We start from the raw sequence: 286,864 nt of genomic DNA on the forward strand, positions 1-286,864 counted from the left end.
GTTTTTAGGTCTGGAGGGGATTGTTCTCATCCACATCACGTCCTCTTTCCATGCAGTATTAGATTTCACAGTTAACAAATGTGCCCATTTCTTCTTAAGATGTCACCGGAAAAATAAAAAAAAAAAGTGTTAAAGAGTGTGTCTACATGCATGAGATGCATGAAACTGGAGATTCTCTCAGTATAATAAATCCACTTCTACTTTTAAAACAGGATCCTTTAGTTTTAATACATTTGAGAAGGATCCGTTTTTGTTATTCCATCGGTGCAAACCAGACACGAAGACCGATGGAACGGAGCTGAGGTGTGTTCTCATGCTGGTCGTGCTTAAACGTGTTTTTGACATCGTTGACTTTGTTTTGTTAAATTCTGTTTGTATAACACAGTGTGACATTACCTGAGCACAAAAAAACAACAAGTAATAAAATCCTTCAAAAGGCTGTTGTTGTTTTTTCCAATTCTGCTAAAATTCCGATTGTACTTTCACACACGCGTGACTTAAAGAAGCTGAATTAACGCTATGAGTCACATATCTAAGTAAAGTGTACCTTTGCCCCTCTGACTGCAGAACGAGTGATTTGTAAACTTAAAAAAAAAAAACAAAAAAGAGAAGTCAGGAGTGCTGAAATACTTCAGTGAATCAATCCCAGTTTTATCTTACAACAATGAGACAAAAAAAAAAAAATCCTCTTATTCCCGTCACACTTTTGAGTTTTAAGTCTATCACAAATCTGACAGGATCTCATTTGGATGGATCACAAATCTGACAGGATCTCATTTGGATGGTAGCGGGCTTCGTCTACGGCCCACAGAGACTCTACGCTGCGGTGATGAGAGTCGAGCTCTGCAGGACAGAGAGGACAAACAGGAATCACTTGTTCTGCTTAATGCACACTTTGCACTTTTATTGTTTCCTCATTCACTAAACAGTTCAATGGTGCAAGATTACCATACACAGAATTAGGATATCTGCATGACACATCTATGCTATACAGCGAATGGATTATAATTATTACAAATACAGTAAACATATTTACATTTTAATTCAAGCTCCATACAACACAGATATTTACAAAATAAGTATGAAAATGAAACAAGTTTAACAAATAATGTACAGTGTTAATGTCATCTCTTTTTTGTCTTTTTTTTTGGTGAGCAAATCGAAAGGGAAATGCAGTCAAGTGGTATTAATTGTCAGAGGGGAAGATGGAAAATATCTAGTTTTGTTTGAAAGGCATCAACGGAAGAATTGAGGTGAAGAAAAAAAGACACAAGCACAAATAACGATGGATTATGTCATCTAAGTTATCACGATAGCTACTTCTTGTTATATTCCCTGATATTAGAACAAATTAAACGCGTTACAAACCACCCTTCTATTGTTAGGATTCAGACGAATGGCCAGCGTGAGCAAATATTCTTGGAACTGAAAGCAGACGTTCACTCGATCACTTTCTACTCGAAAAGAAGCACCGATGCAACCCACGGCGGAACGGCAGGTTACGTCCTGGCGCTCTTTTTTCCCTTTTTTTTTGGTGATGGAAACACACGCTTCTTCAAAGTACATTCAACTGCGACACCATCATTTGGTTGGTAGAACAACTAAGCCACAGACTTGATTTCATCAGTTAGTTGAACCTTTTATTAATATGTGCAAAGAGCTGCAAACTAATATATACATTGCAAACAATAAATACACAATCCAAAATTATATACCTCTGCAAATGAAGTGAAAATGTCTGCTCTGACCAGAATGTCACTGAGCTCAAAACATCAGTGCATTGATGGCTTTTTTTTTCAAAATTCTTTTCCTTTTGACAGACAGAAACATTTCTCAGAAATCCAACGTTATTTCTGCGACCAGCAGGTTGGCTCGCCTGACGTTTGCATTAGTTCCGACTTCTGAGATGAATGTTTTCTCCAAAAACGTTGCCAGTAATTGAACTTGTAACAGGCCTTCGGTGCTTCTGTTTCAACACATTCATTACTATGTCATCTGGTACAGTCGGGATACGTACTACTGGTTGGCTGGCCAGAGTTTATCGATACCCCACTGCAGCGAGCGTAGTTCCTTCAGATGTGATGCAGAAGCACCAAAATGTAACAATTTACCAGGAGCCAAATACAGCAGCTGCGCGTCAATGTACAGAGCAAATACTTTCGAAAAATAAACCATTTTTGTATATTTTGTCCCTTTGATATCACTTCTTTCGCATAAACCTTCTGCTATCCAGTGTAGCCTTGATATGTGCTCTCATCAGTGTTCCTGATTCTTGGGATGATGATGATATCAGACTCGACGTGTGTGATCTGCCCTCGTCTTGCTATAGATACGTGTTAATGTGCAAAATAAGGTTAAACACCAATACAGTTGGTTTAAGAAATTAAGAAATAAATGCCCCCTGTTACATTTCATATAAAACTTCACCATGACATGATTGAAAGCATAATAAAAAACAATGTTAATCATAAAAAAGCATGTCAACCTGATGACAGTTAGATGAGTTTAAATTCAAGAACGTAAATACAAAATGAACACGCGGTAACACGTGGCGTGTTAGTGGTGCTTCAGGGATTTCACTCGATACTGAATCCTGTGTCTTCATCAATTAACAACTTCATCCTCTCTCTCTCTTTTTTTTTTACTTCACTAGTTTTGTTTTAATGGTTAAAAAAATAAATAAAAGCACGTGTTCAGACTCTTGAGGTCTGACGCTCAAACTGCGAGCGGAGCTGAGCGTTAACTAGCACATCCCGAACCAGACTGTACAAACGGTTACAGTCCTTCCTCATCTTCCTCCTCCTGCCCTTGAAACCCTGTTTTCTGTGCAGCCTGCTCACTAGAGATGAAAGAGCAAAAGGGACAGGGGGACTGCAGGAACTTTCTTATGTTTTCATCATCTACTTTAGCGCGTTTAGCATGTATGATGTTGACACAAATGCACGATTGTAAGTTAAAACTCACTGACGAAACTATCAGGATTGGAGTCGGTGTATGTACACGGGCTGAGGAGTGGGATCTAACCCTGGAAATCCAGTGCTGCCCTTGTATTTCGCTGAGTTGGGATAAATCAGTGTTTACATGGTGCGTTTGTCTCTACAGGCCTTTTAGGAGACGATACAGGGGAGCTAGCGTCTACTTTAGGAACGTCATCAAGAGGAAAACAACAGAACACGTTAGCAGCAACAGTTGTTGAAGTAGCCTTGCTTTCTGTAGCAGAGCGTAAACTGATATGTGACATGGAGATTTTTTTCCCTTCATGATTTCAACTGTAGGATATCTGAATTCATTTCTCCTGAGGACTGCTGCGTTGCCATGTGGACATTATTGTTAAAAACAAAACAAAAACAGGAACAACAACAACAAAAAAAAACAACCTCTACTTGGGAGACAAATAACACTGATAGAGACCATTTTTACAGATGATCGGCAAACTGAAACGTAGTGGGCCAGAGAGAACAGCTGCTGAAGAATCGTGCACACAAGTAGACTATTACAACATGCTACTAGTTAGGGAGTCGGGAGATGACAACAAAGCGGAACAAAGTTAGACCCAAACATTGTCATCAAAAGAAGACAACAAAAAAAAACACAAAAAGCTGAGGAGGGAGGGGAAGAGAAATAGAGAGAGTTGGCAGAGGGTGGTTGGAGGGTGAGGGGAGGCAAATCTTCTCTGGAACTGAAACTTTTAGTCGCATGAAAGGAGACTTAAGCCACAAGTCTACTTACAAGAGAAAACTGTCAAGAATCACAATGATTAATAAGTGTTAACACTTGGTATGTTCAAAGGCTTTTCTGAAAGAATGGAAGCCGTGGTTTCCCGTGCACCGCTCAACTCACTCAGTTCTTCATCAGCCCACTGCGCCTCCTCGCTAGCTTTGATCTGTGGGAGCGACAAGTTTAACATGCTGGTGAAATCAGACTGTAATCGCTGAGGGGCTGATTCACCTGGAGTGTTGTGTTCCAGATGTGCGTACCTTATCGTTCCTGCTAACAGCGGGTTGAAAGCGTACAGCCAGTCGTTCATGTCTTTCTCGTTGTTGGCCTGCAGGAGGATTCCTCGGTGTTTGGTGCACACAGCAAACGTGTTGGGAGTCTGAAAAGAACACAGCTGTATTCTCACACTGCGCCTGAAGCTGTTAGCAGAGCATCAAATATACTTCAGAGGATGTGAACGTCTACCTTGAGCATGGCCTGCTGGTCTTCACTGTATTCCACCTGCGCTGTTGAGAGGTTGAGGACGCCCCGCTCCACTGGGTCCTTGTCACTGTTGTAGATGAAGACGTAAGGCCGGCGCACAACCACAAAGTGCTTCACCCACGAGTTGGAGCGCGGCTCCATGAAGCTGAGGAATCCCTTCTTGGACACCACAGATCTGATAAGGAGATTTAAAGAAAAAACAGATCAGCTAAAGATGGCTGATTTCCGCAGTTCTGCCTTCATCCAGGCGCAGCAGCTCAGAAAGATCCACATCATTTATGCCAGAATCACTAAACTACATCACTTCTTTTGTCAGACTGCTGCAAAAAAACAGAAGCGTTGAGGCAAAAAGAGCCCACATGGCAGTTCTCACCCCGGCCTCATTTCTTCAATATCAGGCACCAAGTTGAGGAACTCATTCTTCCCAGCGCGTGCAAGGTAGGACGTCTCCAGGGTCGGAACCATGGGGAAGTTTTCATAATCCGAGCAGGAGGGGCTGGAGGCACGGGAGCTGTTCACTGGGGTCCTTCACAGGATAAGATAAAACCTTTTTTATTTTTGAAAGTAAACTTGGAACTGTTACTGACGGATGAAGACGAAAAATATCAGAGGATAGAACAGATGATGGATGGATGAACCCATAATGAATATAAGTTTACTTCTGTTCTATGGAGCCGCATCGGGAGTCAGACAGAGAAGGACAGGTGGAGGAGGGCGTGAGGGTGGCACTGCTGAGGCTGGTCACTGATGGGTCGCGTCCCATAGGCGAGATGTCAGAGAGCTGGGGGAAAAGGGAAAGACGTCAGTTATTAGGTTTTATAAATATTCAAGTTAGATTTTTACTTGGGAGTCTTTGCTTTGCTTGTGACATCATCACAGTCACCATCATTTCTTACCTTGCAGTCACTGACACTGTTGACCACCTGGTTGTATTCACTGTTGAAGGTGTGTGTGAGGAGTCGCAGGCACTGCATGACGACAAAGATGACGTTTGTTAATTATGTAGTAAAGTACAAAATGTCACGCTCAATATCTCACAAAATAGAATTTGCTCTCACCTTAGTGGCCAGCTCCTTCTCACGGTCTACCAGGCTCTCAATATCGGCAGAGTCGTAGCCGCTGCTCTCGCTGGGTGTGATGGCGCTCTCGAAGGTGGTGCTGGAGATCTGTGAGGAGATGGAGGTGGAGGTAGACAGCGTACCTGAGCTCATGCTGGGGGACAGCAGCTCGCTCAGGGACTTGGTGGTGGGAGCTGTGCCCACAGGAGTGGCTTCTCCCAGCTTCTCCCTCAGCAGGAGCAGGTGGCGGGTCTTCTCCACCTGGATGAAGGTAGAAGAATGTGACTGAGCATGTTGAGATTTTCGTGTCATTTAAAACTACTGGTTAAGATGATTTTGAAGGACCCACCTCATGCAACTGCTCCATTTTCTCCAGCTCCCATTGGTGCTCCACGATGAGACTGTCTCCTCTTGGTCTCCAACCAGCCAGGTTCTCCTCTCCACGCACGTAGGCCACTGACGTATCCAGGACCTTCCTCCTCCTGCGCTGCATGCCTGCGCAGGACAAAGGTACTCATTAGGATGGGGTTCTCTGAGTAGCTTCTCCTAAAAGATTGCTTTAAATAGATTACATTTCCAAAATGCTTACCTGGACTTCCTGAGTCGGACATCTTGCACAAGCTCAACTCATAGATGCCTGTCACCCGGTTGCTGTGATTAAACAGAGCAAGTTCTATGATAACTAAACTGAGTCTGAATGAAATACAATGATAGACACCACCAGAATGAGGAAGTCGTACCAGTCAGGAGTTTTGGAGTATCCACTCCCAAACAGGTTCCTGAGGGAACGGGGAGGCGAGATCTTTGCATCTCTGGAGTAGAAGACCATGCAGATGTCTTTGGTAATAATGGCTGGCTGGATGCAGTGGTCAAGCTGTGAGAAGACATGAATCAGTTATTAAAAGGAAAATTTGTGAAAAATAGAGTTCATCTAAGGGGGATAAAACAGAACGGCTGTGGCGGACCTCCAGATATGCAGACAGAGTCATGTAGATCTTCTCTCCATACGGAGTGACTCGGTTCAGCAGGAGGGAATTGTGCAGGGAGCTGTCCCACACTGCCTCAAAACGGTAGAAGGTTCTGCACGAGACAACCAAAACACTGCTTCAATCCTTCACAAAAATACTGAAAAGTAATTCCAGTATTACTTTCAACAAGTTCTATGTTAGTAAGTGCTTTACAAACAACAGAGAATCTGTGTGGATACAGCTGCACGGTTCTAACTATGAGGCAACTCAACGGGATTTTGTGAAAGAGCATGAAAATCAGGTCAGGAATCATTTGGTGCAGTTACTCAAGTGGCCCTCAAACTTATCTGGAGTCATGATGAGATGTGAACAAACTGGGGTGAGACCTTGATAATAGACACAAGTGAGAAGAAACCATGCTAGAAAGCTAGCCAGCCTTAAGAGAGGCAGGTGGGCACAAACCCCATTGGTGGCATGCAGTGTTACATGTTTTCCACATGTCATGTTAAACTATGATACAACTAATTTATCAGACTAATTAATAAATCCTGTGAACTCCACTGAAATGTAAATGGATGGAGCAGATGTTCCCCCCCAGGATTTATCTTGGACATCAGACTTTCTGATGTGACCAGCCGACAGGCTTAATCAGGACTGTGCTGTTCCTATCTTTGGCAGCAGGGGGCACTCTAACCTAGACGCTGACAGACTAAAGCTGTCTTTTCACTGCATGGTACAGGCTTGACTCAACCTTTTTGGTTCCATGAGACAAAAGTAGTGGATAGTACCTAATGATGAGGATCAGTAAGATGGCCAGCTACACCAAGGGGGTACTAAGTGTCATCTGAAACTAAAGTCTGGCACCAAAAGTGAGTCAAGCTGGTACTAAGTGATGCAAAAGCTGCCCTGCTGTTGCCTCAGTAACCATTGTTTTTTAGACGATGAACATTTAACTATTAATAATTATAATTAACTGTGGTTCAACTTGTGGGTCACAAAATCACAAATTATAACAAATAAAAAGGTTGATGTTGCATTTGGATTGTCTTTAATTATATATAAAGACATTAAAATGCAATATTTTTTAATGTGAGACACTAAATACAGAGGGTAGTAAAGACAGACCTAATGCAACATACTGATAAAAAAAAACAAACCAACACAAACTATATAGAACTTATTTCTAGGATTCTATGCAACTAAAGAGAAGCATAAAGGTCTTTCACAGAAGGAGCCTTATGCTCTCTGATCACTGGTACCTATCAATATCCTTATCAATAGAAAGCCTGAGCACAATCATAGAGTCCAGCAGCAGCAGGAGGAGGGAAGAATGCAAAGAAAAAAAAGAGAGAATCACAAAGAGTCAGGTAACAGAGACAATGGAGCAAATTAACAAGAAAATTAACAGCAATGACAATGGAAATGGTCATGCAATGACTCCCATGTACCTGCTACAAATATAAACGTAATAAAACTTTCATGCTGGTCCACCTGACATCACCACACACTTTAACAAACTGAAACTGCTTCTAAATCAGCCAAGAATGAGGCGCAAGAACCAACAGAATATATATTTAATAATATATAATACTATATATTATTCACTTAATGATATGTATTCAATAGGAAAGAACTTTTTTTGCGGCACTTAGAAAAATGTGTGTCAAAGTAAGACAACGTCAGCCTTAATAGTAGCAACAAACAAATGCATTTACATCATGAAGTGCTGTGTCTCCAGCATATGCTGAGTACTAATGGGATCCAAACTAGCTGGATGTAGGTGTTTCACCTACCTGTTGGAGTTGTGGGATGACTTGATATTCTTAGCAGAAATGATATTGAGGGACAGGACCGCATCTGCAGCACTATCGTCCACCTCGGCCTTGCTCCTGATGCGACCTGATGACACAGAACAGTGCGACAGGTCAGAATCGCTATCACCAGATCTTTGCTGGAGCAGTGCGTCTGTTAACAGCCATCCTGTCACAGCTCGTGTCTGTTCATTCATGAGTTTCCCTGAGTAAGAATGTCAGCAGCTAAAAAGTATCAAATGTGAAATGATATTATTCGGTCAATCAGCTCCAGCTACAGTGTAAACTGCTTAAAGAGGAAGCTGGCGGTGAAACAGATGCAGCGACCATGACTCAAATCCTGACTGAGGAAAATGCACTAAGCAACACAGTTTCCTCTGTTATGATAAAAAGGAGTTGCATTAGATGCGAATGAGGAAAAAACTAACACAGCTACACCTGTTTTAATTTCTATTATGTCAATCTGCCTCTGCAGTGAGCCGACACTTTTTTGAAGCAGTAATCCCTGAGGGAACTCTACCCACCCACGACCAGCTCACGAACGTCCTTCCAGTGCAGCTCACTCCCCTTCTCATGGATGAGAGTCACTGTGATCCTCCGCTGGATCCCCTGCAGCAAAGATGACAGGAGCTTAGGAACGGCTAGAACAAAATTCAACTTCAAATTTATCATTTTTTATCGAAAAAAAATTGATGCAAACTGAATTTATAGAGTGATTTAAGTACACGAGTAATAAAAAAAATACACATCTCCAGTACCTGGTGCAGCAGGTAGGTCCCGTGGCAAGGCAACCCCCCACTGTGATCCACGACAGCTGGAATGTACCTGTGGAGGGAGGGCGCACTCAGCTCAGACCCTTCAAAGCGCTTTACTTTTCATTCTTATACTCTAAACAAGACCTCTCTAGTAACAGTTGAGTTAATTGCATAATGTTCCTGACATTGTTTGCAAAGTTCAAATTTTGTTTCTCACACAAGAGATGGAGAACTAAACTTTAACATGCTGCCCCCTGCTGGTTTGGAGTGTTAATGTGACTGTTGGGCAATACTTACATAGCACCTTTAAAACATTGCATTTCATTTCATTATTGTTGTCTTAAGTTCAACTCTAGAAAATGGCATGCATGTGCCATAGCTATTCTGGTTCCTGTCAAGTCCAAATTTCCATTGACTTTGTGCTAAATAGTTGAAACTCTTCATCTGCTGCTCAAATATGAGCGAAATTGAATGTGAGGTAAGTGAGTGAAGTTTTACTATTTTGGTAATACTCATGAGCAGTATTTGAGATATCCTATCATGTGTTAAAATGTCATATAAAACAAGAGAAGCTAAATATTTGTGTTAACTGACGTACGGTAAGTGGATATGAGATACATGTGCAGAGACTCACTCTCCTGTGGGCTCCAGCTCGCTGATCTCAAACCAGACTAATAGGTCATACTTGCTGACGCATTGACCCAAGTTGGACTTGGTGATGGTGTTCAACTTGGTGGCTGGGACTGACACACACACACACGCACACGCACACGCACACGCACACGCACACACTGAATATTAGAACATTGGAATTGGTCTGAATTTCAGAGCAGGTGAGTGGGGATCAGCGATAGATATTAATGATATGAAATGGATGAGTAAACAGAAGCTGCATACGTGATGTAAGCACACTGCTGACCCCAGACACCAAGCCATTAGCATACATGCAAATAATACTGATATTTAAATGAAGCATTAATTACAAATTAATGTCTAACACATCAGATTATGGTCTGGCTGAAGCAGACTTATCTGAAGCACACATTGTTTTCAATATGGTTGAAATGAACATTATTTCACATGAAAACTACAGTAATTGGACAGCAGCTGCAACTATAAAGGTTTAAGCCTCCAGATTCTTATTTATGGAGTGAATGCTTCAGCAGTGATCTTCTATGATTGGGATTAGCACTTTATTTATGATTTCTTTCAGGATTAAGCACAGGCAGCAGATTTACCTGGAGGTGTGAGCTCATGGGAGGATTGGCTTGAACTGACTGGGTCTAAATAGACCTACAGTGAGGTGCAGCACATGCAACCACTGCAGAGTTTTATTGCACTTTAATGTGCAGTCATAGAGTGCAACAAGGGCACAGCACTACTCTAAACACCGCTACACTAATCAGCATCTTAAGTTTGTCTCTACAAGACTAGTGTCCACTGTACAAACCATGGTGCCTGGGTACGATAAACACAAGGTCACTGGGCACTGGGAGGAAGGGGAAATGTGAGAGCTGGTCGGCCTCATCATCCAGACTGGCCACAGCAGACGAGGCCAAGGCGTTGGCGTGCTCAGACAGTGTGTCCAGCACCTTGCCATTCACATATCCGCTCATCAGGTAGCGGACTAACTCTATCTTGCGGGTATGGTCTAGGGTTGCAACATATGGTATTGTACGAATGATGACAGGAGGTGTGGAAAGGGAGATGTAGATGAGGGAGGGCAGAGATGAGTAAGAAGATTATGGGTAATGGGTGAATGATTAAGTATGAGATGAGAAAATCCAAAGGAAGCAAAAATTGAAAGAAAAGTGGAAGGCAAGATGAGGAATGCTTGTATAACCACAACAAACAGAAGAGACGTGCTGTAATGATGGTGAAAGGTACACTTTCAGTATATGGAATGTTGAAATCCTTACCTGGTTTAGACAGAGGCATCGGAATAGGATAATATTTCCTCGACGGTGTTGGAGGACTGTTGAAAAGAAAGAGAAATCCACTCAAAGTAACATAAAATGCATACTTCTACAGAGTACAGTTTTATCAGCATGACCTGGATACAATCAATCTAAATAATACTGCCTTAGAAAACATTGTTTAAATCAATGCAGATGAATATCCACAGAATTTCTGTACTCCACTGACCTGATCAGGTCCTGGCCGTGAAGGTGCAGTGGGTGCTGCTGGTAGTGGCCGAACACCTCAAACACGATGGGCTTGCTCTTGATGTACTCGATAAAGGACTCTGTCACCTCAACAGAAATCTGCTCCAACAATTGAACAAGCAGAAGTTTTATTACTCAACATACAGTAGTTAAACTGAAGCAAGTGTGTGAAAATACACTCACGTTTTGGACGTGATAGAAGCCCAGAGGCGTTCCCTTGCCAGTGTTCTTCAAAGGTTCAGTGGAAAATGCTTCGTCATGACGATGCAGGAAACTGAGCAGAGAAACACAAACACGTTCCAGTCTAAGAATGTTTCCTTTATTAATGGTACAAACCCTTTTTCAGGATTATGATCTTACTTGAACTGGCAGAAGATATCAGCATATTCAGGCGGGATGCCGGTGGTCTGAAGCACAGTAACACGGAAGGTGAAGATGCTGCCCACCTCCAGCTGGCCTGCCAGATCATCACCGCAACTCAACTTGGTTTCAGGGATGTTTCCAAGCTTGAGATCTGAAGACAGCCCCAGCAGAAGGTTAGCACTAGCATTCATTGAAGATTACCTCAATACTTTCAACTGTTATTTGCAATCTGTACATGGATTTTTACGGTCGATCTCTACGTGTTGTTTTTATTGCGTTCCAGTGACACCCTGGATGACAGGAGTACATATGCAACGGCAAAATGAACACCTGATTGCACCGCCTTTACTGTGCTTGCACTGAGAAACTTTCAGAAAGGTGCTGGTGTCATCACTGGTTTGGGAACAGTCACTACTATAACCAACAAAACAAAGAAGCATGTTGTTGCTGTATCACAAACTATATTATCTCATAATGAATTAAGAAAAGACAATTTTAAGGAGAAGATATGACAGAACATGTCAAACAATCAGTCAAATAAGTAATTAAATGAATTAAAAAACAAACAAGAAAGTGTTGTCGGGGGAACCTATTCACAGTGTTGCCCCCAACGACCTCCCAGGGCATTTCTGGTAGACAAAACAAAGCTTTGTGGAAAAGGGCACTCGGCACCCCAGACTGCAATCGTTTTGTTTCGTTTAATTTTCCTACACATTACAAAGCTCAAGATTTGTAGCTCAGCTATGCTCCTCAGTCATCAAACACCCTTTGTACACATTCCTACACAAAACCAACTAAACTGCAGCGGCCGCATTTCCATAACTAAACATTTGCATTCAACAGGACCATCTGCCAAGTGTGTTTCCCACTGGGCTGAAAGGTCGCAAATTATGAGTGGAGAGGTGAGGGTCTGGCAGCCGTACCCATGTCATTGATTCTGTTGAGCTCCTCGGAGGGTGTGATGACCTCTGAACTCTGACCCTGGCCCTCCACAATACGCAGTTCCTCCAAGGACAAGCCAGAGTGAGTCATTACCGTGGAAGGAAAGTCATTCTGCTTGGATAATAAAAAAAAAGGGGAGATGTAAGGAGGATGACATTTAGCTGGTAGAGAACTCGATCTGCACCTGCAGGAGAACATTTCTAAAATATTTGTGTAATACTGGATGAATATATGTTATTCTTTTTACACTTAAGAAAACAATCATGAGATGTATTCAATTGTAAAAACACCTTCCAAATAGGAAAGATTTAATCTCTCAACTATGATGTAACGCAGGGTTTACCTTCCTGAAGTATTCATCATCAAAGGAAATCTTGGCAGTTCCCGACTGTCTCACTCCTGACCCGTAGTCTGGAGCCTCCTCGTCAGCTACAAAGACACAAATCTTCCTCTCATCAGGAGACTTCAACTGACACATCAGAGGAAACACAGAGACTGAAGGAGTTTTCTCCTGATTTTTCACTAGATTTCCTTTTCTGTTTTTGTTTTTAATGCTGAATTAAAACAGAGCTACAACTTTGCATTTATCTAGTTATTTACTTTAACTGACAGGAACACATGGAACTGATACAAAGAGGGTATTAGTACTTATTTCAACTTCTCTATTAAAACCCTGTTATTTGAAAGAAGGACTAACACAAATACAACATTCTAGAGAAATATATCAGAGATTAGAAGGAGTATTAACAGTCCTGCTCATTAGAAAGAAGCTCATTAATTACTCACCAGCTATAGCCTGAACCCCCACACGCAGGAAACCACGCACCTCGCCTTTCTCTGTTACTATGGCAACACGGTGAACCAGTGGTACTGGGTACAGCAGGTTGCTCAGGTAGACAAAAGCTCTGAGAATTCAAAAAAAAAAGGAGAGAAAAATGAAATCCTGATTCTCGTGCTGCTGCAGTCTCCCATGTTAGCGGATTGAAATGTGTCACTGAGACTGACAGCTCTACATTACCTAAGACTGGCGCGTATGAATTTAAATATCCCATACTGCACACAAACATGTGTTTAACATATATCAACAACTACAATTAATTATTAGTAACAGTGATATTTAAAGGCAAGCAAAACTTAACAGAACAAATGTAACATAAAGCAAAGACGCCTCAGGACACTGAAATCATCGGCAGCTTATTTTTAAACTGCATGACCGAGGTGATGACAGGTCGCCTGGGATACAGCAGTGAAGGCTGTAAAACAGAGGGTTATTGTGTTGTACAATGGTGATGTTAGTCTCTCACAAGCTGACATTTTGTTTTGTGGGACATGATTTGTTTTGCTGCACCCCCCTGGTGACCTATGCTTTCTCCATCGCCCCTCCCTCCCCCTGAAGAGGGACTCAAGGCCAAGGCAGAGGAGAGATATCAATCTGTAAATTCTCTGAAGTCACGGTGACGCAGGTTGCTGAGCTACAGCAGTTTCTGAGTCTGGTTGGCCCGAAGCCTGCATTGATCTGCCGTCTTATTCTGAGAATGGCACATAGGGTTTATTACCGGGCCATGATATTTACAGCTCTGGGACTACAACCTTGGTAGAACGTATGCTGTGATTTCAAGTGCTACTGCAGCAAACAATATCATCATAACATTGTATTAAAACAAGCGGATTACAAGCAAGCATTATGGATGTGACTGCAACTACCACTGTGTTAATATTACCTCTAATACAAACCAAGAAAAAAAGTTAAATCAAACAAGATTATACAAAAAAAAATGTTTGAACACAAGTGAAACCAAAATCTGAAACAGGATTTAAGGGATTAAACGAAAACATAAAAATGACAGACAGCTGATCAATTTAGACACAGCAGATACATGTACTTCACACACAGATGGGAGTTAATACAGTCAGTGCTGCGATGGCGGCGAGGGATGAGACATCACACTGGGAGGAGGTGGAGCAAAAAGGATGGTGGTTTTCATAATTCTTACAAGGCAGGCTTGTGCAGCATGGAAGCATGACTAATCACATTAAATTCAAAGCTGGTCCCATGTATCTCTGCAGACCTGCTACGAACACAGGATCTGATTATGAAATATTTTAGGGTTTTACTGATTATGAAAAAATCTCATCTGTAAATTCTCACTTACTAGCTGCAAAAATATATATCTGTATTTATGCTATAAATATGCCGTTTCTTCAACACAATATGCAAAGAAAACCTACTGAGTGCAACATCTGTTCAAACACTGATGGATTGTATTTATCACAAGTCTTATTTCAATTAATTGGAAGTGTTTTCTCACCTCAAATCAATTTATTCCCACCCTTTTTCAATCAAACTCAACCATCCAAGTCTCACTAAACCAAGCCAAGCTTAACTCCTGTCCCAGCCTGTGTGTGCAGAACATGGGAACCAACCTTCCCACCAGAATGAACCAGGGGGAGCGGTCGTAGAAGGGGTCCTGGCCGTCACTGAAGATGTCCGAGCCCTCTTCTGTGCCGGCGTCTGAGCTGGTGTCGTCCACAAATGCCTCATCATCAATAAAGTCAGACATCTCGCTCTGGCGCTCGTCTGCCAGCTCGGTGATCTCGGAATCAGTGGTGGAGAAGGTAGGTGAGGGCGTGCGGTCAGCCAGACGCTCATTAACGCAACCGTTGAAGATGGGAGAGCTGAGGTTCAGTAGTGTGGGAACATTGGCAAGACCCAAGGAAAGGTAACAATGGAGTAAGAATAAAACAGCTCATTAAATTTGGTCTGGAGGAGATATTTCTCTCCTCTTTTCCTCTTAAGGCCAGTTTAAACTAAAGATTCAGGACGAGATGAAACAGTTGCAGCGGTGTGGTCTCTCTCAGCCGGGATCATCTTCTAAATACCAGCCGGTCAAGTTAGCAGTGATTAAATGTTTCGTGTTGTTGTCGTGGTGTAAACTGGTACATCTCAGAATATTGTAGACTGTAAATTTAAGCCAGTCTAATCCTGAATCTTTTGCATGAACTGACTATTAAGAGGCACGATATTACACACCATATTAAGTAACCTAGAAGCAGACACAGATAAGATAAGATAAACATATATTTGAAAACGTTTGAATTGCCAAGTAATCAACCATGAACAGCTGATAAAAATATGTCAATTAAGATGACATATGCAAATAGTAAATCAGCTGAATTATCTTTTTTTTCTCTCTTTATGTTGTATGTCTGTGTGCTCACCCTGGAACTGCTACAAATGTAGCAGATTAATTCCCATAGCGAGCAGGTATTACAAGAGGCTGCTAACTGTCACACCACTTTATAGAAACATGGCCATTTTGCACTAAAATGAAATGCCACTTTAAAAAGGATTAATGTATAAATCTTCTAACGTATGCTGTCTGAAAGAGGATAGAATACAAAATACCACAAATGTCCTCATTATCCAAATCCACCATGTTGTTAACAAGCTTTTGTAGGTAATGGGAGGTTTATTCCATGAGAATGGCAACTACCACAGAAAATGACATAAATGATATATGACACAATTTATGACCAAGGGGGGAAAAAAAAATCCCTTCAAAACATGAAGTAAATAAAATGAAATAGAAAAAAATAAACACACAAAAATACATGATAACATGAAATCAAAAGCAAACAAAACAACGAATGAAATGTAAATGAATAAAAAACAACTTGGGAAAAACAGGGGTACATTAAAGCATTGGGAAATACATGAGCATGAACAAAACAAACACAAATGATAAGAATTAAAAAAAGTGCTAAAGCATGTGTTATTGGTGACATATGTTATGAATGACATAAAATGCATCAGTGTATCAGAATCGGACCATGAAAATGACAAATGGAAAATAAGTAAATACTCTGACCCATTTTAACTAAATGAATCACAAAGACTGCCTGTGTTATGAATTATTTAGCAACAAAAATCTAAACCTGCTACTTCAAGCGTGGACATGTTTGTGTGGATATATTATGAGTTTTGTGTATTTTTAGTTGTTTTGCATACCTTCCCACAAGTTTAAACCAATGGAAGCGGTCGTAGAAGGGGTCATTTCCTGTCAGAGTGCCATCACCGCTGTCGTCCTGGTGTGTGGAGGCCATTTCTCCAGCACGGTCATACATCTCTCTCATCTGGTCAAGCCTCTGCCTGCAAATAAGAGTTCATCATATTAACAAGGAGCAGAAAATTCACCAATTAGCTGGAAAGAAGACAGTCAGCACATCTATGTACAAGTGTTTCAGTCCATGCAAATCTACTGGACTTTAAAAGATGGTATTGTCATTACTTGAGTTTTTCCAGGGACCAGTAGTGCGTGGCCCCATTCTTGAGGTCCTGGACCTCTACAGCCACCACAGTGCGGGGGAAAGGCCTGGAGTCAAGCTCTTTCTCTGGCTCTGGTGGGAGGAGCTCAGGGGGCAGCGGAGAGTACAGTGTGTCTGTTAACAAGACAAACTGAAACTGGACCTGAAGGACAGATGAGGTAAATGGAAAAATGAAAACATCAGGGTAAGGAAGACAATCAGATGAAGCTCAGAACTATAATTCAGACGTTCAATGAAGACCAAGATTTTTCCATTGTCTGAAAAGTTCTCTCTTGAGATGTAGCCTTCACTGTTTATGGCAGAATGGTTCTATTTTGCCACACATACACCAGACTTGAAGGGTCAGACAAAGCCATACCAGCCCCCCTTTTTGTGCCCTTCCTCTAGGAGCAACATGTTAAATTAATTAACAACACTGGACATAAATTACATGGAGACTAAAGCCCGAAGACATGAACATCTCCTCTGAAAATGCTTTTGTGATAAATGAAGGATCGCTGGTATCAATCATTTAACGCCTTCAACTGGACAAGAATATAAATCCTGCTGGTCTCCAGGAAAGGATGGTCGACCACAGCAGACCAGCTTTTGATTTGTAACAAATTCAATTTCTCCACATGACTGCAAGTCAACACCCAGTCCTAGATGATTGATAGAATTGCGTCATGCATTATCTCAAACATGCAGGGGACTCAGTTTTTATTATCTATCAGGCATTTCTGTATCCACTTGTGCTGCTTAAATTATTTAATCTTGGCACAAAAGACTTTGTACTTATACTTACATGGTGGATGATAAAGGGCATCAAATCAAATTTATTTAATCTCCTACTTGATAATTAATTCTTTTTGTGTGTAATGTGAATTAAAGCAAAATAAGAACATCTGCCTGACAAATTTAATTTCAGAAGCTACGTTTAATTCTGTATACAGTTTTTAGTTTTGCTGCTGGGACATTACTGTATTTGTGCAATGCAAACAGTCTCTCTAACTTCTAAGGTAAAAGGTTAAAAAATGATACATGAACACAAAATACAAAGAAACAACACGGAAAGCCCAAACTCCTCGAAACGAGCTCTAGATTTATCAAAGGGACAATTGTTAGGTCCTCTGATGTTTGAAATTGGGTCTTCAAGCAAAAAAAAGAAATTACTCACATAAACACGGTTTGTTGTGGTGCCTTTCATGAAATGATCTTTAGATTTGTGTTAAGTAATGCTGACAGAACATCATCTTGGGTTTATGTCACAGTTCCTTGAGGCTCGGGTAAAATGACTGCATGATTGATTTTGAAACATACATATAAGATATTTCAAATTCCTTTTCATGTAGATTGTGTAGTTATGTGTAAGTCATTATGACTATACAAGTTGGGTTTAGAGCCTTTCTTCTCTGTCTTTAATGCTGAATAATGTGGTGTCAAGCTGGAGAGAAATGCTCTTACTTTCTTCTTTAGCTCCACACTAATTGCATTGGCCTCCTTCAGGTAGACGGCGTTTCCCCACAGCTGGTCACGGAGGGAGGTGAACTGATGGTACCTCCACTTCCTGAAGGCCCACTGAGCCAGCTCAAACTCATGCTGAGTCCAGGGCACTGCCGGCACACAGGAAATAAAAGTTAAGTTAATGTATGTAAGCACATTAATACACACACACACACACACACACACACACACACACACACACACACACACACGATGTGGATGCATCGAAAGGCTCATACCAGCTGCTTTGCTTGTTTTAGCTCAAAACACATCCATTATATACTTTTCATTAGTGCCGACAAGTCTGACTGATCCATCAAGGGGAATATTTAATCTCTTCAGGCACTGTTTCTTGTGAGATCTGTCCTGAACTTCCATTGGTGATGTATTTACAGTAGATGTATAGCAGGGCCCATACAGATAAATACTGCTACAACAGGCGTAAAAGGCGTCTGGCTAAAGTTCTCACTAGAGCTGTGTAAATGTGCATCTGTGCATGCACATAGTGTACAATGCGCATTGTACTTGCACTTTATTGTGTGAGGGTGAGTGGGCGTTAGAACATTATATCAATTGTGTTGTGAAAAAAAACTTTAAAGCCTGATAGCGTTGTTACTTCTGGAAGTTTCCTTCATCGCCACCTTTAATTGGCAAAAACTGGTCTGCATCTTAGAAGGGCTATACTTTCAAATAGTTCTGCCACAGACAAAGGCTGGTTTTAGCCTCCTTGAGTCAAAATAAAGCTGGAGAGAAAACGTCTACTGTAATGGGACTAAACTAAGATCATCATCCAACTTTCTCACTGCAAAGAAAGCTACTGCTTTGAAGATATGGAAATACTAATTATCTTTCTCGTTGAAACTGTTGCCTGTAAAACAGGAAAAGACAGAGAAGCATGGTCCTTCAGCCTTTACGTGAGAGTGCATAGTACATTAGTAGTGTGTTCTCTTCCATGGAATTAGAGGATATATGAGCTGTTACAACTGAATACCTTGAATGGGTAATTAGTATGTCAGAATGAACCAGTTTTAATGCATCTGAATGAAGTTGACATGATATTCTTTTGATTATTAAATAGAGAATAAAATACGCACATTCCAGTAGTTTACGCTCTGGACAGAATATGTGGAGGAAATCAGATGAGTGAATTTTTGAGCTTCAATAGAACAAAGAATCATGTAAGATTGAATATTTATTGCACACACCTTCCTCCTCCTCCTCCTCCTCAAGCTCTTCCTCATCAGGTGTCTCAGCGACTAGTGAACGAGTCTCCACCTGTTTCTGAAGTTCCTGCAATTTGCTCTCGTATACCTGGACACCAGCACACAGGCGAGAGGAAAGAGGACATAGACAACTGTGGATCAACAACACATGAGCTTAGCTTGCTGTCAGGACAACAAAAACCCTTTCCCTCTCCAATTCAAAATATTTCAAATGATATGACGATACATGCAGCCGGATGCATCAACATCAGGATGTACGATGACAGCAGGTTTACAAGTCCATCCATGTTCAGTGAGATGTGGAGAGTGATACTTTTTCTCATACTTCAGGTTTTGGATGAGGGCTACATTGTACATATGTGAAACAATGATAAAATATTTCAGAAAAAGACATCTCCTGTCCTCAGTAAATCATAATTCAAAACTTAAACCTCTGCTCAAAAAAGAGGAAACATTAAAAGCAGCTTAAGTTTTGGGGTTTTTTTTGCCTGCAATGTGTCTATATTCCAGAAATAACCTCCTACAACAACACAACATCGTCATATACTGTGAAAAACGTGGTAGTGCAGAGAGGAGAGGTGCTCGTGGAAGCTGAGTCAACTGTAATCCAATGAGGGGCGCCATCATCATCGAGCAGGACAGGCTGTGGTCCTGATGATCTCATCCTATTTGTTCAGTGTCTTCTGGAAAGACAATGTGGCCTTTTCATTAGCGTTCAACCTCCTCCCTGCTGAACTCCTACCAAAACACAAATGCCTGACTTCCCTCTGTTCAAGCAACCTGTGGCCACCCAAGTTTTACTGAGTGTATTCACTAGATTCATGCTGCTAATGAAACACAGGAACTACAGTACTGAGACATTCAAAATATTAGTTGAATCAGTTTTAAAAACATAGCATATAAATACTGCTCCATTTTGGGGGAAAAAAATGATGGGGGGGCATTTTATGAATTTTTTCATTGTGATAAAAATTGTGATGATTTGTATTGAACAATGCAAGGCATCTTTGCAGCACATTATTTCATAAAAATAAAATAAATTTACGTCATATATTTTGACAAACAAGCCCTTAACAAATAATGTGCCTTTGTGCTATTTGAAAATTGCAGCAGGTCAAATTGCAATTTAATTGTGCAGCCCTACTCAGAGTGCAAATGATGGCTAACATGGGGCTTAAATTGTGCCAAAGGATCTGGGACCTCCCAGATTAGGACGACACCCAATTTGACTGGATCTGACACCAGCTGTGCCACTCTCAAATCTATAAATAAAATTAACATCATCTGTTATGCCATTCTTTCAGTATTTCAACCAAGGAGGTATTGTGGTCACTGTCCGTATGCTGTTTTTTTTTTTTTAGCAGAATATCTCAAAAATTAAAATGATGGATATAGACGATTTAGAATTAAGAATTTGGCAGAAAGATAGGCATTATAACTAGGAACAAGTTATAAATGTTTGGAGTCAATCTGGATCAAATTACAGATCCTGGATCCTGAGGACAGTTTTCAGCCCACTGGCAGAATGTAGATATTTGCAGTATTACTGGGCATGGCAAAGACAAATTTCCATCAAATTTCCTGGTGACGTTTGATTTGAAAGAACTATTTCTGATGTTTGGGAAGAAACTTTCTATACAAGGTTTGATGATGGAATGGTCATGAACTGGTGTCCTGATTTTGCTGCAATTTAAATCGAATCAAATAGAGACGTCAGAGACTACGATGACAACAGACATGAAGATACTGCCATATAAACCACAAATTCATATGAACTGAATATGATCATAATCAGGGTAAGCAATAATTGAAATAAGAGATGGAGAACCCTTATCTAATTTGAATTAATGGAGTGTGTTGTTGATATGTATACACCTTTAAGCTTTTCTTTTGTAAAGCACTTTGTGACTCAGATTTTGGAAGGTGCCATATAATCAAAGTTTCACTTAATTAGTCACTTATTTTATCACACAATGAGGTCGAGTTTCAGTTTTGCAGCGCTATGCGATGTATATGCAGTCAAACTGTTTTGGCAACGTGCCAATGTGTTTGAACTTGACTTATTCACAGAAGAACAGATGACTGCTACAGGTAGGTTCCAACATCTTTAGGAGAACCTTACTCCCAACATTCTGGAGCAAAACTCCAAAGTAGGGATGCAATGTGGGCGCATGTCTTCCATTATTATACAAACTGTCCGGCATATAAACATGGATATGAATGGAATACAAGCAGGGACACTTGCAGCATGGAAAACAGACAGAGACAGAGATACATATAAGTCCTGTTTCTATTCATATCCCCCACTGATTGTTATGAAATAGAAATAAACCCTGCTTGTAATTCCAGTTTAGTTTTAAACAGATTGTTGTCCAATCGGCTACAATTGATTTTCTGATGAGTTACGTGTCGTATCAGCGTACCAGGAACTAAAGCACTGGCTACATGAAAGGATTGAAATAATACATTTCCATCCTGACTGCATGTAGTGTTCACTGCAGTGTCATGATGTTGTGTTAAATCATACTGTTATAAAAAAAAAAAGAATAATAACATCCTACAGTACATTTTGATATGTGGCAGACTCAGTAATTTTGTTTGTATTTATTTAAATATTCACAGTGTAATTAATTTGTCCTGATGCGTCTCAAATGGTTTAATCTTCTCTTTTATGACTCCGTGTGGTGTGCATGCATGTGGTGATCGAAAACCCTACACTGGCTATTAACTGTGGTCAATCAAAACAGTGCATACCATCCATACATAACAAATAACTGCACTTGTAGTATGTAATTTTATTTCAGTCATTCATTGAAAATATATATCTCCAACATCACAGACTTAAACCTGTGAACAATACTTTTCCAAAAGCAAATGTATGCTTGCACAAAGTGCTTGCTTAAGGAGGAGCGACACAACTGGGTACACAGCCACTACGAGGCAATTGATATTGCAGATTCAAACAGCAGATGTACAACACTCAACAGACCCCTTGAACTGAGACCTAACACAGACAAACACGTATATTTCAAAAGAACAGTGTACTGAACATTGTCCATTTGATTTTGTACACATTCCAGCTTACATGGTAGCCCTCAGCACCAGTGCATACAGAAAATAATCTTCAATGGAGTATTTACTAGGGATGTAAGCTATTACATGCAAAGATAGTCAGCATAGGGTTGGGAGACTGGACTTGCATATGCAGATATCATTTGGTGTGCTTATACAGCATAGTTAAGGCAAAGAATTTACGATCAAAACTACAGGCCACAGAAAATCACTTCATGATTCTGAACTCAACTTCAGCATTTCAAAAGTTCTTTACAGTCTCCCCCATGCTGCTAAATGAGTGTCTCTGAAATGATGTGAAGGCCATCTGGTATTGAAATGTAAGAACTCATGGGTTCTTTTATAGCTACAAATATAGCAAGGGAAAGCAGCAATACTAGTAGGCAACAGCTAAAGCAGAGATGCAAAAAAAAAAATATGTCCAACTTTCATAGACCATCACTGATAGGTCTAGCTAAGTTGCATGAATATGTGGCATTAGATACAGCTAAAACAAGGCGAATCTTGTTTGACACGGACAGTTCTCCCAAAAAAAACATTATGCAAACACTTCAAGTCTTTGTCTCCTCTCCAACATTTTCCAGGCAACTCTTTGGGAACCATGACAACACCCTGTGGGACATCCATTTTAAAGATTGTGAACCACAAACCCAAAATGACAACTTAAGACTGAATGAAACAGAAATCAGAGCTCAGTTCATTAAGAATGGTTTCAACAGCAGGAGAGGATAAATGATTTATAACTTTCTGGACTGTATAACACTGATGTATGCAGAACTGTGACACTCACTGTACTTTTGTGGGGATTGTGCCGTATTGTCCTGTTTGAAATTAGATCAGTTTCCTAACATGTCAGCATCATGTTTCTTACAATTTAATACCTCCAGGATTCAATGAGCATTATTAACATTCTGGAGACAAATATAAATTCTAAAATGTGAGAAATGTGTTAAATAAACATAAAGCATTTAGTGTTAAGACATATTACTCCGCCAGCAGTGTTTTAGTTTCATCCACATCTGTTGGTTAATTGTACATCTGTCTGTGTGCAGAAAAGTTCCTATTTTCATGAAACTGTGTGGAGGGGTAGAACATGGGCTTTTTAATGACCCATCACATTTTGGGGCAGAACCATTTAACAGTGGATTTGTTTTTGCTTTTACTTTGGCTTTGTCTTGGCGGAAGTATGAAATGTACAGAGTGCTCTTTTTAGTCGATTAATTGATTTGTGTATGTATAACTGTCAGTAACTCGAAGTGCAAAGTACTTTAATATAAGAAGGTGATGTTAAATCAAGTGATTTATTGAGTAATCGACTGAGTCAATACAATGACTAAAAAAAAATATCAATAAGCAAGTTACTTAGTTTAATTTGTAAAAATTTTGCTGGAAAGCTTGTGCCTTAATTCTGAATTAAGAAGGGAAAGAAAAATGCTTAATTGTAGAATACACACAAGGATCAGTGCACGGACAGGCACCGTTGAAAACAACTTTTCTCTACTACTATTCAGTCTCTAGTCCATAGGCAGTCACGCAATTGACTGGTGCATCTACTTATCCCATTATCAGTGGTGAAACATCTCAATATTGGTCTTTCGATTCCAGACGAAGGCCAATGAGGATTTACCACATCAAATGCTTCATGAGGTACAGCAACAAAGAATAAAATTCAAAGGAGACCCAATTCTTCTAGCCTAAAATTCAAATATAAGAAACATGAAACAAAATAAATATGGATGTTTTCTTCAACTGGACGACAACAACCAAACTCATGATGAAAAACAGATTTCCAACTGTAGTGGCAAAAATAATTCTAAAATAAAATACTAAAATGGCAAAGATGTAAACTCAAAATCCACCTATGAGGATAATTTTGGCAAATCAAATCATGAATGATGAATTGTCACACAGTTGTGAAAATGAAAGCCTGATATGTCCCCAATCTGTTGTTCAGCTCCTTATGATAGTTCTCTCAGTGCCAGTGATGAATACACAATGCAGCAAAAACGGATAAAACAGCATATTATGACAATGATAAAAGGTGTATTTTATAATACATACAATACTTTTGGATCAACCAGTAACACACTCACAATCAAGTGGGGAAAAAAAAAAATCACAGTTTTAGCTGCTGGATTTAGTCAATTTTGAGCTGTTGTGATCTGTAATGTGTTTGCCTACTTAAGTACATCAGTATTAGTTGCATGTTCCACAGGTCCCACTCAGACTGCAGTCTCTCTGCTGGCTTTTAGATTCGGAGCAGACATTTGTCTGCGCATTCGGGGAGGTGCCTGAAAGTTGATTGGATGGTTAGCATGGTCAGTGTGGTGGTACGGCTGGTAGCCATTGAAGCTGCCATCTGAATACATCATGCTATTATAGTGGCAGGGCTGTTGAGGGTGTAGCTGAGGATGTATTGGCTGGTTCTGATAGTGGCGGGGTTGGTAGAAAGCCTGTGTGTGCCTCCTGTTGGTTTCAGACTGCTGAAGGGACTCCATGGAGCCGGAGGGTCGCTGGCGGAGATTAAAAGAGTTGCTGCGGCCTCGTTCATGGGGCTGCTGATGTTGGTTGTTCCTATAGTTATGTCTATGGGCCTGGCTCAATCCTTGATCCAAGGTTTTGCTCCGAAGCTGGACTGCTGGGCTTGGCAATGGAGGAGTCACTTCAATAACTGATGCAGGCATCTTTTCTCTGGGCTGTACTCCTTCTACAGCCTGACTTTCTCCCTCTTCTTCCTCTACAGCTTCTTTGGGCACCTTTAACTCGATGACCTGCTCATCTGTGATGATAATATGAGTACCAGGGCTCCATGAGTTGCGGTGCTTGGGGTTACTTTTGAAGGGGAAACGTAGTTTGCGATCTTCTGGGGGTATAAAGCGATGTGGCCCAGTATGCCGGCGGAGCTGTTTGGAGATCTCTTGTTGCTGAAGGTTCTTCAGGCGTAACTGCTCTTGACGTATCCAACGCATGTGGTTTCGCTTTAGGGTTGAATCATCTCCTGCGATTTGGCCTGTTTGTAAATCTCCATTCTCTCCGTCAGGCTCTTCAGGCATAGGAGGTTGTGGGTTTGGAGTACTGACTGCGCTGGTAGAGTTGTCCACACTGGGAGGCTTCTCTTGACCCTCTGGGGTGATGAGTGGAAGGACCTTCTCCATTTTGACCATCTTATTTCTGAGGGCACGAATCTCCTCATCCTTCATGTTGTTCTGTTTCTTCACCTCCTGCAAGATGTCCTCAAGTTTATCGATGTGCACCTTTAGCTCATCCATTACAGCCCCTCCTGGTCGACACCCATTTGTGATGACATCCTCAATACGCTCATCACCAACGCCTACGGTGTCCCAAACATCCCGAGCCACCGCCCTCCACGAGTCCCGCTCGTTGGGGTCCTTCTTGCTGTAGCTGGCACAAAGCTCTTTCATCTTTACAATGGCCAGAGCCTCAATTTCCTGCCGCGTGTGACGGAAGTCATTGAGAGCTACTTCATAACAGATTTCTTTGACTGCCTGAATCTTCAGGTCAGAGATGGTCACCCACTTGGAGTCCTTGGTGATTCGTCGCCGCTGAGGGATCTGGTACATTTTCACAGGCTCTCTTCTCTTTCCGCTGCTGGGTAATCCACACTTTTTCACTATGGTTTGTAGCTTACTTGGGGGTAGCTTTTCCCTCAAGGAAGTGATCAGCCTCCAGCTCTCCTCACAAGATCTCTTATCTGAGTCATCCCCACTATCAGAGTCGCCATCCTTGAGAAGACAACACAGGAAACAAACCAAATGGTCCCCCCCAAAAAGGAGAAATTACAATGGGAAATCATAGAAAGGATGAAGGGATGGTTTTTAAATAAGAATGAATAAAAAGGTATGAATATGCAACATGGGAACTTCAACCAGAGTCAAGTGGTCAAATCAGAATGTTTAACACTTGAACTGGGACAGAGTTTTGAGATTTAGGACTATTACACTAACAATTTGATAGATTATATTATGCATACATCTGTAAGGGACAAGATGTATGGCAACATGCAGTTTCAATTTCTGGAATTGTGTTAAAAATTTTAAAAGAAAACAAAAAAGAAAATTCCAACAAACAGTGGCTTTCATTGACTTTCTTGTTTTTTGATTGTCTGTCTCGCATCATCATTTGTAAAAATGGCTACAAATATCTCTATATTTACTACAACATTCAACTGTAGAAAATTAAGGTGGTTCCCATCTTAGAATCAAGAATGCCGTCCTTAAAAAAAATTCTCCCAATGTTGCATATTGCTATTAAAAGTAAATGTAAAGCATTTCTATTATGATTAGAAAAGAAAAATAAACAGAGGATAGTAGTCACTGATTGAGGCGCTTCTGTTTTGTGATATTCCTCCTCGTAATTGAGAGTTAAGTGATTTGAAAGCTGGATCCCAAACATGCTATTGTGGCATGCATGGCATGCATGTAGTGTGATTTTGGAGCTTTTCCCCTTTAGTCCAGAAGGTTTGAGTTGCTTTAGTATTAGCGGTGAGTTAGAAGACAGTGTTCTTGCAGTTGATCAGAAAGCCAGTAGAGAGCGGAGAGGCAGTGGTGAGGATAAGTGTTAATCCACTACAAGAAAGATTAGTTAGTTGGAAAAGAATGCAGTTTCTCATTTTTGTAGACAAAGAACATTACAGATCACAACCAGTAGGTACAAATATTTCCGGTCTTGCGCATGATACTACATCTATGGATAGAGTTGTGCATGTGCTGTTGCTGGAAGTCTGAACCCTACGCCTGTAGCTGTGAACCATGAAAGTCTGTGATTCACTGATTCAACTGTGAGCAGTGAGAACTCTGTTGTTGAGCCGGGCACTCAGAGCTTTACACAGACTGATAAGGCTCACTAACAGCTGTAGCCAAAGAAGTCAATGAGAAACCACATTGTCACTATCTGTCAAAAAACTACAGCAGGATTTGTTATCACAATGCATTGTACATGTCAGCAACTGCATTGAAGAGATGAAACTCAAGACAAAACAGAGCAAGAAAACTAGAGTGGAAATCTAATCAAAGCAAATCAACAGCCACCTCAAAGTTTACCAGCTCAACAGCAACACTGCAACTTAGTCAAGAACCAGTACTGAATGAGTTAAGAAAACATGCTATTAACACGAACCATGCAAAGCAGCATCAATTTATGCAAACAACTGTTTGTTATGTATTAACACAGACCGATATTCAATTCTTTTAATATATTTTTATCTTCATATCAAATTCAATATGGCTGAAGTTGCTGTTTTGCAAGATTCAAATCCACTAGAAGAAATAAGAGGTGAAAACGGGGTTTGGAGAGGGAAAAGCTTTACAATCCAATTCTGGCTCAACCAAATTTCTACAGAAAATCAATTAAACTCATGGAGGAAGACAAGTAAAAGCTCATCGGCCTTAAACCAGAAAAACTTCCATGCAAGAGGAATAGACATGCACTGGCGCGCACACACACACACACACACACACACACACACACACACACATCTCAAAAGTGTCAGAGCTCAGAGTGAGAATTAGTATGACTAGTCAGATTTAAATGCACTAAGCAAAACTAACATCCAAAAAACAAAACTAGCTCTTCTAGCAATTTTAACAAACAATAGAAAACCATGCTTTAACTAGGTGTCCCACTAGTAACATAATCCTCAATTACCACGCACTCAAAACTCACACACAAAATCACAAACTGCAGGAAAGCAACATTACAACTAGCTTCTCTTCAACACATTCTTCAGTTATTACTGACTTTCTGTAACTTTAACATGACTATCTTAGAAAATGGACTGACAAAATGGGTTTAAAATCCCAGTTCTTTTTAACTCACCAGTCTCTGCTGCTCCAGAAGTTGGTCTGCTTCTTCTTTCTCTTTTTTATACAAGATCTCCATCTCAGTGAGCCTTAATAAAATCATATTATCTCATGAAATACATCTCACAATTCATGAAGCACTTTACGGTGTTTATTTGAAACAAAACAGCATACCTCTTCTCCATCTCCTGCTTCATGTCAATGCCCTGCTTCTCCAGAAGCTCTCTCTGAGCGAAGGTCCAGTCCACTGGCTCCACAGGGGTCTCAGCCGAAGGAGTTTTCTCCCTTTCAGCCCTGGCTTGTTCTGGGTGGTTGAAGCGGAAAACGTGGTTCTTTCCCATAATTATACGGTTTCCTGAAACAAAGGTAAGTGTGGTTTAAAGACAAATTATTTAATCTGTGATGGGGGAACAATGTCAGTGTCTTTTTTTTTTTTTAAACCTAAACCAAAACTTCAATATGACAAGTTACATTTTATAATTTTAACTTATAAAGTACAAGAAATGTAAGAAGTTAATTGATCTGAGTTTCCTTATTCTCATTCATCTTGGCCTAAAATAAAAAAAAACAAAACAAAACAACAAAAAAACCCTACATATCAGTTACTCACAACACTTGATTCACATAAATGTACCTGAACGAAGCTGGATTGCATCCTCAACACGTTTGCCATTGACGTAAGTTTCTGATCCCTCGCAGGGCACAAGCATGACAATAACTATGGCAAAAACACAGACCAGCAATATGTGACTCACTCTGGAAACTCATCATTGTTGTCTTTGAAATGGTGGGGCCAAAATACCCAGTGTATGAAGGGACTACTGCTATTCCAGATATTTATTACATATATATATCATATAAAAACGAATAATACGATGTCTCACCATCTCCATTTGCATTCCTCTCACTGCGGAAGATGCAGTGCTCTTCTCTGATATGAGCACCACTTAAAACAATATCCTGCCGTCTTTTGGCATCAGCCTGACCCACCCTGAAACAATGACAGAGGCCTTTTAGAAAGTGAACAAGGCTCTTTCATGGTGTTCTGCAGGAAATGTGTAACTGGACCATCAAACCATTATTGCAAGACAAGGTGGAACTTGTAACGTGGTTTCATCTGTTATTTTGTCATAAACACTCAATGGAAATTGTCTTTAGAGGAGGCCAAAGAGACAGCTTTTTTGAAGGCAGCTCCTATTGCTAAATGTAAAATTACAAATAAAGGACAGTAGTTTTCCAGAAACATGACCTGAGAGAAATTCCAATCTTTCTTCAGCACTATTATTATGTCATCATTCAAGTTTTAGTTACCTTGTAATTCCATCTTTGATGTAGTAGAGAAGACACTCTGACATGAGAGGATCCTCATTCAGGTTAACCAGGTGTGGAGTCTAGAGATGGAACATGAGAGGGAGACCATTAACCCTAACAGTTGATCAGGGATTTCACTTCTTTCATTAGTATTCTGGATAGCTGAATACTAGAAATGTCAATCAGAAAGGGAATGGTTTCAGATCCAAGACTGCCAGCAGCCTTCAGTCATACATTCTCTACATGGACATAAAAGGTCACATCTACACAGTACTGACACTTCTACAATCTGATAGATCTCAATATTTCTATCAACAATAAAAACGACTCCACCAACCTTCTTTGGGGAAAAGACCCCATTAAAATCTGTATAGAGATCACAAGGCTTCTCATTGAAATGCTAACCCATAAAGCAGCAGTGGGTGAGAGAAAAAAAAATGAATGGAAGACAAATGGATGTCAACAAAAGGGAAAACAAACAACAACAATTAGAAGCAGAGGAAGGGGGTCATAGCATGCCGATGAAGGGATTAATTTCAAAGACAGGACTTCTCTGTAGCTAACACTGATCTAGTGACAGCTGGTGCTAACAAGTCTGCCTCGAAAAGATCACAAATCTCTTTCTCTGTCAGTGCACACTAACATAACTACAGAGCTTTCTGTTGCTAGCTTGCATCACTACTTCTACTGAGAAATGCCTGAGAAATGAAGAGAGTGAAAAAAATGTGCTACTGGCTGTAATCTAAGATGTTTTATGTTGTACCTTGTATTTCAAAGCATTTAAAGGAAAGGTTGGAATACTCTATAGCTGTAATGGGATTCACAAAACTTGGTTTAAGTTTTATGACTACTCTGTGAAATGTAACTTCAAAGTAGCTTTGGTACAGAGCCACTTGTTGGGCTGTCAATAAACTCCACCACCAACAACAAAGAACAACTACAGATGTTGCATAGTGGGCAGAAAAACCACCATAGGATGGTAAATCACAACTGAATACTCAACTAAACTGTCCATTACAGCTAAATCTAGTGCAGGAAACTTGCTTTGTCTGCCAATTTGATTGAACAAACCTTCTTGATGGGAAAACAATCAAACTGCTCATCAAATGATCTTTCATGGCTGAGCTGAGTACACAGAGAAGGTAAATGAAGAGGAGTGGAAAGACATGATAAATAGAACATATGAGAAAACCCAGACGGTACTGCGAGGGTTCACATGGAAACAATAACATGGGAAAAAGAGATGAGGAAGTGATGGTGGAGGGACCTGTCTCACCAACATCCATAGGTAATGTGACACACTTTTCCACTGCTATCTATGAGTACCTTTTTAGGAGAGAAAACCCCTAACGTGCCTCCGTCTTCACGAATTGCCACACCCATCTCTGCAAGCAAGGCCTCCCTGTCATGAAGGACAGACAGAAAATTTCACCTTTCACACAGCATGTTGAATACATTATGTTCTACACATTAGCATTACAGTATGGCTTCATTGGAGTCAAGAAACACCCATGGTGCAAGTGCACAGTACATTTACTTTCAGCAAAGCTGGCTTATGTTTGAAAGAAAGAGGAGGAGAAGTGATGGTTTGAAACATTGCAACAAGGGATTTTTGGTAAGAGAATGGCACCAGAGACCAAAGGACAGATAGTACCACAGTTGAAGCCATAGATAAGTGGATAAAAGGCAAGAAATTGTTGTGTGCGTGTGTGTGCACGCACATGCGGGTGTGTGTGTAAAAGGGTGTAAAAAAGTGGGTGCAAATGGAACGAGACACGAATGTGAGAAACGTGAGAAACGTGAGACAGAACAACACTTAATAGTGCAAAAGCCTGAGACGAAGCTATTAGGGCAGTCTGACCTCTCCATTCGGATTGCTTCTGTCTTTCGCAGTTTCTCTTCCCAGGTTTCATTGAGCTCTGCGATAATCTTTTCAGATTCCTGAACAAAAGAGGGAAAGTGTGAGCAAAGGCATGAAAGTCACAGGAAAACAACCTTAAACATCACAACTGTGGAGGGTACATGCTTAGCTAAGAGAAAAATGAGCCCACTCCCTCTATTCAAGAAATAACGCTTTGTGTTACTAGCGACAAACCATTTTTTTGTGTTATGTTTGTTGTGGTATATAGGTATTGATATAATGTGATCATGCCAAATTCATTACTTTAGAATAACTGTGTAACTGTGGCATCTTGGTTCAACAGTCTAATGAATTAATATGCTGGTACATAGTGACAACAATGCAAACTTTTGTCAGGATACTAAAGGTAACCTTGCAATCATTAACTCTAAAATCCAGAAATAGTTGCATTCCCTCTGAATAGCATCACTACTATGACTGCAAGCAAATGAGACTCAATCTATTTTGGTCCACTTTCCACCATATCTGCGTTGGTGCTTGACGTCATTCGATGACAGACAGAGTAGGCACCTTGGTTGCCATGGAAACTGCAGCTTCTCATGCTTGGTTGTTTCACTCCTATGTACTCCCTCATCAACAGAGTGAGAGGTCTACTGCGAGTGTGAGAGATACAATGACTGAAAGATTTATTAAAGGCTGTGTTAAGGGGCAAAAATTCAACAACAAGGATTTTAACATTTAATGAACATACCTTTTGTGGGCAGTTTACACTTTTCGCTAACTCTCAGGTGACATTTAAGTATCTTCAGCTATCTAATATTTTGTAAAGATGCACATACAGCATAATTTAGTTTACTGGAAGCTACTGCCCTGAATTATTTTTATTGCAAAATGTAACAAAAAGGGAGGTTTTTGTAAAATGTTAAAACCAAACAAGTGAAAATATTTAACAGAAATAAAGGAGGCTTCTTGCAAGCCACATACTTCCTACAAACAGTTTTGCACAATACTGTATCACTATCAATGTGTGAATTCTTTAGTTATGGCCACAGGCTTGCTTTGTAGGTGACTATGCATTTTCACCACCAAATTCTAGCTATTGTGTACTTGTGAATAGGATGGACAGACAGATGAACCGTAAACATAATGCCACGCAACCAGCCACAGCTGTCAGGGGGAATGAAATTTTAAGCAGGTGCCCTGCAAAAACCTAGCTTACCTAGAGGCTAGCCCATTGTTTTTAAGTAGTGAGATATGAGGGATTTTGTAGAGTGGGTTAAAGCTGTGGATGTGTTTCTTAACAAGAGACACACATGACACTGAGGCAGCCTACACCTCATTACTTTACCTTGAGTCTCTCAATAGCCTCCTCTCCTCCAGGTGTGGACATGATGCGCTCCTGGATGCTGGTGGCTGACTGGAGGCCGCCCTGGCTGCACAGTGAGCCAGAGGACGGAGAGGCTGTCAGGGAACCAATAGGTGCTGTGGAGAAATGGCCAGGGCGTTGGTTCTCTGAGGCTATCAAGTATCTATTCTTATTGTTCTGAATGTCTTTGAGGTCTGAGCCAACAGCAAGAGAGAAAGAAGAGAACAGCGAGGTAGGGGTAGGCCCAGGACAGGGTAGAGAGAATAAACAACATAAAATGAAGGGAATAAAGTAACAAATAGGAAAGAAAGAGAGTAAGGAGGGCAGATGGGGGAGGAGAAAAGACAAAGGGGAGGGAATGTAAGACACACATTGTAAGGGTTAAGACAAACACCCAGCATAATGGTGAGCTGCAGGGAGAGGCAGTTTTCACTTCAGATAGCTCAACAGTAGGCTTGTTCCTACACATCGACTTTAAAATATATTAAACTTTAGCTAGGAGTGTGAGTCAGGATCTTTGGGACTGTTTTAAATGGTGATTCAGAATAACAGTGCAGGACAATTTACACTGAGCATTCCATTTTCTAGCTTGTGTGATTCTGAGGCATAAGGTAATGTCACTTCTGCTTTGTCCTTGATGTCCACTGTCAAAGGGAACATACAGTGTGAAAACTGCTCTCATTGTAGTAACTTGTAGGAGGGGGGAGATGATGGAAACCGCAAGATCGTCCAGAGGGCAGACAAATGATAGTTGTTGACACATGCTGCCAAAGTTCAGCCTGCAGTTGTGTAGTTGGATTCACTGCACACACACACACACACACACACACACACACACACACACACACACACACACACACACACACACACACACACACACACACACACACACACACACACACACACACACACACACACACCCATCTCCAGCATAACAGAGCCACAGCAGCCTCACTTAAGATTAGGAAGCTCATGTCAACCTAACAGCCTCAAGCAAATCAGACCAAACACGCTGCATCCACTAAGAATTAAAACACAAATAGCCAATAAAAATAGTGTGAATAATAGGAATGTGTGCATGTACAACCTTACTTGTACAGAGGGGTATAACCATCACAAAAGCTGAATATCTACTGAAGGTCAGAAACAACTTGCAGGAGGATCATTATCACTGAATATTTGTGCAAAGGAAATGTTGGGAAGGAAGATGAGTTTGGGATGTCTGAGAATACAGGAGAGGGCACATGATCATACTAAGTAGTCCATACCAACTATCAAAACACACCAAGTTAGTAAAATAGCAAAAGTATGCCTCTGATGTGGCTACTTAAGATTTTTAAATTATGCACCTTTGCGTCTGTAGCTCGGACCCTCAGTTTGAGCACTGAGAAATGGCATTCTAAAACTTTGAGCACTTTCACCTGCAGTAAATGATTAGTAAAAGAAAAGAACATAAACACAAAGACAGCTGACAAAAAAAAACAAGCTTAACAAAGCAAGTTTAAGGATGACATGGTATGAAAATTATGCAGGTGTATTGGGGTTTTGGAATACAAGCAGGCTAATCTAAAAGGAGCACTCCAATACAAACTAGGGATCTAGTTAGATCTGGCCCTGCAAACAGCTTCCTCACTCCATTTTTATAAAATGAAATAAATATATTTGATAAGAGCACAAGCATAAAAGCAGCAAACCTTGAGAAGCTTTGCATTCCTCAGTCTCTGCCTATCAAGCTCGAGCTTTTTTAAGGATAAACATGCAAAGCTGGTAGCAATTTTAATTAGGGCTGGGCGATATGGCCACAAAATTCAATCAAATCCTTTTCAGTGTTGTGGACAATTACTTTTTTGCGCTTCTACATAAACACGTAAAATAACATTGAAAATGTTGGTGAATATGAAAATCAACAATGATAATATTACAAAATGCATATCATTGTAATTTCTGGTGTGAATTGCTGTTTCAGTCATTTCCTTCCATTAAATGGTGTCCATTTTGTCATACAGCTGAAAATGAGGCAGCTACAGTTGGTAGCAAAGAAAATCTAGCCTCAGAATACTGAAGAGAAACATATTGTTCCTATGCCATGACTTTTTGTTTTGGGTGCTGGGCCATTGAGATGTCTCCAAATGAAATGGTGACAGCCTATGACACTGCATTAGTAAACGTAAATTGACAGCACTAGAAAGCACCAGTAATAAAATGGCATACAAACCAAATATTTCGCCCAGCCCTAGTTTTGGAATAGTTGTTGAGGGGCATAAGCAATACTAGCCATTACTAATAAGGAAAATGAGGCAATGCGTAACTATCACACATATACACACATTTGACTCCACTTCCTGGGTAATCATCCCCCATAGGATCAACTGAGGGGAAGCAGGAAAAGATGAGAAGGGTCAGAGCTCATTACCAGTAGAATGGTAGGACAGACATTTCTTACTGAGTAGAATGAGAACAAAGATGAGACCAAATGGCAGGGAGAGACTTGTTAGGTGCCATGTCATCAAGCATGACCAGAGCTAGCCCCAGTTTGTGTCTCTCATGTATCAGTGTTACATCCGCTCCTCTAAAAGGTGATTATCCTGCAATGTTTGCAAAACAGTTGTATAATAGCATTCACACTTTTTCTGACAGGTTTCTTTTGCTTGTTTGGAAAATTGACTTTTTTCCCAGGTATGTGTAAGAGTCTTTGATGAATGTTATACATTCTTCAGGGGGTTGCAACACTGCCAAGTATTTATCTCTCATAGAAATAGATTCCAATTAGATTGTTGAACGGACAGCTGATAGATGACAGCGACAACCTGGGGCTTGTCTGAGCAGACATTAGCAAGTCGGAAGATTATTAATATGTTCAGATATTAGAAGTTATTAAAAACTGTATTATATCTATAAATGACTCGAGTATGTGACTGTATTCATGAGTACAGCTAAATGAAGTGTGATGTTATAATGTTGCTTTAAAGAGCTATTTGAATTGTCAGTTACCATCAGGCACACATGACCATATGAAGTGATTTACAAATGGTTCTATATACAATACACCCTAAACATATACATTTATGTGTTCCATAATATACATGGATATTACAAATGACATGTTTATGTTTTACTCTGTGAGAGGATATAATTAACCAGCACTGAATTAACAGTCCTTTAGTTTTCTACCAGTCACGAGTATAGCATTGAAAAACAAAACAGAAAACAGAGATGAATGTCTGAGAACAAGACAGTGGAGAGGACAGAACATATGACCAGCTTGGGCCTGATATAAGAGGTAGGTGCTGTGTGGCTGCAGATATAGCCTGCTGTGACAGTATAAAACTCACTGTCCAGGATGTCTCCCAGGCCCTGGGCACGCAGCAGCTCCTTCAGTCGAGCCACTTCATCCTTCAAATCGCGCACCAGCTTATTGTTGGGATCCTCATTGATGACAGCATTGCATTTGATGTTCTTAGCTCGGTCAGCATAGCTAAAAAGAAAAATAATGAGAAATGTTGCACAAGATGAGCTATTATTATTTTTGGAAATTTTAAACAGCACTCTGGATGGAAAACCTTACCGTAGCGTGCTGAGGGTTTCATCATAGTTGATATCTGCAGGACTGAGGGCGGCTACCATTGCTGTTCTGGAGTTTCCACCTGGTAAAACAATTAGGGAAGAGATCAATGATGTGAGAGTCCAGAGTAAATAGATAAACAAGATAAATCAGTACAAGGTTTATTATGATGCATTAAAAAAAACAATATTTCCATTGCACCCCATGACATAAATCAGCTGTGAGAAAAGATAACTAAAGTCTACAAGACATATCCGAAGCAAAGACATGGGTGGAATTTTGTTTACTGTCAACTTTGATTTGATAGGAGCGTCAACCAGAAATGTGCATATGACACTTGTCCACACATGAGTAACACCCACTGGCTCTGGGTATTTATTTCTACTCCCCTCTTAACTCCTCTGTAATACAGCATAAAAAGTGTACATTTAGCTTGCTGTAAAGTATTTTGCTTTACAATGCATCCATTCAGTACATTCAACCACATTTCATAAGTAAAGTGTATTAATTGTTATCTATATCCATACCAAGATTCTCTCTCAACAACCATGTCAAAACGGAGTCTCTGTAAGGGATAAAGTCAGTCTTCTTCTTCTTCTTGCTCTGCAATATACATAAAAATATATCATTTGGCTGCCAGGAATAAAACCTGTATAAGACTTTTTGTTTTACGATTTAACATTTGAGATGGTAGTTAAGACAGTACAATACTGCATGTTGTATTATGGTAAAAATGTCATATTTAATGGACGAGTAACATTAGATGAATAGAGGCCTGATTTGAAGCTCCTTTGCGCCTGTGCAAGAAAATTGATTGTGCTTGGGCACTAAAAGCACATCAATTGAGTGATACAATGTTTTTGAGGCAGGACAATGTGCAACATTAATATTGCACATGGCAAAGGGTTGTCAAATCTGACCTGTGGGAGGAATCAGAGGTTAGTAGTTTAGCTGTCAAAGTGTTTACCTTGCTGGTACAGTTATCCTGTGTAAGCAGGTATTACAAGGACAAGAAGAAGAAAACAGAAGGGCAGACATTACAGCATGCCAGGCAACAAACATTCATTCCTTGAGAAGATCAGGTCACATCGTAGAGGGCCAGAGAAAGGAGTGACAAGGAAGGGAAAGAGAAAGAAACAGAAAACAACTCACCACTTCAGCCAAGGCAGAGATAACCTTCCCTAATGTGGTGAGGGATTTGTTGATGTTTGCGCCCTCCTGTAACCACAGGTGAAGAGATAAAAATATAACAATTTGATCAGGATCATAATAGTTAAATGTTTTTGTTGTTGTTGTTGCTATTGCTGTTGCGTGCATGTGATTATGGGAGTCTTACCTTTAGCCGGGTACCTTTAGCTCCAGTGGAATCTGCTCGTTCACTCCCTGCCAAGTCTACCAGACTAATTTTGCTGACCTGAAGAGGGAGTGAATGCATTTTTAATATAAAGTAATTTATATTTAATATGCAGAGGAAACCTAAACCATTTTGAACATTTAGACATGACTGTTGAGTATCAAGACAAGCTAGGCTGTAAAATCTGATAGAGTGGCTAAATACAATAGGCATTGTGTTAACAGAGACACAGAGGTCTTTGTCTCTGCACAGTCAGAGGAAATGCTCAAAGACAAATCTAAAATGGCTCTCTGTTTTTCACTCTCTGATAAACAGCAACTTACTACACCATGGGAGCCATCTCAGCCAAAATTAAATGAGCAAACTAAATAAATCTGTATAAAGACATGTACACCCAGCAGTGAGGAATCCTAACCTAGCATGATAAATTGCTTCACTATCTAATTAAATCATCACAACTTAGGATGGCTTTTTACAGTGCTCTGACCTTTTCTGTAGAAAGGTCCGTCTCGCTGTCATGTTTCCTCTGTGTGAAGACGATGGTGAAAACTGCATGGGACCTGCTGCTGGTCTCATTCATGTTGGTAGCAGCCACAGTTCTGTGGTTGAAGCATACAAGTATAATTAGAAAATATGAAATAATATGGATATTAATAACACAATTTCTGAACTCTCCATTGGTCTTTTCAATTACTGGATATAATTCATATAAAAATTCCTGGTCTTGGCTATTACTTGAGCTATCATTGCTGGGTTTTATGCTTATTAGAGTGACTTGAGTCTAAGGGATTATTTTGTGCGGCGGAGGTGGATAATAGTGTGAAGACACCAAACACAAATACACAAGGCCGACTCAGTGGGATAGTCACAGGGGAGATACGGGTTTTACACGCCATGGTCTAGAAATAAGCCTTTTGAGTCAGCACAGGAAGATTAAGGCAGGGTTCACTCCTCCCCACAGGAACTCTCATGACACACACATGTATGTGTGGGCACACACACAAAATGATAAATACTCATTCCTTGCAATGAAAGACAGGTTCAATTTAGAGCAGTGTAAGTAAGGTAATAATGGACCTATATTTTATTCAACCTTCTAGATAAGAAAGGGACTTTGGTTTTGAATTCTCTGTAACCTGCTGCCCCTTAATAACACCGATGACCATCATTTTCAATCTGTGTGATCAGAACATTTCCTGTTTCCACTCTATTGTTATCCTGCTGGCAACTTTCACCGACCTCTTTCATTTAAAGCGACATTATTCAGCATTTTCAGTTACAAAATCATTTTGGTAGACTGACTAATGACAAGCAGACGGGTGCATCTTATTCCTCCTACGATCTTCGTTCATCTGTTTCTGCACTAGTTCACTTAAGCTGACAGGGGCATGAAACTCCCACAACCTTCCAGATTTGCTTTCAGTTCCTACAAACTAGCCCATCACTTTCAGAAAATAAATCAATTCAGAATCAAAGAGAAGATACATTTATACCTACTGCTCGTCTCTATGTCAGTGTACCAGTAGCAAAAAGCAATTGCATTTTAACATCGACACAACTGCAGCGGATTCAGATCGACAGTCACGGAAATTACATCAATCATAAACATAAAGAATGCCATTGTAGAAGCGAAAGTTAAAACATGGCTCGGTTCCCCACAGTCCCAGTCTTTATGTCAAAATCAGCTGTTTCACTTTGAACCATGTTATAATAACCTCTAACTCCACCCATTCTTGGATTAACAGATTAGACTGCACAAGTATTTTGCTGCTCAGCAAAACTATATAATGCTGCTTTAATTCTGAGGACTTCTTGAACTGGCTCGGATTTCAGTGTGTCACTTACCTGGCCTTATTGCCTGCATCCATTAGGTCAGCGATGTCTGTGTAGGAGGTGACAGCAAGCTTGGATAGGTCCTCCACGTAGGGGCCTAGTAGAGGATGTTCTCGCACTCGCAGATTCCCTTTGTTTTTAGGATTGAGCAAATCTCGAACCCGCTCACAGTAGATCTCCATGTAACTGACCTGGGACACAATTGAAAAAGTAAAAGAAAAGTCAGTTCAGTAGCCTAGGCTGAATATAAACGAACATAAGGCAGATTATAATACTGAAGGTCTTACTATACAGCAGGTCATTTGGTTTCCTACATGATTTGTTTACTTAACTATAGATACTAGACAAAGCATATGATAACTGCTCAGAATCACTTTATCAAGGAGATGGTTCTTAGTTGGTTTTGTTCTCACTCCTAACATGTTGGAACGACAAGGTCCTCATAAACACCAGCACCTGATATTTGTCACATGATGTTTTGTCTGATGTTCTTTTATTTGGCCAACCTTATGTCAGCACTTCTAAGAAATCCAAACCTGTTTTAATACAACAAAAATGTCTGCTCACAATCTAGGATTTATATTTGGTACAATCTTATCATCTAACCAAGGCATTACAGTCATATGTCTTCCGGCTAAGCACAATATCTGAGATTGAATTTTTTTTTATTCAAATTTGCCGATCTAGAGTAACTAATATATGGCTCTATTTCCTCCTGCTTGAACAACTGTATTTCTTTTTACTCAGCCATAATTTTATTGCTTGCCTCCAGCTCACCCAAAATGCTGAGACTTCAATTGAAGGAAAAAAAACAAAACAACAACAACTCTTGGAAAGCAGATCACATCAAATCCATAATTGTTGCATTTTTGCACTGGCTCCCCTACAACATTATGGGTTTACCAGGTCAGGTCGCTTGTTACATTGTGGTTCATGTGATCCTCACACAGGGGTCTCTTAGTAGTACCACTTGTACGCTGGGCCATTCAGGGCATACCAGAGTATCTCAGGCTAGCCAACTCATTAGTATTCTTTAGAAATCAATTTGAAAAACCCACTTTGGTCAAATACTGTTCTGCCTGAATATTATTTTTCCATGTATGGCATTGTTTTACCCTTAATAATGTTTCCTTTGTTGGTTTTACTGTTAATTCTCTGTAGAAAAGTGCTATGCAAACATGTTGATTATTAAAAAGTTATCATTATACGAGACAATGCGAGAGAGACTACTAAAAGTTCAGAGGAAACAAGCTAGCACAAGAGTCAGGAGCAGTAGTTAAGAACGGGGATTACAGTCTGAATCTCACCTCTACTGAGTAGGAGAGCTCTTCTTTGTTGCTGTCCTCATTGATTTTTTCAAACAGATCTTCACAGAGCTGAGAGGCAGAGAAAGAAGACATTTCAGTGCGAACAGCAAGTGGAGAGGTGAAGGGTATAAAGGGAGGAGGACAAAATCTACCAAACAGTCCCATACTGACTTTTTAATCTGTATTTTAAGCACAGTATTTAGCAAAAAAAAAAAAGGGAAAAAAAGGGGAAAAAAGGGCTACTGTTTACACTTTATTAATACTAATCTGAGTATGATGTGCTGTTGAACCACAAATACTAGATTATGTATGCATGTGCTCACTGTCTGACACTGTGAATTTCCATTCATATTTCGATTTCCAGGATGCAGATGAATTAATTTTTGGCATCATGAAAACAGAGGTTAAGGCACTGGGAAAGTTTTGTATGAATGCAGAGGGGATCAACTACTGTACCAGTTGGACATTTTTGACAGCAAATGGATATCTTATAACTACCACAGTATGTAAAGTTTATAATTAAGTTCCATTTTATTTGGTTTAGAATTATGATAGAAAGGAAGCACTCGTGGATTGTAAATGTATTATAGAATTTCACCAAGACCATGATTCAAGGGCTGTGTTAAACATTTAAAATGAGCTGGAATAGTAAAAATGAAAGACTACAAGATAAGAGGTTGCATTAGACAATATTTTTTTTAAAGAAAGAGAAAAAGTCTGTCTTAATCTTTAAAATCCAGTAAAATAGAACAAACCATGGGAATGATTCCTTCCTGGCCCTCCTCCTGCTTGCCCATCATGGTATAGGATTTGCCAGCTCCTGTCTGGCCGTATGCAAAGATGCAAACATTGTAGCCCTCAAAGGCATGCTGCAGCATTTCCTTGCCAATGTCATTGTACACAAGGTTCTGTGATGCAAAGCAGGGGTCTTCCGGCTGTGGGAAAGAAAAGAGTTGTAATTAAAATATACAGAAATTTAAATTCATGGTATTTCAAATTGACAACTTGTTGCAACGGTATTCAGATTTATAAAAGTGCCCTTAAACATTAGTAGAGAGAAAGTGTAAGGCTCACCGTTGTGTGTGACCAGTAGGAGTAATCAAAACTGAAGGTCTTTGCTGGTTCCTTTGGGGCTTTGGGATTGAGGATAGCTGTAGAGGAAGAACAAAATTAGTTACATGGTTGAGAACATCTAGTTTTAATGTGAAGACGAGAGAACAACTGCTTCAATATGCTTATGTTTTTTTTACTCTTAAGGGATGAATACAGTTAATTGTTGAAAGGGGAAATGAGGAAATTCATTTTATGCTGAACACAACAGGATATAAAAATAGCATTTATTAAATGAATGTTGACTGCCATTTTTGATGTTTTTTTGTTTTTTTTTAATTCAAGTGGTTTTAAAGAGCTGGTGTTTTGGCTTTTCACTTACCAAATGAGAATAGAGATTAACCCTGAATAGCTGAGCCATAGCAGTTGGCCTGGTGTTTTCTTAGAAAGCCTGAGTCATTTACCTACATCTTTTCTCACTAAAAAACACCAAATCTAGCACATTTCAGTTTCTAGTTTTTTCTCCTGTCAAAGTCACTCTTGCTCGGCACTTTATTTGGCTCTATCTTCAATAAATCGAGGGAACTGATTGTGTAAATGTTATTAAAAAGTCATATTAAACAAACTTTTATCCCTAATCTCAGTGTGCATTATGTCTTCATTGGGATAGTGCACTCACTGAGATAGTGGACTCATTCAAGTACCTGGGTGTTTACATGAACAATAAATTGGACTGAACTGATAACACCAATGCCCTCCACAAGAAGGGCCAGAGTTGACTCCACTTGCTGAGGAGACTGAGGTCCTTCGGGGTTAGCAGGGCCTACTCCGACACTCCGAATTTCATGACACTGTGGTGGCCTCTGCAGTGTGCTACACCATTGTGTGCTGGGGTAGTGGAGTTATGGACAGGAAGAGACTGGACAAACTGGAGGAGGTGGCGGAGAGAGGGATGCTAGCCAAGATGAAATCCATCTTAAACAACACCTCCCACCCCCTGCACCACACTGTGGAGACCCTGAGCTGCTCCTTCAGCTCCAGACTGCTGCACCCTCAGTGCAAGAAGGCGCGCTACCACAAGTCATTCCTCCCTGCAGCCATCAGACTGTACAACTGCACACTGTGAACATTCACACGTATGTTTTTTCAGCAATGTGCAATTATTGGTGCAATACCATAATCTTATTTTTCATACTTGATGTAAAAAAAATTCCTGTACATTGTCCAATATAAATGTTAAAATTTATTTATTTTAGTTTTTGTTTGTTTCTTACTTCATAAATATTTTTCCTTTCTTGTAATTTATATCATCCTTTCTTCTTCACTCTGTTAATGCTCCTGAAACTGCCTAAATTCTCCCTGTGTGGGATTAATAAAGTATTCTAATTCTTATTATTTATACCTTCTACCAATCCTTTGTTTAACAAATGACTCTTTGAACACATGCATCCAATTTTTAGAATGTGTTTTTCCATCCTGGTTGGAAAGTATTTTCTCTTCCAAAATCCTGTTCCTCAATTATAGAACTATCATTGAGGTATTTCGAACTCAAAGTCACATGATCAGACACATTATGAGGCACGGGCTTTTATAGCTACTGCAACACTAATGTCAAGTTTTTCCAAGAACGCCAACTTTTAAAACATTGTCTGAATTAACAAGTACAAAAAGACAGTAACTGAGAATAATAACACATGAAGCCTACTCCTACGAATGCATCTTCACCTGTTGTAATAGCAAAGGGAATGATGGCACACTATTTGTGCAATGTACAACTGTGCCCTATGGCCACACAGGCATTTCCTAATGAAAAAGAATCTGCAGCCATGCCTGGTATTTCATCCCTCTCAACCACGCTTGCTGATACCCTGGAGACTAGGGTTCAAGCTTTCCACACTGTGTATTGAATATGTGACGAAAAGAGAGGGAGTCTGAGAATGTACTGGAGGATATTTGTAGATATTGATACCCAGTTGTTACTCAAATCCTCTTATTAGACAAACTGCACTTTTATGGACTTAAACCACCTTGTGTCTAAGCTAAAGCAGAGAGTTTATACGGGCCTCACAGACTAATGCATACTTTAGTCATTAGAACTAAGAGGGAGGGGGAGAGGAAGGATTGTAAATAGGCTAGTAAAAGAGGGTTTGGAGGACTAAAAGAAATGAGTGTGCTTGAGGGCCTAGAAACAGTGCAAACAGAAATAATCAGAACCAAATGCAGCATGTAAGGAAAGACTATTTTGGAAATTTTAGTATCTTTAGTAATACAATTTGAGTGTTTAGAGCCTTTTTAGTGCTGACATGCAAATCTCCAGTGTGAGCCCCAATGCAGACAATTTGCAAATTCATGCAAATGCTGTGCTTCTCACTAATGGGCAAATTAAAGCCAGGTCGAGCTCCTCAACATAAGGGTGCTTTAGAGGCTTTTGCATCAAGACGTTGCTGGCAGATTGCCTTAAATGTTCAGAGGATTTCAGCACACTTATCAATAATGCAGGAGATGTGGAGAGACAGGGATTGCGTATCGTCCTCCACAGGTCACATGCTGACGGAAAAGCACAACATGTCCTCAGAAGGTAGAACACAAACATGCTTCATACTACATATATGATGATTATAGTTGCCAATGTGCTCTGAACTCAGGCAGACACAATCTGGCACATGTAAACACAATCCATTGGGTATAATACACAATCCTCAAACAGGTTAAGGTGCAATGACAGAGCAGCAGCTTCCATATTGGGCACTGAAAGAGGATACAGTGGGACAGGTGGCTAAATAAAGCCTAATTTCACCTTTGACCTGCCTCCAAAGGGAAACTGGAGCCAGAGCATGAAGAAACGAAGGGGGATTTAGGTTACCAGTGTACCTATTCCCCTTTCCTGGAACAATCTACAGTTGCGATTAACAAGGGGACAGCTTAATCTCTGATTCTCTGTGCCAATGAGGCAACTTCACATTTAAACACAAACACGATGACAGTGCTATGTGTCTGGGGCATTGACAGAGACAAACTAGCCTTACTAGGAATCCCAGCTTTGTTCTAGTAAGACAAGACATGATGGTGAACTTTCTAATCTCTACTAAGGGTGTCAATTACTATAGTTCATCTGTGTACCTTATTATTATAATACCATTCAATCTGTAGTTTGGAATTTGATTTTACTAGCTTAAACTATATTTCTGTTTTGCTTTGAATTTGTCTTGATGACATTTTCAGTTCATCTCAAGACACAGATTGAATTGAAATACATGGAAAGCATTGTGAGAGACTGCTCAGTTGAAGGTGAATCATGCTCATAAAAAGGCATGAACGTCTCGCTCCATTGCCCACTCCACTGCTGTCTGAAAAGATAGCTTCCTCAGCCATGTGGTCCTGTCAGTGCGTCACGAGAGTGGGTCTCTCATGTGAGGCTCTATAAAAGTGTACTGAGAGCAAAGATGCACAAACTCCCACACAAAATGGAGCTGTACAAATTGTAGCATCTCTTGCCAGTAAGGACCAGACATAGCAGTGGTTACATGTTTATGAATTTCTTATTTCTTGTACTTCGTGTGAAAGAATGGGTGTTTGTTTCTCAAAGTAAATGAAACTATTATGTTTCACACACCTCTGTCAAACAATCAATCAAGATTTACACTGATGAGTGAGACAGAAGGAAGCCAACTTTATTCCTGCCATCTGAGATCAAGTATATCCCATATATTCTGGCATGACTCACCTAATTTCTCTGTGTATCAGTCACTCGCATCACTTTTTACACCTACACTAAAATTCAAAAACTGAATCTGCGTGAGCTCTGATTCCTCAAAAGTAGAAGTCATAATCTAGGATGTCAATGAGGAAGTCCTTTTATCCATTTATAGTAAATATTCCCACCAGAATCACATCCTGACACTTAAAATGGCAGATGCATTCTGCTGCCTCATAAACAACGTCATCACTCCATCTCTCTCCACCATGGCAACAGGTAAAGAACCAGTCTCTGGTTACCATAACAACCTCAACTTGGCACACAAGGGGAGGATGCGGCACATTGCGTTCTGTTTTCTCTCTCCTCAACTATTCCCAAGTGCTGCTTTGTGGACACTTAAATACAGGTTTATGCGTAATTATGACTATTCATCAAATGGTGAGTTAAGCTAAAGGAACAGAGTGAAAAGCTTTAGGATTTGTATCCAAGACATTAAGCTACTTATCATGCCAGACTCCTTGAAACACACCAGAACAACTTTTGCTGAAAAATAACCTTTAATGTAAAAAATCTAAATGGCCTTCAGGAACCAAATAATAAAGCTAATCTCAATTTTAAAAAAAAGCTTCATAGAAACATCTAATCCTCTATACTAACATCATACAAATGAATGACATGCTGTATTTTGTGAGAAACAATACAATAAGGGAAATGCAATTTTCTCAAAATAGTGAAATTCTGGTCAAATGTCTTTATTTTTTCCAAACAGCTCTGTATTTTCAAGTTCCTGTTCTGCATGATATGGGGCTCTTTCTGGGCCTTCACAGGAGTTCTCCATTTCATGCTAGGTGGATACCAGTTAACTAACCACATCCTGCTAGCTAAAGAATATCACTCAGCTGGATGCAGCTGCAGACATTTTGTGCTCTGATACTCAACATGGGGCCAATAATCTGGCCAGGAAAGCGAAGACACCCCTCGTAATTAGGTTGTTACGAGGTCTCCGAGCACCAGATGGGGACTAAAAGCTAGACCCATTCACCTGAGACTGGCAGACAAGCTGAGTCTAAAATGGCTGATTATATTGGCCTTGGTCTGTCTTCTAGCAACTCTCTAAGGACCTTCAGTTTGAGCAGATCGATGACTGCCCAGGATCAAAGACAGAAGATAGGGGTATCAAATAATTGCAAATTAAAAATGGAAGGAAAACAAATGCATGAACAACAATCGAGGTCAAGTTATTCCGCTAAGTTGCATGTGTGCAGAATTGTTATTACCACATGTGATTCTTCGAGTATGACTGAGGAATTTTAATAGCATGCCTGAGGTCTATGTGGATACGAGCAGCAGTGAGATGTGCATTTAATTCTCTCATGGGGTGCAGAATGCCATTTTCCACTAAATGTAAATATTGGTTATACCAGCAGCATCACATTATTATGCTGTCAAAAAAAGAACTGTATAGGAGTAATATTTCATGACCTAAATTTATAATAAATTAAATAATAAACACAATTTTTTTAAGAAATTCTCAGGCAGTGTGACTATTCATGACACCAGTATATTCTAATATTCCTCCTTTATGACACACAACCATGATTATTGCTTTTTCATTGACAAGCCTAAAGACAAAAATAAAACGACATCAAAATAAACATGTATCCCTTTGTTTTGTCCATGTTACATTTTTTTTTGACTATGTGGGAGCACTCAAATGATGTGGTACTGATTTCATACCTATCACTTAGTTTCACAATGGGCGAGCATATTGCTTAGATAAGGGATGCTGCCAAAGGAAACGTTTGATGTTGTTTCATTATAAGTGGTAAAATTAAATCTTCAAGTGTCACCAAGGCAGGAAAAATTGATCATTTTATCTGCTATATGGAAAAGCAATTCAGTTGCCAATGAATTGTACAGTGCAGAGCCAAATTTGACTTACAAGGGGTTCAAGTTGTTAAAAAAATACCATTACATAATGCCAGATAAATGCATGTGAAAAACAAATGAAGCAAAGAAAGTGGATGAACTGAAAAAATATTACTATATAAGACAGATCAAGCGTGGATGGTTGTATAACAAATGTCCCGAGTCATAACAGCTCTAATGTTATGTATGTCTGTACAATATCACACCTGTGTCACAGTTTGTGCATGAGTTGCAGAGCAAAGCAGCTGCTGACATGAGCTGCTGGATTGACGCGCTAATATGGTTGTTCAGTCTTAAATAGGGAGCATAAAGACTGGATGGGAAACATGCTGAGGTTGCCACAGAAATGCTCTGCATGTTGTATCCAATATCTTTGGAAGAGAGTGTGTGTTGGCTTGGTTGCTGGGGCAGCAGCACAGATGACAGAGTTGTCAAGGGATGCAGCTCAAAGCTGAGGGCTATAAGTAGTGTCTGAGCACTGCTGCTCACATTTGACAAACAGCTGAGCACGTTGCAGCCACAACACAGGACATACAACAACTCCAAAACAGAGACTAACATGTGCTATCTTGATTAACCCTTTGGATATGTTAAACTTCCATTTCGGGTCAAGGAGATGCCTTGTGGCCTTTGATTAAAAAAAACAAACACTGACACAGCAGTTCAGTACTCTGTTGAATACTGTTGGAGAAAAAAGCCTGAAACATGCCCGGCTGGCAGAGGTGATTGTTGGAGAGGAGATGGTTCCTTTCACAGCACAATCCAAGTTAAGGTCATTGACAAAGACGCACAATTTTATTAACCAACAAACTTTCTATAGCAGCAGACACTTGGAGCAAGTACTGTAACTGTATTTTGACTAACTTATACTCCTGTCTACTGAGACGGTTTCTTACATTCTTTTTGTCTCTTGACTGAGAGAGAGGGGCGAAGGGTGAAAAGTACAGGAAGACAGCAGAACAATGCACTGAATACAGGGTATTGCAGCTGACAACATACCCTGCAAAACATGTTAGGTAATCTGTTATGACAAGGCTCTATGAGTCCGGTCCCCTCTATCACAATGACCCCTTTCACTCCGCCTTACTCCCTGTTCCTTTTTAGACAAAAATGACTGCCACTTTTAGGGAAAAATACATAAATACTTCAATGATTCTTTTGGAAAGCAACTGAAATCAGCTGAATGTGAGATGTGCATTAAAAAAACGGGACTGCATAAAAAAAAACATAACATTGATGCCAGGGAGACATTTGAAATGTATTCATAATTGTAGGTTGAGTTTCCATGCTGTTATCAGATAAATTGACCCTACTGTGCCCATCCCCCACACACACCCACATGCCATTGTTACACATACTGCACAGCACTCTTCTTTATCTCAAAAACTAGGTTTTTGAAAACATGAAATATAAAAGGAAAAAAAAACTGAAATTACCTGTACAGTATACTGTTATTAACATAATGAACAAGGGAAACATACTGTGTATGCAACATGTCCAATTCAGTGAAAATCAGCCCTGTAGTTTTTGTATAATCCTGCCAACAGTGAAACAAGAAAAATAAATATAGATTTATTTTCAGCCGATCATAAATGAACCACACATTGTAATTCACTGATATTTGTAAAGAAAATTTTCCCCGTCGTTCCTAATTTCCTAGCTCTATTTGTTCTTCCAAAACCTCCCATGGCCTGGATATTGATGTGTTACAATGCATAACTTTTTTGTGACAGTGTCAACCCTGTTATCAACTTCATGCCCAAAAGTAAAAAGTAATAAACTGGCTTTAGGTGGGGTTGCCTGTCTGCTAGAAAGCAGTGGGAAAGGGCGCAGTCCTGGCCTACATGCCAGCTGTTCCAGCTCTGACTACTGTCTATTTATACAACAGCAGATGGCTGCTAGTGCTTTGCATGCCGACAGACTGTCAGTGACAGGAAGGAATGGGCAGATTTCAGCAGCCCAACCTTTCCACTAAACTCAGAGCCAAGCCATACATTGCTCCCGGTCCACAGACACTGATAGCTACACCATTCTGTGACTGCCTTTTGATATTGGCAGGTCATGCATACTCACTGAGTCCAGGATAACAGAGACTAAAGAGCGGCTTCTAGAAATCACCAGACAGAAAAAACATGCTAACCCAGCAGGACTCTATTCACCAACTAAAAAAACACAGAACTACAACAAAGAGACAGGGATGTCAGGCAGTTTCACAGGTGATCACATGGCACACAGAACTGACATCAAAATGGAAGACACAAGAGATATCCAAATGACATTCATGGCTAACAAGCAGTCATCATGTGATCCTTAGTTCCTTGAATCCATGGTTCAATGGAGATCCAAACAGATCCTCATGTTTCTCATGGATCAGGTCCAAGACGGATATGCTGCTCTTTGCAGATGTTGCCTTTGTAAACACATCCTGTGTCATGGTAACTGCACACTACCTTAGATGAGACTGTACTCTTTAAAATAACACTTTATCTACTGGCAAATGCAAATTTTGCAGGCAATCAGTCTCTATGCAATTAAACTAGAGAGATCTAAACATGGCATATTTCTTCCAGAGAAAAGTATTCATCTCAGATTGGCTCTGGGTGTGAATATCACACTTACACAACTAAGGACATAATAATATTTATATATGTAATAGTTAAAGAAAATTGATGACATTTAAACCAAAAGCGACCCCCCCCCCCCCCCCACAAACTGAATTTATATTATAGTGATTACAGTGTTAATTCAAAAATAGATTATTTGTTTTAAGTATGTTCTGAATGTGTCTCTGAACACCACAGAGACCATCATATGATCCCAGCAGAGGGGTGGACAACAGCGGAGACCAGGCTGTTCAGACAAGGGAACTACAGAGCCCCTAACATTCACTGCTCACAACAGGCGCCCATTTTACAGAGCAGTGACCTGGATTTCCTCAACTAGCTGCAACTCAGAGACCCAAGTTCTGCTTTAAATGCTTTCAGGCTTTATGTAAGTATCATGACATCATGACCAAAAGTCTAGCACATGCATCTGTGAAAATCTCAAAAAAAAAATTTGTAACTCCCACCTAAAAAAAAAAACAAAAAACAATTTGCTTTGACAGGTTCAAGAAAGCCTAAGTACAGACTGATGCCTCAAGCTAATGTCAGATGACTAACACATTTCATCCAGCATCTCAGTGGTGGACAGAAATGACGTCTGAGCTGTGCACGGGCAAGTGTGTGTGTGCGTGTGTGCGTGTGTGTGTGTGTGTGTGGCTGTATAGTATTAAACAGCAGCATTAAGACAGCTCTACTTCGGAGCAGCAGATAATTGTAAGAGCGAAAGCAGATCAAGGGTCAGCTCTCGTATAATTAATCAAAGTTTTAAAAATATTACACCGTGCTCATGAATAATACAGAGTGAACATCATGCCCACCCAGCTCCCCGTGCCTGGACTACAAAGTTCTCTGGTTTGCCTCTGAATTCAGCTCTCAGACTGTGGGAGGAAACTGCACAATATAGACTGGAAAAAGAGCAGTGTCGGTTTGGGAACAAAAACTAAAAAAACACATTCACTATCTTGAATGTGGGAAAAGCCTACCCCCCATTTCACCCATCTTAATCACCCAACAAACAAATTGTAGGTAAAAGGAACAAGCCAGAAGAGCCATAACCTCCAAACAAACACGCCATTATTTGCCTTTTTACTCCTGCTTACATCATTAGCTCTGAGTTGAATAATTATGAATCTGGTCAGCTGTGAGCACCATCGGCTTTATAGAGGCAAGTGAAAAATTAACATTTCATTCTATTGTAAATTTATTAGCACAAATCCTCCTTTACCCAGAGTGAGTATGGCCAAGCCAGAGTCAAGTGATTTCCACTACAAGGAAACCCAATCAAGACTTACATACACAAAAAGAGCTTTTGAGCCTTTTGTTGGACAGACAATTTCTACAACCCTTCAAATGATTGGGTGCTGCTGTAGAAGCGGAGCACATTGTAGGATTCAGCTTAACTACATCTCAGCTGGCTAATTTAGCACTATGTTGTTTTCCTCCCTGCTATGAGTGGGAGGTTAAAGGGTTGGGCTTTTATCTCTCGGGTTATATTGCTGACATTAATGGATTTGTTTGGTCTCGAGTCATGCAGTCGATCGAAGAACAGCCCTCCAGAAACAGCTTCACATGATCATCATCCTTCATGTTTTTTCTATGCATTAAATGCAACATATCCTCAGGAAGAGATTTCATTTAGCACTAGAGATGGAAATCAACAAAAAGATCTCATTTTCTTTTAAATTGTCAGATCAAACTGGGAGTGTCAGTACAGTTGATAATGATAGCAAATCATTAGATTCTTAAGTTTTTCTTTTAATTTTAGCACAAATTTTGTCTCCTACACTGACATGAATGTGAGCTGGGCAATGATATATGATGCTGCCTCACGCTGCCCTACACGTGAACAGAGCTTGTGCACGACTTTCAATGTCTCCGCTGCTGCTGTAGCTGCTTTTACATCTCCCCTCCCCCTCTCCACTCAGCTACGCTCAGTTCCCACTCAGCTCCATCATAGGCAGGAACTACTAGTGAGCAAGAAACACAGAGATGAAAATAAAGCAAAGCTGATGAATTCATTACCATTAGGCAACTACTGCTTATTTGTCACTGAGGTTACTCTACTATGCAAGATCTTAGCTGTGCCACTGACTGAACAGAGAGAAGCACATTGCTCTCCAAAAGCACAAAATGTGACCAAAGAAATCTCGTGCAATTCACTGTTTCCAGATTTAATGAAACATCTGGAGCTTTTATACTTCTTGACATCATCATTGTGTCAGTTGAGAAGTATTCTTTTATGCCTTGTGTTTTTTTTAATCTGCAAGAAAAGAAAAAGTTTTCTCTCAGGCACCAACTGATGCAAACCAAAATGTGTTACAAATAAATGTTTTACCTAGAAAATAATTTGCAGTTTCACAGGTGAAGGCCATGGTTAATGTCCAACATGTCACTAAAGCTAAGGTGGATGTCTTCTCATTTTCTGTAATAATATCAAAATGCTTGATGTCTTTACACAGTCATCTGCTTAAGGTTTACCATGCCCAGGGAAGCTGTCCTTCAGTGGGCTTCTAGGATATGGCCAATACAGCCGGTGGTTTATTTATCATGACTTGCTTGTTTTTGTCTTATTCCAATTATATTGTTTTGGTTGTTTATTTTTGCCTTGACTTTTCCATAACTCAATTTCATATTCAAATATTATATTTCACTTCAAATATTACAAACACACCATGTAAATTAAATTCATAATTGTGAATTGTTAAATGCTTGAGATCTGAAGAAGGTGGGTCTGTTTCATGTTGCGTCTGGGCCACACCTAGAAGGGACGTAAGAGTGGACTAAAAGGAAGTGGATCATTAAAGAGACAGGAGCTAACACAGCAAGTTTCAGAGAGAAGAGGGTATACATGTATGAGTATGTGTGAATCACACAACACTACTTTAGTGAAGTCCCAGTACAAAAAGATAGATTTATATCAAGCATAATAAATCCCCTTTTAAATAACTGAAACACATAAAAACACTAAATTTAGAGTAGATTGAGAAGTTTCAAAGTAAAATCAGGAAAGAAAACAAGTGTCCTGGTCAACTATAGAACTGAAACTACAATTTAGTAAGCAGAGGAATTTATCACTTTCCCTTTCTGAACTCTGGTATCCCTGATATGCAATGCCATTCTGTGGTTTGTTATTCATTTCAAAATACAAGCAGAATGTATTTCTGTACCAGCTGGAAGGGCCTAAATAGTCTTCTGCAACATTTTAGTTTAGAGTTACTTATATGTGCTATTTTAAAGCAGTAAGATCATAAAAATGAATGGTAGGAGGTATTGGATCATAACAAATAGTAAATCTTAGCACAAACTTTATGCCTGACTTATTGACAGTCAAGTACTCTATCCCTGACATTAAGACCTGTCATTCATCATAATACAAAGCTGTGTAACCCAGTCCACTGTCTACTGTTCAACTGCAACATCACACAACAACATGGACCAAAACCTCAAGAGGGTCATCAAGACACACGTATGCATGCCAGAATGTTGTGAGCTAATGCAAGAATAAAAAGCACATGAAGATGATGTTATGAAAAACAAATGTGAAGCCTTTCCTCATTCATTCAAGATGGGTTTTGCAGCAGAGGAAACTACTGCTGTTACCTTGACTACACTAAGTAGAACAAGACACCAACAGACCGCAATGACTGATGCATGAGACGAGGACTGGGGAATATAGCAGACACGTTCAACACCATAAAATTTGTGGCTTGGCATACCGTTATTTTTAATTCTAACATTATTTTGTTTTATTTTTCCTGCATGGCTCGGAGGTAGAGTGGCCATCTAGCAACTGATGGGTCGCTGGTTTGATCCTCACCTTCCTCAGTGACTATGTCGAAGTATCCTTGAGCAAGATACTGAGCCCCTAATTGCTCCTGATGGCCCTGCGATGGACTGTCCAAGGTGAACCTCGCCTCTCACCCAATGACTCGCGACCCTTAACGAATAAGCAGTGTAGAAAATGGATGGATGGAATTTTTTGTTTTAATTTTCTGTAGATACAGCAATACTATCGTCATTATCAGTTCTTTGGTCCCTACAACTGAGTAGTGAAATCTGATAACATCACAGCTCAAAGTTTTCCTTTCCGGTTTACTCGTCATCTGCACTAAATTTCTTACCATGTGTTTTCTGTTGTTCTGTCATGTATCAATGTTATTCTCAATAAGGGATATGAGAAGGAGGGTTCATGCTTGGGGTTTGCTCATGCAAACAAATTGTGTGTACTCTTTATGTGTTTTCACTGGAGTTTTCATTTAATGCATTCAGGCAACACTATTGAACATCGTTCATATTTTTGTGGACATATCTACTCATTTGTAAGTCTCGCCTTAAGGCTGCACGACACTCTTACATCTTAAAAACACGATTGTAATTAATAACTTTGTGTAGTTGTGTTTCTAAACGACAACTATTCTGTAGCATTTTCATTCATTTCAGGAAGTCAGCTACATCAAAACAAGCAATCCTACTTTCTGCCCGAACAAATATGTAAGAAGAGGGAAAATGAAAAGGATGAGAGGACAATGAACCCAGAGAGTGTAAGTGAGAAAGACCAAGTGTTAAAAAAGTCCATCATGTCCCAGCTCTGATCATTTAAACTTTGAGAGCAATTGAAAAATCTGGAGATATGGAATATTTTCTGTCATACAGATGTTTTAGCGTGACACAAACATTGATAGGCCTCTTGAAATCAATAGAGCTCTAAAACATGCAATTGTCCTTGTGGCCTGACAGTCGTATGACACAGAATGAGCTGATAAGGGACACAGACAAATGCCTGTCCTCCCTCCTCATTAGGAGGTCAGTCTGAAATGTCAGCCAGCTCTGTAAGTAGTGCACGTGGGCACATGTGTGTTGGTCCAAATCAATCTCAGCATGTGGCAATGAGGAATCTCACACCCTGAGTGTGTGTGTGGGTACACCTACAGAGGGATTAAAGCAGCAGGGCGTGGCGACCTGAAGCAAGCCTGCAGATTACTGCTGCTAATCAGGTCAATCAGCCCTGTCTGCAGAGGGTTCAGCAGCAGTATGACAGTGTGCATCCCCCCCAGCCAGCGCTCTGCTCCGTGATATTCATAGTTATGGGTCCATCGTCATTTCTTCTGTGGTGACAGCCACCTCTAATGTGTAACTGACACTACAGCTCAGCTGAATCCTCTATGCCTGGTTTCTAAGGTCACCATCCACTTAGCTCACTCTGAAAGGACACTCAGTAGAATTGTATCTGAAAGGTGAAGGTTTAATTGATGTTTTAACCTTTGGTTTGTCAATTTGTTCACTCTTATCCGATAGAGCTATATTATTTGACACCTTGTTCAAGGAAACACAGAGGGTGGGGATTGGTATGTTTTGATATAACATTGGGAATAATACTATTCCCAAAACTGGACATCTTCCCCAAAAAAGGAATAAACAGTGGTCATATGTCAGATTTAGAGACAGGTTTGTTTCACGATAATCAACCTTACTTTCTACAACATCAACAGGATCTTCTTCTCAACGTGCGCACTCTATAACCGTCATTGACCATTAGGGATGCAAACAATTAATCGATTATCGATTAATTGTCGATGACAAATTACTCGATTAAAATAAATTAATTGCAATTAATTGCGTTTTGAACCTGTAATTCCTGGCTGGTCCGCGTGAGGGCGCACTTGACGCCAGACGTACTTGACGCACACGCTGGAACACAAGCGAAGCAGAGCTTTGACGACAACAAGATAAACGAGAGACGGTAGGATGAAGAGGGCCAAACGAAGTGCAGTATGGAGCCACTTTAAGTTGGTTAATGACGACAAAGACGCCAAATGCACAATTTGTGGAAGTATTTTAAGGTTCAACAACTCCACAACTTCGTTGAATTACCACCTAAATGTGACACATTCAGTAATGCTGCTAGCAGCGAGTGGTTCTTCTCAGCCGCCAATCACCACAGCGTTGGGACGAAGGGCATGTGACTCCGCGAAAGCAGAGGGCATCACCCAGCGGATATGTGACATGGTTACCACAGACATGCTGCCGATAAATGTTGTTGACGGACAGGGATTTCGAGAGGTATTAAAGTACATCGAGCCAAAACAACTTGCAACCGCGAATGTGGCCCTCACAACGGACTGTTGGACTTAGTTGAATACAGAAAGCTACATCACAGTTACATGCCACTACATTGACCCGGACTGGAAGGTAATGTCAGCAGTCAGCATGTTATTCCCTGCCCTCAAGTGAGCTCAGAATAAATCTGGAATATGATTTGCATTTTTTCTTCATATCATAAGGATTTATATCATAATATGACATTTGATATGTACACAGTAGATATAACCTCTTCAGCTTCTCTGAAAAATTGCCGCTTATCAATTAATCGATCGATAAGATGACACAACTATCGATTAGTGAATTACTCGATAATTTGCATCCCTATTGACCATACATATGAGGGGCTGCTTGCTGACTGAGATACAACACAACACATGGGTTACATAATAACACAGAGAGCGACGTGGAGAACACATCAGCTCCCTAATGAAGGCAGGCTTTGGGTGACCCCGTGTTATTCAACATTTGGAGCACCAACACTAAATAATACAATAGGCCATAGCGTCACCCCTTTATAATTACATTAGTTCTGGTATGTTTAAGCGCTTCGACTAAAAGAGGCCTTTGCTTGTTTCCAGCCTGGCTGCAGAGGCCTTGGACACATTTCCTGCACACTGGATAATCAATTTGCTGCTTCTGTGCGTGCTCCCTATCCTTGACAGCCCTCCATGCATTTTGAAAAGACAGAGAGAGAGCAAGACAGCGTATCCTGCTATTGCCTCCACATTCTGTGTGTTGGTGACTTGAACAAGCGACAACAATTAAGGGACCGTCACAGGCTCATCCACACATCTGCCTCACACCTACAATCTGACCAAGCGACTCCATTAACCGTTCCAGATGTTAGTCTGGGGTTGGCTGACCTGATAGATAGTACTTTATCATACAGCCTAATTATTGTTACTCAAAATCGCCACCAGGGGGCAGATTTAAAAAAAAATCTATTACCTGTGGGCCAGTTGACAGGAAAAAAAACATGTATTTGCTATGGAATTGAAAATCCTGTAAGATAATAAAAATATATCAAATCATTGGTCCTGCATGACAATGTGAATTTTTACTCCACTTTTCCAAAATTAAATTTTGTGAGACATCTGACTGATAGCTATCTTTTAGGCATTGATGAAGAGAGTGAAATGTTATATTACTAGTCTGGATACTGAGTTTACCAAGTGCACTTGTATACCACTATTTTGTCCAAAGTAGACACAGAAAATACCCAAGCTGGTCATTTGAGAGAATGCAGCATTAAAGCACTTACACACGGCTTCACCTATCAGACCAGGAAGCACTGTCCATCCATTAATACAGTAGGTTGATGAGGATCTGCCACTAAATTTCATGGGTTAGCCTTCAGTCCATGCTGTACCCCTCAAACAATCCTGCTGATAGACAATATCAACCTTGGCAACACCACAATCATAACCTCCAAAGTGAGGAAAAACGAAGCCTATTGTGCAGCAGTGGTTGTTTAAGAAGTGGTTTTTCGGATGTGTTTTCACATGGAAAAAATTGGCATCCGCTGGAAAGCTTTGACTCTTAAAAGACAATACTGTGGATTACCACATGATGAATCATGAATATATTGCTTCTGATTGGGGAACAATAAACAAATCCATCTGTTTTTGGATAATTAGGTTAAATTTTGCTATCCAACTTTTGCAATTACACAATGCTAGCAGGAATAAAAACCAGTCTCATCACTGAGTGAAACCAAACTCCAAGCTGTCTAAGTCAAGAAAAATGCTTGGTGATGAGATTTTAGTGCTGTAACCACACAAAAATCATGACAAGTGCAATCATCCATACACCCTGCTAGGCTTCTTACACAAACCATAGCTAAATTGTTTAGTCTAGACATGTAAGTTGGCTGAGTTTAGTAGATCAAAGATACAAAGTGTGAGGAAATCTAGTGAGTCGTAATCACACGAAGGTCATATTTTCACACTGTATGTCAAATAATATTGACAGCATGTATGTAAGTGTGTGTTTGAGCCACGAGCCACATTCAACCTCTCAGCATCCTAATAGACAGCATTCTCAGCATACCATCTGCAATGAAGTCCCGACGAAGGGAGAGTATGGCTGCCTGCCAGCCTCCCTTTCTGCTCTGCAATCTGCCCATGTGATAGGAGGTAGAGTAGGAATACTGCAGCCTCCTCCTCTCTCAAGCTCACACAGGCATTGACTAAACCCCAAAAACACTGCATATTCCACTGCAGTTCTCCTCCAGCACCTCCAAGAGACATTGGCATAATGAACATCCAGGAATATCGAGTAGAAATACTAGGGATTTCACACAAAGCTTATCTTTTGTAGACTACAAGGGAGAAAGGGCAAGTGAGCGATAGCTGGTAGGAAAACTTGATCTTATGGAAGATTCATGTTGGCTTAGTCTAATGAGCCTGATACAACTGACAGACAAACTCAAGACAAATAGTAGAGCCTGCCAACAGAGCAGGCTTTTGCCTTCAAATGCTGTCGTGTCATTGGATCATGAATGTTTCCATGCTACTGTCAGGTACACTGCGCTCATTTGCCAGCTGGAATGGGACGCTGGCCATCACCATGAGTAAAAAGGAAGCTAACGCATCACAGTACTGAATGACTCATAATCACATGTGAGCATCACAAGACCACAAAATCAAGTCTTACTGCACTGCTATTGTCTCTCCTTTCAGTTATTTTCATAGATCCCACAATTACAAAGACAAAGCAAAGTTTCATCCCATATTGTCATGTACTTTCAATGAATCACTGTACATATTATCTTTTTTTTTGTAAGTTCACTTTTTACTTGTAAATTCGCTATTTCAAACACATACAAACACATAAAATGTAGAGCTTTGGGACTCAATTAAACACTAAATGCAGTGGGGATGGCCAAATCTGCAGACGCTGCAACTTAGTAAGGTCATTCTAGTTTGTCATTTTGCTTTGACTTTAACTTCCAAACTTTTTTCCTTTTATAAAAATAGCAGCAAATTTAAAGGACGTTTATCTAGTAAATAATTAACTTCCAATCATAACACTTCATATGTCCACAAGTTAATCACTAACCCTTACAATGTCTCTAAAAACATTGTGTATACTACACAGATAACAAAACTATAAACTACACAGCCCCTCAAATATCCATTTGCAAACATAAACTGCGATAAAGCCTTGATGAATTGGGGGTGTTGGCAGGCCAGGCAGTGACCCCGGGGTGTCCTACTGCAAACCAACTCAGCATTTCTCACACAGAAACTCCTCAGGCATGTGGGCCCCTTCAGAGGAGGAGGAATTTCCCTCTGTAAGCCTTTTATTCTCTTTCAGGCTGTTTGTCCCCAACTGCTTCACTATTCAGTTTGCTCATTCCACTGTTCTCCACTAAGAGCCCTAAAGGAAAACCATGCAGGATCCACCGAATGTCTCTCTGCAGAAATGTATGACTTTCAAATGTTGCATTTGCTTTTTGAGTGTATGCTTTTTTGGGATACTTACTTGTAGTGTTGCCTTGCATCTGAATGATACATTTTGACTCCTTGCTTGTTTCCCTGGAGTTGAAGGGCCGAACTCGAACAGCGACTTTTACAGACGCCCCAGACATGTTTACGGTGTAGGACTCTCTCCCAGTACAACTTGTTGTATGTCTCCCCTGGAGGAAGCAGAGTAGGAGATGTACACAATCTATTTTGCAAGGAAAATATTTACTCTACAGCAAGAACAGCACAGCAAGTGCAGCACAGCTTTACTTTACCATTTCAAAAGCAGACAAAAAATATGGCTTAAACCACTGAAATGTTCATATGACCAGCTGATGGTAAAACATAACCTTCAAAATAAGACACAAGGTGATGCATTTCATTCATAATTCCAGAGTGAGTGGGGTTTGGTAATTAACTGGAAAAAGATTTATGGCTGCATAAGTATCGACATGTCAATTCAAATTATGACAAAACTTTCCATTGTGTTAACAACCGATTAAAGTATACATCCCGCTTCCTATGACCACATAGGCCAAATACCCAATATTTTCCAGTTCCTTGCAGTCAGCCATACTTGCTAAAGCATACGCCCATGAAATTCTATCTACCCTATTTGGTTTGAGCTACGGTGGGACAGTCAGCTGGGCCTGCCTGCTCCATCCCACAGTGTTTACTCTGTGCGCACACAAAAAAGACCTAAAATTACAATTATAATAAATGTAATGGATAGGAAGTAGGCTAATCCTCTGCTGCTGTGAGCCTCGGAATAGTACAGGGAGGAGTTGCATGCTTATTTCAACCGCACACCGACTCGACAAATTGTCCCCGATGAACCCCGGGATGGGAATTTGACATGAAATCCTGCGACGTGTTGTATTTAAATGCGAGATACTGTCAAGCCATTAACGGCTATGACTTCAGCATCCATGGCACGAGACGGAGCTAACCTCCGGTATCCCGTCTGACGGAAATAGATGTGAGGCTGCAACCGCTTGGTAAACTGGAAATGTTTGCAAATTTAACAGGATTACAGAACTGGTACCGGGACCCAGACTATTTAACGTCAAAAAATAGGAAAAAACGATACAACCAGACCGTGGCTCGCGCGTCTGTGTGACTAGCTAGCGTAAGCACAACAGTCGCCAACAGCTGCCTGGAATTAACCTGTAATAACAACCTCGTTTACTACTCACATGAAAGGAGAGAAACAAAGCACTTTATGGAATGTGTGTACTCACGTCTGAAGACTCTCACCAGGACACCACCATAGGACTGCGGCGACAACTAACGTTAGCTAGCGGGGCGTCAAATGTGTTGGTTTTTCTATCAGAATCTGCGCGAGGGAAAACTGTTATAAAGTCCACTTTGGTGAAAAACACCCATTATAGCGGTATCCTCCACCGGATGGACCCGTGATAGCGGCGGAGAACTCCTGCGCGAGTTCGCTTTTCCGTAAAGATAAAAGGCGGACGTCTATCTGCACACAAGCGAAAAGAAGAATTGATAAATTGCCTTGATTTACCGAAGAGATTACGTCAACTCCCTCTAGGCCGTGCTGATTGACAGCCGGATGAGCCAATGGGCGAAGAGATATCAATGACTAATGTTTCAAACAGCCAATGGTGATCATTAACAACGGAAGGGGGAGAGAGTGGGCGGGGTCAGGGTTTTTTTTTTCAGTCGTGACGCCACACTGCAGGATTTCTCTCCACCGCTCCCCGCACCGCTGTCACCGCAACACCCAGGGTCACCGCAAAGAGCTCCGTCTGCCGAGCAAACGGAGCAACTTACATCAAATAAATGACTGCACATTTCACAAACTTCGTAATAACGTAGAAAAACGTGGAAAGACAAAACTCTGTTGTCAGCGGATATACTTTTAGGAAAAAAAATCAATCACATTATCAAATGTTCAGTTTAATGCGGGTTTGACGCACTCAAACTTCAGCCTTGCATAAACAGACCTTTTGTTTTCAGCTAAACTTTAAAAGGACACGGGCTTTGTGTACTATTTTCAGCAAAACAGTGACTCAATGTGCCATTTTACTGGTCACATTTTTTTGTCAACAGTTGGTAAATTAGACCCAAGTTTTTTCTTTGAGAACCAACTTTCCATAATAGTTTTGTGGCCTTACTTTTCAGTCTTTTTTTCAGGCCTGGAAATTTTCAAATTATATGACATTTCCAGGTTTTTACGTGCTAGCATGAACCCCACTTGTAACCCTGACAGAAACCTATACAATTTGAAAAAGTAAATAAAACTCAATAAAAATCTAACACAACAGGGAATTTTTGGTGTATTTTAAGGGTGAACAAATATCTCATAAGAATTCTGCTTTTACTTTTGCATCATGTTTGTAATACGCTACCTGAATTCCACCTTAAGAATGGGGAAATTTGGTTTTGCATGTAAAACAAATTGAAAATTACTGTCAAAAAAGTGCATTTAATTAAACCTTTAGAAGAAATAAGGACGAATTGTGAAATAATGTGCATCATCATTTATTTCAGTTCAAAATCCTAGCTTCCAAAACAGGTATGTGGTTAGAGGATATCATTTCCTGTACAGTTAAGGTCAGCAAGGTCAAGTTAGGTACAGTGCGATTTGAAAGAGACCATCATTAGATTTGATGTCAAGTGTTTATAAACAGACTTTTAAGGGTGTAGTCCTACAATGTTTTCTGGTAGTCATGCTACATTCTCTCCTGTTTCTCCCACTTGTGCCGACAATAGGGTTGTTTGTTCATGAGGCGCTTCAGAGGTTCTGGACTTGAGGCCATGCACCAACAGGTAGTAAATTCAGTCTATAAAAGTCAGCAGGGAAGGTGTGACCGAAAAGGAACTGAACAAACTGTGTTTTGGTAAACCACTGTGTAACGTCCTACTGTACTCAAAAAGAAGCTGACATTTAGGATTAGTTTTCGTTAAGCTACATCCTTTACGGATATTCCCAGTTCTAAACTCAGCCTACAACAAGCACAAACGGTGCATCTGTTAGCTCTGGGACACCAGCATACATCATATGGACTCAAGTTTGTCATTATCACAGTCTCGCTAATAACAACTCAGGGCTAGCAATATGATCAAAACCCCACCCTTACACGACCAAATACACTGCCCCACCCCCACCCACCCCCACCCCAGTATTATTATTAGAAGTCTTTAATGAAGCCAACATACACATTACAAAACAAATGAGAACCGGAAAGGAAAATGATCAATGAAGTGACTTTATGCACCTCGCTGGTAAACCTGTTGGTGGTGGAAACTCATTCTTGCAGCATTATAATGCATTCATTATCTCTTGTTAAATATATGTATATATTTTGATATATATATACACAAACTCATGAGAAAAACTTAAGTCTTAACTTTATTAAGTTTTGTTTTTAGAACCATGAGAATGGTCTGAGACAAAAAGGGTAAATGCGAATAAAAATCAAATCAGTTCTCCTTTTTTTCCCCATTCAAAATGTTGATGTCATCATGTCAATGGTAGCAGTGACACTGAATTCAGGTGATTTGGGGCCAGATCCCTTAATGATGGTCAGCAGGGCGGATGGTGGTGACATGAGTCCTTAGACAGGTCGACCACCCTGTTTCTCCCTCATCCACGCATGGATCTTCTCCTTTAGTTCAGGGACTGTAGATCAACAACAGATTGTGAGCAGCAGCAAATAATCTGGGATTCAATGCAACCAAGCAGCAGTTTCAACTCAGAGTTAGTGTCCTGAAATCAGCTTCAACTATAAATGCCTGCCTTGACCGTAAAGTGTCGCGATGATGCGATTACCTGACTCAAGCATGCTCTCTGTGAGAGGCTGCCTGTTGAAGGGATCAGTGGGCGAGTTGAGCAGGTGGCGGAGGATGATGGATCTGTCCATAATGTTCCCCGAAGGCAGCATCACAGGGTCCGTCATCAGTGTGTCCATCAGAGGGTCTGTTATAACACAGTCGTGTGAACATTTTTACTACAGCATCAATATAGCCTTGAGCTGCAACAGCATTGGCGCCTCTTTCCCCACAATAAAAACTCCTATCATATCTGTTTTCATTGTAAAATGCTTCTCGAAGGGTCAAGCTAACGTCGTATCCTGCCTTACAAGGTTCTCTTTGTGTTTGTGAAAGGTCAGTGTTCACATGTCCACTCATAGGAAGATATAGCTTCAAACTACAAAATCATTTTCAAGAATTTAAGTGTTCAATAAAAACTTGAATTCATAAAATTCTCAAGAAAGCGACAGACCTACTTTGAAAAGGCTGACAACCAAGACCCTACGATTAAACAATCAAGCTACTGACTGCTGAAAAACATAATACGTGACAGCAGGACTGGTGCACTGCAATCACATCACAAATAAAGAAAGCCCCTCAATAAAAATCATTCTGAGCTTTTGACCAGGTGTCCTACACTGAAATGTCACAAGGTCGTTACAGTAAGACTTGTGCGTACTGATACAAAAATAAAACCTGGTGAGGGAGATTTTAACCACATTGAAAGCCGACACCTCCGCCCCTTGTGCGACACACTCCCGTCAACTGTGGTGGCTTGGCCGTCATATCTGGGAATCAAAGGAGGTATGTGGGCCATGCTCTCTCATATTAAGTCTGTGGTTATAGGATAGCCTTGCTCAAAGCTGTCTATATGACCCTCAAAAGGTGCCAAATCCTCTGCAAATGTGCAATTCAACAGCAACAGAGGCTGCTGACGATCATGTCTGTCTGCACTGGCTGACCCAAGGCCAGGCCAGCAAGTGACTCTCGTACAGCACTCACAAGAAACATTACAAAAAAGTCTTTAATTCACCTTTTTTCATGAAAATCATAGTGCATGTACAGCATGACGCCAACACAAGCTCTGATGTGATTGACAACGCTTTGTGTTTTTTCAAAATGCTCTTCTCAACTAAATAATGTGTTAGTGGATGGAACGTAATCAAAATAAGTTCATCTATTTATGAGTGGGAGATGCTGAAATGTTTGAAAATTTGATGATTTATCTCCTATCTCACCAATTAAACCCTTTCAGTTAACATGGGCAACGTTTCCTCCTCTCCAGCCTCTCTTGCCCTGTGGGGCCCCACAAGGCTCCATCCTGGGCCCTAATCTCAATCATTAGTTTCCAACACTCAGAGACACGCACCACTGTCACTGCGACACTGTCAGCACTCATCTGTCTTTCTCGCTCACTAACGCACAACAGTCACTCAGCTAATTCTAAACTGCCTCAGACATTACATCGCAGACACAAGCTGAATGACTGAAATGTCCTTTAACCAAAGCGGTTCTTCTTGGCACCTTGATTCCATTAAACAGATCACCCACACCCCAGGTTCCTGGTCAACCTAATCCCTTCAGACCACTTCCACAATGAAACCGTTCCGCTGAAAAGGCCATTCATGGTTTCCTCTCCTCCCTCCCTGCTGTATACTGGGATAAGTCAGTCATCCTTGGCTTCCAGTATGATTTAGGACTGATTTTAAGGTTTTGCAGCTTGTTTTTAAAGCCCAAGATGGATTAGCCACTTTCTACTTCGGAGACCTTTTAAGCCTGTGCAGTACTTTGAGGTCCCTCATGGACCACCAGATCATTCCTCACTCTTGTGTGAAGCTCAAGAGGGGATCACGCTTTCTTAGTCACAGCCCGGAGACTCAAACTTTCTGCCCTTTGTGATCAGACCGGCAAAAAAATGTCTTGAATTTCTATGTCTTGTGTATAGGCTCCTTGTACACTGTGCTGAGCATATTTGCAAACACGTGCTATTTTAGAAACAATGCGATGTCCAGGCCTGGTGCCGTGGAGTATTGAAAAGAAAAAAAAGCAAGTCCGTGATTCTCGGGAGTGCACTTGCAGTGCGCTGCTTGAACATACAGTTGACAGAAACTCAGACACAAACCTTTGAACTCGTCAGGTGCATCACTGTAGTCCATTTCAGACTGGGAATTCTTGGCGACTATTTCCTCCACCTTCTCAGATAGCAGCTTGAATTTTTCAATGGCGATGGAGGACTTAATACCGGCCTTCCTCATCTTCGAGATTACCTCTTCAAAGAGCTCTCTGCTGTACGACCGCTGCAGAGACCAAAGAGAGGGAACATTTATAAGGGAGCTGCGGGAGAACGGAGAGGATGTCAGTCTTTACTGTGTGTGTAACCATCGCCATGCATAGGAAGATGAACAGAATTTCGCCAGAGCGCGCACTCATAGGTTGTGTTCCTGTTTGCACGTAGAAATTGATGCAGTCAATTTTTAAAATATTATTCTTGCCTTGTAAGTGACTGAGGCAATCATATGCTAACAAGTATGAGTGGTGTAAGCCAAATAACAGAGGAAAACACAAGGATTTCCTTATGTTAAATTATAAGCTTAAACAAACCATTTAATAGTGTTGGATCATCATATAAAACAAAATCTGTTCCATATAAATCTGTTGCTGTTATTATGGAATCATTCCGATTCTGCCTGCCATGGCAATGTATGGTGAATCATAAAGTAGCCACGCCCTAAAGCACACCATGCTGTATGATCTATTCAACACTAAAGGAGACCTTGTTTTTACAAATCAAACGTAGTGCTGCATTGACAGAGACTTGGAATAAGAGACTGAGATCAAACACTCAACAGAAACTGAGATGTAGGGTCGTTTTCAAATACGCTCCTATACAATTGGAACATTTATGCAAAAAACAACAACTACATTCTTTTCAAATGGAGTCGCCCCCTGTAGGCTATTGGAAAGAATGCAGGCTTAACAGACTTCTTGCTTGGCTTTACTTTTCCAACCAGGAAGTTACATCCACCCCCCCACCCCCCCCATCAAATCAATGAATGCTCATATACATATATTCCATCCCTGTGATTTCTGCTTGCATTATCACATGACAAGTCGGTATTCAGACGTGACCTTTCTTGAATGAATGGATGAGTGAAACTGATTTTATTCAGCAAGCAAAACAGAGACACAATTCTCATGTCTAAAGGGCTTTAAGACCATGCCTGTAATGACTCACCAAAACTGCTGATAGCCTTTTCGCATGACTCTTATTCATCCTGATAACCCTTGTGTTTCATAATTTTTACATCATCTAAATCCAATTGCCAATTTCCCCACTGAGGGACGAATAAAGGTTTATCTTATCTTAACCCCAAGGGAAAAATCTGATTATTTCTAAATCTGATCTTAATCCGTACGAACCTGGTCGTCTGCAATTGCTTTAGCAAAGCGAGCACAGTCGAGCTGCAGGTAGATGTCGGTTAGCTGGTCCAAGAGCTTCTTAGGCTCAAAGCCATACTTCTCAGGGTTCTCCACCTTCAGGTCCCGACACTTGGGCCCACAGAGCTGCTGAAGGTTAAAGTTCAGCATGGCAGCTAAACGAGGCCCCAGCTCCTGCAGGAGCAACAAGAATGACACTAATGAGAATAGCGTGGAAATTTTAAGATTGTCCATTGACTACAGACAGTGTCGTATATTCAACTGCATGTGTGTGGTTGTACTATGGTACTCACGGGCCTGAGGAAAGGCTTCTGGACCTGTTTGGTGAGGATGTGGAACATTTCCACAGTCTCTGTGGCCAGCGCCAGGTAGGAGCGAGACACCCGCTCATCCTGAGTCAGCTGGGACTGCCGACTCTGCTGCTGCTCCTGCAAGTGACCAGGAACATTAGAATCTTACATTCTGCAACACTCAGCACAGGATTCTAAGCAGGTTCCATGATAACATTGGCCAAAGCCCACACTAAACCACTGTGATTCTGTCACAACTGTGGTGACATTTCTGTGTTTAAGGTAACTTTAGTGTAGTGACTGGCTGAGACTTCTTGAATTTTGCGCTACAATGCTGTAGTAATGTTAACTTAACCATAGCCAAGTCTGGATAAAACTAATAATAACTAAATAAATCCAAATCTCTACTGCGCCGAGCTCTGACCCTTGGTAGCTGCTCCCACTGCTCCTTGTTCTTCATCTCTTCTTGAACTTCGTGGATACGCTTCAGGGACTCGAGGCTCTCATCTAACAAGAAGGTGGTGTCATTTATCAGCATGTTGATGTAGCGAACAAACTGTTTGCCGGAGCTAAAAGGAAGGGAAGTGTGAAAGAAGACAGAAGACAATGTCAGGAAAGAGCTGATCCGCGAGAAGTTACATCTCTGTCATTTGCGCTCCAACTCACTTAAACTCCTCCATGAAGGTGCCATGGTGAGCAATGTTTTGCCAGAGACTCTTGAAGATGGTGCTGATATGGTACCGTATTGTGAATTTATCATAGAACTCGCTGGTGGCACCGGTATGCTCAACATCTGACCACAGAAAAGGGTGCAAGCAAGTCGCATACAAAATACCATGGATCAATTACATGAGTGCTAAAATTCATACTTCTACTTTTCAGTGTACAACAGTCCATATTTACCGGTGTAGAACTTCATAAGGGCAGGGACAAGCTGTTTGACAGACAACGGGTGGTTCTCCATCATTTCAGAGAATCGCTGAGTGCGAGGCTGTACAGCAGGGTTGGTGACAAACAGCACCTCCACCAACTTGGCGATAAGGTAAGGGTTCCTGATGTAGTTCTGACTGCAGATGAACACCACCAAAAAGGTGACAATGTCTTGAACACAAGGCTCATATAAAACCTGGGGAGAATACCTGAAGGAGAGGAGGGAGAACACTATGAACACTTTCAAACTCCCATCTCCAAAAGACACTAAATTCCAAGGCTGAACCTATGAACTTACTGCACAACAAAAAGCAAAAACTCTGCCACGTCTTCAATATAGAACTCGGGCAGGGCAGCAAAGCTTTTGGGAATCTCAGGGTTCAGTGGCATGGTGATGCTGCGGAAGACATAAAGAAACAAGCGTCTTCAATAATCTCAAGTGAAAGCCAACATGGCAGACAGCAAAAAAAAAAAAAAACAGGTCCCATGTGATCTGCTCCCTACACATGAATATCACAACAAACAGCAACATGATCTGTCAGAGGCATGCCGACTCACTCGGGGTAGGCAGGGTCCACCATGCGAAGAATGAGCTGAATGACTGTGCTGTAGAACTGCAGACATCTGCGGAGCAGGTTCTCATCCAGAAGGCCCACGTCAGCACAAGCTTTGGCTCGCACCAGTTTCTGACAGGGCAAAGTCACACACCATTAGGATCACATTTCTGGAAATATGCTCTGTCGCAGAAAGCGGTGTGTATCAGCGTCTAAGGGCAGACAGGCCTTCTCTTATGTACAGATTAAGTAAGATGAACATTAGTCTCATTGTTTGTGTTCAAGACTGAACGGGGAAGAAGGAGAGAGAGTCGGTGCATAAACAGACCTTGAGCTGAGTTTTGCACCGTTTCAGCATTTCTCTGTGTCTACTGGCCAGCGGAGAATCTTTCCATTGGCTTTCACTGTTTTTCAGCTCCTCTACAGTCCTAATGAGAGAAACAACACTATTACCACCTAAGACCGAGCACGTTGTGACTACACCTGTGGATATTTTTGTGTACCTGTTGAGTTCACGAATGGCCCGCAACCTGCGGATGTAACGCCTGCAGCCAGGCAGGATGGACAAATGGTGGGTGTGAAGTGTCAAGAAGAAACACTCAGTGGGGAACTTGGGTTCTGAGAACTTGGTGGGGTCTTCATCTGTCACACAGAAACCAGAGACGCCATCAGTCACAACAGTGGAACGTTACTGTTACAACTCAGTTGGAGCGGCTTTACATGACAGGCAGATGAACAAGTTTCAATCAAAACTGAGAACTGAAAAGAGAAATAGAAACACTATGTGCAACAGATTTATCAAAATTGTTCAGGGCATAATAGGGACTCAATTCAACATTAATACATAAATGTCAGCCTGGACTCCGCAGTGTAATCAACTCCAACTCACGCAGCTCAGTCAGCCAGCACTTGAGCTCCTCCATAGTGGCCTTCAGACGCGTCTCCTCTGGACTGACAACAAGGCGACACCGCGGATGAAAAATGTAGTAGGGGTCCACCGTCTCAAGCTTGATCTTCATGCTCAGTTGTTGCAGCACCCATAAGAAGTTGAGCATGAAGCCATCTGTGGACACCAGCTTGTCATCCGTCTGGGAGAAAGGAGGGTCAGTTCTGAATAAATTGATATTTAGAGCAGGGTTGGCCAAAGTGAAGCCTGACCCACCATTCAGGTTGAGTTTTGGCCCACCGACTTAAGACAAAACCTGAATATGAGAACAGGTTTGCAGAGAAGTTACATTTGTTTTGGCTGAATCTAATTTTGCTTTCCTCATTTTTCTGATTAAGCTTCACACTGTACAAAAACAAACAAATAAAATATGTGCACATTATAAAACCTATGTTGCATTGTTTTACTTTAATTACCAAAAGCAGTGTTTGCTTGATTGCTTCTGTGCGATGTGAATGTTGAAAACTCACCTGCATCTGGGCTTTCTTCACATTGTAGTTGACTAAAGCTGCCATGTAATTAAGAGCTAAATCACGCGTCTCTCCATTGAGTAAGATGTTGTGGAGAACTTTGAACAGGTCACCCTGAAAAACAACAACAAAAACAGATATTTTAAGAGATTCTTTCATCAGAATTCAAGAACCAGAGGAATTTCAACTGGCTTATTACTGGACAGAGACTCACCCTCGCTGACTCCAGGTAGTGCTGCAAGGATTGGATGACGACTCTTGTGTTCTCCACGGTAATAGCTGGGCCAGAGAAATATTTGTCACCTACTTTGGTCTAAAGAAAAGAAAGAGCACAGAGTTACATTAAAAAAAAATATATATATATATATATATCTATATCAGTAACCTGTAAAACTTGCCTTTTTAATGTTTGATAATGTTTGCTCTTAGTGCACAGTCACTGCTCTTTATTCTCAGACAAAACCTATCTTTCGGCAGCACCTCTGATTTTGAGAATACATTACAGTTTGACTAGTATTGATGCTCTTCAGGCTGGAATATAGATGAGGGGGAACATCAGCAGTGTGACTCACATCGTCCTCAGCAAACACAGAGAGGCTGAAGAAGGATCCAAGGTAGGAGAGTCTCTGGATCTCTCTGCCACAGCCAGGGCTCAGAGGTTTGGGGCACCACAGAGGGAGCGATGTTACCTGCAGAGAGGAACACTTCTTGTAAAGCTCTTTCTGCCAAGACATCACAAGCACAATGGAACCACGGGAAATAATCTCAGTGGCTAAATTAGGAACTCCAAGTCCCTGTTGGGTAGCGCTTTTCGTGTTTCTACTGCATCTAGAAGAAATACGGATTATGCAAATTAACCCCACAGCAGATTCCGACAATGTTACATGTCACACACGCGCCTGTTACAATATGTCTCGCTCCAAACTAGATGTGATAGCACACATTGTTTCTCTCATAGCAACACAACGCAAACCAAGAGTTCAGCTCCCCTCAGCAGATGGATTACTGAGTTCAAGAGAAGACATGAAAAAACCCAATAAGTGGAAGATTTTGCATTTTATTTAAAACAACAACCAACATTCAGGTATTTTAGTACTGATTAAAGAGATCAAAGTTTTGTCAATGAGTCTCAAGTAAAGTACCTGATGAGACTTAATTGCATTGTGACTTGACTTGAGAAATAAAACAAAGGTCACAATAATTAATGCTTGTGTGTGTGTGTGTGTGTGTGTGTGTGTGTGTGTGTGTGTGTGTTTGTGTACTCACCAAACTGCACACTGGGTGAGTCTTTCCGTACTTAATTTCACAAAGTTCAGCTAATGCCTGTAAAAACAAAATGCAGCTGAAAAAAGTCCAAAACCAAATTGTTTTTAACCTTGACTTGGGTTGTCTTTCTTGGGAAACACATTAAGATGTTGTACTTCTACGACCACTGAGCAAGTAGTTCTGTATTTGTGGACTGAGACAGCTGGCCACTGAAGAAGTGCTTCTGTTTGTGTCTCATAATTAAGACAACTTCTTCAACACACCAAGTCCTGAATGTCAAAAACCAGGTAGCAGGATTTAATTTTGAGTTTGACAGTGTGAGTAGCAACAGGTTATCAAAAATGTCAGCTTCCATGTCAAACTCAGAACCCCTGGAGACGCAGCACAACAGGAACACCATTATGATGTATATTTTAAGCATGCACTGACATATCGATCAAGAGCTGCCCATCTATCTAGTAAACAAGGCTGCCTGCCAAGCTGCCTGAGCCTCATTAATTCGCGCTGTGCTGTGGGACAGGTGTCAGTGTAACCACATGAATTCTCATGAATTCGGCCTGCTGCTACAGATAGAGCTGAGACAACATGTCCTTACCATGAGGGGGAATTTAAAGTTGTCACTGTCAAAGGAACATTCTTTCACTGCCAGAGCCAGCCCATGGAGGATAGGAATGAAGATCTGAGAAACAAAAAACGAGAGCTTGTCACGCGTCAACTTTTAAGAATAATATTGACGGCTCACAGGAAATGGTTTGTCCGAGTTGTTGTCTCGCTCAGAAAATCATTTAGGGTGACAACTCAAAACACTGCATCACTCCTATAAAACTGCCAGAATTCACTCAACTGTGTGCACTTTCTACTTTGCTTAGTCCGAGTCTAGTAAGGCTGCAAGGAAAAAAATATTTAGTAATGTGAATTTTTTTTGAGTGAATCTATTTTTTATGCCTTATATATCAAGTCAAAAATTTACTCAATAGCTTAATTTTTAACTTGAAGTCAGCACTAATAACTATGGGTTTATCTATTCATCTTAAACTTTTGTATTTTCTATTCCTACTTTACGTACAACTTTTTCATGAAGACATGTTTTACAAGATGGCTTCCATGTTCAAGCTCAGTCGTGACAGATTACAAGTTGGGGCTCTATCAATCACAATATGGATTGAATCGCAACTCAAGTCTGAGGATGTTACTGCATCAGAAGAAATGTTCGCTGCCATTCCTTGTTTCTACCTGCCTGATAGCTGACGCTGGCTAGTCATATCTGCAGATATCAAGCTGATGGCCAGAAACACAAAGAACAGCAACGGAGGAACCAGAAGCAGACATTTCTACTCTGTCTGCTCTAATACTCTTCATAGCTAGTTCGGAAGACATCTATATTTTTGGTCTTGTTCATCAAATCCAGACAAATATGTAATAAAATCTCAGCATTCTGAACAACAGAAAAAACATGCATTATCCTAACAACTGGAACAAAAGCTAATATATCTTGTGGCTGTTTTGCATTAAACTTCAGTTGAGAAGAGTAAGATGTGGTAGAACTATTCTTACCCCTATGGAGAAATTTCTGTAATAATAACAGTCGGTTCAGTTTGCTTATATTACACAGTCCAGAGGAGAAAATAGGATTATTGGTCTCTTATCTCCCTGTAATGAATCTTTTATGTGTCCTCCTGCACTACTGGACGCTAGCAGAGGCTCCAGGACAAACCCACCTGTCTGAATACTTCCTCCTCCTGGTGGGTAATGCGCACTAGTTCCTGAATAAAGCCATATGGGAGGTTCCGACACAGCATATAAGGAACCAGCAGAGACTGCTGGAGGGGGCTTCTACATGTAGGAGACACACAGAGGCATTGAATCAAAAATAGATAAATAAAGCACATGTCTGAAGAGAAGGTGAAAGGCTGGTTGCTACGGTGACTCGGAAAGGAACGGAGTGCACACATATATAATAACCTATTCAAAAATAATGCAGGCTTTCTTACCGAGGCTGGGTCAGGGTGCCTTGCAGGACCAGGGCAACATGGGAAATACACTGAGAGCGAATGTTGCTGAGAAGCTGGCTAACATTTGGTTGGTTGCACATCTGAGAAAGAAACAAGAAACCGAGGAGAGAAAATGGTGACGAGGTGTGATGACAATGATGTTTTCCACTTCACCAAAACTGTCCACCCCAGCAGATTAGCGATGTTCTTAGAAAGGCAAAGTCCCACTCATCTCCATCCTAACTGGCCTGGAACTCTGTTCTGAAGGGCAGGCTGTTCTTCTGCCCTCAGGACATTTTGTAAAACATTTAGTCTTTACTATCGAAGGGTCATTGGCGTTCAAAAAAGATCATGATGTTAATGATTCAACAGATAATCGAAGTAGGTTTTCTTCCATCTCAAAAAAGACAAGACAAGACAACACAACACCTTCAGAGTAAATCTGAAAAACAGACTGGCAGGCGAAGTAGTTCTTTCCCAAAGGCAGACAGCACACTACCTTGGGAGCTTTCCTCTCCTCCATGCCAACACTGTCAAAACGCTCAATGAGGTAGTTCAGCATCTCGGTCTCTTTGCATGTTTCAATAGTGAAGCGGTCACTGGCTGAATCACAGGACATCCCCCCTCCACATGCACCAAGACTACAGAGACAAGAGATCAAGGTTATGCACAGAAACCGGGACAAAGAAAGGCTCATTAAATAAAAGAAAAGAAAATTCTTGGATGCGCTGTTAGCATCAAACACGTATATATGGTTAACAAGCTCCGACTGGCTTTCAACGGTCCTGAAAGAAACATATTTCAGGCATTAGTTGATGGTATTGTAGCAACTGTATGTGGTTCTTGATAGAGAAAAGAAGATTTCACAAAACAGTTATGACATGTTTGCTGAAGTCATTTCAAACCGGTATTAGGCTCGTCCTTGACACCCAAATCATTAAGCTTAATTTGCTGTTAGTGATCAGATGCAACAGCAAAACCTGTTTGTCAGCAGCTACAAAGCACAACAAACCTTAGGAGGTAATTACATTAGCGCTGTTATTTGTCCATGAGCACAGGCGATGGAACAATAACACCTCGGCCCTGGGTTACAACCCACCGTTCCAAATGAAATCAGATTAGAAGGGAACATATTCACCTCTCCTAAACTTTGCCTTCAAGAACACAAAAACCCACAGTTCTCATTCAGTGTCACTTAACAGCTGTACAAAGAATCTTTTTTTTTTCCCCATATGCAATAAATCATCAGACGCCTGCCACCCTTGCAACAGTTTCATGCTGTAAATTAACGATACTGAAATTGAACATGGTGTCATAATTATGAGGCATTTCTGCAGGTTTTTCAAACAGCAGTGCGCTGTACATATTCATATACATAAAAACGCAAAAATCAATCATCTTAACTTAATAATTAAAGACACTATAACCATGAATTAGTTGATTAAAAATCCATAAATAGGTTACAGCAGGTAAATTCGGTTACAATGGCAGACTTAATCCACAGTGACAGAGGACAGGTTCTAGGTAGTTTCCACAACTCGGCAGCTTCTGGATCTCATAGCTTATAGTCGCTAGACTGAAGGCCAGTGACCAAAGTAGGAACTGCCCTCTTTAAGATGACCAAGCCTGCTGTAGTGGATCCATCACATCTCTGTCCTGGTGTGTTTGTGCACCGTTAGTGGCAAGCCTCATGGACCCACTGGTGCATGCAGTAGGCCCATCACTGAGCAAGCATGTACACACAAACACACACACCGTGCAGTGGTGTACCTGGACCCAAACTGAACCCGTGAAAAATCCTCCTCCTCCTCAGAGTCTTCATCACTGCTGTCCTGAGACATGTCAGAGAGGGCAAACAACAGGAGCGACAAGGGGCTAACATGGCGAGGGACAACAGCGGGAGCGAGGGATGGAGTGAGACAGAAGGGAGGTGAAAAACAGGAAGACACGTTTTTGAGTGTAAGAACACAGGCTTGGGAAGAAGGGAGCGCTGCTCAGGGACTGCTACAGGGTTGCATGCCTGCTCGAGGAGTTCTTCTAATGCTGTTTTAAATATTCATTAAGGCCTTTTTATCTGCAGTTTTTTTTTAATCTAACACACCGTCAGAACACTTTTCTACTGATACTCAGCTGAGTGTCGCCATCACTCCAGCAGCTCAGCGGAAGCACGCCAATACAGAGTGGTGCTGGTGATTTCCATTTGCTTGGGAAGTTTAAATCAAATTAGAAAACATGTTTGTTAACCTGTGAGACACTTATTTGAAAACGGGTCGTGTTTTCTACGTCATATTAGCAAATTATAAATTTTAGGCCCATACCACCGTTTGAAAAAAACATAGAGGTCGACAAATGATCCCAATGGTTGTTTTTTGTTTGTCTGTTTTTTTAATTTGCCTTGAATGATAGCAAATTAGAATTAAATTCTTCAAATACCTCAAACAACCTTGAACACTCTTACGAATCAACTGACGAACCTCTGCTGTAAATGGTTGATAAATTGGTGCGTCCATAATTTCAATAACATCATTGATGACGTCACTAATTATTACAACACTTGGAAAATCCTGATCTGGTCATCAGAAGCAAAAAAGTCCTGCCTTTTGAACATGACGCTGAAACTGAAAATATAATAATGTCAAAATATCCCATCGCTGTTTAGGAACTTCATTTATGCGAGGACTGATTATGATAATTTGGTGAAGGGGTTAGTTTACAATCATTTCACACTCACAGTCTTGTCTGTTGGGACATAATAGGTTATGGTTTTAGTATGGTTTGTTTGTGTGTGTGTGTGTGTGTGTGTGTGTGTGTGTGTGTGTGTGTATGCATCACACACTGACGTGCAAATGGAGGAGATACCTAGACGGTGGGATCCTGGCAGCAAAAGCAGCCTGTCTGGTGCTTGTTCTAGGAGAAGAAGGGGGCACCATAGGAGGTGGTGTGGTGGAGGGCTGGCTACGACCCATCGGTGAGCTCAGGGGGAGGGACTGGGAGCTAGGGGGTGGCAGAGGAACTGGGGTATTGGGAGGAACAGAGGGCCCTGCAGGGCTAGGAGGAGGTCCGAGGAAACTAAATCCTCTGTGGCCTGGGCTTGATGGGGACGGTGCCCCCCAGGGAGACGTGACAGAGTAAGGTCGATAGCGCTGGGAGATGGGCATGGGTGCAGATGGAAGGTTGAGGGAATGTCTCGGAGTAGCGGTAGTGGGGGGGCTGGGAGGGACAATGAATTGGGGTGTAGAAGGTGTAGAAGGTACAGAAGGTGTAGAAGGAGTAGGGAGAGATGGTGAGGTCCTTTTGGCTGCATCCAGAGCCATTGGATGAGGGCTACCACACCCATAAAGACTGCGGACAATATCGACGAGATGATGATTGGCAAAACATATCAATTATTACAGAATTTAACAAAGCAAAAGGCGAATAACAGAGACAAACAAAAACACAGCGCAGATCCCAATTACTTGTGAACAACTAGGCCCTCTTCAGTCCCCACATTCACGTGCTTCTTGACTACACCAGTTCCCAACTTGGTACTTGTGAAAATATAAAATAATTTTAAAGCCTCAACAACTACAGATGAAAATAATGGGACAACTCCTAAATGTTGTTCAGAGGTCCATTTGTGATCATCAAGGCTGTCAACCAGTCACATCGCTGAAGAGAATTACAGGTCGCCAGTCCAGAGGAGTCTACCAGGGTTATGCTGTCAGAGCTCCTTATACTACTATAGTGTGGGTACTTGCCTTGACAGGGAACTGGCTCCGAAGGACCCGGCTCCAGGGCCCATGGGGCTGCCACCTTGGCTGGAGGGCTGCACCAGTGTCAAATGGTGGTCGGCGGATTTGGCTGCTGCAATTGGCTGAGAGGTGGCGGTCAAGCTGGCGAAAGGGTTGTGGACACGCGACTGGGTGGACATCATTAAGACCTCCATCAGGATCTGGCCGATGAGGTCTTTGAAATCAGAGTACACTACAGGAGACAGAGCCCGAGTCAACCCTGTAAACCAAACTGTGAGGTCATTTGGTTTGTTCTTGCTGGAAATGAAGACAATTTCAGGGACATACCATCTTTAGAGTTCTGGTGAAAGTCTGCTGCCAGTGAAGGGAGAAAGATGACATCTCTATCCTGCTCCTTCCATGAAACGCGAAGGATCTTACAAATGAGCTGCAGAGCCTGGTCTTCTGACACGTCAGAGCTTGCAGAAGTTTCCTGAGGTGGAGACAGAAGAAGACGACGGCTCGGTTTATTGTAGCCTACATTCAAGGGCGACATCCAAACGGTGCAGATCATCAGGAAACTGTCAGCAGTTTTAATGGCAATATTTTGATGGCAAACATGGACACTGAAGTTCCAGCTTTACAAAGGAGAACTTTATTAGGTGCTAAGTGAAGTCCAGCAGGTTAAATCTCTCAGTTGACTGCGGTCTTCAAGTCCAGCAGAAGCTTGTAACGTTTACAAGGCAAACAAAGGTTTTCTTTTTCGAAACAAAAAGGTTCAGGCCTACTGTTTAACGACACGACTTACAAAAGTCTGCATCGTGTAAACATTTATTCATTTTAAATTCTCTGAGAGGCTAATTTATGTCTTTGGATATTGGCCACCAGTTTATACCAAACAAGACAACCTTAAGACTCTGCGTACTTCTACTTTTATAGAACAAACATATGATTGAGAGAGCAGACAGTACAGTTATTGTAAATGAAAATAGATCAGCACAATCTTGAGCTGTGGTGTGGAATAAACTGAATGTAAATCAAAAAGAAACCAAAAACAGAGTTCATGGAAAGTCCCCAAGTACTTTTAGGAAATACACAGGTACCTTTGACAGCCTTTTACAACAATTCATAGCGCACTTCACATCCAAGGGAGCCTGATCAAAGTGAAATTGCTAAGTGATTAAAAATAAAAGGCTCGATTCAAATCCTACTGTCTGGAATCCCCTCTGTTGTAGGGTTTATGGTTACGAGTACATCTGTAACTGCAAGTCGTGGGGACACAAACGTCAACAGCTGTAGCTGGTGTGCATCGTAGCATCGCTGGAGGACTAGAACACAATGGCAAAGAGCACATGTTTCGGCTACGGCGTTCCACACACCAGTCCTCGCTTTTACCTTTTCAGTCAAGTTCCTCTTCTCCCTGCGGTCACTGTCATCCACCTCCATGTTCTCGATCCCTGAGTCCACATCCACCTGGGACATGCTGGAATAAAGCAAGGTAGGAGCAGCGCTTAGCCAGTCTAGTATCCACAAGCAGAGCATATAAACGCTCAACGTTCCATGATCCATTCAAAGCTTGGGAAAACAAACATCACGATCACAGCAAACCAGAACCATCATGGGTGCGATTTGTTGAGAGCAGAAAATGTCTTTTAACTTCAATGGATTAATCTTACAAAAAAGTTACTGAGCTCATTTTGTCGATAGATGCTGCCGTCTAATTTTAAATGTGAAACATGAAACCTGCCACCAAATAAATCTACTACAACCAGCAAAAATGCAGAAAATCCCATCTTGCTACCACCAGCTTTAAATTTACACAGGGCAGGAGTGTTTTCGGCAGACATGTTTAAGGGTTTTCTTGCAAGTGCCACTAGAAATCCATTACCTCTTTTCACAGGAGGCAGTGTCAATGTCCATGCTCTGCGACCGGGACAAACTCTGGGACTGAGTCTCCAGGCTGTTGGAGGGGGAGCTGGAGAGGGAGCTCACACCTTCGCTGCTTTGACTGCCATATGCCACACCTTTGAAGCACAAATGAAAGAGATGTGATGACACTGTATTCATTTCCTTACTGAACATGGAAAAGGTGCATTTTTTGTTGTGCAGGAAGTAATATTTCTACAATTCTACAATTTCATTTAGCAGACGCTTTTGTCCAAAGCGACAATATATTTCAGATGTATCTTTTTAAGAATAAGACTAAACCACCAGAGAAACGTACATATCATCTCACTTAATACTCCACGGGGTAGCCCTGGATTTTATTGTGTCACGATGACTCAGATTTGTATTTAATGGGGGTCCCATGTTACCAGAGGAACCAGTAGATTAGCACAGGCTCAGATCAGTGTTTTTAAGCTCAACGTGGTGTGCCATTGCATTTTAAGAAGCTATTATGGTACACGGGTAAGGAGGAGAAAGCTGATTAAAACCCAGGATCCTGCTGTGGATAAGGAGCTGCTGGAATCAGACGCTCTATCCTGCCTTTACAACAATCACACATCACCGGTGACTGTGGAATACACGAAAGAACAATCATCATCACTAATCATCACTGTACAAACCTGTCAGACAGACAAAATGCAGAAGAATGTCAAGAAACATGAATCTCAGGAGGAGAAGTGGAAGAAGAATAGACGGCTGCTTGAGTGTCCATAGGAATGCTGCTTGACAACTTTTGACAAAATATATCGCATGCAAGTTTTCCTGCGTTGTTGATAAGCAGGGCTCGGGCCACCTGGGGATTTTGACAGCACAACTTCAGCTTCATCCTGTCAAGTGTGTTGTAAAATAGTTTAGGGACTTTCTTTGAAACAAACACTGAGCAAATTAGCAAAGGTGGACAAAATACAAATTACAGCAAGAAACGGAATATTACTGTGGACTCGTTATTCAATTCAACACGATACAAAACACTTTTTTTTCTTTAATTACTGACATAAATGTGGATTTATTTCGCATATTTTGATGATCTGTTAGATGAGCAACGTCAAACACATTTAGCAGTTCAGCTTTGCAAATCTCCAACAGATAATCAAAATCCCTGAGCTTGAGTGCCTGCTAAAAACTAACCGTCTAAGATGGTTCACGCATGTTGAAAGGAGCTTTGACTGGGTAAACAAGGACGGAGGTTTCAAGTCAAGTGGAGGAGAGGACACAGCAGGCAAGCAGATATGGAAGTCTGCTGCATGAACAACATCGAACCCCCCCAATCAACTAAGCGTGGAGAAGAGCACTGAGGGGAAAAAAGAAAGACCCCTGGAATGGGAAACGCAGACAAAAATTCCAGACAGTGAGTGTTAAAATTTTGTTTGAAGCGTGAAATGTCTAGAAAGTATGATTTGTTGTAATAAGTCATGGCCACCTCAGTCCACTACATGCACCGAGTCGGATGCCCCCCGACTACGCAAGCCCAATTTTGTACAAATCCACAGAGCCAATTATAAGATAAAGTTTTCACATTTGTGCTGCCTTACAGAGGCAGAGCGTAGCACGACATTTAGAGCCGACTATTCCAAACCCACATGGACTTTATAAATTCTGACAAAGTACTTTTTTTTTCCAGTTTGATTCAGAGATGCTCAGCACATCGGGGGAGAAAAAGCAGATTTGACAAAAGTCACTACGGCAGGAAATCTTGAGGTCAATATCAAGGTCTGGCAGCACGGAGCCCCTACAATACAGCTGAACACAGTGAGGACTTATGTAACTGCCCAGAACGCCTTCACAAATATTAACCAATTATGAAACGTGCCATTGTGAATCAGTCCTGAAAGGCGGCACCGCATCTATGCATACCATCAAACAATGCAGAGAGAAAGCCATGCAAGGTTCACCAGCGCATTTTCTAGAGCAGCGCGTGAAAGCAGCAACTCTCACTGTGTAAAGCAGGGCCCACACTTGATGTCAAACAGGGACACTGCTGCTAATTGTGCCGGTGTCATAGGGGGTGCATTACTGGTTCTTGCTGTGCAAATATCAAGGTTAGATCCCTTTCAGTGTTGCTATGATACTAAAGTCATCAAGGTTGTTTATCTCCCAACTATGCCTAGCGGACAGAATGTCACAGGACGGTAATACCAATACCTCCAGCAAAATAGCCGGACTAAGACCTGATATCTCTCGCACAGAAAACCTCAATACGTTTCCAAATACAACCCTGTTGTGCCACTCAGATAAAAGAGCGTCTTTAGTTCTCACCAGTGGTGCCGATGGGGGACGTGGCAGGAGTACCACTGTGAACATTGAGCCCCAATGATTGAGAGGCAGCTGGTGGCAAGGGGTGGGATGTGGCACCTGAAGGTCCAGGGAGGGGTCCAGGTGGAGTCTCTCTCTGCGGTGATGTCAGGGGTGTGCTGAGAGGGGTGCTGGGCTGTGAGGTCTGTCCACCTGCAAGCCGAGCCAGTCGCCTTCTGCGAATCTTAGATGAATATGCAAGCACAATGCATTATTCACACAAACAATTACTGCGGCTCATTTTAGAGGCCTACAAATACCAGCCTGCCTGTATGTGTAGGAGAGGTGATGAACTGTATAATTAGCCATATGTCTCCCCTCTGAATAAACTAATCAGCTAATTAGCTTCAAATAAAACACACCGTCCAAAGAAAGTGAGGTTTTTATAAATCAGTGTTGTCTTTATGATGGTTTTGATTTGCCATGAGACACAAACCTGGCTCCGTTGCGAACCCATTCAAATGAGCATTCATCGTCACAACTCCGCTGGTGAGTAAACAACAGTAGTGCGTCGACCGCACGCTCAAGCTGCTCGAGTAGCTAAATGAATGAACAGTGGGGAAATAAACGATTTCTTTTACTAAACGTTGAGTTGAATGTGTGTTGCCAACGTGACCACATGTAGGACCCACAATCGATTGCACAATGGTGGTCCGGTGTGTGTTTTATGCTGAGTCGTCTCGCAGGCTAATTTTTTTTTTTTTTTGGGGGGGGGGGGGGGCTATTAGCAAAACAACGTTAGCAACGGCAGCTAAACAGCAAGAAGTGAACCTTCTCCAAACTCACATCCACAAACAAAATGTATAATTTATCGTGGATGGAAAACATTCCCGGAAGTCTAAAAGGTGACAATAAAGCAATATAATTGTGTGCGTGTAGTTGTTTTCCTGTGAAAACTGTGTTATTGACGGGCCTAATTGTGCAGTGCTTGTAGCATCACGTTAGCACTGTGCTCCCGGCAACATTAAATGAACCAACAGGCAATGGGGGAGACATCTCGTCCCGGATGAAACTTTTCATTCATTCACGATATTGAACAAATATCCCCAATAAAACCAGTTTGTTTGGTTTTGAGTAACATGCAGTTTAGTGTTGTGTTGCTCAGATAAATTAGGGTTGTTTTTTTTTTGGTCGCGGATGCCTTACTACAGTTCAACTGTGCTAGCCTCTTTGCTAACTGCATAAGCAAGTCAGTTACTCAGGTAATTTGACACAAAGTCCAGAGTTTAGGAGATTTGTGTACGTTTCGCTGATAAATGGCAAATCAATTCCTGGCACAAAAAATAATTGTGTTGTTTTTTATTATCCCCTTACCTCGTCTGCGCTTAACTCCTCCATCGCAGTTAGCCAGCTATTTCACTTTCAAAGGTCTCACTATATGCCAGCCAGAACCAGCTAGCTAGCTTGTATCCGCACTAAAAATGCATAGTCTAACTCGTTCAACTATTATGTGTCAGTCTTGATTGTCTACAAGGCAAAAACTAGGACGCTACTGCATGCAGAAAGCCAACACACAGTCCGCCCGGAGAGTCTCCCGTTTGCGAGTTTTCTATCAAGAATGAAACAAAAAGAAAAGTAGCTAGCTATTACACGTCAAAATACAACAGCGGCCATTTTGGTTCGACATGCTGTCACGTGACTAAAGAGCAACTGGAGGAGGTGTTTACTGAGCCGCACAGATACATTTAATATATTTCCCTGTTTATGTATATGGTTTTAATTTCAGTCAAACGTTTGGAAGTCTGTATAGATACGCAAACACTCGTTGTGTCACATTGGCAATGATGAATCCCATTCTCCCCTGAAAATAGCATTTATGATTGCAGTTCTTCTAAGGGCACAAGGTCAGAACTAGGTTTTCTTGGAACTAAGTGGTAGTGATACGTCATAACCCTTTTTAGTTGTTTATTATCATTAGTCCTGCACCCATGAAATAACAGTTTGTGATATGAGTATGTGTGTGTGAGAGAGAGAGAGAGAGAGACAGCGAGAGAGAGTATGAAAATGATGAGAGATGATAAGAAAAAATATTTCTTATTTCTTATTTTACAAAATATAGAATTTCAAACATGTACACCACTGAGGAAAAAAAAAACTTAAATGTCTTTCTAAATTAATTTCAGCATACAATACCCTCATATAACAAAGATTTCAAATGTATATTTTCCTCCCTTTTATAGACACATTAACTGAATCAACATGTGCAATGGAGATCTGGGCAGGAACAATGCATCTGCTACCAGTACCGTCACACAGCTGAGGGCATGTACTGACTGATTTTCTCAAGACTGCAGAAGAGCAACTTAAATTTACCTGATAGTCGCATATTTTTTGTCTTTAGGCAACATCACTAAGCTACAAGCCTGCATAGACCAAAGTGGTCAGATACCGCCACCTAGTGGAGTAAACCCATAACCTGATAGGAAAAATATATTTCCATCCATCCATTTTCTTCCGCTTATCCTGTTAAGAGCCGCGGGGGGTGGAGCCTATCCCAGCAGCCTTCAGATGAGAGGTAGGGCTCAGATCACCAGTCCATGGCAGGAACTTACAGACAGACAACCATTCACACTCACAGCCACACCTACGTTCAATTTAGAGTATCAATCAGCCTAGACACCTCTTGATGTCTTTGGACTGTGGGAGGAAGCCGGAGGACGGAACCCACACAGGAACAGGGAGAACATGCAGACTCCACACAGAAAGATCCCATGCCCGAGCCGGGACTCGAACCCGGAACCTTCTTGCTGAGGGGGCCACAGTGCTGACCACTGTACCACCACAAAGATACTACCATGAATGTCCCACGTTGTCCAGTTTTCTTGTTCAGGTCTTTTACTGGTGGATCTAAAACACGAGGCCTGGTGTCACCTCTCTTTTTAAGAAATCACCTTTTCCTCCCTCTTTATTCATTCATTCATTCACTTTCTTCTCAAAAACCTGTTTGCAGACTTCTCCTTTACAGTACAGCTCCTAAATGCATGAAATAGAAGACATATTTAATGAAAAGCACACAGAAAATACAGATGTAGGAAATTTGATTTGTTTAGTTTCGTCAGCTGATGCACAAATGTGAGTGTTTTCATCTGCAGTCCTACCAGATGGAGCTTGTCCTCTTCTATCCAATGAGCCCAGCCTCGGTTCTTCTTCTCTCCCTTCTGTTCACACACCAGTTTATTCCCCTCCCATGCCACCAGTGACTGCACAGAAGAAGAGGAGGTGTAATTTCCGAGCAAATGAAAGGCTTTTGCTTTGAAGACACAATCGCGTTCATCCTCACCTTAACGTGTCTGTTGTCTAACCCCTGCGTGAACTCCTCAAACTCCTGATCCACCTGGAAGGAGACGGTGTAATTTCTGAGGGTGCTGCTGGTTTTGATGATGTACATGTTGCCTTGCTGCTCAATCACCTTCCCCAGCTTCAGCCCCAGAGCAATTTTTCTCAGGTAAGGGCTGACACCTGAGAGGGGAGACAAGTATTTTCTCTGAATACACAGTAGATAAGCGGTGGACAAACTCATCCACAGGCTCACTCATGAATTTCAACCCCAGTATTTCAAGTTGAATCATGTAATATGTGCACAAGCCAACCGTTCATTCATGTTTAAACTTACCCAGTGCAATCATGTAACCCTCAAAGTTGACATTGCTGATGATGTCCCAAGTACCGCAGAGGCTCTCCGGCATTCCGACGACCTGCTTTGTTGCCCTCCTTCTGAGACGTGTGAGTGGCGTCAGCGTGATCCTCTGGTTCTCGAAGGAAACTGAAACAATGCTGTTTTAAAGCTGGAGGTCTGCAGGGAGGTGGGCCTCTCGCCTCATTCGCTGTCACCTGAGGACCTCGGGAGGATGAAGGAGGCCGAGCACGTCGGACTTGTCCCAATGTCAACTTCCCCGAATAATAAATTCCTCTCGGTTTTATTCAGGTGTGACACATTAATTGCGCACGCTTGCACAATAACAAGGGAACCATGTTGACCTTGATATTTGGAGGAAGTTGTTTGCTCTCCCACATCAGCAACAAATGAGACGAAGTTATTTAAAAATTGGCATGTACATGTTTGCAGTGTTCAAAAAATTAAAACATCATTCATTTTTTTATTTTTATTTTTCCAGCACATGATATTGAGAGCCCACACGGACATCTGCAGTTATCCCAGGATGAAGCTTGATGGAATCCACCACTCCGGTCAGGTTGTTTCTTGACCTCAGCTTAGCTGTAAGCAGGTCAACAGGTTGTCGTGGTGGTTTTGCTGCCAAGACTAAATTCTCAATGAAGCATAATAATAATAATAATAATAATAATACCAGACATATCTATGAACTGGAAGTGGCACTTAATCCCAGTTGTGTTGTAGCTGAAGCCTGAATAAGGTTGTCTGATGCCATTATTCCAACATAAAAATTACACTTGTGATGTAATGTAATCAATCACAGACTGGCTTTCAGAGCGAGTCTTCCTTTTGCTTGCAGTTTGCTGCAATCATCCGTCAGTGACGGTCGCTAACTAGCAAACAAACAGCATTTTAATCAAATGGGAGAGGTGTCAGTTTGTCACTGCCTTCCCTGAGGACATCAGGAGGTTTTCATCTGTGTGATAATAGCGTCAGAAGAGCGTCAATGAGCCTTCAAAGTGGATAACCAGGAAAGTTGTTTATTTCTTCTACAGTCAATACACGTCACTCCTTCATTTCCACATCAGCAGCACCAAGTATGTCTCAAGAATGTGGCCTGATCCTGCCTGAGGCGGAGCTGCAGTCGTACACATCGAAACCACCAGAGGTCTAAACTGGGGCAAGGAAACAGAAACCTCTGTAAATCAAGTAACTTCATTCCTTTCTGCCTGATTGCAGTTTGATGCAACACCAAAGTGACGGGGTGCCGACTCCTCCCTTCAAAAACACCCCAGCTTAGCGTTCACACACCCGGGTGCAAAAATGACATTTATAAACTGCTGCTAATTAATTTTGCTCCGACTAAACACACTCAAACTTCCTTGTTGTTATACCTTTGGGAGGACTTTCTTTAACGCGTTCCCTAACCTTGACCATCACAGCTAAACGGCAGACCTGAACCTGGACCAAACTCTAACCTGATCCTAAAAACAAGTTGTGACCATCAAACTAAAGCACCCTCACTCTGCTGGTTAAAAACACATAAAAACTACACACACACACTTTCTATAATTTAAAGAGAATCTATGAATAATTCAATTTACGTCTGTAAAAAAAAAAAAATCACTCACACTTTCTTAAAAAACAGCGAGTCTCGTGAACAGGCACTAGTGGAAGTATAAATGAACTTTCTTCTTGGTTCTCATTTCACAGTATCAGCACAGCACTTGAGCGTAGCTAGCTTACTTTTAGGACAGCAGGATTTTGTAAAAATATGTAGCTGTGATTAAATTGACAAGTATTACAATTGTGATAGGATTTGTGACAGAGGGAATGTTCATTTTTACATTAGTATTCTCATTGTCATGGAAAAAAGCCCTCAAATGATTATGCCATGAATTTTGTGGGGGGCCAAATTACAAAGATACAAAAAGATGATTTCTTTTTTTCTTTTTTTTTTTAAGTCTGTAGAAAATAAGGCAGTGTCTCTGCAGAAACACAGAGGTAAATTTACTTTGGCACACAATTAGCCTTCAACAAATGTTGCACCTTCCTGCGCTTTGAAAGCTGCAGTTGGCAACGTTGCGATTTCGAAGCAATTTCGATCAAATGTTCAGCCCTACTTGTGCTTCCGCTTCCTCAGCTCAATGGTCATCTTCTTCCGCTTGCTGAGGTCCTTTGTGTACCTCTGAAAAGGTGCTAGAACCACATCAGCATTTTTCTGCTCGCTCTCGGAGCTGTAGAGGCTGTGCTCCTGAATGTAGTGAACCACAGGGTCTGGCAGCAGGTACTTGACGCTCTGACGACCGCACAGCGCCTTTCTCACCACAGTGGCTGACAACGCATTAACAGCCAATTCGTCAACCAAGTGGATGTTCTTGCGATGCTTCCACAGTGTTTTTGACTGGTGGATGATTTTTTGGGGGTCACTGCCGCTGCGGTTGATACAGACCAAACCGTAACGGCCAACAATCTCTGCGATATCCTCCTCCTTCCACAGATTAGGGATCCCGAAGGAGACCAGGACGTCGGCCCCACACAGCAGCATCAGCTGAGGGTCGTCTGAACACAGAAGACAGTCTGGTTTAAAAAAATAATGTAATCAGGTATGAATGAGTTCCATGACTTTACAACTTCTAATATTCACAGAGATTCCTCACACACAAATGTATGAGATGGTGATTTCTACGCAGCCGCATACTTTCAATACACACACACACACACACACACACACACACACACTTTTGTCATTCAAGTGAATGAATTAAAAAAACTCAGTCTGAGTCTTGATGAGTTTATTTGAATGTCTAATGAAAAAAAAAAAGAAAAAGGAAAATCCTCTGCAGGGAATTTGGTTTTTCTGGTAATAAATGAAATAAATCTACCAATGTAATAAGTGGGATTCCTGTATAATATCTGACTGGGCGATGCTTGTTTTTCCTCTCTTACATTACTGTACTAATCGTAAAGACATTTTTTTGACTACAGATAAGGCAAATATATTTGGCTGCACTATTTTTTGCGGTGCTGGACGCTCGACTCTCTTACACCTTGCCTGGCTGTGTTGTAACTTTGTGCCCCATTCAAGCATCATCCACTAAGTTGAGTACAGTCAACAAAATATCACGATGGTGGCAGAAGAAGGGGGGGGGGGGTGGAAACCCAGTATAATGACGGAGAGCTGCACATTACCCACCTTTTGCTTGGTGCTGAGATTCATCCTCTATGCATCTCCTCTTCGTGTACTTGACAGTGTCCACGTCGTCCTGGTTCTGCCCGGCTGAAAGCAGCTCCTCGTAGTGATGCCTTAGAAAGACAAATACAAACCTTTTTAAAAACAGGTTGGTTTTTTTTTGTGAACACACAACAGATGAAGGGCAGCACGGTGGTGCAGGGGTGACCCCTGTCACCTCACAGCAAGAAGGTTCCGGGTTCGAGCTTGGGCTGGAGCACAGGGTCTTTCTGTGTGGAGTCTCCATGTTCTCCCTGTTCCTGCGTGGGTTCTCTCTGGTACTCCAGCTTCCTCCCACAGTCCAAAGACATCAAGAGGGGACCAGGTTAATCCAGACTCTAAATTGACCGTAGGTGTGGCTGAGTGTGAATGGTTGTCTGTCTCTATGTGTTGGCCCTGTGATGGACTGGCGACTCATCCAGGGTGAAGCCCGCCTCTCATCTGAAGGCTGCTGGGATAGGCTCCACCCCCCACGACCCTTAACAGGATAAGCGGTAGAAAATGAACGGATGGATGGACAACAGGTGAAAATGCCAGTTTAATCTTCTACAGCCGACATGATTTTGTCCCATGTGATCACTTTTCGAAAAGCAATTCTTTCCACTGTGGAGCAAAAATAAAAATCAGTTTTCAAATTGTCCTCTTACAGCTGAGCAACATCAGGCGGTGGTGCAACATTGCTGCTGGTTCCCATTATGGAGCTGCTAAACTGTCCATGGGATTTCCTCTCAACAACATTTACATGTTCTCCAGGAATCTAGAAACCACACAAAGCTCAGAATACTCCTCTTCTTTCTTCTCATAAAACAAATCAGTGAGTATCGGTGGTCCTGAAGCTACCACAATACAGAGCAGTGGAGATGTAAAACCGCAGGAAAACAACTGGGTGGCTGTCATGAGGGCTGGCTCAGGCTCCTGCCAGCTATGAGAGCTGTCATAGGTTAGCATTTATCTGCAAACTGAAAGAACTTTGTGTTGCTCCCCACCAGCCCCCCCCACCCCCTATTGTTGTAACCAGCCAGCAGCAGGAGCATCATCCATCCGTCTGTCCTCTTCCAGCTGCTTCTTTAACGTAGAATCTGTTCAAATCAGGCCAAACTCACATTCAACACAGCTACGAGTACAGTTGGTGTACAGGCCATTGCACGCGTGACCAGAACATCACACCGCCAATGCTCCCCAAACAAGCCTGAGTGTTGACTGTGCTTTCATCCATCTCTTTACTGTATGTAGCTGCTGTGATCCAGTATCAGATCGGATGCAGCTGGAACAGTTGCTGTATGTTACATGAAGAGATGAACAATGTAGTCAGGGGGGGGGGGGGGGGGGCACAACCAGGTCTGATATCAAAACGGACTAACAGGAAGAACTCACTGAGCCACTTTAACTGTCTCCATCCACTCAGGCTGAGACCCCTCCCACGGGTCTACCGTGATCCAGTCTGAGTCCTCCGAAGCGAGCCGAGCCATTTCCAGGCGATGGGAGGCCTCGATCAAACCCTTCTTCTTATAGCCATCGCTGACTGGGGAGATGATACCTCTCAGCACCCGGTACTGACCTTTGACATTAAGAAAATGAGGTGAACAAACTGGTGTTAAGCAGTTACGCTCAGAAATGATGCTTTTATATTCATTCACTGGGCAGTGGATTCTAAACTTTTCCTTTACTGAAAAAACTAAAAAGGTCGATTTATTCAAACTACAAATAATCATATCTTTCTTCTTTCCTTTCACAGACTGGCCAGGGTATAGGCAGGTGGTTGTCTCTACCTCACGTTTCACTTTCACTCTGACATCCACCAGCAATTGTGACACTGTATGTCTCTAATGCAGGCGTGGCCAACACTGAGGAGGAAATCCCACGATAAATGCGTATATTCCATTCAAACCCATCGGATTGGGGGCTAAAACCTCAGATAAATCGAGATACCATCAGAGGTGAGTTACCGTCCATTAAAAAACAGGTTGAATTATGAATTGGAACTTTATAACATGAATACTACTCAACCTGTGTTTTCCAAGTAATCTCGAGCCACTTCAAACATCCTCAGGTGCATGAGGGTGATGGGGTTGAAGGACCCACAGGACAGGAGGACCACTCTGGTCCTCCCCTCGTCCCGCATGCCTCCAGCTGGACCGGAATCATCCCTGCGACAGTGATTAAGAGACAACAAAGTAATGAGTTAAAGCTATCTATTTTTCTAATTTCACAGATCCTGTTGGCTCCCTCTGACCTCCGGGGCAGGTCATGCACCCGCTGTGCCGGAAAATTACATGACAAGTTAGCCTCATTCATCGTTAGCGCTGTCATTAGCATTCAACAGTAAACAGTAGCAAAAGCTAGCTTGGTGTGTGTCCGGGTAACGCGACCTCTCAATAGCTTCCACACGATGTAGAAGAAGCACTGACAAAGCTAAACTCCAAAGCTGAGGTGACACGGAAGCCAGCGTCCACTTACATTCAACAAAGAGGCGGAAATACACATTTAGTACTCGGAAGAACAGCCGCTGCTACGTGCTGTCATACTTTCCTCCTTAAATGTGTGTGTGCTCGGACGTTACGGACCATATTAGGAACGAGATACCTGATTGGACAAGCGAACCCGGAAGTAGAAGAGATTCGCACCAGCCGCACCCGCAGACTGGTGGGCTACGTTCGCGATTACAAATTACCAAGCAACAACAACGCATCGGCGCACTGCACTGTCGAGAGAACTGCGCCGTTCAGTTTGTTAACGACACATTTGGTTAAACTGATGTGAACATTCTAGCGAGCCCGACGGATCCAAGTGCTGAAAAAAGAGTCCAGGTTAGACGTTGTTTGTCTTTTAGCATGCTAGCTAACGTCGGCTAACTCAATAAATATATTCCACTGCTGTCAAATCGGGCGAACAATCATGATTCGAACCTTTCTAAATGTCTACTCGCGATTGAAGCTCCAAGAGCGAGCTACCAACTAGCCTGTTAGCTTGTTTGTGTCTTACTGCGGGTAATAACGCCTGTTGTCTTCGGTTTCAACTTCTCCGTAGAGTTGAAACATTATTTGAACCGAGGATGGCTTCCCGTGGAAAATCAGAAACTGGAAAGTTGAAGCAGAATATGGAGGAGCAACTGGACCGACTGATGCAGCAGCTTGCGGATCTTGAGGAATGCAGGTGCGGTGGGATACGAGTGAAGACATCATTTTGTTTGAGAAATACTTGCTCAGGTTGTATGAATATTGTGATACTATTTTGCAAGAAAGAACCAGTGATACAAAACAGTATTAAAACAAATACCGTGTGAATTTTTTGGTGGGGGAAGCAACGATGGCGGACAGCGGTACTTTGGCTGCTACCTATTTCTCTCCACAAGTTTCCCCTCCATTGCTGCTTTCAGGGAAGACTTGGAGGAAGAAGAATATGAGGTGACAAAGAAGGAAACGCTGGAACAGCTGAACGAATTCAACGACTCCCTGAAGAAGATCATGAGTGGAGACATGACACTCGTGGATGACCTGGGAGGAATGCAGCTGGTAGGACGTTGGATCTGCAACTAATGACTGTGATAGAAAGGGGAGAATGTTGTGTAACGTTCTTCTGTTGTTGGTGTGTTGACCAGGCGATCCAGGCCGCCATCAGCCAAGCGTTCAAAACCCCAGAGGTGATACGACTTTTTGCCAAGAAGCAGCCGGGACAGCTGAGGACCAGACTAGCCGAGGTCGGGGCCGTCTCAAGTCTGTGTTGGTGGCGTCGGTGTTAAATCACTCCTTAGTGATCCAGTGTGTTGCTCTGGTGTGTGACATTCTGCACAGATGGACAGAGATGTCATCGTTGGGAAACTGTCCCGGGATGTTTACACGCAGCAGAAAATGGAAATCCTCACAGCACTGAGAAAACTAGGAGAGACGGTGAGTAGCGCTCGCACCGGCCATGTGACGCTGCTGTCACGGGTTCGAGGATGATTCAGCGTCTTGAGTCCAGACGAATTCTTAAAGCTGAGCTGAGTCACAGAGATGTCACTGGGCTGACGGACGGAGAGAAAAGGAAGCACCAGAGGAGCTTTAACCTGTCTGAAAGCCGTCGAACCCTGAATTCACAAAGTTTTGTTTTGTTTTTTAGTTTGTACACATCAGATACGACAGCCAGTGACAACAAACGCACCAAGAAGCTGAAACACATGGAATAAAATCAACTTTACAATAACGTTTGAGAAAAAAATCCTGAATAACAAGCTTCCTCCAGTTGGGGTGTTTCTGTCTCTGACCGTGAAGCAGTTAAAAGATCAGGAAAAACAAAACAGGGTGACAGGACTGACAGAAAAAGACCGAGGTCGTCAATAACATTCATCCGCGGCCCTTTTTTTTTTACAGCTCACCGCCAACGACACGACCTTCCTAGCAGAGAACGCGACAGCGACTCTGAGCCAGTTTGAAAAAGTGACCGCAAACTTGGGTGAGTAAAACTGTTTCGTTCCTTTTCACTCCACCGATTGAAACGACCTCTTGTGAAACCTCGTGTGCTTCTGCCTTCTTTTCCAGGATCTGAAGACAAGATTCTGGCCTTAGCGAGTTCCGGAGTGAAAACCAAATCCTAGGAATCCTTCAAATTGTTCATTTTAAATCTTTCTTATTACCAAGAAAAAGTATTCTTATTGATCACTAATTTGTAAATAACACAGTGCACCTTTAGGTGTTGTTGTAGAAGCTTTTTAACAGCAGTGTTTTATATCCATCTGTCTTTTTCAGACAGGTATGTTTATGTATTATAGGTACAAGAATGTGTTTGTTTCACATGAAGATTTAATGCGAAGGTTCTTATTCTCTTGTGATCCGTGCTACATTTTTATCGTGATTTTTTTTTTCCGTCTTAAAACCTTGAAAGAAAGAAAATCAACAATGTTGTTTTTTTTAAGATGTTGATTGTCTTCATGGGTGCTGCAGTTGTACTAAGATGTCAAACGTCTCCAGGTCTGTGGACAAAATACAGGAAATACCACATGAAACAACTTTACAGTATTTAATTACACTACAAAAGGCTGGAACAGCAGATAGATCGCGTGTGACACGCGTGTGAAACCTGACAACACGCAGAAGTGTCGGAAAATTCAGGCTTTTACTAAGTCGGTACCCGAATCACAGGTCGTGACAGACGCTTTTGAAATGTTGTCGAACCTGATAACTTATTACAATTATGATTTTCTGATTCGTTTCAAGAAGTGTAATTGTATGAAATGTCTGTGTTTTTTTTTTTCTTTTTCATCCCGTGGTCCTGAACGTTTCTGTTAAACGCTTTACTGTCTGCACCAGCAGCTTCGGTAAACGTCTCCAAGAGACATTCAGCAACCGCTTACAAGACAAACAGCAGAAACGTGACCTCTGACCCTCCAAAGAATCCACTGCTGCTGTGGTGTGTGTTTCCCCATCAGTTCTTACATCATCAGCACCCATGGAATTCCCAGTGTGACACCAGTAGTCCCCTCATGGACGCTTTAGTCCCGCAGACTTCCTCCATACCACCGCCGGATCAGTAAACCATCATTTTGGATGGAACCCACTGCGTTGAATTGTCACACAAAAATCCAACAGATGGCGCCATTTCCCCACTTCAATGAAGGTCTCATCAGCAGAAGGTGTGTGTGTGTGTGTGTGTGGGGGGGGGGGGGGGGGGTGTTAACAGGCCCTCTGGACTTCATGGGGACCTAAAACCCGTCCTAATGCGGCAAAACGTGATTTCTGAGGTTCTGGTTGGAGTGTTTGTGAGTCTGTATCTGTCTTCAAAATAAAACCATAAGAAGGTACGATTCCATGGCAACCTGAAATCATCATCATCAGTTATGTCAGGTGTTTCACAGGTGGGGCTCCACATTTTTTAGGGTTCTTCCATTTTCTTTGAGCTGATCGATGAACTTCAACCAGGAACGTGGCTCACGCCGCTTCATTAAGAGTTTTGTAGGCTGTTGTAACCAAAAGGTAAAAAAAAAACAACCCCTAAAACATTATGGCCTCGGCAGCTTCATCTCAGGCCACACATCTGACATTTTCTTGTATTTTTCACACCACCAGATGTCACTAATGTTCAAGGTTTGAACCGTTCAGGCCCCCAGTGTTCAGGGTGTGGATTCCCATGACTGAAGGAAAACAAGACCAGGCAGAGGTTATATCCCATCTCATTATCCTTTATTTTGTTTACGAGCAAGCATCAACTTGACTACAATTTGCCTTTCAATTGGTAGAAAAGTGAGAGCAGCTCCAACAAGCACAAAGGAAGCATCCAACCATTCTGAAAACACTGTCACCTTCCATTTTGAGCAAATTTTTAAAAGAAAAAAAAAACAAACAAACAAAAGAAAACCAACAAAAACAAAAGATAACATCTCTGGAGTGTCGTGGACGTGTGAAACAGACAATCTGAGGATCAGTAGTGAATATCACGTCTCCTTTCTCACTCCAGTCTCGCACATGGAACGTTCACAAACGTGTGCTTCATGCAACGCAAAATCCCCCCCCCCCTCCCCCCCCTCCCCACACGCACACACCTCAGCGTTATTACAGTATGGCTGCATTTCAGTTTGTTAGGCTGTGACATCCAACTGACCCGGCTCTCTCTCCGCTCAGGGGCTGATCAGAAATGGTGGAGTCGAAGTAGTGGAGACTTGACGTCAGAGTCGGTGCACGCACATCAGTGACTCTTGGTATTTAAATAGATGAAATGTGGACATTTTAGTGTTCGACATAATGAAAAAGAGAAAATTCTGACGTGAGTCGACAGGCTTATACTCTTGTGAATTTCATGCTGCCCTCAAAATCATTTCTCAACAACTCAGGCAATAGGACACTGTTCAAAAGTACCTGCCACTATACACAAACAGTATACCCACGTACGCCGCCAAAGCAATGTCATAATGTACTGTACAGCTCGTTTAAAGGTGGATTCCGTCAATATGAATTCGTACAATTTCTATAGAAGATACAATATGGATCTACTTTGTCTACACATCAACATGGACACGTGACATCTATGTAAAACTGTATTCACGTTTAATAAAACTAGCGGTGGACTATTGTTACGACAAACTGGGAAAAGGAAATCAAATCCCCAGCTCTTCGAGAAACCTAGCAATTTACAGTTACAAATAATAAAAGGAAAAATGCCACAAATATAAGAGCGTGGATGAGTGTTGTTGTTGTTGTTGTTTTGTTGTTGTTGTTAGATCTGCTAATTGCGCTACGATCAGCAAAAGGCACTCCCATCTCAGCCGTCTCAGACCTGGCCACGTTTCTTTACAGTCCAAGTCACCGTAGAGGGGAGACTTTTCACGACATCGGACCATTAAACATTTTAAATTAATTTAAAGTAATTAACGCAACTGTGTATCTGCCTCCAAGAAAAAAAACAAATGCTTTTTTTTTTTTTTTTTTAATTCAATTAATTGGCCTCTGAAAAAAGATTAGCATGCAAAATGCGAATTTTCTAATCCAGATAGTGCCATGTTCTGTTCACTGCAGTGCCCCAAATCTGGGGTTTGGTACCCAAAACAAGAGACAAACACTAAATAATTAAGTGTGAATATCTGGTTTGGTGAATTATATTTACACGACAGTGATGAGTGTCTGAGAGGACACGGGGGTTGGACACATTTTCCCAATCAATTGCTTCAAGCTCTAATAGCAGATGAAAATAAGTTTACCAAATGTAAACAAATATCTGAGAACAACTCTACAGTACAGTTTCATGTACAATAAAATCTAGTGGTCTACTGCAAAAAAATATCTCATTTTAAAATTTTAAAGACGATTCATTTTTAAATTGTTTTCCCATTTCAAACCCTCTCAGCTGGAATTCCTTGAGGCTTGTTTAGCAATAGGAGTCAATTTAAAAATGCATCCAATATATGTATTATTATTATTTCATGTTAAATAGCTGTGCCATGAAAATAAACTTGCAATGGTGCAATACGAAAGAGTACTTTTATTTTACTTTCCTCCCCAAAAAACAATGCCAGCGACTGCTCTATTTACAACCAGGTTCCTCTAAAGCTTGTTCGACATGAATCTGCTCTTTCAGTAGTTTGAGGTGGTCGTTTTTTTCTGGGTTTTTTTCTGTTTTTTTTTTGTTTGTTTTTTTAACCTTCCAACTTCTGTCAGCTCAGCAGGACTGAGATGCGGATAAAAGGCTTTTTAAAGCTGCTGAGGAAATCTCTCCGCTGGTCCACATGGCAGGAACGCTAGCGCCCATATTTCAACGTTGACGGAGCCTGGCCTCTTGCTCGTACCGCCCCACGCAACATTTTTTTTTTTTTTTTTTTGTACATTAGCATTTCTCTGAGTGTGATTCCTCTGAACAAAAAGAAAAATCCCGTCTGTACAACAGTGAGATCTATTAGGAATGAAATACACCGACGGCTGGAGTACAGCGTTGCCACCTGTGCAAGCAAAGCAAAGCATGTAGATGAAACCACCAACCCATCCTGCAAGAAAGCAAAAAACAAAACACTTTTCCTCTTTGCAAAGAGGAAAAAAGGAAAAGACAAAATGGACACCACTTTGTCATGGAAACCTCATCTGAACAGTCCTGGGTTTCTCATCATGAAGCAGACTTTTTTTTTTTTTTTGTACAAGCATGACGGAACAGCTTTGCAGAAATTGAGCGACATGCTACCGCCTTTTGTGACACAAATATTCTACATGACATACGGCGTCATTTTTAGATATTGGACCCTGTTGAGGAGGCCTTCACTAACACATCAACTAATTACATGGTTTCTTGATATTTACAAAAAAATCTTTAAAAAGCAATTTATTTCTCTACACATGACGTCTCAAATATTCTCATGCACTAAAAGAACCAAAAAATAAAAAAAGGAAGAAAAAAAAAGAAAAAGAAAGGAGATGCGGTCCATTTGCTAAAAGCATTTCATTTCACTGTGGACTCAAGTCAACAAACTCAAAGCTATATGTGATTTTAGCTGCGAACAAATCTAAAAGCCAATAATAAAACTGGGGGGGGGGGTTATTCTCTGTTTGAATAAGAAAATAAAAAGTGCAGGGTTGGCTTCCTCACATAGTTCAACAGAAATGATGTAGGCCAAGTTTTCCTGGGAATTAAAATAGAATAAATAAAAAAATAAACAGTAAAAATCAGCAACTCTGTGATGACTACACTACACTGAGTACCACCACTAAGATAACAACAGGAAAACCTTGACCAGAGATACGCTGAAGGGATTTTTAACATCATGGCTCCTCGGATGATACTGGGTGTGTGTGTGGGAGTGTGTGAGTGCGTGTGTGGGAGAGTGTGTGTGTGTGTGTGTGTGTGTGTGTGTGTGTGTGTGTATGTGTGAGGATCTGAGTGAATTTGTGGTGTGTGTGTGTGTGTGTGTGTGTGTAAGGAGCTTGTGTTGGGAGTGTGTGTGTTGTTCTAGTAGGTAAGGGTGGAGTCGTCCCACTCCAGCTGCTGCTGTCTGCTGGCCGCCTGCTGGTCCTCGGGCTCGGCTCCCTCCTCGTCTTCGCTGCTCTCTGACTCAGCACTTGTGATGTCATCTTCCTCCTCTCCATCCTCACTCTCCTCCTCTTCCTCTTCCTCCTCCTCGCTGCTGTGCTGGTCCTCATACGTCTGCGTGAAGGAACAGAGGCGAGAGGGACGTGGTTATTTACTCACCTATCGTCTGCATTTTAAAACCTGTTCAGCCCAGAGACGCAGGTCAAACTACTGTTAACCAGCCAAACTGATTTTATGACATGAAGGTCAAATTAAAAAAAAAAAAAAAAAAAAAGGAGAAGAAGCTAACTGCACTGGTATCTGTCACCAAGGTCAAACTGATCAATTAGCTCTTTGGTAGATAAATAAATAAGGGACGAACTCAGACGGGCATGGATCATCTCTTGTACAGATATTAATATCCGGTTCTCAAGCTGAATGTGCTTCCGTCTGAGGCGTACCCTGTCCCACGTCTCTGCGTGACTTATTTCTGACACAGAAGTAGTTCACACGTGATGCTTTTATTTCAATTAGTAAGGTACGACTCCATAAATATCTCGCTCATCGTCTGTCACTCTTGAGAGCAGATGAAACTAGGACACAGTCACACGACTGCCAGAGAGCATTAGTAGGTGAAAAGCTGTCCCGGCTTCAACCAGACCACACTGACTCAAATATCTGGCTAATCACCGGGAGCTTTTTACCTCCATGGGGTTGACAGTGATGGTTAGAGCCGAGTCGTCCCAGTCCATCTCGTTCTCCTTGCCGTTCTCTTGGTCTCTCATGGTGCGCTGGTGTGCAGCTCGGATACGGAACACACCCAGGATGATCATGAACACCAGGAAACTGACGCACACGACAATGACGATGGTGGCGGCGCTGGGGACCACTGAGAGAAAACGAGTACACACACACACACACACACACACACACACACACACACACACACACATAGACGCAACAGACTGGGTCAAACCTGTTCAAAAAGAATATTCACACGCTGTTGATGAAAGCTGATGCAACTCCAGGTATAACCTTGTCTTTCTCCTGCCCTCCTCCACCTCTTATTGGGAACAGAGCAGCTCGGTTCAGTGAGTCTAACAGCCACGAAGATGATAGAAACCAGAAAATAAAGTTGTGCTCTGAGCACTGCCTGTACAGATGTCACAGACAGCACTCAAGTGTAATCCCTAAACTTGTTCCATTAAAAAAGGGGGCAAACAACCAGCAAAATGTGTCCTACTTCTGGTTAATAGACTATAATCCAGCCACATTGACGCTTGCCATATGAGTCACCAAAATTAAGAGGATTACTGCTTTGATTATAACATTTTGGCATCAACTTCAACAGGTAACGCAAATACTGAGGAGTGCAAAAACTCCCAAACTGAATCATTATTCATTCAGGTTGTAAAATAAGCTGTTTTTAAATGCCTTATGATACATAAAATGGTGTTTTCAGACAGGACACCATTTCCTGTACGAGGTGGTTCCCAGTAATTGCTGGAACCGACACTTAAATGTTTTTGTCAATGACCGTACAGGAGAACTGAAGTGCTTCCGTACCACAACACAGGTGGAAACAGTCTTGTTCTTTTAATGATGCAAAGGTACAAATATTCAGCGTTTCCGGTGTCCTGTTGCCGTACCTGACGCCTGGTGAGCGTTGACCAGGTTGTGACCAGACAGGTCCACGGAGGCGTGATGGACAGGGTTAATAAAGTTGGGCTGGACCATGGCGTTGTTAGCGTGCTCCATGGGATTAGCTGTGTGGATCACATTCACCTGGACATAAACATAAACTGTCAGCGGTCAGAAAATGTTCTCTACTCCATTTTAGATGAAGCTACAATGTTGCAGGACTTGCTGTTACAGGACGTTCCTGGGAAATGCTCCCTCTTACCTCCACCTTGAAGTCATTGCTGATGTAGCGGCCGTTGAGTTCGGAGCAGACCAGTTTGAATTTCCTGTCAAAGAGGGCCTCTGTGTGCCAGTTCTTGTAACGGATAAGATGAAGGACCTGCTCATAGTTGGCCATGGTGTTCACACCTGGAAAACACAGAGAGGCCTGTTAAATTCTAATTCTGGTTTCAAAGAGCTTCGCGAAAACGAGGCTACTTTGTACTCGTTTGGCTACTGGCTAATTGGCTATTACCAGTGATGACAAGGCCGAGGTGGGAGGAGCTCATCTCCAGACCACGCTGCTGCAGATGGGACATGTCCACCTCCAGGGCCTCGTGCTCCCCATCCAGTTCATCCCCCACCACCGTCACTTCACACATGTCCAGGTTGTGCATGATCTCCTCTGACACAACCGTCTCTTGGACTGAAGAAACGATATAAAGAGGATTTTTAGAGAAAAGAGTTGGAGAGCTCCAAACACAAGTATGATTGTCTACGTACAGTAAAAGTTCTAGAAAGGAGATGCAGAGCCAAGAGAAATATTTGCTTTGAATCACTAAACTGAGGTTTTCAACGAGAGTTTGAGTACAATTAGGACAATCATTCTCCCCAATCAGGGAGGGACTCACATGCACCAACATGCATGCGGCGCCACACTGGCAATCCGAGCAAAGAGTCTCAGATTACTAAGGATGAAGTTTGACTCAGGACGCCATAATGCCACAACAACTTCACATGGAAATAGTTTTTTGTTGTTGTTTTTCTCACCCTCTAAATCTCACGTTTAGAGTTCTTACTAAAAGAAATATCAACAAGATGTGAAAAACAAGGCACTCCTTCACAAACGAATACAATTCATATAAAGACTTGGAGTTAATGTTAAAGATATAAAAATCTTCCTGTTTATGTTGAGTTAAGTACAAGAACAAGGTGCTGACTTAATATTAATAAGAGCAGAGGAGCAACGAAGGAAGCTGGAGGAAAAACAAGCCAATGGTATGGCAGTGGATGCTTCTGTACTGCTCGCCAGGCAGCAGCCGGTTGAACAGGCTGTGTTTGGGGTTGAGCGTTGTCTATAAGTATCCTTTGGGCTCCATGCAAATATCACCGATGCTTGGCAGATGATGTTTTAAGCCTCCTGTCCTGGGCAGTGCACATCCCAAGTCAATTTTTTTTTTTTTAATGTTTTCTTTCAGAATATTTAATCAAGGTCTGTAATAGCTGACAAGAACTAAGCGCAGGAGCTTTGCAGTATCAAGTTTGCTCAAGAAATAATGTCGTTCCAGAGCTTTCTTTATTAGGGGTACATGTGCAGTGGCCACGTGATGCTGATCCCCAGCAACCGAACACTGTTTGTTGGTTGTATGAGGCGGGGCAGGGTAATGCAGGCAAGACCTTTTGTTCCATATGGCCTGCTGTTCACTACAGGACATCAAATCTTTCAGTATCTGTGTCAACCACCGTGCAGGTCCATTGTCTCTTATTGCCTAACAGATGGTACTGCTGATCAACTGACCCCACCCATAAAGTAGTAAACAACTTATCTCTCCTCTGTGGCTCAGTCTATCCAATCCCTTCGGCCTGCAGCCATAATCCTCCCCAGATACTGTAGATCTACACATGTATCAGCTCAACATTATTCTGTTTCCGAGGTGATTCAGCTGAGGCAATCACTGGGTATTGAGCAGCCTCAGGCTTTACAAGTCTAAGGTTACATATGTGGTAGAGTTATGATAGGAAATCAGTGTTTAACCTGGAGGATGATGAGGTTGTGAGCTGTTAGTCTTATCTATGAACTCCCCGTGACATTGTCAGGGTTACACAGGGGTCTCATGTGCATTTCTCTACCTGTGGGGTCATCATCAGCTCCCTCTGTGGCTTCAGATTCAGTGTCAGCCTCCACCTCGCGGGTGATGGTGCTCACGATGCGCAGCTCAGGGAAGAGAGTCACACCTTCCTGGCTCTCAAATTCAGCGGCGCTGCGAGCAAAGTGATCGATGCCACTCAGGCTGATCTTTGGCTCTTCAGGCTGCAGCACCATCACATAGCCTTCGGCGTCGGGCACTGTTACGCAGGACTCCTCGTTGAAGCATCTGAGGAAAGATTTCACCTTGACTACTTGGAATCCATTTTTAGCATTTCTGAAGGAGTTATTGCTTTTACAGATAGATGTAGTATTCTGAATTTTGAATGTGCCCTGCTTTCATTGACTTGCATGTGTCATGCTGGAGCAAGATGATGGGGAAAGACACAGTGAGGACTGGCTGTTCATGTACATACAGACCATGACAATAACTAATGGAAATGGGACGTGTCAGGATTTTTTTCCACCTTGGCTGCAACAATCTCATGTCAGGCAAAATATGTTTGCAGCAGCTTTCACTTATTGCATGCCAAATGATTTGATGTATACTACTAAAATGGTAGATGCTTTTTCCAAGGAACAGCAGTGATTGCAGCTCCACATAGAAACTACACAGGCATGGTGATATGAAAGCACAAGTGCCTCACTTGTCATTTGGTTTAATGACTACGTCGACCAAAACAGTCACTGCTGAGCAGATTTGTGCACATTCAAAAAAGTAAAAATATTAAACATTAACTTGAAAACAGTCTCAGCAGAAACCTTCCAGTCCTCCATTCTATTCATACATTGTCTACAAAGGTGCCGCAGACTGTTATTCACATTTCAGCCTCAGAATATGTCACGGTTATACAATTCTACATCAAAGAGAATACTAAACCAGAGCACAGAAACACCCAGCTCTTCTGCCTCTGTTGCTTTCCAACCCCAAACAGTTTGTCTATTCTCTTTGTTATGGAGATTTAATCATGATGTGACCTCTGGTTTACCTGAATACACCTGCCTTACATTAAACATAGAGCGACGATACCCACTCTGAATAACTATTAGAAAGAATCCGTTTCACAGACAGATGAGGTGACACAGCAGAGTAGAGATGATCAAAACAACCTCTCAACAATTCGTGGCTTCTGCTACTTACTTGACAGTGGTGGAGATGCGCAGGTGCCTGATGCCGGGAGTTGGGAACTGGCGGGAGTTCAAGTAGGAGATGTGCTGCATGACCTTGTCAAAGGCATCAATGTCATCACCCTCTACTGTCAGGGAGGACTGGTTGGGGTTGAACTCCACCTGAGAAAAGAAAACAAGATGACACAAACTGAGTTTTGAGGCAAGCTTTCACCTTGTATTTATCTTAAAGGGTTTCAAACGATACTGTACAAATGTATGAACACTGAATCCAGCGGTGGACACCTCTCATGAGATGCTCACTCTGCATTCCTGGGACATCACCAGAGTTTTCACATGCTACATGGTCAACACATGCTAACCCCAAAGCATATTGACATCTTGCAATTAATGAATAAAAAACACTAGACAAGCAACTTCAAGCTGTTTGATCATTAACTAGCTGAAAACAGCAGGTTTCTTTACAGTGCTTTCATTGGTGATCAGTTGTTGGACATTAAAAAAATCTGGCTACTATTTGCTTTTTATTCATTTGTTCGTTTTTTCATTTGAGTTTGGAAATATTATCTGAAACTGGAGAGCTGAGCTATTATGCTGGTTATATGCCACACTTGGCCAGGGATGATTCATTCAGAGTTGTGCAGCAGGAGCGTGACAATGTGAAAGAGTGCAGATCCTCATATGTTCTGGTGTTTGTGCTCCTATTTGCACATGTAAAACTGAAACCCTTCTACAGAAAAAAAATAAAATAAATCAAACTTGTGTACTTAGTATTTTTTATTTTAGTTAAGCATAAACTTTCGGTCAGAATAAAAAAAAATAGCAACCTCAGTTTGATGAATATGAAAAGGATTTGGCCTTCGCAGTCACCAGATTTCAAACTCAACTGAACCCCTAACTTCAAATGTTTGGACCAAATTGCTCTCAACCATCACTTGAATGACACAAGAAGAGGCTGCCATGCAAAGCGGCAACCTACTCATAAGGAGCAACTGGAGGTTAAGCATCTTGCTCAAGGACACAGTCTCCAGGGAATAAAGGATCGAGCCAGTAACCCCAAGGAGATGTAATTACTAGACGCAGATGTAGTTGACATAACAATGCCCCAATTTCCCTTTACTGTAAAATCATCTTAACCTCTATGTAAAGCTCACATGTCTTTTGGTCCAGCGTGCTAACATCAGCGTATTTGGTGTAGAACGGTGGTGTATAAAACGAAACTGGTGGTGTATAAAATGTTCTGCCCTCCTCACCTTGACGGTTGATGTGACCTCCTCAGGCAGCTGCACATCCAGGCCCTCCTTGCACGTGTACAAACAGTCGATCACCTTCTTGTTCTCCAGCTTGCCAGAGCGAATCATTAACCCTGCTAGGTTTCCCCTAAAAAACTGAGCCATTCTCGCGTTCCCGCCTGGATACATCAGGAACAAGACGAGGGGAAGAAAATAGCAACACAAAAGAAAAGCAGTTACTCAAGTGTAGTTTACACAGACTTCAGCTTTTCTGGGCTAACGATACAAGCATGCCGTCACAATGTGCAAAGCCAGTGTGAATGGTGTTCATGCAAGTTAGTATGTGTGCCCATCTGCTCACAGAGCCAGACACAGAAATGATGATGAACTCATACATGTAACAGATGCATGCCATATCTGTATTAACAGGACTGCTGCCTTACTGTGGGGGAAAAAAAATCATCAACACAATAACATAAACCAAAATACAATGAAATTAATCCCCTTGGTCACCTTATCTACACAAAATAATAGTTCCACTCCTCAGGATGGTTCTATCATTTTATCGACACAAAATAATAGAACCATCCTGAGGAGTGGAACATTCTCAAAATGATAAGTTCAGAGTCTTAACATTTTCAAGATAATTTAGTATTTATAAATCCTGCTGAATGTGAGGAGAAGGAGTGATGTCTAGCTTCTAAACCATTCGAAGTAGAAGTCTGCACCACTGCAGAGTCAAACATAGCTATCAACACTTGAAGGTCAAACAGTCATCCAGTGGTGCGTGATTGCATAGGTTTTTTTGTGTATGTGTGTATGTGTGTGTGTGTGTGTGTGTGTGTGTGTGTGTGTGTGCACGCACTGTAGCTTGTAATTTGATATGGAAGAACTACTGCTTCTGACCTCAAGGTCATGTTCTGAAAGAAAAGCCTGCACAGCCAGAGGGCTGCAGTCAGGTCAGAGGTCTGTGCTCATTATAAGTCTATTTTTGTTCTACTTGTGCATCAGGTTTTCTGGTGAATAACATCACGTTGCTGAAGAGTGTTTAAATGGAGGATGAAGAGATGTCACCAGTCTCATCCATGCTGCATCATGCTCAAAACAGTTACGAAAAAAAAGAAATCTAGAATGTGTGGAAAACATTCTAGTCGAGATGGAGTGGGGATGCAGTTAGCACGGTGGGACATGGACACATGGACATATTGTCTGAGAAGGGAAGATTTGAGCAACCTGAGGTGGACTCAGAGACTGTCTCAGTGTCATTGTCATGTCCTGTGTTTTCTGTAGAGGACAGAAACAAGAGAATCGGGAGAGACAGGGGGGAAGGTTGAGGATCTGCTGGAAAGATTCTGATGTTACAGTTAAGGATATGGAGCATCATTGTACATGTCAGAGTGTTACTATTACAAAAGATAACATGCACACTTACATCATCACATAGCATAACAGTAACTTGAGTATTTACATTACAGGCATGAAAAACAGTCTAATGTTAAAGAGCGGATTGCAAAAGAAGTTAATCTGAAATAAATGCGTACCTTGCCAGCAGGCACCAATAGTGAGCTGAGTCTCGATCCTGGAGGTGTGGAGTGGATAATCCTCTGTAACCAGGAAGGGCTCGAAGGTAGTGCCATCCACAAACAGTGTCACGGTGGGGAATTCCACATTCAGCACATAGTGATGCCACTCTTTGTCACACACCTGTTAAAAACACACAGAAACAATGAAAGCCACTGGAGGTAGCATGCTGTGGCTAAGGTATGTTGTCATAGGCCATCACTCTCTAAATGTTGGCGTGCAGGAAAGAGCGATAGAAGCAAAGTTGACCTGGTCCAGTTTCCAGTGGAACTCTGCTGGTTTGTAGTTTTCGGCCTCGGATGGATCCTGACGAAGGAGAAGGATCAGCCGGCAGTTGTGCACATAGAGCGAGTAGTGATGTCTGTTCATCTCTGTGAGGGAGGACATCAGAATATGAAACTGGAAACTCTTTGCCAAAGAGAGCCGACAGCTGTTTTGTACTGAGCCATTCAAATGATTACCTGTATATTAATATTGAAACATTCAGTATTTTCATGATTTGCTGCTGTTGGCTACATATATTGGTTGAATATTTATGGTTTGTATGTTGCAGGTCAGAGAAGCAAACCAGGTGATTTGTAAGACTTTAATTATTATCAATGAATAAAAAAATAACATTAATTTTGATAGTTATGTTTCATTCCTTCTTTATGATTATTCTGACACTTGAAAAATGTAATGTCCATGTGACATGTATTCAATGGTCAATATGATGGATGAAGCATCTCTGGCAGCTGCACTCGTTATCAGTAGAGTGGACAGTCCTCACTGAGCCTCATTCATCTCCTGAAGCTCTCCAAGTACCACAATGTGGAACACTGCCGCAGCCAGCGGGCTTAACCAGGGAGCGAACCCTACAAATCAGGAGTGAGCCCCCCCAGACAGACCAGTGCCACAAACAAAGCCAAGCTGCTGCTGAAAGCCATGTTTCACATTCCTTTGGATCCCATCAACAAAGCTGAGAAGAGGATCCTGATGACCGGGCAACCAAGGATCTCCATGGTCTCTGCCCGGGCTTGCCCACTGGAGGGGCCACTCCAGCTTCATCAGAGGCTAGCAGTTTATGGGTTATAAGTCCCATTCTAGAGGCGTAGGGCATGAGGCGCCACAGCCCAGCCTCAATGGTTGGAGGAATCATTGTGTTCTACTGGTCGGCTACTACCCACATAGCAGCAGATAAGACTGCCACTCCAGAGTGGGGCTATGATACAGCAACCACTGCCACAAACTCAACTGACCACCCTTCGGGCATCCTTCATCCTTCACTACATTTTGTCAGTATTAAGATTAGACGGAATGTGAGAGATTCTCGTTGTGTTGAATTGTGGTCACAAAAGGCACTGAGATCATGTGTGTAGGAGCTTCCTGTCCAGGCCACAGCTGCTCTGATGTAATCATTCTTATATAAGCAAAGAGTGTCTCCCCTTCCCTAGCTGTGACAGACAGTTTACAGTCAACAAGATCAAGGGAGTTGGGATCACATGCAAAATTTACAACTAAGTGACTAAAATGGCAGAGGTGACAAAGACATAAACAGAAGAGGATTTCCACGCGTTAGCTCGCCAGTTAAGCACGATAGTAGCCTGAAGCCACACATTGGTTTTTTTCATACAGGCATTATTTTCAGACACCGTACGGGCAGTGAGAGTGATGCCACCGAGGTATTTCAATTTAATAAAGGCACTGACATTTCCACATATTTAACTGCATGTCGGGACTTGTGTACATGCATCGTTTTATTTGGTGGCTACTCATTTGTATAAAATAAGTAAATTGTGTCATACATAGAGCTATGTCCAGCTCATACTGAGGTACAGGACGCCAAAAATTCATATAAACATGGACAAGAGGGCTACATATACATTTCCAAAAAATAGCAAAACTGGTTATAATAACCCTAAAACAATCGTGGAAATACAATTAAACTGACATTTTGATGGAGTAATTTGTATTTTAGACAACAATTGTGGCTGTTACCTGTCTTGTCAGAGTTGCATAGGATGGTCTCCTTCTCGTGGGCCCCGGGGCCATGTCTCATCCAGACTGAGATGGTGAAGGGCTCCTTCAGGCTGGTGCTCACCATGCCATCAGGAACCTTGATGGCCTGGGTGCCGTTGAACTCAAACACCTGGTCACTGTCGTGCCCATTATCGGTGGGCAGCCCGATTGTCCAGTTTGAAGAGCTACTGGGTGCAGGCAGGAGCTCCACAGTGCCGGAGCTAGCCCCTAGGAGAAAAAAAACAAACAAAAAAAAAAGCAATCAAAGAAATTCATTTTAATTTCAATCATTTCCAGTGGAACATCATGCTGCTATTATAGCTCAGAAGTTATTTACCACACAGCTTGTGCAGGGACTTCTCCGAGTAGGTGTCACGGTCACAGCCCTTCCCAATATGATTGGTTTCTAGCTCGATACTGGCTCGGATGGAGGTGATTGGCTCGTCACAGGTCTCCAAGTGCATGCTTGGGAAAAGGGCCAGGCTGCCTGTGCCTGGTTCGTATTCAATCCGCTTATTGAAGCCTGAAAGGGAGGAAGTGAAGGCAGAATGAAAAAAGATGTCCTTCAACACTGCACAGATAAGAGGCCAGCAGTCGATACAGGGCCTGTCAATACTAATTAGGCTTAAAGAAGCAATGTTAAGTGTGGAAAAAAAGGCCTCATTGCTTAATGGAAAGGTCAAGGAACTTTTCGTACAATAACAGTTTGTGCATCAGTGGATAGCTTTTGTTCATCAGAGGGAAAACTAAACAGCAATGGCTGGTGAAGCACAGCGAGTAGAGGAGAGCTTTGATACCTTGCCAGCTGGGTTTGCAGGTGGGTTTGACACTGATCTTCACCAGAACGTCCTCAGAGGCCCGGTTCTTTCCACAGTCGTAGGCAGTCACCGTCAGCTTATACATGTGTTCTTTGCCGTAGTTTAATTTCTCCGTGTTCTTGATGAAGCCTGGACAAATCAGAAGAAAATGATAGTATGAGCGCCAAGGCTGAAATTGATTTTGTAATGCTCCAGTGATGCTAGAAAAATTAGCAAAATAAAACCTATGCAGACGTGCAAAAATCATTCTGGTTGATATGTAGCACATCAATTCATAAGGTGGGTTTCATTTATCAGAGATATACAAACAGAGGCACATTATTTGATTGACATCATAATATCTTTCATAATTTTTTCTATAATATGCTCCACTCATTAGCAAGCTAATGTGTAAATTGAGTCTAACAGGCATGCAAGAGATTAAAAAGAAAGTGATGGAATGTGCTTGACTAAGATCTGATAATATCTCAGGTTCTTTCTTTATTGTGAGCTGAAACGATAATAAGCTACCACAGCTGAGCACCTTCTTTAACATTATCAGTCTAACTTAAATTATATGGTACACGTTATGTGTCAAGCGCAACCAAAACAGTCACGCATTAAAGACTTAAAAAACAAACATTTAGAAAAAAAACACCCAACAAACAACATATTAGGAAATAAAAAGAATGTGGGGAGAAAAAAATGTCCAGACTAAAAAAAAGGTGTGTCTTTATGGTATGATGATGAAGAAGTCAGTGGAATTGAGTCATCCTTTCACCTGAGCCTGGACGTCTGATATCTTTCTTAGTGGAGCTTTAATTCTGTTTCACCAAAATAGATTCCAACCTGACTGGCTGAACGTCATTTCCTTGCCATTAACCCACACAAAAACAAGCTACCTGCAGTACCATTGTTTACACTGATGAAGAGACAATGCCAAGAAAATCATGCACAGTGAAGGTCTTTACCATCTTTGTCGATGGTGAAGGGCACATCAGGGGTGACGATTTCGTAGTTGCAGATTTGGCTGAACTGGAAAGAGCAGTCAGCGTCCACAGCCTCCACCTTCAGGATGCTGTCATACTTCTTTCCCTCGATAACAGTGGCTTTGTAGGACTTCTCTTTGAATACTGGTGAATACTCATTGAGGTCATTCACCTGGATGTGAACAGTGGCCCTGACAGAGACGAATTAAAGTTAAAACACGTCATTAGCTGTGAATGTTCCACTCGGCTTAGATGAGTCTGAAATAACACAGGCTGATTTACTTGTGAGATTTCTTCATGTTGGCACCATCGGGACCCTCTCCACAGTCATACGCTTGGATGGTGAAGGTGTGCTCCTTCTGCAGCTCGCAGTCCAGCTTGTCCTTGGCCCGGATGACCCCCTCACCAGTGGACTTGTCCAGAACCACTGCCTCAAAGGGGACATTCTGCCCGTGGATCCTGAAGCCGCAAATCTCACCTGAACATGTCAAGAGCCAAAAGAAAGGTTGGTCAGAGTAATTGATGGCAGGTTAAAAAAAAAAAAAAAAATCTATCTATCAACCAAAAACTGAATATAGAACACAAAACCACGCAAAAAAAAAAAAAAAATTAAATTAAATTAAATAAATCAGCCACAGGTTTTGGGAGCCAGGGAGTTGAAGTTTGGGGTGGGTGGTGTCTGTGGAGGAAGCTCAAAAGCACTGTCATATTTGGGTGAATATTTTGGGGGAGTAGGGAAGGGGTGTGGGATATTTAGTATCATATAGAAGACAAGTGTCTTTTCCAAGCCATTTGAAAATATTGCATCCAGTCATGCAGGCAGAAAAGATGTGGACAGGCATTTCACAGGAGTACTTGGGATATTGTAAATCAAAGCCATGAAACAAAGCCCAAAACGTAAGTACATAGAGAGCAGTATTTGCAGTGAAGATCATTAATCTCTGTAATGAGCAAAAAATAAAGCCTATCTTATGAGGGTAACAATAATCAACATGAAGAACCAAAGTAAAATTCAAATCAAAGGAAAAGACCACTGAAATACTATGATCCAGCACCAAATCCCCAAAAATTCTGTGAAGGAAAAAAAGTCTCATAAAGCCACTAATATCCTTTTTCATTTAAAGGGAGTCTTTCTGTGTAATTAAGCCAATTAACTACTGCAAAATAATACAAACAAAATGAAATAATAGAGAAATAAACCAGTACAATAGCAGTCTTCAACAAAAAAGTACTGGATGAGAACTGGGGTTAGAAATATCAACTTGCTTGACATCCACATCAAATGACAACTGCAGCCATGCTAATGGTAGAGATTAGTGGTGGAGGATCAACTCAAGAAACCCACTGAGGCAGAGATGCAACAAGAGCAGAGAGAGAGTTTGCATTAGTTAACAATCTCAGCAGCTTTCGTCTGAAGACTTAAATGTCAGAAAAGTCCACAGGAGTCACTGAACCTGCACAGATCTGATGGGTCACATGGAGCCACCGCTGAAACGGTCGATGCCCTTTAGACATTCACACTTTCTGAAAATTTTTAATACCAATTTCCGCTCCAATTGCCATGGGTATTGGAGGTTGTGAAATCATTTTATGGGATTGATTTTACTTTTATTTTTGAATGAGGTTGGACAAATTGCAGCAAAGACAACTCCTGTTTTTAAGCAGCCGTTTCCTAGTGATAGCTGAAAAACTGTTAGGGTCTGCAAACTGCAATGGATGTCTCATGCACAGATATTTCTAAGAACAGTCAGCCCCACATCACACTTTTCATCCAGCTGTTGGAACTCCAAAAAATTTAGGGTGAGAAAAAACGCAAAGTCGAGAAAACCAAATGGGGAGATTACAGAGCATGGCGGGAATTTCTGTGTAAAAGTGTGGATGCTGTTTTGTGTTAGTGGGTTAATAGAAACAACTAAGCACAAGGCAGAAGAAAGAGCCCAAGATCACCTTCTTCAGTGAGGGTCACCTCAAAACTCTCTACAAGGAGGGGAGAGAAGATAAACCCAGATCAGTTGAAGAAGAGTTAGAAGATCAAAGACAACATAGAGGACAGGAAGGAAACATACTCTTGCATTATGCTTTCACTAGGGCTGTAGTCTTCTGGTTGGCTGGTCAATTTGTTGGTGATGCTCGGCTTACTGTCACGAGTAGACAATAGCTTCCTCCCAACAGTCTTCGAAAATTCTTCTCACATTATTTTTCTCATATCATCCAACCCTTGCCTATTACGCACCTCATTTTGTGTAAATTTTTTGTTTTTCATATTTATTTGTTTTAGAAACTATAGCTACAGCCAAGACAACTCAAAATTTGGGGAAAAAAAGACCTTCAAATGGCAAAAAGCATCAATCTCAGGAGTTACAAGTGTGAAATTTGGAGGTCATTTCAGAGTTCTGACTTGACGTCGCAACACCAAACCTTTCTTCCTTAATAAAACCAAATCAATACATATGTTTGTTGAAATTTTAGCAGACAATGTGATGTGATCATGTGCATACCAGTAAATACATTTGAATACATTTCTAATTGTAGCAATACGTGGGATTTAACAGTTATCTTGATGTCTAGCTAATTTCCCCAGCAACTGCCAAAAATTCTACTGCAAGCAGCCTCATATTAACTAAACAGAGGTCATGTGATATTATTTGTTCTGTCAAAATCTGCATCTCAGCTCTGTAAATACTCAGTTGAGGCAAAGCGACTTATTGATCCATATGTTCCACACCTGCTTTATGGCTGAACCCTCACCTTTGTCACTGCAACAGTTTTGTGGGGGAAAAAAAGGCTGTTGCATTCTTCAATTGTGCATCGCAAACAGAGGCAAAGTAAATATTCACATGTTACAATCAACCACTCGATTATCTGAAGTGTCGGTCAAATTTCAGTCGACCAAGATGTCTTTTGGTTGACTACAGCCCTAGTTTACACCTTCAGAAAGTCTCATATTATTTTAGAAGCAAAAAATTAATCTGCAAATTGGAAATTGGAAAGATGAAAATATAGTGAAGCAGATTTACTAATGGACCAGCAAATCCTCTTTGAAGAAACAAGTGAAAAGGTGATTGAATATCAAATACCAACTCCCAAAATATCTCACTTTTTATTATCAGGAAAGAGTTGGTTAAAAAAACTTTATAGATAAGAACTCAGTAAAGAATACATGTTGGGCGCATACATAATTAAGGTGACCTTTTGCTGCTTTGTTGGTTGTTTAAAAACCCTGTCAGGGCCTCCTGTGGGTTGAAACTGGTCATTTGTTTTCACCTACTAGACAATTAGAAACAGAATTCCCATTAGGGGCTGCTGTTCCCGACCAGTCATGCAGTGGGAGTTGTGGGCCTCTGTGCTCACAGCTCTAATGACCAGCTCACACCAGGGCTTTAGGACTTTACACAGGCCTCTCAGCTCGGTCAGCCAGTGTGATGACTGTTGCAATTTACATCTACACTTGCCTGCAGTGGCCATTTTTCTGTTTGTTACTGCAAAGATTCATTGGACATTAATTATAATACATATTACCATACATAAAAATAGGTTAAGAGGTCAATTGTTCAACCTATTTGAACACAGACGCATATATAAAGACATACTAGCTTAAGACTGATACTTTGGGCAACAGTACATCCCTCTAATATGCTCACTCACTCAACAGAGACTGCTCTTGATGCTAAACATTCACCTTTTCACACTAATCTGACTGCGAGCCTGTGATTGGGCGTCTGTGGCCTTTACAGGAACCTTGCTTGTTGGCACAGATGGACCGACTAGAAGGAGGCTGGCACGACAGAGCTGGTCACCCCTGCTGCCACATGAAGCCAGATTGCTGGCTCTGCCTCTCAGGAGGGAGAGATAGTTCACAGGGACACAGCACAGTCCATTCGCATAGCGCCACTCATCAAAAAGGGAGCCCCAGCTGAAAGGAGTGGGAGGACCACATTGTATTCAGCATCAATTTACTGGGAAAGGAGACAAACATCATGGACAGCGCAGGCATATTATTTGATTACCACCCATCAAAAATAATGCATCTCTTTGCCGAGGTCTACTACCTTATAAATTGTGTGCAGATTTCGTCCAACTTTGAGAAGAAGTAACATTTAGCATCTCCTCTCATTGGCATGTGTATGGGAAAGCCTCACTTGCCAAAACAGGAGATGTCATCGGAGATTAAAAAAAACAGTCATATCAAGGGGAGAGCGAGCGCGGACTGTGAAGGGAATAGCAGACAAAAGATCACACAACAACCCATGTGATGTAAAATGGTGGGAAATCATTTCCAGTGCCGTGATACTTTGAATCCTGGCCAAATCCAATCCTGATGTGATTAAACCCCCCAGAGCTAATACTGCCTCGGTGCATGAAGCACATTAATTCTGGCGGGGGTGGGGTGAAAGAGTATTTTGATCTGAATATCAAAGGGGCCAATTTGGACAATGTGGTAGCCAGCTGCATTACAGTGCCGGAATGTCAAAAAATCTCATGTGCAATCATGTCACAAGAGTCTGCAACCAGAAGTGCATACATGAAAAAACCTCAACTGTCATTAAGGTTTGACTTTTTGTTTGACTAATTCACTATCGAGTCAGTGAATATGTTTTTATAAAACACACACACACACAACCTCAAATATATCACAGCGAATACTTTGGAGTCAAAAAAACAACAAAGAAGCATACTTTTGATTTAAAGCAGTGTGAAAGATACTCATTTAGTGTTGTTGTTCCGCTGATGTGAAGCTTATTTCTGTTAAATTTGCAAGAATTATTGGTCTTGTTGACACAAAATCCACGAGCAAACAAATGTTGTTCATGAATACCCTTGAAATTCAAATTATTCATACTTGAAGAGTTTATGGGCATCTGTCATGTGTAACACAAGCTCATAGCTTTAAAAGGTAAAGTTGTTGGTCTGTTTTCTCTTTGATTTATTCAGAGCTGAGGAGAGTAGCTCAATGTACAGTGGAACTGCAGCAGCATTCAACCCCCTCCCTCACCTGCATAGCGAAGAGGAGCATCTTTGTCCAGTGCAATGAGAGGAGGGTCCAGCAGCACTTTGTCATCATTTTCTGTCACAATCCCGTGGTACGTTGTCTCAATCCATGGCTTGTGCTTATTGACTGTGAAGAAAAAGAAAGACATGTAACTATGACTGGCAATCAAAAAAATCTTAAACACATTCTGTCCTGAGGTCTTCAGCCACTTTTTTCTCTCTCACCCACAACTATTAACTCTTAGCATTTTTTCTGACCTTTTGACAATGACATCCATGTTTTTATCAAATTACAAGTTTGCCATTACACACATCAAGGGGAACCTAAATGTCTTCATATATTTAATAAATGAAATCAGGATCAAAAACTCAGCTAGTTTAGTATTAAGGAATGTAAATCTGCTGCTCTAATGCACATCATTCCTTACTGATGCTGTAAAATTCAGCTGCCATGAAGACAACCAGTTTCAATGTGACCCATTGTGTTTCATCTGACAGCGCCACAATCATATCATATCCCTTGATAGGTTTTCACAAGAACAATAACAGCAGTAGGTGACATTAAGGCTAGTGAATGGAGCAGTAGGTGCCCAGTTTATAGCTTGCTGCAGAATCCCGGCTGCTGGCAGAATGCTGTTGTAGCTAGTGGCTGCAGAAAACCTGCAGTGAGTGACATATTTGGGCTGCTTTAGAAGAAAACACTGATGCAGGGGAGCAGCGGCTCCGTTATAACCAATATGTGCTCACGCTAGAGTGCAGAGGATAGTGTCCCTGTGCTACTGATCTGCAGCAGTGATGCTCACCCGGGCTGAAAGCACACTGGCGGGGAGTAGACACTTTGTAAGAGGACACCAGAACAATGACACATCAGAAACACCGTAAGCAAGTAAATCTGAATCATATACTGGATGTAATCTGGAATAGCCATTCTTAACCCAGGCATAATATCACTCAGGGCTCAGGACTGCAACATTACATAAGTGCTTTGTGCATTGCCTATTTACCACAGCTTCACTCTACACTACAGTGTTTTGTCACAGAAAAACAGCCAATATACATTTTTAGATGCTTTTCTTAATTATTGAGAAATTTAAAAAAAAAATATATATATATATATATATATATATATATATATATACACACACAAAACTTGTTAAATTCTGTACACGTGTCAGGTCCATTTCAGTGCCAAGTGAAAACTTGATTCCTCCAGTGTGGCCATGTCTTGCATTCAAGCTAATCCAGCCTAACAGTGTTGCTTCAGAAACTCAATGACCACAATGCAACAAGCTCGACCCAAATAACTGGGATGCATATTAATTGACAGGGTTCACTGTGGTTTTTCTGTGTGATTAAATCCACAACAAATTTATGACTTTTTAAAATAATTAATTTACATACCTGAGGAGAAATACCTTCTCATAGTTACACTATACTTATTTAACAAAAAAAGATATGTTTGCTATGTGGCCAGTTTGTAATATCAAACCAAATGCTGTGAGTCCAAAATATTCGTGCTTTACTAGAAGGAACAGATAAAGTGTATTTCTAATCTTCAGAGGAGATGTAGGTGTGTTCCCCTCGGGCATGATGTTTTGTTTTTATATTAAGATAATCCTGTTTTATTAGACTATGGCATACGATTTAACTTTAATTGTAATATCTTGATTGTGTTCAATAAGACAGTCAGTTGATGATTGTTTATGACCAATCGGGAATATTTTTTTGGTCTCTAAACTACGTTTATGCTTGTTACTGTAACAAAGTCTTTTTCGTCATTTTTCAGAGGTTTTTTTTTTTTTTTTTTCAATCATCATGGCTAATCGTCATCACTATCCTCATTCGGCAAGCATATCTTTTAACTTAGGTATTGTACATCAATTTGTGTCAATTCCAGAGCAAGAGCAAGACAGGCATGCAACACGCCAAGTCACACCATGTCCAGCAAAGTGCGGCTCATTCAGCTCTCAGCAGGCACTCTTTTAAAACGTTCTTAACATTCATGTTCAAGGACAGCAAGTCAGAGATTGCCTGCAATCACATTAGAGCTGTACCACCCAGTTGTGTGCTTACCCCAAGTTCCAAATGCATAACATGTGAAATGTTAACAGTGTGGATGAGGACGAGATAAGCATCATTGCAGCTTGTTACAGTTATGACAGGACAAAAAACAAACAAAAAAAAAAACGGCTTTGATGGGAAAAAGCTGCATCCCTTAAATAATACGTAATCTAATGTACGAAACGGCAAGCTCGCCAAATAACTCACAACAAACCGAGAATTGGTTTCACATGACCAAACGCTGCATTCTGAATCTGGCAAATTAATAATGGATCCATCCATCAGTGATATTGGCTATAGTGAGCCATACTGTTATTACTTGTCAGATTCAGATTCAGAAAACTTTATTTATCCCCGTGTGGGGCATAAAGGTTTTTTTTGTTTGTTTGTTTGTTTCAGATGTCACAGTTGAAACAGCCGGTGGCATAATATTGGTCTCTGATGAGGGTGTGCCTGAAAACAAAGATGCTGCTAATTTGCTCTGAATACCTCTGCAACTAAAGCTATGACCTCCAGTTTTCTATGTTTAACAGCTGTGGGTAATCTAATATATTGTTCACTTAAAAATTCTCCCAAACTTTAAAAATAATATGATGGTATTTCTTTAATTTACACGATTCAGACTAAATGAGAGTTAAACTTTCTTCCATCTGTGAGCCTTTACAGGAAAATCCATGTACAAAATTGAATCAGCAGGCCTGCCATGCAGCAGATAGCCCCAGGATCAGGCTTCCTTCATCATCTCACTAACAGGAAACGGCCCGACGTTCAAGAAAACTGCAATTATATTATTCTCCATACAGCAGCCAGAAAAAGAAGAGAGCGTGCAAAAGCATAAACACATGATAAGAGACGTTTTCAGGGGTCATTTAAAGTCCCTCAGCTAAATCCAATTCCAGCAAATTGAATTTCCAGCAAACGAATAGCCATTTGGGTAATTATATAATTTAGTGTAATTCTCAGTGATTACACAATCAATGACAATTAATTAAAAGAGCTACTTGGACAGAATTGGCATAATATGAATACAATGAAATAAATAAAATTAAGGAAATACACCCTTAAACCTATGATGCACAAAGCCTAAATGTTCTAAAATGCATGTGAAAGCCATGTTATCAATACCTCCTGTTTGAACAGGAACCAAGTTATCCTTAAATGTAGATCCCTAAGCTTTCTGCTTAGATCCCATCCTGTCTGATAAGAATAATTTGCTCTGTTTGACAGTAATTTGGGTTTGATCAAGTCCAACAAATCATCTCTGGCAAGCGTCTCATGACCTGAAGGGAAGTGGATGTCTTTAGACAGATTGCAAGGCCAGACTACAATAATCTGCTTGAGCCTTCAGAATCACAGTTGGTATTAGCTAGGTCACAAATGGGCCTCACATTTGTCCAATAATTGCTGATGGCCTACAGTACAGAGGTGAAATAAACCAGTACCAGCACTGACTGGGACTGGTACATGCAACATTCTGCAAGCCACTGCAAATTTATGAAAAACATTTGACCAAATCCTGACATGAGATAATAAAGGAGGTGATCTGCTTGTGCCCTTGTTGTTTGGTCAAATTATACGTATTTTTTCAAATCATCTGAAGACACTATATCCATGACCAGAGCAACGATCTCCCTTTCACCAACAGTGAAAACATCTTACCCACAATTATTTGACCGCACAGGCAAAGAAGGTGTCACAAAATATCTCTCGACAATCCTACACCTTACTTAGCAAGAGACATTAACCACGTACAAAAGTTTATTGGCAATGTTGGAATGCACTTAAGTGGACAGAATATGTATAAGCCTTTGCATACGCTGCATGTGTTTATAGAATAAATATTAGTCTACAAAATCTATTGAAATCTTGAATATAGTTCCGACATAATAAAAAATGAATAAGATTATAGAGGAAGACTGACTGTTAATGCAAAGTAAAGCACGATTTTATTCAAAGCGTGAAATTCTCAAATACACTGTGTGAAATTGCCAACAAGACTCCTTTGACGAGACAGTTCCATCATTCTCCTGCAGTGAATGGGAAGAACATTTGTTGTGCTGTGACCCACTTTGCAGACATTTTGCACAGAGTAACAAAGACATGATTTGCACAAATGCCAGCTCCATTATTCACAAAAAAACAGTTGATTTATTACATATGATCTATTGTACCTACAGGAAAAGATTACCATTATAAGGGAGAGACTGAATTTTGAGGAGGGACTCTTTTTTTAAGGGGGGGGGGGGGGAGTTTAGGATGGAAAGAGATTAAGAAGGGGACTTTAAAAAAGGAGCCGCCTGCTAAAGCTTTGAAGATGTTTAGTGTGGAAGACTGGCATTTTCTTAATTTGACCTAATTAGAAAACCAATTCATCTAATGCAATCTACACTCACAAGTGGTCCAATTAGAATCAAAAGCCTCAGTTCTTCACTCACATAAAAGCAGAGAGTTCAAGATGAAAAACCAACATTCAGATAGACACCACGGACATGCTGCAGGAGAGGACTTGAAGTACTTGTGTTTGTGCACCCACAGTTAATCAATAAATGTCTTAATAGTAGTAGAGTAAATCAAGTAAATCAAGCCTATTCTATTAGGCAAAATGATGGAAGGTAAATAAAAACCCAAGTTTTACTATCCTTTGACCAATGTCCTGTCACTCATGCTTTTATTTGCTGTATTAGCTTGCTAACCCTGTAGCTTCAACCTCGACGCTTGAGGAGAAGTTAATGACAGCTTATCCGTAAATTATACAATTAGTTGGAGTGTGACTGTGAGTAATATTATATTGATCCTATTTCTAGAAGACAGCAATCCTTGGCTTCAATACTGGATTCAGACACGTACATAGAAATATGGGAATAATATGTGACATTGGCCAGCCTTATGTTGCAATAAATAATAATTTCCTCCACTGTCAATGTAAGACACAAATGTACAAAAACAGAGGAAACACAACTTTTACACAGTATCTAGCTGGAGAAACCAGCTGGGAATGAACCCAGTGCAAAGGTATAGAGCAAAAATCCATTAAGAAGCCTTTGAGACATGATGATGCATCAGAAGCTGGGGACAAACACTCAGATGGTGCACTACTGGACCCCCTCGCATCTTGGCAACACATTACATGGTATGGAATCCTGTTACACAGCAAATAAAGCCAGTGACATTTAATCCTTTAATGGGATGCCTCCATTTCATTCACTGACAAGGTCAAGCGACTAGAAAGACATCTAACAAAGAAATGAAGGCTGCCTAAAGCAAGCCACTACCAGGTTGGGGCTGCATACAGCTAGCAGTACAATACTGCAATGGTGTGAGCACAAATGTCTGGCACACATCTGGAATCCACTTCCATAGATGATGTACAGAGAGTGGACTCAGATGAGAGAACGAGCACAAGTTACTGACTTGAAATACGGGTGATATCTGTCACAAGTGACAAAGATTCAAGTACTTGGTGTGATGTGTGTCTCTGCCACCCTCACAACCCCACTCTTGAACTTGGGGACATTTTAAGAGAACAACACTGTAAAATAAACAGGTTCATAAATTATGAATGCTCAGCCGTGTAGAAATGGGTAAAGACTGGTTCGTTCCCTCTAAGATGAGTTTTCAACCTGCTGCATTTTTGTTGTATTTGCACACTGTGTCTGCGAAATATGACGACAAAAACTTGTTTTGCCATGGCGGGATAAATCAGTAACTGTGATTTCAATTTCTAGTACAGCAACCAAGATTAGAATTGCAGACATGCAATTACAGAAGTACAGATGAGACGAGATGGCTGTAATTTGTCCCATAGCCCAATCCGTTGCCAACAGAAACACTCTATAATTGTGCAATTACTGTATTGTGACAAAATCATAACATGTACAAGGAATTGTGGTAGTTAGCTGCTGTGTGATTCCCCTAATACAGGGTATTGCACACTGAAGGCTTAATTGGTGTGTTTGTCTTCACTATGAACACATTTCTGAGGATTTTCAAAGCCAATCTTTTAGGATCCACAAACTTTTAGTGCCAGCACACATTCAGTAGTGTAATGACCCCCAGATAAGGGGGAAGCATTCATATGGGTATTAAAAAAAAAAGACATTCTATGGTTGCCCAGCTCGTGTATTGAAGGCTAACCTATACAGTTTGACCTATTAACCGTGATGAAATACTTCCTGAATGAATTTTAGGACAACAATAGGTCCTGTTAATCCTGAGATTCACCAGGACGGCTGTACATTCTCTCTCTCTTTCCCTCCATGCCACTGCTTTGATGTTTCTCCATCATTGGTGTGTGTGTGTGTGTGTGTGTGTGTGTGTGTGTGGGGGGAGGTGTCATTCTGCCTTTTCGGTGCTATGCCATGTACTGAAACAAATACAATGATTCCAGACTGCTCAGACGCCAGTCATCAATACACCACAGCTGTCGGGACTGCAGCATCATCACTGCAGCAGATGAACAGAGTGGAATTATCAGATCATGCCTGAGAACCTCTGAGGGTGTGTTGTGTAATGATGGTGCAGCAAATTGTCAGGCCTGTGACGCGTGCTAAAGCTCTGCTTAATTGATTTAGCTCATATTTTACATTGATGGCTGACAGCCTAGCAAGAGTTCATCTTCTTTTATCACATGCAAGCTCTACAACATCCTGCTGTGGGAATGCTCTGCTTTTGGGCAGCCCCTTTGTCTTTGCAACCAATTTCTTACTTGAAGACCTGAGTGGTTATTGGATTTGACATTACAAACATTAAAATCTACCAACTTCTGAAATCTCATAGTGACTGCAAATATTGCGAATTTGAAATTATTTGCAAAACGGAATAAATAACAGCCAGTCTGCTTTAAAAGAAGCATTTGCAGAGTTTATTCTTGTTTTTTTTTGCTTGTGTTTGATGGCTTATAATAAAGCCTCTCTGTTGCCAGGTTGGTATTCATATTTGTCCCATTAGCTAAGCAGTACACTGAAGAAAGGAGAAGGAAGCGTCTGTGCTCTTGTGATAACCAGACCTTGAGATGTTACCAGGGAAACTGCAAAAAAAAAAGAAAAAAAAAGAAAAAGAAAAAGCTTTGAAAAAACTCAAAAGTTTAAAAGAGAAAATTGTTCACAACGCAACATTTGCACAAACTGCACTTAAGTGTGTGAACACTAGCTTTCTTTTTTCCATCACCCAACTTTGGACTTCTTAAAAGATTCCAACGTGTTCTCCTGGTAGACAGGTGTTCATTCAACAACCAGCACAGAGCCCCTTCACGGACGCTTCAGGCATTGCTGATATGGCAGATATTCTCAGTAGAGACGGACATGAACTGCAACCAAATAGGTGGAGGTAGGTGATGCATACAAATCTGAATAAAGGAATAACTTCAATTATGCTGAAGTGGCTCTCTTAATTCCATGGAGCAGGAAAAATCAAGGGACAATCTCCTCACATTCTGAAACAGTGGGCACACTTCTTTGTTTGTCTTGCCCTAAAAGCTTCGAGTGCGTTGACGCGAGCCATCGCCATCACAGACTGGGACCTATTCTAGCAAGACTTGAAAACCCTGGAACCCCAGACCTCAGGGACCTCCACTCTCCAAACATCACATTCACACAGGAGCGCCTTAGTTCGCCTGCCAGGCAACAGCATTTGTTTGTCCTCTACGCAATCCCAACCGCCCAACAGAGAGTACACACCCTCTGCGACCATCGAGCTCCTCTGAGGAGGGGGTTGGGAGCCACAGAGCCTTGAATGCAACTCAATCGCGTCTCTGTGTGCATGGCACAAAAGGGCCAGTGAGAGTGAAGAAGTAGGAGTGAGACGTCTAGAGCTCAACCCAGGCGTTTGGGTGGAGCTGACCTGCAGCTCTGGGACAGCAGGTAAAGTACTCTCTGGTTACCTGTTTCTCATGAAGCCTGAACGTTAATGCTGACCCGCCCACACATAAACAGCTCTGCAATGCCATTTATCTCTAGAAGAAGAAGAGCCTGAGGGAGGAGGTTGACGTTTTATGAAGGATTTTTTTTTTCCCTATTGCATTACAATATCATCTTTTGAATTACTTATACTGGTACAATATGAGCACAAATGAATAAATAGTCATGTTTTCTTCATATACAAATATTTTTGTATTACTGTATCAAAACCAAGAGCTTACGTGAATGTAAACTCCTTTCACAGAGGCCGACACAACTTCCTGTCTTCTGGCATGACTTAATATTCACTACTGAATGACCCATTCTTGACAGTTCACTGACTCCATTTAGCCCATGGATGCACCAGTGAGAGGGAAGTCACCACCGCCCCACATCGGGTCCAGTATTCTCATGGCTGATCTTTCAAGCACTAAATGGCAAATTATCAAAACGAAATGCTTCACCAATTTGGCACTTTCTGGAGATTATCTCACACACACACACACATTCTTGTGGGACTTGGGTCATGATCCTTTGAACAGGAATCACATTGTAACATGCTAAGTTGAGCCCCCGATCCTGGCGTCTGGGCCTAAAAAGCCCTTTGTACCTCTGAGGGGAAAAAAAAAAAATCAGTTAACTTGTAAAAACAGAGCAAGGGCAAGTCAACTGTTATTCAGGGCAGTGCAGGGTAACACATCTGGTCATGGTTCTGGTGACACACACACTCTCCACAGAGGCTGTATTTACTTTTCAAACCTGTTTTTAATAGCGCTGCAGATTCTCCTCATTACACTGATCAAGCAGGCTATATTTCATTCTGAATCATCTGTTTGTCAGCAGGATCCCAGCAACTACAACACAACTTCATATTAGAGTTGCAGTAAAACTAACAATGAGTCAAAGAACCAGTGTATAAGCTTGCTGTGGATAACACTGGCAAGAGGATATTTACATATAATTACTTAGAGACTGGAGCTGGTCTACATTCAATGAGTCACTATCAGTATTAGTTGATTTATGCAGATGAGAAAAAAATCTTCATGTCTTTTAAACTGTACCAATGATTTCAATGAACAAGGCTCTAAGATGCAATCAAGATTGTTGCAAATGGGCCTTTTCTGTTTGTGCAAGTGAAATGGCATTCACATGTGCGTGCATGATGATCATTTGTTGTGATGTCCCTCCACCATTGCGCTGGAGCACAGGAGTAATGACAAAAATGAGCAGGGAGATGAAAACAGATCACCCTCTATAGTTGTGAGTGAGATCAGTACTCAGCACGTAGAATTATAAATCAACCATTTCTGTTATGTCAGGATTTTTAAATTTCTCACCATAACAAAACAAAAACTACCTCACGACACTTTCCAAATAGATCAGGTCTTTCCAGAACTATACTAATTTAGTTCAAACAAAAGAAACCCAGCAATTCCCGAGGACCAAGTGCTTCGCAACTGCAGCAATTAAAAAAAATAAGAAGCTTTTTAACAGGCAGAGAAGTTGGAGTAGACCCCGTCTCAGCTGTAGGTGGATATAACCATCTGTCTTGACTGGCAGGGGTGACAGTTCTGTGTTAATTTTTCACCAGTAGACTTTTCTCTCAAAGTGCTTTCACCATTCCCTCCTCTGACTGCACTGTATTTGAGTCTGGGCACCTTTATTACTTCAGCTTTCCATACTATTCAGACCCTTGCAGAATATCTGGACCTTTTAAGTCGTATGAATTGTGTTCAAGGACTGGTTATGTGGCAGGACTAAAATTTGTAGATCTGACTGCTGAATATCAAATAAGTGACATACTGATGAAAGCTTGTATTTTCCTTTCTCAGCCAGCTGATAACAGCAGTGAAACACCACAGTTTGATCTGAGTCACAGGGCGGGTACACAAATTATTTCAGCTTTCGTTAGCATTGCAGGACACGACATGTTTTGATAGAATCAACTGCTCTCAAAGATGTCTCTTCCACACACATTTTACAGCCAAAATGTCGGCAAATGTGTCGTCTTTCCCAAAACGCAACCATCTAACAAAACTCTCTGTGACGCTCCAAGTGACAGGAGTGACCTTCTCCAACTGACCTGACCTGACAACTAGAACTAAAAGGAAGACTTACATTTTCTGCAATTCCCACATTTCTGACATCACAAACAAGCACTTTACATATAGCATAATATCAGTGATAAACCACAGGAAACTGATTCAGATCAGCTGATTCGAAAGCAGTGTTGGAATTTCTTTCAATCTTCTTGCAAGTTATTGCTGAAGCACTTTGTTTCATTCTAATTTACTTTGAGCAATCAGCTTGAGTTCAGGCTCTCATGTTCAGCTCAACGATGGCACCAGTCCATCTCGTACATGAACACATCTCATTTATAAAATCTGCAACTTGGTATTTATAAGATGAAATAAAACAAAGATATAGGTCACTCAAACAGTGGGTCCTGATTAGTCCGTTCTCATAAATATGTCCCTGGACCTTCCCATTTCTCAGGAAATATTACTTTCATGGACGTTGGCAGACGTATGCGCTCTCCGAGTAGACTTCTAGTTAATAATGTAGTGTGTGAGGACAAACAAGTGTGTGAACTGACACTGAATGATGCCATACAAGTGTTTTGGAGCTGCATGGGAGAAATGAACAATGCAATCATTGTGTGCATCCACATAGTTTCTGTTTGTCACAACAACGAAATGACATGTCACACAGATTGTTCACAGTTTAGAGGCTAATCTAGGAGAAAGTCTCAACATTTCTGTTAGTGGGAGTTTCTTATTAATAAACTTAGTTGTAATGAGAATGTTTTCAGCCAAGCACATGCTGTAAACCTGTAATCGTTTTTGATAGCATGCAATATTTTTTCATATAAAAAACTGGGTCGCCGACCATCCAACAAGTGAAGGAAGTGTATCATATTTACCAAAGGAGTTTTTACGTTGGGTTATTGTAGAAAATAAGCTGGATGAAGAGCTAATGTTTCAGAGTACTAAATGTATTGTTCACCAAGGAAATCTTAAAAAAACAACAACAACAAAAAACAGGTTAAGCTACAATAAAACAAGACCTTGGATGCATCCCATCAGCATCACCACCGCTAGCTTTGCTTCTTCTGTCTCAGGCGAGATGATGTTGAATGTCTGTGACAACCTCTGTAGTTTCATTTGACAACTTGGGGACAAGCGCCACTTTCACCACACAAAATTCCCACGAGCGGTATGAGTGTGTTAAAATACCCTCAGCTAATGTTAATCACAGACCTCATCTCAGGTATTTAACCAAAACTCATTCAAAAATCTCACCGACTCCATGACGAGGCAACTGGACTCTCAACAGTGCTATTACTTCCAGTATTTAGGACGCATTCCCACATCTGTGTGAGGAGAGCGCATATGTTAACTCAGCACCACACAAAGCAGGTCATCCAATTTGTTCAACTAGAATCAGTTAATTCGATGATGAAGGAGCCAAGAAACTTCCCAGAAGCCTGCTTTTCCTTTGTCTGGCTGTGTGTGTGCATGCGTGTGTGTGTGTGTGTGTGCGTGCGCGCGTGTGCGTGCGCGCATGTGCGAACGCACAGAGGAAGCTTGTGCATCTCTCTCAGAACAAATGTTAAGAACAGGGGGACACCCAACAATCACGCATGACAACATGGATAACATATTCAGAACAAGCAGTACATACCACTGTGGCCAAGAAGAGAAACTGAAAGTGTGCATTAAAAAATAAACATTTACAATGATGATATATGATAAAGCCTCAACAGGCCGACCTCTCTGTGTTTTACGGCGTTAGACACACCAACATGTGCCTGCAAGCAGTGTAAATGAACATGCAAGTGAGATTTTTGTGTTTCAAAATCAGCTCCTCCTGGGTTTGCTGCTGCAGTGTCATCAGAGGAAAAATGGCTGTGTATGTGATTAACGAAGGACGTCTGTATTCGCCCGAATGTGCTAAGAATCTACCTGAGACGTAAGATCATTTATAGAAATATACAAGAGAACAGCAGACAATCTACAAGGGGGAGGGGGGGAGCATGTGTGACAAGAGGTGGTGCACAAAATAAACCAGCAGTGACCTTTGGTAAATTAAAGATAAGCCCTCACCCAGATGGTGATTTCACAGGTCTACCTAGGTGATAAGAGCAGGAGAGCCAGCAGATCCGCTTCCCAAACACACACTTGGCTCGAACACAAATAGCCAGATTCACACACTAAACAGGCAATTTCATTTTGATTTATGCAAAAATAAATTGAAAAACATAATAGGGTCTTCGCCAGAAGTACCTTCTGGCTCAGGCCCTAATTACAGATATACAAAAGGTAGTCTCATAACACTGTCATGCATTCTCAACTGTTGGACATGGCAACAGGAAAAAAATACGGCTGGATTAGAAGCCCCCATGCAGTCTTTTATAGCCACTTCCTATTCACGGTTTTTATTCTGTTCACTGTGCATAAAACAAGGGCCTCCAGGGCTGGTGAGTGCCCAGGCGTGTTGATATACACCAGTGACCAGTATGCACCTGCCATCACACACCCAGAGACAGGAGGCTGGATTGAGCTTTTACAGTAAAACAGTTTTTAAATCCGTGCGAGCAGGGTGCTCGTGTCTGGGCACTGTGAAGCAGGGAGGTGGACCGCCCTGCAGCAAAGACATGATGTTTCCTCTTGTGTGTCCATTGATAATGACATTGTTAATGTTGAAGGCAATCGTATTTTCGCTCCTTATAGACCAGACCCCCCCCCCCCACCCACACACACACACACACACACACACACACACACACACCCCAAAGGCTGTTTGCTTCATCCAGTGTTCAAAGCACACAGTTTTCAATCCAGCCACAAAACCGGGGCTCCGGAGGAGGATCTGCAATGCGTAGCCACATAACCTCGATCCCGGTGGAGCCTCAACGCTGCCAAACCGTGCGCTAGGCCTGAGATATAAACTCGAGTGGTTTTATCATAGTGTATCTAAAATCTGCATTCAAAGAAACGTTTAACTCGCTTACATAAGCATTTTTATTCCAAAGAAGTAAGGAGGTTGACAAGGTTTGAGAAAAACCTTACTAACTCTGCAGAGGGTGGGATTATTTTATTTTTTAAAAGCGACTTGCTAAAAATAGCAAAAGTAGATGACTTACAGGAGTCGTTTCGTGGTCTTGATATTATCTAAAAAGTAAGCTTTAATACATTTAATATTCTATAGATGTCATCGTTATAATTAAAATATGACATGAAGACGTGACTTTGGCGTATTTAAGGTTAAAAAGGGGGACCGGACATCGCGGGATGCACTTGCTGCTGCTGCGGCGGCTCCAGGGCTGACCATCCCTGAGCAGGTTCCTGAACATCCCTCAGGACCGCACCACCACCAGCAGCTAACCTTTCCGCTGTAACCTTCAACTGCCGGGCGAGCGGACACCCGGGAGGCTCCGTAGACTCTCAACACTTCATTTCCAGCCAACAAAGAGCACTGGCCGGCGTCTACTGGCACACAGAGAACATTGCGGGTATAAATCCCGGCTTACCTTTAGCCGCATCCACCGCACATAACAGTCCGAGGACCAGTCCGACAGCGGATGCAAATAGTTTATTCCTTCGGAACCGCATCCCGACTTCGAGTTCAACCGCCGCGAAATAAAAGTCAACCTTCTTCTTTTCTCGTCAGTCAGGCGGGAGTGTTTCTCTAGCAAGAAAAATAAAATCCAGAAGATGAGTGTCGGTTACCACGGTAGCTCTAAGATGGCCGTCGTCGCCAGCCTCGCGCTGCTGCTATCCCTTCAATCACCGCTTCTCTCGCAGTTTTGCAGTTTGATGCGTTCACGGGTTGTCGGAAACTAGCCGTTAACGCTCAACTGACCCGTCGTTTTGTCCAACTCCCCACCCCCAACCCGTTCGTTCTGAAATTACAGGGGATCTGCAAATCACAAGTCTGAAGTTAGAGCCCCATGAGAACCAAAGATAATATTACCTTTATCGGAAAATCAGCTGGACCACCGATCAGTGCAGGGGCCAAAACTGGATCACATGGATGGTGGAACAAAGGCAGACACATCTTTTGTGAATAAAATGGCTTTGCTCTGTATGTCCTTTTATTTTCTCACTTGTAACCAAACAAAACATCCTTGTCACCCTGCCACATGATCATTTATTTAAAAATAATTAATATAAGGGATCTACCTATTTAAAGAGAAACATCATAAACTGTTATTTTGAGTAAGAATTTGTCACTGTTAATAATTCCATCCATTGTCTTCCGCTTATTCCTACACATTAAGGGTCGTGGGGGGGCTGGAGCCTATCCGAGCGTCAACGGGCGAGAGGTCGCCAGTCCATCGTAGGGCCAACATAGAGAGACGAACAACCATTCACACTCACATTCATACCTACGGTCAATTTAGAGTATTCAATCAGCCTAGTCCCCAATTGCATGTTTTTGGATGGTGGGAAGAAGCCAGGAATACCTGGAGAGAACCCACACAGACACAGGGAGAACATGCAAACTCCACACGGGATCTTTCTGTGTGGACCTTCTTGCTGTGAGGCGACAGTGCTAACCACTGCACCACCGCTGTCAATAATTGTGTTTATTATTTGTTTTGATATGTTTTTTTTTTGTTTATTTCTCTCATTTACATCTGGCCAGCAAAACTGAATGTTATGGTGAGCTAAATTTAGGAGGCCCTAAACTGAACAAAGTAATCCCAAAAAAACAAAGCTTTCTTCTTATAATGCAAAATATTCACATCCAAAGAGCAATATTGACTGGCCTGACATAGCAGAGGAGAGTGTGATGCAACCATTTTAGTGTTGCAGTGTGTTTATTCTGTATAAAAAGAAAAATTTAATCACACAGCAAATGAGGGGCAAGATTGTATTCCAACAATGCACTCAGTTCGTAAAGATGGCGAGAAATTATGGATTGATTAAGTCTCAGCAGCTCATTTATCATAGGAGCAAAACTGATAACTGTAATCAAACTACCACAGTTAGAAGATTGTATGCTTTTAAAACTGTTTGATCAATATACCATTCACCGTACTGATGTATGATGTTGAACTAATGCAGGGTTACACGCAACACGTTGCATGCTTGAGATCATCTGTCTGCAGGCTACAGCTGGAAAACTAACAGCTGCATTTTAATCGCTTGCGTCACTGAATGGATCTTCTGTGTTTACACCCGCAAGAACAAAAATCTCTGAACCCCCTTTCGTAGAAAGACTTAAAACAGAGCATACCAGTCACCTAAACAGTTCCCTCGGTTCCTCAGTTCCCACAGTGATCAAACCACACTTGTTTGTAGAAACAAGGTCAGAGGGAAGTCTGACAAATCACTTTTTATAGGCCAAAATATGTTTTGAAAAAGTCTGTATTGCTAAAACACAGGCCAAGGGAAGTGCCCATTCCCCCACTGAGGGATGAACAAAGGTTTAGTTTAGCTTAGCTTATCTTATCTTACGTCAAATCTGATCATTTGTGCTGTATCTGACTCGAAATACTGCCTAATTTACTGCTTTGACTTACAAATAAACAGACCACCTCCTCTCACCAACTGCTCTTTTTATTTGCTCACATTTTATTTTCACCTGGACACATCTTAAAACACAGTTTCTGTGAAAATGACCGATAACTACAGTTGTCCAAAATTCGGGACTCAAGCGGGGAACTTGAAGGCAGCATGTGTCCAACGATGGCCAGTGACGTCAATACTGTTATTGTGGGAGCGCATGCAGCCAGTTTAGACACTAAACTAGTCAGAGGGAGGGGAATAAAAGCTTTCTGGTGTCACAAAGGGGCTATGAGGCAAACTCGGCACAGGTGATGATGGGACACACGTCTACGATCATGATAACTTGACATAATACTTCCATCTACTGTTATGGGCCTAACTCTGAGGTTTCTGTTTGCTTACGAACATGAAATATTATATTTAATTGTAAACGTGTACATAAGATCCGTTGTCCTTTCTAGATGAGAAGTTTTAGTCATCAGATTTACAGGATGTGGAGGGTGCATGTGCAGAGCATGCTGCCTTCAGGTGTCTGTTTGGAACAATAGAATGATTCCAAATTATTATATTATGTTGTTCCAAATCCAGACATTGCTAATGTCACAATGTGACAAATCAAAAATGTGTGAAGATGCATTCGTGCCTCTGCTGCGAGAGGCGTTGAATGCTCAAGGTTTGTCGCGTTGAAAAATCCTCCCAACGAGGAGGAGACTCGTACCTCGTTCAATTTAAAGTGACCGTGATATCGATCATTAATGGGTTAACCACAGTCCTCGAAGCCAAACACACAACATCATGTGCATGGCTGCGAGAGAAAAGCGAAGCCTCGAACCGCGACGGTGGATGTTGACGCGGGGAAGCTGCGATCTAATCAACACATCAACAACCTGAGACAGAGCTCGCACCCTGAGGTGTAACGACGCGCCACAATCAGAAATCTAACAAGTAGTCCGTTTCGTGCATGCTTTGTGTGGTTGCCATTCACGCGGTTTTATCATAAATCAAGAAGGCAAAACACATTTGAAATGTCCTGGTGTGAGTTTTTACATGATAACAAATAAAGACTAAGCGCCGCAGTGATTAGACCGCAGGAGCCTGAATAGCAGCAATTAAGACGGAGAAACGACAGAGGAAGGCCTGTGAGGCCAGAATGAAGCGATGAGTCTATAGGGACCATCAGAGCAGCGGCAGAGCTGGAGCACAATGACTGTTTGTTTCCACTTTGGCACGACATGAAGTGACAGAGAAAAAGTGGAAGTGCACCCCCCCTCCCCCCCCCCACACACACACACACACCCCACACCCCCTTTAACAGAGGTCCAGCACTCTGGGGAACGGACAGAGTGGCCATTATCATTCCGGTGGGGTACAATGGGCCACAGGAGGTCTTGGTGGGTAGGTGCGAGACATCAGTGGATGGTCAGAGAGGTGTTACTTCCCACCGACCGCCTCACCTGCTGCTGTGTCTGGATTTCCATCACGATTGTGGCCTTGCGTGGCAGGGAAGGAGCTTCATTTTATTTTGACAAGTTCACTTGCAAAAAAAAAAAAGAAAAAAAGATAAAAGTCAATCTGAAAATGCTTAAAATATTATTTTAAGTTACATGAATAAAAGTGGGGGCGGCACGGTGGTGTAGTGGTTAGCGCTGTTGCCTCGCAGCAAGAAGGTTTCTGGTTTGAGTCCCGGCTCATGGGATCTTTCTGTGTGGAGTCTGCATGTTCTCCCCCTGCCTGTGCGGGTTCTCTCCGGGTACTCCGGCTTCTTCCCACCGTCCACAGACATGCAATTGCGGACGAGGCTAATTGGATACTTTAAGTTGACTGTGAGTGTGAATGGTTGTTTGTCTCTACGTGCTGGCCCTGCGATGGACTGGTTAAGTGTTCAGGGTGAACCCTACTTCTCACCCATAACCTAGGATAGGCTCCAACCCCCCCCCCCCCCCTCCGCGACCCTCAACAGGAATAAGTGGTAAAGTAAAAGTAAATTGAATAGTTTGGATAAATATTACATGATTATTTGATTATTGATTGTTTCCCAGTGCAAATGAATGACTAAAAATATCCTAATCTAATGGCATTTTTGAACTTGTTACGCTTCTTAAATTGTCTATTCACTGAAAAAAAAGAAAAAAAAAGACCCAACTGTCAGTGTATCCCAAGCTTCGCTGATACTTTCAACCGTCTCAAAAACAAAAGTGAAACAAGAACAGTTTTGTAATTAGAGGTACTCCTTTGACCAAGGTCCCCTTAAAGATTCGCCTCCTCGTGTGTACACTGGCGGTCAACAATGGTATATAAAAGTGCACCTTTACACTAACAGAAAGGATACACAGTCAACTGACAGGTACACAGTCAACTGACAGGTACACAGTTGTTTTCCAAAAGCGTCAAGCATTTCTACCCTTTTAGTATCTCTATTTTTGAAAAGGTACACTGAGGCATTCGCCCTGGTGCAATAACAATCTCTATTTAAACAACCCATCAGCTGTTGTCTTCTGTCAAACCAAATCCCCAGAAGTGCCTTTGAGTTGTTGTGAATTGGTAAATATAAAAACTTGGAAATTGTGCATCTCGACGTGTGGGCTGTGCTGAGCCCTCTGGGGGAGAGCGATGATCTGTTGGTTGTTTCACCACTTTAGATGAGACGGAAATACGGCGACGAGTATTTGTCAGGAAACGATGTTGATGACCCCCTGAACCTCATGCTCCACCATGAGTGAAATGTCTCGACAGAATGTCTGACTGCGCCATCCATCTCAGAGATTGAGTTCGGTTTCTCATGCCTCCAGAGAAAGATTTGAGGATTAGATACACCGCATTATAGTTGAAGGTCACCAAAGCCTCATGGCGGCTCACTTTATTCAAAATCCTTCCACCTAAGTTTCCATCTGTCGACCGTTTTAAAGTCTGGGGTGGATGCACTGGAGGCAGAGAGAATCACGTTGCTGGAGATAATATCGCCATCATGGTGGGCTGCAGACAGAGCATGAGAAAGAAAAGGCTTTGCTATCACGGGAATCAAAGTGACCATGAAACACCGTTGCTTCTGAATGCTCTACTTCCTGTCATGTGTCTAGACTGCCACTAACTACCGAATTTAGATCTTTCCAGCCATCACAACGCGCAGACATCGACTTTCTGCTCTATTTTCTCATGATAGGCATAGATTTTACTGGAGTTAACTACTCGGATGGTGATTGTCTTGAAAGCTTTCTTACATGTGGTTTTACATCAAGGGTGTGTACTGGCTAAATTATTTGTTGATTCATGTTTTTTTCATGAGGCAGCAGCGTACTTTGGAGAAAGTGTCCCAGTATTTAATTGCTGCAAGGGAGGAGCTGCATGGGAAAGTTATTTCAGGGGATTATAGCTCTGATGCCCAAATGTCATTATCCGGTGATCAAAAACACATCCAGTGAATCCTGAATATGTGTAGCCTCATAAATTTATAAGGTTCTACTTTCAGTGGGCATTTTTATCGAGAGATTAATTTTATCTACAGACAGTCTTTTTTTGCGGATTTATTATGTGTGCCTTCATGCTCATTAATTCATTTTTAAAATCCTTAGCTGCAGGAACTAAAATCTCTTTTCAGTGGTTCCAGATGTTATCAAGTTCTTTCAAGGGACGTTTTAAAGCCAATCTGTCCGCACATGCAGCAGAACGAGAAGACGGGGAACCCACGCCGTGTACCTTTAAGCCGCCGCCGCTGTTCCACAGGGAACATTTAAAACTCCACGATTGATTCCCTTCCACTTACGTTACTCTCATTTATCTTACAGCCTGAGTTCGTCGCTCAGTCATTCATTGAGTACCAGTTCTCCCTGAGAGAAGCTGATGTCCTCACATTCTCATCATCAGTGCACCGGAAACGAATGCTCAGTTGTCTTTTTAGGAAAAGATTAAACCCACCTCTTTTTCCTCAGTTCATATTATAATTCTTGTCAGTATATAAAGTGTCGCAGTTCAGATTTATGAGACAGGAAATCTGTTTATTTAGCCGTTCTGTTTCCGGATTGATTCAAGGCAAAATCCGGCTTGTCTGTTTCGATTTACGAGCAAAGAAGTTTAAATGTTTTCTGATGGAGTCTCAGAGCGGCGATCACTGTCTTGTACCTGCAATATGCATTTTTCCCACCGCAAACTCCCGATGGAGCCCTGAAGCTTCAAAAAAGAAAGTCCCTCAGAGACGTTCTATTATGTTGTGTCACTCTGGCTTCCTTTCTCAGCCCCCATTGTCACTGATATAAGGCCAGAACACTAAAACACATGGCAGGAGTGAGTGGGAATGGACAGATGGAGGCTTGGTACCTCTCAGGGCTCAAGGACCCAGCAAATTAAACTTTTTCAGGCTGCAACTTCAGCCACATCCATATTCATGATTGTAATATTTGAGATTAGCTATCAAACATCTTTGATTTTTTTCTTCATAAGGCGCAGATAAAGCAGAAGATGGAGCCACTGATGATGAAGACCTCACTCACGTGTGAGAGATTCCTCCAGATGGGCTTCAAGTTGTTCAGAGGAGTGTGGCTGCCATGATTGTGATGTTCTTGTTTTAAGACCTTGATCCCTGACCCCCTTCTGAAGGTCCCCTCTGACATGCCATAGTGAGGGCTCACAGCAGGGGTCAAGCTGGTGTCAAACTCTCACCTCTTTGGCTTTATTGCCTGACACGATTTGGGGGGGGGGGGGGGGGGGTCACCGATGTGGCTGTCACAACGAGTCCAATCACTCTCCGCAGAGGCAGGATGTTTCGTTCCCTGGAGATTTCCTTTTAGAAGGCAGACATTTTTTAGGGAAGGCAGCTGATGAATATTAAAATCCCAAAAGTTCAAATCTCAGTGAACAGTGAGAAAATGACACGCAGTATGGATCAGCCTTCTCCTTCCCTCATTGTCTTTGAACTATATATATATATATATATATATATATATATATATATATTAATACATTCAACAGGATGAAGCTCATAAGACGGACGCAAACCTGAGACTCCCTGCCCACCCGTTGTAACAACCCCCAAGTTGACCCGCGTCTGTGATTAAAATCTGTGTCCCCGTGTTTGTATATGGGAAAACCTGCTGTCCAGGCAGCGGAAGTGAGCAGTCTGGTCCCCCACTACCCTCCAAGGAGGCTCATATGGCGTGTGGGTGATATCAAAGAGGAGGAGGTTAAGAATGGCTCGGCGCCAACGTTCGGCACGTCTCAGACCAAGAGTGCAGTTACGTTGTGGAGCCAAACAAAAATCTGGCCGATTAAACAGAGGAATCGGAACGCAAACGAGCTCAAGCTGATTTCATTCAAATCTTCAAGAGTTTCGTGTTTTTTTATGTCAGGCTTGAAAACACACTCCCTCGTAAATGATGCAGAGACATCAAGGGAGTAAATCACCCACATATTAGCGGCCCTGCAGTTAGCTTGGTCAGCATGCGGTTCAGGGCCCGTTATCGTGTCTCTGTGCTGCTCCCAAGCTGCTCATAATTATGTTGTTAGCCTGCTATTGACTGAGATCAGCAATTATTAACGAGCTGGGTCACTGGTGCAGATGAGGATCATTGAAATACCCCCATAGTCCCAGTCTGCATGGGTTCATGATCCTCCGGCTGACAAACACTGGAGAGACCGGAAATGACTTTGGGCTTTGATAAAACAAGACACCTGATCCCCAGGCTTCTCAGGCATGATTATTTTTAGGGCTCTTTTTGTCCCTTAAAAGTCTCTTATCAACGTATCAACACTCGCTGCTGCCCGGGACGGTGGAAAGTCAATCCCGATACATCCATCAGATTAATTACGTTCATCCATTAAAGTCTTTCGCTCAGAACCACTTTCATCAAGGAGAAAAATTAATTAGAATTTCAGTCGCTTAATTTGGCAGAATATGAACAGCAAAGATGCCCATAGGGTCCAGCACAAGAACAGCGATAGAAGAGCAATGATAAAGTCAGACTCTGAAGGTTAGGGAGGTGCTGGGGTGGAGGGGTGGAGGCAAGATGAGCCTCACCCTGGGGGACCTCTGAAAACCCTTTAATGGTCTGAAAATTCATTTGAACCAAATCAGAAGAAACTCCCAAGAAAACTTTGAGAGTCCACTTCATCTGTACTCACCCAGATGCCACCCAGGGGCATCTGGAACCCGTGAATAGTCCAATAATTCATCAGTAAAAAAACTGAAAAGGAACTACTAAGAAAATTGTCCAGTCCAAGAGTTTCAACACTTTTGGGTCTTACTTGTGAGACTTTGTCTTCTCAGGGTTCTACAAAGAACGATGGAAATGATTGACTCAAACGTATCGTCCATCGTTGAACCGTTTAATTCTAAAAAAGTGTTTTTCAGATGCTTCGGTAGAACGTCAACCCCTCGAGAGGAACCCTTTAGAATTGGTGTCACGTGTGTTTCTGTGTGACATCAAGGTACGATACACACCTCAATAACACAAAGAAGCAGTAACTGCATGTCACAGTGGCTCATTACAGTATAAACAGTAAATGAGTGTCTTCATATAACAGGAGAGATGTTCCGCATAAATAAATCCCATGATGCCTTTGGGCCTCACCTTCTGATGAGGAAGGAGTGGCTGCTGCAAGTAAACGGAAGATCACGGTACTATTTTGTTTTAGGACTTTTCCTCTCCCTCTGTCTCGCTCTGTCTCTCTCTCTCTCTCTCTCCCTGTGTGTGTGTGTCTCTCTCTCTCTCTTTCTCTCTCTCTCTCTCTCCTGACGTTTTATTTATTGATTTTTCGCTTGCCAGGTCTCATCTCTCCCCTTGTTCCTTTCCCATCAATCTCACTGCAGCTCCCTGTCTTTTTATCTTTTTCTTCCAAATTAAAATCACTCACGGCGTACGCACACCTCTGGCCTTCTCTGTCATACACGCCTCTCCATCCTCCGTTTCTCACCGACTCTGTCTCCGTATTAAAATGCTAAGCCGCTGGCTGCAGTGTCAGCAGGGGGAACTGGGAAGGTAATTCATAGCAGGCTGTCACCAGGGCCTGAGGTGAGTGAGCACACTTCTTCCCTGAGGAGACGGATTGAAACGAGCCCAGCAGAGGAGCTGGAAGGCATCAATAATCCAACATTACTGCCTGTGCGAACAACAGGCTCACATACAGTTTTGTTAAGCTGCCATATTTGTACAGTGAAAGCTCAGACTGACGGGAGATCTCGCTCTCTCTTTCTGTCTCTCTGTGCGTGTGCATCTCTTAAGAATACACCCCCGCAGTTGGAGGTGTGAAATTAAAAAAAATGTTATTTGGTGATATTTCACCAAGGACATGATACAGACGCCCTCTTGATGATATCTGGTTGCTGCTTAGGAATATTAGTCTCATGGAGGCCTTTACACACACCAGAGGTTCGGGTATATTTTCCATAGTGCCAACCCAGCCCTGCAGGGTGTGACTGGAAATAGGCTGCTGCTCACATGGGGGCTCGGTCAGGAAACCTTGGAGCGCACACACGATCACAGTCAGCCACACTCCTAGTAACAAGCACACAAACACACAGATAAAAATACACATGCAAACATGAATTCGCAGACATACACATACTGTGCATACCACTGATTCAAAACCTCCACAAGGGCTTTAAAAACAAGCTCAAATTGATCTTTGTCTAATTCTGGACATTGTTTTTGTATCTTTTAAAACACCAAACTAGTTTTTGACCCTTAAAGGAGCCTGTAACTCTGCGTTAAAAACACCAACATAAGAGTTTATAGACCACTTCTCTTCCCTCTGACCCGAACTTAACCCTGACTCTCAAAATAAAAAGTTGTGTTGAGAGCGGAGGTCGACTTTGGCAGATTGATACTGAAAGCCAAACCAACGAGCATTCATGCCTGCCAGGCTGCTGCTGGGATACCATCACAGTTCAAAATAGGAATTCATGTACACCCACTCCCAAAAATGGCTTCGGGCTTCGTTACTCCTCCCTGTATCACCCTCAGGATAATTCTGTCATGGGTATTCTAGGAGTCTGTCTCAGGATAAGATAACTGGGACAGCTGCTCTCTTATTTTCAGTGGAGGGCCCGGAGTTATGGGTGTCTCAGAGCAAAAGCCGAGGGCCACTGGATGTTGAAGTCAGTAAAAAAGCTGCACTGTGCATGTGCGAGGCTCTTTTTATTGGCTTCTCTGATGCTCTGTATTCTCAAGGGCCCCGAGGAGGTCAGGACCTGATCTCAGAGCAGATAGTGAACCGACCAGCAAGTCATGATTCTCTCCGACAATTTCATCTATTGTTGCTATGGAAACAGCACCTGCAGACAGATGAAAGGATACCGAGTTGTAGTACTCAACTATCTATTTGGCACCGTGAGAGCCTGATTGAAGATTGTATGTGTGAGGAAAGGATTCTGGATATCAGTAAATAAACTTGTGTGTGTGTGTGTGTGTGTGTGTGTGTGTGTGTGTGTGTGTGTGTGTGTGTGTGTGTGTGTGTGTGTGCCGGTGATATCATCATCTGATGGTAGCAGGTGTTTGAGCTGCTGCTGTGTCAGATGTCAATGATACTGTTGCATAAGACCCAGTTGGTTCATTACGGTGAAACAGCTCACTGACGTCCTAACGTACATCGGCAGCGTGTTGGATCTCGTCCGTTCATGCAGCCAACCCTTTGGAAATTTGTATTGACGCTTATATTTACAATTTCTTACGTGGAGGTCACCCAGGGAGTAATAACATGCAGGTGCCAGCACACAGCCGCCATTGCTGAAGGTCATTAAATATGAAAGCGCAGGGTGCCGTTGTGGAGACGACCCCCACCTCTGATACCTGTGGAGGAGGGCAAATGAAATGTTAGTATCAACGAAAAATCAAAAGAATCAAAGATATCCTAAATCCTAAATGAAACCTTTGATAAATAGAATAGCAAAACTGATTCACTGGTTGCCTCGTTCGTTTGGCAACCATATTAAGCATATTTCTGTCGCTGTCAAGGGGTGATTTGTCGTTATAGAGACTGCACAGTGGCCTTATGTGAATAGATTGCATAAAATCAGTAGTCTAGTTACTTCCTCTCCTGTTGCTACAATCAGTAGAGAGGCTGCTGGTCTCCCTCTTCATCAGTGCTTTCCTCTTGATTAGTTACCCTCCATGACCAAAAGATGCTTAAAAAAAAGAAAAAAGGTTGTTCAAAAGCAGGAGATATTTTTGCATTTATAAGTTTATTGACAGTAGTGGCCAGGCTGTGTGATATGAAAGATACGCTCATATTCCCACAATCCAACTGTAACGAGGAACGCTGGACCGAGAACAACTGCAGAGCCCTGGAGATCACAACATCATGATCGCCGCATTTATTTTGTGCTTAATGCGAACACGGTTCACGTGTCTAAGTTACAATTATAACTTTATTCACACGAGATAAAACAGTTTAAATAGAGGAGAGTGCAAAATATCAGTACATGAGGCATTAAAAAGCCTAAATATATGTGCTTAATTAAATGACTGCAAAAGCTCCTGCGCAAAAATAAAAGGAAAAGGTGCCGCACACCGGATATTTAAACCATTTATTTTTCCAGTTTTGATGACCTTTCAGATTGTAATGAATTATCAGGCTCAGGTGTAGTTTTAGCGATCGGCCCAATAAAATCCCAGGTGTGTATTACTCAAGGGGACAGGTAGAATTCCAGTCTGGGATTGATGGTTTATATCTTGACCTTTAGGCTAACTATGATGAAGCTAGCATGCAGCTAGCAGGTTCACTGAGACCTGAGGCAGTCAGCTGTGCTTCAGACATAATCATGGTTCACATTTGGGCCAGATCCATTAATCACTTCCCCCTCCTCAGATTAGTTCGGCTGAACAAGGTCAGTAATATTTCTCGGCAGTCAGTGGCGTCCGGTTTTAGCCGGCTAGCCGTTCCAGTATCAGAGCAGGTGTCGTGTTCCTATAGGCAGCCCAGAGTTGATTCTAGTGGCGTGATGAATGTTTGCTCTGCCAACTCCTGCAGAGAACGCTGAGTCACTCTACGCATTCCCAGCATTCAGCGGGATGCTGCACCAGCTCCACCGCTCCAATTATTTATCTGTGGTCGAAGTCCAGAAATAGCTCAGGCCTCAGTGGTTCACAATATGTCACTTAATCCTGAGGTTTACTGGTCTGGTCTGGCGGTTGGTCATAGGCGAGGCAGCTCATCCTTTTTCATGTGTTAGTGTTGGACAAATCCACCGAGACTTCTCTGTCTGTTAGAAATATTGAGGAAGCTACGGCATCTTTTATTGAAAAGAAAACACAGCATTAAATCCAGCTTTGAACTGGAGAGCTTGGAGTGTGTTTCATTAATCAGTGCCAGAGCCGCGACTGCTGGCTGTGCATCTTTCCTCTCATTCTCCAACCTCTTCAGGGAAGAATCTTATCACTTTGAGGTTCATCTTTTTGAAGTCCTCCGAGGATTGAGATTCCCCCGTATTCACCGGACGGAAATGACAACGGAAGTTTTGCCAGACAGCTCTTTTTTCTTTCTTTCTTTCTTTTTTCTTAAGCATCCGATCATTCTGTCTCTCTGTGTCGAACCTGAATCAAAATGGCAGATCAGACAAAGAAACTGAATTTGCAGTGTGAATTCCTATCAAGCCTGCGATGCTGTTGCTGCACCACTTGTGTTATTGTTGTAGCTGGATGCCGTCACTGCAGCAACAGCCGTCACTCATGCTTATTTTAGTCAACATGATGCGTCCGGCTAAAATCTGCCTGCTGTGACAGCCGCTTACAGGCTCTTTTTGTTGTTGTTGTTGTTGATATTTTGAGCTTCAAGCCAGAGCATAAATAGAAGCCAGGTTTACATTTGGATTTCCTTATATTTGCATGCAGAATCTAGTTGTGATATTTCCGAGTTGACAGATGTCCCATTTGCACAGAAATTCTGCTCATCAGCGTTACAACATGAACTTTGAGTTGTCAGTCGGGAAGCTTCTGTAAGTTAAGGATTTCTTCCCTGGATTTGAATGTAAAGATGAATTCCTCCCACAATATTCTCACAAGCCAGAGATGATATCTCCATGTTTCTTGCCTACACATATACAGGAAATAGATGTGGCTCAGAGGAGGCCCTGGAGTGAGGATCCTGGTTGATCCTGAAAGCATATTATGGAAATATTCTTCCAGCACACTGAGAAAGACTTTGAGCAGACGGCTGCAGTCGCCTTCAGGGGAGCGACGAGCTGAGACTCAGGTGGGAAACCTTAGAAGTATGACATGTGCTTTTTTAATCACAATAAAAAAGAAGACTGTAACCAGGTGGCCCACGGGAGAAAATCAACCAATATCCACCCCAGAGCAGCTACAGCGACGTGGATTCAGGAGCAGCAGGTGCTGCAGGAGTCCAACGCACCACCGACAGAGAGCTTCTCACAACTTGGATGGATTCGAGTCAATACAAGGAGGAGGATTTTGGTGGTAAAAGATTTTCAGAGGCATTAGAGGGAAGTTGAAATAATGGTCTTTCTTTCAACAGTGCACCTTTTTCTGTCACCCTAGTTCTTGATGCTGGACCCTGACCAAACCCTCCGCCAGCTAAGTTCTATCATCATCAACATAAGAGTTGGAGCCCTGACAGCCAAATCTCCTGCGGTCGTCAGATTTAACCAGGTGAGTAATAATTCAGAAGCTCAGTCAGGTAGCTCGGTGCTCTTCTGTATACCTGCAGGGTTTTAAAGGTCAGGAGTAAAAACAGCAAATGAATTCCAAAATGGAGCCAGTAAAGAGAAGTAAAAATAGGTGTGGTAAGAGTGTTCTGGTGGAAGTCTGGCAGCTTGATGGGAATAAATGTAGAAACATGGTGTCCTAAGCAAATGGGACGAGCTCTATTGAATATTCATGACACTGTCTGTGCAATCAGAGCTCTTCCTCAACCTTAAGCTGAAGTACATTTGACTCAGCAAGGAGAGAAACATTCAAGATGTCTGCCCTCCTGTGAACAACCACTCCGTCATGTTGGACGCTGTTATCCAGGTTTACAGCGTCGGTCTAGAGCCACTCGTGAGTTCCTTTATTGAAGTATAAAGGTCCGCGGATAGAGAAACAAAATGTACAAAGTGGGGGTGCATCCCCTCTGTGAGGAGAGCTTCAGAAGCTGCGAGCTGACGGAGCTGAGAGCAAATCTCATCTATTAGTCATGAGGTGGTGGTGGTGGTGGTGGGGGGGGGGGGGGGGGGGGGGCTCCAGTGTATCTGCAGAGCTTTGTGTTGGGCTGATTGTGCAGTACTGCATTACTCAACGTGCCCTCTCTGCCTCTCTGCCTGCCTGCCTGCCTGGGTTCCTCCCCCCCCCCTCCTCTCTGGATTCCTTCTGGTTTTGCTTAATAATGTTGAGTCACAGGGTGGGAGGCAGAATCCCCCCCCCCCCACACACACACACACACTCACACTCCACACCCTCCTCACGCTTACACTCCCAGCTCGGGTTTTGGCTTTGAAGATGAAAGGTGGGGCTGATCACATTCATTTGAGCTGTAAAATTATATCCCTCCTCTCCCATTTACGGGCTGGAGGAACCCTGGAGCTCCATCAGGAGAATGAAAGCCTCCAACCTTATTTCTAAAATAAGGTTTCCCATCTAATCAACTCTTTAGATTAAAAAAAAAAAAAAGTCTGACTTTAGAAATGCTCCACTTTCCCTGAAATTTTTTTTTATCAGAATAGAATATTTTAATTTTTTTTTATTATCCTATTTATTCAGTTAGGCGTTAAATTCTATATTCTAACACATCCCACATCCCAACAATGTAGCTTTCATGATTGTGCATTATTCAGAAGAATAAAATTCAAGAACATCCTGAAACGTGGAGATTTTCTGGGCAGCTACTACATTGAATTCAAAGCCAGTCAAAAAAAGAGAAAGTTTAATTGGCCTTTAAGTCCCAAAAGAAAATAGAGTCCAAAATGATGAACTCAGCTTATTATTAAATGAAACTTCCTCCAAATTCCCAGACAGGATGTGATTTAAAAATAATTTTCTGTTTTATTTTATAAATTAAATGTAATCTAAAAGACATATCTGCCCCCCCCCCCAAATAAATTCAGTTTCTAGTTTCAGTTTATATGTACTGAGTTTATTGTTGGATGCTCCCACACTCTTCAATTCTCTCCTGAGGATGAAGGTTTGAAAACAGAACTTATGATTTATTGATGAACGCATGAACGTGTGAGGAGAGATGGACGTGTGCATGGAGGAGGTTACTCTCAACAGCAACGCTCACGAACACTTGATTAAACAAATCATGCAGCGTGTTCCTAAACAGCTGTGCTCTTCAGTGTGAAAATGCTGTCCAGGCACACACACACACACACACACACACACACACACACACACAGTTCTCAGGGTTGCATAACGTGACGTGATAGAGCTGGTGGCAGTTATCGGCTGGCAGGCGCACAGACGGGCTGGTGTGTGCCGAGTGAGCTCTAGGTCTGATCTGTCTGACATCAGATAAACACAACGTGGAGGCTCACGTGTGCAGTCAGGGAGGAAGCTTAGGTTGTTGGAAAGAGAGCTGAGCTGTGGTCACATGCTGCTCTTAAGACCAGACACACACACACACACACGCGCGCGCGCGCTTGATGCACCTTTCTGTCCTCCATGCATCACATCTGATTATGTATTAATAATAACATCAAACTTTTCAGATCTTTACCACTATCTTGAAATAAATTATGCATATTTAAAATACCAATGGAGAGAGAGCGAGAGTGTGTGTGTGTGTGTGTGTGTGTGTGGGGGGGGGGGGGGGGGGTGACGACATGTCCCGAACTTGTTCTGATGAGAGACAGCAGTTCTAATGTCAGCAAATGATGCCTGAACACTTGAAATTGTCCAGCAGCTGGTGTGTTATTCCCAGAGCAGGCTCCCTCTAAATCTCTGGATTGCGACGCATCTGTGAACGATAGCATGGGAGCAGGAAGCAGATGTTCATCTTTGACAGCAGAAAAACTGCAAACTTCCCCCCAAAGAGCGCTGGATTTAAACACCTGCCTCCATTAACACCGTAGGGGAGAATGACCAAGGCAGAGGATGGTGACAGTGACAGTGCTGCTGCGGTTACTGTCATGGCAGTTTAACATGACAGGAAATGACCAAAAAGTGGTGAAAATATTTGGTTGAAAGACGCCATTTGTAACATCAAATAGTGGCTAGAACCTTGTGTACACACTCCAGACTGACCGGGGGCAGCACAGTCCCACACAGTTGGGTTGTGCGCAGGGACGATCTACTGTTGTAGGCTAACCCGTAAATTAGCATCGCAAATGGTCCCTTGGACCAAAAGGCTGTTTTTTTATGCTGGATTTTATCCATCCATCTATTTTCTATTGCTTATCTTGTTAAGGGTCGTGGGGGGTGGAGGTGGAGCCTATCCCAGCTGACATTGGGTGAGAGGAGGTGTTCACCCTGGATGGGTCACCAGTCCATCACAGCGCCAACACATACAGACAGACAACCATTGGCTCTCACAGTCACACCTACGGTCAATTAAGAGTCTGGATTAACCTGGTCCCCTCTTGATGTCTTTGGACTGTGGGAAGAAGCCGGAGCACCAGAGAGAACCCACACAGGAACAGGGAGAACATGGAGACTCACCCAGAAAGATCCCGTGCTCCAGCAGGGGATCGAACCTGGAATCTTCTTGCTGTGTGGCCACAGTGCTGACAACTATTAGTATGTATTTTTTGTATGTAGTATTTTTATGAGTGTATGAGATTATTTTGTAAGATAATCTTAACAAATTAACACTTTTATTATTTCTGAAAATTAAATGCAGCTGTTAGGGTACAAAGCGACTAAAATTAATAGATCAAATGGATTCAACTACATCCATTTGACTGCCGAGTCAAAAAGCTCCAGAACAAACTAGGAAGGCCATTTTGATCTCAGACAGAAAATTCTTCACAGTTTGGTTGTGAAATGTGTCTCCAAAATGAGATTTCATCAAATATGTAAACTTGTCTTCATAAAAACAAACCGCCTATTCTGCTTGTCAGACTGAACAAAAGGAAATACTTGATAAGAGAAACAAAGGAGCCAAGACTGTGCCGCCCCCCCCCCCCCCCCCCCACCCCGGACGCCCTCAGAAACACAGACAGCCGTTGTGAGTTTAACTTGCAAAAACAATGCAAATAAATAAATGAATAAAATGAAAGAGCGTGAGACTGTTTAAAACTTCTTTAATGGTTCAGTTGGTATAGGTTTGGAAGCTTTAGGTCAAGACATCGTCAGCAGCCGTACAAAATAAATCCAACTAATCAATGTTCATAATGTTCACTGGAAAACAAAAACAAAGCTACCCCCCCTCCCAAAAACAAACAAACAAACAAATAAACCCTCTAAGGATGCTTTGATCGTAGTCAACAGCATGCTGAAAATCAAAACTGGTAGCAATAATGATTTCTCTCTCTCTCTCTCTCCCTCGCTCTCACACACACACACACACACACACACACACACACACAAACACTCATCCCAACATGAACAAAGGCTGCAGAACAACCTCCATACGTAAAATGTACAGTAAGACACCTTTTAGAGGAAAGAAAAAAACAAAACAATGCATAGACAAATAAAGAATGTTTTAAAACAGAAGTAAACATAAAAAGACAAATGTCTTTGTCATAGGCGAGACCGATCTGTTGGCTGTTTACATCGATGATTGCTAAGGACATTCAAACAGGAGTTATTGCCAACAAGATATCATAATAACACCCATAGAAAAATTATATCCATCCTTTTTTTTTTTTTTCTTCTGAAACATTTACAAACTAAAAAGGTCATTGTGGCAAGTCTCCAAAGATCCTTGAATGAACATTAAAAACCACGACGAGGCAGACATGCTTGGCTTCAAAACATTACACTTATTTTAAGTTATACGAGTGAACAAACTGTACTTAAAACACATTAAATATAGAGCATGTCACTAGAAAAAAAACATGGTTGTTAAATATTCATTCGAGTTATTCCAGTTGAGTCGATGAACACAGATATTTTGCTTTTCAAAAATCACTCAAGGAATAAGAACGAGTCACAACCAAACGTAGAATCTCTGTGCTAAATATCAAGATGTACTTTTTGCAAATATCCCGTTGATAGTAGTGCAAGCGATACAGTACAGTCAGAGATAGCACACAGTTCTTCTGTTTGGCTTCTTTTGTTTAGTGACAGCGAGTTAAAAAGGAGAGTTTTAAATTATTTTAGTCACTGGACATCCAGGAGTGACTCGTGTTAAACTATCTACTGATGATGTGTCTGAAGATCAGGGATTCAATTCAGGAAAACAATAAATTACAACTGTTTTTTTTTTTTTAATCAAATTTCTTAATATGCTAATTTTATCTTACAGATTAAAAACAAAACAAAACAACTAAAACAACAGATACAATTGGCACAATCAATTCATGGTTGTATTTTCCCAACTATCTATACAATAAAAAGGTTTTTTTTTGTTGTCGTTTTCATGTGACGTAAGTGTGTGTTTGGGGAGAATGTACACCGGCGGATATCAGTCTCCGAATTCAGACGCGTTCCTCGTGTGTTTCGCTCTCGACGGTTCTAAATAAAGCAGCAGAACAACAAGCGGGGCCTCGTTTATAAAACTCAACAATACTTTGTGCCTTGCATGTTCCATTCATAAACCCAAACTATTCATTCCCCTAATTAAACTTGACGGATTGATGGCAGGACCGTTGTGTCCGCGCACACATCAATCACATTAAAACAGAGAAGCGGGAGTGTGAAGTAAAAGCTTTATGCCACGGACTACAATCGCTTTGTTCACATTTCGAATTGAAATCTGTTTGACGGCGGCGGCTGGCGGCGCTAGTGTAAACCAGCGGCGTTGTTGCGGAGCGAATCGGCGGCGTCACCAACGACGTCCAGCTCATGTTTAGAGTTCATGACTGATAACAGGTACAGAAGCTTGATAAACAGCGAGAGAAAACATTAGAATGTTTCACTTTATTGTAGAACTCTGCTGTCAGCACCTGTAGATGCATGAGTGACACATACAGCTTTCATAAGTTTATAAAGAGGCCCCCCCCACAGCAGCCGTATTGATGTGACAGCCAAATCAAAACTAATTTCAGCTCGCTGAGCGGAAATCTCTCAGCTCTCTGCCCCAACCCCACCCGTCACCTCACCGGCTGCTCGGCTTCCATCTACTGCCTCCAGGTGCCTTCATCCAACCACCTCAGCAGATATGACAAGTAACACTGCCTAAAGTATTCACACAGACAAAGATTATAAAAACAAAACCAGCCCCCCCAACAAATAATAAGAAAAAAAACAAAAACAAAAACTACATTTGATATTCATCCACACGATGTGTGAGTGTTTTCACTGACAGCCTTGATGCCAAGGCTTCAACCCACAGTGACCCACTTGAGTGCATCTCAGGTGAATGGTGTGCTGGCTTGTATGAGGAGGGAGTCGGGGCGGAAAAGGTCAGGGGGCGAGCGAGGCAGCGGCCCTTCCTCTTCTGTCCCTTCCAGGTGCCCCTCCTCTCCTGAGCTCATCAGTGTTGTGTTTGTGGCGTTTGAGTTGCTGTGGACCGTGGGGAGAGGTGGGACAGGGCCGGATGCAGTGAGGCGGGGTGGCCGGCCCAGGGTCACTGTCGTCGATCCTCTGTCTCTGACCGTGAGAACGCCATCACCACGTCCTCTGCACCTGTCGATCGAAGACAGGACTGGTCAGAGAATTAATATGAGCTCTAACCTATGAGGGATAATCTCCCTGTTGGCCGATGAGTCGGACGGCCGCACGTGAGAAGTGTTTTTTTTATTTTTTTTCCCCTGGCACAACAGAAGGTATAAACTAAAAATGAGCTCCATGCTCAAGTGTTTGTTGTCCTCCATCAACACCAGATTGGTGTGTGCAGGTGAATGTAATCCACTGTTAGGTTCACCTGTAGGAAGCCATCGCCTGCCACCACAACACTGTGACGGCAGATACTGGAACGCAGCGAGTGGCTCGCTGACAGCGGCATCCTGTTCCGCCGTGATAACACTCAGATCTGAGGTTTCAATCCTGTCAGTCTCTCCTCCTGCTGCCGCTCAGGCACTGAGGTAGACAACTGAGTAAACACCAGGGATTCCAGTTGAGGATACTGATGCTGCAAAGCTGAGCAATAAAAACCATCAACTGGCTCAAAAGAAGAATGTAGACGGTCTGTTTCTTTTATTCACCCCCAGGCTTGTCCCTGTGACCCCAGTGACACAACTGAATGTCGTCAGCTGGCTTTTGTCTCACATGATATCATTCATTGCTGTCTGTGATTCATCAGGCTGCCCACACCTGGTGACACACTTGTTCCTCCGGTACCAATCCTACTGGAGTAAAATTGAATAAAATACACCAATGACTCACAAATACAACTGTGTGACAACATCGTAATGGTCTCGTGTGCGCTATTCAGTCTGCAGACCCCATAAACTGAGAAAAATAAAAAGCATTCAGATCTCTCTTGTGCTGTCAGCCTGGTTAAATGTAATTACCTCTTCATAACAGAAGAAAACTGAGGGAAATACAGGAGTTTCTTCTCTGATATTTTTGGTCTCCAACTGTCTCCATGAAAAGGGAAAATTAGCAGCTGGGCTGATCAAGTCCTGAAATAAAGACGTCTGACGAGCTACCGTCACATAAATGTCATCAACAGCAAACGCCGCACCTTGACAGCGGGCCGAGAAGAAACCAGTAGCCTGCCAATGGATGCGGTAAAAAGCCAAGTGTTTGCCACAGCCCTCAAGTGCTTGTTAGATTTAATTATTGCGGGGACGAAAGTAGGCCAGACACTGAGCTTCCCCGCATGTTTGGATGGACCCTCCTCATCAGACAGCAGCAAATCTCTATGGGGATAATAATTAGCATGTTTCTACGCTGTTTTACGCTGGTTGGCCTTTTTTGAGAAATTGGGGGGGGGGGGGGGGGGGGGTCTTTTAAAATGAACTTTGAAGTGCAAAGCCCCATGGGAGCTCATTGGCCCAGCAAATGAACCAAATGAGGTTATGGCAAAGCACAAGGTGATGGGCAACAGTGGCAATCGGAGAGGAAACCAGAGAGAAATGTGCGTTTAATACCATAAATCTCCTTGACTCTGTGACAGCATGCAGGGATAATGATGCTTGAACAGGAGACAATTATGTAATACCTCACAACAGAAGCCCGGCCTGACTGGAACGCTACTGTTCATGATGAAATGTTGGTGCAGGAACTTGACATCTGAATCATTTTATGGAGGTGTGAAGAGTTCACCTCTGTGGGAGAGGCCGCGAAGAGGAAGGACACAAGACGCTACGTGAGCTGAATCTTCCACAGGCGCGCTCAAAGAATACAGGAAGATATCAAGTGCATGCTGGGAAAGGTAAGGGCCAGCAACCTGGGCGGGGCATATTTGTGAGTACTTTTCCTCAGAGCCATGTTCAGACCTCACCCAGTCACAACAAACACACACACACACACACACACACACACACACACACACACACACACACACACACACCCTTAATACAATATACTAACACAAAGAAGCTCGAGCCAACAAGACGGAAACGTCAGGGTCCTTAAAACAGTTGCCTAGCAACAGATAGTGGATGGCAGGCTGCTGTCTGTGAGCAAACAGCTTTTGCAGCTCAGTGTCCAGCTGCTCTCTGGCTCCTCCCCCTACTGAGCCCTGATATGCTCCTTAGCCCACACGGGGGTGAACAGAGCAGCTCTGGACGCTGGATTACATGAATAACACCGCTAACAGGCATGTCATCCCATTTCCCCTCAATGAGGTAAAAGGACAATCAGACACTCAGTTTTCAATGAAATAAATCAGGTTATTTAGAAATCAGAGTCAACAAATATTAGTCAGTAGCACCACCAGTGTTAATCTACCAAAAGCAGCCAAGAGCGAGAAATAAATGTTTCCCAATGAATCAATATGTTAGCACGCAAATGTAAAAGACCTCAGGACCAGAGAACTGTCCCGTCCAATTAAACTCTCACAGATGAGGCGCCGAGTTATCCATCAGAAGAGCAACGCAAATCAAGGTCACAATCTGTGCCGGGTCAGATTAGAGGATTAAGACCCCCCTCAACACAACACTGGGTGTCTGTAGTCCACTTCAACAAGTTGAGACCAACAAACACTGCAGGTGCACTTTTCCCATATCAATTCTCTCTTTTCACACCGGAGAAGAGAATCAAATCTGAGATCGCTTGAGTGTCAGTTCCCTCTTTAAAAAAGAAAATATGTGATAATAATATTCCTGTGAAACCCAATTTTCCGGGGTATTTACATCAGTTTGTCTTGATTAAAAAGTATCAAACAATGTTCGCAGTTGCAATCAAATCTGTGTTGAGGAAATGCAAAAAGTACGTAACATGCAAATGAGATTCCGCTGAGACTAAGAAGTGTGTGTTTGTATGCGCAACAGTTTGTTCTTTATTTGACACACACACACACACACACACACAAACTGATATTTCATTCAGAGATTTAATGAGCTTTGAAGTGAAAGCTAATTATTTTCTGAGTCATTTATGTCTTCCAGATGGATTTAATGATTTTGACATTTTACACGAGATGCAGGAGATGGATTCATTTAAAAGGAAGTAGGCTTTGAGGGAGCAGGTCCAGAACTGAAGATTGGTTTGGATGAACTTTTAGTTTCTGTTTCTGAGGGAGTTGAGGACGTTAGACAGGAAAGTAGCTGACTAAGAACATCTGAGCTGGAACCAGTTGATACAAAACTGTCCTTGAATATTCGCATCAACAACAAAACATAACTTTTGACCTATTTAAGAGAGAGAGATGAACGTCCTGTTTCAGTACACAAAGTACCTGTGATTCACTCTGCAGTGAGGAAGAGGATGATCGATCGCACTCTGCCCTGACAAACAAAGGCAGGTCCTTCCTCTGTGTCACGTTGTTTTTTTATCAGGGAAAGCCGGGATTGTAACGCAGACAAAAAGAAATAAGATAGCGCACTGACTGCAGGAGGCCGTGTTGATATCTGAAACAAGCGGCCATATTTGTGCACGAGAGGACGTGGCTGACAGAAAGAGATTGGAATATCTCACTCTGGTGCTGTAATTAGCACTCCAGCTTGCCTGCAGGCCCCCTAATGACACCTGCTCCAATCTACCGCTGCAGCATGCCGCAACAACACCAAAGCCCACGGGGAAGCTTCGCTTTCTTGGGACATGTGAGGTTGCTATAGCAACTCTGTTACTTGTCTTCTGCTTTGTTGAGGCCCTCAGATGTCCTTCTGGTTTCAGGAGGAGAAAACTTTCATATCAGACAGGATCGTAGGACACCATCTGCATTATATGTTGCTTTGACAACGGACAATTTTTAAATTGACATGATGTAAGTTATTAGCAAGGCTGCAGTTATGGACCTTGAGAAGACAAAACAACAGCCTGAAGATAACCTGTCTAGAAACTGACTGAGAGGCTGTCGTATGAGGTTCGTGTTCCCACAAGAACAGCAAATTCCACCAGGAGCCCCTAAAATTCAGACCTGAATTCGCGCAAGTTCTCTTTTTTATCTCCAGTAAAGAAACTAGAATTTACACACACATTCCTACGCAGCCACTATCCTCCGCTTCCCTGCACTGCCAAAACTCAGCAAAGTCAAAGGTTGTTTCAAAAGCAAGATAGAAAAAAAACAACAAAAAAAACCACTCCAAGCTCCAGAGCCTGTGGGGGAGAAATTCCTTTTTGGCCTGAATAAAATTGAAAAAAAAAACAACCAAAAAAAAAAACACACCACACAACTGAATTTGCATGTATGGTAATTAGGCAATTATAACCATCTCAAATGCAAATGTGGTGGCCAGTAGACTTTAAAGGAATCGGAGTTGCAACCCCTGAGTTGATTTCTTCAGACGGAGAAGCTTTGACAGCTAACCAGAAGGAGACAATAACTCAGCGTTGGAGCAACATTTACAATCAGTGGGATCTGATGTGACGCAGGAAAATAACATTTCTGGATTCATTAGATCAATAGACTTATCATAATATGCCAAGCTGACAGGAGCAGTGATGCTATCTACTCTCACACTAGCTTCAGTGCGCTGCTCCTCTATTCAACACTTCCTGAATACACCCGGCCCCGACGCTGAATAATCATCTCAGCGTGTCTCCATTTCGGCATCGCGCCCTCTAAGCATGCCGCCACTTGGACGACTGGGCTGTATTTAACACGACACCACCCCGCCTTACTGGGACACCTTGAGGACACGGCTATCAGGTCATCGTGCCTCTGCATTTTCTATGGATTGGCTTCATATTCAAGAGGGTCAGATCTGTGGCTGGGGCTCATCTGATTCCCTGTGGTTGCGCTTCCAGCTTATCAGTGGTAAACAAGGTAGACGGCGCAGGTGATGAGATTCTATAAACATTTAAAGAAGATGAAAAGGAGTACACTTTTCTCTTGACATGCTGAAAGGGATGAGTCATCCCCTCCAAGTTATCATTACTCTTTAAAACAGTTGGCTGAGCTGCAACTATAAATAAAAAAGGGCTTTTATTGCAATGTGGCAAAGAATGATTTGTTAAATGGTCCTAAAACCGCTCTGCATAAAACTACTTTCACAAAAGTTGAATCAAGGTGATTATGTCTGCATCCAAAATGAGGATCGCAAAAGAGGAAAATATTTACGTGTGAAGCGCCAAGGTCGGTGTCTGCAACAGAGCTCTATCAAACTGGCTTGTGGTCTGAAAGTGGAACTGAGGCGAACGGGCCCGCTCATGATACGAGATCAGACAAAATCACAGAAGCAAACCAGGCCTGGGGGAAAAAAAATGCCAGTGAGTCACAGAGGAAACCTGTCGTGCTAAACTGACAACTGCAGCAACCATCACATGGGAGAGAAGGTCTACTGTCGGTGTAAAGTGAGGTAACCTGGTTTGTCTTCGCCACAGCCCTCAGACACAGATTCGGTGCAATCACCACAAGAAAACTGAGAAATCCTGAATGCCCTTAGCAGCAACAGCTTGGCAATAAAAAGCTTCTGATTGTCGAGTGTTTTTTTTTTTCTTTAATTCCCCAGTCAAAATAAGATCAAACTGTGGACTCTTCACATAAATGAGCTTCCTCACGCTACCTCAAAGGAACCCGAATGTGCCAATGACTTCCAACATCTGTCCTTCAGCGCAGGGCTGAATATTTGCAAGTGATTAACACTCGGTTATCTCCACGATGCCTAATCATGGCACTTTACATGCAATGCAGACCACAAATTATTTAAACGCACACTGAGGACGTGGCGCGCTGCCAACTGACACTAAATGTGTCTGTTTTTGTGATGTATTATGCATGGTCGGCACACCTTTCACCAGTCACATTCCTCCATAATTAATGAGGCTCTTCCTAACGGTATTGATGCAGCAGAGGGACGGTTCTAAACCAGCAGGAAGACACAGAACCAGGGCATGCTGCAGACACTTACATCTGAGGAAAGAACAAATTGAGAGAAAAATAGAGCTGATCCGACATTTGGCTGCTAGTCTTTATTTTTCGTGCTTTCCTTCCTATCTGACGCTATCTATGCTTTATGTTATTATGAAGAAACGGAATATAATAATGAAATCTACACAGTCCCTGATGCAATGACCCAGATTCAGTTCTTAATGACGCATAACATACCGCAGAATGAGTCTGAATTTAACAAAATATGACAATCCGGTTTAATTCTCTGGGTCTTGCAACGAGGGCGAGAAAAACACCCAGAGAAAGAAAATCAAACATGTACAAATAAGAATCTGAACTTTTCCACCCCAGTAAATCACATATTTATCAGTCAGGGCAACACTGATTTCTCCCTTACAAGGAAAAAAAACTGACAGCAGACATGACACAACTCTCCAGGTAAATTCTGGCACTTTTCAAGTTTATGGGACTGAGCCGAGCTCTGCAAAGTTCTGCCGCAGGACGACGACAGCACTACTACCTGACAGACATGTTGGCAAAGCAGCTGACGAGTGCATTTAGGAAGAAAAATCTGGAAAAGTAGCTGCTGCTCTCTCAGGTAACTGCAGTCTTTCTCCATGCAGTATTTGGTTTATACTAGCACCATCTTGCGGTGTGCAAAAATTGTGATGAAGAAGAGGAATGGTCAAAAGCGCCCCCTGGTGATGAATTACCTTCACAGGAAATGTCATATGTCTGACCAAACCTAGTCTTATGGAGACATTAATGAACAGTAACTTGCCTTTTCATGCAGAGGCCATCGTATGAGGGAAAGTGAGTGTTTTTCCAAGAGTGCACTATGAGGATAAATCGCTCCCTTGCAGCCAGTTACACTGCTGGTTGTGAGTAATCTTAGCGAGATGGGGGAGCGCTGGTTCCGGCTCAGCGCTCCGTCAGGGCGCACACACACCAGAGGAACCATGTGTTCAGAGGGATTTTCTGCTTGCGTGCACTTCTGCAAAGTCACACCTCGAGTTGGTTGTCATAATAAAAACAAACAACAACCTCAAAACAAAACAAACAAACAAAAAAAACTATCTTAAAGTAGAAGCACACAATTATTAAACAAGGCATCCAGCTGGTGGTTGATTTACTTCAACAATATACCAAACCGCACCGGCTCAATGGATATGGAGTGTAATGAGTATTATTTATTATTTATTCATATTTTTGTTCATCTTTTTTTTCGAGGGGGGGGGGTGCTTACATTGTTCATTGTTTGTGTTTAGAGTCGATAACCCAATAAAATTTACAACTGAATTGGCAATAAAATCCAAATCACAACTCATCACAAGATTAAAACCCTAATATTCACTGTGTGTTTGGAGGAGATAAAAGAAATAGATGAATGTTATTGGAATGAAGAATAGAGTGAGCAGAATCATATTTTAACTTAATTAACATCTCGGTTTTATCACTTATTCTGAGTGCCTTCATTTGTTGGGTGAACATGCATCAAGGTGTGTAACTGGGGTCTGGTTTTTGGTTCTGTTGCCACCTTCTGGTTTACAAATGCAAATGCAGTTGTAGTTTGAGACTGTGTTGCATCTTCAGTTTGCTCAAGTCTCGAGGGTAAGATGTGGTTTTACTTCATCTCTCCCTACTGGATATTGAGACCAGCCCAGAAAACTACAACAGTGCTTGAATTTGAAAGGTTGGGCTGCTTCCATTGGCACCGTCAAACCTGCAGTCACAGAGAGACGATGAGTCGATCCTCTGTAGAGCCCTGCACAGGGACACCTCGGCTCCTCGTGTGTTGTTAAAGCTCTGGTGGTTCATTTGCGTTAAATGAAAATCAATAGCAGTGGTTAACGATCTCAGCACAGTTTTTCTGGGTTTTATGTTGTGTATCGTGGTGAGTGGTGTAAAAGAGTATGATTGAATGGATACTATGGTAAACAGCATGGACCACCAAGAAGAATACGGATCTCGAGTACAGAAAACAAAAAACAAAACAAGAGCTCAAACTGAACAAACATGTTAACTACCAATACTATTTTTGCATGTAAAAGGAGATTAATAAATCAAAACTTAAATCTTAGTCTTACCCTGGTCTATGTTGTGCTGTGGTAACTGGCTCATCTGACTGTGGACCACACCTGCGTAATTCCGGAGGAAGGCTTCTTCACTCGGTGTGAGCTGGAGAGGACAGACAAGCTCTCGTAACATGAACAGCATCACACGTAAGGAACAAAATCAAAATTCATTATTCAGGAGAGCACAAAAGATGAGGTGCAGTATCTATATCATGTTCACTGTTGGCTGTGTCAACCAACCCTTCACATCGCTTAGAACTGACACTTTAATCATATCTAATGAGTGACCGTCTTATTTTGGAGGAGCTGTCTGGTTTATTTGAATGCATAGAGAAAGCGATCAGCCAGTGGGTGAGCTGGAATGACTTCTAATCAGAGACTGAGCAGCGCATGTTTCTGTCTTCAAAGCGCCGCAGCCTGGATCTATTCCTTGGCGTGTTCCAGACAAACCAAACCACACAAGATTTTTTTTTTTTTTGATGTACTCCTTTATCTCTCGATGGGCTTTTCACACAATCAGACGCTGTGATAAAAAGCTTCTGTCTGCTCATCTGTGTGCATTTCTGCTTAAACAGAAAACCTTGGATAATGAAGCAGCGTCAGTGTAGCCTACTTGTGTTTACATTGTTAAATGAATGTGGCCACATGCATGAACGTGGTTTCAGAGATCAGATTTAAAGGAATTGTGACCTGTGGTTAAGGATGTCCACTTGTGATAGGATCAATGAGGGTGCAGGTTAATGCCGGGTCGGAACAGGGTCTTAGTCTGAGCCCCTGGAACAAATTCTCTTCAACCAAAAGGAATATTTGACCCAGTCACCTTTCCAGGAGTGGAAATGTTTGCATTTCCTCTCGCTTTACACCTCAAGTGCATTCTGTGATTAAAAACAAAAAACTTAGTGCACTGAGTTCAGATGCTCAGTACACTGTTGCACCTCTGGCTGGACTGGTGCTTCTTATGAGAACTGTCCAAATCTCACATAGTTAAACCCGTGTTTGTTGTCTGTTAATGCGCTACTGTTCTACATGCTGGCCCAGACTGGTGGACTGTTTCCCTCCTCTTCTCAGTGACAAGGACAGGGATATTTCTCTGATGCTTGGGTTTCTTCTGCAGACTGGTTTAACATGCAAGACCATACGGGAGCAAGCCTCTTCACTTTCTTCAGATAAAAATTCTTTAAAAATGAAATTAAATACAAAAATAGATCAACCATGGAAATAAACAGAATTCCATCAATTCGCTCAGGCACCGCTGACATTTAGTACATGTATGACCATCGTCTGCTGTGACATGAACACCAATGAACATGAATTGTTTTAGAGTTCAATCAAAAAAAATCTGGTGTCAAATCTATTTTTATTTCATGTTTCAGCTTTGGATGGTTTTAATGTTCTGAGGAGCACTGTTCTCACAAGTTTCAGGCTGCCATCATCTGACACCAGCTGGACAACATGTACTGCTAAAAATAAACCTACTTATTTGACAAATGTCAAAACCCATGATTATAAAATGATGGAGGAAAGACACGGTACGTACATTTGATCCCATTTTCTTTAGCATGAGCAGGACTCGCACTTTCTGTTGGATGTACATGTCTTCAGGAGACTTCCCCGGGGCCTCCTCGCGGTTCATCCCCCCTGCTCCTGTGGCTCTGCACACACAAACAAATCCATGTTACCCAAGACCTGTGAAAAACCACAGCTACACAAACACACTCGCAGTGTTCCTAGTACAAGTAGGAGTGCTGCAACTCCACGCAGCAACACAACTCATCGTTTTAACACTTGCTTGACAGCTTTCTCATTAGGGATGCAATCGTATGACAGTTTCACAGTGCAACAGTGTCTCCCGAAAATATCACGGTTTCCCACTCTGGCGGCATATATGGTAACGAAACATCATGATTCTGAGTGACAGTGATTCTAAAACTGTGAAAACATAACTGTTAATAAGTCGTAAACTTTTTTTTTTTAAAATCAATGTGTGAATTCCCTCAAACATTGAAGGAAAAGATATTTACGTTACTTGTTCACCTGAAACTTGTGATATTATCACAAAACTCTCTGGTTGTAAACTCGCAGGATATGCAGGCCCTTTACACGTCAAGATTACTAAACTTTATAACAAACAGAATGCAAGAAAATGAAGAAACCCTCAAAGTGACTGGGGGTGCACCAGCATCACATGGGTGTCAGCGGTGGGAGTTTCCTGTAAATGTTCATCGTGATGCAGTGAATCGCTTTATCATTGAGCGATTTTTTGATGCTATTGTGAAATTTCCCGTTCTTCCACAAGAGCCGTGTGGATTTCAGACACTCTGAGAAGAAACTTCAGCCCCAAAACATTCCTACAAGCCCCTCGGCCATCGGTCGGATCAAGACAAGTTATTTCAGGAAGAAAGCTACTGGCCTGCAGCCTGTACAGTAGCAGGCTGTGAGGAACCAATAGCTAGTGAGTGCGTGTCCATCCTCTTCATCAACACTCCATCCTCATCTGCAGCACTGCAGCAGGCTGCAAATAAATCGCAATAAAAGCGCAGAGCTGGAGACCCTTTGTAAGCCGTTCCAATTCACGGGACAAAAAAGAAGAGCAGATCCCCAAAACTGTAAAAGAAAACCATATTACTCTTTCACTTTACAAAAATCGCCTTTGCTTATTTCTTGTTTTTATTTTTCAAGCTCCTTGAAACTAAAGTGTGAAACTGACTTGATTTTTACCTTTCAAAGGCTTCCAGACAGCCAAGATTAGGCTGGAACTAAATATTTTTCAATAAGGACAAACGGGCTGCACCAAATGGAAAATATGGCCCACAGCAATTCTTAAACTGCAGGAAGGAACACTATTTGTTAAAGGCTCACTGTGTGTCAAAGTACCAGTTTAGATTAAATATTACGGTGCTGCAGAGAGAGTAAACAATTATCAGTTCATGGGCTGTTCAATGCAAATAGTTTTTTTTTCTTCTTTTGAATATCGTGTAGCCTGAAGGACAAATAATCATACAGTTTGTGTGACGAGCACTTCATCTGATCCCAACAGTGAAGACAGAGATCAGGAGAATTGTCTCGGCGCAGTCACAGCACAGGTTTGGCTCATCACAGCCATTAATATTGCATGGCAGTTTTCACAGGAATCTCGCCCCTGCCTGTTCCTTCCATCTCTTTTTCTCCATCTAAGTAATGACCTATTTTCACTGTCAGTCTTCAGAGATGTGAAATATAGGGGGAAAAAGGGGGGTGGGGGGGTGGGATAAGAAGGCGATAAAAGGAGCTGCCAAAGCTAATGCGGACGAAAGAATAAGGGATAGGGTTCTGCTGTGATAACACGCATGCACATCAAGGTCGCGTTACATCTCTGTTATAAAGCACCGGGGAAACAGCTCAGCTTAATATCCAGTCTAAACGTGCTAATTGAAAAAACTGAACACGAACCGACATGATTCACAGACAAGAGCAAAATAAACCTTAAAATGGATAAGAGATTAACATTTAATGAATGAGAATATCAGTATGCATGTCAGGTTTGGTTCAGCCCAAAGAATTTTTCATATAAAGCCTATGGGAGTCACAGTGACTATGATAGTTCTGGCAATTTATTTTGGCCTCTTATCTATACAAAGGACCACTAATGCATGTTGACAGGCCCTTTGATGTGGGGTTATATTTAATTGAGGAGCTGGCTCGCCATCCCCTCTTCCCAAACCCGAGGGGGGGGGGGGACAGATGAATGAGGCACCGTTGCCTGGCGTATGGGTGCCAGTGCGAGTGTGTGGATTCACCCGGATCAGAGCAGCTGGAGATCATGCTCCTGGCTATAGGTTTTTTTTTTATTATTGAAGCAACCTTAGGTGGCCGTTTACAGCACGCAACTCACATTTGCCTTCTTGCAGGCCACATCAAGAGGGAGCAGGACACTGTGGAAAGACGAGGCGAACACACGAGTTGTACACTTCAACCTGCATGTACACTTATATTGGTTCAGCAGTGACGAGTCAAAGATAAGAAGAATTTGCCATTGCCAGTTCAGTGGCTCTGTACACCTTCAGGGATTAGAGGTGATGCACACACTGGATGGGGGGTAGTGATGGAGGGAGGCTGTTGGTGGAGGCTGTGGGGGGTTGGTTTTGTCTCAGATCAGCAGCAGTGACACATTTGATCATGTTTCCAAGGTCCTTGCTTCCGAGAAATAGGAGCGATAAGACTCCAGACAGAGCTAGCTACCAGTATAAAGGTTGATAGAAACCTAGAATCATTATTTTCACTGTCTCAGAGAGCACCCCGGGATAAAAGCACGGGAGGATAAAGAGCAGAGGATGATGCGAAATAATAAAAATAAAGAGGATTACTCTAATTGCCGAAACGCCATTGCCTTGTCTTGAGATTATTTAAAGACGAGAGATTATACAACAAAGACTCATTAATATTCATGCCTATTTTTAGATTTGACAACTTAACCATTTTCATGGCTGTGACTGCTGCTAATATTTCACATTCATCTCTAGTATAAATAGACCTACTGCTTTCATGACTGAGACATTTTGATCCTTTTGCTTTTGAAGTTTGAAAACTGGCCACATTTCGTTCTATCTCTGCCCGGGCTCCAGATTGTTGTAATTTGTAATATATCCAGGCAAAAAAAAAGAAAAGAAAAAAAACAACACAAAAAAACCAAAAGCAAAAAAAAAAGCCAAAAAACAAAAACCTATCTAACCCCACTTTTACACTTATATCTTGTGTAAGAGGAAGTGCACAGAATGCCATTGGGAAAAGCTCTGTAGGAGAGAGAAACAGCCGGGAATTAAACATGAAGATGATCAGGGATGTTTTCCACTGTCATGACATGTTTGCAAGACACTAAAAAAAAAAAAAAAAAAAAGATAAAGGAAAGAAAGTCAGAGCCTCAGTAGATTTCACCTGTTCTGCAGGCTGGAGGAGCAGAAAAGCGACTAGTTTGTGCAGCAGCGGCGAGGAAGCACACAACTGTGAAAATTCCTGTTCTGGTACTCAGTGAAATGGATAACAACACAATACTGATTAACATTCTGCATATTATTATGTAACACACCGTTTCATCCATACAATTGTGTCGAACAAATGAGCTTTCCAATGGTGTTTATAATTCCAGCAATAATCCAGATGGTACTGGGATGCCTGCCGTGCAATGCCTCACTACCACAGAATCAATCTGACCAACGCCAGCAGGCCAACAGGGACTCCTGTGCAGTGGGATAATTTTATCATCATTGATTAACCTGCAGATTATTTCTAAATCTATATATGCATGTCAGGAAGTAAATCCCCCAGAACCACAGGCAAAATTAGAAAGGCTTGCTGCTCTTATGTCATAATAGCAGTGAAACGTTCAATGACAATCTTTAATTTTCTTTGTGGAATATCCTTTTTGAAAAGCTACGTCGAGCCTGCTGGGTTTATTCAAGCATTATTCTGATATCCACGCTGTTCTGTCTGAAATCATTTCAAGGGCCACAATAAGGATCCTGTCAAAGTCCTTTGTGTGTGCCTGATGTTAGGTTCTAGAGGTGGGCTGGCTCTACACTAATCCCTTAAGGGATGCTCAGCCAGGCTCAGACACATGCAGCTAATATTCCAGACATAATCAAAGGCTTTCTTTAATGCTGATCTGGGTCTACCCCCCCCCCGCCCGCGTTGGGCTCTTGTCAGTGTTGTGATGTAGGGCTGAGCCCCCCTGGGCAACCCGGCTCAACCTCAGCAAACTCAAGAAGACTGAACTGGAAAAAAAGCTCAAAGAAACAAAATATTAACACAAGGGTGATGGCTGAATCTGTACACATGGTAGAAGACGATGGAGCCTGGCACCCATGCAGAAATACACTGCAACACTCTTGTGATACCAAGGTTTTAGGTTTCTCTTTCCTCCACACATTTCTGCTTTCTGGTAGCTTGGCCGTGTGCTGGATGCGTTTAGCGCGACAGCAGTGAGCCAGTTTCACTTTTAAATGATGGAAAAGAAGTCTGTAAACTGTTCTGTGCTCAAAGTGTAACTTCACCCAGCAGGTCTGAGCCAAACACCACCTCTTAATTCAAGAAATTTTGGGGAAGGTGTTGAGAAGGGAAGGGAGGAGCTCAGCAGAGGGCGTGGATGTGTGTGTGTGAACGGTCCGTCTTTTCAAAGAGAACTTTTCCCCTCCAGATGCCCATGAAGTGGGCGCTGAAAGCGGCTAGAGCCCCAGTGATGGGCTGTTCCCATTCATCCTCTGACATGTCACTTATCCACAACTCTGGAGAGTCTGAGTTAGGTGTCCCTCTTCCTGAAGCTGGTCCCTCTGTCCCTTGTGTGGAAGACAGTTTTAATATCTAGCTTGAGAGCGTACTAATGACTTAGACCGTCTCCAGACAGGACCATTGAATAAAGCAACATCCCTCTCAATCTCATCAAGTGTCTGCACTTGGCTGTGACAGGCTACATCCCCGCACCTGCCCTGCAGCAGAAAATCATGGTAGACCCTTCCACTGTCATCTCTCTTGTGTGTGTATATAAGGGCGAAGCGGTATACGCGGTAGAGATGATATAAATTTGACCCAGGGTAGAGATTTGTCTTTGTCATGTCATCACACCTGCCTCAAAATGGCTGCAGGAGGAGTCGGTAAAATAAGGACGGTGCTACGTCCGTTATTTTGCAAGATGTGCCAAGTGACGGTGACGGCAAACAGAGGTGATATGAGCAATTTATTTTACCATCGGAAGACCAAGTACCAAGTTTGTTTGTGTTTTTTAACTTTTTTGCAATATAGAAAACATGATTTTGTACTTCTGTTACAAGTTATTTTTGTTCGTTTGCACTATTTTGCACCATAAAAAGCTGGGTTTTGATTTTGAGTTTTGAGTTCTGCACAGGCGGCATGGTGGTGCAGTGGTCAGCACTGTGGCCTCACAGCAAGAAGGTTCTGGGTTCGAGCCCTGGCTGGAGCACGGGATTTTCTGTGTAGAGTCTGCATGTTCTCCCTGTGCCTGTGTGGGTTCTCTCCAGTACCCCGCCTTCTTCCCACAGTCCAAAGACATCAAGAGGGGACCAGGTTAATCCAGACTCTAAATTAACTGTAGGCGTAGCTATGAGTGTGAATGGTTGTCTGTCTCTATGTGTTGGCCCTGCCATGGACTGCTGACCTGTCCAGGGTGAACTACGCCTCTCACCTGAAGGCTGCTGGGATAGGCTCCACCCCCCATGACCCTTATCAGGATAAGTGGTAGAAAATGGATGGTTGGATGGAGTTCTGCACAATAAATGCTCCAAAATTACATATATACACATACATACATATGTATGTGTATGTGTATATGTATGTATATATATGTATATATATATATATGTATATATATATATATATATATATATATATATATATATATATATACACACACACACACATACATACATACATACATACATATATATATATATATATCATTGTGTGTGTGTGTGTGTGTGTATGAGAGCTGAACTGAAGGATCCAGAAAGAGACAGAGCAGTGGACTTTGTTCACGATAATTGACCTGATAAGGTCAGGAATGCACAGATGGCGTCAAATTACACACCAGCATTAATTTGTTACATCCCACAATGTTCTTGTTCAAACATATGTAACATCAGATCTGATCAGAGTGGATCAGTCATGAGATCTATGAGTTTTTCATTTTTGACCGGTTCTGCTCCGTGAATCATACAACCTTCTGTCACCATCCTCTGGCTTTAATATGGACGCTGGAGGAACCGTTTGCATACAACAACAATCACTACAGATGTTACCAGTAAACATGACTTATTCATGCGTACATGTCGAACCTGGACTCCAGTGAAAATAAACAAACAGTAAAAAGAGAGACGCTGCAGTGGGTTGGCCTGTGGCTGCACATCAGAACCTGGAGCTCACTGTTGGCTTCCCAGGGGTCAGCACCAACACCAGACCCGGGTCACGCTGCCGCTCCCGTCGACATCTCTGGTTTAGAATAACACGAGTCGTAGAGACCGTTATCATTTCTGAGTGTCAAACACGAGACCATTTCAACAATCTGACTGGCCCACATGGTGCAATTAGACTTGGCTTCCAGAGACGACAGTATGCAATGTGATAGGCCCTCACATTTGTTGAGGGTCATGAAGGGCAGAGACTGGCCACAGTGCACCGTCCCAGTGACACATGGCGCAGTCCACTTGTCTGGCTTGTTGGCTCTGGTATTATCTGCTCACAAGATGCACAATGTGTGATTGTTTTACAAATCAAATTGCTCCAGAGTCCAGAGAAAGAGTAAACAAGCCTCTGAGTTGACTCCCAAACTATTGCTACGGAGTATCAGGCTGAACTCCAGAAGACCCGGAGAAGTCAATATCTTCCATGGAGAGGAAAAGCTAAGAAGGATACATAGCTTAAATTCAATCATGAGCTGCTCCAACATCCAAACCAAATGTGCGAGAAACCCAAGTAGGCTCCAAGCCGGCTGTGGCTGCCAGCTCAGCTGCCAATAACCTGGCCTGGATCTGTGGAGCAGTTGTGCCACTGCAGGTACGCACGCTCACATGCAGATGCTCTCATTTTTAATGCTGGCTAATCGTGAAACAGGGTCTATTAAAAACAACCGCAACTTCCCAAATATCAGTCACCTTGAATATTACAATATAGCTTTCTGCAAACTTCAGCAGCAGCTTGAAAACCCAACAGACAGGACAGGACTGGGACAGTCAGGCTGCCTGAACTTGCTGGAAGTCTGCATGCTGCCTTTGTGTGAAGCAGTCTCCTTACATGTACAGTGCCCACAACAATGGCTACAGTACTGGCGGACAATGGTGATGAACTGGATTGTGAAAACATGATTGATAAGTAGGTCATGTCTTGTTGTCACCACGTGAGGCATGAACTCAAACAATCCTGCTCAACTGTACAGATTTGGTCCATAGCTGGACTTCTGGGGACGATTAGAGCTAAGACCTGACAAGTCCTGACATTTATACCTCGTACTATCAGTGACCAACTTATTAAATGACCGATGTGGTGACCAAGAGCCACAAACCTGCAACAACCTGCCTGCCGTGCAAAAAAAACGGTGTTGCTGCAGCCTTCGAGCTATAGTCAGAGCACCGGTGGGAGAGGGAGGACTCAACTGATGGGACCAGCATTTCCTCCACTAGCTAGGGAGGAGAGCGCTGACTCTCTGCTGCATTAATTCCTGCAGTACACAGATTTCTCTTGACAGCAGACTGAGAGAGACTGCACAGGGCAGCGGGTCTGTCTGTGAATGCACGACAAGACCCAGAGCTCCTCGAACACTTCCGGGAGGCCAGCGATGACAACATGCTGCTGGAGACACAGACCGTACTGCTGAGTCCGCTGGACGGACAAGAACTCTACTGAATCTAGTCTGAATCTTTTTATGACGTAATGAAACAGATACTGCTGCTGTTTCCAAATACCCCCAGACACAGTATTACCATCCAACCCTTCAACCCATAATTAAATCTGGTGTATGATCTCACAACATCTTCACTCCCTTCCTCTGGATTTTTCAAAGGAGTTGAAACAGAAGCTGCTGCCTTAAGTTGTTCCCTTGGGGATGAGGCTGGAAGATTTCAAAAGCACAAGGGCGTCAAGTCGGGGCAAAAAAATTCTAATGTGGGAACAGTTATATGATCTTTGTGTTTGGAAAAACACAATACTATGCAAATGAGAATGACGCCATGCAGAAAAGATGGAGAAATGTCTGTTTGTGTGTGTGTATATATATATATATATATATATATATAAAAATATATATGAATGATAATATACACACAAAAAAACAACAACTAGCAAATGAAACATTCAACAATCAAGCAGAAAATATTTAAGCGAGATTCTTTGAAACAGTCCAAAAGACTTGCTTGTCTTCTGGAAGCATCTGTCATTTGGGCAGGATGGCCACAAAAGGATACAAGCAGGTTTATAATCAAAGTTTCGGCCCACAACGGGGCAGTCGACATGGCCTGGATAATGCTGACAGGCTGACAAGTGCTTGTGCCAACAGCGGAGCAAGAGGCTGTGAGATGATCCAGCGCTCACTCCCAAATTCTGCTTGCAGGCAGCTGATGAGGTCCCTTTGGGGCTCAAACTGCCACCGAGGAGCAGCGGGAGGCGAGGAGGGGAGGGTGACAAGGACAGGGGGCCTCATCTTGCACCAAAATCCAAGCAGCTAATGTGCAAACTTGGGTCTGCTAGTGGCCGTGCTGTGACCTCCTCAGACTGCAGCACTCATCAATACTCCGCTGCTGGAGGCAAGGTGCCAGCTCCACCACTTAGAGGGTTGTCAGCTCTCCGACATGTGGGGTAAGCGGACACTGTAAGGCAGGGTGGCACAATGCATCCGTGATGGCAGGATCCAAAAATAGAAAACTGATGAAGGAGTTGTGGGATAAGCAGATTTGAACATGCAAACCATATTAAGATGTGTTGTTGCTTTTTTTATCATGGTTTTGCAGCCTTATTAGATATTCATTATATGTCGTTGGCGGTGAATGGGACAAACAGATCTACAGGCTAACGTTACATTCAACAAAGCTGTAATAACGTAGTCATTTACGACGCTTTTCATACATTGTTGCTGTCTTCGTTGGCACAAATGAACCAAACTATAAAGCTAATTAGGCGTTAGCCGAGATTGAGTTTGTCCGTCAGTTATTCGCCGTTTATGATAGTTTGCCGCGGAGATATACGAAGAATTTAAACAACAGCGAATGGATAAATAACATCGCCTGAAGGTCAAACGCAGAAAAGTGACACCGAGGGTAGTTGTCTTTATGAGAGATGGAAAACACGTTATTGTGGAGGGTTGCAGGACGCAGGCTGGTCCAACTGTAGCAGCGCTCCTGCTAGCAAGCAGCAAAAAACCTTCCGCGCATTTTCGCTATCAATCCTGAGTCAAATCCGCCGAGGAAAATGTGCGGACGATACTCGCAGTAACTTAAAAGTTCCCTTCGTTTTAACGTTGACTAACATTTCATTTAGTCACTCCCGGACTGAACCAGCGCTACCCGGGGCAAGGCAACCAATGCTAACGAGCCGAGCTAACTCGCTAGCATGCCCGAGACAAAAGCCTGAATGAAGTTCCTATGGGTGCAAACACCATCCAGGTACCGGCATGTAAACGCCGGGATTCAAACCCCACGTACTGTTTTTCTTTTAAACAAAAAAAGAAATCCTGACAATGTTTGACTCATGAACAAAAGAAATGTAAGCTTACCCCTCCTGGTCCAGGTTTTCTTACTTCAGTGCTCTGTTTGAATGGTGTGTTGTTGTAGGAGGGCGTCCTGTTCCGGGGTCACATCCCTCCAGTCGGCAGAGATACGGCGGACTGAGTGGCTCAATGCAGCCGGGGTCCTCTTTGCTTGTTGCAGTACCGCTGCCGGCCAATAGGGGCGCCACCCGCAAAGTCACCGTCTGGCCTCTGGGGGCTCTCATAAAACTATAAATATCACCTACACACACCTCAAAAAAGACAAAAACCCGCTGCACTTCCCTTGCTCACTAGTTTTGGAAATTCAGATCACTGACTGTGGATATCTCTTAGTTTAAGAAATTTCCTATATTTGACAATTATATCTGTTTTTTTAATCGATTTCACTTATTCCCATCATACCATTGCAGATTCTTACGATTAGTTACACTGCAAGGATAGTATTACTTACAAACACCAACATTTTACTACACCTGATCAAGAATAGGCCATATTTTAAGCAAGGAAGGTCCCACTGAGTCCCGGTTAAAATGGCAGTACAAATGTATGTACCCTGCAATGATTAAATTTATCATTCTAAAAAAGAAAAGGATCAAAACACCACAATTTGTGTTTTTATTCACGTATTTTCTGTATCTTGTCATCTCATGACACTGTCGTCTGTTCACAACATGTTTTTACATTGATGTTACGGTTCGGTTCTCAACAGAGGGAAATTAAACACACAAAAATTATTGTCGAATAATGCATCATGGAAAAGGATTTGTCAAACTGCAGTGTCTTTGAACTTTACCAGAAACATGGAGCCACAAGACAGATTTAATCACTTATGCCCAAACCACCGTACTTAATCAGAGTAATTGCAGCCCCAACATTAGACCCACAGTTGAATATGAGGCATCACGGAAAATACACTGAGTAATGTTTAATATCGGTGAGAGAGATGCAGATGGGATAATTCTGCAATGACTGATTTAGAAAATGATGCTCAAATGTAGTTATTGCACATCACGCTAATGAAAGAGAAACATTCCCACTGAACGCAACAGGAAACCATTCATCTTAAAATAGAGGGGATTATTCAAAACAATGGAGATGGTGTTTTTGACCTTGATACATGATCGGCCTTCTTAAACCAGCAAGAAATCGTCAGAGCACAAAGCAAAGTCAGGGCTCGGCTCCTCTCGGAGCTGCTGTAGCCTGACACGTTTATTAAGTGCGTGTTGCTGCTGTCGGACAGCGAGTAAAACAAATGTAAAAACAAGGATGCAGAAAATGAACACGTCAAACCGATGTCAACAGGATGATTTATCGGTTTAGCTGCACGTATGTAAATTCGGCGTGAGCCTCAAAGGTTTTGTACAGACGTCATGAATCACAATCAGTTTAAAAGGCAACAGCAGTGAATTATACAATTAGTTTAAGAGGCCCCTACACTCATTAGACTCACTTCTCCTGGCTTAGAGCAGCTGCAGTGTTCAGCTAAGCCAGCACTGAGGGACACACATGACCCATATTTAAAGTCTATTCCACAGCGAATACTACAGTAGCTTTAGGTATTTAAATCTCACTGCTGTGTCATCTACAGCTACTTGCTTTTTTTTCAGTAAAACTGACAAGAGTCATTCAAATAACTGACATCTTTTTTTTTTCAGCTGGTTTGCAAAGTAAAAAAAAGAAGAAAAAAAAAAAAAGCAACAAAAAGCACATTGTCGCCTTTTTTTCCAATTCAAGTGGTCCTTGCAGGACTGACAGCAGGATACGCAGCATGTAATCTTAAATGTACAAGACAGCAGCGCGAACAGAACCAACGCACTTAAGCATGTCAGATGAGAGACACGCGTAATCTCTGCAACGGCCTTTTGCATTGAAAATACAGTAGAATTCATAATTTAAATATCAGAAAACAAAGGAGGCACGCACACGCAGAAACACAAGCACGACATCATCAGAAGTGTACACATGGTAAAGCTTTACGCTTTTTAAAGGGGTCCAATGTACAGCACCACATGTTGTGACATACATCCTCCCCTGGCATGGCTTTAAAAGGCTGCAGCAGCCTTATCTGGGCCATATTTTAGCGTGAATTCCACACCGTCTGATCCTCCGACCAAGCATTTGTGACATCTTCTGCTTCAGCGCCTGAGATCACTTCCTCCTCAAGATTCAAGTTATTAATGTGAAGCACACTCTTTGGTTAAGGCTTGCTGTGAAACACAATCTGGTTCACAGGAGTGTTGTTTTCGAATGGTTTTCCAATGTCATCCAACTACTGGCACTTCTAAAGGCAACGCACTGTCCTACAAGGCGGTAGCATCCATCAAATATTTTAACATCCTTTTAAAATATCTCATAACGTCTTTGTACAAGTACTTCCAATTAAATAAAATCAAATAAAACTTAAAAATAAAAAAAAAAGCTGACCCATTACTGTATTCCTGGCTGAGGCATGTTTGCAGTTAGCTCGCTGATTAATGGAGTTGGTGAGGTGAATGCCGTCTGTTTCAGAGGTCCGTTTGCACAAGCAGGTGGTTTCTAAGTCGCTACTCCAACAAATCAGAGAAGCATGTTTCATATCCGTGTGTCGTAACGATCCTCCATGATTGTCTCATTGTCTTTGGATGCCGGCAGTTCAACAAACCGTCCTACAAGCGGGCCAGTCAGATGTAAACATTTGTGGAGTGTCTTTGAGTGCCACCAATAAAGTGAGTTGTTTTTTGTTTTGTTTTTTGAGTTGTCTTCCCTTGTAACTCCACAGTTTTGGTCAGTGCTCAGGTGTCCTGGGTTCAGTGTTCATGGTCTGTTGTCTTTGGCCAGGGAGTGCATCATCCAGTTGACCTTGGTCTTCCAGCTCTCTCGCAGAGCTTCGTTAAACTTCACTTTAAAGTTCTTCAGCGCTTCTTCCTCTGATTTGCCCAAAGCTAAAGAGTCCTTTTGAAATTAAAGCAAAACAAAACAAAACAAAATAAAACAGTCAACATTGCAATCATCCTTTTTAGCAGCATCAGCGTCACTGTTACTTACCTTTAAGTATTGAATATCTTTGAAGGAGGTGAGCTCCGGCAGACCCGCTGCCTTCATCATGGCGAAAAGGTTGACAAACAGCGTCCCGTTCCGACACAGGATCTTGTAAGCCCGCTCACAGCACTCCCTGAACCTGACGACACGGACGTAAGAATCAGCCATCGCTTAAAGAAAAAAGCAAATGCAGCCTCTTCCCGATGTAAAGATACGGTACCTCTCAAACTTCTCGCTGTTGTTGGTCCTTCCTTGTTGGATCACATGTACAAAGTCGTAAGTCAAGATAAAAGGCACACGTTCCCTGTTGATCCCGAGTTTCCGCTTGAAGTTGCCCAGGAAATGTCCAAAGTCAATGTGGAACAGCTGAGGAACAAACGTGAACACGAGTCAGGTGTCACTGATCGTAGTCCACAGCAAACAGTCAGCAAGCTAGAATTATTCCACAACCACACTGAGGATAAAAAATGTTTTCTTTGAGGAAATTCAGTAAAATAAAAAAACCTTTCTACTGATGGCATCTGTGGTCTGTGCTGCGTTACGTTGTGAACCTGAGCGAGTCAGGTGGTGTTTTAGGTTGAAATCGCCATTAATTCCCCGTTCGGCATCCACTCGCCCCTTTGTGGTACATTCTCACACTGACACCTTGTGATGGAAAGTGTAAATCTCACCTGTCCGGTTTCCCTGATCATAATGTTGTCATTGTGACGATCTCCAATACCCAAGACGTAAGTGGCTACACAGTAGCCAGCACACGACAGCGTGAACTCCTCTATTGCTTGGTCCAGTTTCTCTCTGGTGACAAAAAAAAAAAGGTCAGAAAAACCATAAAAGGATGAGTGGATTTTGTTGTTGCAGCACATTCACATTTGACTGATCTGCCACGCATGCTTGCACTGCTATCCTAGTGAGGATATTTATCGCCATCATGCATTTCCTGGCCCCTCACTCTGACCCTGACACATAATCAAAGGGCCTAAATCCAACCCTTAACATGAACCCAATTCCAACCAGAAACTCCTACCTGCGACCCAAACTTCGAGGTATTGACCAAAATGGCCTCACTATCGCAAAATGTCTCCGCTTCAGTGGTTTGAAACTCAAATTAGTCCTCACAAAAACAGCTGTACAAGTGCGCACACACACACACACACACACACACACACACACACACACACATACACTTCGCTATTATTGGCCATTAATGATTGATTGCCATGTCTTTTCACAGTCTAGCTGTTTGTGGTGCTCTTACTAAATCTCTTCCTCCACCTCATTTCGGGGCACCGCAGCATTTATGCTAATTACCTCCATGTTCTGCCGTGCTGGAGCCTGTCTTGCCGACGTGACGGACAAAGGTCTATTCATTACATCGAATGCTTCTCTCTCCTGAAGGAGCTTTTAGAACAGACAAGACCTTCAGACTTGAAAATTTACTCTCATTTAAATCTCTGGACGATGTGGTTGCCCGCGTACTTTGTCTCGGGCTGTCAGTGTCTTGAAATGTTGCACTAACAATAATATTTTGAAGTTACGCATTCAAAGCACACAGACATCAAGAGTGCATTTCTCTGAAAATAAAACCGCCACCACAGATGGACAAAATGCATTTTCTGCATGCAGTCAAGACAAAGCAGAGTCTTACTCTGTACCTGCTCGTTCCAACAGCGTAACATGTAAGTGAACCAGACAGAAAACCACACTGCAGTCTGTACTGCACTGACACTGGTTTGTAGTGTGGGGATACATGTTGCACACCGTTACTGTGTTTCTGTCCTATACTCTTCACAAATCTTGTGTTAAACTCAACGAGCAGAATTATTTTTTTTCATATTCTCTTCTGTAAGGTGTTGGAGGATACTATAAGGTGTGGTTTTTGACACCGCACCCACATTTTCCTCTCAAAACTTTTTTTTTTTTTTTTTTTGCTACTGTGGTTGATTTAAAACGTGGGAAAATAATACCATTGAAAGTCCCCAACAAAAGTTACAGGCCTCCTTCAGTGTATTGTGGTTCTATGTTATAAATACCAGTTACATGCACTGCACACTACAAGCTAGTCCTCATACTCACTCTGGATTCTTCGATTTGAGCCAGTTGAGCAGGGCGTCCTTGTTAAAGGCAGCGGTGGCAGCACTGTTACTGTTGTTGCGCTGGATGTTGGCGATGGTGTCAGAGTTTTTCACAACCTCAATGAGCCCCATCTTGTTCCCGGTGGACAAGCAGCCGTATGGGATCATCCTGTGATACGGAGGGCAAAGGCAACTGTTTCCTACTGGTCCGGTGATTAGTGTGTGGAAGCGCCAACACCGGCAGCAGACAGAAACTCCTACCTGAGATCCAAACCTTCTTTCTTCCACAAATGCTCCATGAGCTGGATCATCTGGAGGGTCAGCATGTCTTGTCTAAGATCTGGATGTATAAAATTGACATGCAATTGTCATGTTTACATGTCTAAGTCCATCTTTCTAGTACAGCTTACATTAGAACCTGTTAATTTTAATTCTTCAGTGTGTGTTAAAGCCTTGTATGTTAGTCAAAGTACGTCCGAGAGACACAGTGTATTCAGTTGTTCTTGTATCTCACCATCTCCGTTCTTGAAGATGATGCCCACCATGTCTCCATGGGCAGAAGGGTTCTTATACATCAGCCACAGTGGCTTCATCTTGGAGTCCATAAATCTGCACTTATCTACACTGCAACAGGAAACACTCACACGGTGAGTACATGGTCACACTGTGGAAGGTGCACAAACCACACATAGAATGCACTTGAATGTTCAAAAAAGGGCTCTGCAGATGGCCGTCCGCCATGTTGGACCACACTGAAGTATACCAAAAACTACTGGATGTATCGCTTAGACGTCTGGTTCCTCCAGATTTTTCTTATAGCACCATCCTCTTCTCAATTTAATTGTTTAATACTTTGGTTTATAATCAAATACCTGCAAACACACAGTGGTGAACATACATTATAACTGGCAGGCATCAGTATTATCAACACTGTCAGTGCAAGCATACCAGCCTGTTGACGCATTCAATCTGATAGAACCATAAGTCTTTTTAGTCTGTCGGTGATATTTGTCCTATTGAGTTGTCACTCTTGTATGACTCGATGATTATCGAGGCTTGCGGGCTTCTGTACTGAATGAGGCAGATTTCTCCAGTTGCTAACAAGCAACAGGCAACAGGCCCTTTTCATGGCAGACGTTTCGATTAGTCACAGCATCAATATCTCTAATGATGGCTGCATTCCATTCATGAGACAGCTCCAAGGCTGACACAGTGCATGTCTAGTGACTGGCTTAGTGGGATAATTAATGGAATGAGTCCAGGTTGTTAATATTATTAGTTACGCCTGCTTAGATCAGACTGTGTGAAACGGTCTATACGGTACAAAATCACATCATTGGGTCGAAACAGGTATAGAAAACTTGTGAAATACGTGTATTTTTTTTTTTTTAAATACTTCTGGACACCTTCTCTGGTATAAGCACTAACCTCACCAGGCTCACCAGGACCCTTACTCTTCATGGGGACCAAAGACCAGTACTACTGCAGGAAAATGTAATTTCTGAGACTTTGGTTAGGCTGTCAAATTTGATCGTAAGTCAATGTAATGTCCGAACAGGGATAGCTGAACACACCTCTGTGTGTGCACTTATGTGTGTGTGTGTGTGTGTGTGTGTGTGTGCGTGTGTGTGTGTGTGTGTGTCTGACACTAACTAGATCTCAGAGAGGATGATGCTGGGGTTGAGTGGTGACAGCAGGTCTGACAGCACTTCCAGGTAGGACTCCTGTCTGATACACAGCTTCAGGTCCTCTGCAGTCGTCTTCTGGGAGCCCGACTTCACAAAGTCACTTAAAGCCTTCATTTTACCCAGAGCCTCGTTCTGTGTGGGAGTCGGGGGGGGGGGGGGTTAGAAACCAAACCAAATTCTATGCGAAAAGTCATTGTGTCTAAGAGGCAGATAACCTGTTTGGTTAAGAGCTTGATGTGGTGAACGTTCCCCCTGCAGTACGCCTCCAGAATCAGGCCAAAGCGCAAACTCACAGACGCCACGTGAATCTCTGACCTTAAATGACCACAAACTCTCCGGTTAGTTAAGAAGCTGCAGGGGCATCTCGTGTTTTCTGCTGGACCATGTCTGACCTTAGATGCCAAAAGAGAAAGTGTCCCATCCTCTTGTTGGATAAAGCCCTCTCGAGCAGGAACGTTGTGAGGACACAGTCTAGGTAGGACTCGTACTTCAGGACCTGGACCAACTGAATCAAATACTGTAGCAGCTCATCATCACTGCGTAGGGAGAAAATGAGCTGCTAGTGGAGATGTTGCGGAAACCGCAGATGCACCTTGGATATAAACAGGTATGAATAAAACTATGTGCGTACCTGAGTTTCCTGAGGCATCTGATGGTGAAAGAACGGACCGCTGGGTCAGGAAAACTGTAGTCCAAGAGCTCTAAAGCATGGATACCAGGGAGTTCTGGCCAGTCCCTCAGTAAACTCACCATCTAAGGGGATTGACTCTATTATTTTCTACTAAAATGTCAAATTTTGGGGAAATTTGCTTTTTGTCGTCCTCCCCAGTGCCAGACAAGAAGATAGATTCCTTTCTCTCCTCTGTGTATGCAGTAGGAGTGTTAGCATACCTCTGCCAAAAGTCATCAAAATGGCCTTGACCTGTATTAACATAACTGGGGTTGGAGTCTTCACTATGAAATTACAATCTTAAATTGACATAAAGATGTTGACTTTTTTTAATATCTGACAAAGAGTCAGAAGTATTTTCCTGCAACACCTCAGCCAGCAGATGGAGTTGGCTGGTGATCGGCATCAACTACAGGGAACAAGTGTTAGCAGTTTTGAACGACTGATTCATTTTTACAAGCATGTGTAATGTTTCGTGTAATTCCAGACCAGATGAAAGTATGGACTTGGTCATTCATACCTGGACTACGTCTTCATGCTTATTCCACTTGGTGATGAGGAGCAGCTTGGACAGATTTTCAGGATACCGGTCACGAACTTCAGTACGGAGCTTCCACAAGAGCTCCTTCTCATCCTCGAAAAACTCGGTGTAGTTTTTGTTGTCCATTATTTCTTTTAGCTTCATGTACTGCAAATGACCAAAGGAAGAAACAGCAGCGAGTTTTTTGTTTTAACTTTAAAGTGTGAGGGTTGTAAGACACGAAATGTGGAGTCTAACCTCTTCTTTAGTTGCAACAACTGCATCACCGTTTCTCTCCATGTCACTGATCTGAAAGCAGAGAGGATTTACTTGACTGAATGTTATCCAGATGTCAGAACGCACTCCAGCATGCCTTCTCGGGAGTAAGCACCTTGTCCAGTGGTGGGTAATAGAGAGGATGTGGCCGGATGTTGGGGAAGCTGATGAGAAGCCCAGCTGCGCTGTCCACGTTGGGGTTCTTCTCGACCGTTCCCATCGGGTTCAACAGCTCACTCTTGTCATCTGTGATCAAAAATGTGAAAATAAGCCGTTTGGTAAGGGCTAATAAATGCATGAATATATGTAGGATGTTAATGTCACAGTTGGGTAAGTTTAGTTCTTGTAGCGCTCTTTCAGGTGTTGTGAAAGATGTTGCAGAAATACAAGAAAGAGTTGGACTGAACGCACCAGGAACAGACGGCCAAGTGGACAGAAGGAACTCCCCCGTCTTCAGCTGGTGCTTGTAGTTGAACACCATGGTGTTCACCCAGGCGATTGGACAATCCTGACAGAGCAGACATAAAAGGAAAGCTCTAATATTTTTTTTGAGACGGGCCTTTTTAATAAATAAATAAAATGATAGTGAATTATTTAATCTCTCTTTTAGAACATCAGCTTTAATTAAAATGTTTGTGAATGTGAATTCATAAAGTAAAGACAATTTAATTATAAAGTTTAAAGTGTCTTTGGGGCAACTCTTGTGATTAGCTGTATCAAATAATAAAAGATGAGCGTTAGTCATAAGGTTAAGCACAGAGCGAGTAATACAATGGAAATATGATCTAGTAGGCGTTTGCTAAAAATATCCTGACCATCTAATGTGTTAACACAAAAACAAACCCGTTTGAGCTGAAAGCAACCGACTAAAAAAAGAGGCACAACATATCAACGAGAGTGGTCAAAAATAGCTCAACTTCCCTCAGAGTTTCAAGGGTGCAGCTGCGGGACTTCTCTTCCAAGCAAAAGAAGAGAGAAGTGGCTGAGAAAGCAGAAGTGGCCTTGATGCCTGTAAACACACCTGGGTACCACGTTTGACAAGTCAAACCAAAACACGTCGATCATAGCTGCTGCAGCGCTGCGTGACAAATCAGACTGAGATCGCAGAAAAAAAATGGGAATTTGTAATTGCTTACTGTACTCGTCACTATACAGTAGCTCTGTGTGCGTGTGTGTGCGTGTGTGTGTGTGTGTGTGTGTGTGAGTGTGAGTGTGTGGAGGTCATTTGCAGTCAAAGAAACAACGTAATTGAAACAAGACTCAAAAACATACATATATAAACCGAGTGGACAAAGCCTCCATTGTTTTTATGGTGCTACTCAAAGCGGCAGAGTTTGCCACGTGTGGTGTGAGGGAGAAGCACCAGAAGTTAGCAGGAAGTGAAATCTTTATTCTTTAAAGGAACATGCAAACTTTTGGGGGAATACATTTTTTTGCTTTCCTCCCCAGAGCCAGACAAGAAGATAGATCCCCTTCTCTCCTCTGTGTGTGTGTGTGTGTGTGTGTGTGTGTGTGTGTGTGTGTGTGTGTGTGTGTGTGTGTGTGTGTGTGTGTGTGTATTAGGGAGCTGAGGCCCACAGAGACTAGCTGACCGCTAGTTAGCTTAGCACAAGCAGTGGATGGGCAGGTTAGCTTACCTCTGTTACATATCACCATTTACTTGTTTCGCTGATATTTTCTTTGCCTACATTAATTGAACTAGAGTTATAACATTCGATATATATATAAAAAAAACAATTAAATGTTGTTGTTTTTTTTGTTGGTTTGCTTTTTTTAAACATCGCTGCCAGAACAACTTTTCTGATTGGTTAGGTCATTCGACACAACCTGTAAAAATCCAAAAAGCATTTGTTGATGACTAGCAGAGCTAAAAGTAACGGCCGACTTTGTAGGTAAGGATGAGGAGGATTACTTCTGGACAAATACAGACTCTGATCCTTGTCACCTTGAACTGGCATCCATACAGGAGTGGAGGAACTATGGGCTTTGGGAGGTGAAAGGACAAGATGGAGGTATGCTACATAACCAGCATCATTATGATAAGCTAGTGGTCAGCTGGTCTGCTGGATTCAGCACACTAATGCACACACAGAGGAGAGAAGGGTATCTGTCTTCTTGTTTGGCTCTAGAGAGGACAGACAATAAGTGTATTACTCAAAATGTTGGCGTGTTCCTTTTAAAGTAACAGAGAAGAAAAACTACAGAGTCACGGTCAGATTGGCAGAACTCACTGGTGAAAAGCAGGGCAGGAAAAACCACAGCTCAGGAAAAATAAGTAAGACTTGAACTGGCTCACCAGAAGCAAAATGAACAGAGGACCTGACAAACAGAGAAACTGGGGAACTAAACACAAACCAGACAGTACAGAGCAGGTCGTGAGACCAGGGGGTCGGCAGGGAGCTGACTGGCCGGGAACAGGGCAGGAGACCCTGACCACATTTACCTCTGGAATTAAAATGTGCTTGTTTGATCAGATTGCAATCAAATCATGTTTGACCTCATGAAAGTGCAGAGGTAAATGCACTGAAGACGCACTGAGAACAGACTGTGGAAACGTCGGCCAAACCCCCTCTGGAGGTGTCGGAGGTCTGAGCAAGTGCAAGTGCAAATGTGTGTGTCTGCTGGATGGTTGCAGTTTCCATTCATTCATTCATTCTGGGCCGCTGGCGCCTTTCACGGTTTTCATTAATATGAAACAAAGTCTAAGAACGCACATAACAATCGTCATCTGTAAAGGCCCCCATCAATAGGGTTGTAAGAGCAACGTAGCTCCTTCAAGAGGAGCTTGAGAAGAGAGAGAGAGAGAGAAAAAGAAAGAGAGAAAGAGAGAGAGAGAGAGAGACGCTCTGAGTGTGTGAGCATGTGTGTGTATGGAGATGAAAGCGATCACACGTGATTGCCAGGTGTAATCATATTCAGATACGACTCAATGTGAGACACAGTTCAATGTGAGGCGTAAATAGAGGCACTGGAGAAAGAAAAGATTTCAAAAATGAAGCAAGAAATTTCAAGACAGGAAAACACAGAAAAGTGAAATCCAGATTCATTTTCTGTCCTGTGATTCCATTCAGAATCTAATAATATAATTACTGCAAAAGTAGTGGCCAGAGACCGCAGATTCAGTGGATCAATGCATTCTGGGGGATCTTTCATGTCTGGTTTCATTCTGGTTTCATGGAGGAATGGGTCACAATTTGTAGTTATATAATAAGTCCAAAGTTCATGCTGCTGCCAGCTCTTAAAAATGAACTTCCTGTTTGTTTATTCCAGTGCCTGGCAGTAAGGCGTTACGATCACCAGAGGGTGGCAGTAATGCACCCTAAAAGCTGTTTGCTGAGCACCAATAAACAACAAAAGAAGGACACCTACCCATATATATATATATATATATATATATATATATATATATATATATATATATATATATATATATATATATATATATATATACTTTACATTCTCCTACTACTGCCATATCTGTCCACCAATGTAAAGTGCCTTGTCACCTTCATGCATGAGCAGAAATCAACTGATCATTTAAAGTAAAGTGCCTTGTCAATAATATACATATGCGGACCGATATGCAACATGTTGTTGATCCACTTGGCAGCAAATGGTACAGCTGAGTTGTTGCAGTTAGCTGTTAGCCCTACTTCCTCTTCCTGACACGGCACTTCACTTTAAATGATCAGTTGATTTCTGCTCATGCATGAAGGTGACAGGACACTTACATTTGTAGACAGATGTCGCAGTCGTAGGAGAGTGTAAAGTATATGTCTATATATACATATGTATATATACACACACATAAATATATATATACATATATACATATATATAAATAAAAATAATATATATAGCATGCATATTTTTTATTTTTATAACACTTTAGTGTGTTTATCTGTGGTTTAAATCATAAGTCCTCTGAGTACTGATGTTTGCTTTTGTGTTTGCTAATGTAACAGATGATAGTACGTGATGGTCCTATTTAGGGTTACGTAATAAAAATGAGACAATAAATCACAATAACTCTTTTTATCAGAACTCTATCGATATTCCAATTCCTGTATCAATACTTTTTTTTTTAAATCCTCTTTTCCAGTACGTTGCTCTGGCAGCTACATTTATTGTGTGCAGTAACAGCTGTGAAACACTGACAACATCATTCTCATGAATTGGAATGGAAATTCTAAATTAAATAATTTTGACTCAAACTGACTCAAGTATAATGTGACATACATATTAGTAGACTACCCAGGTGGCAAACACTACTTTCAGTTCTACATGGAAAATTTCAGTCACTGATTTTGAGAGTATTGCACTATTTACGGTATCGCATCATCTCATACTATATCATAATAAATCATCCATAGTACTACTGTCATATCACCATTTATATCATTATAATACCAATATACTGCAATAATACAATGACAAATTGTGATCATGTCTTAAATCCATATCCCTCATCTCTGGGAAAAGCAAAAAAATAAACACAATTCTCTTTTTACAGGTGACAGCTTTTGTTAGCACGTTAGCAGTCTTCTAAAAAATGTGCCACAAGATGGGAGTTAACAAAAAAAAATCCCACACCTGGGAAGGATAACAGTAGCTGAACACGGCTGCGCACCGTTATCAAGATGATTCTATTTAGCGTCTCCAACACGAGAGGTAAATTCAAATGTAAACAGTTCGGCGGACGGCTGCTGTCTCTGCTTGGGGCAAAAGCGAAGATAAATTTATAATTCCTTGAAAATGTTAGCCAATTCCTTCCTTCCTTGGAGTGATGTGCAGATAAAAGAGCTGAGGAGGATGAAGCGTTAACCGCAGCCTTGCCACTGAACACACTTGCACAACCAGACACAGCAGCAAAACACACCCACTCACAGCACACACGGCCAACACATACACACACACACGCGCGTGCGGATTCTACACACAGAGGAAACAGATCTGTTTGTGTTTGCTAACAAAATCACACCCACCAGAGCACTCGTGAAGGACTCACCGCTTTCTTATTCTTCTTTTTTGTGCCTCGGGGCTTCTTGGCCTTCTCAAACACAGCATAGAGAGCGAAGCACAGTCGGCTCATGCGAGGCAGGTCAGCCACGTTTATCTCAAACTCCATCTTTTGATCCCAAAGTGGCTCAGAGCACACGGCCACCTCAGAGCTGGTCACCACCTTACAGAGCAGCTCGCTGCCATGGAATAGGCCCGCCTGCACCACCAGCTGGAGGGGAAACAGTTGTGATGAGATGAGGCTATGACATGTGGTTTTGGAAGCTGAGGAGTTGAGTAGCTGTGTGAGGGAGTATGTGTTTGTGGAAGATTTACAGACTTCACGAGATGATTAAGAGTTTCCTGTGTCACCGAGGCTATGAGTCAAAGGGTCGACACATTCATAAAGGAAGCAAAGCACGTTTCCTTTCTGTCCTTCAAAAAATAATAAACTACCAGGAATCAAAATTCAATAAGACCTCCTGTCCATCGCCACATCAAGATAGCCTGAGACCACATTAACAAAATAGGAGCAGCCGGTCTCCCCCAGGGTGGGTTGTCATGCATCTGCTGATAATTATTTGACAGGACACATTCACCATGAGTCATGATGCCCCGAGGAGGCAGCCGGAAGTACATTTACATGTACCATCTAAACAGTAACACAGTTAGTTAAAAAAACTGAATCACAAGGGCACACAGTCACACATCAACAGGATTCCCTGCTTGTGCTTTCACTATTTTTTCATCTTTGATGGACTGAATGGAAAAAGGAACTTAACAGGAACATATATATATAAAAATAGTTCCGGATATTTTCAGTTTATATTCAGGGAAAGTTTTCAAAATGAAGCGACGTGTCAAACTTCTGCAATAGTAACAAACACATGCCTTTAAAAAAGAAAAAAAGGAGAACATTAAAAGCGAGAGAACTGAAGCCTGCTTTCTTTCTTAGAATCCAAGACTCAGAATGAGACGTAAAAAACAGATAGGCCCTCCCCACTTCCTGTTTTGAAGCCTTAACCAACCGCCAACATGAATTATGGGAAACGAGTGGTCTGAACCATGTGACACCCCAACCCCCAACCCCACCCCAACCCTGTCATTTACACGTCAAACCCATAGCTCCTACAACTGAAATTGAGATATTGGTAAACAAGAGAATGCCATATTTCACCGAGAAACAAAGAGAGGGAAAACCCACGCAAAGCCACACCGACCTTCATTCCCTCGTCTGCGTTCACACGGCTGCCCTGCACCAAGTGAATGTAGAACGGCTCATTGATGGACCACAGAGATGAGGTGTTCTGCTGTAGAGGGAGTCAGAATCAATTTTTCTCATTAATAGCGCCTTGAAAGTAGTCACTGAAGTCTGAAGTCATGCAACCATTGCTACAGTTTCCTGTTTGGCGGAACATAGAAGCAGACAATGTACACTTTTCAAATTCACACTAAAACAGTTGGAACAAAAATACCTCCATGTCTGGTGAATCATTAAAAACACGCTATCCAGATAATCACAACAGTATCCTGTGATTAATCACGACTAATTGCAAGATGGAAATAAGAGCATTTACTTGTAAAGTAACACAGCAAACGAAAGTACAGTATCGGGTGTCTGGTTAAATGAATGAAGTGAGGTCTGTGGCTCACACTAGATTAATGTATTTTAAACTTTTGGCATGAAATATGTCAGTAAATAAACACAGCTTAGGAATATTATTTGCATTTATGGTTTTTTTTTCAAAATGGTGGCTGCTCACAAGTGGCTAAACCAGACTAAAGCTCACGGACAATAAAAGCCATCACGCTGAAAACAGACAGAACATGAAGTTAGTTGGAGTGACGGAGAAGTCAAAATGACAGGGGTTGTTTTTTTGTTTGTTTTTTTACATCCAGCGATTGAATTCTTGCTTCAAAAACCATTCAGGTGGCGTTCGATTGTGAAGACAGTCTTGCTGAATGGGCTACGTAAATCTCATAATCTTCTCTTTGTTACAGAGCTTATTTTCTCCAGCCATCCAAAATCCAAAAGTAACAATTTGGCTGTGTGATCGAGGGAACCCGTGGCGATGCTAACCGCTGGGTTGACGCTCGTGGCACGAGTGACTCCCTGCTGAGCTTTCAGCTCGCCTCTCTTTGCGAGATTGTTTAGAATGTTCTTCCTTTTTTCATCACTTAGCATCAACCAGAGAAGATGACGACGACGATGATGATGATGTATGCAAGGTGCTACATAGGGACACGGGAGGGTCTACCGCTCCCCTCTCACGGCTGATGGCAAACAGCCACACTTGAAGGAGGAAGTGGGGGAGAAACTTAGTCATTATTAAACCATGATTAGCACGTTAGGGTTTCCAATGGAATCGCAAGGCGTTAACCCGTTAACCCGTTAACCCGTTAACCTTCTCAGCCCTAACTTGATAAACGTCACTGCTTCTGCTTCTGCCTGCACTGTTCCAGACCAAAAAAAAAAAACCCATACAACATTATAAGCTCTATTTTCAACCACATTAGATGTAAGCAAGCGTAAATGATCTACACTTGTGTAGCAAAGCGGGTTTCAAGCGTGTCAAAGTCCACAATAAGTGAAACAACCGTGATGAGAACGGACAGAAGAAAGAACGTGGCTCTGTTAATGAAAGACGACAAGTCTGCTCTCTCTCTTACCTTCTTCAGGGGCAGCGGCGGAGGTCTGGAGAGGGAGCGACTCTTGTAAACCTGACTGCACATTCTTCCCTGCTCCTCCTGGTATTTGCTGATGGTGGAGTGGTGCACTATGGTTAGTTGAGGGTTTTGGCCATTTCTCAAACATGAGAAAATGTACTGTGGGGGGGGGGGGGTAGAAAAAAAAGGAGAAGAGCAGATTTTTACTGGTGCAGCCTGAGACATTTCCCAGTGTTCTAAGAGCAGTAGTGAACTCCTGCAGGCTGTTCATTTGCTGTAGGTTAATGCAGCCAAAATCTCATTAAAGCTGAATGGATGCGGTTCCTTTCCGCAGTGCTGCTAGACAGATATGAGTCACCCCCGCAGGTAGCTGGAGTTTCAAAATCAACAGCGGTATCTCCTGCCACCAAAACCTTGAGTCACTTCACTCCAGATCTGACTCTCATTTCACTTTAATGGACCACCTGCAGGTGCTGAAGGGCTCACAGGCGGCATGTAGACAAACAACACAGCCGGGAAAATGAGCCGCATCCACACAGCAGCCTCACTGCTCCCTTTCATGTTGCAGTTTACTTGGAATGTCAAAGCACAGAGCAGTTTAATTTCATAATTGACAGCATAATAACTCAAGAGGTCAAAGTCATATGAATATACTTAAGAGGATGTGAGTGTATAACTCACTACTGTACATATAAAGGTCACTCAGCATAGGGACTAGTCAGACTGTAAGTAAGCCTACACACTGAAATATGTAAATTATTAAACGTATGTCCCTGAATTTGCTTATTAATATGATTATTATTATTTTCTCTCCTTTTTATTTTTCCACAAGAATGTCACCAGTGTACTCTCCTGCTGACCGCGAGTTAGCTTAGCACAATGACAGGCAGTGGATGGGAAGTGTTAGCATACCTCTCACAAAAGGGGTTGTTCGGGGTAGTCCGTTGGTCCAGAGGTAATCCTCCTCAACCTCTCTCACAAAGTCAGCCATAATTAGTGGCAGCGGGTGCTCTTCTCATTGTGAACCAATGGGTTTTTTTTTTTTTGTCCGTTTTTTTAACAACGGTGCTTTGTGGAATTACTGCATTCAGTGAATTTGTCAAGAATGTAGTTCTGGCTATGTGTCTGATTCTCAAGGTACAATATCTCATAACTGAATATGCTCCGTCCTTGTAATATTAATGCAAAGATGTTTGGGAGAAAACTGCTTTGGATTACTTTTGACGGAGGTATGCTATCACTTCCCATTAAGTACCATTCATTGAGCTAAGCTAATTAGCGGTCAGCGGGTCATTAGCACAGAAAGTTGACATGTTGCATTAACTCCCGTGTGATTTACAGTAAAATGGGCCCATTGATATTGAACAAAACTTCAACTGGGGTAAAAGAGGGCGTTCGAGTGGTCACTCACTTTGAACTGGCACAGGGGGTGTCTGCCGTAGATGAACTCCCACCTGCCGTTGACCTGCAAGGTGTAGTCCTCTGGCTCCTGTCGCACCGAGCGGAAGACGGTGGCCTTCTTCTTTAGAGCGCTCCTCATCAGAGCCAGGGGCAAGTCTTGAGGGTCATGCTGCAGCATGAAGCTTTCCTGAGAGAACCACAAATAAAGTTAACAACTTTACAGAAAACCATACAAGTTGTAGCTTTTAAGGTGCTCAGGTGGTGTTTGTCGTGTGGGAGGGGGATTTCCAGATATTCACATTTACTCAAAATACTCCTCCACTGTTTTTGTCTCAAGGTGGATGTATTTCCAGTCAAGGCGCTCGTGCTCTTTGAAGGGTTCCCTACCGCTGCCGCGGCCCATCATACCATAACACAACACTTCATTTGTCCTCAAAACACTTGTGAATATGACTCATAAAAAAAACAAAACAAAAAACAAAACCCAACTCACATCACAAGCCTCAAACTTGACGTTGATGAAAAGCTTCTTGGTGCTTTTCGGTTTAACATTCCCGCACTCTGCCAGAGAGCTGCAGGGCTCCAGGTCACATGGGAAATTGTACTCCATCCACTGCTGCCATGGCAACATCTGCCGCTCCTGAGCCTTTTCTTCACAAAACATGCGCATCTTGCTCCGAAACTCATTCACCTCATGGTTCTTCTGGGTCTCAAACTCATGTAGACCTGATTGAAACATGATCGAGAGTTGTTGTTTTTTTTTTAAACCCACACTTGACTCACTCTGCCTGAGAGGGAGTTAACTAGCTAGCAGGATGGCCAGCCAAACTAGCAAGCTAACTCTTTTCAATATAGCTAAATTAGCCCATGGAAAGCTAAAGAAAGTTCTTTAAGATCAAGAATGTCTTGGCAGAAAGCAAAAACAGAAATAACTGTCCATGTAGGCTAACTCTAGTGTCACTTCCAAAAATTTCATCTGCCGCCACATTTTAAAACTGGCAATTTCTGCCATGCAGGATAACTTTCACTCCAAAGTCAACGTTAAATTCCATATTCCCTCTTATTAAGTAAACTGAGCCAACTAAAAATAAGCTGTACGCGAGCCACGTACGGTACAAATTGTCAATTGTCATGATTTATCTTGCAGTTCTGCAAGGCTACAGTGAAAACCCATGTTGTGGGAAGTTCTTCCAGAGTCTCACAAAATGCTGAGAGGTGTGATTGCAACATGTGGATGGTCGGTTGTTAACTCAACATCTATGCTGGTGTTTTTCTTTCATCAACATGAAAAAAAATGCCATGCTTGACCTCTCTCACTGCAGCCTGTCGCACACGACAGTAACATTTCCTGAAAATTGCATTTTTATGAAATTCGACAATTGCCTTATCTTCTCTTAATCCTGATACAAGGCTACTATCTATACACGTTATGTAATGTTGCCGCCAACCAGCGACTGTGGCTCTAGCAGACTCATCGCTGACCTTTTCCTATCAACAGGCTGATATGAGTGTTGGTGAGCTTCTCCACGCGGTCTCCTTCCCTCGCCACCAGCCTCAAAACACCCATGAAGGGCTGCACATCACTAAGACGCCTGGACTCCTCCTCAAGCTCCTCCCTCTCTGCAGTTTGGTTGATGCAGGTAAAGACGTAAGCGTCGGGATGACCCAGCTCGCTGAACAGGGCTTCACCTCGGGCATTCTTCCAAACCATCTGAAACGGCAGCACAGTACTTTAATCCTCCAGGGATGCACAAGATTGGATTTTTTTGGTGGATATCCAACACAGCGATGTTTTTGGGGCGATGGCTGATATTTACCGGCGTGACATTTTGCACACGCTGAAAAACACGTAAACATAGCCAATTTGAATATGTGAAATTTTCCTAATTTTCTTAAAACATTTGGAAAAGCCCATGAATCCTACATTGTTTGCTGTTCTGACAGACCAGCAGAAACACAGATACCAGCCATCGGACCAACAAGCTCACATCGAATAATGATGAACAGCTGCATAAATGATCACATGCCATTATTATTGCGCAACCGCGTTATGAAATATATATAAAATATACCTGGAAGTGTGTTTATGTCAAGAGGATTGATGTAGTAAGAATCAAAAGCACAATTTACAGAGTTTAATTAAAAACATGATAGAAAATCAAAAATCCTCAACCAGGTTTTCAAACAGCAACACGACACTGACAGAGAGTAACATATCTTTCGCAAACATGATCCTCTAATTAAGTGAATGAACTGAAAGAAGAATTGACTGTATAAAAAAAAAATGACCCGACAAGGGGACACTTTAAAAAAAAAAAAAAATCACATTGAATTGCCCAAACTGGAGAGACATTTAATCTTTTAATCATCTTAACAGCTTCCAAGAGTATCATTACTTAACACAGCTAAATCAAACAGCCTGAAGTGGCAGAGCTGTTGGCATAGAAACGGGCACATTCACATTTAACAGTAGATCTGCCTCAGCAAGAGCAGCAGTTGGCCGAGTGTACCAAGGAGGAGAGTCTCTGTTCTAACATCTTAATTATTTTTATGTCTACAGGGAAGGAAGAAAAAAAAAATTCTTATCATAATTAGTAAATAATGTAAATGACAAGACACAGTGCTGTGTGATAGCCGATAAACATGCGAGGAGGAGGATGGAGTTTCCAGTGTGGAAGCGAATCTAAATGTTCAGATCATGAAACGTGAGCATCCGTACCTTCTTGATGCTGCTGATGGTGTCATTGCCAGAAACAGGGAATTTGAGGAAGATCCCGGTAGGCAGCAGGAAGTCCATCATGATCCCCTGGTCCCCCTCCCTCTCCCACTCCTCCTGCATCCCATACTTCCCTAGGGGCATGGTGGCGGCCTCTCATTTACCGTCAGCTCCTCTGCTGCTCACCGGAACACAAGCCGGACGTCCACACAGGGGAAAACACAACCGGGGTTAATATGTCCACTATTAACATGTGTTATTGTACATCCACGTGCTTGAACAATGCTTCACTGTTTGCTCCTGCAACGCCAGGTAATACATCTTATCAGGGCTGGAGGTTGAGGACACACATGACGAAAATGAATGGAGTGACCAACACCAGCCTGCACCTGCACAACATAAGAATCTCTTCAGTAAAGATGCGATCACTTCACCCTGTAAACTCAGAGCAAAAATACAGAGTTTGTTTTCTTGATGCTGAGCCTTCATAGTGCTTGCCTGTTGACTGGGGGGGGGGGGGGTGCAACAATTTCTCAGGGTCAAATGAGGGGATGATAAAAAATTAAATTAAACAGGCTACAACAAGAATTACAGAGGATTTAGGAACTGGATGCTTCCGTTAATTCATCCAAATCTTGTGCAGAAACTGGTAGAGCTTTTTTTTTTTTTTTTTTTTTAGCTGAAAATTGAAATTCTTTGCAATAATGTAATCCTGCACGTTCTTGTTTCAGAGAGGAAGCCCGTTCTGTTTGATTTCTGTCTTAAATCGAGCAGGAATCCATTTGAAAATAAAGCCAGCGCCGATGGATTTAAAACTATTCACACGTTTAAAACGTCCGTGAAATCACACAGAAGAGGATGTTAGACTTCCAGCGCGGTACGAGGAGTGATGGTAAAGTTGTAGTGGTGAAAGCTGCCAACCTGTGAGTGCAGACACTTGCCCGTCAGTCCGTCACGCCGGTCATCTCTGCGGGCTCTTAAGAAGAAAAGATGGAGGCTGTAACATCACGGTGACATTTCCTTGCTCCGGTGGTGGATCGATCCGGTAAAATAACGTCTTATAAATCCAGCTCAGGCGGAGGAAGCGCTGGCACGTTCATGTGAGGGGCTCAAGTGTCTCCCTGCGTCAGAGAGAAGCGCTGACATTCGTGCGGGGATGTTGCACTGACCCGCAGCAGCGAGGGTGCCTTTCGCTTCCCCAGCTGTCTGCGGGCTAAGGGACCGTCCGCCAAAAGTGAGGTGAAAGGAAACTCCCGCCTTCCTTCCCTTTCTAATACTTGGCGTGTTGATGCTTCATAAATCCACTGAGTTTATTCATCAGTAGAAAGTTATTGCATCAGCACTTTCACAAATTCAGGACTTCTTCGAATAAAAGATGTCGTGGATGCGTTTTCTGTGTTTGTTGGCAGATGAATGAGTTCTGGGACAGAGGAAAAAGGTAAAAGTGAAGTATTGAGTAACATGGGTGCTGGTCTGGCTTTACTCATTTATTTACCAAGTGGAGGGCGTGCTTTATTTTATTTTTTTTATCCCTAAACGTGCAATGAAGGAGGAACTACTTTACTACATTTTGCTCACGTTTGTGCAACAAGTACAAGCCTCACTGAGTTGTTTTAATGCTCACAAAGGGAGTCTGGGGCAGCAAAAATAAATAAAAGTATGAAAATGTGGAAATTTCAAACAAATACACGGCCATACTGCCAGTCGCCTTCTTTCTTTTGAAAACACCCTTGAGTAAATGAATTCCGCTGATTGCTGAACTTTTTGTTATATGAATCAAACAATTTAATAGTTCATTTTGAGCTTTGAGGAATTTTAAATCAACACGCTCACCTGTTTTGGAGAGGCAACAGTGAGTCGATTAATCATGTAAATAAGCAGATTCCTGAGCCACTGTGAGACAAAGACATTCCCTACTTGATTTACTGAGAATATAAAGCAGAAAAAGAAAATGAAATGTAGAAAGTCAGCAAGAAAGTCTGAAATCTTGCAGGTCTAAGCACTGTGACCTGAAATTAACCAGCAGGTCTCCTAGGTTCTGAAATTCTTGTAAGTTAAACTGAGGTTAGATGTACTTCCAGGTATTAGAGTCACCCAACAAGTCCAGCCCTCTGTGAGTCTTTGACTAGTTCATATCAATCAGTCGGTTATGTATTTAAGGAAAAGAAACCCATCCTGAAACTGAGAGAGGGGTCTTTAGAAAGGATAAATGAAACATATTATGTGAGGAAAAAAATCCCCAAAAATGTCGTCCTGGGTCCATATATGGATTGATGGTGTAATACCGTGATGTGCATATGCATATACGTGTCCAGAGAAATCTGGACTGCTAAATTAACTGACATACGTTGTACACGTACGTCATAATAATAATAATACATTTTATTTATAAGGCGCCTTTCAAGGCACTCAAGGTCGCCGTACAACAGTTTAAAATAGATAAATAAATAAAATAAAACATGCACGATTTAAAAGAACAACAACAGAAGTCCCTAGGAGAGCACAGGAGAGGGCACTCAGCCATATGCCTGTCAAAAAAGGTGAGTTTTGAGATGATTTTTGAAGGTGTCAATGGAGTCAATGTTTCTGATGTCAGGAGGGAGGGAGTTCCAGAGGCGAGGGGCAGAGCAACTGAAGGCTCTAGCCCCCATGGAGGTTAGACGGAAGGAGGGGACATTGAGGCTGATGGAGGAGGAAGACCTGAGAGACCGGGTGGGAATGTTGGTGTGGAGAAGGTCTGACAGGTATGAAGGGGCGAGGTTATGGATGGTTTTGAATGTATGGAGGAGGATCTTGTAGTCAATGCGGTGTTTCATGGGAAGCCAGTGGAGTTGATGTAGAACGGGGGTGATGTGACTGATGACAGGGGTTCTGGTGATGATTCGGGCAGCTGCGTTCTGGACCAATTGAAGCTTATGGAGGAGTTTGTGTGGGAGACCAAAAAGAAGTGAGTTACAATAATCCAGACGGGAGGTGACGAGAGAGTGGACCAGGATTGCAGCGCTGTTGGGAGTGAGAGATGGGCGGAGACGGTTGATGTTCCGGAGGTGGAAGTAGGCGGACCGGATGGTGTTGTTGACGTGGGTATGGAATGATAAGGTGGAGTCGAGGACGACACCCAGACTCCTAACCTGAGGGGAAGGGGAAACGGAGGTGTTGTCAATGGTGAGGGTGAAACTGGGATGCTTGTTGAGTGTGGATTTGGATGAAATGAGGACTACTTCTGTTTTATCACTGTTAAGTTTGAGGAAGTTTGAGGTGAACCAGGATTGGATATCCTGTAAACAGGCACAGAGGGAGGAGGGTGGGAGGGTGGAGGAGGGTTTGGAGGAAACGTAGAGCTGGGTGTCGTCCGCGTAACAGTGAAAGTAGATGTTATGCTTACGGAATATCAGTCCAAGTGGGAGGAGGTATATGATGAAAAGGATAGGGCCAAGGGCAGAGCCCTGGGGAACACCAGAGGAGAGGGGGGAGGGATCGGATGTGAAAGATTTTAACTGAATGAATTGAGTACGGCCAGAGAGATATGAGCGGAACCAGTCCAGGGGTATGTCTGATAGTCCAATGGAGGCAAGTCGGTCGAGGAGGATGGAGTGAGATATGGTGTCAAAAGCCGCGCTCAGATCGAGAAGGATGAGAATGGATAATAGTCCGGAGTCAGCTGCCAGCAGAAGGTCATTGGTGATTTTAAGGAGGGCTGTTTCTGTGCTATGATGAGGGCGAAAACAGGATTGGAACTGTTCGTAGAGGTTATTGTTGGAGAGGTGGGCCTGGATCTGTAACACTACTGCTTTTTCCAGGATTTTAGAGAGAAATGGCAGGTTGGAGATGGGACGAAGGTTATTGAAGGTTTTGGGGTCTAAACCAGGTTTCTTCAGTGTTGGAGTAACAGCAGCGGATTATCAGCGAAAGGAGACACCCGCAGGAATTTAATGCCCGCTGTTGTTCGCTCTGAGGTACTTCAGGATGTGATGTCACTGCGAAACCAGTGAAACTCGGGGACATCTGCCTTCCTTTTTTTTGTTTTTTTTTTCTATTTCCATATCATAACAAGAAGACCAGCGACTGTTTAAGCTGTGCAGCGTTTAGAGAACATGTACGTGGTTCTCATGGAAGTGGAACATAAACCACAGTAGTACTACTGAAGAAAAGGGGAAACGGAGCGCCGGAACCGATGACAAGACGTTTCTACAACTCACTGTCAGCTACGAAAGGAACATGGCATAATTATTATTACATTTTTACTTGTTAACTATAGAAAATGAGATCATATATTTGTCTGCATGATGTGGTCTTTTGTTGTTGTTTGTTTGTAGCTGTATGTGTGAGCGCCTGACAGTGCAGTACCTCTACCAACTTAGAGAATGACACCTTTATCTGGGGGGGAAGAAGAAGAAGAAGAAGAAAAAGAAGAAGAAGAAGAAGAAGAAGAAGATAACAAGACAAAACAGCATGTGTTTGTGAGAGCACTTTCAGACCAGCTGGCAAAAACAGGAAGTGATCGTGCAGAAGAGAAACTTTTGGCCAGAGCTGCAGACAAAAAGTCTGTACCTGCTTCTCCCCCCCCCCCCACAGCAGTCAGAACTACTTTCAAATTTGATCTTCAGTAAACAAGGTAGAGAGTCCGACCTCCTGTCACAAAACAAAACAAAACAAAACAAAACCTCGAGTTGTTTGGAACTCACTGTGGGACCAACACACAATCACAATTATTCACAAAGGGATTTAGAGGAAAGTGCAGGAATAACTGGAGTAAATTCACCGTGAAGAAGCAGGATAACAACAGTGCACCAGCAAGAGCGTGACACACAAATCGGTTGTTGAGCAAGAGCTGTTACCCTCTCCAAAGAACTAAAAATGTTTCAAATGTGTAGCAACTCAGGAACCAATTTAAGATGTTTTTCTCCTGCGTTGTTTGCACCACTAAATTAGTTTATTTAAGCATTGGCAGAAGTGAACAAACGCCAGTGTTTTGCACGTCAGTCCTAATGATGAGAGTGCATTGGGCTTTCGGTAAAAACGGGTAAAGAAAAAAGCGCAAGTCAGCATGGGTGCCTGTAAATCCAAGAATAACAAAGCAAGCAGTACAAAGCAAAAGCAGAACTTTATCCATTTCCCACGGGGCCAGTGTCCTTTAACCAGAGGCGCATCACAATCCATGATGGCCCCATAGAAGACAGCACCTCCTCCGCAGTTTGGGCTTTGGGCGTTTCTCAAGTCGCAAGCTTCAAATCCAACAAATTCTGAATGTAGCTCAGGATCATGGAAGAAAAAAACCACTAACATTTGTTTTCCTGAATCCATGGTTAAGTTCATTTAAAAAATATACATATATATAGAACAGTAGTAATGATGGAAGTAATAGTCGTACTTCGTTGAAAAGAGTGGATTTAGGGTCTAAGCTTTCCATTGCAAGCAGTTGAAAGTGCGGAGTAGCCCGGCTGACATGGGATCATTGAGCCCGATTCCAATTTCACCGCAGAAATAAATCACTTATATGTGCAACCGATTGTGGGGTTTTTTGTGCTGGACTGGAAAAAAAAGACTCCTTCTGTTCATTGTGCAGCAATTTTGCACTGGTATGACTGCAAAAATGGAAAACTAATTTCTTAAACAAATTACTTATTAAGGAAAATATTTAACATTGTCATACGATAGTATAGACCAATATATGCAATAAAATAAACAAGGTGGAGGCACCGGAGCGCTCTTTATTGGACGCTTGATCACTTTCAAATCACAGCTGACACGGTTTTCTGCATGTTATGTGGTGTAAAAGAGCTTTTTTTTTTTAACATCTGTGCATAACGGAAAACATACGCTAATACCATGAATATCTGTGATAGGCCCTTGATAACGGCAGATATATCGGCCGGGCCTGAGTGCAGAGAAATGAAACTCCCCCTTAAGGTGACAAAGATTAAAATCAAACAAGCAAGAGTAGAAGAAGCAAACGCAACAGGCAGACTGATGAAGCGACGGGCGCAGCTTCGAAGCAAAGAGCCTAAACGTGTTCTATGATGACACGATGGGATTTTCTGACTTGACTTTATGTGTGGACTGTCGGTGATCTGTGGCTGCACATCAGGCAGTATCTGACTTCCCTCAGCGCCTGAGCGTAAACTCTGACGGTGATGATAAAAAGGAAGAGATGCTGCAGATTAAAAGGCCCAATGTGCTGCGAGTACCAGAGAAGTGACCTCAAACAAGGTTGCAGAGCTTTAATAGACACCGAAGTAAATGTAAATAGAATTCATCACACACACACAAAAATGGTGAAATGTGAAAAATGGCTTTATTAGCACAAGTAGGTACAAATGGAACAAGTCAGCATTGTTCTATACAAACACCAAAATGCTCTTGCAGGCAAACGTTTACATTTATTGCCAAGAGAATCACAACAATTAAAACCATCAGTGACAATAAGAAATCCACTCCTAACTGCTCTGAAGAAGAACTTAACGTGTGAAAAAAGAAAAAGCCTAATAATTTCATTTCGTACAAATTCAAAAAAATACAAAGTAATCCGAAGTGAAATGTGAGGTCAAGTTCATCTCATTCACTGAAATTCCGCAGGGTGAGAGAATATTTGCGTTGAAACCCAGCAAACGCATCAAATAAGACCTCAAGTTTGCATCATAAAAGCTTTCGTCTGTTCTCCTTATTTCAAAGTTATGATAGTGATGAAAATTCACCGTCATTTCACATCCAGTAGAAAACGCCTCATGACCTTGACTCGAAACGCCTTCACTTTAACGAAAAAACAGGGAACATCCCAAACCAGTAAACTTCAGTTACCATAAACTGGAAGAATCTCAGAAATCACCGCTGCGGTGGGACAACTAACCTGTGGTTGTGCGTCAAAAGAACGAAAACAAAAAGGGATTATTTTGATTGAGCGAAATGCTTTATTATATTTTCACAAAATATATCCTGACAGACATGAAACTTCATATAAACAGCCTATTTTATAATTACACACACACAAAAAAGAAAAAAAGAATTCAAGACCGTAAAGAAGCAGGTTTTCACTGCGTGAAAACAGTCCGTGTTCATACCGCGATATACCGTGAAACCGGTACAGCGCCACAAACTCGTTAGAACAACCGGCCCGTGACCAGGCCGCACGGGAGGCAACGGGGGAGGAAATGGTTTGTAGAACCACTTCTACAGTGATGGTTTCACTCATTTCGTAGTTCAAATTGAGAAACGTCACAAGTGTGGATCGTAAACTGCACAACACAACATGACAAAACAGTTGTCCATCTTGACATTCAGAGGACGACAGTGTCAAACACCTCTGCTGTGAAATTATGACATTTAAGTGAACAAACACACACACACACACACACACACCATCTCCACAACGAGCCGCTTCATGTTTACAGGTGGTTGTTGGTGGGTTTTTTTTGTGGTGAATGTGGAGAACCGGGACTATGATTCATCTAGAAGAGACGAAATCAGTACAATCAGTACATCAAGGTAAAGACGCGACTGTAACCAGGCAGCGACTCGACAGCACATCTTATTGCACATTTCACAACATGGTTTTCAAAATGACATCAAGCATCAGTGCAAACGGTTCAGCCTTTCAAACACACATGCGTTAGGGTTCATGTGCAGTCGGTAAAACAGAAGGCTTAACAAGGTCGGATCACAAAAAAAAAAAAGAAAATAAAAAAAAATCTGTCACAAACCACGGCAGAATATTCATCCAACAATTATTTGACGAGCAAACAAATAAAATAAATAAAAACATAAAAAACAGTTTTCCCTCGAGTGGGAGGGATGCTGTTGGAGCAACTGTAATCCACCACCTCTCTCTCCATTAAGCACCAGCAAACAATAAGTAATTGCCAGAAATGGTTGCAGAACGACCTCCAGGTCTACAGGGACTACATACTCCACACTAAATGTATGGAGAGCCAGAGCGGGACTCACACTGCTGGTCACCAGAGCGCAGCGGTGGCAGCTCATCTCCAGCTGTAGTACACGTACAGGCAGGCCAGCACGTTGGCACTCAGGCTGGCTAATAGAAGTCCCGGCCAAATAAGACGCCTCACAAAACCTGGGAGGGGCAGAAAATAGATTTAATAAAGGAGAATCGTTTCACGTCACGGTGGTGCAGTGGTCAGCACTGTGGCTTCACAGCAAGAAGGATCTGGGTTCGAGCCCCGGCTGGAGCACAGGATCTTTCTGTGTGAGTCTGCATGTTCTCTCTGTTCCTGTGTGGGTTCTCTCTGGTACTCCAGCTTCCTCCCACAGTCCAAAGACATCAAGAGGGGACGAGGCTGATTGATACTCTAAATTGACAGTAGGTGTGACTGTGAGTGTGAATGGTTGTCTGTCTCCATGTGTTGGCCCTGTGATGGACTGGTGACCCGTCCAGGGTGAACCCCGCCTCTCACCTGAAGGCAGCTGGGATAGGTTCCAGCCCCCTGCCACCCTCAACAGGATAAGCGGTAGAAAATGGATGGATAATATCAATAGAATGTCACGGTATGTAAATGTTGAAAATAATTCTCTTAATTAGTGTTCGGCTGGTCTTACGGGAGGAGCCTCTGGTCACGAAACCTTGTGAGACTTTGTTTTTTTTTTTTGTAGCGGACGTCCATGATTGATTTCTTTGGTTTCTAGGTAAGTAAAAAAAAAGCAAAAAAAAAAGCCTCATCTAGTTGCAACTCCAGCGTGTTAATTCTTCACACTTAACTGACAGCGATGACGATTTGAGGCTTTAAACGCTTCAAGTACTGAAGTAATTCTGCATGGAGTAAACAAGCAGAGCCATCTGGAGGGGCGCAGTAGCATCATCCATGTGTGTCGCCGTTGCATTCAGACATATGCAGCCAAAATGAAATTACTCTGATTACCGAGCAGCAGCGGTGCTGGAGGAGCACTGGGGCTTTTGCAGACGATACTTTGTTCAGTTTGTCCACACCGACCGGGCAGCTAACGCTAACTCGCCAACAAGCAGCTTCAGAGTGCAGCAGATGGATTGAGCAGCACACATTCTGACACAAGACGTCAGGGTTTACGCTGATGTTGGTCGGAACATTAAGAGTGTTTGACATCACTTGTTCTACCAATATTTGTAGTAAAATCGGAGTGAGTGCAGAAATACTGGCAACACTGTAAAGTACAATTATTTACACACCTAGTAAGATTTTCTGGTTTTATTGCCTGGCTCTGCTAGAAACTGTTAATCAGATACACTAACTTTCATTTACAACCTCCCCGGAATGACAAAGTTATGACTTTTCACACACGGTTAGAAGGAAATAAATTGACTTCAAATGGGATTTCAGATGTTTTCATGGGCCTGACTTCTTACCTTTAGGGGGAGGGGGGTTCTCTGGCCCCTGTGTTGTCGTGCCAACCTGACAGGTGGAGGAACCAGAGGAGCTGCTGTGCTTCTCGTCCATCAAACCACTGTCTCTCATCACAGAACTCAAATCTGCAGATACGTGAGCCGAGTTACAGGGCAAAGTTTCAGAATGACTGCAGATGAATGTTCTTAATTTATAGTAAAATAATGCCTTGATTTGCTTTGAGCCTCTACCTCATTAACAAGCCACGAATGGTCAACCACAACTCAGTGTTATTTTGACAACGTGAAAGCTGCAATGCGACAGGAGAGGTAGAGCCCCACACACACACACACACACACACCACCCCCCCCCCCACACACACACACACACACACAGCTGTCAAGCAACCTGCTACTATACAGCTCCTATTACAGGCAATCATAATGTCAAGAATGGAGTTTTATATTACGGATCGACTTCTTTGCATTGAGGAAATACTTTTTTTTTTTTTTTAAAAAGCATCCCAGACAGAACCCCTGACCTTTGACCTACTTACCATGTTGGCTTTGGAAGGGGGATGTGTCAGGTGAAATGCGGCCACTGTAAACTGAGGCTTGCTCTACATGCCAGTGCGACGAGGAGACTGGTGGCGACTCGAGAACGGGTTCTGTGTCTGTCGAGAAAAGCCTGAGTTTTTGGCCACTGATGTTGAGGCGAGCTGGGCTGATGAGAGGGCGGCGTTGCCTGGCAGAGCTGGAAGTGGATGTAACTGAACCAGCAACTGAGGGAGCTGGAGAAGGCCCAGGGGATGATGGGCGGCTCCAAGACTTCAGGGAAAAGTAGTCTGTGCCAACAAGCAGGGAGAAATGTCAAATCTTTTCACAGTACACAGCCGAAGTGAGACCAGACAAACATACCTGAGGGCGGCGACTCTTTGTATTGCGAGGCTGGTTTTCTTCCACTGAACAAGTAGCGAGAATCTGAAAACAACAATTACAATCACATCAGTCCCCACAAGCAGGACCCAGGGATTCATTTTCCTTCAGATTCCTGGTTAAAGTAACCATGTTTCTCACGTACACAAAGGAAATCAGTAAACCTGAAAAAGCAACTGGAGTTGTTGTGTTACTGGAGTGCACAGAAAGATTTGTGATGGTGTGTATCCAGTTGTTTAACACTTCTGCCTCCTAGTGGTCAAAACGATTAAAGCAGCTGTAAAAGATTGTACTTGGCCAACGGCCATAATATTACTATTACCTCTGTAATGAATACATCTGAGCAAAGGCAGTTTCATCATGCAGTACACAGATGAGCTGGACAGGCAGGAATATCACTGATATTAACTTACTGCAGGTCGTCACACACCATGAATGCTGATAGGTGGTGGCAATGTCACTCAGCAGGTGTCAGGGGACAAACATTCTCACCTGCGCCTCACCTGACCAATCATGGACTAATTGACACTTTCCAGCTAATTCAAACAATTACAGAAAAAAGATGATTGACTTCCGCAAAAATGAATTTGAAACATTACCAGTAGGAGGCATTTTTTTGTAAAAGAATTACAAAGTGTTGTCCACATTTTTAACTAAATCAGACACAGGCGTGCATATGTGTGTGGGGTGACTTGAGGACAACAAGTGGATGAGGTTTTTCAACCGCACGCCACAAGTTGCAAAAGGACATCCTTATTTTTGTTGATATTATTTAATTGCTGAACAGAGAAATCCACAGATGCGATGAGATGCACGCCTGGAACCTTTGTTGTTGTTGTGATAGGAGCCGGCAGAACACCGACATGCCCTCACTCATTCACCTGCTTCAACCAGCCCTCATCTAGACCTTCATCAGGTCGTCTATAAAAAAAAAAACTAAACGATGTGATGCAGATACTGGAAGTGCGCTGAAAGCAAGACCTTCACAACAGGCATCCATGAGGTCTAATTACATGCAACAGAGCCGTGAGTCTACCTGTCCTGCTGAAGGTGGGCATTGTGCCCAGGCTGAGGGCTCGGTTGAGTCGACTAGGCAGAGAGGACGGCGAGGCCTTGCGCTCCCGAGGGCTCTTTTGGCTGTTAATGAGCTTGGAGATGTTGGGAGGCGGCGCCGGGACGAAGGAGTCAGCCATTTCAGGGGACAGCACAGGAGGCTGGAAGCTGAAGGGACGCACTGGCGAGCTGCAGAATCTGTAACACAAGAGCAGCGACACAGTCTACCACCCGAAAATAGAAACTTTGACAAACTACACTCATAATAGTGCAAAGATGTAATATTGTACAAGAACAGGAACCGAAAAGTGTCATAAAGGTCACTGAATTAGTCATTGTGTGGCCTACAGCCTGATACTATCGTGACATTGAGCAGTGTTGCCTTGTCAAGCAGTCACTGTAACATGCAAGGCTGACATCCATTAAATGTGAGCACTGTTAGCTGGCGCCACCGACATGCTGCTGCAGCTGACGGGACACACGCAGCAGCTGCAACTACACCACCAGCGCCGCTAGACAGACAGCGCCAGTCTGCACAAAAGCTCCACACACTGCGTCATTAAAGCCGTTTTTGAGTCAGCGGCAGTCGAGCTTTGCCACGTGGGAGATATCCCAGCACTCCCCGTCCACGTTTAAATGACTTTTTATCAAGTCCAGCTCTATTTAACATGGGAACAGAGAAACACACCAGGAGTGTGTTCATGAAAAACAGAAGACACGTCCGTTCATCAACTGTTTATTATATTCCATTTACAACAAGCAAGTCTACAATCCAGAGCCTGATAGTTAAAGCTCCAAACCAAACATTACCATCCAAACCACCAACAGAGAACATCTGATTATGCTGTAGAACTCCAGCTGTGACAGAACTTAGGAATATGCATGAGATAGGGATGCACAATATTGGCTGGTTTAATGATAAACTCTGATTTACTTCTGTTGCCATCATCCATGTAAGAACAGGCTTATCATCTTCACCTTTATTATGAAGTGAAAAGCACATGTAAACTTTAGGAATTTGGAAATAGTCGTGGTTTTTTTTTTTTTCCTTCATTACGCCTTTTGAAATATGGAAAAGCTAATTATTAAAATCTGTTGTCGCGACCTCAAGGTGAGATCAGCAAAATGACCAAGATCTGCTGGTACTGATAATACTATTGTGCATTCCTAGTATAAATACACATAAAAAGCCATCATATATTTGATTAGACTTAATACCAATATAGCTTATAATCACAAACTTATTAGATTGTGTAAAAAAAAAAAAAAAGTTTGGCAAGTTATCTTTCTTAGCATTTCTGTAACACCCACACGCACGCAAACACACACACATATACACACACATTTCTAAAACATTTAAGTGTCAACAGGATCAAACTGGACAAGCTACATTCTATGGTAACACAGTGCTATAAAACAATGACATTCACTACATGAGTAAAAAAGGTAGTTCCAACATGATCACTTCAATGAAAAAGCACAAAATGTGTTTTATCTTAGAAAGCTAGAGCTTCATTTGGCAATTAAAACTACGAATAAACAGTACAGGTTGTGCTTCTGGAGCGAGCTGCTTCGCGGTAATTCAAGCTAACCAGTCTCTGAGCTCCCCAGCTACACATTTTTTCATCACATATTGAGGCTTTATATAGAATTCATAGTAACAGACATACAGGGGTTTACAGGGAACACAGCATGTAAAACTGTGGCAAAGATAACACATTTTAACTTGTATCTTACCAGAAATGTTCACTGTAATTTGTCAGCAATTCCAGATGTAGCGCAAAAGGAGAAAAGCCACACTGAGCTCATGCGATTCTAAAATCGAGCAAAAAGATCACGGATGGAAAAACCGGGTTGACAAATCTAAATAAGGCCGGTAAAAAATGACTGGAATATCATCTTTGTCAGCAGTTGAAGATGCAGGGTTGTTTTGTTTTTTAAACACCATTTCATAATGCAACAGCATTACATCATATATTTGAAATTTTTCTCATCAGCTTCACAAACCTGGAAATCAGTTGAGGTGTTACAATAATACACTCAATAAAAAAAAAACCCACTGCCTTCCATTTGGCAGCATGGATTCATTACTAAGATTCTCCTGCACGGATGCTGGTTAGAGTACTCAGCTCCATCTGCAGGACAAAATGGCATGCAATGTAAATAATCACCGCAGTCCACTCATGAAGTAAAACCTATTAAAACAATCAACAGCTAATATTAAAAAATACTATAAATCACAGTCAGACACATTCCTCTCCCGTCGACACATTTCTGATTCGAGATGATGTCATACAGACAGCAAGAAGTGAACGGTTAGTGCATGCAACTGGTACTAGTTTAGTGTGTTTAATGATCAACAGGTTATGAGTGCTGGTACTGGATTTTCTAAATATTTTAAATAATGGGATTTTTTTTTTTTTTTAAGTGCCAGCTCCGACATTCTTAAATTGTAGAACAAAGCGTTGGGCAAACAGAAGTCATTCCGACCAAGGGAATCTACAACTGCTGATGTTGAAGTGACTTGCATGTATGAGGTCAAATTCCACTCGACTACAGTTCTGCTCCGTAAGATTTCTTTAAACACTCATATTGGGAGGCAGAATTCCTACTGTTTGCTTGATAAAACAAGGCCACAGGAAACTCTTCTTGATGATTACAGCTAACGTTAAAGCCAAGCACCTGGCGGGTAGTCAAAGGCACGCGCTGAGCTACCGGCACGCGCTAAGCTACCGGCATGCGCTGAGCTACCGGCACGCCCTAAGCTACCAGCACGCGCTAAGCTACCAGCACGCGCTAAGCTACCAGCACGCGCTAAGCTACCGGCACGCGCTAAGCTACCGGCACGAGCTGAGCTACCGGCTCACTACAAAAGTTTTCAAATCGGAGCCAAAAGAACAAGAAAGGTGAATTTTTTTCCGGGGAATATTCACTGTGAGGGTCAAGCGGGAAAAACCAAACGGAAATCACGAGGGGCACATGATTGTGGCACAGAGGGCGGCAGAAGAGCAATGACGGAATGTTAAGACCTAGTTTCTAATGAAGCCGCGTGCTCACAAGCTCAAACTACAACAAGGTCATCACACTACTGACAACAAAAATGCTACCCTTAAGGTTCATACACATTTTTACCTATAAATTTCCATGACTTTACCATGCCTATCAGAAACATTTTCATGACCTAAAACTAATTACTGACAATATAGTGCAATACTACTGCTACTACTACTGCAAAAAAACAAAAACCATTAAAGTAAATACAACCACTAAAGTAAATGTTGAGATGTCTCAGTTGATCTTCACTGAACCACATTTCCAGGCATCTGTGAGGCAACATGACTTTTCCAACATTTTCTGACTTTCACCCTTTTCCAGGCCTGGGAACTGCGACTGTCAGAATCTTTTGCAGGTTTTCCATGACTGTACGAGTCCTGCACTCTACCACTCATGTTGACAATTCTCTGCAAGACACAAATCCAATGCTCCCTTTCATGGTACCCACATACCTTGTGTGGATAAGCCATCTAGCGCCACCACGAGAGCTTAAACACTGATAACGTTTTCCTCAGAAGCCCATTCAATATGGCAGGAATGCTGCACCGTTAGTCTGCCTCTCCGTTTTGTGTAAAATGTAGAAGCGCGGAATGTTTGTGCATCGCGGTTCTACCATCAAGTGGGCAGCGGAGGTGTCAGCTGAATCGTCTTCGTGAAACGGAGACGCCGGCTTTGTTTGGTTCCGTGTGAACACGTAAAGCCGGCGTTAGAGGGGAGGTTAGAGATTCCTTACTGGTTTCGGTTACGATGAGCGGCTCTCTGAAGAATACTCTTCTACTCAAGTTCTTCATTTATACAGGAATTACACACAATATGAAAGAATGCAGGAAGGACGAAATTATTCAAGAAGCACATACAGTGTTTTTTATAAATTAGTATCTCATGCAATTAATAATAGTTAAATGATTTTGAACCAGCAGGGTTTTTAAATAAATGAGTACATTTAAAATATTCAACCACTTGGATGGTTTCGTACGCATACTAAATGCTTTTACTCCAGTATATTTGATTCCTTTAACGTTCTAAGTTATAAAGGTCAGGCCATCACGTGTGATAGTTACAGCTGTTTACTATTCTTATACATTCGGCATAAATAATGTGATAAGCCTGAAGTACCTAGAATTACAATATCATAAAAATCCCACTTGACGTAGGTGGTGAGGTCAAAACTGTCAAGATTTTACTAATATAAAAGGTCCTCATCAACACCAACTGTTTCCATGATTCCATACAGGCAAAAGTTCAAAACAATGAAGCAACCAGTGGGATCCGGTTGTGACCTGGAACATCTTAACGTTTAACAATCTTCTTTTTTGGGGGGGGGGGGTTGCAAAAGACAAACACCTCACCAGGAAAATGTACACTTGTGGGTGAGATTTGACCCGCAAACACAGGCTTTTTGGTTCCCACCATTCAAGTGCAGCAACACTCGTGTTTGTCAATTCAACACAGGGAGGACATGCGCATGTTTCTTCTTGTTAAAAAGAGAATACTTCGATCCAGCTCTAAAGATCAAGCCCCTCATGGTAACAGGACCACACACACATATCATCCCCTGTTCGAAGCACAATTACAACATCACCGCTCAGTTTCTGACCTTCGGTATCTGCCTCTTCGTAGACCCAGGGGTTTGCGAGTCGTTACAGCGGCGGCGAAGCTGACGAGGCAGCAGAGGGAGGTTGTGATGAGTTTAGTGGTGTCCATCCAGCTTGAGACACTTTTCAAATAGTTCTCGCCCAGGTGCAAACACAGGATGAGGAACCACAGGACGGACGCCACTGCATCGACTCTTCTCAACCTGAAAACGCAGCAGTGTGTGACATTTCAGGGGTAGTTTATGGTTGAATCTGATGAGTCACCTTGGCAACTACTTACCTGACAGGTCCAGCTAAGAAGATAGCGACCAGACAGGTCAACAGCCCCACGGAGACAACAGCCATCTGGTTGTCCTTCCCACACTGCCACACCAGCACAGTGTACTCCACAGCCGTATCTGGGAGCAGCTCCATGACATTCTGCCACACATGCGCATCGCCACTGCTTTGGTTGTTGGGGGTAGAGTCCGAGGCATTAGGCTTTGGTGGAATCACTCCTCCACTCAACGTTTCAGGGCCACTAGACGGAGCAAGCTGGTCGGCCAACTCACAGAAAGATGCGGCGGCTAAGAAAGCGCTTATGAGGAAGGTGAGGGCTCGTAGCAGGATGACCCCAGCAGGAGAGGAACCTGAGAGGGAGCCCTGCAGGAGACAGAAAGTGGGCAGTGGGAGACAGACACAAATAAATCATCGCTTCGTTGAGGCTTCCAATATGAAAGTGGACACAATTTAAAGGAAAGGCGTGAATTCTGTATCAGGCGTCTTTTCGTTTAGTTCAACGTTGATCTATGTGTGGCATGACTTTTTCTGATACAACTGTAGAGTTTACCAACGTTGATGTTCAAATCAGTCCGTGAAGACTTTGCATTTGGTGCAGCTACGTAAACGATGTTTTTGCTTCTTAAGATTCAGTGGTGCGTTTCAGGAAATTTCAAATTTCAAACCAACCTTTATGTAACCCTTGACAGAATCTCGAGTGCGCCGAAGCTGGTGGCTGAGGAGAACTGTCCGCAGCTGGCGGTTCTGATATTTGATGTAGTACTCCACTGCTGCCTCACAGGGCTTGCATAACTTATATGTTTGCTCCAGGTGATGCCTGTAGGCTTCAATTTCTTCATCATAGTTCTCCTACAAAAAGAAACCATACTTGATTCCTCGTTTACAGACTTGGTAGAATGGCAGTTTAGAGAAAAGGGCAAAGTATGTACATTTTCCCTCGGGAAGAATGAGGCCAGCTGCTTGATCTTTTTCGACTGGTTGTTATTGCACTTCCTGCACAGCAGCATCTGAGAGTTGACCCACTGCAGCGTTCTAGGAGCCACAGATGAGGGAGGGGTGCCAGACACGCCGTGGTTTAGATCCTCCATGTACTGAGCTGGGATGGGTTTGTTATAGTCTCCATTCTGAAAACACAGCAAAGCCACAACCAGAGGAAAGAGCAGAGTTAAACTGTCTGAGCGAAGACAAAGGGGAAAGCAGAAACAGCTCTATTAGTTTTGTGACTGAATATGACAGTCACCAACAGGTCGAGGGTCATACTCACATCTTGGAAACCATTATACTGGTCACAGTTGGGACAGTCCCAGCAGTTCCTGTTCCCGTAGGGCACCACCGTATCCTGGTTACAGAACCAGCAGTTCACATTTGCATGGGTTGGCTTCTTTCTGTAAATAAAAGGTTAATTTCTAACATTATTAATAGGAGTTTGGTAGTTCATCAAACCTGCTTTTGACCTGCAAAAAATAAATGACAGGTAGCTGCGCCTGAAAGAAACTGTCACTGAAGAAATGGGTATACCGTTGAAAAATGAGCTGTGAAGGAAATGCCTGCAAATTCACCAAAAGTTATTAAGCATGTTTATTTTGGCGGCTTGAAAATCCCTCTAAAACTTTAGTTTGAACTACTGGGTGAGTTTCGATTACCTGCTCTAGTACATAAAGAAATACATTTTAATCGAGGTGCAGTTAACATTCAGTCTGATAACAAAAACGCGCGAAACGTCGTGGATTAAATCATAATGCCACGGCGATGAATGAAACAAACCATGTGATGCTTGTTTCCCTTCGCTTAGGTGCGTTTGGAGCCTGGTAGTACATTGATAACATCCCCGTGGGGAACAACTATCTTGGCACAACAATCGTTAAAACGTGGCTGTTTGGCGCCCCACAGAAGCAACAGTAAGAAAACATTTATCAATCAAACTTTATTTGTAAAGCGCTTCTCAAACTTATATGTAACTCAAAGTTATGAAACGTTACCTCAGTCATTCCAAGGACACTACATGCCGGCTGCACCAGCCAAAAATAAGTCAATTATGTATGTCGTTACTGTCGAACTATACGGCATAAACCGGGCATTAACTTCACATTAGCACAACGGCTAGCCACATTAGCGCAGCGGCTAAAAGCTGCACAGTTTCTGTAAAGTAGAAGATATGTTTACGTATTCTTTGCTAAGCCGAAATAACTAAAAACGGTTAAATTGCGAATCCCCAATGCCAACTTTCCACGAAGTTTCCAAACTTTTGTTAAAGGTAACAACGACCGATGACACAAACGTGTGCGGGGCAAGTTCACTTACCTGGTAGCTAGTTTGTAAATGAGCGCTCCGCCGGCCACGAACGCGGTGGCGCTGTACATGAGTTCGGGGTATTCCAGCAGCAGGTGGTTAAACGCTTCCATTCCCGCTGAAGAGGACAGCGCGAAAGCAAACGCAAACCCAGAGAAATGTAGTGCTTTGACCGTGTCGCGACAACAACACCGAAGAAGAACGTGTCTGTCAAACCTCCTTTGTTGTACACGCCCATGTAGCGGAAACGGAAACTACGTAACTCACTGGACGCGTCCCAATTAGTTCCCGTTCACACATCTGTTCCTCCGGACCGATACAAAACCCGCTAATATACGAAATTTTACCCCCAAAAACAAAGCCATTAATTATACTTTGGTTGTTTTCGGGAAGTCATGTGTGTTTTAAGCGGTAAACAGCTTCGTGTTTATTTTAAAGCAACCAGCATGGTGGCAGGTAGGCAGCATAGTGAGGGTTGGAATTCGGGGTTTCTGTCTGCGCTTCCCTCCCCAGGTTTAAACGCCCGTTCACGCTCTTACACCTGTAGCCAATCCCATCAAAATATCCAATCAATCAAAAATATCTAATCGATGAGAGCGAGGAGAGTTCAGATCACCGGAAACTTCCTTGATCAGGACTGAGATGGCGTCCTCACTGAGAGCTCCATCCGATCAACTATTAGACATGACTGGTTTCTAACATCATTCGGCTATATTCAAGTTTTTTTTTTAATTTAAATTCAAAGTTAATTAACTGCCCTTAATCTGATAACAATAATTCATTAAAACCTACACGTGACGGCTCTTAATGTTCGATTTAGGTCGGAGTGTCTAATTTGACTAAAGGTGAACCAGCAGCCTGCAGATGCGTTGTGGTAGACTAACATGATGAACATGACAATGAATGAGTAAAATCAAAACACACAAACATTTGCTGCAAAAATAACATTTTTTATTTCAATAAACACGATGTAATTTGTTTTTTGTTTTGTTTTTTACATCAAGCAAACATTCGTAATCAAACCATAAAGTAAGTGCATGTGTCACCAAGTGCTGCCAGAGAGGCTCGGGTGGACTTGATACAAATAAGCAAAATAAAAATAATAAAATAAATAAGTTACAAATATAAACCTGTTAAACTCATAAGAGTGACAAAAACAAATTAATCTGGCTGTAACATGAATCATAAAAAGGTGCATCAACAGGTTCAAAGGTCCATTCAACTGTTCTCCTTAAGTTTGACCGAGTATTAAAATCTCATCCAACAAACACGCACAGAATCAAGCAACCGAACTCGAACACACGAACGTCCGCAGTGAAACGCTGAACTTTCAGTCTGCCAAGGCTTACAGGTCGAACGGCGGAGCCTCCGCTTGCCTCGCGGTTCCACAGAATTGCTGGTAGTTGTTCCCCACGGACGCGGTGCCTCCGTCTGGGCTCATCGGCTGCGTCACTCCGCCGTAAGGGAAGCCGTTGTGGGGGACCAGGACGGACTGGTGGCGGTGGTAGGAGCCGTAGGGAGGTTGGTGGTGGTGGTGGTGGTGGTGGAGCAGGTGCGGGGGTGGGCAGTAAGCGCTCACCGGGCCACTAGATGATAGAACCTGGGCTGGTCGGTAGCCGGGCGGCTGGGGTGAGGTGGGCCTGCACAGGCTCCAGGAGCTGTTCACGTAGGGCTGCAGGTAGAACTGCTCGCGGTAGTCCCAAGGGGGGGTCCCGGCAAGGTAGGGAACGCTCGTGGGTCTGTAGGGTCTTTTTACCCTCCGCCGCCGTCGGTAGTTCCCCTTCTCGAACATGTCGTCAAACGCGGGGTCCAGCATCCAGTAGTTGCCCTTCTTGTCCCCCCCGCTCTCCCGGGGCACCTTGACGAAGCACTCATTCAGAGACAAGTTGTGTCTGATGCTGTTTTGCCAGCCCTTTTTGTTCTTCTCGTAGTAGGGGAACTTGGAGATGATGAAGTCGTAGATCCCGCTCAGGGTTTGTCTCTTGGCCTGGCTGTCCTGGATGGCCATGACGATGAGGGCCACATAGGAGTAAGGCGGCTTCTCACGGTCACCCTCCTCCTCCTCGGGACCCTTGGACTCAGACGGTGTCGACTTGGAGCTGATGTCCAGGAGCTTCAGCCCCTGGTGAGCGGGTTGGTTCTCATGCGAGTCCATGGCTCGACCAGCTACCGTCCTGCGGTGGGTCCTGCTGGTGCGAAAAAAAAGAAGAAGAAGCTACAACGTACCTGTGTGTGAGGTGTAGTGTGTGTGTCCTCCGCAGGTGCGCACACTCCGCCCACAGGTCCGCGACTCAGCTGCTATCACCGACTTTCATCTCTGGTGGTGTTTATGCTGTTGTAACAACTGCCGAGGTTGAACCCGGGGTCACGGTACCGTAGCCAGTCAAGGGTCCAAATCCTGCAGCTGCGGAGGGAGACGATCAGAGGATGTTTACTGTTACCACGCCTCTTTAATCTGGCTGCATCACATTACTGTACTCTTGCTTTGTTGAACAAAACGGACACTTTTCCTTAAAAACACAGCATTTTTACAACTATTCTCAGGTTTTTCATGATTGTCTGAAAGGGCAAAAGGTGCAATAGATGTGCAGATTGTAGATTAAAAGTGGGATTTTAGCTATAAACAATATTTGGTTTGACTTTTAACATTGTTTTTTTTTTTTGAGGGGGTGAACCGCAAGCTTGCAAAATCAAACATATAAGAAAATAAATGAACAAAACCTGATATTTCCAACCACATCTATGAGATGTTTGTTGAGTCCGAGAGTCAAAGAAAAAAAAAAGACAAGAATGCACATTAACTTGAAGCACAGGACATGCAGGTTTGTTTTTCATCAAATCAGCTCAGTGCCAGGTGATAGTTGAGTACCTCCATCAAGCTACAGGCTGGAGAGGTACGGAGTCCTGCAGGTATCAGGGCCCAGCATACCACCCACATACAGCCAGGCAGGAACAGCAGGCCTGTCTGTCCGCTCAGGATAATGATCACCTGCTCTCAGACAGTCTGTCTCCCCTGAGCTGATCTGAAGTACAGATCTCCAGAGGTCAGCTACTGGTTTGAGGAAACGCATTAGCGGTTTGTCTTCAGGAGGGAATTTGGGATTATTTTTAGTTCACGAAGAGAAAAACGACGTTTATGTTCAACGCTCACGTGCGCTTTACATATTTGGATAAATTTCAGATCAACAGTGGGAGGATCACAAATGTATCCAGTCTGAAAACGTTGCTCCTCCATCATTAACCCTTTAAAGATCTGCTTGGGTGTTGTTATCGATCGCTGGGATCACAAAGCAATCTCTGTTATCATTTCTGGTCGCACAAAATTTGGTGCATGACGCTGCAACGCGTGCGTTGGTGCTAACCTTTAATTGGCAGTTAATGAATTCAATACAATGCTAGATGCTTTATGTGCTACTGTAAATATGGACTCAAATGTATTAACATTTAATTCCCACATTTCAAAAAAGAATTGCTCATAATTCATCTTTGAACACGTGGTGAGTAGGATTTCAGGGAAGGAATAATACCTGGTTATGTAGCAGTAATGTGCATTTAGAAGTACACCCACTGTTGGCAATGGCATACAATACAGATACTCCAAAACATGATTGAAGTACTATGGTATTTCTACTCAGTGTCCCTCTGTTGCTGGGAGGATGTTGACTCCTTGCAGCGGTCCCAGTGTCTGCTCGGCACTTCCCTCACTGATTCTTCTTTAAAATTATTTAATCAATGAATATAAAAAGTGGCAAAAGTTCACCGGACCACACAGGTGGTTGTTTTTCCAAGTAAGAGCTCGATTTCTCTCCTGCTGCGATTATAAACAAGGCCAGACGCCATGTTCAACTCAGCCTGCGCAGTTCAAGCTCCCCGAGACTCGAGAGGAATGGAGCAAAGCTGCCAGCAACGATGGAGATTTAACAAAGGAAGAAATGAAGGGTCGCTGTCCTGGCCAGCATAAAAAAAAGAAACAAAAAAAAGAAGATGTTTTCAGCACTGCAGCGTCAAACATTTCTCGTGAAGCTCCAGTCTTGTGTCCTCCATTCCCTCGACGATCGAAGCCCTCACGAGGCAGGTGACAGACGATCAGATCAAAAGTCGCCCTCAATGATCCGCCTGGGACTCGTAGTCGCGAGGTTCACCCAGGTGACGCGTGCAGCTGGGGGGGGACTTTGGCTCTGGGAAAATGTCATCGAAAGGTGCCTTCGTGATGTGCGCTTGTTTTTTTGACGGACAAAATAAAAGGATTACATACCAAAAAAAAGTTGCAAAGGGGGGCAAAGTCCGGGCAGAGCAAAAGTAAAACTTGTAAAATGGAATAAAATATGCAGTTTCACGTGTTTGAGATGCTTTTTATTAGAGGAAAGAAATACAGAGACTAAGAACTACGTGTTTACTACTTATTGACGTGTACTTGTGAGGTTCTTTTTGATTATTGTATCAGAACTTTTACCTTATTTATTATTTTGGCCACAGTGTTCAGTGAGATTCATGCAGCAGTTTGACAGAATTATGATTTGATGCATTTTTTTTCATTTTTTTTTTTTTTTTACCAGAAATCTTCATTAAAATCACTTATCAAGTAAAGGATTTGAAATACTTCTTCCGTGTTTGACAAACTATACTGCAGTATATGGTAATGTCTCCACTTACAATACTGAAGCGATTTATTGTCACCGAATATTGAATTTTTATTTTTTTTTACAGTAAAGACAATTGGAAAATATCAATCATAAAACTATAAACAACAATAAATGAACTGTGCTTCCTGTCCTTTTAAGTGCATTTTTAACCCTCCGCCATACAGACGTGTCCAGACATAGATTATTTAGCCTGCAACTTTTTAATTGTCACAGAATGAACGAGTGATTGTTGCATCAAGATAATGTGTCGAAATGAGATGAATCATCTCCACTAGTTTTTGGTTGTCAACTTGTCACTTTTGGCTTTAAAAACGAAGACAATGATGTTTCTGTTCCCTGTGACTGTGAGCGACAGGTGATGTGCTGTCCTGTAGGGTTCATTTTCTCGTTTCATTCTTTCTCCAATCCATGTCTGCTTCACATTGTGGCAACGTCAAGGACCTGCCGGGTTCTGGTGTTGTTTGTTTAAAAGGGATCTTGACATGATTCAGACGGGGGCTTGATGCCAAAATGCATAAAGTCATACATGACCTTTATTGACCTCTTCAATGAAGGCATATTGAAGCGGGGCGGGGGGGGGGGGGGTGTCCAAAAGCACCTGTGTCTCTCCAGCTGTGAAATGTCTGAAACATTGATTCAACCAAAGAATCTGTTACTTCCACACCTGAAAATGACATAAGAATGTGTCACCGAAGCGGGTCACCACCGTTTAGTTTTCAATCCCGTGAATTTCAAATTAATTTGTAACCGATTGCTGATTTCCGAAGTGCAGGAATGAAACCTGACACATCAGGACACCTGCCCAGCTGGGATCAGTAGTGTGTCTGTATGTGTGTGTGTGTGTGTGTGTGCGTGCGTGCGCTGGCATCTGTCTAAACACGAGCACGTGATCCAGACCACAGCCGACGGCTTGACTTACCACAGTCATTTGAGACACCACTCCCAGACCTCTGTAATCCATGGATTACAAGAGACCTGACTTCGCTCAGTTCACTCCGCATGCAGGTGACGGACCAGATACCTCATCTGATGTGGTCAGACAGGCCGATGGGGGGGGGTCCCACCACCCAGTACACGGCACCAGGAGTTCATTTGCCAAAAAGATAAACGTTGTGGATGAACAATGGCTAAAAGTCATGAATGCGTGTGAACGTCCAACATTTTATGACTTTTTTTTTCAACTTTCTGCAGATGAACTTGATGTGTTTTGCGTCTCATCTAATACGTGACAAACTGATATTTTCCTTGGCATTTCTCGTTCTGCTCATTGGCTGAATTCCCTCGCGAGGTGCGGCTCTTTCTCAGGTGATGATACCTTAGTTCCCCGTTCAGCTCACAATGCCGCTGACCCGTGCATCTTCCCACAATGCATCTCTTTGTCGGTTTCCGCATGACGGCCTGTTGATCAGGCTTGCTGTGAACCACTCTCTACTTCTCTAAAGTGTCGTATGAGGCAAAGACAGCAACAGAACAAATATCGTGTGACCAGCTGCTCTGCGCTGGCTGTTGTTTGGCACAGGTTCTTCGGAACGTCTTCTGAGTAGCTCCTCTTATCAGCTGTGAAATCATACTTGCCTTCATGGTGGAGGCAAAATGTCTCACTCTCCTAGGTTTGAGGTAAAAATAACACCCTTGCACTCTTCTGTCAATTTACAAAATAGGATTTCAGCCAAGAAAAAGTCATCAAGGATTCCTCAGTGACAGCTTCTTTGAAATCATGGCGTTTTATCAAGACGTTTGCTGACATTTTCTTTGAAAACGCGACTGAATCAGAACCCAACTGTCACGTATCCTGTTTGACTTGTTTCCTTCACCCTGGTTAACCTGCTGCCACATGTGTCCCTTTCACGCTCGGCTGCTACAGTATGCTCTGGCCTGCGTCCACAGAGCAGCTGGGAATACAGAGCTCACATAGCAAAGGGGTTTGTGGCATCTCACTGACAAATGATTTCTAACTCAACACAGCCTCTCCCGGTAACAGCAGCCGCGTTAACTGACTGCGGATCAGATCACGCCGAGCCCATGCCAACGCGCCTGCATGCGGCAGCAATCCCTCCAGCTGTCTGACCTCACTCACATTCAGTGCAGAAATGATAAAGACTGACTTTTTTTTTTTTTTTTTTAGCCATGAGTGACTGCGTTAGGTAAAAAAAACCAACAACTTCAAAATCCAACCGCTGCTCTCTTCTGCCATCTTGTGGAGGTGAATGAAATACTCGACCGAGTGCTGAGTCTTCGGGAAAGGGGGTGACTGTCTACCACGAAACTCTTATTATGATGTAACTACATTTAATAAATGATGAACTAAAATAAAACCATCAGATACAATAAAACTGCCTCATGGATTATGATGAAAAATAATGACAGATTGTCAAAAAATATATATATATATATACAATCAAAAAGCAAAATAATAATTGTTTTGTGTCAATGAGCAAAAATAAACACAGCATTAAAGAAGTCAGTAGTACCTTCATCAACCAGCAGAGGGCAGCAGATCGATACTCTTTAAGGGCTCTGAGGGGAAACTACTTCTCTGATGCCTACTGACAATACATTAACCCTGAAAACTATGAGGTACATCGTAAAACTTTGCTCCCTGATGTACTTTTGATTTACAGGTGAAGTTACTCGAGTGGCAGCAGCTGCTCAACGCACACCTGCAGCAGATTTCGCTGTTTTTTTCTGCACGTTTCAATGTAGAAAATGTAAAGCCTCCATAAGAACCCCTTGATGTGTCTCTGAACATCAAAAACAAGGGCAGATAATGCGGCCTGGATGAACTTTTTATGTGTTGATCCACTGTTGAGGGTAAAACATAAATTAAAAGATCATCTAAACAAAAGAGCGAATGTAGGAAGAATGCAATGTGGATCCAGCCCTGAAAACACCTCAGTGTTTGAAAAATGTTGTGCATTATTCCCCGCGGTGACGCCATAGTTTTACGGCTCCCTGACTTTGTGAGGAGGTTTCGGTAAACAACATCCAGTGTTGGACCTGGTGACCCCAACAATTTCTTCATTCCAACACGTCCTGCTCCAGATAACTTTGAAGTCCAAAACAAAAAGAGGAAAATGTATCCCCGGGGTCTTTGGAATTCATATGAGGAACCACAAAAACAACACTTCATCAGAGGCACCATTCACAACCGTGATGTGCAATATAAGGGAGAATTCAAATGAGAAGCATTGTGTGAGGAAAAAGCCAAAGAGATTTGTCTCATCCATGGCCCCTTCCTTCTTTTTACCAGCCTCTCATGAGTGACTTTGATGTGGACAAGATGATTGAAAAACAAAGCGGCGTGGCTCAGTTTAATTCCAGCGGAGAATAGGTTAGTGGGATGAGTGGTGGGAAGGGGAAGCGAGGGGGGTGGGGTGGTGGTGGTGGTGGTGGTGGTGGTGGAGTTTTGTAGGAAAGCCATAAGAACATCACATTTCAGCCAGTGTATCAATCTGGTGAGGAAAGGAGGGGAGGATAGAGGATAGAGGGAGGGCGAGGAGGAGATACAGAGCAGGGTAAGCGAGCGGGGTGTGAGAAAAGGAGCTCCAGTTGATCGCTCTTTAGAAAAGGCCCCCCACTCTCCTGCTGGGTCTTGCTCAGCTCTTGTCCTTCTGGTACAATGCTGGTGGAGCGGCTGCCCCCTTCCATCCTGGAGCCCACCCCCACATGTGCCCCCCAACTGCCCTCCATGTGCTGGAGCGAGACTGACAGCCTGGACCTAGACCCCAGCATATGGAGGCCAGATCTAAAGGGCTGCTTTCCAATGTGCCCCACAGCTGGGACTCTGCTGGAGAGTGCAGCGGGCCTTCATGTAACCACATGCTCTCTGCTGGCTCTCCTCACCCACATGCTTCAACTTCCTGATTGGTGCAGACAAGCTGATATATTGAGGAATAATGGCAGTTCACTTTACCCGCATTCTGAAAAGAAAAACATGTTTTCTTACTGTTATTGATATCAGGCCATAGGGATACTTTTGGTTTGGAGATATCTATCGCTGAGGTTTCTGCTGCCTCTCTTATAGGAGATCTTGAGATTTCCAAAGACATTGAACATTTTCAAGTCAACTCTTGTCAAACAAACTATGAAGTGAATTTTTTTTTACTGTATTAATCAAATAGCAAGTAAACTGCAAGACCTTTTAGGTGCCTGAATGTTGACCGTTGAAATGGAATTTGAACATTTTTCTTTCATAGATACATGAACAATGTTTAATACTCATTTGTGTGTGTGTGTGTGTGTGTGTGTATTTTTTTCAAGCCCTCACACATGCATTAGCTCACCCAGATATTTTTACGTTCCTTCCTTTTGACTGGAAGAGCTAGCCACGTACATTTAGCTTGAAGCTCGTGGCGACTTACAGCTAACGACCTGCTACAGGAAAAAAAAAAAGAAGCTGTAAAAACATCAACAAAACCACATCAGTTTCCAAACTCTTTAGTGCATCATCTGGTATAATCTACTCCTTCTTAATCCAGAAACATTTTTATTTGAGCAAAAAACAAACATTGGCATCTCCAGTTTAATGAGTCACATGGTTCAACTGAAGCTAGCTAGTTGTGCCTGGCGCTACCATGAAGGGATTGGTTTGTTTGTTTTTTTTAAACTCAAATCAAAGTGTTTTTTTTTTGTTTTTTGTTTTTGCATTACTAAGCATATGACAGGGTAGAGAAGATGTGGATTATAAAAGATGATCCCCTTGAGACTTTGTAAACAGACTCTTCGGGGCAGTTTTGATGTTGTTAGCAGTCATTCGCTGTTAGCTTCAAGCTAAACATACATGTCTGGTTCTTTCCGCTTCCTGGAGTCACAAAGAGGTGATGAAGGAGGAGGAGGAGGAAGAGGAAGTATCCTAGTAAACGCTGACTGATAGAATCATCATGCAGTACGACTGAAAGAGCTTTCAAGCTGTTAAAATACGTGAAAATGCACTTGGCGATGTAAAAAGGGAAAGTGTCGCCACTGCAGACAATAAAGGAGATTTACACATTTCCAAAGACCCGGACACCCTGGCACAAGGCATCCTTCTCGTCCGCTTGCTGGAGGGCACATCTCTGAAACTAGATGCACATCTCCATCTCTTGCCTCTCTCTTGTGCTATAAAAGTCAAAGTTATAAATGCAATATCATATCTTATTTGACGAGTACGTTTGTCTGCTTCAGCAAGTGCTTTCGTCTCTGGCCCATCCTCAACCCCTCGATTCCGACATGAACTAATGTTGACTCACGGGAGGAATATGCGGCCATTCTGATGCTAATGGCAGCTTTAACCACCTACTTAACCACATAGCCCTCGCTCTCTATACAGCTCCACTCAACCTGATCCCAGTGTGTGTGTGTGTGTGTGTGTGTGTGTGTGTGTGTGTGTGTGTGCGGGCGCGCGCGTGCGTGCGTGCGTGTGCATCGGAGTAGGAGAGGTGGACAGAGGGATTGAGAGGAAAGTGCAGAGACAAAAAAGGGGAAAGCCGGCAAGTTGAGTATACCAGGAGGATGCACTTGTTAGCTTTTCGTCGCCTTCTTAAAGTAACTTAGGTTATTTTTTTTCAGTCATTTTCAGGAAAACACAAAAAACTGGAGGCAAAACATCATAAGGAGTTGATTTAGGCAAAAATGTCATACTTGTCAAAAACTGACTCAGGCAATTAGAAGGTGACATTTTGCTGCCACACAATGTAGAATGATACTATATTGATTACAGTTGTGCAGAGTTGGGATGAATTCCTCGATTTGATTTCTTTATTGTCATTAAATGTGACAGAGCAGCATTTCCTGACCAAAGTAGATCAAAATAGGAAACAAACAGCTCAGGAAAAAATGTCTTCTTTTGTCCATTGCTCTTCCTCTTAAATTTTTCTCACACACCCTTGCAGGATTTCGGTCCGGTTCAAAGCGATTAATGATCAGGCAGATTGTGATCGTTACCTGTCTGGGTGGCTTTGGCTTTCAGGCTTGTGTTGGTGGAGACAAGGGTCACCAGTTAGCGTTATGACCCTTTAATACCAGAGGGATGCTTGCTGCTTGGCCTGGCATGGCACAATACAGTGCTGGAGCAAGGACAGGTGGTCATTAAAACCGCTGTAATCCCCTCCATGAATAGCTCATGGGCAGGAAGAGAGAGAGGGAGAGAGAGAGAGGGAAAGAGGGAGGAAAAAGAGAGCTAGGGAGAGAAAGACAAAGAGGCAGAGAGAGAGAGAGAGGGGTGAGGGTGGGGAGCGTTTGATGCTTGGACCATGGGGCTCTTTAGCACAGTCTGCAGGCCATGCTTCAGAGCGGATGTGTTAACAGTTTCAGGCTCAATGGAGGGAGAAATCCCCACAAAGGGAGGTGTACAAATATTGTGGGAAATCCGACCACTCTTTAATATTTCATGAAGGCCCACAATCTATTCATGGGACTCCATTCCTTTGGAGGGGCCCATATTCAGGCTCACTCCGCAGGCTCAATGGGCAGCCCTTAATTGAGTGCCCGCTCATTCTTCGTCTCCCTGGCAGATTGTTCCTCATGAAAGCCCCTGCCTCTTCATCCTCCTCTTCTTCTCCCTGAGAGTGGCCAAAGAAAAGGGGGCATACCTTGCTGGTGGTGTATGTGGGAGGGTGAAATGAGTGGTGGAGGTTGTGGATCAAATATGATAATAGGGCAATAGGGGACGGTAGTGCGCACAGGGGTGGGGGCAGGGGGCTAATCCTCGGGGTGGGTGATGGAGAGAGGGCGAGAGGAGGGAGGCTTCATTCCCCCAGATAGCAGGAGTGTGTGTGTGTGTGTGTGTGTGTGTGTGTGTGTGTGTGTGTGTGTGTGTGTGTGTGTGTGTGTGTGTGTGTGTGTTGTAAGTTAGAGCTGCTTGGCACAGAATGAGAAATGGTGTGAGATAGTTTGAACGTTCTTTTTTTCCAGTCGTTTATGCTTTTTGTGTTCAGAGAAATGGAGAGATGGAAATGGCAGCTTAGACTTCAAAGTGGTGGAACATTTAAACACGTTTTCTGGGTTTTGCCTGAGTGAGTCAACACTGAATGACTTTAACACTGAATTTGTCCTTATTATTTGGCACGAGTTTTATTTGTTGTGTAGTAGTAATGGCATTTCAAAAAGTTTTCAGAAAATAACTGAAATAAGGCAAACATTACAAGATGCTACCACCCAAACATCCCCTACATGACAGTCAAATTTACAAACGTAAACTGCGACGAATCGCGGGACTTCAACGGCTATAAAGTCATTTTGAGACAAAAAGTCAAGTCAAAGTCAAATTTGGAGCTTCAGGAACCTCCCTCTTCCCTGGAGGGACGTTCTGAGTTTCACATTCAGTGTGTTGCTCAAGAGAACTATAAAACACTTTACTTGCAGCATACTTTACTTTGATAAGGGAAGTTTAGAATGTCGTGCCATGGGAGCTTGATGTCTTGCCTTCCTCTTTGATTTTCTATTATCTCGTGTTTCCCAAATATATACAGCAATCACGATACTAAACCACTGAGGTAGCGCTCCAAGTATTTGGTTGAAATCTACTCATCGAAAGAGGACTGCATGTTCTCCTTGGGAGTTTGCATGTTCTCTCTGTGCCTCTGTGGGTTCTCTTTGGATGCTCCAGCTTCCACCAACAGACCAATAACATACAAGTTTTTTTTTGCTTTATTTTTTTTCCCCCTGAAATGAAGGCACAAACTTTTCCACATCTTTTGAGGGAAATGTACCAATTTACAATGTTTGATGGTAAATCTAAATCAACCAAAAGAGTTTTTTTTTTCCCCAGTCTGTCTCATCTGAACCACATTCACTCTAAGATGCAGGTATTTGTTACGTAAAAGTCCGAGACTTTTTCAAAAATTTCTGCCTATATTTATTTTCGCAAACTTTCCCAAGTCTGGAAAAGTTCAAATTCCATGACTTGCTGGTTTTTTTTTTTTAATGAGCATGTGAACCCTGCCAAGTTGAGGGAGTGAAGAAAACCCATTTAAAAATTCACCACACTGGACAGTATTCAGACTGTGGGGATGAAGATCTTACAGATTAATGTTAAGACTCCATCATAAATGTTCACCTCATGCCTGCACTGAGCGCTTCATCCGGCCTAAGGTTGCCTCAGTTTTTGGGCTCAAGGTGGACGGCCAGCTGAGAGCGTGACCTGGGGGCTCTGGCGTAGTCAGGGATCCGTTGGGCCTCCAGCTGTTGCCTGGGCTCCTGATCCATGATTAAAGGTCATCCTGCACTTTCTAAGGGCCTGTAAGACCCTGGGAGCCTAGCTCAGTCCTAGTGACTCCCCTCACCACTCCAGTGTGTGTCCAACAGGCTTATGCCAGCTCACGAGGGACGGAGAGGACCTGCAGAGAGGAGTCCCAGAGAGAGGAAAATCCTCTCCATCCAACACTGACTCACATTCACTCGCACAAGAAAGAATATACACACACACAACCACTGGATGCATAATTTATCCCAGTGGTACCACGCCTGGTATCCAGCCCAGGCACCCCCCAGGTGGAGTGTGGCAAAGCCATGCTAAATGGATTCAGCAGAGGAAGAGATTTAAAGCTTTCATTGAGCTCAGTGTGTTCCAGGCGACCGCATCTGGGGGCTTTGATGGATTGTTCTCAGGATTGTTTCTGGATTTTCAGAGAGTTTTTATAGTGTTGACCTGCCTATGACTCATGGCCAGGTAGATCCTAATTTTTGGGGAAAAACAAATGCACACAAACATTTTAAAAAAAATAAACTGCATGGAAAACTCCAGCGCCACTTTTTTTTTTACTGTTTTTAATGGAACCCTGAAGTCTTTTTAACCTTCACGTTGAGGAGAAGAGGTGTCATTTACTCCAAAGTAATGACAAATTCAATGCAACGGTGCTGCAGCTGGCTGATGCAGACACACGTAGCTAACAGGATAAGGTTTCCGAGGAGGTCCCCTGTAATTTCAGTTCAGTCTCCAAACTCAAGGAAAAACGTATTCACGCAAGGAGCCCATTCCCTAAAACTGTGATTGTAGGACAAGAAAGATCTGAATCTTTTGATATGATTTTTCCTTTGCTTGTTAACCTAACAAGTACAGATTATTTTATTCATAGACTTAATCCCTGGCAGCCCACTGGCTCAAGAGGAAGTGGTTCAGGAACAGTCTAATCCCACCGTCCCCGGATATGGGACACTCCCACCACGCCTCTCCACTGGCCCTTTGTGTCAGCAGGTATTAACACCACAAGTGTCGCCCGATACTGGCACATGATTAGGAGAACGACTCGCCGGCTCGGCTCAGAGCTCAAAGAAGCGGCACTTGAAGGAAAGTTTCATTCATAAGTGAGTAATTTTGTTCCGAACTTTTTCGGACATGCATTCTTGCTTCCTGAATCTCAGAAATTAGATGTCTCTATGGGTAATTTTATTAATTTTCCCTGAGAGGACACTAAGAATCCCTACCATGGTCCGCTCCAGTGTGTTTCCAAGTGTTGATCTTGAAAATTCTCCAACCTGGTCTATAAAATAATTCCGCTAATTGGCAGCACGCAAGCGCCCAGATTATTTATACTTTTACTATTGGCCTGGGTGTCACTTAGATAAACACAGCAGAGGTTCATCTCATCTAGTCCACAAAAAGCCAGAGTGTGCCGCTTCCAATGGCTCCGCTGAACTTTGACCCTTATGGGTCACAGAGAGCATTTGTCCCTCGGTAATTGGACAGAAGGGCCCTTTCGCTCTTCATTTAACCTTTGGGGTCTGAATCTTTCTTCCCTGACTACCATAAAGCCCCTGGTCCTGACCGAGTGTTTTCAGGCCTGTCTTTCCACCCCCATCACAGGCCTTTGAAAGACAGAGTAAAGCTGAAGTGTGCTTGCTCTGTCAGGGACAATGGTGGAGTTAGTGACCCCTGACCCCACAGACTCAGGCCTTTCTTCCTGGATCAGGCGCTGCCTTTCGCTACGCTAGGTTATTGCTCCACAGCTTGGCAACAGAAAGAGGGTAAACACTTGTTAAGATTCCTCTTCTTTAGGCTCTCCCCCAACTTCTGTTCACTCTTAGTCACTCGGTTTATATATTTTTTTTCCTCTTTGGTGGGGGGGTCTGTTTGAGGATGGACAGGAGTTACTGCAGGTCCCTTGTTTCAAATGCAGGCAGCAGCTTCATAATCCATCATTCTGGCAGCTCTTTGTCACTGGTCCAAGGGGACAGGAGTCACAGTTGCCATGAGTGCAGAGGGAGATACACCAGCTGAAGTCATGTAAATGGTCTAGACATGCATCTGACTGTGTTTAGACATTTCTGGAGCAGCTTTTGGGACAAAAGCTTTTGTAGAAGCACACAGTTGGTGTGTTATTCATGTGCCAAACGTGTAAATAATGTGTAAGTGCAAAGCTCAACAAAAAAATAAAGATATTGGAGATGACGTGCAGGAAATTCTTGTTAGCCTCAGTGATTCCTTCTGCAATATTTCAAACGCATTCTGCAAAAGTTTTTTTTTTTTCAATTTGATGTATTGGTGAGTTTCCTTGAGTAGCTTAATCATGTTATCCACATTGGATTAATGCTGGCTTGGCTTCCAGTTTTCCAATCTTTTTGGGGCATTTGCTGTGTGATTTCCATGACTCTAAATCCGACATAATTGGGAGTTCACTCCATCCAGAATTACTTCCTTTCCTTAATCTCTTGAGTGCTGCCCTGAATCCTTGTGTATCACTGCCCCGTTTCCAGGGAGACCTCATTGCCCCTCCACACGGCTGCTGGTCACCGAGGAGCAACAGCGGACCTCATGTACCCAGATGCTGAGCATGCGACCGCGGTGAGAAGAGCATCCTGAGAGGCAGCCACAACCATATGGGCTTAAAAGGAGGACTCCTCTGGAGCTGCTGGCCTTCTCCTCGGGGACAGAAGCCCATTGTCCGAACCCTGCCCTCCATGCTACTTAATGGTGCAGAACAGCAGTGTACAGTATTGTAAACTGCTCTTTGCTTCTTTTGCCCCGTCGGACCCTCAATAGCAGGGCCCTCTCCCTCTTTCCCTCTCACTCCCTCTCACTCAGTGGGTGTTTTAGTGCCCTCTTCTTTCATCTCTTTCTTCAGCCGCCTCCTCCCTTTGCTACTTTTGCTCGGTTGCTTAATGTTCTCTTGAGTGATGGTCTAATTGTCAAAGAACAATTAAGCCATCTGATTTCTCCTCTCTTCTCTTGTCATGTCTGTTTTGTTTTAGAATGGGGCCGCCTGAGTACAGGAAAGGGCTGGAGGTCACTTCAATATCTGTCTGGGCTTTAATGTAAAGCCCCCACCATGTGGTCCTTAAAAAACACAAAAGTGGTCAGATCGAGGTCCTTACAAAGTGCGAGGCCGATGTTTTCATGATATGAACCAATTGAATTTGATCACCACTTGGGTCTTTTTTCTGCTCTGACCTACATCAACAAGCTTGTGATTCATCAGACCCCCAAACAAGATGATTTATTGGGCCTTCGTTAATAATCAAATCACATTAAAGCCCCTCCCCACACACACACACACACACACACACACACACACACACACACACACACACACACACACTTGTCGGCCCAATAAATCTGTCTTTGCCTCTGTAGCCACATGAAATATGTTCCGTTTTAATAGACAGGTGACCCAAACAGCTGGAGGACAGCTTTTGCCAAGATGGGATGTCTGCACACTTCTACCCCCGTTGCTCCTATTGTTAGTGTAATGTCACATCTGTGACCCTGTCTGCTCCCTTCCACCGTTTTGTCGTTCATCCTCTTCTCTGCTCATACCTTCCGCTCCATTTCATTCTGTCTGGCTTCCTCCCTACACGTGGAGACACGGCGAGTGCTGCAATAAGCCGCCTCCTCGTGTCTAATCCTGTTTTAATTTGACACTCCTCGACAGACGCTGAGCTATTTCCTACAATGAATAATAGGAAACGTAAAGTACATTCTCAGACAATTGGTTAGAGATCTGCATGTGATCAGCCAGGAAGTGATATAACGTTTTGATCCTTCACCTGCAACCCATCTGTTTTAGGTCCTGCACTGGATCACAAATCTGCATTTTCTTTTACCAATCATTTCTTTTGGCTCTGTGAATACAGTATTTGAATTTTGGTTAGCAATCTTGTGGCATGCTGCATTCCAAGCATATCAAATTCAGTTGATGTTTCTGATGATATCCAGTCCACACACTGAATTCATTCTTATTTTACATTAACTTGCTTTTAGGACCTTCTCCCTGTATTGTTTCAAACAATGCATCTGATTTTGAAAAGCAACTTTAAAAGCCCGGTATCAAAAACATGACGTGAAGTTCTGTCTGACTGAGGATACATGATGTTCTTTGGATGGGAGCAAGTCCACAGAGCACAGACTGTCTGCTGCCAATGTCATAAAACAGTTCTTGGAAGTTTGAATACTCTGTGGATGTAGTGATGAAATTGGTCCATAAAGAAAGAAAAAGTGATGTTATTTCAAAAAGGTGATTCTCTAATTGTCCTCAAAGAACTGGAGAGTGTTGAAACAACAGATGAGGAACTTCCAGGGCTCATTCTTGAATTGCTGTCAAGGACAGGTCATCAGTCAGTTGTCTAAAAACGTGGTCATTTCCATTTTTTCATTTCAATCGGGTTTGTAAAAAACTCTCAGCTGTCCCTAGAAACAGCCAAAAACGCTGTTAGATCATTTGCTTGAGTATCATGGTCACTGCAGCGATATACCACGTAGAATTAACAGCAATCCTGAGAAGATTACCATACGTATTCTTAAGTTGATGAAAGGAGTTGAGCCAAAATGTTATTTTTAATGCCTGCAGCCAGAAGGGGGCAGCAGACGCGGCCTACTATGTTTAAGATTCTGTCAAATGTGTAACACAAAGAAAGCTCAATGATCTTACAGTACTCTCCTAATAGTGCTTTCATCAGCTGTTTCTCCTGAAACAGCTGGAATCTGTACATAAACACATTTGATGACTTTAATTTCTGTATATTAACGTCTGTCTAGACTGATGTCCACATTGACTGTTTGTGTATCGGAGGCAGGGGTGATGTAACAGGGAGTGGGGGTGAGGGTGGGCTGGGGTGGAGGGGATGGGGGGGGGGGCAAACGACCCAGGGGCTCAGTAGAAGTAGAAGAGGGCCACCGAAAAACCAGGGAGGAAAGTTTGTTTCACAGCCTGGGCGTCCTCAGAGAAGGCTCACTGGATTTGGTGCTACCCTCCTGAGTGGAGGCTTCAGTGTTCCTCACTGTACTTCTGGACCACCATTGGCTTCCAAGGTGTGATGTCACTGTTCCCAGTCTCAGGTACACAGGTTGAACCGCCATTTAATTTGAGTCTCAGCACATACACGTGATAAATCACTGTCAGTCTGTACATACACATCATCATCTTCACCACAGTGAAGCTCAAACAGACAACTTACAAAAGAATGGGAGCATCTAGATATTTGACTTGTTTGTTTGCAGGATTTATTTAAAACTAATGGAGGGATTTTGATGAACTTTGGTGGAAAGATGAGATAATATTACCAAGGACAGGTGGTTAACTTTTAGAGACAATCTGGATCATGTTGTTGATCCTGGATCCAGATGATTCTTCCAGACCACTGGGCGGATGGAACTGTTAGTGGTATTTCTGGGCATGTCAAAAAGTAATTTTGAATAAATTCCTTGAGTCCTTGGGAGATGATTGAAAGGAAAAATGTTTGACTTCCTGAAATTATCTTGATTGTGTTCTGGATCTGTGATCCAGACAATCCATCCATCCATTTTCTACTGCTTAACCTTGTAAAGGGTCGCGGGGGTGGAGCCTATATTAGCTGCCACCAGGCGAGAGGCAGGGTTCACCCTGGACGGGTCTCCAGTCCATCGCAGAGCCAAAACATATACACGGACAACCATTCACTCTCACAGTCACACCTACGGTCAATTTAGAGTATCAGTCAGCCTCGTCCTCTCTTGGTGTCTTTGGACTGTGGGAAGAAGCTGGAGTACCAGAGAGAACCCACGCAGGAACAGGGAGAACATGGAGACTCCACACAGAAAGATCCCGTGCTCCAGCCGGGACTCGAACCCAGAACCTTCTTGCTGTGAGGCCACAGTGCTGACCACTGCACCACTGTGTGTCAAAATAATTGTAAATAATGGTCGATATCGCTCAAAACTTCCTGCATATTTGGATGAACTTCATTGACGTCAGGTATTTTAATTAGAGAAGTATTAGGATTCTAGAGATGGTTCTGGACTGGTGATCCGGAAGACCCATTTTTGGTGGCTGGGAAGACAATTCATGAATAGATTTTGATGATTCTTGGCGTCGGTATGCACACCCTCAGTTTATTATGCTTCGGAAATATCATGACACGACAGCTGTACTTTCTTCTGTCCGAAATTTTTTTTTTCCACATTTGCAATATGTCACATCAAGGTCAAGTCAAAGACACGTTCCTCAGCCAGCTGAGAATACCAAGTTTTTCACATCCCAGCTAGTGGTTAATGATCTGCCTGTGCGGGCTCGCCATGTGACAGCGCTGCAGAGCACTGTGGTGTTAATGAGAGAAGAGGACGACTGAGTCTCCCCTCCCACACATACAGCTCTTTGTCTCTCCCTCTGCCCCCCATCATTAGCTTAATGTGGCCCTCTCCCACGACTAAAAAGGCCACTGCCAGTTTGGCAATGGGTTCACAGATGCAAATCCCTGCCCAGTGCTAATGGAGGTAAATGAAAATTAATTGATTCTCATTCAAAGGTCTTTTCAGTTGCCTGCTCTCCCTCCGTGTTTTCTTAATTTGCAGACCTTGTCTCTTAAACCATTTATGCTTGCCCCTGCCTCTTAACAATTCAAACATATTGTGATGTACTTGCCATTAATATGCAGAGCGGGCAGCACAAAAGCAAGCAAGGGCAGCATAACGTCCTGACACCGAAATATGTATGAGATGTGTGTCTTTGCTCTCTGACCCTCTCCAAAGCCTGGAGGTGTGGCCTGCTTGTTAAGAAGTTAAAAGCAAGCATCACTCGCTGTTCCTTGTATCTGGGCTCAGAATTTAAACTTGCTTTTTCCACATGTCTGCCAAGCTGTAGCGAAGAGGAAATCCCTCCCGAATCTCTCAGAGTAAAAAAATAATCAAGAAGTATCTGCACTTCTGGATAACAAACGTCTGCGTAATCCACATATTCGCACGGGGAACTTTGTGAAAGATAGCACACCTTAAAATGATTAATCCAAGAGAGAACCACGGTTCTGAACTGCTTTGTTCTCTGGAAACACCTATCAGTTAGTCAAGTTGCTTGCATCAACTTTATTAAGCTTTAGCACTTCATCCTGCTGTGTGAACGTCATAAATAAATGACCCAGGGATGCAGAGTTAAGCAGCAGAGACACGATTATACACTGAGAATCTTCAATGGGGCCTGACAGGTCTCAGGACATCAGCTGTCATGTGATCAAGATGGTCGTAAACACTTCTAGAGGCTTTCTTGTTGCCATACAAAGAAGAACAAAAACACCTCAGAGAATATGACTACTTCCTTCTAACATAATTCATTCTGCACCTGACAATTGCTTGAAACTTCCTCCAGGTTGAATTGCACCTTATGATTATCAGGTAATGAGTCTCATCATCACCCCTTGATACAGCGATGATAATGAGCTCTGATGGATGGAGGTGTCACAGGTGGAAGATAAGGAGGCTCCGCTCCCCCGGGTCCCTTCTGCTCTGTCGCTGCCTGTTTGTTTACCAATCAATCGATCACCCTCTGTTTGCCTTTTGTGATTAACCAAGCCTCCTCTGCTCCTCTTCCGTCTCCCCTCCTCTCATTCTGGAGCAAAACACAGAGGACTAGTGAAACATTAACCAGACGGAGGTGAGGCGACAGGGATGAAATGAGCCTGGAGGGATGATGTCGTTGTTATCCAGCAATGGGACGATTGTTCTTGAGCCTGTATACTGTTGCCCGGGGTCAGCTGAGGGGTCATGATGGCCTTTCAGCTTTACTTTATCTCCAGGATGAAACAAAGGCTCATTATGCTGATGAATGAGACCGTATTGGACAACTATATGACTTCAGAAAAAAAAAAAAAAAGGTATTTAATGTCTTTTTTTTAATAGACAGGATGGGGCTTACAGCAGCAGCCCAGTTCATCTTCATCTATGCAGGCAAGAAAGGATAAATAGCGGTTATAGCTGTGTGAAAGTTTCATTGCTGCGTATCAGGTTGAATTTATGGAAAACTGTGGAAATTGCACACATGGTGTTGATCTCACGCAGTGAAAAACATCATGACCTCCCAGGAAGTGCTATTCATATAAAACTGAATCACATTCACCGGCTTTAACCAATGACAGATAGCTTTACATCATTCTACGGACCATACCGTGAGACCACAGCGCCCATCAATGAAACAAGCAAAAATGTGCAAAAATGCACCCCCCGCAAACATTACCACACACACGCCCACCCTACACCGACGTTCACACATACAAAATCACACAAAAACCAACACGTTTCAGAATCTCAAACCAATCAAACCCAATAAAACTAACAAAGCTGGGCAAGTTTTTTGAGGAGGGTATGAAAGAGGACGAGAGATGGCCCTACAATGAAAGCCAGTGAAAGGAGGGCCATTTGCTAAGCTATCATTCATGAGCTATGGGTCCCATGCCTGTACAAGCTTGCTCCCAGCTCTGCACACTTGTTGCCATTGTGACACACTGGCAGAGTGAAGCCTCTGTAGTCCCTGGATCAATTCAACCCCTGACAACACCACACTAAACCAGGGTGCCATTTGTTCAGAGGAACCCCCCGAAACCCCTCTCCCCATCTGTCAGGGGGCCCTCCGAAGCACTTTGTGTCTGTGTGTATGTGTGAATGTGAGTGGGTGGGAAAGGGGGAGTGAGAGAGGAGGTTAATCAAGATTTGGATGCAGACGAGAGTGGGAGGAGGGCCCGCATGGAGAGGGAGTGTGTATGTGTGTGTGAGAGAGTGAATGTGTGGTAGGGGAGCGCGGTCATTATGCTGATTTTCCTTTTTCTTTCAAGACATTAGAAGAATACTTTCTTTTATGCTCCTTGTTCCCCAGTCAGGCAGTCTTCTGCCACCTAAGCTGCCCACTTTTATGGTCAGAGGGACAGAAATCTGGGAATCAGGTCAATTATGGATGATGGCTTGCTGATAAGAAAGAAAGAAAGTGAGCAAGAGGAAAAAAGGGTTAATATGCAGAAGCAGTGAGTCTGCTGGGTCACCACAGCAAGCCTGGCCCGAACTGACCGCCTGTTTTGTCAAATCTGTTGTGACGCTCCTAACTAGATCTGTTCTCACACAGACCTCCCCCTTTAGGGCCACATAAACTGTTTTTTGTCAGGGCTTCTTTTTTTTTCTCTGGATGGTGTACTTCTCTCACACGCATCCATGCGCACCTGCAAAATCTCAGCTTTAATTTGTAATTCGTTTGTGTTTTTGCCATTGATGATGCAGAAAAGACGCCGCAAAGCAGGACAACTATTTGTTCTTTCCTTAATTAAGAGTCCTGAAGAGTCTCTTTCAAATGCTTCCATGCAGCAAGCTGCCTCAAAGAACAACTTCTGTTCAGTTCACACATCCGTGGCCCTAAAAACCAACCGGGCTGTGTTTCCTGCTGACGCGGTGTAAGATTGGGGTTCATGTTGGTTCTAGCTTACAATGGGACAAGTGCTGACCTCTGGCCTTGGCACTGACCCTCTCTCTTCCAGGGGTTAGGTGCTGAGACAGATGTGGGTAAACTTCCCCGACCAACAAGAGAGTGGGGCCCACTTGTCAAAGAACTGTTTTCTCCTTCATCTTGGACTAAGTAAACCTCAAAGTAGAAGGTGGGTCTAATTGGGGAAGGTCCGGATACAGGGTTCAAATAACAGTGGACAAGTTGGCACTATGAATGTGTAATAAGCAAAAAAAAAAAAAAAAAAAGGGGGGGGGATTCACTAATTGGTGCACGGGATGACACACTTTTCCCCTGAGTGACGTGCAATAAAGAGTCCAACAGCCCTAGAGGAGGTCCTCCTGTCACGTGGACTATCATGTTCCATATCGTTGGGACCGTTTGAGAGATACATTGATATATTTTGCATTCTTTTTTCTGTATTTTAATGAATTAGTTTTGAATAAGGTGCTTTTAATAGATTGGAGAGTGAATGATTTCTTGGATGATACTTTAACCTTTTTTTTTTTCTTTTTTTTTTTTGGTGGCTCATTTGTTTTGGCAGGACACCAGTAGGTGGCACTGTAGGTCTGAAGTTCAGTGTGTTTCTTGTGGTATGCAGGTTGAGACTGAGCTCATCTAAATCTTCACCCACATGCATCAAGTATAGATAATTGAATGGTTTTACATCCAATTATGCTCTTTATTTCGGTTAATTTTTTTCTCCCAAATTTGGTTTCTTTACTGTTAAATGAGCATAAATAAATTGAACTTGTGACCTAAATTCGTCACTGCTGCCGCACAACGCCTGGTTCTGTGGACATCAGCGGTTAGGAGAGACGAGGCAGCCAAAATCTTCAGCTGCATTCCTCTTTCCATTTGCTGTTCTTCAAATGGCAAAACCTATTTATTTTTTTGTAATGTGTAATCTGTTCGTTGCTGATCTAATTTGGCTGTAAACTTTTGTTTTTGCCGTTTGCAGCTCTGATTCAAACTCTCTTTCTTGACTGCATTTTCACACTTGAAAGAATCATTCTGAAAAGTGTTTGTCGTCGAGCAACGGAACAGAATAAACAGCCCTCCTCTTTTGTAGTTTTGACTCTTTGGCAGCCACCGTCGCTTCTTCTTTCATCTTATGCCGGACTTTCGTGCAATAATTGTCATTTTATTGACTTTGCAAATAATTCACAACAAAGGACTAAAAACCAGTGAAATGCAGTAACAAGAAATAAACCTTACAGAGGGCGAGGAAGACTGAATCTCTCACTTCAGTTGCCGGGGTTATTGCCAGAAATTTTTACCACTGAAATGCTGCGCCAGAATTCTGCTGGCTCTTGTCTGATGAGTGAAACTAATAATCAGAAGCATCTGCAGGCTGGAATACCAGTCGAGAGACAATGGCTGAGAAGGTAATAAGAGGCCATTTAAATCACCCTAAATGGGACAGGCTGGTTGGATTCAGGGGAGATCTTTTCTTCAGCCTTTCAGGAATGGCCCAACAACGTGAGGGGTGCCAGCCTGGAGCAGCATCTCTCTCAGGGTGTCAGTGGGAGGACGAGAGCCGCGAGCCTCCTGAGTGCGAACTTCTCATTTTTTCTGTGGCCAGAGAGTCATAAATGTCATGTTCCTATTGTGTGGGAACTCATCTTGGACATTGTCCCCGTGGCTCTGCCCACCAGTAGCCAATAAGTGGAACATGGTCTCCTATCGAGCAGCAGTCTAGCATTCCTGGCATTTCCAGTCGGCCGTCTGGCATAAGGTCGGAAGAGACACTGTCAAGCAGAGAAACCTTGTTTGGGTCCCTTTTCCTGTGAGGAGCTTTTGGTTGTCTCCACACTGGAATGCTATTGTCCTCAATGCAGGACCAAAAACCATCCACCTGAGCAGATACTGATACAACCACAGTTTCACTGCAGTCTAGATACCATGAAGACTGCAGTTTTAGCGCTGTGATGACTGACATTTTCCTCATCCGTCTTTAAAATGAAGAGTATTCTGATTTCGTATACTTTGATGAACATCAATGTTTTCTCAGGACGTCTTTGGCAGAAATGCAAAGAGGAATTCAAGTATTTCCCAAAAGTTATAGCTGCTTGCTCAGTTTTTTCCTTACCCAAGGCAAAGAGGTCAGAGATTTCTTTTGTGAGAGTAGAATTATTTTTATTTTTCCCGACTTTCTTGTTCAAAAAAGTGTGTGATTTTAGTACCACAAGCTTCTACATTTATTTGGATTAAACAATGCAAGAAATGAGAGGGATGTATGTTGAAATGGTCAAAGAACTTCTTGAAGTTCAAAGACTCACTTCAGGACTTCATCTGAAGCAGAACTGGTGTTTTAAATATTACGTACGGGTTGCACAATGCAACCCAGTCTGTTCAGGGTCCCGTTCAAGACCTCCTCAGCCTAATATCTTCCATCGCTGGGGTTCCTTCCTGCCTCCGCTGCTTCGGTTCATATTGAATGAGGGGATGCAGCAGCGCAGGCTGGCTTGGCGATGAACTATAGAAGATGAATGAAGTGAGTTCCTGGAGGGCAGGAGACGGGCGTGATGCTCAGGCCTGTAGCTCAGTGAAGGCATCTGCTTAATCAACACTCCGGCGGGAGTCCTCGCTTCATTATGAACTCCACAGTCATTCCTGGGAAAGGTAACCAGGGACTGCATGTCAGTATGAGTTGCTAACTTTCTCATTGATGCCGTTTTCCTCTCATACTTTGCACAGAAAAACAGCTTTGAATGCAAGATTTATCTGCAATTTTGTCTTTTACAGCACCATTTGTCCCCATCCATGAGGAAGTGATCATTCATTCTAATCAGTTGAACATTACAACAAAAGCTCTCCCTTTATCTTTTGCATTACTGCTCATGCTATCATACAGTGAAAGTACTGACTATACCATCAGATCCAGCAAATACAAGCAAGCCTGCAAACAACTGAAACCACAAAAACTGGCCTTGTGTCTGGACCCCGACGGTCACGCTTCAGTTTGGCCAACAGGCTCTGTTGCACATTCAATGCATCAAAACTGTCTGAGAGTTTTCCTCTTTGCCCACAGTTGAGGAGAAAGTTGATGACGAATATTAACTCTTACTTGCGGTCATAAAATAAAGTGTTAAAGGGATAACAGCATGTCTTGTGTCTACATGGACCTCGGGGTCCAGTGTTTTACCGCTCTGCTTTTAAAGTCTCGTTACTGAGAGATTATTAGACTTAATCTAGTAAAGAGGAGCGTGACGTTGCGATCGCCCTGGAGGCTTCCGAGAGTCTCTTCAAACAGTAGGGGAATTCATCTGAGCAGGCCATATGCTGCCTCCCTCATGCCTCCCCTCTGAGGGTGGAGAGGTGTGGCTAATTTTCAAGTGAATCCCATTCAAACATCACCTGAGGCACTTAGCTGGCAGGTAGCACTTCCGCTAGCAGCTTCATGTGTTGTGAATGGACTGAGATGTTGTCGATGGAGCAGCGGGTCACCCGCGGTGTGGAGACGGTTGAGCTTTGCCTCGGGGCAGGTGGTGAGATGCAGAGGGTGACCATCACAGTAGCCCTTTGAACTGGAGGCTGCAGGTGGAATGTGCTTAATCAGCAGGTCACCCCCGCTTAAGGGGTGAGCCTGGAGAGTCAAGCTAATGCTAATTGTCCCTGATGTGGTGGTCCGTGACTGAGATTTACCAGTCATCATGACCAATCCATTGTCCAGATTCACCACCGGCGACCCAGATGTATCCCCTTTGATCAGCAACATTGAGATGAGCAAAGCATTTGAGCATTTGCAAAGATAAACTTACAGGTTCACAGCCTGCGTCCCTGCATCCATCCATGCTGACCTTAGATTTCATGTATAGGTCCCCTGGGTGCTTAACCCTCCAATCTCCTCTCACCTGGTTGATGCCCAGGACGCTGGATGTGAAGGAGGAGAGAGCCTAAGGGCCACAGCTGCTGTTTTTACAAGCTGAATAAAACCATGATGTCTTCCCTACTGTTTCATTCAACTCACATTATGAACGACTGGACAGAGCAACCTCGCTTTCAGCCACATTTACTACTCAGAGCCGTATATCGTACAGCACCAGGAGAGAGACGATGCTTTCACCGCCATGTTTAGTCAGATGTATAGATATCCAAAGAGCAGGATGGATCATTATCGTGGGGTTTTCTCTCATTTCAGTTCTGATTTTGTGACAAATCTGGAAACTGCAGTGCATGATTCAGAATCTCTTTTCTGGTTTCTAGTACTAATCTGCAGTTTATAACCGCTATGAACTTCAAACCACCCTCAAACTTGTGTCATAGGACCTTTTAAAGTCTCATTATTCCTATTATTCCGTATGATTCTAATAACTGTTTTTTTTTTTTTTTTTTTAAATTTTCAGTTCGTTTGAGTGGTTTCCTGAATGTGAATTTTTCTCGTTCTGGAGCCTGTAATGGGAAATTAATCATGCAAAACTGTTTGTCCAAAAATATTCCTGAGCAATAAATGACCTAAGAAGCAAAGAGGAACTAAAGGACTTTAACATTAATCAGGAGATTTTTTAGTTCTTTAGTTTTTTTTCCCCCCAGCTCTCAAGAAAGAGTAATGTTATGTGAGCTGGTGGAAAACTATTCCACCTCATAAACGACGAGCATGTTGGTGCTTGTGTATTGCAACTTTAAACGAACTTGATGTCATGTGGTGCACAACGCTCCTCATGTGGTGCAAGTCAGGACAATCAAATCAAATAAAGAAATCTTCAGTGAATCTCTCGGTGGTTTAAAATAACAGTGGAAGTCTGTGTTGGATTTCTTGTAACTATTAAAACAAAACACATGATTCATAAATATAACCATCATTTTAAAGCCACATGCTTTGGTTTGGGTGATTTTTTTTTTGTTTTTTTTGTTTTTTTGGTTACTCGTTTGCTTTATTTTCAGTTAATTGATCTCGTATTGGAGTGAATCTAGTGACGCTGCCCTCAGTGGGACAGAGATGGGTGAAACAAGACGTTGTGGCTTTTTGAAAAATGAATCGCACATGTATGTAATAACACACAAGTCTGACTACTGTTACATCAAAGTAGTGACACAAGTCTGTGGATGCTGCATGACTGGAGCCACATGACCCAGGAGACTTGCCATCCCTTCAGTGGAATCCCTTTGTGTGATCCCAGACTGAGGGCATCTGACCCCTGCAGGGGCTCCTGACCGTCCGAGTACTACACAGAGACACGCCAGCATACCAACGACATCCCCTCCCCACCACACACACACACACACACACACACACACACACACACCTACAACTGACCCAGGCTGACAGAAAAGGTGAGAGATGCATTCAGATGAGATGTTGACTTTGTATAAGACCTCGAACACAATAAAAACAAAAGGCTCTCCCTCATTTCCATAATTGTTTTACAGACTATTTGTGATAAAATCAACACAAACACATATCAACTTTCTGTCTGATTTTTAGAATTCAGTGAAAGGGGTTCCACTGGTGGTGTAACAGAGGGGCGGGCCTTCTCATAATGGAGTGGGCTCTGCTTGGAGCATGATATGTACTGAGATGCAGCTACTCCTGCCCTGTGCCCTCCCAGCCAGCACATCAAGGCCTTGGCCCCAGCGGTCCCGTTAGCCCCCAACCAACCACCAGGTGGGCGCTGCTAATGAGCCCCAGTCGTAGCTCTGGTGTGGGCCTCCTCTTCCCAGGGAATGAGGGGGCAACAGAGGGGGTGTAGGGGTCTCCTGGCTGGGTCAGCACCAGGCAGGGGGCTGGGGATGGGACAAGGAGGAGAAATAGAAGACGGGGAAATGAAAATCACACTTTTCAAACCTTATTAATGGTGAGTTTGTGCATGAGTGCTGGGGGAAGATGGAGTGTGAGAAAGAAGGTTGCCACATGGTGTATTATGAAGTCCATTTTGTCCTTTTTGATCTGCCTTTATTGTAATGGACCACATAGTAGTGCACTTGTTTCCCTGCCTGTTGAATGGGCCAGGCGGTAGGTTCTCTCTGCCTTTACAGTGTGAGATATACCAGAGTAACCAGCCCCTCCCTCGCCTGCGACGTGATACACGTGAAAGAGAACGCAGTGACTAATGGGAGTGTTTGTCTGATGCTGCCAGCGTCTGCTTTTGTTTCCTCTGCTTTTGATGTGATTGATACTTTGTGTTTTCAAAGACACAAATCGTCTCCTCTGCAATGTTTGGCCCAAAATAAAAGTTAAAGGGAGGGTACCCTGTGAATCTCCACATCAGAGGGAAGAGGAAGGGCGGCGTGTTTGGGGTTTAGAGGGGGACTTTGATGATGGGATGATGTTGGAGGTGACCACAAACATGGCCCTTGATTCCGCCGTTGTGCTTACTGGCCATTGCCTCAATCAGACGATTTTAGCATTGACAAACGTAGCGGCCAGTGCACTTGGCTTTACCTCTGGCCTCCAGGAATGTGCTGAGATCAGCCTCAGCCAGGAAACTGTGACATAACCGATCAAGTCAAGGGTCTTTATCCTATCCTCAGCATTGTGCAGAGTCAGCGTCTTGCTGGCCAAGGGGGGAAATCTTTTCATGGCGTAATCTTTCATGTTAGCCTGAAAAAAAAAATAAAAAAAATAATCGCTGTCTTCAAGTCTGAATCAATCTGATGCAGAAAAAAATGATCAAGAACAGCAAAACCGATAACCCTCTGAGGATGAGCGGCCCAGTTTTTTGGTTAAAGTGCTGTAGAATTAATTCCAAAAGACATACTGAAGGATTAAAGTGATAATATACAACACATCCGGTGACTTTAAGTGATATTTTGCCCCAAAAATAGAGTATTCTCAAACAGGTGCTTGAGCTCACGCAGATATTTTTCTCTCCTGCATCACTTCTTTGTGAATCCAGAATGCAGGAAGAGCCAGACATGTCCATTTAGCTCAAAGCTCATGGCGCTCCACAGTCGGCCGCCAACTATGAAAATAAACAGCGAAACTGTCCAAAAATGTCTGTTTAAAACCTCTGAAACGCATCATCCTGAATAATCCACATCTTCTTTGTTCAGCTTTGTGTGAATCACAGTGTCCGACTCTTTCTGAATGCTGGAGTCACAACGGAGTGACGCAGCTGTGGGGAAAACAACAAAACAAAACACTTTTTCTTAGCTAAAGACACCTATTTCTGAATACTTAAAAGTCAAAATTCACTTTTTGGGTGAAGTGTTCCTTTTAATTCTGCATAATTCACAACTATCGCGCCTTCTTCCCGTTATGACAAATGAAACAATCAGTGCATGCTTCGCTTGATTTTAATGAATTGATCTTTTCAAAGACGGTGATTTTAGAAAATCGCATCTGCCCAGTTTTAATCTGCCTGTAACCTCGCCACTGCGAGTTTACTCCCGAGAATGGAGGAAGATTATGGCTTTTTTTCTGGGAGTAAAAGGAGTTGGTTTTACTGGGGCACCACTTCTGCACGTGCGTGATCTCCTGCGGTGCTGGTCAGTCAGAGTGGAATAGCCCCTGCCTCACGGGTTCGCCAACGCCATAAAGGACTCTTTGTCAGCCATGAGCAGGGTCATCTCTCTCTTCCACTGGCTAATAAACATTCACATTCTCTATTTTTCTTATGATTTTGTTTGGCTCACGGCTCCTCCAAACAAAAGTGAAAACCTTTGAATTATTCACAGGAAAATGAATAAAGGATTAATTTGCATTGATTTCGCTCCTCCACAAAAGGAGTCACTTTTTTGTGCGCAGGAGGACGAGAGAGCAAAGCGTTTCTTCAACCAACAAAACTGAACAAAAAGATCAATGGCGTCGTTTAATATGGCTATCAAGGAGGAGAATCTCAAACTTGGTGCTTTGTGTAATTTTAGTGTGAGGGATTTTCCACTTGAGCTCAAGGCATAGATTAAATGTGACTTTTGTGTGGGATTCACGCTTTTGGTCACAAATTGAAAACAAAAAAAAAAACAAAAAAAAAGGAAGCGGAAAAGAGACCAGTCAATATTAGAATAATTTGGCCTGTGAATGTCTCTCTATAAATCAAAAGTGATTGAGGATTCAGGGCGTTAATGCGCCGACAAATGCGCCTTTTTCTGCTCTGTGTTCGTCTGTTTGACTTATTCACCGCATTCACCACAGCCTGTCTGAAAAATCCTGTTTCCTTTTTGCTTGTGTTTGGTTTGGCTGGAATGGATTGGACACAAGCTCAATTTAGAAGCAAAGGACAGATAAAGCTGATTTTCTGCTCGATTTTTATTTGTGTATATTGGACACTTGCGACCGCGCTGACATTTCACCTAAATGGGAATCAAGACTTGACGGATGAACCGGCTGGAAACTTGAAAACTCTTAAACGTTAAACATTCTTCAACATTCTTGTTGGTTCATTTTGTTGGCGTATTTCCTTTTTTTTGGGGGGGGGGGGTAGATGGTTTATGAGCAAATCACAATGTGAACGCCTTCAGAACATCAACAGGGGAAACAAGTTTTTAGTGCAAGAGGATGAGACAAAAAGTCCTTTAAGTACTGTAGACCTTACATTTTCCTCACACTACACGTCAGTGATGACCCTGTTTACTTCCCTACTTTATTAGAAGTATTCTCATCATAAGTGATTTAAAAAGTGATATAAAACTTCCCTGTAGAGTAGCACAAATGTTCAAAATATTTTATGGGTTATTAAATCATCATCCTTTGATTTATTTTTTTAAATCACAGCAAACTTAAACCACGACACAAAAGATGAGCTCAGCATCGACATACTCAAGGAATGTTAGAAGGTAGCTGTGTGGGCCTGACTGAAGCTAAAGTCACACCATCTTTTTTTTATGTGCAAGTATTTATTTATTTTTGGCTACTTATAAATTTACAACATTTAAACCCTTACCAGCCACGTCATAAGGTCCACATATAGTAGAAGTAGAAAACGCGTAATAAAGTGGCCAGTGAGCGTGTGCAAAATGAGCGGTGAGCGGAATGAACACGCAAACACATATGTTCTTCTCCAACAGCATTACTTTGACACTAAGTCGATTTTAACATTTTCTTTGCCCTCCACATCTTCTCCTTTGTCCTGCCGGTGCCCACCCTCTGTTTTAAATCCAGGACCTTGTATGCAGAGGCATGAGGGGGCTGCCAGTCCCGTGGAGAGCAGGCTTGTCCCGGGGTGCCCAAGAGAGCCATATCTGTCATAGCACATTCCACTGGCCGGCTATGATATGAATGAAGTGAGGTGGCGCGCCCAAGCCCAGAGTGTGGAGCTCAAAGGGCTGCTGAAATACTGTAATGTAATTATGTGGACAGTCTCTCAGATCCATTAGTTTGAATTGGTTCTCCGGCCCTCATTCAGCCAGTGGGCTGCCATGTCTTTTCTCATGGGGGGGCTCTGAAGTCATCTGAAAAGACCTCCTCTGTACTCATTGTGCTCATTGTCTTTGTAAGCCTGTTATTAGCGGGGGAATCAAGTTACGGCACACCGCTGATGAGAACTTCAGAGATTTTACAGTTACAGTTGGGGGGTGGGGGGGGTGGGGGGTGGGGGGTGGGGTGGTGTACTCTTTACCGGGCATCTGTGCGCATGAATCACGTCAGTTTTTCAGAAGTAATTTCACTGAGGGATCAAGAACTTCTGTAGCTCTTTTGCTGTCCACCTCCAAGTCGTTAAACCCACCGAAACAACGTGAACATAAAAAAACCAAAAAAAACGTTTTCATGGCTTGAAATGCACGTCATTTTTTCTACTTTAAAAGGCCGTTCAACAATTGTAAAGTATAAATGAATTTTTGTTGATCTTTATTTCACCATGAAGGGGAAAAAAAAAGGATTTTTCAGGGGGGGGGGAGGAGAGAAACAACAAAATGAAAATAACAGTTTACTTATTTTTTTCATATCCACCCACATTCACATCTAAGCAATAATTAAGAACTACTTAACAAGTTGGCCGTGAAAACACTACTTCAAATTAAGTGTCTGGTCTTGTCGTTTACGAAACGCCTCATACACATTTAGTTGAGAATCGAGTTTAAAGGTTCCAGCAATTTCCCAAATTTGATTTGATGATTTGGAGCGCTTTGTGTTTACCTAATCTCTGGCATTCACACGGGCACCAGTGGAAATGTCCAAATGCGTCGCTGCACAACTTTAAAGGCCTTTCCCATGTATTGCAGTCTAGTGACCCATTCTAAATAACCTATATCATCGGGGAGCTGTGGCTTATAAAGGAGTCCATTGGGACCTCCGTTGAAAGGGTTTTTTTGGGTGGAAGCCTGGATGAAAAGTGCAAAGAGGAGGATAAAGAAAAAGTATAGGAGATGTCAGGACGCCTTTGGAAGGAAAACAAACTGCAGAGAGCAATGTGAGTTGACTTAATCTGATTAGGCTAACCTCATCAACAGCCCACTTAAAAGGGAGAAGAAAGCCTTGAATTGGGGCGAGAAGCAAGAGAAAAGGGTCTCTGGCTCTGTTCAGAAAGCCAAAGAGGCTCTGTGAATGCACCACATTGTACTGGACATGCTGGTCTGCAGATGGCAAAATGACAACAAGCCGTTTGAAAAAGTGAGGCAAATATAATTGATCTCAGGGATTTAAAAAAAAAATTATTATTATCTTTTTTTTTTTTTTTTGCTTTGCAGGTATGAAAACAGCCGGGAGAGAGAGAAATGAGATTAAAGAAGGATGAAATGAAAGCCCATGAAAAAATACCACTTTCACTCGTGACTGTGGTGACAACACTCAGCTTTGAAGCCTTTCAGAGAGCCCGCCCACCGCCGAAAAACACCATGAGAAGTATTTCCATATCACTATTAACATATTCAAAGTCTGAGCTCTGGAAAAGCACCTTGCGGTTTCGATAAAACATCAAACCCAAAATAATTGAATGAGAAAATAGCTGATTTAATACCAGCACAATTGATGGGTGTTAAAAAAAAAAAAGAGGAGGAAAAAAAGTTTAATATATCTGGCCCCTCCCAAATTTAAGAAATTCTTGGCAACGATGCAAATGAAATATCTCATCTCGGTAGGGAAATAAAATCCCTCAGATCTTTTGCCAGCTTGCGTAAGGTCTGAACATATTTTTACACCAATATTTGTTTACTTTGATTTTTAAGTAGCTTAATTAGATTCCATATTAAACTTTGTATGGTGGTGGAGGGGGGGGGGTGAGAGAGCAGGAGCCACAGGCGTGGTTTCACTTGGATATGCTGGTTCTTTACTCGTTTCACAAACGTCACAGCACAAACTGACACGAACAGAGAGACAACATCAAACCCGGAGGACGCGAGCGCCACTACTTCTTTCATGTCATTATGATTATTATGACCCTCTGTTTGATTGGCATGTCTAGAAAATGAGCGTGTGCAATACCTCATGGACGAGAATAGCAGCAGCAGACAGAGTAAGCTGGGAGCATATGTGGCAAAATATATCAAAATTGGCCTCATCGCCACGGTAACACAGTTTAAGGAAATCTCACAAGTCTACAAAATAATCCATCACCAACTCCTTAAAATGGTTCTGAGCAAATTTGGAGATTCATCTTGTCATCTATTTAGAGTAAATCACAATGAAGAAAAAAAGAACAAAAATTCAATTTCCTGTTGCCAACAGGTGGCGCTACATCCACCCGGTTCCGGAATGTAACAGGTTCTAAGTGTCAGCTAAAGCTGGACGTTCATGGCGTTTTCATTTAATTCCATCTCACACTGTTATGCATAAACTATGTGGGTCCGTCTGCTTAGAAAGTTACATTTTGTTAAAGGAGATCGATGCTCTGGCAGCAGGTAAAACTCGGGTGTGAAAATCTTTGAGCACAAGTTATGCTTATGCTACCACTTGTTAGCTTATGCTATTGAGTGGAGCTGCTAAACTCTCGATTCATTCGCCACATCATCACCTTAAAAAAAAAATCTCAAAATGCTGAAACTGAAGACAGTGACTGTGCTGTCATTTTAGCTGCATTGGTGGGTAAAATGAACCGTGCCCAAATGCTACTCATGTCAGTGTGTTAGCGTGAGTTTACTGGACACGCATGCCTGTGTCACTGCAGCGTTAGCATGAACTTGCTGCCAACCCTGAGAGAGCAAGAACCTCGCAGGGGAGTTACAACAGCCGTCGTTTGTAGAAACTCACTTGTCCGTCCATGAAGGCGCTAGAAATGGCGTCAGTTCTGTAAATGGAGGAGCAATGCTAGCCCGCAGTATTAGCCTACTTCATCCAGCCTCCTTCATTTTGCTGCTAGGCAACGTGCAAAACAGTGAAACTGTGGTGTTACCAGTCCGGTCTGAGGCTGTTCACCAGTCGGAAAATATTCTACTACACCCCATCCCTCATTGGTACAACAGCGTCTCCTTGATCCTGCTAACATAAACAAGGACAGAGAAATGGAAGCAAGTGAAAACATAATAGAATCTGGATTGACTGCATCCCTTTTTTCAGATTAAACTGTCTTCTGTATCTTTCATGACTTTTTTAATGAGATCAGAACCAACAAAAAGGACATCAGCCCGCTTTGCCACTTTCCTCAGATGGCAACAGCGTTTGAAACAAAGCCAAAGCGGACAAAACAAACTCTGGCACAGATCAGCGTCGGGGATTCAATGCCGTAAACATCTACCAGCTCTTAATTGGGTCATGTGTATGTAAGGATTGTCCGGCCGACACCAGCTAATACACATCGAATTGACTCTCTTTCTGCATTCTGCACATGGACTTCGAGAAGTGCACAGGCTCATTGTACCACAACAAATTAAGCAGACGGCAGTCAAAAGGAGCTGCTGAGCTTTCAGAGGCGACTGAAGTCTGCTAAATCTGCAAACACCGCTTCTCCCTTCTGCTGGGCCTTTTATCTCCTCTTGGAGACCTCAGCCTCATAAAGCCAAGTCAAAAAGCGAGTCCTTTCAGCTCTTGTGTGGCGAATGTTGCAGTGATTTCTATTCTCTACATTCCTATGTCGGCATCAGCTTTCATGATGTTCTAATGACAGGGTCACTCAAAAAGTTTCTTTCTGTTGAAGGGGAATTCCTGCTCTCTTTGTTGTTCTCTTTGAGTCTGGAACTTTGTAATTCAGGAATGACAAGGGGGAATTATTGATGGATAGGGTTTGGAATACCAAGAGTTGTCTGACTTGTTCTGACTCAGATCAGGTTCAGCAGGTGCTGTCCACCTATGCAGATTTAATAAAGTGAAATCCCATTAACCTCAGTGCTGCAGGAAGCAGTTGTGTAATCTGTGCGGCGCTCTGTAGAATTAGATCTGCATCATTTGGGCCAATCTGAAAGCAAATAAAGGCAATGTGAACCCAAGCACACACAGCTGGCCCTTGAGACTCAGGATCCTGGGTAAACAAGTGTCCAGCATGCCTCAGCCCAGCTCACCCATGGGGGCACATGAACCACGAACAAAGACGGATAGTCCACTAGAGCGGGGCTTAGCAAAATTTTATTACATTTGGCCTGTTCCAATAGACTGCTCTGCAAAAGAGGATCATAGACTTTGTCATCAGTTTTAAGAGTATCCTGACATCTACGCCTCCTCGGGCCTGGTAATGCTCCTATTGTTGCAGCCTCTGATTTAACATGGAAATCTGCTGTTTGCTCACGTCAAGTTCGAATTTGTCTCATGATTGTGGGTTTGCGAGGGGCGTCCAGCAACTGTTGGGTCCATTTTTGGAGGCGAAACTAGCTGTTGTTGTTTGGTTTTTTTTTCCCCTCGCAACTTCTGATGTCACTTTCTGAAATTTAAGAACAGTTTCGGCTCATTATCAAGAAATCGCATAGGCTTTACACGACCAGCAATGTAAAATAACTTACTTTCCAGCCTCTGAATGTATTTTTTTTCTCCGCTGCTCAACAAGAAGCCATCAGTTATGATTAGGGTCATTACTTGATGAAAATCAAGTTGCAAAATTTGTCAAAATATCACAGAGAACGTCACGTCTGGCTTTTATGTACAAAATATGTTGTATGACATAAAACAATGTGATCAAAAGACACAATTTGACAATGGCAGTAAGAAAATTAGATGGAAGTTTCTGCAAGCAGGGAGTTGTAAAGTATTCTTGCTTGATGCTTGTTTGTTCTCCTATCTAATAAATAATCATGAATATCACCTAATAAATGTTGTTCTACATCTTAGCATTGTAACCTTCCTGCTGCTTTTTTCACCTATTAATTTATGATCAGACTTTATTTTTCCTTTTTTACCTTTCCACTAAATCTTAAGTATCCACCATTAGCAAAAATAAAAGTTCACCAGACAACAATAATAATAATAATAATAATAATAATAAAGAAAAACAGCTATTTCATGTTGCTTCATTTTAGCTTTTAAATTAATGATCTACCAATAAATTTCGGCACACGTGCCCCCCCTTGTGGTCCTGCTTTCTAGAAAGTTAAGTTTGATTCTCACAATGCCTCATAATGTGCCATAAAAAATAAGCAAATAAATTAGAATATCAATGTAAATAAACCGAAATGTTTCATATAATCTTGATGAACTTTTCATTTTTTTTTTTTTTTTTTGTAGACAGAAAATGCAGAACTCTGATTACAGTCTCGTGCAAAATATCCCCCGGCACCTTTAATACAAATATTTAGTTCTTTTATGTGTGACGCAAACCTTGCAGCAATCATCTGCGCTGAAAACATTTAAATCTCTTCCTAAAAACCGCTGCACACTCGTGTGCTGTGCTGCTGGAAACCCAGACGTCCGACCTGGTAACTTTGAGAAAGCAGTCGCTAGATGGCGCTGTTCTTCTTCTCCGTCCTGCAGCGCCTCAAAACACACCTGACTGGAGGGACGTGCCCGCAGAGGAATGTTGGCGCGAGTAACTTTTAATTCACACACACACACACACACACACACACACACACACACACACACACACACACACACACACACACACACACCTCTACCATCTAAGAAAAGACAGACACAACAGCTTTAATGTTTTGTGGATTTATTTGTGGCTTCCTGTTATTTCCGGTGACGCCGCTGTGACTTACCAGTTTTGTGTTTGTGTCGCGTCGTTAATCTCGATGGAGGATCAATAAACGTCATGACGCAAACGAGTCCTCCCGGCCCGCGCTCGTGTACTGTAGTGTTTCTCACGCTTCTCCTCCTTTGGTCTCAAGGCTGTAATCTGCAGGTTTTGGCACGTGCTCCTGGTAGATCGAAGAAGACTGTGCGTGAAAGGCACGCGGGCAGATGTGCCTCCCCCCTCCCTCACCCTTTCCTCACCCCCCCCCCCCAGCTCCACCCCCACCCACTTCCTCGAGCTGCTCCTGCTCCTGGATGATTGACGCGAGGCTGTTCAGAGGGCCAATCACAGGGCGCCGCGCCTTATTTGCATAAAGTGGCCGCATGCCATTGGCCCGGTGCGTGCCGCTGCAAACCGCCTCGCGTGCCATCACAGATGTCCTTTAATGTAGATCAAGATGTTTGTTTTTTAACTGTTTATGTTTGGAGCAAATGCATCTTGTTGTCATTTCAAACATGAAGTAAACACACACACACACACACACACATATACATATATATATATATATATATATATATATATATATATATATATATATATATATATATATATGGAGCCACTGCCACAATATAATCTGATTAAATGTATTTTTGCATTGTCTCATGTGCGCAAATGCGCTGTCAGGTGTGGAGAAGAAGCGGTTCTTCATTGTCAACACACAACCTCAGGACATTTTTGATGAGCACGGAGCAAAGTTGGAGGCAAACATGCAGCGCATTCCGGCTCTCATCACTTCACGGGCCGGTCCGCCGCCACGGGTCCGCGCGGTTGCAGCCGCAGCCGCCGAGCCGCTGCTGCTGCTGCTCTCTCCGCTTTTGTTGTCGGTCCCTGCAGGGGCTGATTGAGCAGCGCGTGACTGACGGCCCGCGGGGGTGTTGTCCAATCAGCGGTCTGCCCCGCGCCCAATGGGTGAGTCCTCGCTGCCATTGGCTGAGGCGAGTGTGGGAAAGAATGCAGAGAGGGTTTCACACGAACCGGGAGCACGCGAGCCGTCTATAAGTAGCGCGGCGGCGGCGTGTGTCGGCGGCAGAAGTTTTGGAGTCACGTCCTGCGCGGCGCCACGCACGCTCCTGCACGCACTCACATGACGGCGTAACAAGCGCAAGGGGGTTGATCGGTGGAGCCAGCATCTCTCTCCCTCTCTCTCGCTTCATTATTCCCTGTCGAATTTTATTCCCCGGGAGAGGATTTTACTTTACACCTTTTTTTTGTTGTTGTTCTTCCTGTGATTCGACCAACGATGCCAGCTGACACGATGGAGAAGCAGACGGCGTCTCCTATTGCCGGCGCTCCTGCAAACGGGTCACACACACCGGACAAACCGAAAAACGCCAGCGAGCACAGGAAGGTAAGCAGATCCTCCCGTCCAGTGTGTCAGGTGTGGAAGTTTGGCCGACCGGCTGCTTGTTACCGGGTCGAGTTATTGGCAGTATTTGACACCGGTGACGGTTGGAGGAGACGTTGATCTGGAGTTGTTTATTCGTCCGCAGTCGTCCAAGCCGATCATGGAGAAACGGCGCAGGGCGAGAATCAACGAGAGCCTCGGTCAGCTGAAGACGCTCATCCTGGACGCGCTTAAGAAAGACGTGAGTTTGGTTCAGATGTATCAGCAGCCGTTCTCTCTCCAGTCCGTCTTAGATTCAATCTAAAGTTCTTTTTTTTTTAATCGTTCCCATCTGCAGAGCTCCAGACACTCCAAGCTGGAGAAAGCGGACATCCTGGAAATGACGGTCAAGCACTTGAGGAACCTGCAGCGCGTCCAGTTGAGCGGTGAGTTCAGATACGAGGAGGTTCCACCAGGAAGGGACTGGTTGTTTGAGTGTGTCACTGACTCCTGCCCCCCTCTCCCTCCCCTCCCCAGCAGCTCTCTCCCCGGACGCCACCGTCCTGAGCAAATACAGAGCCGGATTCAACGAGTGCATGAACGAGGTCACGCGCTTCCTCTCCACCTCGGAGGGGGTGAACGCGGAGGTGAGGTCCAGGCTCCTCAATCACTTGTCCAGCTGCATGAGCCAGATGATGTCCATGAACTACGCTCAGCAGGCCCCGTCCCAGCAGGCTCACCTGGCTCAGCCCCTCCACGTGCAGCTCCCATCCACGCTCCCCATCAGCGGAGCGGGTCTGGGCTCCAAACTCAGCCCCGCAGAGGCCGCGTCGCCTAAGGTCTTCGGCGGCTTCCAGCTGGTGCCCGCCACTGACGGACAGTTCGCTTTTCTGATCCCTAACCCGGCCTTCGCCACCGCCGCGGCCCCGGTTATCCCCCTTTACACAAACGCGGGAGTTCCTGTTGCGGTTAACGCCAGTCCGGCTCACGGCGGCTCCGCACCAACTGCAGCATCTCCGGTCCACGGCATGACCTCCTTCTCTGGGGGGTCCCAGGCGGTCAGCCCGGTTGGAGTGAGCACCGGCTCGGAAAACAGCGAGGCTGTGTGGCGGCCTTGGTAGCCGAGACGCTCCTTGGCCTCATTTATAGACTTCTAACTCTCTGCTTTTGCAGGGATCGAACCTGTGACTTTACTGCTACGGGACGGTAACGCTAAACCACTTAATGCCCACTGTAGTTGTGATTGTTTCGTTTTATGGAACAGGACCCTCAGATGGTTTCTATCATTTATTGCCTGATTCCAACATTTGGATTTGGGTGATAAATACGTTGTACATGCAGATGGAAGATTTATAGGATGGGTTTTTTTGTTTGTTTGTTATGAAGTACTTTTTATGAAAGGGTTTAGTTTTGTACAGAGTTTGTTATTGATTGTCATACCAAAGCTGTGTTTTATATTCTTTGTTTCTTGAAGTTGAACAAAGTTAATAAATGAGATTTCAGAAATTCAGTTTCTTCTCTGCAACACCTTTTTTGTACCCAGTATTGTTTTATTCCTCGTGTGTTACGTAATTTCTCTCAGGCTGCGCGTAAGTGTTCTACTTCATGCGTAAAAGACAAAAAAAAAAAAAAATCAGACTCACAGCCAAATATAATTGTACGATGTTTCAGATCGGCTCTCTGGTCATCGTCCCATCAGTTTGGCGGGAAGTTTCTACATCTGCCCAACAGGAGAATGGCCCAGCGAACAATAGGGTGTATTTTTTCTTTTGCTATAAAGGTAATTAAAAGTTTGAAAGGGGTCTCATCCTGTATGCAGCGGGAGCTTTAAGAAGTCTTAAACCCTATTCATGAGCCTGGGAAATGCGCTCAGGGGCTAATGTCACTACAGATTGCCTGAGTGAAAGGAGAATATGGAAGGATCCTCGCTTCCTTTTGTGTATCAATGTTCAAATCCACTCCCGGTGGGACTTCACCTCCATAAAGGAGAAAACGAGGGAACTTTGGTAGAACCAGTTGGTGGTGGGGGCAGATAAATTGACCTTTTGCGTCAGAATTGGAAAACCAAATTATAATTCAGCCCCAGAACACACACACACACACACACACACACACACACACACACACACACACACACACACACACACACACACTGTACTGGGAGAATCCTGGAGCTGTATGGATTCGTCCGCGGTCATCTGAGGCGTTTTGTGTGCGCTCTCCCTCTCTCCGTGTCTCTGACGGCCCTCCAGTGGTGACGTCTGGGTCCAGGAGATGTGAGATGGGTGGCGTGGCGCAAGCCGCCGTGTGTCAGCCACTTGCAGTCAACGGGTCCCTTTTACTCTGGGATTATGTTACAGGCTGGTGACCGCCGGTCAAAACCCCTCAACATTTAATAGGCCGCTGGCGCGCCGCGGGTGCTCGCGGCTGGCACAGGCCACTGGAAAGCGTTTCTTCACCCAGTAGATAAATAATCTCACTCAACTAAAAAGAAGGGGGGGGGGGTATTTGATGGGCAAATATGTACAACCACAGTAGAAAAGTGCCCCCTACAGTAGCAACACACGTCTGACTATTGTACTGGTTCCAGCTCGGATATTCCAGGCAACTGCAGATCTAACTTGTGAACGGTTAAGTCTTGGTTTTTATCATCGTGGAAGTGTGATTTCAGTTCGCGTTGTTGCACTCTCACTTTCAGCCGGAGTGCCAGTGGCCTGCAGATGACACCCTCGGTAAATGGCACGGCGAAACCGCACTGCCAGCGATGCTTAGAATCTTCCTTCTGCAGGGGAGGCGTTCTGAGACACCAGTTGGCAGCGTGTGTGGGTTCTGCGGTTGTTCCTACTGCCTTCGTGTCTGAGTCAATAGTTCAGAGATGCCTTTGTGGAGCTGAGGTCGTGAGAAACGAGCGAACTAGTCTGCCTGCGGCCGGGCACAGAGCCAGCCAGTAAATCCCCGCTGGCAGTCCGCGTCGTGCAGCCGCTCCACGGAGGTGAGGCAGCGAACACACGCGTGGCCGCCAAAAAAAACGAGCCTTGTCCGGGGTAAACACGGGGGGATCGTGGGGGGGGGGGGGGGGGGGTTCTAACAGTGGTCCTCCGAGCTGATCAAATCTGTCTTCACACATTAACCCTTGAAGGACATCGATGAAATGATGGCTGGTTTGAGCAACAACATCTTGTTATAATATAGATCAAATTCGAAAGGTTTCATGAACAGGTAACAGGGCCGTGACTGCAGCTCAACAAACCGGAGAAACTGTGACTAAATAAAGGGACCACTCAGGGCAGAGAAGTCCGGAGTTGCAGATGCATACCGGTGAGAGCGATCGATGCCTGTAGATTTATTTCTAACATCCATTTTTTATCAAATCTGAAAGGAATCAGGCGGGAATCCCTCTCTCTGGTGATAAAGGGATTCCTACAGAGGGCTGAAAGTCCCTCAGGGATGTGGCCCTCGCTTCCCTTGGGAGCAGCAGCTATTGAGGGGAGAAGGAGGAGGAGGAACTGGAGGGTGGTGGTGGTGGAGGGGTGGTGGTGGTAGGGGTCGTCAGAGGAGCCACAATTTATCATTCTCATTAGCGACTGAATGGGGCAACGCGCGCGCAGCCCCGCCGCCCCAAACTTTAACGTCGAATCTCCCTCCAAATTTAACAATCGCTTTTGTTGCAGTGGACCTTGTTTAGTCAGCACTCGGAGCTTTTGGTATGCAAGTTCTACAGTTTCAGTGAGAGAGGTGGAGGCTGCCAGTCAGGATGGCAACAGAAGACAAGACTGCCTGTCTCCTAAAATCAATACTGTTAACAAAGGTAGCAAATGTGTTCATGCCAGACTCTGCTTGGGTTTTGTTTGATTTGAGATAAGAACTGGCCAATGTAAAAGGAAAATGTGTGTCACTCCTAATTATCTTGAGCCTGCACTCTCATTTCTATTGCAGTTTGATAGAAGAGGAACAAATATTTAGATGTTTGCCCCTGACTAGAAAACACATCAGCTCTCTAGTGTTTTAACAAATTTGAAATCAAATTTAGCTCCTATACGGCGTTCTGTGCGGCCATCGTGGAGATGCTGTTGCAGAATTCTCAAACTAGATTTTCAGAAACAAGGAAAGGTCTGGAAAACACAGAGGTTGCTAGAACATACAGAGAAGCCTTGAGTCAGTAGGAACCAGTGCAGGATATGGAGAACCACAGGTTAGTCAGCGGCAAAGAAGTATTCTGACGTGCTTCACATCCCGAGCGAAGACTCTGAATGTGACAAAGTCGTGGAGGCTCGACTCCTCAAAGTGTGTCGGCGACGCAAAATCAGGGGACGCAAATGTTACTCAGCCAGGAATGTAAGAAACGGCAGAATTCATACAAGCAAAAACGCAACATGAACCAACTCTTCTGAGCAACAACATCCAGGAACAGCTAGAATTTGTTAAGCTTGGTGCTTTGACTGGTTCATATTATTCATGTTGATTGTATCTAAGATGGCTGATGTCCTGATTGATGACGTGGCGCGCGAACCCTCTGCAGTCCATGTGACTGAACCGTCTTCAATTTTTTGCCTGGAAGAAGCACGCGTGTGCAATAATGTGTATGTAGTAATGGGTTTTCATTCCAAAGTTATTAACCAGAGATTTTGGGGGAACACATACCTGTCAGACCCAACAGGTCGTGGATATCAGTCAAACTGCAGGCCTTTTACCTGGATTATGTTCTCAAACCAGTTCTGGAAATATGGCGTGGCCTCTTAACTCCTGCAGCGCTCACTCTCACATGCATGACGGGCTATATTTGCTTCTCAATTTGAAGACGCTGCAGCGAGAACAGAAGGAAATGCTCCGCATGTTTTGGCTGCAGGTTCTAGTAAGGTGTGGCTAGAGCTGGCATCCAAGATGAAATGTTTATTTGTGTGTGTGTGTGTGTGTGTGTGAGTGTGTGTGTGTTGGACCCTCCTTGCACCTGTTTCTTGTCTTGTGATTCAGTGGATGAGAAAGGGGTGAGGCGGATGAGTAGGCAGACAGACTAGCAGAGCAGGGCGGGACGTGTTGTACAGAAGGTGTTGAAGCTCCTCAAAATATTAAATGGTACCTTTGAGAGTTTAATTCAAGTGACATGTCTGCACATGTGTGTGTGTGTATGTGCGTGTGTGTGTGTGTGTGGGGGGGGGGTGTCCAAGGGCAGTTGGGGTGAATGTTGAGGTGCATCACCGGAGATCAAGCTGTCATAGAACCTCATTTGATTCCCTGTCCCCTCACGAACAGGTGTTCACACAGCCACCTCCCTCTCTGTGCCCCTCTAAGCTCCTCTTCAGTCTAAGTATTTATAGTCAGGGGCAACTTATCGACTGAGGTGCTGGGTGTGCGCAGACGGAGGACGTCAGGCAGGGTGGGCCATGAGACGCTTCAGTCCAGGTCAGATATCACAGGAGCTGTGCGCCACACGGACTCTGTTGATCCTCGTCTACAGGATGTATTCTTGAGGCAAGGTTTGGCTTTTCAGCAGCTTCTCTAGTTTCAGCACATGAAGGCCGCAGCTTACAGCCTGTGCAACTGGTGCAGATTCAGTAAGAGAAAGTAAAGGGTCATCTTGACAAGGCCAGAGGTCACCCTGCAGACTCCTAGGTGGCCTTGATGGAGCCTAGCTAGTAAGTCTGAGCATGACTTATTTCTGTATTTATCCATCGAGGGGGGGGGGGGGGGGGTCATCCCTGTCGTCTCCCTGCAGCTTTGGCAGCTGTTGCTCTATTTTAGCTCTGGTTCAGAGTTCAGCAGCAAGTCTCTGAGGTAAACATCCAGCTAATGGGGTGCTCAGGTTGGCGATGTGAAAATGAGGCAGCTTAGAGATGTGATGATGTCATGACCTCAGAGTTAAGCAAGAATTTTAAAGTTTTTTTTTTTTTTTTCATGAATGGCCGAGGTAAAGCTTAATTTTTTTTTTCAGGCATTCGTGTGATTTTGTGCGATGTAGATGAAACAGGCTTCAACTGGCACGTCCAGACTTTACACAAGTCAGTGAGAATCATCAAATATGACTAATTACATTTGTCCTGTTTTTTTATTATAAGTTATTTATACAATATACTGATTGTACACAAACACACACACACACACACACACACACACACACATTCAGACAGAGGCAAATTGCTGTCTTTTCTCAACTAGGTTACTGTCTCTGGAGGGTCTGGGAATCAAACCCTTTGTGTTTGAGTGTGTGCATGTGTGTGTGTGTTTGTGTGTGTGTGTGTGTGTGTGTGTGTGTGTGCATTTGTGCACGTGTGCGCGTGTGAGCGAGTGAGTGAAGTTCCCTTTGTCTAACAACATGCCTAGGCATGTCCCCAATTTGACACTTGAGGGAAACTACATAATGATCTGACTCATATGTCTTTTCAAGTTGTGGCAATCTGTTGTTTTTGTGTGTGTCATCACCCTGTGAGTATGTGTGTGTGTGTGTGTGTGTGTGTGTGTGTGTGTGTGTGTGTGTCTGTGTGTGGCAAGGGGACAGAAAGTGAATTTAAGTGAACACATTGGTGTTGAGTATAAAGTGATCAATCTTGTGAGATTAGCAACGTCCCGGCTAGCTTGTTCCTACAACATCGGCTAACAGTAGCCACAAGCTCTAATCACGCCAAAGTAAATATTTTAAACTTAAATTTAAAGAACGTTTTAAGGACGTTGAATAATTTCAAATAAGGTTCCTATAGGATTAAATGTGTACTAAGTCCAAACATTTGAACTGCAAAATTCTGAGACTGTTTTGAGAGCAAGTTTCCTGAATATCTGACCACCCATCAATGGTTTTCAACGGTTATCCAGGAAGGATATTCTAGGAACATATTAAACATTTCTCTCTTAAAACAAAACTGGCATAATCCTAGAACAAACATTTCTAGCTGGGATGCTGCCACCATTGATGTAGGTTGTTGAGCAACAATCTCATGGATGAGAAGACAAGCTTGCATTCGACGGAAGTTCTTCTGTTCCCCTGTAATGCTGGTGAGCCGACAGACTCAGAGGTAGAGACGCAGAACCCGTGAACCTTGAACTCCTCACCACCACAAACTCTGAATTGTGTGTTGGTGGCACGTAGTGTGTCAAACTCACACGGCAGCATTGCCAAAACAATCCTGAACTTAATCAGATGTGTTTTCACGCTGCTCACACGAGTTTTACGCCTTTAACCCAAAGTGAGGTGTTTTCACTGACCTCAAGCACCTGAGTCACTCCAGCTGTCAGTGACTAACGATACAATAAAGCCTTCTGAACCAGAGTCAGAATTCACCTCCAACCAGTGAGCTATGCTGTTGAACCAGGGTCGGTTACTTCCTACTGGCACTGTTTCCCTGGTAGTTTACATGTTTGTATGAGATTGTCATGTGACAACATTGACCAGCAACATTTTTATAAGACTTGAATAATCTTTTGGTATTCTTAAAAAAAATAAAATAAAAAAAAAAAGCTCATCACAAGACAAGGAACATATTTTCTTCTCTTATTTTGGATCATGTTGGTGTGAGTTGCCAAAATTCAGTGACCCATCTTGAGTGATATTCCAGTCATGGTTGACTAAAATGCAGGGTCCTCTTGTCGATGAGGTTTTCTTCCAGGCCTGGGTTTGTTTTTTGGTCATTTGTTTTAGATTTTTAAAAATTCTGAAACCGAACATGGATGTTCAGTTCATAATTTCAGCTTGATTCCTTTAAGCCTCCTCTACCAAAGACAAATAATGCCAAGTGAGCTCCCCACACAGTTTCCTGTCACGTTATTACCAGAAGATCAAGGAGACTCTCACTTTTAAACTTAGAAAATGAAATCCAATCATATTTAACTAGCGGATATTCTGCTCTGGGAGGTGTTGAAAAGCTTCCTTTCCTGAACAGTCATCCTGGTGGGCCGCGGGCCTGTGGTCCTCCCTGGATCCTGGCTAAGTTAGGTGGTGACAGCCGCACAGTTGCAGGAGCATTATGTCTTTGGCACTGTGGGAAAGGGGGTGGGGGGGGGGGGGTATTGTACCTTAAACAGGATGTCCTGGTGACGGGTCTCATCTCAGACTATCCTTTGTGTGTGCTTCTATCTGTGGACATTGGGGCAAATCCTTAAAGCAGATGTGACCAGAGTTTGAAAAGGTGCAATCACCTTTTTTTTTTTACAATGCCTTCCTTCCCTTACGGTCGACTGTTTTTCCACTTTTCATTTGGCATTAAGTTTCCTCACATTTGAATTTTAAAGGGAAACACACCGAAACACTGACATGTGTGCGTGTAACACGTGGTAGAGTTGGAATTATGAGATGAGCCCTTTTTTTTTTTTTTTTGCATTTCTTTTTGTCGCCCCTCTCCTCCTCTTTTCATGCCCTGGGAAGGTAAACACTCATTCTCTTTTGCTCTTGTTTTTCTTATAGTAACAGTTGAACAGTTTGTGCTCCACTTGTGGTTTTATTGCCTGGATTGTCATGCAAGAGGCAGGCGAGACAAGTGTCAATAAGTGGATGGGCTCTCTCCAAACAAATGCGCCCAGAGAATGGGCAGAGAGAGCTGAGAAGGCAGCTGGGTACACACACACACACACACACGCACACGCACACACACGCGCGCGCACACACACACACACACACACACACACACACACACACACACTTTTTAACACCCAACTCCCTGAAGACATGAGTCAAATGTCAAACCACATCAAGTAACCACACAACTCCCGCTCTTATAGTTTCTGTTTAAAAAGATTTCCATGGGACATAACAAACCATTAACTGCTAACACAATAACTTGCAGAATAATACGAACCATAGATGTTTGATATTGTTCGCGTGTTGAAGCTATAATGTGGAACGTGATGCCATCGGCTAATCCGGCATCCCTGTTTCGCCCGTACAAAGAGGACATACATTGTATTGAGTATCACAAAGCCCTGGGTGCGGGGTGAAATGACCCGTTGCACTATCACACTATCAGAATTTGAACAATTTGGTAAAATGACATTTGGAAAGTTATCAGAGCTGCGCGTTTCAATTATTCATTCGCCTACCAGTTAGCAGAGGGTTAATGGGATGAAGTCGCACTGATTACTACACTGCTACTGTTTTAACGGTAAAATGGTGGATACGTTTTCCTGAGCCAGAACCTGCGTAAAATGATTCTTTTTGACGATCAGATTTTAACATATCACTCCGATAACATTTTGAGAAAGCTAAAGAGCTGCACAAAGATCCACATTCCGATTAGCAGAGGGCTAAGCAGAGGTAGCCTAGTCAGCTGACAGAGCATGCTCAGTATGCATCCTCCCAGCAGAGTGGGAGTGTGAAAGTGTTTTGGATGTGTTCGCTGCAAGAAAAGGAACCAGACTGAATATTTTCCTCACCACTGCACTGTTTAGTTTGGTTTCTCGTATTGTATTTTAACGTCCTGTCAGCACTTTGATAGCAGCGCTGCTGGTTCAGCTGTTGCACATGAGGTAACTTGCACACTATCACCTTCAAAATCAAATAAAAACACTGTTAAGACATCACTTGTTCATCAAAAAAAAGTACAAGGCCTGTAAGAGGAAAAGTTTAAACCGCACATCAGTCCCCTCACTGTCTTATCGCTGCTGATATAACAAACTGCTCTCTAGTGGTACTTCACACTGGACTGACAGAAGGTAAACAGAACCTTTGCTTGAGTCTGCCTGTCTGCTGGCGAGCGCCCCGGGATGGATCACCCGTCCAGCGCGACCACTCATCTCCAGGCATGCGTGGCTCTCGAGAGCTTAAGAGACTGGGCCCCATGATGAATACATGGACCCATGATAAGATTAGCACGGGGCAAACACACACACACACACACACACACACACACACACACACACACACGGGGCACTGTCTAGTAGCATGTTATTCTCAGTCTTGGCCCATTCAGGACTCCCTCCCTCTGTGAACGTCTGGCTGTGAGTGTCTCACACCTCTCAACTCCCTGTCTCCTGCTTTATTTGGGAATGTTTAGGAATGATACTGCCATGATCCTGTCAAAACGGGTGGTTCGTTCACCCTCTTGCCCCTTGTGGCTGTGATACAGACACTTTTTATTTTGGAAGGTTTTCGCCTCCATCTGTGACTGAAAATATCTTAATCTGAATACAATCACTTCGAACAGAAGTCTGAAGTCTTATCAATTCCTGTCCTAAGTCTAAGACAGTTTTGTTTTTTGTTTTTTTAAAAAAAGAGAAAAGATCCAGTTCACAAGGAAGACATGAAGACCCGTTCTTAGCTTTTCTTTGCACGTCCACCAATCCATCGCACGTTAGGGCAGTTTGGTCATAGCACCGCCTAATGGAACCAGGAAATTACAGGTTTTTTGAACTTTAATGTTCTCCTCATTGTGGGTCGACCAGATCCAAATTTGGTCCTCAAAAACTTGGCGTAAATTTCTGTCACAAGGCTTCCAATTTCAGATCTTTTTCCACACATTTCACGAGAGTAAGTAACGTTATGTTGCTATCAACACAGTGATTGTCTGGTAATCAGCACACGCTAAGTCATGACATCTGTGTGGCAGGAGAATGAAAAGTTCCAACAGTAAAGTGTAAATTATATATTTCTTCACTGCACTGACAGTTTCACCAAAACTTGACAACTGATACTGAACAATGTACATCAAAGATCAGGGTCTTAACTTGCTGTAAAGACAAAAAAGGGCAACAGGAAATGAGGTTTTAACCATTGGAAGGAGTATTGATATATGGTACACCGGATCAGTAATTTTCCCCACTACTATTGTCCACTACCTCTAGAGAATTAAGTCTGTCCAGTATTGCTCCTTTTGGAGAACAATTTGTAAAGTGATGAGAGTGTTGAACTTTTGGGGATTTATCTTCTGATTTGAGCACGTAAAGCAAACACATCTGCGCCACAGCACAAATCGAACACAAAATCAGGTCACATGAGTCTTCAGCTTCATTCATTATCCAACAACTGAGGAAATTTTGTTCGCTTTTGAATGTTTTGAGTAAAGTTCTTCAAATGAGATTTGAAGTTACTGATCTAACCACAGAGTTGTCGTGGCGGAAGGATGAATCATTGTCTGCGTCATCGACACCTGTGGCTGCAGCAGAGGGTAAGTCCGGCTGGGAACCATGATCCTGATATGAGTTAACGTCTGTTCATTTGTGCGTGTGTGTGTGTGTGTGTGTGTGTGTGTGTGTGTGTGTGTGTAGGACGGCCAACCACCTCCTGCTGGGTTGCCCTGCGCTGACTGACAGCAGCATCGCGGCTGTACAATAGCTGATCTTTGCTCTGTCTGACTGTATAAACACAGAGCAGGATGGCTCCCTCATCCAGAACTCCAGTATTGATCACTTGGGTGAGATCCCACAGCCTCAGTCATTGTCCTCCGACCCTTTCTCTCCTGCCAATCAATAGCTCTTTGTGTTGATTTTTACTCATTGACAAATCACTCTGCCCCATTGCTTTTGTTAAGCTGTCAATCAAGTGGAAGGTAGCGCCTTATTTGATGCTCATTTTGTCAAACATTTTACTCTCCAAGTGGGAAAAGTGAAACTAAATGGGAGAACCCACCTGACACTGAAGATTACTGCAGAGTACAGAATGAAATATGTTTCTCTATTATTGGGAAATAGGGGCTGAATAATCTTTATTAGGACAGAAATGTCACTTTTGTCCAGTAGAAAAAGCTTACTTGAGTAGCCATTTATTTCAATTAAAAAATTAGCATTTTATATACACACAACATAAATTATATTTATTAAAAAACTACTGTACATATGCTTGAAAATGTATGAACTACAAGCATTCAGGGCAGCACGGTGGTGCAGTGGTCAGCACTGTACCCTCACAGCAAGAAGGTTCCGGGTTCGAGCCCCAGCTGGAGCACGGGGTCTTTCTGTGGGGAGTCTGCATGTTCTCCCTGTTCATGTGGGTTCTCTCCGGTACTCCAGCTTCCTCCACAGTCCAAAGACATCAAGAGGGACCAGGTTAATCCAGACTCTAAATTGACCGTAGGTGTGGCTGGGAGAGCCAATGGTTGTCTGTCTCTATGTGTTGGCCCTGCGATGGACTGGTGACCCGTCCAGGGGGAACCCTGCCTCTCACCTTAGGGCAGCTGGGATAGGCTCCAGTCCCCACAACCCTTAACAGGATAAACAGTAGAAAATGGATGGATACAAGCATGGAATCAATGAGATATTTAGCTTTTTTTTTTTTTTTTTAAAGTGTTGTTTTTTTTTCATGAACAAGCCAACAACACCCAAACTTCCCTCAACAAAGCTAAGTGCAAATTAATGGCTGGTACTATTACCTTCATGCTCTGGCTCAGACAATGTCTATGCTCATTAAGCTGTCAGCAACCAAAAGTCTTGCGAGTCATTAAAGCCCATTGTCTAAATGAAGGATCTCGGAGAATGTGACCTGAGCCCTGCAGTGGCCGCGCACTGATGAAGCTCTTCAGCCTCCACCCACTGACGTTTGCTCCGCACCAATAATCCTTGTAGAATCACAGGACAAAAACTTTGTCAGTACCGTCATGTGACTTTCATTACGGAGCAAGTACATGTCAGCTATTGAAAAGCAGAAAATTTACGAGGAAACGTGAGAGGTGTAGGAAAGGCTTTCTTAATATGACACGCTCCACTTGCAGGAGGGGGCGGCATGGCTCGGAGGTACAGCGGCCGTCTAGCAACCGAATGGTCACTAGTTTGATCCTCACTTCCCCCGGTGACCATGTCAAAGTATCCTTGAGCAAGATACTGATCCCCTAATTACTCCAGCCTACATGTCTTCGTTTACTTTTGCAAACGGACATTAGTTGATGCACCTCACTGGAAACACTGCCTGAACCTCCCACCGAGCTTCGTGAGCTGATGTCTGAAGATGAAAAAGCAGCTGGAGAAGACGTTAGTTTGGAACCTCTCAGGGTGTCTTTTTTGGCTTGTTGAAGTTCTGCACCATGGTGGAAGCTGGTTGGCTTACGTGTGTGTGTGTGTGTGTGTGTTTATCCCATGGTGCAGCCTATTCTTTCATACGTGGCCTGTTGCCATGAGTCAGTGGCAGTGGTTAGTGGTTTTCACTCCTAGACACAACAGTCTGTCCGGGAAAAACAACTCTCTGATGCCTCAGTCTTCCTATATTGTCTGGGATGATTCCGAGTTGGGAGAGGCGTATTGTTCGAGTGTCTTTGTAGTGCAGGACCATTGCAACGTGGGGATTTCCTCCCTCGCGGGTATTTTTAGATCTCTGTGTGAATTCAAGGGAGCTCTGCATAATGCTGAGCAGTGTGGGGCTCCGGGTGTGTGCAGTCGTGCACATGTGTGGGAATCTGTGGGTCTGCTCATACGAGCACAGAGAGGATGTGATGTGTGTGTGTGTGTGTGTGTGTGTGTGTGTGTGTGGAGAGAGCTGTATCATCAAGGGGAATGCTTTGTTAAAACAATAGCTTGCTGTTATACTCTGCTTGATTGAGACGGACACTCTTCTGAAATTTCACGGTGGATTTGCACCCAGTTTCCGGTTTGACAGCTCCAGATTGGACTGCAGAGGGCCAGTTTAAAACAGGTCTGGTCTGGACACTGCTTGTTCGCTCAAGTGTTGCGAAGGGGCTTCCCCGGGTCACCTGGGGGTCTGTGACCTCTCAGAGTAATGTTCTCTTCCAGGTCTTTCTCTTTGACAGCCATCAATGGAGGCGTCCATGCAGGGGACAGCTAGGCGGATGGCTGGGGTGAAAATCAGGCAATAGACAGGTCACATCCAGCAGGACCTGTCACCTCCTTCCTGGTCTCACTCACATCCCGTCACCTCGGTTGACATCAGCTGACATGAAGTGACACTGTGGCGTGACCCGTCTTTCACAGAGTACGCATTTGGTTGTAGGAAACAGTGGATGTATGAGTGTGTGAGAGGTGAATCAAGAGCTGGCAAACAAGTTCTGAGATCCACGGAAGAGCCAAAGCGTCCAAGCCCAGTTACTCGTGAGTCAAACTTTCTGGATAAACTTTGACTTGGATAACTGAGGACATGCTAACACTACCACATGTTTTGTGTTCTGACATGTCTGCTTGTGCAACCTTGTCTCCAAGCCATCTTTTGTCTTTTTTTTTTTATTATTTATCAATTGTAATTGCTGTCTGATTTAAGCTAAGGAGCAACTGTTTTTTTTTCATGACAATGATATTTTGGGGGTAAAAAGCTAAACGAGGGTTTCACTCTCATATTATAGCGAGTTTTTTTTCGATTTATTAATATTCTCTCATTCCGCTGTCAGAAAATTTTGTTACATCCTCCACAAGGATTTCTGTTCTAGATTGATGTCCAACGAAAAGAATATTTTCCTCTCAGTAGATATGAGACGTGAACACACAGAACTGTTTAGAGCTGCAACTTGTTATTGTTTCTGTCATTTTCTGTTTTTTTTGGGGGGGGGGGGGTAACACCATCGATTAATGGAGAGTCAGTAAAATGTCAACTATATTTCCCCAGCTGTGGTCCGCAGAGCTAAGGCAACCTGATGATTAATACCATAAACAGAAATGAAACTGCAGAGCAGAGTCAGAGAAAGTTATCAGGTGACTTTATTCATTCATAAAGAGGAACTGCTTCAGTGTTTCTGTGCGCGGTTAAAAGAGGAGCATATGGGCCATAAGAGCCATCCCACCATACAAAGCCTGCGGTGACATCATCGCATAGCTCAGTAGTGAGTAATAAGGGAGGTCAACTCTTGAATGTCTTGTTCACACACTGCTTATCTTTCCTAATGGAATTAAGCCCCTCTACGCAAATGCCAGTCCTCGTCTGAGGGAGTTCCCCTGAAACTATTTCAGCTCTGTGTCCGCGTCCTTGTTTTGATTGCCGGCATCATTTATCACAGAATCACAAGGCCCTTTTTACTTCATCATTAAGATCTCATACAGCGACTAAAACAGCACACACACCCAGGAAATACTGACACAAAATATTATTCCATACAAATGAGAATGATTTGTGTGTCACCTGACGCCAGTTGTAGCTGTTTGTTAATAGTAATTGCGTTGAACTTCAGCGTTACACCAACTTCTGGCTTTTTTTGTTTGTTCGTTGTTGCTATATTGGCTATAACTTCAATATTTTAAAATAAAAACAATATTTAATCAACAGGTACAGCTACTATAGAATGGCAGCACTGTATACCAGGAATACTTAAATTTGCAAATTATATTAAAATTCACTCGTAATTTGAAATAGAAAATGAAACAAAGGTAAAGGTTTTGAATAAAGTAATGTGGCCGATTTATCTAAACGCACCCCACATCTACAGAACTGCAAAAATATTGACTGAAAATCTTAACAGTATAATTATTTTGGTACTTTGCATGAGTTTGCTTTCACTTTCCTGACGCTTTGATGGCTTCCAATCAGCACAGTCGGGTTGCATCCTGCACTTTGTGCGCCCAACTTGCACCACCTAACTATGATTTTAAATTGTAAATTTTTAATACGGCATTCATTCAGTTTACCTGAAAAAAAAAACCCAAAACCCTCACTTAAAGTAGCTCTGACAAGTAAAATCGACAGCCTCTGAAAAATAAAGTTCCGTGGTTCATTGTGTTACCTCTTTAAGTCAATCCTTTTTGCCTCAATCTCTTCTACTTTCATGGTAAACAAAAAGCGAGGCCTTTAATGTGCGTATTAATGTAGAAGCAGGTGGAAAGGGAGCCTTTGTTAATCACTTAATGATGAATTCCCCCCACTTTACATGGCAGCTTTTTCACCAGCCGTTTACTCCTTGTGCTGGGGCTGTGGAAACTTTATAAAAAGTTTATCTTACCATGAAATGAGTAGGCACAGATAAATGACTAACGCGGGGTTTTGTCCATCAATGCAGTCAGCCTATTGGGGGTCCAGCGACTGGGCAGGTTTGGACCATATGTCATCATTCCGTGCCTTTGTGTGGGCGTGTCTCTGTGGCAACCGCATCAGCTGTGGCCATTGTGTGCCCGGATTCAATGGCCCATATATTCATTGCGGGGCTAGTGTGGGCCCCGCAACAGAAACAAATTGATACATACAAGCCCAAGCCCCATTTGGCTCGCATGACACATTTCAAATGGACAAAAAAAAAAAAAGGACATTTTGGTCTGCTGGAAATCTTGAGAAAAGCTTGGTTGCCATAGTGACCATGCAGTAAAAGCAGCCATGGACCATTAAACTCCAATCAGATGTAAATTTGGGCTGCCCCCGGGCCCACGGACGGAAAGCCCCCTTCACACAGCCGACACAAATTAAACAGTTTGTTTGCCAATTCACATGTCATTTTAATGGGTTTTTATTCGTTTGGCCTTTGTTTACATGAAGAGACTTACAAACCGTCATTGATTTATAATATCGAGCCACTTCAGCAGCATGTGGATTGTTTATTACACACTCAACCTCAGATGGGTAAAGTAGATAAAAGGCTCTTTGAATATTCAACATTATTTTAAGCTCTATTAATGCTTGTAAAATGTTGGAGGAAATTCACTGTGGATATGAAACATTATACCCAGTAAAGCAGGATTATTATTGTTTTAATTCTAAATAAATTAACTATTTAGTAATCAACCCCGTCAGTGACTGTCCTACATTGTGTCACGTGCTTAGAAAGCTGCTCCTAATATTCCAAGTAATCTAATGTTTTGTTCAAGTTACAACAATGTTCTCTGCCTGTTTCTGGTTCAAATAGTGCAAACAGTTTGTTGAGCGCTTAATGAGATGTTTTCCTTTCCTTTTTTTGCTTTGAAAATGCCTTTTAACACAGGAAAGAAAGTTGATGGAAAACAAGGAACTGTTGGGTGACTCTGCCTCTGCGGCAGGAAGCAATGTGCCTGTGTGACTGTGCAGAGAAAATATTATTCTTGACTTGATGGCAGAGGGTTTGTTCAGGCCTTTTAATGCCATGTGGTTCAGTTTCAGGTCACGAGCGGAATCTGATGTTATTGTAGTGATGAGGATAATTGCGCCGCCCTGCTTCTGTCCAAGTACAGAGGAAGCCCGCTGGATGGTACACAAGCCAACGCACACCTTTAAACTACTTATTTTTTATGGTGGCAGTCATTAGGAGGGGCGGGTTCCCTTGCGGTACGCAGTAAATCTGTTTGACACATACAGCCGGAGACAAGGACAGAAAAATCATTTTAACTTTTACAGAGGGACAACAGTGATTATGTGCAATTGGGAATTTTTTTTTGGATATGAAATTGATGTTTGAGTTTAAAAAATACATCATAAGATTTCTCGGTTTATAGCAAGATACATCCGTTGTGATGCTGCACGGTGGTGCAGTGGTCAGCACTGTGGCCTCACAGCAAGAAGGTTCCAGGTTCGAGTCCCGGCTCGGTCACAGGATCTTTCTGTGTGGAGTCTGCATGTTCTCCCTGTGCCTGCGTGGGTTCTCTCTGGGTACTCCGGCTTCTTCCCACCGTCCAAAGACATCAAGAGGGGACGAGGCTGATTGATACTCTAAATTGACCGTAGGTGTGGCTGTGAGTGTGAATGGTTGTTTGTCTCTGTATGTTGGCCCTGCGATGGACTGGTGACCTGTCCAGGGTGAACCCTGCCTCTCGCCCGTTGCCGCTGGGATAGGCTCCACCCCCCACGACCCTTAACAGGTATAAGCGGAAGACAATGGATTGATGTCAGTTGTGGGTCGATAAACCCACTAATCCAAGCAAGTAAATGTGTAAACTGCAGATTGCCTTATGGTCCTCTGGCATTTCCTGCAACCTACGTCGCACCTCTTGCTGCGACTCCAAATGGGTCAGAACATATGAAACAGTGACTCAGAACAGAGAAGCAGCCCACAACTGGTGTTAATGAGTGTGTGTGTGTGTGTGTGTGTGGTCCTGTTGTGCAGGCATTCTTGTCCTTCCTATGGCCTCATACAGTAAAAGCGCTCTGTTATGACAACACAGTACAGGCAGAGCGCAGCGTGGGCTTCCACTGGCTCTGGACCAAGCTGACCTGGGCCCTGACATTACCAGTAGAGCAGCAGCCTCCCCATTGCTCGCTCTTTGTTGCTCGGTGCAGTTAACGATGCCCCGTCTCTCCGCGGCGCTGTCGTCCATGCAGGGCAGGGGAATGCTAATTTGACAGAGGGATGATTAACCGCCGCAGCCACAGTTGCAGCTCATGTTCATATATTACTGTTTCCAGTTTCCCACCTCCCAGAGGGATCTGACAGCTCTATTAATGCATTGCCTCTTGTGTCTTGGGACTATTAATCAGACAGTAGTTCAACAGTTTTTCTGAAAATACTCCCTCTATGTTCTACGTTTCTTTGATTTTTCTTTTTATTATTAGTATCACCATTAAAGTGATAAATCTGAGAAAGAATCACTGTCACTTCACATGAAAAGGATTAAAACTGCTGGTGAATTCTGCTAAATGACAACAGAATGAAAAGGAGGCAGGAAGGTCCACTGTCTGGTGTCCGCACAGAGCTGCGTCTTGTCCACTGGTGGCTGTGGAGGATTCATTCAGCTCCACATTCACCACCCTGCATGTGAGTGACAGGTCCCTCCAGCCAGTGTCACCCCTCTCTCACTCTAAAGCCCCGCAGATCATCCCACTCTTCTCTCGCCCATCTGGCTGCCTGGCTCTAACAAGGGGTGTCCTCCACATAGAAGAGGTGTAAAGAGAGGAGGAGGGAGGAGGAGGAGGAGAGAGGGAAAAAGTTAAAGACTGGAAGATCCCGTCAGGTTCTCCGTGGTCTGTGAGCTCCAATTATTCAGAGCTTATCTTTTCAGCTTGGCTGAGCTCCAAATGAATAAAGTGCGGGCCGTATTACTGACGGCCGGGTGCACCTCTAAAGAGGCTGAAGGAGGATCAGGGCTGTGGGTTATGGTGTCAATCTGGCCCTGACCCCCAGGGTTAGGGAGGTGACGTTATGTAGTGACAGCGCCTAGGCATCCCCTTGTAGCACCTCCATTTAGAGCCTGTTGGGATAAATGGAAGAGGGCAATCACATTAGAGGAGGTTTCTCTCCATTTGGAATCAAAAAAGCGAGAAAAAAAATCTCTAATGACTGACTCTTGACTTTAAAGTCAGCTCTGAGACGATGGCTGGAAGCGGTGGAAGTCAGAGGGTTAAGCTGGCACAGAGCGCGCTGACAGAAGATGAGCACCAGAGCAGCTGCTGATATAAAACACTGCAACAGAAGAACACGCTGCAGACACGCTGGTCATGTTTCCCTCCACTATGCTGATGTGCATTTGAGATTATGCATTGGACAATTAAGGAAACAGCAAAATCTTACATTCCTCTTGCTTGAGGTGGTTTTTGCCTTTTTGTCTCGCCAAAGATAGGCTAAGCGTGGAAAATGTGTCCTCTTTTGGGAATTTGAAGCAGCAGAACTTGAACTCGCTGGATGGACCTGCTGTGTCTGCTGCCAGAATCTTTCCAATATTCACAAAACAACACAAAAGCAATAACAGGAATGTATAATCCATGGTCTCGCCCGTGCGAAGGCCGTCACAGCCGGGTCCCGTTCGTGACCTCGGATTCTTCTGGCTGTATCACCGTCGTCTGACAAAACACGCGCTGCACAGCCTGGTTTATTTAATCAAAACCAATTGATGGTCACGTGGCTAATTTGCGTTCGGTTTGGGAAACATTGTTTTTGAAATTCACTTGAAACACAACTTGTGAAATGTTGTGATGTGATCTTTTTTTTTTTTTAATCATTAATTTCTTCAAAAATTAGTTAACGCAGATATTTATAAAAACAACTGTGTAACGACATATCAACAAAAGTTATCTCGTGACACAAATCACAGTTTAAGATCCGTTTTTAAGTCCTTACCATTGAGGTGCAGGACTTCAAATGGGACGCGTTCATTTTGAAGTGTCTTACGCTGACAGACATGATCTTCAGCTTTACTCTTCCTAACGGAGCGAGGTCTTGTGTACTGCACCAGCAGAATGTACACACACTTCTCAATACAAAGCGGCCCAGTTCCCTACCACTGCAAACTTCAACCTCCATAATCGACAACTGGTTAACTGGTTAACTGGTTAACCACCAGCAAGTGTCCCCTAAAATGTATAGCAACTGTGCTTTAAGAGGGTTTTTGAGTCTGGATGCAGAATATCATCCCAACCCAGGTGGTAAGCGAAGGGGCTACCCCTGGACGGGTCCCACTCTGCACTTGGCACTGAGCCTGTATTGGGCACAATGAGAGACTGGTGGTCCTTCGATTCACGGGGTCCCTTCCATCCCCGAGATTCTCCCACTCTCAGATCTACCGACAAGTGCTGCCGATGCCTCTCTTTTCCTCTGTCTTCATGGAGATGGCTGTGCGATTCTCATGCCACCGCACAATGCCTAAACAAGCGGGTATGTCTAATTCAATTAAGTCCGCAAGCCTGTGCCAAGTGGGCCCTGGTGCTGTGTGACAGGGATAATGAGCGGGCAGAGAGGAGGAGGAGGAGGAGGAGGAGGAGAGAAGCTGGTGGGATGCAGGGGGGTGGTGGTGAAGAGGGAAACCTGCACTCATTCTGAACTTTATACTTCATTCTATTCTGGCCTTTAATGTCTCCAGGATAACCGCTCTCATTTAGTGTCAAATGGAATATTTTAAATTCCAACATTACCCTCCAAATAGGCTTGATGAGGGACACAGAGGGACCGGGCATGACCTCTGAATTCCTGCAATTCATTGCTTCTAAATGTTTCAAAATCTGGATTCTTTCCCACTACGGGGACAATGTCTCGCATGGAGGACGTGTGAGAGAACATGACACAACAGCTCGAAGCTTTTTAGTCCCTCAAAGCTCAACTCACAAATTTGTTCTGTCACATGTTTCAAGACCCTCTAAATCATAGTGGCCCTTGGGGGGGGGGGGGGGGGGGGCATTGGCAAATTCAAGGAAAAAATCTGCTTGTTGTTCTTCTGTTTGTTTTCTCTGACAGGTTCACTAACGTCAACGCTTGTTACTTTAACCGTGATGATGAAAACCCTCCCTGACCTTTGAAAGTAGTCATTTTAACTTAAGCATTTTTTCCAAATCCAAACCAAGTTGTTTTAGCGGTTTAACCGAACCAAACCCTCACCAAGAGAGAGTAAGATCAGAGAGCAATTATACTTCTGAATTATAGCCATTTAAAAAGTTTGTCAGAGGACATTTTCTTGCGTACTAGGACATCAGATCAGGCAAACCTTGTTTTATGAGGCCTGGGAGGTAGTTAAGAGCAATACTGATTCATTTAATTTGGATTCCTTTCTTTATATTTGGATCATCTTCCTTTGATACCTTGTTTTATGAGAAGATGTGGTGTGGATCTGTTCCGCTCAGTGACATGTACTTATCCATCAGCATCTGAGAAGAAAGCTGCTAAATAGCACAGCAGTCACAGTTGACACGAAGTTCCACATTGTTCGAGAAAACCTGCTTTTCATTTTCAGCACTTTTGACTTCAGCTGCGAAGCATCATGGACGCAAAAGTCCTTTAGTTTCACTGAGGTTCCCAAAGGACCCCTGCTGCTCCTGCGGGACCCTCGCCCCCAACCAGCACAAAAAAGCCCCTCAAACATTTGACTTTCTCACAGAAACAGCTTGCTAAATGGTATTTCTGTAATGGACTCCTGCTAGGGTTCATATGCGTTGTATAGCCACATTGCACAAAGTTGAGTCAACACAATTACCATGACAATGCTGCTGAAGAAAGGCCCAAAAAGAGGTTTTTTGAATAAAAATCTGAAACTATAGAATTCTTTGTTTTCCTGAGGAAAAAAAAGATGAAAATCAAAGGCATCGATGGTCATTTTTTTTCTATCGGAAAAGTGCTGCCCGATGAATGTCTTATTTACATGCCAAAGGGACGGGCTGTGGTTTAAAAAGGATGGGAAAGCAGGGGCCTCCATTATAGTGGTGTTGGTCTCAGAGGCCGTGGCTCCTCTGGCAGCCTCCCTGCCAGGCAGCGGTTAACAAGGCCTCGGCTGAATTAAAGAATGGCAATGAGTTTTTAATTGGTGACACATTATATTTATCAAGCTGACAGTGGAGTGACTGCACTGCAGTCTCTCTTGTTTTGTCCTTGTGTGCGCATTACTTCCCCCTAGGTACCCCTGCATGATACCCCCCGTCGGCCGTGGTCCCTCACGTGTGAAGAAAGAAGAAAAACGTAATAATCGAGCATCAAGTTGAATGATAACACTGAATTATTCATTAGGGGCTCTTAAAGTGTTGGATAAATCAACCCCCCCCCCCCTTCTCCCCCCACCTTTTTTTTTTTTAACAAAAGCTTGTCTTTGTCATCAAGTCCAATCAGCCCAGGTTTAGCATAAAGACAAACACTTCTCAGTCCTCCAGTGCTTACTATGAAAAAAATGTATTAACAAGAGTTTAATATTTAGATGGGAGGGTTTGGTCCCCTCCCACCCTCCCAGCCACACTTCATAATGACACTCAAGTGTTGCTAATATGGCCGTATGTCATGAATATATTTGAATTTCAATAAATGTGTACGATTCAACATTTATTATCAAGTGCAACAAAGTACTTTTTAGAATATAACAGCCTCCTTTTTCCACCTCCAATTTTAAAAGGTTTGGCAGCATATATATATATATATATATATATATATATATATATATATATATATATATATATATACTTAGAAACATTTTCTTTGACCAGTCAGTAGTCTGGTTCATTTGACCATGTAATAAGCGCTGTTGCATTATTTTGTTGAGTAATTGTAAGAAAAAAGTATGAATAATTAAATAGGTTTCCTGCATAGAATGTGACCCCCCCCCCCCCCCCCCACACACACACACACACACACAAAAAGTTATTTTGCCATGGGACTGTTGCTGCATCCTTAGCCCCGCCCACAATGATTAACACTCGTTCACAGTAATAGAAACAAGGCAGGATGTCACAGAAGCCCAATTCGTTTCTTCTGTGTCATGCCAAATTGTTGCTAACCAAACATGGTGGCGTTCCCTGCCAGCTGGGCGGTTTGATGTTTGTTGCCTGTCAGACGTGAATCATGAGTAAAAGAACAATTCAGCAGCTTCAGTTACTCAGGTTGACGTGATAGAGGATCGGAGACTTAGAAGCACCAGGAGGTCAATAGGCAGCTTGCTGACAGAAATGATTTCTATCTAATCTTCATCAAAATGAAGTTCAAACATGGACTTACATCATGAGTGAACAGCCACGTATTGCAAGAGATGTAATAAAACATGTTAATTTCCTTGTGTTAACTTTAAATCACCGCCTGTTTTTGAATGACATCAGGTTCTCAACAGAAACTTGTTATTGTCACCGGGGGCGTTCCTAAAGTGAAGGAGGGGTGAAGAGTAGAGGTCTCGGCAAGGCTCTTCAAAATGGTCGTGAAAGAAAGAGAGCGGGGCGAAGGAGGCCTAATGAAATATTTAAGATTTCGGCTAAAAAGGAACTCTGAAAAAGTTCGCAACAAAGAGGACTGCCGAGAGCCTCCATTGTCTGGGGACCTGGCGGAAGCAGGGGCCAAGCTGCTACAGATGTGAGGAGGGCCCATATTGAGTCGGGATGTGTAGGCTCTGCTCACAGCTGTGTCGCCGCCGTCCCACCCCAGCCACCAGCCCCCTGCCTTTGTGATCCTTTGTGAGAGCCACAGAGCAGCGATTTTACACCGAGCTGATTGCACAGCGACGGCTTTGTGTCGCCAACAAGAAGGCCCCGCCTCTTCTTGACCATCACTCCCTTTGCATCTCTGACACACACATGCACAAACACATGCATTCATCCCAATCCCACCAGCCCACACTGAAATTCTGCCTCATAGCTTTGCATTATCTAAAGATGACAAGGTGATGAATCCCCTTCCTGTGGGCTGGTATGAACGGCGTTGGTTGTTTGGGTGAAGGGGAGGAGTCCTGCTTCCTCATCCAGGATCTGCCTATTTAGCGCCTAACTACTTTTGATTAATGGAGGGCCCATTCTGGGTAACATATGCCGTTTTAAGGGGACCGCATTTACTGATGTTTTTGAGTAATGATGTCACAAGGTCAACAGAAGACACAGGCTGAGTGAAACGAAGTAAGAAATTGAGATTTCCCTTTTGTAAAGGGAGAGTCAGCGCTACATCTGGTGGAGAGTAAATGTGTTTAAGTCACTAGTGTTTAAGGTGAGGCGGTGAGGAGGACAGACGAGCTCACAGCCTGTGAAAGAAAGGGATTTTTTCAGGAAAATGTGTTTATCTAGATAGTCATTTCGAATTTTTCAGTTTTAGTTCATTTTTTTCCCCCTTCTCTTCCTTTTTCTGTTTTAGCTTTGGAATTTGAAAAGTTTTATCCATCTTGGTCTGTTACCACATTCAAACGCTGACCTGTCAAATTTGAGAAAAACCCTCACGAACACTCAACCATTCCCCCTAAATCCCCCAGGGCTCTGAGGCGAGTTCAGGCTGGAGCAGCAGCTTAACACCGACCTGAAGACATGGCTCCCTCCCATTGAGCTCCTGTTCTCATGATGTAGCTAAAACCCCGCGACAACCGGGTCTTCACTAAAATACACAACGCGAATCAAGAAACACCTCTTGATCTCTATTTGCAAATATTTTACTGCGACTGCAGTCTTCAGATTTGGAATTTTACCAAAGCCACAAGTTCATGTACGGCTTCCGTGTGCATATACTGTAAATTCAATTTACATTCAAACAGTAAAATGCTCTTACTCCAGGTTAGCAACCCCTCTGAATGTAATGTAAACACACAATATTACTGTGTTGGCATGTGATCAAAATCTCCCCACAACCACGCAAGGCGTCATTCAGTCACTGTTGACATAACATCGTCTACAAAAAGATTGTGTTTGCACATCGTTTTCCATCATTTTTCGGTGCAGGTTATTAATACGCTCCAATTATCTTCTCATGCTTGTGAAGACGTCTTCATCCAGGCATACATTGCTTTGCTTTCATTTAAGAGGTTGAGATTTGTAAAGAGACATTTTGCAGCTGTAGCGCTTTTCTTTATCCCTGCCAAGTAATGTGCTTCAATTCAGCGGATTGTCTCGTCTCATCTCCAGTCGATGGTTGTGGATCCCTGTGTTGGTTTGTCTATTCATCTTTTTGCAGGATGAGTCAAAAAATGTGTATATGGATTTTGATTCAGTTGGCAGGAAGATAGAAATTAAGCTGAAGGGAAAAAAATAATTTAATTTTTCGAATAGATTTGGTGACATCATGTCACCTTGGTATGGTCTCTCCGGGTTACTTTTAAACTCTGCGAGCACCAGAGATTGAATTCCATTCTCCCTCGTCAGTATAGCAGTAAAAAAAAAATAATCGCAGATCAAAAATGTATGCAAGCTGTGATTCATGAGGAGGGAAAAAAGACAATAATCTTTTTGTATTTGTACGTATTTCAGTGGATCTAAAATTTCACTACACTAAATCAGGTCGAGGTGTTTTTCTTGTTGCGCTGCGAGGGGAGTCCCACCGATGACATCACTGCTGCTGGATCAGTTTACCTCTAATGATCTTCCTGTATTGTGTCTGTCCAGAGTTATGGCTAACACTGCAGGCTGACTCCATTGGGATGCTTAATAACCTCTAATAGTCTGAGTCTGCTGGAGCGAGTCAGGCAGGACTGAGTGCTTGATACAAACCAGACGCATGGCTAGCTAACCTGCTAGCCTCCCTTTTCTTCAGCAAAGGTTTGCTAGCAGCACTTTCCTGGGAGCCTGTGTCTCTGTTCTTCACAAAGACCTGTCACGTTTAATGGCTTGTTGGGTGAGTGGGCTGCTGTAGCCCTCTCTAGAAGAGAGCCCCCCAAAGAAAGGCTCATGGTCAGCTAATGCAGCTTAATATTCTTTAAAAAGGTTTGGGGGACAATTAAGAGAGTGTTTCCCATGGTTCTCCCCCCAGCGGTGTGTGGCTGCCTGTGCAGCAGCTCATCTGTTTGATGGACTCTGAATGCATCTTATTGATGGGGGTCAGAGATTAGAGGCAGCCGTGCGAAGGGAAGAGAGTGAAAAGAGGGTCCCACACGGTGGCCTCAATGTGACACACACACACACACACACATGCACACAAGCGCTAACAGCTCTTCCACTTGTCTCACTGTGAATTGAATTCTTTAAAGCTCAAAGGGTGATTGAGAGCTGCATGTCTTGCAACAGGAATTCACACGTTCTATTTTCCGTTTTCTCATTTTCTTTGCTTGGCTGTTCTTCATCCGGTTCAACTTTTACAAAGTTGTTGACAACTGTCAGGATGCATTTGCTTGTAGCTCCTCATAGAAGTCTGCTGCCTGGTGCATGGTTGTCAGGAAGCCTCTCAGCCTGCGTCTGTCTGCACATGCTGCATTGGTTGTCTTGCTGGCGGGGCTCTGCTGCGGCATGCAGCCGCCACATATGTGAATGTGCTGGGTCATGACCTCGACAACACACTCAAGAAGCTAGAGTTGCTCTTAACTGCATTCTACAGATGAACCACACACCTCCAGAGAAACCAGAGGACAAACGAGGGCGAGACCACGACATGCTGGTGCACCAGGGACATTTGTAGATGTGGAAATTTTCTATGAAGTTTTTGTACTTGGTCAAAAAACACAAACAACATGACATCTAAGAGGATAAAAACGATTTAGCAAAGGCCTGCTTGAGACTGTGAGGGCATTCTTGTAGTCCTGAAACAATTTCCCCTGATGAACCGTTGTACGTTCACCTTATAGAACAGCTCTGGGATGCTTTACTATAGGATCGTCCACCGGCTCGCTGGCTGTGCTGTGGCAATTAGAGGAGTGTTTGGGTCAAGGAGAGAGCAAGGGTTTTGTTTGCCTCCATCTCATGATTGAATGGCCATGTATAAGACCAAGGAAGAAAAGAAGCCAATTAAGTGTGGGGTGGTTTGATTTTTTTGTCCTCTGTTGCAATTAGGTGCAGGCTCATAAAACTTACTCAAGTACCTTTTTTGCGTTGTTTTGTTGTCAGGCCATATCATTAGGGCCAAAATGATCCACCCAGGTGCTCGCTGCCTGAGTATGTGGAGAGATTATGTGAAGAAAAGCTGCCAACCACAAGCTTTAGGGCCTTGTAACACACTCTCCAGTTAACGCACAGCTACATGAGCGAAGTCCTTACATCCCGCCAATCACATTCATGTTTCATGTTTGGGTGTTCAGAGAAGATTCATGGACCTTAGCACCTGGATTTACATTCACCCAAGACTTCATACAGAGAATAAAAATGAGAGTTATTATTTACGACGATTTCTGTTTCTTTTGATGTTCCAGAGAACACGCAGTTGCCCTAGTTTCATTCACCACATCCAGTCAATCAAATGGTTTTCCCCCTCCCCAAAACCACTGTCTTGAATTTCTCATGACTGAAATGATGACATGAATCATACCAGTGGAACACCTGTCTGTCAGGTGGAAAGTAAGTTAGCTTAGGGTAGGTTACTTTAGTTATACCTGGCGGTAGAACAATATTCCGTACTTGTCTCAATTCTGGTCTTTTTCAACTCCACTGCGTTTATCTGAACTCATTAGTTTGCTTTGAAAAGAAGCATAGCAAACACGTACAACCTGATGAAGATGGTGTCCTTTCACATTTTAAATCATCAGTTTCAAGAAGACACAATAAGAGAAGTCAAACAGGAAGACCTTTAATATGAACTTTAGAGGTCAGTGCTTTAGGGATGCAACACTCCCAAGTTCTGGAATACGCAAACATCATTTGGAAAGTATTCTTGTACTTTTGATTCTTAAGTAATATCAAATACTTGTCTACTTTTACTTAACTACATTTTTAAATGGTGAAATTTACTTTTACCAGAGTACTATTTATCTGGGTATTTCTACTTGATCGACTGAATGGCTGCAGACTGCTGATAATATTCTATTTTTTTTTTTTTTGCGTTTTTGCTCAAACACCAACTTCCAACTGTGTGAAGAGATTAAGAATCAGCCCAAAGCACGACAGACAAAACAGGAACCACTGGTATGCCTATCTAACCAATTAATCAGATACAGCAACCTCATAAACTCCCCACCCTCAAACACTCACACACACACACACACACACACACACACACACACACACACACACACACACACACACACACATGCTGACACACTCCCCGGGTCTGGGAAACCAAGAGTCCGGCAGCTGCTGTCAGAGCGGGTGGTGAAGGGGAGGGGGAAATGGGGGGGGGGGGGGGTCATGGGAAGGAACTCGAGTGTGCCATGTTAATAACTCACAAGTGTCCAGGTCCAGTGGTCACTCTGGTATTAATGTGCCACCACACTCCTGGCATCTGACCCAAGGATACATTCCTGGTGTAATGTGCAGCAGCTGGACCAAGATTTCCGGGAGGACAGCTGAGAACAAGCAGACAGGAGCAAGCGTGGGGGGAACACCCATTATTATCACCCCCCTGAGAGCGAAACCTGCTCTCTCCCTCCCTACTGGTCCCTCCCAACCAGGAAATAATTTCAGAATGTCTGTTTATAGAAGCAGACAAGACAGAAAATTGATTATACGCAGTAACACAGCTGACATCTAATGTTCAGTGAAAGGCGGCTGTGGCTGTTGCTCTCAGCTCAGACTTCCTGTAGTTTGATTTTATTGGGTCATTCAGCGTCTGAGAAACTGATTCCATCATGCAACCAGCATCCAAAGATGCCGCAAAGTGTGCCACATCTTGTTTTTCCATCAAGACCATTATACAAACTAAACCTTATGGTTTGAGTCAAAGTTGTGACAGTTCGTGCGATTCCATGGACCTCACCTCTCACACTGCAAAGATGGAATTAGTAATAACACAAACTGTGGTTAACGATACTGTTGTTGTCAAACGTTGTGTTTTGAGCTGGCAGGTCCAGCCTGTGTTGGTACTCACGCCACCCAACTTTTCCCCTCATGTTGACTTTCTTGTCTTTTATCAACATTGACTGTTGCATGATGATGTTGAACCAGGGAACGAAAGTGCCCAGCATGAAAAAAGGATAATTTATTTACACTGGCATTGTTTCTGCGGCGCTGCCACATAATCTCCACACATCACAACCATACAGTGTGATGTTATAAGGTTGTGGTCAGTATTTTTTGAGGGATCATCTAGACCACACAGTTTAAGTTGTTGTGTTGTTATGTACATCAATGCTTAAACTTGTGTGTTCATCAGCCCTGTTTTTCTTATCGTGTTTCTCCTGGCTCTTGTATATAATGCGTAGTGTGTCACCTTTGCATTTGAATGTCATGAAACTGTTAAACATTTGTGTCACCAGTGAAAAGAGTAAGCAAAATATACAGTAACATGCAAATGACGTCAAACAAAGGCAAATGTAACTGCCTGCACAGTCTTTATACTTCAACTTGTTACAAACTGACAGGAGCTGAATTTTCAGAGATGGAGGCTTAATAACTATGAATTGTATGTCAGTAAGAGCCCAAAGTAGGACCTGAAGCTCCTGCAAAACACAAAGAAGGCCTTTGCATGTGCTGAACTATTTCAATGCGCTGCAGTTGTGACAGCCCTGGTCCTCCCTCTTCCCCTGAAGCCACCGAGCGTGTGTTTTTTCGAGTCAGTTTGGAAAAGCCCACTATGGTTCACTCGACTGCCAGGAATATATTTTTTCAAAAGCACCTTCTTTCTGTGTGCATGTGTACACAAGAAGTGAGGGCTGACACAGAGACCTCAGCCTTGGCTGGCGACCAGCGGCCGGAGCAGCGTTGGCAGAAGACCGTGAGAAACAGGGGGGCGACACCCAAATGTCATCACAGCTGCAAAACTGCTGAGCATAAAAGGCAAATTACAGAAATATGTACCCCGAGGCGTCCCAACAATGAAAACAGGGCCGCGTTTGAGTAGCTGCTGTTTAAGGAGCGCAGTGGAAGTTTGGGGATTTACTACGAGCAAGGAACTCCAGCTGCTGGCAGACATCATGGTGCACGTGTGGGTGGGTGGCTGTGTAGGAATCCATACTGGGTCAGGCTCCCTGTTATCCCAGTTATTGCTCATCGAGATGATGCCCAATAAATGGCTTGTTCACATGCTGTATGAGGGAAGGCCTGGCTAACAATAGGCTGCAGTGAGCTCACATTTATGCCCATCAAAACAATGTTTGGGTAGCTGGAAAGTCTTAATCTCCAGTGTAGTTTAGGGTTATCAAAGTTTGTTATTTTTTCATTATTAGATAGAGATTATTTGTTTTCAGATTATAATTTGTTCTATGATCAGGAGGTGACATGCGCGTGCCCATTATCAGATTAAGTGAAATAAATTCTGTCTGTTCTGCAGTAGGAGTAACTGCAGTGTATCTTTTTATTCTATGAATTAGAATTATTAAATAGTCATGATTACAGTAAAATTGTATTACAAGCATCGATATTCCAAAACTGTCACTTGATGTTGGCCTGTAAGAGTCATCCCTTTGTTGCAGGGCTTTGGTGCGAGGCGTAAACGGGGACTGAAGATCATAACATTGTCATTCAAAATGGCAAGCAGCTGAAGTTGCGTGGTATCACGCTGCATGCAACAACATGCAAAGATGCAACAACAACAAAAAGTGCAAACATGTTTCTGAACCAGCCGTCCAAATAAGGAAATGCACCATTTTGGAATGACTCTCCTGCTGAAGTAGCAATGGGATTAGATGAGGGTCACTGAATACTTTTATTCAAGTTTTTGACAAGGAAGTTGTCATGTTAAAACTAGTAAATAACTCCATTGTAAGACCTCTTGTCATGGCATTAGAACCGTATAAATTTGTAAAACCGAGCTTTGACTGTAGTGTTTTATAAGAGTCTCAAATGCGTGACCTTTCAACCCCATTACCAGAACACTAACATTTGTCCTGCAAAACATTTTTCATTCCAATATGTGCATAGCAACTGCAGTTTGGTTGGGAAAAGATCGTTTCCTCAACATTTTCCTGACTGACTGACAACCTCTACATACACACCACCCCAACCAATTACATTCTGTCCCCTGACATAAGCATCCAATTATTTTCCCAAGTTGGCAGTGGACGTAAATAATTGGGTGTGGAATGGTCAGAAGAAATGACAGGGATCCTGGAATGCACAGGCTTCCCACCCATAAACACTGCTTAATGTCTCGGATTAGACTGCACAGTTTGCCTGGAAGTCGCTTCAAGGGTTAGAACCTCCGTGGTTGTGGGCAGATATCTGCTTTTTTCCCCGACACCATCTGGGCACCGTTACTGACAGTAGCAACTGTACCTTCTGTTCAGCTAATTTACGCTTAAAGCCTGCAGGATTTCCGTTTGGTGACCTCTCGTCGTATCTGCTAAGCCAACCCCAAAAGATCCGACCCAGATGGACAAAGAGATCCGGATTGTCTTGTTCCTCTACATGCAAATCGTCTTTCTTTTTTATATTTCTTGAACACAATCATGTCAAGTTAAAGTTGCTTTGACAAAATAACAGCTCTGCATTTACATATGTATTTACATATACACAGGTGTGTGTCTGTTTGTATATACAAGTGTACAATAGTAACACAGTACAGGTTGATGTTTATTTGTGCATGAGAGTGAAGCTGGGAAAGTTTGAGAGTGGCAGTAGCCAAGCGGGTGGCGGAGAGGGAGGTAGGTTTGTGGTTTGGGTGGGTTGGGGGTGTTAGTGATGTGAGCTTAAGAAGGCGGATGAAGAGAAGGGGTGTGCAGAGAGTGAGAGAGGGCTTGTGCTTGTGCCTTTCAAGGTGTGTTATTTGTTCAAGGCTGTCCAAACATTTACAGAGCGCTGGCAGCCCAGGAATGCAGAGGCAGGGCTGAGGCGGAGAGCAGCAGCCGTGGGAAACCGCTGCTCTCCTCAACCTCTGCAGACTCGTTCCCCCTCGGGCAGAGTGTCAACACAGACAGTGCCAGAGATGTGTGGGCCTGATAGTGACAGCTCCCGTCAGCAGCAGCCACACACACGCGCACACACACACACACTCACAAACACACACCCACACGATGCACACACACACATACACAACGCACACACGTGGTTCTCGCTATCAGGCACACAGCCGGGCTCATTGCCTTGCTTGCAGACTAACACACATTAACAGAAAGAGGCAGAAGTTACAAGCACCCGTCCTACACACACACACACACACATGCGGTACTACTATCTCTGTGGGGACCTGTCATTAACATTCATTCATTTCTATGCCCTCTCTTGTCTGCTACCCAAACCTGAACCATCAAAACCAAATTCTTAACTCTAAAGTCTTAAACCTCAGCAACAGCCATTTAAACTACGCAAAGTACATCAGACTCCAAGTCTAGTAAAACAAGGCCACACACAGACACACACTCACGCACTCACACACGCACAGATTTAATTGATCATTCACACACCCACACTGAGGTGCATTGCCTTAATGCCTTCAGGTAAAGGAAAGATAAACAAAGGGAGGACCTGTGTCTGGAGTTTCTGGTTGTGTATTTTTATATATTGTTGTATTAGCTTCCAATATTATTATGAAAACTGATTCCATATGGCCCCTCTGTTTTTCATTTCACGTTATAGCTGAGCTAAATAAAGCAAGTGCTGTAAACTGCAGCGTGTGTGAGTGTGGAAGCTAATAATAATAAAGAGTGTGTCTGGCTCTGCTGTAATTCAGCATTAGTGCAATATTTATTTACAGTGTTTACACTACCGCAGGGTAACCAGACGGTGTCCGGTAACAGATGAAGACTTCAATCCAGTTTAGTTGATTGCCAACCAAAAGATAATTAGGACTAAATATGGAGCGCTCACAGGTTATTGGCTTCATGTTGATTTGTGAAACAATAAAGACGTGTCAGTCACCTCTTGCACAGCTCACTTCCTGCGATGACATCCATCCTGAGTCGAGATCCCGTCAGGCCACGATGAGTCAGGTGAAAATTACATATAGCTTTACTTTGCCAGTTGAGAAACGGTCCCACTTGCAAACAGGAGAAGGAATAAGATGAAAGATCAACGGCTGTGTGTGTTTCATGTTGACTGTGGAAATGACTTCAGAGGGAGTGTACGTACACACTCGAGTGTAACTCTGATTTAATGGTAACGCAGCTTTATTTGGCCTTTGTAAAGCTGAATTGTGTAATTGTGTTCAAATGAGCGCTGTCTCAACTGAGGGAAGTAAATGATTTAATATTCAGCTTTAATTGCTACTTGTCAGTCAGACTGACGCAACAGTAAACAGGTCTCCGTCTGTGTGTGTGTGTGTGTGGGGGGGGGGGGGGGGGCACGCCTTGCCTGAGAACCATGCCATGTCGAAACCCACATAAGGAAGTCAGCTGTCAGTGCTGAAGTGATATCTTGTGATAAGAGCTGACTTCAGGAAGCAACCCAAGAGTTCATGATGATCCCAGGTGCAGAGCACATTCATTCATATCTCGGCATACCTGTTCTCCAGCCTCAAATGAGATAATGCATGACTGACTTGTTGAACCTCCCACCTTACACTGACCTCACGTTCTCCAAAGGTTCATATGAACAAATGTACCCTCAGTTTATGTCAATATTACAGTTTCTTACTGAAATACGCCGGATGAAAGGGTTCACCTGAATGAGTCAGCGGCACGAAACGATCCCAATCATTAAATTTAATTGAAACCATTTGCGGTTTGAGGTTGTGCATTCACCAAAATTGAAAGGCGGACGAATTAAAGGGAGGAAAAAACAATTTTTATTTCAACCGCACTGCCATTTTGAACAATTTTTGCATGATGTAAAGATTTTAAAAAGACAGGAAAGCATGGGAAAAGACTGCCGTGAGTTCCAGAGAGCCGGTTTGTCTTTGCCCTCAAACTGTCAGTTGTTTAAATGTCTAATATGAAGCATTGACTCGACATCTTTGCATAAGTCTTCAAATTATTTGGGATCTGTAAAACAACCTTTATTGATCCGCATTCCACTCTGTCACTTGTCATTGATCTTTTCTGAATGAGGCCAGTGCCTCCTAGATTCGATCTCTGCTGATCTGCTATTAGTTAGCCTCCGTGGCTGTGACTGGAAGTGTGTAAACTCGTGTCAAATGGGCAGCGGCGTGGAACACAGAGGCAAAAACAAAACAGATATTCTGTCTGTGTTGAATCGATTTTAGAGGTCCCAGCATTTGAACATAGCATCCTCCCTAAATCTACAGTGTTAATACAGTAAATGTTATACACATCCCTCCTTCAATCAAGTCAACGTGGCGCGAACGTGGATAGAGGGTGTTGGTGAGCTGTGTAGATAAAATATAGGTGGACAACCGAACCAGAAAAAAAGAGGAACAGTTTTTTTTCCCAGGTCAGGTCTCTGAAACCAGTGACATGTTGTGTGGGAACCACCGACTTTTGATTTAGGAGGCTCATTTGACTATGTATTGGCAAAACATCCTCGGACTATGTACACCTGTCTTCAGGTTGGAGGAGCAGCTGCTCAACACAAAAGTGAGCTGAACACACACACACACACACACACACGGTGCTCAATGACGTGCATACATGTTGGATACTGTGAGAGTGTTACGGTATGACAAAGCTGAGTGAAACTTGCTCATCGCCCTCCTCACACGCCTCTTTGTCCTCACGTCTGCCACACTCAGGTACGCGTTCCCACTGCCCCGCGGCCTCATACACCTGCCTGCACTGCTGGAGGAGTGTCATGTTTCAGCTATGAGGCAACATCCGACCAATGAACGACGGTGAGAACGGTTAGGGAGCGTGGTGGGAACTCTCCTCCCATCTCTCCTCTCTCTACCTGGGAACCGGCGCTGCCTCAAGGAGGGGCTAGTCAGCCGTCGTCTGAATGAACTCCAAACAAAAACCCTCAGCAACAGGTGAGTTACACGAGTCAATGTTGGTTTTTCTGTAGTCTATTCTTCTTCCCTCCCCCATCATTATTTTTCATTCATGGCTGGCACGCTGCTTTACATTTTGGCAGGATTGAAAAAAAAAGAAAGGACACACAGAGAGAAACAAAACAGTCAAAGTGTGGGAACTTTTCCTTGTTCCTTTTTTCTTCTTCCAAGAGCTTTTATCAGTATTAACTCTGCTTTCACAGGTATTTGTGCACCTGTGGCACTGGATTAGTGGATCAGCTTCTTCATTGTGTGCAAAAATAAGCCCTGCCAGTTATTTTTCATACCAGGTTTCTGCCTCAAACAATATTTAATCCTGCAGTGAATAGTTGTAAGAACTTAGACTTTTTTTTTTTAAGCGAACTGTTTTCCTGTTTCACTTCAACAAGCTGCTTTAAGGCAGAAAGTCAAGAACTGCTGATGCAAGTGCTGTGTTCAGTCATTGAATCAGTTTGACTTTTGCGCGCGCACACACACACACACACACACACACACACACACATAAAAATATGTATTGCTCTTATCTAAAAGATTTTTGAGGGCTCATTAAAGGTAAATTTCCAAATGAGCCAATGAATCCAACAGTGCCTCCCTCAGTACGGGGACGAGTAATGCCCTGATGAGAGAGCACCAGCATTACGTTTTTGTGTGTTCAATGCTAACAGGTGAGAAGCACATTAGTTATTTTTCACGATATTTAATTCAGCATCAAACACAACATAAAATAGAGGTATGATTAAACCCCATAGAAGCAGTCTAATCAGCTGACACCAATCAGCTGCAGGGGTTCAGCAGTGCAGTGGCGTTTCACTCCATAAACGTACACATTGTCTCATCTTTTGTCAGTGTCTGGACAGGTCTGTTTACAAAAACTCATCCTTCCGCCTTGACGAATACTGGGTGTGCATACTGAGGATGTCACAGCAACCACTGCACAGTGGATTTTGCCGTCTCAGTGTTCCATCACCGGGCTGGACTTCTGTGTACACATTTAAGGGGCCTCCATGGTTTGTCCTATGATGTCCGTCAGACACTGTACCTGGATCAGCTGGTCAACCAGCGTCGGTGTCATCCATGCAACTGCAGCTCATTGAGGCTTCGTCTGACAAGTTGTCAGCTGACTGAAAACATCCAAGTCATCTAAGGGCACGAGGCGCCTCTAAAGCCCGAAAGACCTGGTCATTGCTCTCATTCCGTCATGAATCTGCCGCTGCAGCTTCTCCACCAGCACAGTCTGTTATTTATTACCAGGTATAATGAAGTTTAATTTAAGGTTATTGCTGTGTTACCATGCATATTTATTTACAACTCCATCTCAGTTTATTAGAGATTGTGAAGACCTGCCACCCGCTGCAGAGTCCAGCATTTGTGTGTTCCGAACTGCCCCCTGATGTGGACTTTCTCCTGCTTTAACAACACCAACCATCACCCACCGTGTGACGTTGTTGAACTGGGAAATTTGTGCGTCCACCGTGAAAATGTTTCCTAATTGATTTTCATTTGCGTTGCTTCCACAGTGCTGCCTTGAACCTTTAACACAGTGTGGGCGTTGAGAGGTCATGGCTGCAGTTGTTCGCTGGATGATGTCATATTGCAGTCCAGCAAAAGTTGAATGAATGAAAGGATGAAGGCTTTATTTTAACTATGTGAAAAAAAGAAGCAAATAATAGTAACAGAAGGGTAAGGAAGAAGCGTGAACCTATTTGATTCTATCAGTCTCCACCACTCAGTAACTAATAATCATCAGCTGATTTCATATTTATATCTTATCCTATTTCAAAACATCAGTTTCAGATATCTGTGAGAGCGCCTGGTTGAACCCCCCCTTCTCCCTGCACCTGCAGAAAACCAGATTTTTGTTACCGCTCTTTGAACGCTGAGATGTTTGTGTGTGCTGATGCTGCTGCCGGCCATCACCTCCACCACTGCGAGCTGATAGCAGGATAGACACCTACGTGTGAAAGAATCTTGCCTCCTCTTTAACTGCAGCCCCCACTGAGCTGCACCATCCACTTGACTGCCCAATAAAAACAAGTAAAAGGCTGACATTGCACTTCATTTAACACTGCATGCCCCTCACTCTGCCTCCTACTTAGGCCATTGTCACCCACAGGGACTTGGCTTTGTTGAGAGGTTCATGTTGTCCATAAACCAAAACTCCAGACAACAATAGATGGGCAGCTGTTTCCTTGGCACACAGTGAGTTTGTGTCCTACAAGCAGGTGCTTTCTCATGATGTAATTTTACTGGAAGAGAACTAGCCTGTGTTTCCAGGTGACTAATGTTATCCCATCTCCATCATGTTTTATGAGTTTCTCTTTTTTAAGCTGAGGAAACTCTTGGATTTCTTCATCAAAGGTGGATTAAACGCATACAAATTAGCAACACAGTGGGGTATGTAATTATGACACTCTTCATAAGACTATAAACTCTTCTGTTCCACTTAATCCCTGACTCTAAAATACTGAGAGATGCGGTTAACGAAAATTCATACATTTCAGTGTATGAATCCAAATTATACCCAAGCAATTATTTAAGATATCCAAAAATTCATCCAAAAATGTGCTTTGAAACTTGAAATTCGTCACAAACCGGGGCAGGACAAAGCCATTAAACAGTGTCAGAGCTGAGTGTGTAAACTGCTCAGTTGATTTAGCCTGGATGAGGAGGATGTGCACTCTGTAGAGGATCATTCACAGTGAAGTGTCAGGTGTTAAGAGTCAGGTTTTGTCCGGCGAATCCCCAAGGCAACACTCACTGTGGGCAACGACTTCATCCCACATGCTGGCTGGGCTTTTGACTCTCTGTGAGAGGAGAGTCCGCAGAGAGGAAACATGGGAAGCTGAGGAGCCACAAACCCACAATGATCATTATTTGGACACAACCGAGTTATTCTTGCCCATAAAGAAAAAGGTCTGGAAGTTTGTGAAGGAGTTACTGTTCTTTGTATTTCCGCTATTTTTGTAACTTCCTTTCTCTATGCAGTCGTGAAGACTATAACCTTGGTATCAGCAGCAGAGGAGACAAACAGTCTATTTACTCTCTCAAGCTCTAATGCTTTCAAACTTTTCATCCCATTTTTCTTTATCTTCCTTACTGTTTCTCTCTCCTCTTTTTGTTCTGTCTTTGGTTTACAGCAGGCCCAACAGGGAGAGGGCCATGTTTGCCCTCTGTCTCACCAGAGGGGTCCGGCAGAAAGGTGGCAATCACAATGAGCAAATATGTTCATGCAAAGCTACTGAAGGGAACTGTGGGTTGTTTGTTGGCGTAAGCAGGACAGGATGGAGATTTGAAGGTGCCCCCTTTTACAACAGTCATATTTCTTTTATGTGCATGTACTCCCTGTGGTGATGCAAAGCCCTTTCTCTTCTTGCACTGCAGCTCTTTGTCATCCTGAGTCGACCAGACAAGCCTCAGACCTCCCGATCCAGTGACGTAGAGAAGCTTTGTGATTCAGACACCATCTCAGCGTGTCCTGCTACACATCATATTAGTTCATTACTAAATTTAAACCACATGGCTGCAGTGTTTCATAGCATCAGATGGAAAGATTGTACCTTGCATCATGTAGTCTTTACATTATGGGGATTTTCTTCTTTCTGACAACATAGATCAGCAGCTGGTAACCATTTAGCCCAAATGGGCGTCAACTACAGTTCTTTATCATTCACAACAATTTCCATCAGCGATGTATTTTTCGCAATATATTGCAGGTCAAGTTTTGTGTCAAGCAAAACTGGTGCTGTTTACAAAAAAACATTGATAGAGAGCTCAATAAATTGAAGACATCATAGACCCATACAGTCTGACTCAAGACCACCAGGACTTGCAGATTTTGTTCCAACTCTCATCCAAAAGGCTTCCTCAGTTTTGACGCTGGTGATCCACTGTACTACCTAATCCAGGGAAACTGACAGCATTCCAGTAAACAGGATTCCTTTTGCCGACTCTTCCTCTGGCGCCGTCATCCAGTTAGAATTTAATTTCAACCCCCAAACCAGTGGTTCCCAAATGCATTCATTCCTGCACCCCTGACACATTCAGCCCCCTGCTGGCTTCCCCTTCTTCACTCCTCCACAGATGGCTTGAGGGACACCAGTGGCTTGGCTAACATTATGCAGCACAGGAAGCCCATGAGGAGATAGTTTCAGCGTCAGGACTTGTTCTTCAGCTGATGCACCACTTCCACTGACAGTTTCTGCTTGGTGCATGCGGGGTGAGGTTGTCTCAAACATTTTCCCATTAATGAGCAAGAAAGGCAGCATCTTGGGTGCTAAATGGCCTTATTTTTTTTTCCAACTCAGGATGAAATGGAATGGATACCCCAGAGGACCCACTGCCCTACTCAGACTCTGATTGGCCAGGACAGCTTTGTAATGTGCTGGTACAAGGTGGCCATGATGAACATTATACCTGTTAATCATGAGCACATTAACAACAACATTGCTGTCATCCTGATGTTAGCATTTACCTCAAAGCTTCACCGTGTCTTCGGTGTAGCCAGCAGTAAAGCAGCACCTGCTATCATGAGTTCTTGCTATGTTGTCAGAATCAGGAGGGAACTAGAACAATCAGTCGAGCTGCATGAACCAGGTGAAAATGTGACCTACTGACCCCGCCGCTGTTAACCTGCAGCACTAAACATCCTGAAACCGCCAACAACTGCGTCTGTCATCACATGCTTGACAACAAGGACAAGGCTGTTATTTACCTGACCCCAACTGCAGTCAGGAGCTTCAAGCATGAGTTCTCCCCCGGCTTGTTTGGTCACTGGCACAGATCGGACAGTGCAGTCTGACTGGTCCTGTTGTCTGCTGCAGCAGCAGGACAGGTCTGCTCCTGTCCACTCCGCCGCCCAGGGGCCGTGTATAAACGATATGTAGGTGCAAAAAAACCATGCATATGCAATTTCCTGCATACTTCTGGTGTTTGTAAAGGCAAAATAAGAACGTGTGCACTGCAACCAACCAGGAGCACACTTAGTGTTCTAGATCCTGCATCTGATATGATATAATAATATGGTGTAAGGAGGGGATGAAAATTTAAAGTGAAAGATGGAAATCAGCACTAAAAAAAAACAATGTAAACAAACAGTTCTGGACACACTTTATTTGAGGGGTTGTGCATCTGTACAAAGGCGGAGAGAGGCCGTTCTTCGTGATAACAGGGATAAAAGAAAATTATTTAAAATCCAAATTAACTAAAAGCATTCAAACTGCTTATTAGATGAGCAGTGAATTCTTCCTCAGGTCTGGGACGAAGTAAACCTTCTGACCTGACAAGTGCTTCTTTACAACATGCCTTGCAATGTTCAAACCACTACTTCTGGCTTCACCTCATCTGTGACCTGTTTATCTGAGCTCTTTTCCAGAGAATTCATGCACGTAGAATGGCACCTCCCCCATGACTGACAGGCAATTACTGTGTCGTTTTATGCAGGCAAACTAAACCTTGTTAGTCCAAGCAACATGTCACCTTGCAGTAGTGTGTGATTCGCGCACATGCATTGTTTTCAGTATGACAGCATGCAAAGTAACCCGTTAGCAGTGAAACAACTAAACACACTGGGGCTAATTAGAGTTTTAGATTATCCTGGATTTATTTTTGCAGAATTACAAGAAAGAACAGCGCACTCAGTTTGAGACATGGACTTAAAGCTAAAAGACCATCTTAAGGGAAGTCTCAGTGTTCACTGAAAGAGTAGCAAGGTAAGGCCTTTATATGGCTTTTCCTCAGTATTTCCATGTTCCCTCCCAGTCTGCCCATGAAGGAAGTGGCTTGTTGCAGTCACACAAAAGCTCGCTACCTAATAAAGTGAGGGGGTGAAATAGGTAAAAGAAAGCAGGGAGGACCAGAAGAGAAAGCAAAGAGGACAAGGGTGTAAAAACACTCCGAGGAGAACGGTTTTACAGCTTTGTGTTAATTGAGGTGATTTTAAAAAGAATCCTATATTCCTGGAGGGCTGAAAGAGACAGGACAGAACCGAGGGCAAAAGGGAGAGGGATGTACCACTGTAACACAGCTGCTCGTCACCCAGCGGAGCTCGCAACAAAGACAGAGGTGACATTTGGGAGTGGGAAGGTCATTGCTCACACACGATACTGAGAGGCGTAGGACCATCATACAAGACCAGGTGAAACATGAATGACTTGGTGTGTCTCTGAGCATAGCTGGTCATTCATTCTTTTGACAAAGCTACCGCAGAATGTTTCTGATCAACCTGAAGTAAAACATCATTTGAGTAGATTTAAGGAATGGAATATTGAATTTTGATTGATATCTTTTTCAAATACAGTATTTGTAGTCAGTGAAATAACAGTGGGGGTGGCATGGTAGTGCAGTGGTTACCACTGTCGCCTCACAGCGAGAAGGTTCTGGGTTCAAGCCCCAACTCTTTTTATGTGGAGTCTCCATGTTCTCCCTGTTCCTGCGTGGGTTCTCTTTGGCAGTCCGGCTTCCTTCCACAGTCCAAAGACATCAAGAGGGGACGAGGCTGATTGATTCTCTAAATTGACTGTAGGTGTGGCTGTGAGGATGAATGGTTGTCTGTCTCTATGTGTTGGCCCTGCGATGGACTGGAGACCCGTCCAGGGTGAACCCCGCCTCTCGCTTGAAGCCTGCTGGGATAGATTCCACCCCCCCACAACCCTTAGCAGGATAAGTGGTAGAAGATGAATGGATGGGTAGAAGTAGCAGTGATGTTTTTAAGATGGTCGTTAGAAACTTGGATTGATAACCATCGTTTGTTAACAGAAAACAAAAGTCAGAGATGAGTAAAAGAGAGAAAAACTGAGTAAAGATGGAGGAATTCAGAGAATAGCAGTAGATAGTGGCTGAGTAATTGAGAACTCAAATGAACTTTCCTGGAAATCTACTGTCTTTGACTATCATCCAAAAGAATCAACCATCAGCAAGTTAGAAAGGGCCACCAGAGGTTTTTCCTAGAAAGCAGTGACACTGTCCATTCATGTCTGGAGTTGATGAACATCAGTCAGCACATCAGTCCGCCTCTAGACAGTTGTGTGATGCTGTCCCTGAAAACATCTGGAGACGCACATGTTGACCCACAGCCAAGACAGAGCAAAGAGACGAAGGAACGAGAGTGTTTGAAACACTTCTCCCTCATTTATATTTTAATTTCAATTGCGCAACTCTAAAAAGTGCACTCAAGAGACATTCTGAATGGCCTATACTGAAAATGAATGTAAGTGTCCTTATAGATTGAGGAAGTTTTTAAGATGATAAGATTAGTTGTCAGTTACTAGTTGTTAGTCGTTGCATTTAAGGGCCATCCATCCATTTCCTTCTGCTTATCCTGTTAAGGGTCACAGGGGGCTGGAGCCTATCCCAGCAGCCTTCAGGTGAGAGGCGGGGTTCACCCTGGACATGTCACCAGTCCATCACAGGGCCAACACACATAGACATACAACTATTGGCTCTACCAGCCACGCTGACGGTCATTTTAGAGTATCTAGTTAACCTCATCCTCATTTGTATGTCTTTGGACTGTGGGAGGAAGCCAGAGTACCAGAGAGAACCCACACAGGAACAGGGAGAACATGGAGACTCCACACAGAAAGACCCCGTGCTCCAGCCGGGACTCGAACCAACAACCTTCTTGCTGTGAGGCCACAGTGCTGACCACTGCACCACCGTGCCACCCACGTGGAAGAGCATTCTACACAATTCCAGGCCCAAGTTGTTGTTTTTCTTTTGCTGCAGCCTGCAGGCTAATAGTAAGCTCAGACTGATTAAGCAAACAAGAGGGAGCAAACTGTTACTGGGTAAAGTGAAACTGTAGCCAGACTTTACATGTGCATTGTAAGTCATACTTTATAACATATGCATGTATATGATGAAACTGCTTGTATACTTTAATGATATGCAGAACTTTAATGTGTCAGGGCTCTGGATGATATCTTTATTGTTGGAGTTTTTACTGCCAACTGTGGTCCTATTAAAGTCCAGGGTCTTGGTTCACCCACTGTGTAGATGTCTCTGGGGGCCAAAAAGCACTCTCTTCATCCGTCAGAGTGGATCCGCGAAAGTTTCCTCTTTTTTTTATCTGTCTCTCTCAGTTTGAGGTCTCTCTTCAGCCCCACAGCTCAGTCATTTTGAAGTCAGACCAGAGCGTCTATCTTCTGGCTTTGTTCCAGGGGCCTCCTGCTGGAAGCTAAGCACAAAGACAAAGCCCTGTTTACACTAATGGCCCACTAGGCTTTTTGCCACAGAAACAAATAGCAGTCAGGGGAAGTCAATAGAATTTAACATTTTGACATTTTTCCTCAAGCTCTCAAAACCAATATTGACCCAGCACCCCTGCATGGCTGTCTTTAGAATAAGACCTTGGCATACAAATCAAGCCAGTGCAGCCAGAACCACAGGCAGCCAGTTGAAGGGTGAGGCCAACAATAGCCAGCCCAGGATGGGGCCCTCCCACTGGGCAGGCAGAGTGACCACTGTCCCTGGTTTCAAGCTGGTGCACGGTAGCCTGATGTATGAAAGAGCCCAAGCTATCCCGCCCGCTTTAATGATTCCATCTGAGACGGCCAATTGTGTCTGTACTCCAGTCCCTGCTGGTGCAGGAGGTGGACAAGTAGAAGGGACAGTGGGGGCGCTCACATGTGCAGAACAACCCCATAGCGGGCCAGTACTTCTCAAAGGCCGGATTACAATCAATTAGAGCCTAATGAGCGGGAAGCTGGACTTGTAACCTGTTGCAGCAGGGTAGTTGTTTAGAA

At 42.9% G+C, this 286,864-nt stretch overlaps 11 protein-coding genes and 1 long non-coding RNA gene across 46 annotated transcripts; 3 read left to right on the forward strand and 9 right to left on the reverse strand.

The window, feature by feature from the left end:
* Positions 1-1,784: 1,784 nt before the first annotated feature.
* kif1b (kinesin family member 1B) lies at positions 1,785-61,194 on the reverse strand. 25 transcript variants are annotated; one of them, XM_086214538.1, is made up of 55 exons: positions 60,868-61,194; positions 59,646-59,799; positions 41,853-41,929; positions 41,534-41,713; positions 40,779-40,847; positions 39,484-39,662; positions 38,126-38,237; positions 37,621-37,698; positions 37,437-37,502; positions 37,252-37,269; positions 36,812-36,887; positions 36,288-36,366; positions 36,055-36,197; positions 35,050-35,091; positions 34,072-34,143; positions 32,705-32,838; positions 31,357-31,436; positions 30,822-30,897; positions 30,567-30,620; positions 29,833-29,895; positions 29,496-29,575; positions 29,069-29,175; positions 28,819-28,902; positions 28,359-28,539; positions 28,201-28,273; positions 19,276-19,381; positions 19,165-19,182; positions 18,032-18,180; positions 16,552-16,730; positions 16,272-16,412; positions 14,687-14,938; positions 13,049-13,167; positions 12,606-12,691; positions 12,244-12,376; positions 11,318-11,471; positions 11,141-11,231; positions 10,938-11,056; positions 10,712-10,767; positions 10,243-10,443; positions 9,427-9,535; positions 8,796-8,862; positions 8,562-8,646; positions 8,020-8,125; positions 7,486-7,512; positions 6,224-6,338; positions 5,999-6,132; positions 5,848-5,909; positions 5,608-5,753; positions 5,259-5,519; positions 5,097-5,168; positions 4,860-4,981; positions 4,574-4,726; positions 4,183-4,375; positions 3,978-4,096; positions 1,785-3,883 (listed from the first exon to the last, which is right to left on the reverse strand). In XM_086214538.1, the coding sequence occupies exons 2-55, from the start codon at positions 59,749-59,751 to the stop codon at positions 3,841-3,843; spliced, it is 5,847 nt and encodes a 1,948-aa protein (XP_086070664.1). In that variant the 5' UTR covers positions 59,752-59,799; positions 60,868-61,194; the 3' UTR covers positions 1,785-3,840. The 25 variants fall into 25 exon arrangements, with proteins under 25 accessions (XP_086070664.1, XP_086070658.1, XP_086070657.1 ...); XM_086214532.1 differs by having other exon boundaries at positions 12,244-12,373; positions 32,705-32,916; XM_086214531.1 differs by having other exon boundaries at positions 32,705-32,916.
* Positions 61,195-62,765: 1,571 nt separating this feature from the next.
* On the reverse strand, positions 62,766-82,888 carry ube4b (ubiquitination factor E4B, UFD2 homolog (S. cerevisiae)). 3 transcript variants are annotated; one of them, XM_086214559.1, is made up of 29 exons: positions 82,555-82,888; positions 81,205-81,424; positions 78,890-79,025; positions 78,397-78,484; positions 77,350-77,494; positions 77,029-77,254; positions 76,148-76,630; positions 75,059-75,163; positions 73,788-73,929; positions 73,289-73,389; positions 73,016-73,130; positions 71,893-71,976; positions 71,298-71,354; positions 70,604-70,720; positions 70,246-70,344; positions 70,032-70,145; positions 69,505-69,703; positions 69,119-69,257; positions 68,944-69,043; positions 68,620-68,747; positions 68,360-68,458; positions 68,035-68,270; positions 67,798-67,924; positions 67,556-67,700; positions 67,135-67,269; positions 66,824-67,015; positions 65,526-65,700; positions 63,423-63,569; positions 62,766-63,272 (listed from the first exon to the last, which is right to left on the reverse strand). In XM_086214559.1, exons 1-29 carry the CDS (start codon positions 82,576-82,578, stop codon positions 63,208-63,210), a joined length of 4,143 nt encoding a protein of 1,380 aa, XP_086070685.1. In that variant the 5' UTR covers positions 82,579-82,888; the 3' UTR covers positions 62,766-63,207. The 3 variants fall into 3 exon arrangements, with proteins under 3 accessions (XP_086070685.1, XP_086070683.1, XP_086070684.1); XM_086214557.1 differs by lacking the exons at positions 75,059-75,163; positions 76,148-76,630 and having other exon boundaries at positions 77,029-77,281; positions 82,555-82,886; XM_086214558.1 differs by lacking the exons at positions 75,059-75,163; positions 76,148-76,630 and having other exon boundaries at positions 62,767-63,272; positions 82,555-82,886.
* Positions 82,889-84,085: 1,197 nt separating this feature from the next.
* rbp7a (retinol binding protein 7a, cellular) lies at positions 84,086-85,191 on the reverse strand. The gene is made up of 4 exons (XM_086214568.1): positions 84,854-85,191; positions 84,521-84,699; positions 84,339-84,440; positions 84,086-84,213 (listed from the first exon to the last, which is right to left on the reverse strand). The coding sequence occupies exons 1-4, from the start codon at positions 84,924-84,926 to the stop codon at positions 84,154-84,156; spliced, it is 414 nt and encodes a 137-aa protein (XP_086070694.1). The 5' UTR covers positions 84,927-85,191; the 3' UTR covers positions 84,086-84,153.
* A 292-nt stretch (positions 85,192-85,483) lies between these two features.
* On the reverse strand, positions 85,484-90,652 carry nmnat1 (nicotinamide nucleotide adenylyltransferase 1). 3 transcript variants are annotated; one of them, XM_086214564.1, is made up of 5 exons: positions 90,319-90,517; positions 90,093-90,232; positions 89,460-89,643; positions 88,050-88,159; positions 85,484-87,433 (listed from the first exon to the last, which is right to left on the reverse strand). In XM_086214564.1, the coding sequence occupies exons 1-5, from the start codon at positions 90,399-90,401 to the stop codon at positions 86,973-86,975; spliced, it is 978 nt and encodes a 325-aa protein (XP_086070690.1). In that variant the 5' UTR covers positions 90,402-90,517; the 3' UTR covers positions 85,484-86,972. The 3 variants fall into 3 exon arrangements, with proteins under 3 accessions (XP_086070690.1, XP_086070692.1, XP_086070691.1); XM_086214566.1 differs by lacking the exon at positions 90,319-90,517 and adding an exon at positions 90,543-90,652 and having other exon boundaries at positions 85,490-87,433; XM_086214565.1 differs by having other exon boundaries at positions 85,490-87,415; positions 90,319-90,514.
* A 26-nt stretch (positions 90,653-90,678) lies between these two features.
* lzic (leucine zipper and CTNNBIP1 domain containing) lies at positions 90,679-94,434 on the forward strand. Its single transcript, XM_086214567.1, has 8 exons — positions 90,679-90,892; positions 91,113-91,238; positions 91,462-91,597; positions 91,684-91,782; positions 91,877-91,972; positions 92,435-92,516; positions 92,603-93,693; positions 93,916-94,434. The coding sequence occupies exons 2-7, from the start codon at positions 91,138-91,140 to the stop codon at positions 92,656-92,658; spliced, it is 570 nt and encodes a 189-aa protein (XP_086070693.1). The 5' UTR covers positions 90,679-90,892; positions 91,113-91,137; the 3' UTR covers positions 92,659-93,693; positions 93,916-94,434.
* A 2,883-nt stretch (positions 94,435-97,317) lies between these two features.
* Positions 97,318-127,800, reverse strand: clstn1 (calsyntenin 1). Of its 4 annotated transcripts, XM_086214560.1 has the most exons (19): positions 127,513-127,799; positions 114,029-114,151; positions 110,983-111,012; positions 109,318-109,513; positions 109,018-109,226; positions 108,047-108,196; positions 107,587-107,772; positions 107,229-107,477; positions 105,501-105,622; positions 105,212-105,374; positions 104,904-104,954; positions 103,692-103,849; positions 102,452-102,600; positions 101,295-101,539; positions 99,700-99,870; positions 99,448-99,593; positions 99,194-99,329; positions 98,249-98,433; positions 97,318-97,679 (listed from the first exon to the last, which is right to left on the reverse strand). In XM_086214560.1, exons 1-19 carry the CDS (start codon positions 127,592-127,594, stop codon positions 97,485-97,487), a joined length of 2,946 nt encoding a protein of 981 aa, XP_086070686.1. In that variant the 5' UTR covers positions 127,595-127,799; the 3' UTR covers positions 97,318-97,484. The 4 variants fall into 4 exon arrangements, with proteins under 4 accessions (XP_086070686.1, XP_086070688.1, XP_086070687.1 ...); XM_086214562.1 differs by lacking the exon at positions 104,904-104,954 and having other exon boundaries at positions 127,513-127,800; XM_086214561.1 differs by lacking the exon at positions 110,983-111,012.
* A 16,848-nt stretch (positions 127,801-144,648) lies between these two features.
* On the reverse strand, positions 144,649-166,384 carry ctnnbip1 (catenin, beta interacting protein 1). The gene is made up of 4 exons (XM_086214571.1): positions 166,226-166,384; positions 156,518-156,632; positions 154,993-155,083; positions 144,649-147,150 (listed from the first exon to the last, which is right to left on the reverse strand). The coding sequence occupies exons 2-4, from the start codon at positions 156,611-156,613 to the stop codon at positions 147,092-147,094; spliced, it is 246 nt and encodes an 81-aa protein (XP_086070697.1). The 5' UTR covers positions 156,614-156,632; positions 166,226-166,384; the 3' UTR covers positions 144,649-147,091.
* Positions 166,385-166,842: 458 nt separating this feature from the next.
* Positions 166,843-187,727, reverse strand: pik3cd (phosphatidylinositol-4,5-bisphosphate 3-kinase, catalytic subunit delta). Of its 2 annotated transcripts, none has more exons than XM_086214570.1 (23): positions 187,167-187,727; positions 186,249-186,423; positions 185,012-185,240; positions 184,023-184,255; positions 183,540-183,716; positions 182,132-182,287; positions 180,682-180,771; positions 179,472-179,693; positions 174,875-174,971; positions 174,579-174,709; positions 174,446-174,496; positions 174,188-174,355; positions 173,629-173,750; positions 173,390-173,533; positions 173,213-173,312; positions 172,963-173,129; positions 171,824-171,933; positions 171,571-171,649; positions 171,311-171,478; positions 169,909-170,032; positions 169,458-169,603; positions 169,244-169,376; positions 166,843-169,150 (listed from the first exon to the last, which is right to left on the reverse strand). In XM_086214570.1, the coding sequence occupies exons 2-23, from the start codon at positions 186,387-186,389 to the stop codon at positions 169,013-169,015; spliced, it is 3,126 nt and encodes a 1,041-aa protein (XP_086070696.1). In that variant the 5' UTR covers positions 186,390-186,423; positions 187,167-187,727; the 3' UTR covers positions 166,843-169,012. The 2 variants fall into 2 exon arrangements, with proteins under 2 accessions (XP_086070696.1, XP_086070695.1); XM_086214569.1 differs by having other exon boundaries at positions 186,249-186,634.
* A 4,831-nt stretch (positions 187,728-192,558) lies between these two features.
* On the reverse strand, positions 192,559-205,290 carry tmem201 (transmembrane protein 201). 2 transcript variants are annotated; one of them, XM_086214573.1, is made up of 12 exons: positions 204,771-205,290; positions 203,734-203,854; positions 203,399-203,593; positions 203,139-203,318; positions 202,471-202,832; positions 202,193-202,393; positions 197,525-197,739; positions 196,471-196,533; positions 196,110-196,397; positions 195,577-195,699; positions 194,187-194,313; positions 192,559-193,690 (listed from the first exon to the last, which is right to left on the reverse strand). In XM_086214573.1, exons 1-11 carry the CDS (start codon positions 204,869-204,871, stop codon positions 194,219-194,221), a joined length of 1,944 nt encoding a protein of 647 aa, XP_086070699.1. In that variant the 5' UTR covers positions 204,872-205,290; the 3' UTR covers positions 192,559-193,690; positions 194,187-194,218. The 2 variants fall into 2 exon arrangements, with proteins under 2 accessions (XP_086070699.1, XP_086070698.1); XM_086214572.1 differs by having other exon boundaries at positions 192,559-194,313.
* Positions 205,291-205,443: 153 nt separating this feature from the next.
* On the reverse strand, positions 205,444-208,881 carry foxl2l (forkhead box L2-like). Its single transcript, XM_086214574.1, has 2 exons — positions 208,286-208,881; positions 205,444-207,162 (listed from the first exon to the last, which is right to left on the reverse strand). Exon 2 carries the CDS (start codon positions 206,911-206,913, stop codon positions 206,104-206,106), a length of 810 nt encoding a protein of 269 aa, XP_086070700.1. The 5' UTR covers positions 206,914-207,162; positions 208,286-208,881; the 3' UTR covers positions 205,444-206,103.
* Positions 208,882-243,027: 34,146 nt separating this feature from the next.
* hes4 (hes family bHLH transcription factor 4) lies at positions 243,028-244,851 on the forward strand. 2 transcript variants are annotated; one of them, XM_086212772.1, is made up of 4 exons: positions 243,028-243,369; positions 243,512-243,607; positions 243,704-243,791; positions 243,883-244,851. In XM_086212772.1, exons 1-4 carry the CDS (start codon positions 243,262-243,264, stop codon positions 244,464-244,466), a joined length of 876 nt encoding a protein of 291 aa, XP_086068898.1. In that variant the 5' UTR covers positions 243,028-243,261; the 3' UTR covers positions 244,467-244,851. The 2 variants fall into 2 exon arrangements, with proteins under 2 accessions (XP_086068898.1, XP_086068899.1); XM_086212773.1 differs by having other exon boundaries at positions 243,029-243,369; positions 243,886-244,851.
* A 33,142-nt stretch (positions 244,852-277,993) lies between these two features.
* On the forward strand, positions 277,994-282,770 carry LOC147256500 (uncharacterized). Its single transcript, XR_015117764.1, has 4 exons — positions 277,994-278,102; positions 281,261-281,418; positions 281,505-282,339; positions 282,428-282,770. It is a non-coding gene; the product is annotated as an uncharacterized LOC147256500 (long non-coding RNA).
* Positions 282,771-286,864: the final 4,094 nt, after the last annotated feature.

The sequence above is a fragment of the Aulostomus chinensis genome, chromosome 9 (genome assembly GCF_037954235.1).
Source record: "Aulostomus chinensis isolate RoL2024-O1b breed Wild chromosome 9, RoL_Achi_v1.0, whole genome shotgun sequence".
Lineage (NCBI taxonomy): Eukaryota > Metazoa > Chordata > Actinopteri > Syngnathiformes > Aulostomidae > Aulostomus > Aulostomus chinensis.

What these genes read in the sequence shown, in the direction of transcription:
- kif1b (XM_086214531.1), bottom strand. Translation starts at nt 59,751, where the DNA reads ATGTCTGGGGCGTCTGTAAAAGTCGCTGTTCGAGTTCGGCCCTTCAAC. An exon ending in TGGTTTAAACTTGTGGGAAG is followed by an intron (nt 14,939 to 16,271) that starts GTATGCAAAACA and finishes ACTGAACCTCAG; the next exon opens with CTCTCCCATCTTCAACGGTT. An exon ending in AAATGGAGCAGTTGCATGAG is followed by an intron (nt 5,520 to 5,607) that starts GTGGGTCCTTCA and finishes ACCTTCATCCAG; the next exon opens with GTGGAGAAGACCCGCCACCT.
- ube4b (XM_086214559.1), bottom strand. Translation starts at nt 82,578, where the DNA reads ATGGAGGAGTTAAGCGCAGACGAG. An exon ending in GGTGCAAAACTCAGCTCAAG is followed by an intron (nt 68,748 to 68,943) that starts GTCTGTTTATGC and finishes TTGCCCTGTCAG; the next exon opens with AAACTGGTGCGAGCCAAAGC. An exon ending in AGAGAGCATGCTTGAGTCAG is followed by an intron (nt 63,273 to 63,422) that starts GTAATCGCATCA and finishes GTTGATCTACAG; the next exon opens with TCCCTGAACTAAAGGAGAAG.
- rbp7a (XM_086214568.1), bottom strand. Translation starts at nt 84,926, where the DNA reads ATGCCGGAGAGCCTCTGCGGTACTTGGGACATCATCAGCAATGTCAAC. An exon ending in GGGTTACATGATTGCACTGG is followed by an intron (nt 84,700 to 84,853) that starts GTAAGTTTAAAC and finishes CTCCCCTCTCAG; the next exon opens with GTGTCAGCCCTTACCTGAGA. An exon ending in AAGAGGACAAGCTCCATCTG is followed by an intron (nt 84,214 to 84,338) that starts GTAGGACTGCAG and finishes TCATGCATTTAG; the next exon opens with GAGCTGTACTGTAAAGGAGA.
- nmnat1 (XM_086214564.1), bottom strand. Translation starts at nt 90,401, where the DNA reads ATGCTAATGACAGCGCTAACGATGAATGAGGCTAACTTGTCATGTAAT. An exon ending in AGATTACTTGGAAAACACAG is followed by an intron (nt 89,644 to 90,092) that starts GTTGAGTAGTAT and finishes TTAATGTCAAAG; the next exon opens with GTCAGTACCGGGTGCTGAGA. An exon ending in GAGACAGTTAAAGTGGCTCA is followed by an intron (nt 88,160 to 89,459) that starts GTGAGTTCTTCC and finishes TGTCTTTCTAAG; the next exon opens with GCATCACTACGAGGAGCTGC.
- lzic (XM_086214567.1), top strand. Translation starts at nt 91,138, where the DNA reads ATGGCTTCCCGTGGAAAATCAGAAACTGGAAAGTTGAAGCAGAATATG. An exon ending in GCGGATCTTGAGGAATGCAG is followed by an intron (nt 91,239 to 91,461) that starts GTGCGGTGGGAT and finishes TGCTGCTTTCAG; the next exon opens with GGAAGACTTGGAGGAAGAAG. An exon ending in TGAGGACCAGACTAGCCGAG is followed by an intron (nt 91,783 to 91,876) that starts GTCGGGGCCGTC and finishes CATTCTGCACAG; the next exon opens with ATGGACAGAGATGTCATCGT.
- clstn1 (XM_086214560.1), bottom strand. Translation starts at nt 127,594, where the DNA reads ATGCGGTTCCGAAGGAATAAACTATTTGCATCCGCTGTCGGACTGGTC. An exon ending in GGTGACCCTCACTGAAGAAG is followed by an intron (nt 109,514 to 110,982) that starts GTGATCTTGGGC and finishes TGACATGTTCAG; the next exon opens with GTGAGATTTGCGGCTTCAGG. An exon ending in ATGCAACTCTGACAAGACAG is followed by an intron (nt 105,623 to 107,228) that starts GTAACAGCCACA and finishes CCTCCCTCACAG; the next exon opens with AGATGAACAGACATCACTAC.
- ctnnbip1 (XM_086214571.1), bottom strand. Translation starts at nt 156,613, where the DNA reads ATGAACCGCGAGGAGGCCCCGGGGAAGTCTCCTGAAGACATGTACATC. An exon ending in TAAAGAAAATGGGATCAAAT is followed by an intron (nt 155,084 to 156,517) that starts GTACGTACCGTG and finishes TGTCCTCTCCAG; the next exon opens with CTCACACCGAGTGAAGAAGC. An exon ending in ACAGCACAACATAGACCAGG is followed by an intron (nt 147,151 to 154,992) that starts GTAAGACTAAGA and finishes TTCGATCGACAG; the next exon opens with GTGCAGAGGACGTGGTGATG.
- pik3cd (XM_086214570.1), bottom strand. Translation starts at nt 186,389, where the DNA reads ATGCCCCTAGGGAAGTATGGGATGCAGGAGGAGTGGGAGAGGGAGGGG. An exon ending in CATCTTCAAGAACGGAGATG is followed by an intron (nt 171,650 to 171,823) that starts GTGAGATACAAG and finishes TTATACATCCAG; the next exon opens with ATCTTAGACAAGACATGCTG. An exon ending in TGATCAGGGAAACCGGACAG is followed by an intron (nt 169,604 to 169,908) that starts GTGAGATTTACA and finishes TTTGTTCCTCAG; the next exon opens with CTGTTCCACATTGACTTTGG.
- tmem201 (XM_086214573.1), bottom strand. Translation starts at nt 204,871, where the DNA reads ATGGAAGCGTTTAACCACCTGCTGCTGGAATACCCCGAACTCATGTAC. An exon ending in ATTTACAAACTAGCTACCAG is followed by an intron (nt 203,855 to 204,770) that starts GTAAGTGAACTT and finishes TTTTATTTACAG; the next exon opens with AAAGAAGCCAACCCATGCAA. An exon ending in CGAAGAGGCAGATACCGAAG is followed by an intron (nt 197,740 to 202,192) that starts GTCAGAAACTGA and finishes CTTGTGTTACAG; the next exon opens with ATTCTGCAGCTCGCCAGTGC.
- foxl2l (XM_086214574.1), bottom strand. Translation starts at nt 206,913, where the DNA reads ATGGACTCGCATGAGAACCAACCCGCTCACCAGGGGCTGAAGCTCCTG.
- hes4 (XM_086212772.1), top strand. Translation starts at nt 243,262, where the DNA reads ATGCCAGCTGACACGATGGAGAAGCAGACGGCGTCTCCTATTGCCGGC. An exon ending in TGGACGCGCTTAAGAAAGAC is followed by an intron (nt 243,608 to 243,703) that starts GTGAGTTTGGTT and finishes TCCCATCTGCAG; the next exon opens with AGCTCCAGACACTCCAAGCT. An exon ending in GCAGCGCGTCCAGTTGAGCG is followed by an intron (nt 243,792 to 243,882) that starts GTGAGTTCAGAT and finishes TCCCCTCCCCAG; the next exon opens with CAGCTCTCTCCCCGGACGCC.